Source organism: Camelus ferus, chromosome 16, assembly GCF_009834535.1.
Source record: "Camelus ferus isolate YT-003-E chromosome 16, BCGSAC_Cfer_1.0, whole genome shotgun sequence".
Lineage (NCBI taxonomy): Eukaryota > Metazoa > Chordata > Mammalia > Artiodactyla > Camelidae > Camelus > Camelus ferus.
Genome location: NC_045711.1, coordinates 41,576,709 through 41,861,244, shown reverse-complemented (window position 1 = coordinate 41,861,244; position 284,536 = coordinate 41,576,709). Strand labels below are relative to the sequence as shown.

The following is a 284,536-nucleotide window of genomic DNA, read 5'->3' as shown; positions in this document are numbered from 1 at the left end:
ATTGTTCCTGGCTGGTCAGGACTTCCTCCTGTGGAGCAGGATAGCTCTGACCCAACTGCCATCCCACCCGATGGCCTGACTGCCCTCTGATGAGACAGTGAATTGTGGAGAAGGAGCCTCCAGGCTCAGGAGTCAACCAGGTCTGAGTTCAGATCCCACCTCCACCCCTTCCTCAGCACATCCGCTTATTCCTCTGAACCTCAACTTCTTCAGCTGTAAAGGGAGAATGAAAATATTTACTTTGCAGACTTCTTGCAAGATGATGTGTATACAATGCCTGGTGCATAGTAGGAGCTTAACATCCATTCTCCCTGACTTGCTTTAGTTCAGGGGCCAGGCTGTGCCCTCTTGGGGAGAGACAAGAACATTCCTGAAAAGAATGGTGAAACTTGAAAGGGTCTACAGATGCTTTTTATAAAAAGCCTTCCACTTTTTCCCTGCCCATCTGAAAACTCTTTTTTTTTTTTAGTACCTTTATTGTGATATGGTTCCTATACAGTGAACTACGCATATTTGAGATGTATAATTTGATGAATTTTGATAGATGTATTGAAAACTCTTTTTAATGGTGAACGTGGCTGGAACACAACTGTTCTTAGGTTACTCCCTGAACTTTTCCAGTTCATTCACTTTTAATGTGAAGAAAATGGGAAAGGGATTGTCAAACCCCTGCTAGCAAGTCCTGTAGACCTCTTTAGATGTGGAGGAACTTTGTAAACCATCTCAGCTTTAGTTCTCCAAACGAGGTGATTCTTCCCACCCTGGCAGCCTCCACCCTGCCTGGATTTCTAACATGCCAGCCTTAGTGGGAGGATGTGGGTTTTGGCATCTCACAAAACTCAGAACCCTAGCTTCCCCATTTGCTTGCTCTGTGACGTTGGGCAAGTCTCTGAGTCACAGTTTGCTAACCTCAGAATGAAGACAGTTACAGCTACTTTGCAGGGTTGCTGGGAGAGCTGAATGGGAACGCATATGCCAGGAGCTTGCATTTACATAGTAGGTTCTTCATAAATGGTAATTAATATTTGCATAAAGGGCTTGGAATGCTGCCTGGCACATAGTTAAGTGCCACATAAATGTTTACTAAGGAGCTAGAAATGTGGATAGATTAAAACAGACGCCTGTAGATAGGTGCATAAATATGTATAGAGAGAGCAGCTAGCCAGAGCTCTTCCCTTCTGCCCCTCCTGGTCTCTGAAAATTTTTCTGACAACCTCTTACCCTCCCAGGTTTGACCCCCAACTTCCTCTGGCCATGCCAATGAAATTCAAAGTCTGGAGACTATAAAAGTGAAGATACTGGAAGAGATGACCTCTAAGTCCCTTCTGGCACCATCTGACTGTCATCACTGGAGACCCCTCCTTTGTGATAGCATCTTTTAAGACATTTACTCACATAAACTCTGTTTTGTTTCTTTGTTTGTTTTTTTTTTTTTTAATTTTTTTTATTTGTCAGGGGAGGTAAGTAGGTTTATTTATTTAGTAAGGTACTCAGGATTGAACCCAGGACTTCATGCATGCTAAGCATGCACTCTACCACTGAGCTATACCCTCCCCCCTCACATAAACTCTTATTTGTTTTCCCAATAGCCTCAGGAGGGGTGGTAAGGATAAAGTTTAGTCACTTGATATCACCGAAAGGAACTGGAGGGACATGAAAAATGCTGGGGTTTCCCCGTCCAAGCTCCAACCAGCTGGCCTTGAGCCATGAGGACCAATCAGAATAATCACCACTATTTAATGGATGATCCACACAGCTTAGCTAGTGTCAGTGATCCCTTTAGGTCAGCATTAAACCCGTCTTTTACAGCTGGGGAAACTGAGGTTGATGGGTAGAGTGACTCAAAGTCATGTAGTCTGTAATTGTCAAGAGGGGATTCCAACCAGGTCTGAGAACTCCAAGGCCATTGCCGCTAGACCCTGGCGTCCTGACACTCCACTGGGGTAGTGAGGCCTGGTGCTTCTTCTGGGTGGGGCTCAGGCCAGATACCACAACGAGAAAGTGAGGAAGGCCCACATGGAGGCACCACACCTTTCCCAAAGTTAAATTCAGCCTGTGCTCTGCCTCTGAGCCTTCAGAGGCTCCAAGGGCCATGTCAGAGCAGCAGAACCACCTTCAGCTCTGTAAAGGGATTTGTTACCACCTTTGATGTAACATATTTAATCATGGAAACAGTCTCTGTGAAGCTGTTGTCTTCATGTCCGATGCTGGAACTCTGTGTCTGCAGGGCAGACATTCAAGAAGGGAAGGTGGTTGGAGAGTGGGGGAGGGCGAGGCAGGCTGGAACCTGAGAGCATGGACTGAGACCCCTGCTAGTTCTTCTTACCTCCGACCTGGAGAGGGGAGGTTGCCTGCAGGGGAATCTGACATTCTTTGCGGAGATGCTAAACCCACACCTGGTCCAGGAGTCTCTGAAACTGCAGGAGGATCCTAGGAAGGCTGGGCAGTGGTGGCAGTGCCCCTCTCATCAGAACCAGCCAGCAGATAAGTGATAATTTGTATGAGTTACAAAACTGCCTGCCCCGCCCTTCTGGGCATTAAAAAAAGAATTTTTTTTTTGGTATTACTTATCTCTTGCTGTGTAACAAATTACCCCAAAACCTAGCAGGTTAAAACAACCTAAGTGCATTATCTCATCATTTCTGTGGGTCAGGTATCTGGCAGTGTTTGATCTGGATGGTTCTGTCTCATGAGGTTACAGTCAAGCTGTCAGCCAGACCTGTTGTCAACTGAAGGCTTGACTAGGGCTGGAGGACCTACTTTTAACATGGGTTACTCTCATGGCTGTTGGCAGGAGGCCTCCGTTCCTTGCCTCATGGACCTCTCCATAGGGATGCTTGAGTGTCCTGACATGTCCGCTTACTTCCCCCAGAGCAAGTGACCCAAGAGAAAGCAAAGCAGAAGCCACAGGTTCTTTTATGATCTAGTCTTGGTTGTCACAAACCATCATTCCTGCCATCTATTATTTGTTACATAGTTCAACCCTATTCTTTATGGGAGAGGACTGTGTAAGGGCATGAATACCAGGAAGTGTAGATCACTAGGGCCACCTTGGAGGCTGGCTGCCATGAGGACATCAGGGTTTTGCTGGGATCAAGAGGCCCCAGGGAGGTTGCCCAGGGTGCCCTGCCTTCCTGACTGTCTGGAGAGCACTTGAAGTTCATGGACAGCCTCCCACATTCTGACTTCTCCCCACAACCCCCAGCACCACACTGCCTCAGAATCTCCACCTGGAAATCCAGGAGGTGTCTCAAACCAACATGCCCAACCCTGAGTCTCTGACTTTCCCTCTCAGTGTCTCCTCTCATACTTTTATCCATCTCATAAGGGATAATGCCATCCTTCCAATTTCTCAGCCCCAAACTTTGATTGGCCATGTCCAATCCATCAGCAAATCCTGTTAGCTCTACTTTCAGAATGTGTCTGGAATCCACCCACTTCTCAGCACCACTGCTGCTGCAGCCCGGACTGAGCCCCGTTTTCTTTTGCCTGGGTCCGGGTGATGGCCTCCTGACCCATCCCCCTGCTCTCACCCTGTAGAGTCTGGCTCTGCATGGCAGCCAGAGTGATCCCTTGAAAAGCAGGTGAAATCATGTCACTCCTGCTCAGACCCCTGCCATGGCTCCTGCCAACTCAGAGGAAAAGCCAGTCTTCACAGTGGCCTGCCAGGCCCCTGGCTCCCCCACCTCCATGCAGTTGCCCACCTCGTCTCTCCCTCTGCCCCTCACCCCCCTCCCCAGCCGCACTGGCCTCCTCCACCTTAGTGCCTCTGCCGTTCCCTCCTTCTGGAACACTTCCCTCAGAAACAGCCTTCCTCACATCCTCGGGTTTTATCTCAAAAGTCACCTTCTCAGGGGGGGCCTTCCCCACCCCCTGTTAAACCCAGCAACCCTCACACCTCCTACACACCCTGCCTGTTCTCCTTGAGTTCCTTTCTTCCTCTGTACTTTGCCTTCCCCATCTATAATCCCTAACTTACTCTTGATTTGTTCTCTGTTTCCCCCTCTGGAATTTAAGCTCAACCAGGGCTGGGATTATTGTCTGTTTTGTTCACTGTGGTGTCCCCAGAGCCTGGAGCAGTGGCTGGCAGGTACTCAGAAAGTACTTGTTAAATGAATAGCAAACCGTCAAGAACAATTCTGGGGGGAAGGGTATAGCTCAGTGGTAGAACGTGTGCTTAGCATGCATGAGGGCCTGGGTTCAATCCCCAGTACTACCATAAAAAAAATCAGTAAAAAAAAGAAAAAAGAAAGAAAAATTTTGGAAAGACTAAATGGAGGGTGATAATGGATATTGTACTAACTTGCCAGCTGTGTGGCGTTAGATGAATCATCTCCCCTCTCTGAGCCTCAGACCAGACACAGGCTCACGAGTACGGTTGTCTTAGAGCAGGCTCAGGGCTGTTTGAAGTCCTAGCTGCAGTCGCTCTGCTGCTTGCCTTGGTGAGACCTTGGGCAAGTCACTGAACCTCTCTGCCCCTCTGTTGGATGAGAATAATTTAAAAAACAGCCTAAGACATTGTGATAGAGATGCCATGAGCTTAGGGACTAGCCCCATACTTGGCACACAGTAGGTCTTCCCAGAGAGGAAGCTGCCTCTTCCCACAAATTCCAAAAGTCTTCCTGCCCTGGTCATGGGACAACAGTGCATCCAAGGTTCCTGGCCTCTGGGATTTTCCAGAACCTGGGTCAAGAACTATTATGATTGCTGGTATTTTTCCACAGTAAAAAAAAAAAAATCCCTCTGAGTTCTACCCCTGAGAATCAGGGCGAGCAGCAAAGAGGCTCGCAGGGTGGCGCTGTCCACTGAGAGACTCTGTCAGGAGACGCAGGAACTCAGAGGATGCTTTGCCCCATGTGACCACGTCACCTACACACTAGACTACTGAACCCACTCTTGATATCTGGAGACACCTTGGAGATAAGTTCATCCAGAGGCTGCAAACTGGCAGCCATGCTCTGGACGGGCCTCAGGGACCTGACTGTTCGGTTTGGTGCGCACAGCATTTTGGAAACAACAGAATCTGAATGCTTGTGGACAGTTCAGGAAAGTCAAGGTCTTCCTACTGCCTCACACCCAGCCAGGTGCACATATTTACTTTGTTGCCCTGGACCCCTGAGCAGGCCATCTGTGCACATCCCCGTTAAGACTTGGCAAGAAGCTGACTCCTTGGGAAGTCATCTCAGCCTCTTGCTACTGGGATCATTTTGGATTCCCATTCCAGCCAGCAGTTAAGAACACAGAAGCCTGGATCATCTAAAACCATGGACTCGTCCCTAGGTTCCTTCCCTTGGGTTCTTGACCTGCTCCCCTAATGTTTCATACTCACCTCTTACTCATGTCCACTTGGCTGTAGGAGGGGAGCCAGCCTGGCTCTTCTCTCTGCCGGGAGCATCCTTCCTCCGTAGTCTGCTGAAGACCCCCAGTCCTGTATCACCTCTTTTGAGAAGCCGTCCCTGCTGTTCCCCTGCCTGGCCCAGGACCCCCTCAGCCTGATCTGGCCGTGCTGTTGCCCAGACGGATGCCTATCAGGACCCCTTTCCCTCTAGATTGTACCAGTTTCCCTATGGATCTGCTCCCCTTGCTGGACCATGAACTCCTTGAGGGCAAGGGCTGTAAATTACTTGGCTTTGTGTACCGAGGGCTTGCCTGATGTGGTTACTCAACAAATGGACCCTGAAATTGTGATAAAAGAGTGAAGGAATAAACGAAGAAAGGCAGGATGGAGAGAAGGAAAAAAGGAAGAGCTCCATTAACTAATTTGCTCTTCACCTTCCACACATTTGCCTAGCAGGGTCCTGCCACTGTCTGCACCCAACCCTGTCTGCCAGGAGTGTGTCAGCCCTCTCATGAGAGGAACCCTGGCTGCCCTTGACCATCTCATCATACCCAGTTTCTGCTCATTCTAGTTTTTTGTTGTTTTTGTTGTAAATGTCATGATAATCCACCTGCCAAAAAAGGCAAATAATCATTATACAGTTGGGCGAATTTTCAAAGTGAACACACCCATGCCAGTAGCACCCAGATCAAGAAAGAGAATGTAAACAGCTGCCCTTGTGCCCTCTTCCAGTCACTACTGCCCCAAGGGTCACCATTATACTGGCTCTTATCACCTTTAATTTTCCTGCTTTGTATTTTATATAAATATAGCAATATAATATACATCCTTTTGAGTCTGGCTTCTTTTACTTAGTGCTGTTTATGAGATTTATTCATGTTGTGGTTGATTCATCCTCACTGCTATATACTATTTCATGGCACAGATATGCTGCAATTCATTTATTCATTCTGCCATTGATGGCCATTTGGATTGTTTCCAGCTTGGGGCTATTCAGACTAGTTCTTTTGTGAGCACTCTTGTACACATCTTGGGGAGCATGTGTGCATCCTCACGTTGGGTGTCTACCTGGGTGTTGAAGACCTGGGTTGCAGGCAAGGTGTATGCTCTGTTGTAGTAGAGAACTGCCGTTTTCCAAAGTGGTGGAGCCCATTTTCACTTCCTCCAGCAAGGCTGCAGAGTTTCAGTCACTCCACGTTGGCATTACCTGTCTTTCTTCGTCCAGATATTCTGGTGGATGGATTATTTTGTTTTGATCACCGGCTCCATCTCATTGGCAGTCTGCTCCAGCCTAGGATGGATTCTGGAGAGCCAACTTCTCTGGTCCTCCACTCTTGCCCTGAAGTTTTGATCTATGGCTCATGTTCACCCCGGCAGATCTCTAACAGACCTTCAGCTGTGTTCCAGGACCTTCTTCCATAAGAAACTCTTCACCCTTTGATGACATCACCTTGTGGAGTGTGGACCACCAGGGACGAGGATGGGAATGAGGAGGAAAGGCATATAGAAGCTTTTCTTGCAATCCTGCACAGGCCCTTCATACAACTATGGCTTACTTAGTCACTTGTGGACCCTTCTCAGATGTTAGCATACTCAAAACATTGAGTAGGCATACAAAATAATTAAATATGGGTGTTGGATATAGCTCAGAGGTTGAGTGCATGCTTAGCATGCACAAGGTCCTGGATTCAATCCCCAGTACCTCCACTTAAAAAAAAAGGAAAATTTTTAAAAAATTAAATATAAGAGCTTAGATGAAAACATGGGCTAAATCTTCATGCTCTTGGAATTGGCAATAGTTAGATATGACACCAAAAGTATAAGTGACCAAAAGAAAAAAAATAGATAAACTGCACTACATTAAGATATAAAACTTTTGTGCTTCAGTAGATACTATCAAGAGAGTGAAAGACAACACATAAAATGGGAGAAAAAATTTACCAGTCACGTATGTGATAAGGGGCTTGCGTCTAGAATATATAAAGAAATCTTAGAGTTCAGTAATAAAAGATAAAAAATGGGAAATGGATCTAAATAGACATTTCTCCAAGGAAACTATACAAATGGCCAAGAAGCACGTAAAAAGATACTCAACTTCATTAGTCAACAGGGAAATTCAAATCAAAACCACAATGAGATACCACTTCACACCCACTAGGGTGACTATAATGGAAAAGACAGTAACCAGCGTTGGTGAGGACTTAGCGAAATCGGAACCCTCATATACTTCTTATGGGAATGTAAGATGGTACGACCACTTTGGGAAACAGTGTGGCAGTTCATCAGTAATTTGAACAGAGAGTTACCATTTGATTCAACAATTCTACTCCTAAATATATGCCCAAGATAAATGTAAACATATGTCCATATGGAAACTTGGACATGACTGTTCACAGTGGCTTTATTCATAATAGCCAAAAAGTCAAAACAACTCAAATGTCCATCAACTCATGAATGGATAAGCAAAATGTGGTCTATCCATACAGTGGAATTTTATTTGTCTATATGAAATACTGACCGAAATACCGAAACATGCCGCAACATGGATGAACTTTGCAAACATTATGCTTACATGAAAGAAACCAGTCACAAAAGCACACATATGATTCCATTTATATGAAATGTCCAGAATAGGCAAATCTTAGAGACTGAACATAGAACAGTGATTACCTAGGGCTGTGGGAGATGGGGCAATTGAGGAGGACAGCTAAATGGTACCAAAATCCCTTTGCAGGATGAAAATGTTCTTAAATTGTGGTGACCATTGCCCAACTCTGTGAGTATACTAAAAACCATTGAATTGTACACTTTATGTGTTGAATTGTATGTTATGTAAATTATATCTTAATAAAACTGTTACCAAAAAATAATTTAAAGGTGATTTGAAATCTTCACTATTGTCCTTTGAGAAAATACTAAAAGGGAAAGCAGTGGGTTAAATGGTGGCCCTCCCACAAGAAATGTCCACATCCTAACCCCTGTGAATGTGACCTGATTTGGAAAAATGGTCTTTGCATATGTAATTAAGCATCTAAAGATGAAATCATTCTGGATTATCCAGGTGGGCTTTAAATCTGAGACTTATCCTTATAAGAGACACATAGATGAGAGATACAGGGAGAAGAGATGGCCATGAAGGTGGAGGCAGAGATTGGAAGGATGCAGCCATCAGCCACTCTTTTTTTTATTGAAGTATAGTCAATTATAATGTGTCAATTTCTGGTGTACAGCATAATGTTTCAGTATCTTTTTGAATTATATTTTTCTCTGGGTATATGCCAGGATTGGGATCACTGGGATCACATGGTAAGTCTATTTTTAGTTATTTTAAGGACCCTCTATACTGTTCTTTATAGTGGCTGCACCAATTTACATTCCCACCAACAGTGTAGGAAGGTTCCCTTTACTCCACACCCTCTCCAGCATTTATTATTTGTAAACTCCCAGCTGCCTTTTGACTTCTCCCTTTTCCTCTTCCTCAACATCCTCTCCATCACTGCCTTCCAAACAACCCTGGAATCTGCCTACTTCTCCCCACCCCTTTGCTTCTGCTTGGGTTCAGGCCACCAGCATTTCCCCCTTGACCACTGCCACATCTTGGGTGTATTACCCCCTCAACCCATCGGTCTCAGTCAATTTGGGTTGCTGTAACAAAATACCAGAGAGTGGGTGGCTTATAAACAACAGAATTTCATTTCTCACAGTTCTGAGGCTGGGAAGTCCAAGATCAAGGGTTTGGCAAATTCAGTGCCTGATAAGGGCCTGCTTCCTGGTTTGTGGACGACTGTATTCTGTGATCTCACGTGGTGGAGAGGGCAAGGGAGCTCTGGGGTCTCTAAGGGCACTAATTCCACCGATGAGGGCTCTGCCTCATGAGCTAATCACCTGCCAAAGACCCCCACCTCCTGAAACCATCACACTGGGGGTTAGGATTCAACCATGTGAATTGGGTGGGGGGGACACAAACATTCCATCTGTAGCACCATCCTTCACAAGAAGAAGTATTCCAAGGAGAAGTTGCAACACTACAAGCCTACACGTGCTACGCCCCACCTCACACCCGCTCAGTGCCTTCCCTGTACTGCTTCTAAGCCTGTACCCGAAGTCTTCAGTAGGGCTTGTGAGGGCCCCTCCTCCATCCTTCCAGCCTCATCAATGCCATACAGCCTAGGCTCGCCCCTCTCAAACCAGGCTGACCCGGGTTCCTTGAATACTTCTTTGCTCCTATGCTACCTGGCTCCTCTCCCCGGAGCACTCTCCTACCCCACCCCAGTTACCATAGTAACCCCTACTCAGCATTCAGCCCCTAGCAAGCACTTCCTCAGAGAAGCCTTGTCTAATCTTCTGTATCAGGGTTAGCTGCTTCTGCTCTGTCTCCCCACGGCAGTTTATTCATCTCTATAGTAACATTTACACTATTTAGAGTTGCTGGGACTTCACGAGACCAGTTTCTGTGTGTCATTTTTGTTCATCACTGGACTTTTACTGCCCAACCCTGGAACATACTAGGCCGTCAACAGATATTGCTAATTTAATTATTTAATTAATTGGGGAGGCCGATTGATTCTTGGGGGGGAGGTATTCCATATTGCCATAGGAGAAGGGCAAAAAGGAATAAGAAAAAATGGTGAGATTAACTTTGATGGGATAATAATATTCATTAACATTTATTAAGAATCTTACCAGGGGCGGAGGGTATGGCTCAAGTGGTAGAGTGCATGCTTAGCATGCACAAGGTCCTGGGTTCAAGCCCCAGTACCTCCTCTAAAAATAAATAAATAAATAAACCTAATTACCTCTTCCCCCCCAACATCCCCCCCCCAAAACAAAACAAAAATCTTATAAACTTTAGGGGCATTTAAACACATTTATTCATCCCACAAACATCTGAGAATCTGCTATGGGTCAGTTACTAAGGACACACATACAGATATGTCAGTGCTTGTCTTCAAAAAGCTAATAATCTAGAGATCTAATTTTGTTGAGTCCTACAGTAACCCACTGAAATGAATAGAATTAATCTAAGTCGATTAGGACATTTTTGTTCTGAGTGACACAGGACCCAACTCGAGGCTGGAGCCAAAAAGGGATCGTATTGGGTTATATGACTGAAAAGTCAAGGGGGGCAGATCTGGCTTCAGGCGTGGCTGGATCTAGATTCAACAGTGCCTCTTGGACCATGCTGACCTGGCTCTTGGTTCTTCCCGCCTTGAGTTTGGCACCATATTGTCATCCCAGCATCCTTGGGCTATCCTCTCGCAGTCTCCATATGACTGCAGGCTCACGCCCCTGGAGCTCTAAGGCCGATGGGAGAGCAAAGACCTCTTTTGGGAGCTCCTGCAAAAGCCCAGCCAGCCACCCCAACAACTAGCTCAGGTCACTGGTCTGTCCCTGGGCCTATCACTCTAACAGAGAGGTGTGACGTCCCAAAGGTTGAGGCTTCTACCAAAAGCTCCAAGCCCATCCAAATGCACTCCTAAAATAAGATGTGGGGCCCTACCAGACCTCGCGGATGAGAGCCAGGGAGGGGTGGACCTTCTAAGTGAAAATCAAGAGGTATTGCTATGAGAAGGGGAGTGGAGGCCAGAGAGGCAGACAAAAAATGTTTTCCAGGCTCTCTGTTTCAGAGGTAGGGACATAAGTTACATGGTGAGGTAAGTGACACCTGAGGTCACACAGCTGGCACCTGGCAGAGTTAAGACTTGAGCTCCGGTCTGCCTGGCTTCAAGTGGCTCTTTTCACAAAGCTACCCTGCCCCAGGGATAGCCTTACACACAGGACCTCCTTACTCAGAGGCCTTTCTTTTAAATCATAAGATATGTTTCTGTCCGCATAAACTGGAGTTTGGTGAGTGGCTGTGAAAAACAAAAAGCATGGCCTTCTTTGCCCTGGGAGTCTTCCTCTATCTCTTTTCTTTTAAGAAAAATTCCTCTACTTCCCAGTCCTTTCAGCCCTTGCCAAGGCTTCTTGGGCCCTAGACTGAATTGCTGCTTTAGCGATGAGATCAATTCAGTGGCAGCTGGGACCCAGAATGTCTTGCAGAGCAATGCCATGACCCGCCCAAGGTTCACTGCAAATGGTCAGGACAAGCCCGAGAGCTTCTGGCCTCCCCTCCTGGGCTTCCTCCTCTTCCTGCACTGCCATCCTGTCTGCCAGCTGGAGGACAGACAGACAGAGTAGCCAGGAAAAGCACAAGACAGTCTGGTGACCCAGCATAAACCAGGCTCCCGTCTGGGGTGCTGTCCCTGAGCTGGGGGCAGCTGGGCCTTCTCTACCGGGCCCTGCCTAGCCCATCACCCCTTGAGCATGGACAGCCTACTCTCCACGGATGACAATTTCTGTTCTGCTTCCTCTGCTGAATTCCTTTCTACCAAATTTGGCAGGAGGGATTTAATTATGTCCCCCAAAAGATAGTCCCCTGATACTTGTGAATGTGACTTTATTTGGAAGTAGGATCTTTGAGGATATAATCAAATTAAGATGAGGTGATATGGGACTAAGTTGGATCCAGTATCCTTACAAGAAGAAGGGATTTGAGAACAGAGACGTACACAAAGGAAAGACAATGTGAAGACACAGAAACATAGGGAGTAGCCATGTGAAGACTGAGGCAGGGATTGGGGTGATGCTTCTAAATGCCAAGGGGTGCTGACAGCTGCTGGAAGCTAGGAAGAGGCAAGGAAGGACCCTTCCCTAGGGCCTTCAGAGAGAGCAGGGCTCTGCCGACACCTTGATTTTAGACATCTAGCCTCTGGAACTATGAGATAATAAATTTTTGCGATTTTAAGCCAACCAGTTCGTGGTAATTTGTTACAGCAGCCACAGGAAACTAAGCCAGGGGTAGAGAGAGTGTTAACAAAGACGTGCTGGTAGCTTGGAACCATAGAGAGACCTAGACAATCATGAGTTCAGAGAAACGGTTGTTCACTTCTTAGCTGTGTGACCTTGGGCAGGTTACTTCACCTCTCTGAGCCTGGACTCTACATAGTGATTGTCAGTAAAACTTAGGAGCTGGCTAGAGTTCTTGGCCAGGAGAAGAAAAGTGGAAGGGGAAGGGCAGGATAAACATGGTCTTTAAACATTTGAAGGCTGTCATGAGGATAAGGCACTCAATCTCTTCTGTGTGATAGGAACCTCAGGGGAGAAGTGAAACTGAGGAAGAGCAGGCCTGAATCAGGGAAGAACTTTCTATCACGGAGATCTGCCCAGGAGTGGCAGGGTTTGCCGGGAGAGGTAATGAGCTCCCCATGACTAGAGGAGATGACAAACAGGCCAAACGACTGTCAGTGAGAAAGTTGCTCACCAGCCAGAGTGACCCTGATCTACAACAGAGCCAGGATTTCACCCTGAAAATGTGTGATTTCACACATTTTTCTTAACTATTAGCCTCAGCTTTCTTGCCTATTAAGTGATGGAGACATCATGAAAAGTTAACATTTGAGGTCCTTTCTAGCTCTGAAGTCTTTTTCTTGTAAAATTCTTCATGTTTTCTTTTTCTTTTTTTTTTTAACTTTACAGGGGAACTTTTTTTTTTTTTTTTGAAGTATAGTTGATTTACAATATGATCTTGATTTCAGGTGTATGGCATAGTAATTCAGTATTTTTATAGACTGCACTCCTTTTAAAGGCATTACAAAGTAATGGCTATATTTCCCTGTGCTGTACAATATATTCTTGTTGCTTATTTATTTTATATATATAGTGTAGCTTTGTAGTATAGTCTGAAGTCTGGAAGTGTGATACCTCCAGCTTTGTTCTTTTTTCTCAAGATTCCTTTGGCAATTCGGGGCCTTTTGTGATTCCATATAAATTTTAAGGTTATCTGTGAATTATCTAGTTCTATGAAAAATATAATCGGCATTTTGATAGGAATTGCATTAAATCTGTAGATTGCTTTTGATAGTAGGGACATTTTAACAAAATTAATTCTTCCAAATCAAGAATACAGCATACCTTTCTGTTTCTTTAAATCATTTTCAATTTCCTTCATTAATGTTTTATAGTTTTCAGAGTACAGGTCTTTCACCACCTTGCTTAAGTTTATTACTAGGTATTTTATTCTTTTTGATGCAGTTTTAAATAAGATTTTTTTTTTTTTTTTTTGCTTTAAACTCTTTGTGTTTTAGCATTTTCTAGTTTCTTCCACAGGTCATGGGGAGGTTTCTTAAGGTAGAAACTTACATTATTGATTTGAGATCTTTCTTTTTTGTAATATACAGATTTAATGCTATAAATTTCCCTCAAAGCACTGCTTTTGCTGCATCCAAAAAATTTTGATATTTTGCATTTTAGTTTTTACATAGTTCAAAATATTTAAACATTTCTCCTAAGGCTTCTTCTCTGACCTATGTGTTGTTTAGCAGTATGTTGTTTAATCTCCAAATACTTTGGAATTTTCCAGCTATCTTCCTGTTACTGATTTCTAGTTTAATTCCACTGTGGTCTGAGAATGTAACTACAAAGGAACGGAATTATATCTTGGACATTGTGCATGCTTTGTTGTAGGGGCTCTGGATTCTGTTACAGTCTCAAAATGTGTTGATATTTTGTTTTATTAGGCAATAAACTTCAAACTCTGCTCTTGGATGGCAGCCCAAATCTCAGTTCAATTTTTTTTTCACCCTCAGCTGAAGTCATTTCCATGCATATGTGGCTCAGGGATCAACCAGAGATTTGAACTGAGTTTCTACAGAGGATCTGAGGCTTTCTCTCTTTGGCTGAGGCTGCCCCCTTCACTTCCTAGTGCCTGTGGTTGATCTGAAATTTGCCCTCTGGCTCTTCAAGCCAAAAAGACTGCAGGTTTTCTATCTGTGCTGTTGTAACTATGGCTTGCTCTCACGGTCAAAGCCATAAAAGATGGTTAACTTCCCTCTTGTTCCCTTTTGCCAGAGCCTACTTACTTTTATTCACTGTCCAGTGCCTTGAGGGTGTGTGTGAGCACATCTGTTTTGTCAAGAGTTGTTATCTGTGGGAGGGTCAATTCAGTAAGATCTCACTGGTTCCACTGGAAAAGAAGTCCCCAAAACCAAATCACAGAGAGGTAATATTCCCCATTCATGACCACCCAACCAGCAAATTGAAGAATCAACATTCAAGCCCCACCTAACCCGCTCCAGTCCCTGTGCGTACTTTTTAATTACATGAATCTGTTTCCACCCCTTTTACACCAGCCCAGAGTCCTGGAACTTCTTAACGTTCAGGTGACAGTGGTGGGGCTTTCCAGAGTCTCTTGAGTTTTCCTTGAAATAAAATTGATCCAAGTTAAGAAGGAGAGTTTATCGATGTTGGGGTTTTTTTTGGGCGGTGGGGGGCTGTACATTTTCTGTCCAGAGAAACGATGGTGCTCAAAGTATGTCAACTTTGAAATTAGTGCTGTCTGTGTTCCAGTCCTGCCTCTGACTTGCCTGAGACCTTAGGAAGGTCACTTATCTGTGAAGTGGGGGGAAACAATAATATTAACCTCAAAAGCTTGTGGTGAAGAGTAAATGAGATACTTCACATAAAGGTCAAAGCTCAGTGCCTGAAAGACTGATAAGATCTGCTACGGTTTTTTCCTACCCTGAGGTCGAGGTGGCCACAGTGGGATGCTGCATGGGGTATTTTCCCTAGAGGGGGGCAACAGGGACCTGAGCCCAGGATACTGCTGAGAGGACACTGCTGACGTCCCTGGTCAGGCAGGGCTCTGTCACTCCAACCTGGGTGGCACAGGAGCCTAGATGGGGTGCCTGTGTCCAGGTTTGTGGGAAAAGATGCCCAATCCCAGAAAGATAGCCTCCACCTGGGACCCAGAGCAGAACTGGGAGGTCAGGCCAGCTCCCTGAGCTCTGCTCCCTCAATCAGGGGTGTTTTCACTCCAGTGAGATGCCCGGTCCCCTCACAGGCTGCGCCTGAGGTGGGCGCTGGGTGGGAGGCCTTCTCGGAGTACAGGGGTCCAGGAGGAGCGGGGTGAGCACTGCCACAGCAGAGGAGTCCAAGGAGGAGGAGTCCGTTTGATTCTCCTGTGGCTGGAAGGGTGTCTAGAAACACAAAGAGGGTGGGGGAGTCACAGGAGGAGAAGGAAAGGCCTGGATGAGGGCGTGGGTGCTAGTGAGAGGGATGGGAAGGTAAGGCAGGAAGAAAGTGAGGGTGGGGCCAGGGCGGTACCAGCACAGAGACAGCCAGCCCTTCTTGGAAAGCTGGCACCGCATTGTGACTGGAAGAGAAGCAGGGGAGGGTGTTGAGGGGCAGGTGAGGCTTTGCCCTCCCAGCCCTGCCTTGCCAGGGCAAAGCCCATGCACTGAGCACTGACCACCCTTTTATCCATCTAATTTATTTCATTAAAAAAAAAAAAACTGCCTAGATAGCTAGTTAGGGTCTTTTTTTGTAGATAGGGATCATGAGGCTCAGAGAGGTTAAATGTGGAGCCCGAGGCCACCCAGTGTGTCAGTACAGAGCCGGGATGCTCCTTGCCCTCAGCCAGCTGCCTCTACCATCCCAAGTGGCGGCTTGGCCAGGTGTGGGCCAGGAACAACAGACCAAAGCCTTCTTGGTCTCTTTCCTCTGCCCACACCTGACAGGCTTTCCCTGCAAACCAACCCCCTCATCATGTATTTGTCCATTCATCATTCCTGAGTTCTAGGCTGTGGGCCAGACCCTGGGGAGACCACACTGAGCGAGCTAGATGTGGTTCTTCCCTCCCAGAGCTGGCAGGCTCGTGGGGCCCCTAAGGAGACTGATTTGGAGTAAATTTTAAATCCAGTCCCCCCAGCCCCAACTTACACACATACACACACGAACACACACACACATACACGCGCGCGCGGAGTCCACCTGTTCAAGTATCATGAGACATTGACAGACTTTAGCCCTCAGCCTGGGCCAAGCATCTGTCCCAGGCCACTCGGCCACCAAGGGGTGCTGGAAAGGGCCGTGAGCAGGATGGAGCCCATTGGTAGTGACACGCCCTCCAGTACATGCACCGTCCCCTCAGGGATTTCTCCCACCTGCTCCAGCCCTGTGGGGAGGACCTGTCTGCATTCATGATGCCAGGTCTTGATGTCACTGCAAAGCCACTTGGAAGCCATGTCTCACCACGGCTGGCAGGAGGCCGTGGATCTGGCCTGGGTCCAACACTCAACAGAGGATGCATTTTCTCCGGGGAGCCTCCCCAGTTCCTCACACAGGTACCTTCTCCCTGTCCATCCCTCCTCCTCCCAGGCCCAGGTTTCTGCGGTCACTCAGTCTCAAGCTGGAGAGTCTGCTGCCCTGGATGAACAGGCCAGAGCCAGATCAGCAGTTTAGGTGGGGAGTCAGCTGAACCTGAGGCCAAGGCTCTCTCCCTCAAGCCAATGCCCTTTTCAGTGGCAAACCTTAGAAATCATGAGGGGGAATGAATTCAACAGTTCCTACCTGCGGTGGTGCAGGGACCAGGTGAGGGGAGGTAAAAGGAAGACAGACACAGCAGTTTCATGCCAGGTGCTGTGACTCTGTATCTTCATATTTTACAGGGTAAGAAACATAGACTCAGAGAGGTTAAGTAACTTGTCTAAGGGCACACAGATAGGCAGTAGCAGATCTGGGATTCCAGCACCTGTGATCCTGCCCCTTCATCACGCTGCAGTGGCTACTGGTCCCTCCACCGCGCTCCCTGGCACTGCAGACAGCACGATGTCCTCTTCCCTCACCCCATCCACTACCCAACCCTCTAAGCTATTAGACATTGCTTCTCATCTCCTCCACTTCCCGACAGGCAGTCAGGGCCGCCTTCCTCCTTGGTGCTAGGGAGGCTTTGAAAGAGAAACAGAACCTTGAGACCACAAATAGGCCAGGACCTCATGGTCCAGGTGGTTCCAAAACAGTTATAGAGATGAAATGACCTCTTATTGAACCATGCCACCCAAGCTACAGAGATGCTGGGCCAAAGCCAGGGAAGGAGAAAGAAAGCTAAAGAGATGGTTTGGAAAATGAAATGCTCTGATGGGTGCCAGGGACCTCTGGGGCTGCCCACATGGTGGGAGGCCAGATTTCTCACTGCTCATTCAGCCCCAGCCACAATTGCTCTAAGGCTGGGTTATAAATAGCTGGGAATATAAATGCTGGGCAAGGAGGGCAGAGTCCAGCTCCCTTCTGGGCTGAGAAACATAGAGTGGGGGTGGGGGCTAGTGGCTGGGCTGGAACCAGACTTGAGGTTTGCGGAAAGATCTGTCTCCTCAAGCAGCAGCTGTGAGAGATCGGGGTCCTCAGCGGCCCTGGGCCAGAGGCCTTCAGGGGACTCTGGGATTTACGTGTACCCTGCTCTGGACACCCCAAGGTGTGTAACTCCATCCTAGACAACCATGGACCTTTTGCCAGGGTGAGGATGCCCTGAGGTCTCTGCTGACGAGCGGGAAACTCACACACACTGAGCACCTACTGGGTATTGGGCACTGGGTGTATCATGATGCCATCACTGAAATGAATCCACTTTTGGAGTGGCTGCTACATTAGGAAGCACGTTAGGCATTGTAACTATAAGGACATTGTTGTATTGTGATTGTTAATGTCAACAGGAACACAGTAACAGTAACTGCGATTTCTTGAGCACCTTTTATGCTTCTGGCTTGGGCATTCCAGATCATTACCATCATCATCATCTTCTTCATCGTCATCATCACGAGACTGCCATTGTTGTCTACTTACAGCTGCTATGTTCAGCATTTATTAAAGACTCCTGTCTGTCTATTTTAATGGAATTCTTACATCTACATTGGGAAGTAGGTATTCTTACCCCTATTTTGCAAATAAGGAAACTGAGGCACACAGAGATTAAATGACTTGCCGAAAGTCACATGGCTAGTAAGCAGCAGGTGGAGATTTGAATTTGGGTCTCTGACTCCAAAGCCTTAGCTCTCCCCACGACACATCCCTTTCCATGGGAGCAGATGTAGAGAAATGCTTTTTGGATGAATGGATGAATGAATGAATGAGCAAAGAAACAGGTGTCTACCATGTGGACTTTCCAAGCCCTGCGAGGTTAAGCAGGCAGTTCAAGGTCACAGAGCGAGGCAGCAGCAGGGTGGGTAAGGGTGTCTGGCTCTGTCTCTAGATATGGGTTTCCTTTGTAAACCTTGTTGCTACTCAGAGCAGAAGCAGCCTCTTCTTGGCAACTGTTTAGCCCTTACTCATGCCTAGGATAACAGTGGATTCTGATTTCCAGACTCCATTCCCACCCTTCAGGGAGCCTGGCAGGAGGCCCAGGGCTGGGCCCGCCCCTCCCCACACAAGCAACTAAAGGCAACTTGCCTGCCAGTCACGGAAGAGTCATTTTATTGTCTTTTCTCTAGGTTCTTCCAGCTGGAGGGATCAGAGTTCCTGCTGAGTGGAGAGGTGACCTCTGAGGCCTTGAGACTGACTGGGTATGACCTCCCCACCCAAGCCTCCTGGGATGTCTGCCCCGAGTGTCTGTGCAGTGGTGTGGGGACAGCTTTGTGGCTTTAGGTAAACTAGAGACTCTTCTCCAGGTCTCAGTTTTGACTGGTCCCTCCAAATCAGGGGATTGGGTGAGCTGGCCTTCCACGTATCACTGTGCTTCCTGGGCTCTTCTGTGCTGAACCATCTGTAGCTCCCCCAGCCTCACTCTTGCTTGGAAGCGGGGCTCAGGGCAGGGGCTGGGGGGCAGGGAAGGAGTCGGGGCCTCCTGCCAGGATCCCTGCAGAGTGGGAAATGAGTCGTCAAGGAAATTAGAATTTGCTGTTAATCTAAGCATGAGTAAGGACAAAACAGTTGCCAAAAAGAGGCTATTTCTGCTCCAAGTAGCAAGAAGATTTGTGAGGGGAGCCTGCGCTGAGATGCAGGAGCCAGGCCTCCTTTTCCGCTTTGCTGCCCAGCTCTGCTCCTGTCTCCTCAAAGAACAGACCGCCCCCCCTTCTCCTCTCTTTCAGTCATACTTTCACAGGGTGCCTATGAACCCCACCTTCACTTCCTCATCGTTTGCCCTTTCAAACTCTTGCCATAGGATTCCTGCCCCTGCTGCCTGTCCCCTGTTTCAGGTTCCAGGTTGACCTTTCTGACCACACCATCACTGTGGTAATGCTCCACCCTCCTGTCTTCCTCGGATCTCACTGGCTGCATCCTCTCCATCCCTTCCCAAGAACTCAGGCTTAAGTATTCGCATTCTCCAAGACTGGGAGCTCTCAGCTCTTTCCCAGCACTTCCCACCCTGCCCAAGTCTCTCATTCCCTCCCAAGTCTTAACATGACCTCCAAGACTCTGCATTCAGCCCACGTCTCTCTTCTGAGCCCTGGACCAAAGAAAACTCCAATCTCCCAACATTTTCTTAGGATGGTCCATGGCCCCTCAGATTCAGGAAGTCACAGCTTGAACTCATCCTCTTCCTCCCCAAACCTGATTGCCCTCTGAAGGCTCTGTCATCTACCTAGCTGCACGGGCAGAAACAAGAGATGCTCTGGGTCCTTTCTGTGCCCCCTACTGCATCCCAGCCCCCTCGCCCATAGTCAGGAACATTTGAATGCCTCTGCTCCAGCCCCATAGGTGCTCAAACTGTGTATGTTTAATGACCAAAGAAGAAGCAAATGCATGGACTGGCTGTGGCCTGGCAAGGTCTCCCAAATTGCTGGATTTCTCAGGATTCATGGCATTTCAGCTCATAGAACAGTCCCTCCAGTGGCAGTAGCAGGAGGAGCTGGAACTCTCTCTGACCCACTTCCTTTCAGTTGAGATTCAGGGTTGGCAGCTTCTTTTCAGTCAGTTCACTTTTTTCCCAAGTGTACACCTCAACACACAAATCCCTGGGGTTTCTCTGTGTGATGGACTGTGAGGGAAGTCTGGGAAGCTCTAGGTCAAGTAAAGATGAATGGTTGCCTTTACTGCAGGACTTCTCAGAGCCTTTAATAGGCTAAGGGACATTGTGAATCTCAAAGAGGAACATAGATCTGGCATCACTCTCTAAATTTATTTGAACACAAAACCTTTCCTCAATCATAATGGCCAAAAGGTGAAAATAACTCAAATGTCCTTCAACCAATGAATACGCAATCAAAATGTGGGATACTCATACAATGGAATATTATTTGGCCATAAAAAGGAATGAAGGATGACACAGGCTACAGCGTGGCTGAACTTCACAAACATTATGCCCAGGGAAAGAAGCCAGACCCCAAATACTACATACTATATAATTCTATTTATATAAAATGCCCAGAATAGGCAAACCTATAGGGACAGAAAGTAGAATAGTGGTTGCCTAGGGCTTGGGAAGATGGGGATTTACAGGGAGATAGCTGAAGGGCAGAATTTCTTTTAGAAATGATGGATATGTTCCAAAACTGATTGTGGTGATGGTTGCACAACTTTGGCTATACTAAAAACCATTGAATTCTACACTTTAAATGTGTGAATTGTGTGGTCTGTGAATTATATCCTAATAAAGCTGTTACAAAACACAAAAAAGCAAAAGCCTTTTCTTAAGGGGCTTTTTGAAGGACTGATGTTCCAAGGAACTTACTTGGGCAACAGAGATCTAAGTCAGGCCAGGTGGGTCCCCCTGGTGGCCTGGAGGACAAGGTTGCAGATCTCGAACTTCCTAAAAGGAAGTTAACATGGCTTTCTTGGTGACTCTTAGCCAGAGTCAGAGAATGTGCCCTGCTTCTTATTCCCTCCAGAGGGTGCAGGGACAGAGCCAGGGCTCAGTGTCCCCCTTTAGGGACCTGGGCAGAGAGGACTGACCCATCAATGTTTGTTTACCAGCCTCACCTGGGAGATCACGGGCACTGCCAGGTTGTCCCATAGGCGCCCTCCATTCCCAGTGGGGAAGCCAGCCCAGAATAGCACAGGCTGGGACACCAGTTGGGAAACCAGATGGGAAAGTCTGGGGCTTGGGAAGGAGCAGATGTGGATTTTGTTCCCAGTTCTGCTGCCTTTCTGTGTGACCTTGGGTGCAGTGTTCAGTCTGGGTCTGAGCTTTCCTAGTTTGGAAAAGAAGTGAATTTCTGCTCTTCCCCCTCAACGAATCTTCTGGAGGAGTCCAAGCTGAAGACTGTTAAGGTTGGAAGGGACTCTGATCCTTCAATCTGCTCTCTACTTTTCCCACCAGGCAGACCTGCTTGAAGCCTTCCAGTGCCAGGGAGCTCACTACCTCCCATTTCATTGCTCAGTAGATGTGGCCAGGGCTGCCTTATATTGGCTTGATGTCTTATGCCTCTGCTATGCTACCCAGCAGCTGCCACCTCACTGGGCCCTCTTACCTCCCTAGGTGCCAGGAGGCCACTCCCCACTCAGAGAAAGCTTACACATTCCTGCCTTGTTCAAGGCCAATGTCCTGCACCATTCCAGCCCCTGGCCTGTCCCTTACGTCCTGGCCTGGGCCACCTGTCCCAGCTTCCCATCACCTCTTAAACCTGCTGTATGATGCCCTGGCTGCTCCCCTTCCCTGCTGCACCTTCTCCCGACCTCTGCAAGGAACCCTGAGTGCCCACCTGGCCCCAGGAGGCCCCTCCCCACCCCACTGAGCCTGCAGTGGGCATTCTAATGGGGTGTCCCAGCCTCTGCAGACAGAGTCTGACACCCGGACAGCCCACTGACTCTTGGGAGATAGTGACCATGCCCATTTGTCTCTGTTCTCCCTGACAGTGGTGAACCCCAAGTCCATCCACTCCCTCCAAGCTGTCCACCCTCTCCAGGAGTGACCGCAGACCTCTCCCACAGCTTGGCCACAGCAGGGTTAAGTCGGGGAGAGGAGCATTACCTGTCTACCTTCTAGAACTTACTTTCTTTTATTTATTTTTATTGAAGTATAATCGATTTACAATGTTGTGTGAATTCCTGGTATATAGCATAGTGATTCAGTTATATATATGTGTGTGTGTATATTTCTTTTCATATTCTTTTTCATTATAGGCCATTACAAGGTACTGAATATAGTTCCCTGTGCTGTACAGTAGCACCTTGCTGTTTATCTATTTTATATATAGTAGTGTGTGTCTGCCTTCTACTAATGCCTAGATGTGTGAGATCACAGGGAGGAAAACACCCTTGGCATCTAGAAATGCCACTTCCCTTAGACGTACCCATGTGGCACCACTGTCTCCCTTGATCCAGGCCCTGATGGGTATGAGGTCCTATCCAATGACATCCCCAGGATGGCTCCCTCCCTCGCTATGTGACCTCACCAGGTCTTCCCCTCACTCCTCAGCACCTCCAGGCCTTTGCGTCCTTCTCTGTGTCATGAGAAGTTGGGTTCTGTAGCCAACAAGCCTCCCTGGCTCTTCAGGGCAGCCCGGTGCCCCAGCCGTCCTCACCCCTGTGTTGCGGGTCTCAGCCCACCATGGTCGGTCTCGCATCTGGCTTGTGAGAAGCAGCCACATCCCGCACACGGCTGCCGTCTCTGTGAGTCACTGCACCACGGCGTGTTTATTAGGACGGTGGGAGCTCATTTTGCCAACTTTGGAACCGCAGGAGCTGGCTAAGTTTAGAACAAGCCTCGAGCGTGAGGACGCCGTGTTCCTTCTCCTTCTGGCAAAACACGAGACTTGAGCTATTCTTTTCATCTTCATCCTCCCAGACAAGTCCTAAGCTTCATTTACCACTAGATCTGCCTTCTCCTGACACAAAGTCCTCTGTAATTAAGAGGGGAGGACACCCCCACTCATCCTAAGGTTGAAAAACTTCGGCTTGTTGGAATGTTTCAAGGCATACAGCAAAGGCTCTTAAAAATAGGATGCTCTTATACTTAAAGCAGATGTGCTTTGTCCAGTTCCTGTGGATGGGCTTCATGGGCCACAGGATCCCCCTAAATTCTTGAATGAACACGCTTTTTTTACCCTGGAGAGATGGTCCACAGCTTTTTTCAGATTCCCAAAGGAGTTCGTGACTCCTGCTAAAAATGACAAATCTCAGGTTTGGAAAAAGATGACCATCTTGTGCTGATGTTGCAGAGTCCTCCCCAGCTTTGGGGTTTCCCAAATAATATTAGATACTAGATGCCCTATCAGGAACTGGTCTGGGAGTGAAACCCCCAGAACCTGGGCCAGGCTGGGCTTGCTGAAACAACACTGCTGGGAGGAGAATCCCAGGTCCGGTGGAGGTGGTGAGAGGTCCAGGGAATTCGATCTGGAGGGTGGTGAAGTCACCAGTGGAACTTGGGGAGTAGGTCAGATGGGCCAGGGCAAGTGATTCAGAATTAAGAGGGTCATAAGAGGAAGTGAGATGCTAGCTGGGCTGTGCCACCAGCTAAACCAGACACAGAGATGGCTCCAAATTAGCACTTAAAGGGCCAAACAGTGTTGGTCTGTTCACTTTCATTTATTCCGCTCACAGTGATTTGCTGTTTTCCATCCTGGAGAACTTGTGCTTTGGACTTGATGGAACATGCTTATTCTCCTGTTGGCTGCCTTAAATCAACTGGGTTCCTTCCTGTCCCCTAAACCCACTACACACATGAAGTACATGGCCTGGACATGAAAATTCATGTGAATGTAACTGAGGTCCTAGATGATTGGGAAGGCAAGTCTGCTGTCAAAAGAAAAGTGATTAAGTGATATATTTAGGCATCAAATGCCTGTGACCCTTAGCTTATCTACACCACCACCACGCCTCTGTCCTCTCCTACAAAATTAATAGTCGTATGTATCCTTCCATTAGTCTTCAGGGTGTGAAATTGGAGGAGAGGGAGAGTCTACCTGGCTAGTATCCATTAGTGGTCAGCAAATTTGTCCCTGTGTTAACACCTCTGCCTTCCTTTGCATAGTCTGGCCATTTAACTGATGGTTGCTGTCTGCATTAAGGGCTAGACTCAGAATTGAGAGCTGCCATTTGTAGGGTGACCACTAAACCATTCAGAACTTTATTTTCTTAACTTAAAAAATGGGGACGATGATGAATCCATGCCTAGTTACCCTAGAAAAGAATTTGGGAGATACAAGAACTAACATGTATTGACTACCTACTGTGTGTCAAACATTCTGTTTAAAATTATTCTTTTTAAACTTTACGATCTCTAAAAAAATCTCCCTGGCTTACTGTAAGTGCTTGCTAAGAACAAATACTCAATGAATGTGTAGCGAGTGCTTTATTCCAGGTACTGGGGATACAATGGTGAACAAAACAAAGTGCCAGCCTTGTGAGGCTGATGTGCTAGCAGAGGAGACAGACAAAAAGCAAATAAGTGTGTACAACGTCAGGGGTTAGTAAGAGTAATAACAAAAAATGAAGCAGAGGGGAAAGAGAGAAGGAAGGATATGTGTGTGGTTCCCTGAGAGGGGGCAATTTGAGCAGAGAACTGAGGAAGTGAAGACTCTGGGAGGAGAGACACAGAGAAGAGCAAGTGCAAAGGCCCTGAGATGGGGACATGTCTGGCTTCTTTGAGGAACAATTGGTTGGTGGGGCTGGAGCAGAGGGACCTAGGGGCAGGGGAATTATTGGGGGAAAATGGGTGAGGAAGCACAGACCCCAGTTAAGATTTCGAATACGAGGACCGTGGATACAAAAATGTACAGTCAACCCTTGAACCACACTTGGGTTGGGGCGCCCAACCCCCACCTCCTTCCAGGGCAGTTGAAAATCCTTGTACTGCTATCTCTGCCTCAGAAACAAAGGAACTGATAAATGACTCACCCAAAGGCCAGAAGCTGGAACAGTCTGGATAGAGTCAGACTCAAACCCTAGTTCTTTTGATTCCATATATTGTGATCTCTAACCAAACAAATTGAACACAAACTTTTCCCTACACCTAGTTAATTTAAAGATTAGTAAAGCTGGGGGGAGGGTATAGTTCAGTGGTAAAGCACATGCTTAGCATGCACAAGGTCCTGGGTGCAACCCCCAGTATCTCCATTAAAAAGATAAAATACATAAATAAACCTAACTACCTCCTCCCTCCAGCCAAAAAATCTGTAAAGTGAAAATACGGGTAGTGTTTTTGTTGAACAAAATCCGAGTATAAGTGGACCCATGTTGTTCAAGGGTCAACTGAACTGCAAATAGTTGGACACTGCATAACTGAGACATCGCTCCATTTATGTGTCTTGGGGGGGTCTTTAAAACTTTTTAAACTTTTCTATATTTTTATAGAGGTTTATTTTTCATACAGTAAAACACTACAGATTTTTTAAAGCACCATCCAATGCAACCATCCTGCAAATCAAGGTATAGAACATTTCTATCACCCCAGAAAGTTCCCAGGTGCCCTTTTTCAGTCAGTATCCTACTCCCCAGAGGCAGTCATTGCTCTGATTTCTATCATGAAGAGATTCATTTTCCCTGTTCTGGAACTTCATGTAAATGGAGTGGATTTATACAGAGTGTACTCTTGCGTAAGACTTCTTTTACTTACCACAAAATGCTTGGGAGATTCACCCATGTAATCACATCTGTCTGTGATTCATTCCTTTTATTTATTTATTTTTTATTGAGGTATAAACAGTTTACAATGTGGTGTCAATTTCTGGTGTATAGCATAATGTTTCAGTCATATATACACATACATATATTCCTTTTCATGTTCTTTTTCATTATAGGTGACTATAAGATATTGAATATAGTTTCCTGTGCTGTACGGAAGAAACTTGTTGTTTACCTATTTTACACATAGTGGTGTGCATCTGCAAATCTCAAGCTCCTAATTTATCCCTTCCCACCCTGTAATTCATTCCTTTGTATTGCTGAGTAGTATTCCATCTACCCCAAACCTGGAATTGTTAGTCTTTTTCCTTTGAGTCATTCTCAAGGATATGAAGTGGCAACTCATCATGGTTTTAATTTGCATTTCCCTGATGACTAAAGACGCCAGCACCCTTTTCATTTGCTTACTGGCCATTCATGTATCCTCTTTTGAGAAATATCTGTTTAACTCTTCTGTTTATCTTTAAAAAAAAAATTGATTTGTAGGAGTTCTTTATGTGTTCTGGATACGAGCCCTTTGTCAGATTTATCTGTTGTGACTGTTTTCCCCTAGTCTGTGATGTGTCTTTTTACTTTCCTAAGTGTGTCTTTTGATGTTTTAAATTTTAACCATGACAAATTTTTCAATTTTAAAAATGGTTAATGCTTCATTGTCCTGCCTAAAAAAAAACTTTGCCTATCCCAAGATCAAGAAGATATTCTCCTACTTTTTCTTCTATAAACATTATAGTTTTAGCTTTTACAGGTAGATCTGTGATCCATCTTGAATTCATTTTTGTGTGTGATGCGAGGTGGGGGAAGGTTCACTTTTCCCCTATGGATATTAATCTTTTTGACTGAGTCTCACACATAAATCGTCCTCAGTGAGTTATGCCTGGCATACTCTCTGCCTCCCCAAATTGGTCATCCAGTTTCCTGGAAAGCCCTGCAATAGGCTTAGAGGATAAAATGATGGTGGTGAAAGAAACAAATCCCATGACAGAGAACAGAAACATCAGAAAAAATACCAGTTGCCCATCTGTAATTGGGTCCAGCCTTTAGCCTTCCTCATTGTCCAAGCTGTGGCCAGAGCCAAAAAGGGCAGAGGTGAAGGGGAAGCAAAGCTTGGAGCAGGAAGAGAGGAAACGCAGGAGCAGTGGTTGAGAAAGTCCCACAGAGCTGAGCCAAGCTGGATTGGAAGCCAGCTGGTTCTCTGGGGCCCTGAGCAGGAATGCTAACTGCCCAGTCTCTCTAAGTCTTTCTCCTGTGATTTGGGAATGCTGGGGATCTTAAATCTTAGAAGTGCAGGGCAGATGAGTGGGCTTGTGGGCCAACCCCTCCTCCTACAAGGCTAGACTAGTCCCTGCAGCATGCACCTTGTGGTCTGGAAGCAGGGCGGCTGGGAGGACCCGATGCTTGCAGAGCGTTGACTGTGCAGCAGTTATCTTCGTACTGGGGGCTTGTGTCTGTTCTCTCACTTGTCCATTCATTCATTCAATTTGCCCCACCACCTTACTAGAAAGATACTTATCCCAATTTTACAGATGAGGGAGCTGAGGATGCAAGACTTTGAGTATGGCCCCCAGGATTTCTCAGCTCCTAAGTGAGGATCTTAGGATTCTCTTTTCCACTGTCCTCTCCACTGCAGCCTATCTCCACTGTGATCCAGCCCTTCCCAACTACCTACTGCACAAGAAATCAGATTGCTGCACAGTCACCGTCTCTCCTCCTGTGGAACCTGTGAGCAAACAAAAAAGAATTGCATGTGGGGCATTCTCTACAGACGTTTTCCTCCAAATCACCCCAATTTCTTATGGCACAAAAGAGCCTTTCAGGCCCAAGGTGAGGATTTTTTTGTATCAAATAAAATCCAGTATAAACTACTTTGGACATTCCTTTGGACTTCGTTGACTCAACCAACCCTCTCGAGATGGTACTAAAGAATCAGCAAGCTTTCGGCACAGTGCCATATGCCATTTGGGCTACTGTAACAAAAAGACCATGGATTAGGTGGCTTAAACAGCAAACTCACTCTTTCTTTCTTTCTTTCTTTCTTTCTTTCTTTCTTTCTTTCTTTCTTTCTTTCTTTCTTTCTTTCTTTCTTTCTTTCTTTCTTTCTTTCTTTCTTTCTTTCTTTCTTTCTTTTCTCTCCTTCCTTCCTTCCTTCCTTCCTTCCTTCCTTCCTTCCTTCCTTTCCTTTCTTTCCTTTCTTTCCTTTCTTTCCTTTCTTTCTTCTTTCTTTCTGTATTGGGTGGTAATTAAGTTTATTTATTTTTTTCTTTAGTTATTTTAATGGAGGTACTGGAGATTGAACCCAGGACCTTGTGCATGCTAAGTATGTGCTCTACCACAAACATTTATTTCTCATAATTCTGAAGGCTGAGAAATCCAAGATTAAGCTGTTGGCAGACTTAGTGTCTGGAAGGACCTATTTCCTGTTTCCAGGGGACCGTCATCCTGTTGTATCCTCACCTGTGTAGAACAGAGGCACTGATCCTATTTGTGAGGACTCTGCCCTCATGGCCTCTTCTAATCCTGGTTACCTTCCGACTGTCCTACCTCCTAACACCAGCACATGAGGAGGTAGGGTTTTAACATACAAATTTTCTTGGTTGTGGGGGTGGACACAGACATTCACTCCATAACACCATAACCCACGTGGTGCCTCTTCTAGCAAAGTCCTTCTCTTCTCAGTACCCGGCAAAGTCAGGTCCTCCTTGTTTATGCCTTTCCAGGTTCTAAGGCAGGCTGAGTGTCCTTCCACAGCCCTTTGTCCAAATCCCAAGTTCCAGCAGCTCCTGGACTGTATTATTGTCTTCATGTCCATTTCCCCTGTTAGACTATGAGCCCTTAAAGCCAGAATCTGTTATGTTTCACTTCTGTATCCAAGCAGCTATGACAGTGCCTGGTCAACTTGCCCTCAATAAATGTTTGGTATTGAAAAGATGGGTCAAAAAGGTGTCAGAAGATTAGAGAGAAGAGTTGAGTCAGTCTGGGAGAACTTTCTAGAGGAGGAGCTCATGTAGTGGTCTATATGCGTCTGCAAAAAGCTAGGCTTCTTTCCAGTGATGTGGTGCCTTGGTTTCGTCATCTGAAAATAGGGGAAAATAACAGTACCTACTTTGTAGAGACAGCGTGAGGGTTGAACACATGAGCACATCAAAAGCCCTTAGAGCAGTGTTTGGTATGTTTTACACTCATCATAATCATTATCATTATCATGATTATAATGATAATATCTTATTTTCATGTCATGGTCACAGACACCAGGCTCTAGCCTGAGAGGCTGACCACAGAGGGCCCACATCCCTGGCACCCTGCCCTCTATCTAACCTAGACAGGCCCTGGACCTGGGCAAGGCAGTGGGGGAGGTGAGAGGAGTAAGAGGGGACAGCAGCTCATGCTGGGAGGTGCTGAGTGATGCTCAGACAAGTTGGGTAGACTGAGATGGTCTCACCTGAAGGGGGAAATGTGGAGACCTATGGTTAGGACAGCCAGAGTCCCACTGATTGTGTGCCAGTGGCTCAGAGCTGGTCAGCTGTCCAGTTATGCCCCAACATTCCTTAGCCTTTTTCCCACACTGGGACCATAGGTGGCTTGTAGTTTTCTACTATCCTAAGTAACACTGGACCCAGCACCTTTGAATATATAAAGCTTCCACTCCATATTACATTCTTAAAATAGATTACTTTCTTAAAATAGATTACTAAGAAGTGGAGTTACTGAGTCAAAGTTTATGCACTCTTAAATGACTAAATTATTTTCCAAAAGTTAATAATAGTGTAACCTGAATAGTGTAACCAGCTGTAGACAGCTGTTACTTTTTTTGTCTGTCCTGAATCCCCTCCTTGAGGAATCTAGTGTTTTTCTGTCCATCTGATCCTGGTGGGCTGTCACTCCAACTGCCCACCAAGTTCCCTGTCTCAGGAGTGGACACATCACTCACACTGGCCAATCAGAGAATCTCAAGTGTTTGGACACAGCCATTGGTCTAGAGTAGATATGTGACCCACACAGGGCCAGTCACAATCCTTTTGGGGATATATAAAATAAAATTTTAAAAAATTTGTAGATTTATAGAAATGTAAGTTCAGAACAAAGAATTTTTTTTTGGTTCCTGAACCATTTGAGAGTAAGTTGATGACATGGTGCCCTATCACTTCCATCTGTACTTCAGTGTGTATTTCTTAATGATTAAGGACATTCTCACTACATCAGCTCTCAAAATCAGGAAATGAATACTGACACATTACTACCATTGAATGCTCAGATCCTGTTCAAGTTTCACCAGCTGTCCCAATAATATCCTTCATAACGAGAGGATTGGTTCAGAATCACACTTTGCATTTACTTGTGACTCTTTCGTCTCCTTCAGTTTGGAACAGTTCCTTGATCTTTCCTTGACTATCACGACTGTGACCCCCATGAAGATTACCAGCCAGTTGTTCAGCCAGTTGTTTTGTAGAATGTTCCTCAGTTTAGGTTTCTCTGATGTTTCCTTATGATTAGATTCAGATTAAGCATCTTTGGCAGGAATATTACAGAAATGCAGTTGTGTCCTTTTCATGGCATCCTATTAGGAGGTGCAATTTTGGCTTGTCTCATTGCTGGTGATGTTCATTTTTCACTTGATTAGGGTGACGTCAGCCAGGCTTCTCCACTGTGAAGGTACTCCTTTCCACTTTGTAATTAATAAGTATTTTGTGGGGATTTACTTTGAGGCAATATAAGTACCTACTTCTCATTAAGCATTCAATTTATTTGTTTACTTACTTATTTATATCAGTATGGACTCAGTTGCTTCCCGTTTAATCCAATGGGTTATAATCTCTTTCCCTCATGATTTATTTTGATGCCCAAATTGTTCCAGATGTGGCTCCTGAGAGCTCCTTCTGGCTAGCTTCTGTGTCCTTTTGACATGTCCCCTTCATTCTTTAAGTGCCTCCTTGCTTTCTGGTTTAATAAGGTGTTTTAGGTTCATTTGTACTTTCCCATCTTGTACTTTTGGCCTTGAAGGAGCCATTTTCTCTATGGATTTCTAATTACATTTAGTGTAGAGTTGCATTTAGAAGCCAGGATCTCTGCCCTTGGTGTGCTCAGTGTGGTCGGGGGACACACTCTCTCTATCTCTCTATATTAAGCACCACGAGTTTACATCTTTTTGGAATTTTTTTCATGGACTCTGAAATGGAGGGTCTTTCTCTCTGGAATGAAAACTTCTAAGAACATGTAAGCCCAGAGCTGCTGAGAGACATCTTACCACTGCTGAGTAAGAGCCTGTCAGGGAATGAAATCAAGCAGGGGCAAGTGGATCTGAGAGGCAGAGAGACATAGGGTCCCCTTACACTGTTAGATCCAGCCATGCCTAAATCCCTTGAATTTCTTGTTACATGAGCCACTATGTTTCTTTTTCGTCTAAAGCTAATACGAATCAGGTCCCTTGCAACTAAAGGAGTCCTGATCGATAAACTGAACAGCTTAGAAAACACCCCCCCCCGTACACACACACACTCACGTGCTTGCACGTACACACATACTCTTCTCCGAAGAGCAAACAATTGTCAAAGCAGGGCAGTCCGTACCTATATACCAAGTGAGGTGTTTGTAGAGGTCTTGCTCCCAAAGATAACCATTTAGGAAAAGTTCTCATCTGCACACATTCAAGGCAGCCCTTTGTGGCAGTCCTGGTCCACTTCAGAGTAAGATCTGGTCTAACCCTAGGTCAGCCAAGGCCCACAGAAGTGTTTCTTCCAAAACAAGAGTGGCCTGTGCTCCAAAGGCTAATTTAAGATGTTTCCTTCCCCAACACAGGGAACGGGGAAGCTTTGAAGTTTGTATTTCTTTTCACTTAAGAAAAAGTTTCAAAAGTCTCAGATAAGTGTTTGAGACAAGGCTCAAGGGTAAAGCACAGGGCTTTGGACCCCCTTCCCCTACTTTCCCCTCTAGGGATCTCTGCAGAGGGAAAGGTGTCCCCAAGCCCAGCCCCCCTGAGGGGAAGGCAAAGGAATAGGAGAGACTACTCCCCTTCCCTGGGCAAACCCCAGGACTTAAGGTTTCTGTTCTTCTATTTGTTGTTCTCCTGTTATACCCACTTCTATGCCAGGCTTGATAAAGGATTGTTCTGATTCCAGGTGCCAACAGAAGCTCAGAAGGAGGTACCGCAGGGTCACACAGTTAGTGACAGGACAGGCTGAGCTGGGATTCCAACCCAAGCTGGCTGACCCCAGAGCCTCGATCTCTTATGTTGAACCAGCTGTCTTTCCCATCTGTAACTCTTCTCATCCACCCAGCCCACTGCTCCCTCTCTCTTGCCCTGAAGGAAGCTTCCCCTAGTCTACCCTAAGTCTCTCCTGCTGTCCCTCTTGCATTGTTTCCTCTGCCCCAGGCGGAGACACTCACTCCTCTGGCACTCTCAGGCCCTCCAGACCACAACCATCTCTTGGCTTCTTTCTCCATCCTCAAGGCCGGCACTTTGAGATAAACCCTTCATGCTGAGCCTTTCCCTGCGATTACTCTGTGTTTCAACACTGGCTTCTCTCCACCTCCTCCCAGTAGCCTCCTTGGTCCTGACTGGTTGCTGGTGTGCCCCCCACCCATGGTGTGACTTTCTCCTCCAGCTTAGCAGTTACACAGCCTTCATGGTCTGATGTTCTCAATCTGATTTATGTAAGTCATAGAATTCAACCTGTTCTTTCCAACTGCTCTGTTTCAGGTTCCTGGAGGCCCCTTTGCGGGCCCATCCTAGAGGTGATCTTTCCTGTCAGTGTAGGGTGATGGTAAATGCAAGTTCTCAGGCCTGAAAGATGTACACTGACTTCTGCCTCACCACTTACCAAGTCTGTGGCTTTGAGGGAGTTTCTGACTCTCTTGGAGAGAGAGAGTTTCCTTGTCTCTAATGCTCCTCTCCTTGGACTCTTGTGTGGATTAATTGGGATAAGTGTTTAGTTCATTCCAAAAATACTTCCCTTTTGACTGAATGACCTACATTGAATTTCGAGCACTGTGTGCTTACCTTCAGTTTAGTAGCTTACAATTAAGCAGATAAGGCCCCAAGTGGTTGTGCCTGACACACACTAGGTCCTCAGAGAATGTGTGGTCCCTCCTCCCTCTCCAGCCTGGGAAAGATCTCTTTATATTTGTATTTCACTGGAATATTTCCCATTTCTCTGCAGTTTCCCAGGAACAAGAAGTCTCTGGTGTGGTTTTGCAAATGAGTACATCCCTCTGCAGATGGCAGGCCTGAGATCAGAGAAGTACACCGCGGGTACAAAGTCACATGGCAGGCTGCTGGGTAGGTGGGTGACAAGGATGGCACCAAATCAAGTGCGAAGGCTCTGTTTCCCTCCCCTCCCTGTCCCCTTCCATCCTGCTTGGTTGGTTCCAGGCTTCACTAAGCTCCTGGTCAACCCTCTCATCTCCATCTTGGTGGACCTACTTTGCTCCAGCTTAAGTGAAAAAGAGACTCGGTTAACTTGTGTGTCTGGGAAGCCCAAGGGCAGTTCAGGCAAGGCTCAAACAAGGTCTTAGGGCACACTATGTCTTTTCTGCTGCTCTTTTTTTGAGTCCCCAGCTGACCTTCATGTGGCAGAAAAGATGTTCCATGGCTGCCCCAGTTCTGTTTCCTACTCACTTAGCACCTCTGTGGGAAAGACCATCTTTCCCTGTAGAGCACAAAACTCCAGGGAAGGCCTCTGATTGGCCCTGCCTAATGATGTGCCTGGTTGGGACCCACTAGCCGTGCATGTGGGAATGGGTATTCTATTGGGTGTATGTCTACCTGTGGGAGCTGGGGTGAGAAAAGGGGAGGGTCAGCTCCCCAGAACCTCAGAGAATGAATTTCCTCCAGAAGAGGACATTGGCAGAAAGGAGGAGGGCTGTCAGACAGACAAAGCCAGCAGCTGTTGCCCATCAGTGCCCGGACTTCCAGAGCCTCAGTTCTGTACCCAAGCTGCTGTTGGTGCCTCTGCCTCTTGTTCAGAGAAGCTACAGGGAGAAAAGAGTGTGGTTGTTGGGGGCAGGTGGATCTGGGTAAAGATTGTAGTTGTATACCTAGAACTGTGGGTAGGGAACTGTGTGACATGAGTCACAGTCCTCAATTTCCTCATCTATAAAATGGGGATAACAGTTCCTACTTCACAGACTTACTGGGAGGATTAAACAAGCCAACTACCGAGTCCCGCACTTGGCATAGGTGAGATATCTCATCTCCATCTCATCTCCTTGCCTTTGGTTCTTGACCCCCAGCTTGTCTTCTGGGTCCCAACTCCTGGACCCAGACCAGGGCTGTGTGTACTGGGGGCCCACCTGCTCCTCCTGCCTGGACTGAATTCACAAAGAGGCTCACTCTGATGAAGTGGCAGAAGGTCTTACCAGGGGAGGATGCACATGGTTTTGTGTTTGTTTGTTGTTTCCATCTTGATGAAAAATGTGCCGGTTTTATGCTGTCACAGAACAAATAGAACCTTGACATATGGGCCTCTGTTTATGTGTCTGATTTTATTAACATGTTTCATGTTCTATCATCTTTTATTATTACTAAGAATGCTCTGTTTTTCAGGGATGGAACTTCTCCTTCCTTCTTTCCTTGCTTCCTTCCTTCCTTCCTTCCTTCCTTCCTTTCTCTTTCAATCAATATGCCCTTAGTGCATGCTCTGTGTCAGGCTCTGGGCTACATGCCGGGGATCTGCTGGTGAGCAAGATGGCTACAGCCCCACCTTCACAGAACTGACTGTCAAGCAGAGGATTCAGAGGTTAAATGACACAATCATTTAAGTACAACTGTAGTAGGTGCTATGAAGGACAAGCACTCTGGCCTATAAGAAAGGAGTTTGGTCTTGCCTGGGATATCCAGAAGGGCTTCCTGGAGGAGGTGACATCTGAGCTCAGCTCTTTAGAATAGGTGGGGTTATCCAGTGAAGGGCCTGGTTGTGGAGCTGAATGAGGTGGATGTTATCTCAGCAAAAACATCATAATGGAGAGGGAAGGGGCATCATGCCTTCTAGGGCTGGACAGACACAAGGGTATCTGAAGGAAACAGGGCATTCGAGAGAGTATCTCAAGACCAGGGAGTGGACAGGGGCCAGATCGCACAGGGCCTAAAGGCCACACAAAGGCTCTTGGTCTTCATTCTAGAACAACGGCACTTGGATAGTTCAAGGACTGTGTTCTGCTGTGGAGGTGGGAGGTGGAGGTGGCCTTAAGAGGTTTTGCGCGACATTTCCAACTTGGTAAAATCTTGTCGATTGCTTGCAGTCACAGAGCAGAGAGCGACATAACGTGGCAAGTTCATGGTATGGGGGCCAGTGGGCAACTGCTTTTGTCTAGTTTCCCAGGACTCCACCTCCGGGCAACTGACTGATAGTGCCTCTGGTCCCTCCTTCAACCCAGCTGAACCCTCCCTGGCCAACCCTGCCTGCCCAGCTCCAGCTGCCGGAGTCTGTGCTAACCCCACCAACGGCCCCAGATCCTTGGGCCTCACCCAGAGGGTCCCCTCTGCCCCAGCTCTGCACAGCTTTACTGGTGCGTGAGTCAGTCCCTCTTACACCTGCTCTGCGTCCCCTGCCTTCATCCCCTAGGACCTTATGGGCTTGGTGTTTCCTAAGCCTCCTTTTGTTCCAGACTCTTCTCCCACTGGAATCATCAGATCACTGAGTTAGGGGATGCACAAAGGCTATCTAATCCAGCACTTCCTGGGAAACTTGTTAAGGCATTCCTGATGAGGGGCCATCTAACTGCTGTTTGAATGCTCCCCATCTCAGGGAGCTCACCCTCTACTATACTTGTAGCTTGGGCTTGGGCAGCAAAACTTTTAACACGAAGACGGGGGATAGTGCCCCTTTGTCTGTCTGTCTGTCTGTCTGGAACTCATTTTGGCTAGCACACCTCACTGCCATCTAAACTCACTTTTCAGAGTCTTCCTAAGATACAACAGAGGGAGAGGCAGCCACTTAGCTTCCCAGAGTGAAATCTAAGTCTATCCGGATCAGTGATGCTTAAAGACTCATTCTTTAAAAAAAGCCAGCTCCGTATATGCAACAAAGAATATTGACGCTGACAACACTGGACCAAGCTGGGAAGGAGCTTGTTGGTGTTTTTAGTTTAAAAAAAATTGGTCTCTACTTTCTGAGTTCCGTGTAACTGGCAGGTACTGTTTCATGATTAGAAACAATAAAGCACAAGAAAAACTTTGTAGGAAAAAACAGAAAAGCAAATCACATCTATAGTAAAATCCTAGCTTTTTAATAAAATAATGAGAGAAGATGGAAGAGAAATACTTTAAAACATTAATGGTCGCTGTCTTGAGTCTCTGAGGGCTGGGGCTGTCAGGAGACTTGGCTTTTCTGTTTTCCTAATTTTTTATGTGTTCGGATCCAGAATTTAATGTATTATATGAAGCTGTTCATCTAATAGCCTCCTAACTGGTCTCCCTGCCTGCGTCATACAGTGGCTTACCCTGGCTCTTGTGCTAGAGAAAGCAGGTTGCCCCTAGAAAAAGGCCCCATTCTCTGTGCCTAGTTGTCACCCATCAGTACTTGAGGTCCACTGCGACTTCTTTAGAGAAGACTTGGGTAGTGGATACAGTGGTGTGTCACCCAAAAGTCCCTTTCAGGACTGGAGCCCTCATTCCCCAGCTACTGGGAGGGTTGGAGGCTGACACTCACAGAGGAGTCTCTCTCTGGAAATGCCTGGGCTGCAAAGAGCTGCATGGGGGGCAGCCTACATCCATTGCCTAGGGCACTGGAGGAGGGGGGATGGGTAATGAAGGCCAAAACCCCTTGCTTCCAATCAGAGCATTTCTGAGGGTCATTTCCACTCCCAAGCTCCCTGTGGGATTGGCTGAGACCTTTGCTGTTAACTACAATACAGTTTTCTCTCTCTGTCGATTTCTGTTACCTTCACTCTCCCACATGCTGATCCTGAAAGCATGTCCCAGGAAGCTTCCCTAACCAGTGGCATCTTCCTGGAAACCCCCAAGCTAGGACAGATTTCTTTATTCTATGCCCTCCCAGGGCACATGTCTCCTTTGCAAGTTTTCCATTCGTGTGTGGTATCTGGTTAACGTCTGTCTCCTCCCTTAGCTGTAACAGTCAGCATTCCACCACATCAGCAATCAGTGTTTGTTAAGTGAACAAACAACTTTATCAATCATCTCATCTAAACTCTTAGGAGGCCAACAACTTTACTTAGGACTGCAGAATATCTCACTTATTCCCTCAATAAATATTTACTAAGAGAAACTGGATCTTTATCTCTCAACATCAAAATAAGTCCAGATGGTTCCAAGATGTTTACATGTTAGAAAACAAAATCAATAAAATTCTAGAAAAAAGACGACAGTTTTAGAAAATAATTTTGGAAGAGTGAAGGCCTTTAGAAGCATGATGCACAAAATTTGAAAAAAATAAAAAAGGTTACTACCTATGATCACATAAAGTTCTAAACCTTTGTAAGACAAAAATGAAGATGAAATAAAGTGAAACAAGTCAATAAAGAATATTTGCAGCACCTGTATAACAAAGGCAGCTGATTTTTCTAATATACCAAGAATGCTTACAAATCAAAAGGGGAAAAACAGCCCACAGAAAAATGGGCAAAGAACATGAAAAACTAGGAGAAACCTTATTTCTAGCTTAAGAAATGCAAAGTAACACAATAATACAGTATAATCTTTCTATCAGAGTTGACTAAGTCAAAATGATTGAAATACTCAGTCTTGGCAAGAATGTAGGTAAACAAGGAATTTCACTCATGTTTGTTGGCAAATGTTGTCATGAGCCCTTTGGAGAGTAGTTTGGTAACATCTATTGAATGAAAAGTACTCACATCTTTTGACCTCACAATCCTATGTCTAGGAATTTGCTCATCCAAGGGCATGGGTTTGTACAGACTGTACAGTGTAGAGCACTGCAGCATTATAATTGCAAAAAAGAAAGTGCGGGGGTGGGTGGGTGGGAAAAGCTTCATTAATGGGGACTAGTTTAAAAAAACTGTCATCAATCCATACAATGAAGTTCTAAAATTCTGTTTTAAAGAATGAGGCATCTCTCTAGGTACTGACATGGGAAGAGTCTGTGATGTATTAAGATAAAAAAGCAAGTTTTAAAGTAGACATTTCCTATTTGAAGGGGGTAGGGGGATGACGTGTATGTGTGTGTTAGAGAGAGGGCACTAGTAGGTGCACAGAAAACACATCTGGTAGGATACAGCCCAAATGTTTATTGATGAGGGGTAACAGGCAGCTTTTACTTTCCATGTCACTCATTTCCATTGTGTTTGAATTATTGATAATGAGTTTCCATTACTTTGGAAACCCCAGAGAGGGAGCAGCCTGTGCAAAGATCTGAAACAACAGTCTGCATGTGGGGAAATACTGAAATTGGTCCAAAGAAGATGGCAGGATGAGATGAGATTGCCCAGGAGGGGGCTGCAGATGGCCCAGGGCAGCCCATACCCAGTGGAGGAGTGCGGGCTTCACTCTGGGGCAGCACGCTTCTGCATCTTCCCGGGCAGCTCCTCTTAGTCTCCGCTGATGACTCCCCATCCTGCACCCGCCTCCGACTGTGGGAGTTTCCAGGGCTCACTCCTGCTTCCTGGTCTCTTCTCTATTTACATGCTCTCCCACCATGATTTCATCCCTGCTCCTGGGCTGTAAAAACCATCTTTGTGGGGTCCACTCCCATATCTTCTCTCCCGCATGGTCCCCTCCGAGCACAGGCTCAGGTATAGAACTACCTCCATCTAGCAGGCATCTCTGTCTCAACCTGGCAAAAACTGAATTTCTGACTTTTTCCCACCCCCACCATCCTGCTCCTTGTCCAGCCCTCATCTCAGTACACAGTACCTTCATCCATCCAGTTGCCCAGGCTGGACACCTAGGCATCTCCTTGATTTCCTTCTTTCCTTCCCTGCAACCCTCTCTTCCAACCCATCAGCAAGGTCATCCTGTTCTATCTCCAGAATAGACCTCATATTGCCCGTTTGTCTCTGTCACTCTTGCCGCCCCTAGTCCAAAGTTGGGAAATAACTGAAGACCATCCAAATGAGAACAGGCAAGGGTGACTTATTTGGAGCTTTTCCCAGGAAGTCAGTCACTGTCACTTGCTTTTGGCAGAGCCTCAAAGGCAGGCAGGTGGGGATGCTTTAGAGTGCAAAGAGGGAAGGCTTCCTTCAGGTGTACCCCTACTGGAGACCGTTGGCAGGGGAAGCTCGAGGGGGGCGCGTGAGAAGTGGGGCGTGTGATTATTAGGGGAGCACATTTGGTTTTCACCGGGTGGTCCTACGTAGGAAGCAGGGACAAAACAAGGGAAGCTGGCAGTTACTGGTCAAGTCCTGGCTGCATGGGGCCAGATTGCTGCAGGGGCTGTGGTTTGGCTTCCTGGGCTGTTTGCTGCAGGTTGTGGGTCAGAGTTCTATTTTTATATGTGTCCTGGCCCCTGTCCGTTACTATATTCGGTCTCTCAAAGTGACCATCTCTTCTGGCACGGTCAACATCTTCAGCCTTCTGACTGCTCTCCTGTTCCTGTTCCTGTTCGGAGGGCTCTGATTTTCCTTCTAAACAACTCTGGCCTCTGGGGCAGCCAAGCTCTAGGACAGTGCCTTTTACCTGCTCTCAGCCCCTCTCCCATGGCTGCCCATGGCGCTCGGGTTAAATCCTACCATGTCCTGTCTTCTGGCCCCCTGAGAGGTCCCCACACACCCAGCCGGTTTCTGTCCTCGGGAACCGCATGTGTGCTGTTCCCTCTGCCCGCACACCCTTGGACCCCCTATCTCCACGTGGTGGTCCCTCACCATCCAAGGCTCAGATCAAACGCTACCTGCTTAGACAACCCTGTCTGAATTTACCTCCACATAAACCTACCAAACCATCATGTCCTGTTTTCTCCAAAACACTTCTCAGTATCTGAAGTTATCCTGGTGCCTTATTGTTTCCTTAGTTATGACCTATCTTCCCCCACTGGGATGTCACCTCCACGAGGGCAGGGACCATGCCTATCCCTACCAACACAGTGGCCCTAGTCCTTGTGCTGAACTTGAAACCTGCTAAATCCTTAGTATATACATCTGTGGAATGTATGATGAATGAATGAAGAGAAAAGGCAGACAGCCCTGGACTTGTAGCCAATGTTCTCTTGCCCTAATCCCAGGGACACATAGTGGCTTTGACCATCTCTCAGAACTCTTTGGAACTGAGAAATCTTGTTTAGAAAGTTAATGGCAGAGACAGAAAAGGTCCCTGTTTTGTAAGAGAAGGAGATTCAAAGCCATCTTTGGGGTGGGAGGGTAATAAATAGCTCATTGGTGGAGTGCATGCTTAGCATGCACAAGGTCCTGGGCTCAATCCCCAGTACCTCCATTCAAAAAAAAAAAAAAAAAAAAAGACAAAATTTCTTAAAAAGTGGATTTTAAAAAAACTCTCATCTTTGGGTGACTATTCTTGCGTTCTGAGCCAAACTCCTCCAAGACCCTTTAGCCATGAAAACCTGAAGGAGAGACACTTCTGATTTGCATCTTCAACAATGCGGCTCTCCCGCAGACGTGTTTTTAGAGGTTTTTTTTCCCTGAGGACCTTTAAAATGCAGATCTTTAGGCACTATCCTCAGAGGCTTCCAATTGGTGGGTCTGGGCAAGGTGCAAGAATCTGCCCAAGAATTTTTAATTGTAAAAAGCTGTGCTTGCTCCAAGTCAAGTGATTGAGAGTGGATATGAAAAACAGGTTCCCCAGCCACGGCCCATGCTCCCTTAGTGGATATTTTACCTCTTTTAACTGGATTTTTCTCTCGACAGATTGAACTGACAATCTTGTAGGACTACTGCATGATTTTTCAGTTTTGGAATTATTTACTGACTTTACACTGTGCAAAATAAGGATCGAATCTTCTAACCTTCCCCTGCCTCCCCGCCACCAACCACACAGCACCCTCTGCTCATCCTCTGAGGACCATTATATTCTCATTTTGCCTGGATCAGCATTCAGTATTTACATCTTATGACTGTGGACATGCTAATCACAGCTGAACTGAACAGTGGAAAACTATGATTACTTTTCCTTCCCTGTACCAGTTTGTTTTCTCTGGAGTGCATTATTGCCTCGTTTTTTGTTTGGTTGCTAGCATCTCAGCTTCCCAGGATCCTTCACTGCTGGTCCATAACCTGACTCGCCTCCAAGATTTTGTAGCTGTTGTCCCCTCTCCTGGAGAGAAAGAACATCCCTTTATAGTAGTTCTAGTAGATTTGGGGGAGGCTGTGAAATTAAATGCAAGAATTTTCTCCCAATCTGTGGCTTGTCTTTTCACACTTTCTTAATGGTGTCTTTGAAAGTGCCAAAGTTTTGAATTTTAAAGAAACCCAACTTATCAGATTTTTCTTTTATCATGTCATATTGGTGTGTATGAATATATATATTTTTTCATATATATAGTGTGTGTATATATATCTTTTAAGTGTAGCTGACAGGATTGCACTGGATGTGGGGGGGGTGAAGAAAGAAGAATTGAGAATGATGCCAATGTTTTTGGCTGAGCAAGTGGCAGAGGGATAGATGGGGGAGGCTGTGGGAGCAGCAAGTTGAGGGCAGAGTTTGTCTGTTAGAAATGCACATGGATATGCAGAGAGGCAGGTGGAAGCTGGAGGTCGGGGCAAGGTCAACTTCTGGATGGGATGTCTGGGTGAACCCAAAGTTGTGGACTGCCCCAGGCCTCTCGGCTTAGAGATGAAGGACACCAAGCAAGGAGACCCAGAAGGAGCAGCCGAAGAGGTGCAGTCATCTTCCTCAACTTCAGTTTCTTTGTAGAACTAGGCATTAATTGTTAATTGCCCTCCCCTCTTAGCCGGGGTGAGGATCCCGGGCAATGCAGTTAAAGTGCTCAAGACAGTGCGAGTATATGTTAGCTAAAAACAAGCACCTTTTCTCTGAGCCTTCTAAAGAATTGCTAAACCTGCCCTCTGATCTTAGCTGTGAGATGAGAGTGTCTAGGGGTGGATTGGAGCCCTATTCGACCAGGTGGTCCAGGCACCTGGCACCTAGGGCTGGCCAACGCACATCTCTGAGCCAGCAGGCTTATGCAACAGGCTTGGCTCCCAAAGAGAAGGCCTGGTCATCCTCGGGGACAGAGCCTGGCTGAAGACTGATTAAGGAGGGTGAGCATTTCAAGTCCCCATAACTGAGCTAGTAAACAGAAATGTGACCTCATTTTACGTTTCTGAGCCCTAAAGCCCTCTCAGATGCCCGGGGCACAGAGAAGAGAGGTATGTTCGCTACATTTCAGCCTCCATAAAAGGGGGCTGATGGTTGCAGGTCTGTAAATAATTGTAAGAACTAGTATCTTTCAGTAGCCCCCTCCCCTCCTAGGCACTCAGCCACCCACCTGCCTCACTCTAGTCCCATCTAGGGGCCTTAGAATGTCAGTAGAAAAAGACAATAACGCTTCTCAAATGGTGGCATTTGGGGGCCCACAGCTTCAGGGTGAGTGTTGTGTTTATGGGGTGGAGGTGGCACAAGGAAACCTTTTCAAGTACTTTGCCTTCTGCCTGGGACTAGGTTAGTGCTGACTCATTTCCAGTAAAATAAGTCCTCCCAGGATATTAAATCCAGCTTGAGGAGGATCTTTGTATTAATTAAATTAGCTCATTTTTTAAAAATTGGCTCATTTAATTCAACAACGAACCACCAACCTTTTGGAGCACTGGGCTATGAGTGAGGGCTGTGGCTGGTCCAGTGCCGGAGGCAGAGGAGGAAACAAAGTGTCTCAAGGCGGGGATGTCTCACGATGCTGGGGGCAAGGACTGAGGACTTTGGCAGCTTGGGAGAAGGGAGCTGGGCTGGTCAGGAGGTGAGGGAGGTCTTCCAGGATGGGCAGCACCCAAGTCCTGAGTGGTGAGTTGGATTGTGTGAATAAAAATAAGTGGCTGGTCTCTGGGCAAAGGATAATTTGGAGGTCGTTTAGTTTGTGAGATGATAGGTCCAGGGACTGAGGCTACATTTCTGGTTATTCTGTGAATGTGGGGGTGACCCCCGACAGTCACCTAATTTCCCTGGATTTAAACCCATGGAGCTACCCACCACATCCAGGAAATGTGGAATTCAAACAAGCTAATATAGGTCAGAGAACTCTGAAGAACTCAACAGTGATGGGACAAGAGAAATGAATGCATTAGCGTCATCATTAATTATATTACAGGCGTGGGAAGTATCTCTTGGGACTCAAATCCTAAGAATTCTGGAACCTGGGATCAGAGGTGTGCTGGATGACCTGCAGGCAGGCAACACAGGAGGGGAAGTGGGAAAACAAAGAGTTTGGCTTCAATGAATTTATCTAGAATTACGCAATCAGAAAATATAGAAAGAAGCTGTTTTCATTTTATCAGACATCTAGATTTTGTGTCTTATGATTTTGATTTTGATTTTGATTCATGTTTGTGGGAATGAGCACCATCATCTTTTCAATGCTTTGACCCTGGAAAGGATATTATAATATTTTAAATTTCTTGTCACTTCCCACCCCCTTCCTAACAGCCTTCCAGAAACAAACTGCCAGCCCTCAACTCAACTCCCTAACCATGTTCATCACTCTCTTTTGCAGGCTGTGTTCATTGGGAAGCTTCTGGAATCAGAAAATCATACTATAGCTGTGGAAATGATTGGTACTATTACAGAATCCTTAAAGCATGTGCCAGGCTCAGAGGCGGAGAGCTTTGTAAGCATTGTTCCCTTAATCTCTCTGACAGCCCTACCCGGGCAATTTACGCAGGAGAACCTTGAGGCTCAGAGAGATAAGTTGACTTGGTCGAGGTCACATTGTAAATGAGGGTTAGAAATGGAATTTAAACCAGGTTTGCCTCATTCCACAGCACTGGCCCTTGACCATTCCTCCTGCTTCTTCCTGGAGGCTAGAACTGGAGGGGGCAAAGAGGTGACCTCATTCTGAGTGTTCACTTTACAGAATTATATGACATTAACACAGGACTTTGCTTAGTTCCAAATCCATACAGCCAGATTCTCTGCTCAGGTTACTTTCACACCGATGTGTGATCTATGTGAGCATAAATTTAATACGGAAGGAGGTTTCTTTCAAAAGACCCAGTAGAACACTTAAGGGCCTGTCAAGAAATTCAGTCTTGCAACAGCAAAGCAGTGTTCTTAAATTATTGACTTCATCTTGTTAGGTGGCATTTGCAAAGTTCCCAACCATTAATTTGCCAACTATTTATTTAGCTCTTACTGTATAAATACGATGCACTAAGTCCTGGTGGTACAGGAATGGGCAAGGCTTCTGGGTAACAAGTGCCTGTATAAACAAGGAGACAAATCCCTAAACCAACCAGGTTGACAAATAGTGATAAGGTTGATGAGAGAAGCAAACAGGGCAGCCTGACATAGTGACAAGGGCAGGGAGTGGCTGCTCTGGAGAGTTCAGGTAGGGAAAGAGAGAGGTGGCACCCAAGCTGAGAACTGAAGGATGAGACAGCCCCAGGCATCTGGTCAACCGGAGAGCAGCACCAAGGCCACAGTCCACACAAAGAAGAGGGAGGGGCCCGAGACTGGGCTCTGGAGCGAGACAATGTAGAGGCTGAGGGGCCAGCAAGCAAGACTAAGAAAGAGCCACCCAAGGGGAAGAGGAAAAGCTTCCTTGGGCTAGGAAGCTGAGAGAATCTTTCAAGAAGGAGGGTGTGGCAACCGTGGTGACCTTGAGAAGAGGAATTTCATTGGGAAGGTTGTCACGCTGTATAATGGAGACAAAAGCTAGATGAGTTGGGTGGGAGAAGGCATGTGACGTGAAGGCAACTCTTCCAAGAAGTTTTGCTGTGAAGGTTAGCAGAGAAGCAGAGCAGAAGCTGGAAGGACATTTGAGGTCAAGGGAAGGTGTGCTGGTTGATCTCCCATCCAAGATCCCTTCTCTGCCCATGTTCCACCCTGGGCTCTGGGAGAGTGACTTTTTTGTACTGCATCACCTGGACTCTCCTGCTAGGATGCTTTAGGATGGGTTCAGCGCAGGGGAGGCAAAAGCAGGAGAGTTGAAGACAGGAAGAAAGGGAGGTCCGTGTTCTGCCCTCCCCCTCGCTGCCTCCACTGCTTCCGCACCTGGTCTCCAGGCAGCAACTGTGACCCCTGTGCCTGCTGGTCCTTGGGGCTGCCCCTCCCCCATGGCTCTCAGAATACTATTTCTTCCCCTGGCCCTTTCTGAACTAGGAGTTACCACTCCTGCCGAGCTTGGTCTGTCTCTGCGCGTTCCCTTAACTTTGTAAGTAGCCCTTTCTTTGAGGTCGGTTGAATCATCTGAGCAACTTCTGTTTCCTGCCAGGACCCCAACTGATGCAGAGATGCTCTTTCCCTTCTTTCCTTCTCTGTCTCTGTCTCTGTCTCTGTTACTCTCTCATGAAGGCAGTTGCTAGAACATGTTTGTGTGCAAATGAGAATAGTAGGGCAAAAGGGAGAGAACGCTGGTGCAGAGAAAAGCCGGTTACTGGCTGGAGTGGAGGCCTCAAGCCTGCTGGAGGGGATGAGTCCAGAGTCCAAAAGCAGAAGGTAGTTGGCCTCTGACTGGCCGCAGGGGCGGGGGCAGGGAGCGCAGGCACAGGGCAGGCAGGCCGGTAGATGTGGTGTGGTGGCTTCTAGTTTCTCAAGGAAGGATGAACCGAGAACATGAGCAGAGGAGTGCAGGGCAGTTTATTGAGACAGAAGAAAGTATGGAAAAGCTGTCTCTGAGAATAGGAAAATGAACTTTCTAGGAAAGGTTGGTAGGTTTGCCAAGCATGAAGAGTGCCAATTTGAGGTTTGTGGTCATGAATTTAAAGATCAGCCGTCAGCAGGACTGTGATTTTCCCCCGCACCCTTCAGCTGCCCTGGCACAGGCCTGGAGAAGGTGGAGGGGGTAGTTTTACGAGGGCTGGGACTTAGCCAGGTGCATAGGGTGGAAACAGAAGGGCAGTTTATGGAGAGGGTTAGCCGGGGAGCGATAGTCGTGGTGGAGCCTGGAATCTGCATGGGTAAGGAGGGAAGGAAGGCTGTGAGCAGGTGACAGTGGAAAAGGTGATAATGAAAAAGGATGGGGGTTTTGACGAAGCATAGGGTAGAAAGGAAGCTGAGGCCCACAACAGAAGACTTGAAGTGATGGGGAGGTTGGTATAAGAAACCACAAGGTGGGGGAGTACGTGGTGTACCCTGACGGCATCAGAAGGGCAAGGATTTGGAAGTGGAGGAGGATAAATGGTTTGGACAAGGTAACTGGGAGCAAGGAGGGTATCCACATCACCTCCTGGCCTTCCCTCAACCAGTTTCTCCCTGCATCTTCCAGAACAGTCCTCTCCTGCCAGGTGGCCTGAAAAGCCCATGACAACTTGGGTGTCTTCAGTTTCAGGGCTGAGAAGGCCATTTGTCAGCTTGGCTCCAGCTCTGACCCAGTGCTGGTTCTGAGTGGTGGTTTTGGTGGTGTCTCTTTGAATGAGCACCTAAGGCCACACAAGGGTCATTATCTCTGCAGAGAGGCCCTGGTTTCTTCACCTGTCAAATGCAATCCATCTTTTGTTGATTCAAACATGTATTAAGTACTGCTGTGTGCCAGGCCTGTCTCCTTTATTTCCTTAACATCTCTCAGCCCCCTGGAGGGAGAGATTATTGTACTCGTTTTTTTGCAGATGAGGAAATAAAAGCTCAGAGGTGTGAAAAACTTTCCTAACGTCATACAGAGTCTGTTTGAGTTCAAGAAGGCTCACTTTCCAGTCGGGGAAACAGGCTGGGAAAGAACCAAAGCTATGTGATGTTGCAAAATTCTGTGGGACTATGGAAATTAGAAAGATGGCTTCCATGGTGCGAGAGGGGGTTGGGGGCATGTGAGCTAGAGCTGCAGGGTGAATAGAAAAGCATGTGGGGAGACGGAGAGGAAGGACTGCAGGCAGAAGTGACAGCCTGGGCAAAGGCATGGTGACGTGGTACTCCACGCTGTGACCCAAGATTACTGGGTACAGGTAGTGCAGATCAACAGTTAAGCAGGGTGCCTAACCTTGTCTACAGCCCTGGGGTTCAGGGATGCACTTAAGGGGGCCCACAAACACCCTGAAGTTGTATCACAATTGTGGTTAGGGGTGTGTTATTCTTTTCTGGAGAGGCATTTTTTATTTTCATCAGATTCTTAAATTGGGACATTGACTCAAAAAAGCGTTGGGCAGCAGATGAGCTCCAAGAGGTCGGCAGAGCCTGGGAATGAAGGACCTCATGGGCCTTGTTTCAGGAATTCATACTTTGCTCTGAGGTCCACAGGGACCCATGGGGAGCAACATGGGATGGGCCTCTGGAAGACAACACCGGTTACTGTGAGCTCAAATCAAAAGGAAGTCTTTTTATGAACTCTAAAGGGATGTACTGTATATCACTCTATTCCCAGGGTCTAGCACAGTGCTGAACACATATTGAGGGCTCAGTGAATATTTGCTGAACAAATGAATGGATACACAGGTATACATAATAACAGAGTCTACCTCTCCAGGGCGACTCCACCAATATCCTGGGCAATTTAACTGAAGGTGAAATCCAGGAAACCAACATTCTCCCTGCACTGGCTTAGATTCTAAGACAAAACTGCCAGAGTACGGAAATGACGCTGGGGGTGGAGGTAGGGATGGAGGGAGAGATGGTGTGGCATGTGAGGGTGTGGCCTCACTGGACTGCAAGGTAGAGCTCCTCCCACAAGCCCTGCAGTATCTTTGGAAGAGTGGAGGATGGCCAGGATGGCCGAAATCATTTCTTCCCTCTTCTACAGTCAACCCTTCAGCTTGTTCTATCTACTCCATCTCCAAAATGTGTTCTCCGTCCCGTTTCCTCCACCTCTTCGCCTCCCTCTCTGCTCCTGCCCCTGCCCCTCGCCTGAGCCACGGCAGCAGTCTCAAATCCAGCATCTCTGCTTCTGCCCCTGCCTCTTTACCATCCACTCGCCACATGGTGGCCAGGGGAATCTTTTAAAACACCTCACAAGGAATGAGGTTTTCTTTCCATGTACTTAAAGAGCTATGCTTCCAAAACTAAAATATATTCAAGTCACAGGAGGATCTTGCTAAAATCCAGGTTGTGATTCAGTTGATCTAGGGTAGGGCTCGAGACTGCATTTCTAATAAGCTCCTGGGCGATGCAGTAATCTTGGACCACTTTAGGACTCACAAAGACTTAGAGAAAAATCCAAACTTCCTGCCCATGTCCTACTTTATCTGGCCTCTGCCCAGCAATCCCACGTCATCTCCAGCCCCTGTTTTTCTCTCGCATCATGCTGTAGCCACACTGGCCTTCATTCTGTTCCTGGAGTGTGCCAAGTTGTTCCTGCCTCAGGGCCTTTGCACGTGGTGTTCCCATTGCCTAGAATGCCCCTTTCTGAGAGCTCTAGATGGCTGGCTCCTTTTCTTTATTTAGATCTTAGTTCAATGATCAGTCAGAGAGTACTTCTCTGACCACTTCATCTAATGAAGCATCTCTTCCCCTGGGAGCTTGCTATCACTCTTTGCTTTTTCCCCTTTCAGAGCACTTATTCTCTGAATTTATTTGGGGAATATGTTTGTTGACTTGTTAATTATCTGTCTTCACTGTCACATTTGTTCCACGTGAAAAAAGACTTGGTTGTCTTCACTCTAGGCCTATCCCAGAGCCTGGCACGTGGTAGGTACCCTTTCCCTGTTTGCTGGATCTATACAGGAACGTGCTTCCATGGCTGCTGCCATGTTGAGATGCAGGTAGGGGAGTCCAAGCTGGAAAAACTTGGAGAGATGCTAACGGGGGTGCCTGGGGCCGGGGGGTGAGCAAACTTTCTGTACTGAGAGTGTCACAGAAGTCTCAAGAGCTGAGCTGAACCTAAAAATCAACATCTGACAGATGAACTCATCTGACTAGAGGAGATTCACTCTGGAAAGTGGGGAGGGAGTTTGTTCTGAATTTTTTTTTTATTTTTTTTTTTTACAGTTCATAGATATGAACAGAGAATTGGCAAGTGAGAATTGTAAAGGATTTGAATCATTTGGACCATTGGAATTTTCAATGATTCCAATTAAAGGCTTTGACATACACACACACACACACACACACACACACACACACACACACACACACACATGCACAAAGATAAAAGAAAAAGGGAAGGAGGGAAAGAAAGAACATTATTATGTTTGCATTTGAATTTAAATTTCATGGATTGTTCTGAATTTATTTACTCAAAAAATAAAAATAAATATGTTGCACCTTTACTTTGTGACCATCAACTCACACCACTATCTCTGTTCATCGTTACAACATATTATCTCCATCTTGTAAATGAGGCGCGGGTCTGTGAGTTAGGAGATGTCCAAGGTCACACAGTGATTCAGAGATGGAGCTAAGAACCTCACTCCCTAAGACAGCTCTGAAATGCCACACTCCCTGTCCCCGTCCCGGCTTTATGCTGTGCACAGCACCTGTTACCCCCTAACATACTGTGCATCCTACTTATTTATTTTCTTTTCTCACCAGAATATAAATTCTGGAGGGTAAGGATCTTTGATTTATTCACTACTGTCTCCAAGAGCCCCAAACAGGGCTTGCTGCATAAGCAGACACTTAATGAATACTTACTAAATGTTAAAAGGATGAATGAAGGGATTCTTTTAAAATCTTTGCTTTCTTGGTGTCTAAGAGGCAGTTCTGTGAATGAGTGGCCAACAGAATACCCAGACCCAGTTGAGAAGGATGGCGTGCATCTGAGATGAAGGAAAGGAAAGCCATGGCTTACTGAATGCTCTCCACAAACCAGAAGGACGACTGTGTCCACAGAAGAGGGACAGGCTGCATGGCCTGGTGGGAGAGCAGCCAGGAAGCTGGGGTTTGTCCAGTCTCCAGCCCTGACACCACGGCCAGAATGGCATGGGGGGAGTGTGGGTGCCATGGGCTGGCAGTGGCCCTTCTCTGGATACAGCTCCCCACATGAAGTGGCTCTTAGGGAAAATGTGTTGACCAGGCCTCGATTACAAGCTTGCTGTAAATGCATAAGCAGCATTTATCAGGAAATCTCATATGAATCAAGTTAGGGTGAGCCAGTCACTCATGCCTGGCAGCTCTGGCTGCTGAACAGAGGTTCTGAACCAGCCAGGCTGCACTATGGATGGTCCCTCGAGATAGTTCTCCTGGTCCATGACCTTCCTCTGCGCCAAGGCTTCTCAAAAAGTTCGGCAGTGTCAGCATCACCTGAGAACTTATTAGAAGGCAAATTCTACAACCTCGTCTTCATCCTACTGAATGGGAACCTCCGTGGTGGGGTTCATCATTCTGCAGCTATAAAACCCTCTAGGAGATTTTGATGCACTCTCAAGTTCGAGAACCACTGTTACCCAGTTTCTCTTTCAGGGCATGGGACCGGCCTGAAGAACTCATGAATTGGGTTGCACAACTTTACAGAGCCCCTGCTGTGTGCCATGTGCTGTATTTGGTTTTGTGAAGAAGATACAGGGATAAGTTAGCCAGCCGCTTCTGCAGCTACAATGCTCAGGAGAGAGATTTCTTTTGGTTGGCAGATGTTGGAAGTTTGGATGTGTGGAACCTTTGATCAGTCCTGTCTATTCAGTTTAGGCAGAGAGTAAAGTGGTAGGAGGTGGGAGGGGAGGGTGGGAGATGGGATGGGGGTTGAATGCTCAGTTAGAGGAGGCACAGAAAGGCACAGACAGACAACTACCAGCCCAGGAGCAGGATTTTGCCCTTGCCCACTGCGCACGTTGGGGGGCATGTTTAGATCTGAGGTTGAATAGTAACAATTGCTAACGTTTATCTAGTGATTACACGCGGTGGTAATCAGTCTAGGTGCTGTACATATACTAACTCATTCTTCAGATGAACCCTATCAGTTAGGTACTGTCATCACCCCATTTTTACTGATGGGGAAACTCAGACACTCAGAGGTGAGCTAACTTTGCCCAAAGTTACACAGCTAGATAGTGTGGAGACTTTCTGAACCCAGACTATCTGCTTGCTCTAGAGCACTCCCAAGCGCACAACAAATCAATGTGTCACCCCAAGCGTCTGGCCTGGCCTCCTGGGTTGGGGCGGTGGGGGCATGGGGCCCTTATTTTGGTGGGTAAATCGCATCCAGAAGAAAGCCCTTCGTCTTTCCAACCCTGAGCATTTCCTCTGGCGTAGACAATCGGGAGTCCAATGCTTTGCGAACCAGCTACAGGACAAGTACTTTAGGCCCCTTCCCACTAGATGGCGGCCCCTAAACCCACATAGAAATTCTGGAACTTCCACTGTCCCCGTTTTCCAGGGTTCGGCTGCGACCGAGGAACTGCAGGATGCACATCCTCCTCTTGTGCAAGGGGCCGACCGTCGGCCCCGACCTTGCCCCATCCTTGTGGTCGCCGGAAGCCCCGAGCCAGGAGGGGAATGGGGAGGAGGCGGGGGTGGGCGGGGAGACGAGGCTCCCCAGGCTCCAGGCGCCGAGGGAGGAGCCAGCTTGGAGCTGCCACTCTCGCGGCGCAGAGGCGTGGCGCTCCCGCACCGCCTGCGTCCGCGGCAGAGGGGAAGGCCCGGACCGTGGGGCACGGGCGCCCGCAGGGGTCCCGAGGGCTCGGGCGGTGGCAGGTGCCCGGCCGGACTACAAGTCCCAGCATGCCGAGCTGCTCTGACCCGGCCCCCGCTGCCACTTAAAGGCTCCGGGAGCCGCAGCCGTCGGGTCGCCGCGGCTTTCGCTTTGCAGCCGCGGCTGGGCGGGCGGGAACGGCCAGCTCCGTGGCCGGCTGTTCTCGCGTCCCGGCTCCGGCAGCGCCGAGGGGCGCTCCTTTTCCAGCCCTCCCGGCTCGGGGATTTCCTTCCGAGGCGTCCGCGTCCCCGGGCTCCCCGCCTCGGCCACCTCGCGGCCCCGATGCCGAGGCATGGATAGAGCGGTGCTGCGCGCGGTGGCGATGGGGGAGAAGAAGGACGGCGGCGGCGGGGGGGCCGCGGCGGCCGCGGATGGGGGCGCCGGGGCCGCAGCTAGCCGGGCGCTGCAGCAGTGCGGGCAGCTCCAGAAGCTCATCGACATCTCCATTGGCAGCCTGCGCGGGCTGCGCACCAAGTGCGCGGTGTCCAACGACCTCACCCAGCAGGAGATCCGGACTCTGGAGGTATGGGGCCCCGGCGCTGCAGAGTCGGGGGCCTGCGCTGGGTCCGAGGAGGGAGAGGTCGCCGGCCCGGGAAGCGCCCCAACACCGCCCTCGCTGCTGCGGTTCACTCCTTCCCCAGTTGCATCCTTGAGCCCGGTCACCTCCTTTGCGGCGTCCTCTCCCTCCTCCACTTGTTCGCGCGGCCCCTGGAAGACGGGGACCAGCCCCTCACCTTGGGCGGGATTTGGGGGGAGGGACATAGGGGGACCTGGGGTGGAGGCTCGAAGAGTCCGCGGGTGGGACGGGCTGAGCGCGGACATCCCCTGCCGCCCTTCCTCCGCCCCCACCCCATTTCCAGCTTGCCGGGCCACAGAACTCATTCTCCCACTGAGTCACATGTTGGACTTTTCCCCGGGTGACTGAGCCCAGCAGCTGTGGGCAGGGGTGTCTGGGCGGGGGACGGTCCCCCTGAAGTGTGAGCTCAGGCCTGTCGTTCGCTGCCTCTCCTCACGCCCCAGACTGTCTTGTTCCTTCCTTTCCTCTCCTCCAGGTTCTTGTCTGCCGCTTTTCAAAGTGTTTGCTGAAACTGCATTTCTGCCTTCCAGGCATTTGGTGCTTTTCCTTCGCACTGCACTGCCACAGCGTTTCACTGCTCAAAATGTGATTACCCACTGACTGCCCCCCCAACCCCCAACACTGGACTTTGGCTTAGGAACAATTATGCTGGGGACCAAAGGCTTTGGTGGGAAGATGACACTGTTCCAGGGGTTCTGGTGGAGACAGCCTCCAGTGTAAAGAAGCAATAAAATATGTGGGCTCTTCTCACTTAAATTTATAGTTAGGAAGTGCAATATTGAAAGGATTTGAAAGAATCAGCAGAAAGGGCTGTTGTGTTCTCAGAAGTGGGAATCTCCCCTTCCCCCACACACAATAGAGGGAAACTAGTGCATTCCCGACTTGCTTTTGTCCAGAGACTGGGAAGGCTGTGAAATTCCAGGCACCACTTAATAGCTACTCTGTTTTGAAAAAGGGGACTCTTTCCACCTGTCATTATCACATCTGGCCTTCTGCAGATCTGGAGATGTTTTGATTTATTAGAACCTTAACTTCTCATCCTAAACCCTCCATGCCCCCCCTATTGCTAACTGCCCATGTCAGCTGTCAAAGGACCAGTGGGTGATTTGTGGCAATTATTACGACACCCAATTCTCTGTGCACACCACAAGGCTGAATCCTCATTTGATCCAAAATGCTCCGGGTGACTTCTTTCCTGCAGTTTTACTTTCTTAAAAGCTACAAAACCAGAGACAGGGGAAGCATCTAATCAGTGTTGGCTATTATTATTTTTGTTACAGTTGCTATAGCAGTACTGACCAGGGCTTTGCTTAGAAAACCAACCAACCAACAAAACCCCGCACAACTGCATCCATGCTGCTGTTTTCTAAGTGCCGAGAGAAACTGGTTTCTTGAACACAGCTGAGTGTGTTTGCCCAGCAAAGTTCAGTTTTGAAACCGACACAATAGGGGGCCTGTGTGGCTTCGTTCCGGGAGGAGGGGGTCGTTGGCCGGCAGCTTGTGTCTGGTTGGACTGCTGTGTTGATGGGAGGGGAGAATGTACTCTGTGTTGACCTCTCTTGGATTGTCCCCATGTTGCTCCTGGTTCACAGAGTGGATCCAGGAGAATCGTTGGCTGCTCTCTGGAAACGGTGCCTTGACTTCTCAGTACCCTGACCTCCAAAGTCGCTCATTTTGACCAAGGTGTGACATCATGACACCCCAGAGCATCTAGCTGTTTAGGCCTCTAGGTTTATTCAGTGGCCTCCTCCTGAGTGTTTATTGGATGATCCAGAAACCCATCCGAGGGCCCAAAGGACATTTGCAGTGTGAATGGGAACCAACTCCCAGTCCCTGTCCTCACTATAACGTGGATTCGGGTCCACTCTACTCCCTGAAAAGGTGAGACCTGGGCTGTTTTGGGGGATGGGGCTTTAGACCCCAGGATCTAGTTCCCTAGGCCTCAGCCTCCTTACCTGAACAGGGAGATTGGAGGCTGCAGGCTCTTGCAGCTCTAAATTATATGGTTTACTGAAAGGACCTCAGTTAAGTTGAATAGATGTTTGTTATACATATCCCTGTGTAGGAATATCCCTGTTTTAAGAATGGTTCTAAAATCCAGATTTACCAAAAGATAAAATAGGGTGGAAGTTTATCACTGAGAGAATCCTGACAATAGATAGCTGCAGTGTGGTAGGTGGAAAGCCCCTGACTTTAAATTCGGGTCTGGATTCTGTCTATCTGACCTTGGGCATGTCCCAGGACTTCTGAATCTCAGGCTTCCCCATCTGTAAAATGGGCACTTGACTACTTAAACCTGCAACCTTGTCATGAGTCCGTAAGTCCACATTCTTTTTACCAGGAGATTTTGCCCATGAACTTTCCTGGTGAGGGTCCAGTGCATTCATGCCACAGACCACGTTTAGGGAAAGGTACAGCTGGCTTCTATTTCCTAGAGGTGGATGACAGGCCAGGAAATGATCCCAGCGGCCTGTGGTGGGGTCAGGCTGGGCAGTGGTGATGTCTACTCTGGCTTCCTTTCCTGTTCTGCAGGCTCCTCTCACATACCAGGCCAGGGCCCCCAGAGACAGGGCTTGCAACATTGGATTCCTGGCTTTTGAACAAGGGGCTGACCAGAGGGCTTGGCTTACGCAACTGCACCGGACTTCTCCCAGAATCTGAGGAACCCTAGCCCACTCTGGCCCTCATTAAATAAGCACTCAGTGAGATGTTCCGGGAAGTCCCTGACCCCGGGCCCACCTGCTGGTGCCTCAGATTGTAGGTTGGATGGTGGGTAGGGGTCAGTGTGTCTGGCTGCCGTGCCCTCCTCCACATGGTGGTCCACTTTGGATCCAAAAATGTGGAAGAAACCAAGGTTTAATGTCTGCCTCCTGCCTGCCAGTCAAGGTGCTGGACCCTTCTCTGTTTCCGCAGATTTCCTGGAAATCCACCAATCTTCATCACACACATGGTTTTTTTCTCTTGACACGAGAAGGGGAGGGAGATAAAATCTGAACCCAGAGTCTGAATCTGTAAACAGAAAAGTTGGGAGGCTACTTCATCTCAGCAGAACCTGGTACCCCATCTCCATCAGACCCTCCTTGGGGTCTGAGAATGCCACTGAAGCAAGATAGAATGTTCTCGTTCCCCAGGTGTGCTCACACAGGGACACCTGGCTGGCCTCGCAGCTGGGCCTGGAGCCCCATGCCAGTTCCTTCCCTCATACATGCATCCTCTTTGGGCTGAGTCTACGCTGAGCCATGGGGAGACAGTGGTGCTTCATGAAGATTCACGTCTTGTGGACATTGTAACTTTGCCCTTTCCTGCCAGCCTCCTAGCACTTTCCAGAGACAGGCCTTTGTTACACCGAGTCTCACCATCTGGTGCTTTAATGGAGAAAAGTCCTTCCTAAGCAAGCTGACCTAGAGAAAGGGGTCCCGAAAAGACCTTGACCCTCACTCTGCTTGGCTGTAGCAGAGGTCAGGACCCTGCGGTGTGGAGGACCTGAGCTCCCCGTGCCCTCTCCTGCCCCCGGGAGCATCTGGATGGTGGAGCTGCTGGGAGAGGAGAGGGCTGCTGCTGGAGGTCTTCATAGAGCAGGTCCTTGGGGCGTGCACCGACATGCATTCACTCAACAAACCTGCAGTTATTACTGATTTGCCTGCTGAGCTTCTTGCTGAAGCTACCCTGGCAAGGATTTTGAGGTAGTTAGGATGCTTTCCCAGACTTTCAGCCTAATGGAGGATCCAGGCAGGCAAACAGTGGAGACCCCAGTACCGTGGCTTGCTGAGAGCACCTGGGAATTGGGAATATGACCAGACAGTTGGTCAGTCCAACTCCTTCTTTTATGGGAAATATTCCTAGAGTCTTGATGGTGTCTTGTCCCGAGTCACACGCTCTTTGGCAGAACTGAGAGAGAAGCCTGATTTCTCTCTCCCCACCCTGCCCTCCTGGCAGTGTGACATTTCTCTGCTTCTGCTCTACCCCATCTTTTTAACTTCCTGCTGGAGGCTTTAACTCCAGCCGGCCCCTGAGGGAGGCAGATCCAGGGCTCTGTCTGTCCCCTTTGGTATCTGCTTTCGCCTTGGCAGATTTATTCCCTGGTGAAACTTGCCACCAGCATTCCTCTGAGGTGGTCTGGAGAAGGACCTGCAGTTCCCAAGGCTGGGGATGCCTGTGGGATGCTGGAGGGAGGCCTTATCAGATCTGCAGCCCAGGTGTGCGTGAGTGCCAGGAGGCCTTGGGTTTCCTGCCTGGGGACAGCGAGGGGAATGCCTCCCTTCCCGCTGGGTTGGCTCAAAATCCGGGAAAGCTGCATTCCCCACTGCAAATGTCCTGGACCTGCCTAGCGGCTGAGGTCTGGAGAGGGCCGGCAAACGCCCTGGTCCTTGGGGACGGTATCCATAGTGGTGGGGCAAGGAACCAAGCCTGTGGCCAAGTCTCTCTCAGCTGTGCTTTTTAAAAAAGGACATCCTTTCAGAAGAGGCTGATGGGAATCTTTTTCTACATTCAGTTCAAAGGGAAAGCTGCGAAGAGGTGCCTTCAGGGTTATGGTAAGGACCTAGGAACATCGTGAGGGCAGATGTGGAAACCTTCCTATTCGCCTGTTCTTTCTAGGCTCTTGGCATATGTTGCCCCATTTAATGGTCACAAGGACCCTGAGTTAGTAGGTAGTGGAAGCTGGGTTGGCTGGTCTTCAGAACTCATGTACTGAACTTCACAATTGCCTCTTGAAACTTCTAGTTGGTGGGGATTCTGGTCAGAGTCATGACTGCTGAGCCCAAGAAAGTGGCCAGTAACAAAAAGGGCTGGCCTAGGGACCCTTGGCTCAATTCCAGGCCTTCTGGTGGCCACCCCAGGCTGCACAGCCTCTGAGCTCGGACTGGGGGCTGCTTCCCTAAAGTGCGGCCCAGCACATCCTCAAAGACACGTCCCTGTTGGCGAACTGTGAAGTAATCTCTCTGTGTTGGTCTCGTTCTGAGAAATGAGAAGCTGCCTAGTGATCAACTTACTCATAATTGTTTTAATGGATACCTGCCTTATTCTCTCTGCATCATTCATCTAGTGAGCACTGCATCCTTTAGCTTTCCAGTTTCATTAAAATACTTTAAAACACACATGATACATGCTTACTGTTAAAAAGAAAGCACAGATGAATCAGAGAATAAAAATGACTCTCAGAGTCAATGCTTATTGATATTTGGCTGTACATTCTTCCTGTGTTTTTTATCCTCTGCATTTGCCTACAAATGTGCACGGGTGTATTTGTGGAGCTCCCCATGTACATTGCCTTGTACATGTCTTCTGTCTGCAGTGCATCATCACTGTTGGTGGCTGCATCGCGTGGTCATATCGTAAATTCAGTCCCTGCTTGTCGGCCTTTCAGGCTGTTTCCACGTCTTGTTATAAGTCTTGCTGCAATGAGGGCATGAGTGCATTCTTAGAAGTGGAATTTGCTGGGTCAAAGTGTATGAACACATTTAACATCAGCACTATTCTTTGAAATCGTTAGGACCTGATAAAGTGCCCCCTAACTCCTGCACTCCCCTGCAGGTGTGCCGGGAACGTTTATGCGTTTACTTCTTTGCCATTGGATCTGTGTCCACCCTGAAGTCGAGAAGGGTGAACAGGAGACAGGACGTGGCCCCCATGGCTGAGTTTCTGGGTTATGCGTTCAAGATTGGGTTCTAGTTTTGCGGTTACCAGTAGTAAAGGGGGGCCCCCAGGGCTGACTGTTTAAAAGTGGGACTTTTCCTTGCTCCCAGACTGTAGAGTGGGGGCTGGATGTCTGTCTGTGCCCAGGGGCTGGTCACCTCTGGGCAGTGCACAGCCATGTGGTGAGGTTTTCCTCACTTGAGGCTCATGAAAGATGGCTCATGAAAGATACCTCATTGAACTGTAACCTCAGTTTCATCACCAGCCACAAATAATGATCAGAGCATGGCTTGAGGTACCTTGGCTATAGGGTCGATTTATCAGAGTCCTGGATTCCTAAAGCAAGAAGGTGACAAAGGATCTTGGCATTTCCATCTGATCCAGCCCTCTTGTCTGCAGATGGGGACACTGAGGGCCTGAAGGGGATGTGACTTGCCAGGGATACATAATAATATGCATACTGTTTATGTATGTTGTTTATTAACCTGAACAAAGAGTGGAGGAGAGATGGGTGGTTATAAAGGAGCACTGAGCTGAGAGTCAGACCTGAGCTCACGCCCTGGAGTGAGACATTATACCACCTTGAGTGAAGGCAAACAGCAGCCTGTCATCCCATCCTCCTGGGTGGGTAAGGAGGCGTCCTCAGCCTCAAGGGGTTTCCTGCAAGAGGAAGCAAATGGGTTTGGTTTCCCAGCTCCATCTCAGTGTCTGAGGGACCCTGGGGACTGAAGAGATTCTTGGGGAGCAGTCCAGGGTGTCCAGTGGGTGGGGCCTTTTTTGAAGCCAGTCTGCCCAGTGGGCTGGCTCAGCCTGTCTGGATTATCTGAGTCTTTGAACCTGACCTGACTGTACTTTCAAGGATTTCTCATCTTTCCCCTGAAAGATCCCCTGAGACTTGGTGGGTGAACCTTTACTCCTGTAGGGCCTGATGTTTGTTTTTAATTTGTGCTGATTTTGCATTCTGTACCCTGATACATTGTACAGTGTTTACCATTTTGCTTCCAGATGATATAGCCTTTTAATCCAGTGTCTCTGTGTCCATGTTGGCTTCTCCCCTTGTTCCAGACCCCAGGTGGAGATACAGAGGCGTACCTAGGGGAATGGGTCAAAAATGCTTTGTCACTTATTCCCAGGCATGTTTGTTTCCCACCTGCATTGAAAAAGTCTTAATTCAAACTGCCACCACATATGAAACCTATATATTTGTATACATCTGTATTTCTCTGTAGTCCTGGCCTTGGTGGGTGAGTGTGTTTTCAACTGGGCAGATTGCCTTTGATAATGGAGCTGAAGTCATCCTGTTTGCTTGCTGTTTTTCTCTCCCCTCCCCCTTTCAATTTTCCATTTTCAGAATAATTGCAAGAACAAATTAAGGGTTGTGTTTAAAATTTTTTAAAGGGCCAGGGGAGAAAGCATAATGTATTCTGTGGAATAGACCAGCCATGGTTAGGAAAAATGACTTTTCATACAGCATAAACTGTAGACTTGAATCTGCACTGTGTTGATCATGAGGGTTTTGCTTTCTGCAAAGCTGATGAGATACGCTGCTTGTAGAGTGGTAGGGCTCTTCTTTGACAAGGCACCTGGAGGTACTGAGTACCAATTTAGCCTATGGGTTGGGTTTTGATATGTAGTAGCAGGACTGTCTTCACTCATGGTGCACAGAGAGTTTTGCTGGCCAGAAAAAGAAAAGTTACTGGTCATATTTAAAGTGACCTGAGTGTCCTCACGCATGGGGCACGATCTTGAGGATCCCCTCCTCCCAGTCTGGGACCCTCAAAAGGGCTTAATGCAGCCTTTTCTATGCCTAATCTGTATTCCGCAAGATGCTCTTGGGAAAGAGGGCTTCAAGTAGATGAGAACGTGCTACATCAGTCATGACTTGCTCAAGATGAAGATTAGTGGGTTGTTTTTTTTTTTAATCACATTAAAACAATTAAAAACATTTTTTTTAAATGGAGGTACTATGGATTGAACCCAGGACCCCATGCACGCTCAGTACAGGCTCTACCACTGAGCTATACCCCTACCTCTGAAGATTAGTGTTTTAAAGGCTCTGAGAAGTCCTGCAGCAAAGGTTCCCAAACATATTTGTCCAGAGGATCTTTTTTCCATTGAACTTAGGCGGGGGGAAAATTGCCTTAAGCTATGAATAGGGGAAGAGACAAGAAATGGTAGGCTTAGTTTCAGTTGCTGTTGTTTTTATGATACTGAGGTCCTCTTTGAGGTTCCAGTTAAAATTGGTTGGGTTGAGGAGAGGCTGGTGACCTCATACACTTACCTAACTGTCCAAGATTGCCTCTTACTGTGGGAGATACTCTCCAAAAGGAGACAGATTGTGCTCTTATGCCACACTAGCACTTAGAGACATATTTCACTTAATCCTCCCAATAAGAGGAGGAAGACATGCCTGGAGAGGTCTGGATGTCTGGAGTCCTCACATTCTGCCTTCTCCTGGCCCTGCGCGGGCCAGTTAGCCTGACGCCAGGGGCATACTCACCCCGGGTCTGCCAGAAACCTCCTGACCCTGATGGTGGGCAGAAAACAATCCAGGAGAAATGCAGATGTTTGTGGGTGTGTTTTGAGCCTGGGGCTGCTGAGGGCAGGGGAAGGGCTGGGCTGCAGACGAGGAATGCTTTTTAAAACAAAAAAGGAAATGCTGGCTCAGAATGGAAAGGAAAGGAAGCAGCTTCCTGTTTCTGGTGTGGCTTTTTGAAAGGAGGAGCTCTCTCTAGCCTCATGACCAGCGGAGGCCTGGGCCGGCCAGGGCCACTCAGGGTGCATTAGGCAGACGTGCGGCTCCCACACCACTGCCAGAGGGCTCAGAAATAGAGGGCCTGGCCCACCCCTTTTCTTTCTCCCCAGGTACCTGATCAAATGGATGTGTGGTTTTCAAAATGAATATCTATGCATGTTACAAAATGGATGTATTGCAATAGCTGACTTTTACTGAGGGCTTACTCCACACCTGGCCCCCTTTTTAGGAGTTTTATAGAGCGTTTACTTCTCACAACGATCTTGAGGAAGGTTCTATTGTTATTCCCTTTTTCAAGATGAAGAAACTGAGGTACAGAGCACAGTTAAGTGACTTGCCCAGAATCATACAGCCAAGGAGAGACTTAATTACCTACCAGCACTGCCTGACTTGTATTTGCAAACTCCTGGAAAATCTGTTAGCACAGAATACTTTTTTTTAAGGACTGGTGGCCTTAGTCTGGCTCCAGAGGGCAGCCCCAAAGCCTGGATCAGGCTCTTGGTGATTCTTAGGTGAAATGCCTACATCTGAGTTTAGATTGTTTTTTTAGAGTTTATTATGGAAATAATCAAACATGCACAAAAGCTGAGAGAGTGCTACGACAAACCCCTATGCAGGGATCCTCCAGCTTCAGCGATAACCAGCTCTGGCCAGTCTTGGGTCATCTTGGCAGTTTACACTCGAGGAAGACTGGTTTTGAGAAGGTGGTGGCGATGGGCAGTGGGGGTCAGGGAAGCAGAGTGACGGGGGAGACCTTCCAGCCCCGCCCTGTGCCTTCAGTCAGAGCTGCTGGGACCCTAGCCAGCTGGGAGTCATCTCTCTACCTTTTCCCATGAAGTGACCATTTAAAATTTCCCCTGAAGCTGACTCTGGCTTCTGGGAGGAGAGTTGGCAAATACCAGCAGACCATGTTCTCCAAGAAGCTCCTGGTAAACCCTGATCTCAGTGGCTCCCGCCTTGAAACAGGGTCCAGGACCCACTAAGGGGCTTCCTTGCCTTTCGTGGTTCTTCTCATGGTTCTGCTCAGTCCTCCTGAAGCCCGGTCCTGCTGACCACGGTCTCATTTTTTTCCACTGTGGTCTCGTGTCCCCAGCAGAGGTGGTTTTCTGGGTCGCTTTCTGTTTGTTTCATTTTATCTTGTTGACTATCTTCTCACCAGAGTTTCTCGGCACCGTGTTGCTTTTGGCTAGCTGCTTCAGATCTCTGGGTTTGGCCTCCCAAACAGTCATGATGTCATTATGGGACAGGATGGTCTTGAGCACTTAGTAGGATGTTGAGGGCCGCAGTGAGGACTTAAGGGTGCGCCTTGGCTCTGGGGGAGTCACCATCCCCTCCTGACTCTGTTTCTTGCCAGCTCTGTGACCTGGGGCAAGATCCTTAGCTCTCTGAACCGCAGTTTTCTTGGTAGTTAAAAAGGGATAAGAATAAGTTTATTTTAGACTCTTGTGAGGAGTTGCTGAGTATGGAAAGTATGCTGGACAGTGCCTGGTGCTTAGAAGGAATTCGGTATTTCTTTTAACGCCCTCTCACTTAGCATTATTCTAAAATTCTTGTCCACGTTTCTCTATTATCTTCCTTTTGGCCATTTTAATTGCTGCATGCTATTTCATCCAGCAGGTCTGCTGTAATTTGCCAAAACATTTCCCCTGTTATTGGACATTTCGGTTGTTTCCAAATTTCTGCCATTATAAACAACGTGACTGGAATCATCTTTGTACAGGCACCTCTTTATTTTTGTTCCTATTCTGAATTCATTTCCTGGGGATAATTCCCAGGAATGGAATTACTGGGTCAAAGAGCATGGAGATTTTTGGTGACAGGAGTTGCAAAACTGTCCTTCATTTTATGCTTTTTGAATGATAGCTATATTAAAATTTGTACTCCTGGTTGAATAGATTATTTTTTTCTTTGCAGTCCTTTTTGGTCTCTTGTGTCTTTCTTCTCTCACCTGATTTTTTTTTTTTTTTTTTGGCCTTGTTCAATCATTTCCTATCTTCCTTCCTTTTTTAAAACAATTTTTATTATAATAAAATAAATAAAATATTGTAAGACATTTAAAGCCTGCAAATCATCCCCTGTCTCGAATTTGCTGTTTATTTCTATCTTCTATCCATTCACTCATCGACTGTTTTTTGAGCATCTACTGTGTTACCTGTTTTAAGTACTAGGAAAAGAGCAGTGAAGAAGACAGAGCAGTTCCTTTAATGGAAAGAGAAAGATAAAAAAAAAAAAAAAAAAAAAAAAAAAAAAGAAGCCAGCAGGCAGAGAAAAGTGGCTGAGTTAAAGCACACTGGAAGTGGGTTAGAGTGATGATGAGGTGGGGAGAAGACTACTGGCTTTAAATCGGGTGGTCAAGAAAGCTTCCTTCTCAGAGAAGGTTTGAGCTGAGTCTTAAAACGTGAGAAGGCAGCAGCTTGTGAAAATCCAGGTGAAGAGTATTCCAGGCAGCGGGACCAGCATGTGCAAGAGTCCTGGGGTAGAAATGAACTTGTTGGATTCAAGGACCAGAAAGGAGGCTCGTGTGGCTGAGACACAGTGAGAAGTAGTGGTCCATGAGGACTGTGGTCCATCCTGAGCTCCTGCTGGTAGCCTGGGGCTGTTTCCCTCTAGCTGGGCCATGGTCAAGACTTGATGCACCGATTCAACAAATATTTGTTGCGCCTTCCAGTTAGGTGCCAGGCACCGCTGTGGGATGTAAGAGAGAAGGAGAAAGTCACCTCAGCGGGGGAGTTTATAGATGAGTAAACCCACAGAAGGTGCTGGTGAGGTGTGAGTGGAGGCCCTTTGTGCCGCACGGCTGACTCATCTCTGCAACCTGAGGTGTGCAGGGACTCGGGAAATGTTTCTTGATTTGAACCAAGCTGTACTCTGTGCTGCCAGCCTTCACCGTGGTAACTGAAACTCAGTTGTCTGCTATAAGGCCTGGAGGTCTCAGCCTGCCAGGGAAGGGGCCCTGAGAACTGAGGTTGCCAGCTCAGAAGTGGGGCTGCCAATACCAGATATCAGGCATCACTTATGGGAAACGAGCCTGAGAGGTAGACCTGGGAAAGCCCCCGTTTACTAAGCTGCCCTGCCCTGCCCTAGTCTTCTCTGAATGGGGACTCTGATTTGTGAGTCTTGTTGGAAATATAGACCTGAGGACTTTGTGCTTGTCATCATTTTTTTCTCTTAGGGTGTTGCAAAGAGAAGGGGTGTGAGGTCTGGGCAGTGAGTGCTTCAGGGTGCTCAACTGTGGGACAGCCTAGGTGTATACACCTAGTGAGCTGTGACCCTATGGCAGTTCTGGGAAATGGACCTAGTGGAAGACGCTGGCTGCCATTTTGTTTGGAGGCAACTGGATGACTCATGAGCTATGGGGTGCTCTGATGCCATTGAGTTGGGGCCAGCTTTGACCAGACTTAACCTGCCCCTTTGGTTCCTTGCATAAACCTTGTGACCAAGTGGGAAGAGAAGGCCGGATCCTGATCCTAGGAATATAATAACTTGGACTACCCATGCCCTCCTCCCTCAGTCATGGCCAACCTGAGATAGATGCTCCCAATTTTAACATATCAAGAGTTTTACGGGAGATTTCTCAGCTGGCTTCTCGGTAATGACAACCTTATTAGCCCATTTTGTAGATGAGGAAATAGGGCTCAAGATTACAAGTACTCTGTGGAGCTGGGGTTCAAGTCTAGAACTGTCTGATTTTATATCTGTGTTCATTTCATTGCACCTGTCAGAAACACACTTGACTTCGAGGTCAGAAATCTTCGGTAATGCTCAGCATTTTGGAAGAAATAATGCTGCATAGAAGATGGTCTGAAAATCTCCCTTTTCCCACACTGTTTGAAAGGGATTACCTCCGAGTTATAAACAGGACGAGATGGCCAGAGCATTGGAGTCCAGATTGCACGGACCATGTGCAGAAGGAAGGAGGCGGGTGCTCTGGTCGAGAAGGAGGATGGGAGAAAAGCGTGGGGGTGGGGGCCCAGGGGAGGTGGGCTCAGAGCAAAGGCTCTTCTCCTATTCTGTCTCAGAGAACTCGGCTTGGGGTTTGAAGTGCTCTAGTTAGGCGATGCCATTGTTAGCACTGGGCAGCACTGGGGCCTGATGGGGACGACTTGTGGGCGCGGTTGTATTTTAAATGTTGGTGGCGGTCTTAGGAGAGAGAAGGTGACAAGTCTCTGGGGAGAGTCCCCTTGGTGGCCCTGACTCATCCCGGCTGAGGGGACTGCACAGAGCAAGGAAGAATCCATCAGTAAATGGAAACTTGTCTTTTTAGGGGACAGGAAACTTCTTCTGTTGTGGTTGGCCTGATGGTTTATGAGGAGAGGTGAGCATTTGAGACAAAGTGCTGGGCCAGGCTCACAGCTGCATCTTTGACAATTTTGAGACTTTTAGGAAGTAGTTCTAAAAAAATTAAAAAAAAAAAAAAGATGAAAAGAAACCAAAAGCCAAAGACGTCGTTACTTGTAATACCTGTGTGCAGACAACCACGTAGGCTCTTATTTGCCATGTGACTGACAAATGGAAACTGGCTCACTGGCACCAGTTCATTTTGCACCCCTTCCCCTACTTTGAGCCCCTAAGCCAGAGGGGGCTTCTGACTATTCTCAGAAAAAGACTCAGCTGGCCTCAGATGACTAGACCTTGTCTCGGGCATCTAACAGCTTAAACTAAACTTCCTCTCTGGCCCTGTTTGGTTTAAGCAGTTTCCTGGTCCGGCAGGATTTGATTTCTTAGCACCCATCTTGTCAAAGCCCCAATCCCACTTGTCACAGCAAACTGGCCCCAGTCACCCCGTGGCTGCCAATCTAGGCTGTGCTAGTGTTCTGAAAGTCAGACTTGCTGTGCTCCTGGGGAAGTGGGGCTGAGGTGGCCTCCTGGGGTCCACTGTCTGGGTTCACCGCTCCTACCTCCTCTTCCCCATTTCAATTGCAGGGTGGGTGCTTGGCCTTATTCTGGAAGACTCTGTGGGTTCATGGGCTGCTTCTTTATTTGGATAAAAGACCAGGTGGGTGAGCAGAGCCTTGTAGCAGGTGAGAGCACAGGTTCTGGTGCTTGACCGCCTGGATTCAGACTCCACTCCCTTCCTGGCTAAGCTGTGTGTCATTGGGCAAATTGCTTAACCTGTCTGAGCAACAGTTTCCTCATCTATAAAATGGAGATCATGATAGAATTGTTGTTCATAATGAGATGAGCCGTGTAAAGCATGGCTGGCACAGAGTAAGACTCTTTTTATGTATGACATTTACTATTTGATTTTTCAATGAGTATTTAATTAGCACCTACTATGGGTTAGGCACCCACTGTTGGCTGGGCAGTGTTCTAAATGGGGAAGGAACTGAACAGAATGCACAAAAATGTCAGTCCCTTGGAACTTAGGTTTGAGTGTTAGGAGGAGACGTTCAGATAATAAGTGAATAATAAAATATGTTGTTTGTTAAATGGTGACTGTACTATGGAAAAAAATGCAAGCAAGAAGAAGGCTGGGCTAAGGAGGGGTATACTTTTAAGTGAGGGGTCAGGATGGCCTTGCAGAAAAGGTAGTATTTGAGGAAAGATCTCAGAAGGGTAAGATGGACTCTGGGGAAGAGCTTTGGAAGCTGAGGACCAGCACGTTCAGAGGCTAAGAGAGTGAGCCTGGGTTGTTGGAAACCTCGGAGGCTGGAGTGCTGGGGCCAGGGGAGGCCGCCACTGGGTGCCCCGGGCCAAACACATAAGGGGCGCAGCTCTCAGGTGCCACCTGCACTCAGATGACCTGGAACCTGCCTCGTATCTAGGAGCACGGGGGAGAGAGTGATGAGAACAGCAGGTTGTGAGAGGTACCAGGGCTATGTGCAGGCTCTTCAGTGGATCCAGTAAAATCCAAACTCAACCCTCATTTCTTATTGAGAAATGGAGTTTGGGGATTGGTACTCACTCACCTGCTATCAGAATGCCTTTCGCTGACTTACTGACGGTGCACTTTCTGACAACATGGACGGGTGGCGAGGCCCTGGCTGAGGAACCCCGTGGCCCTGTCATCCATGAAGGATGCTGATGCTGTTGCACAGGTAAGCTGCTTTCCTTCGTTCCACAGCATGGACTGAGCACCGAGGGGACTGGATCTGCCTGCACCTGTTGGTACCGTCTCCTCCTCTGTAACCCCAGGACAGTAGCTACTCTTGAAATTGGAGTAGCTTTTCCTAAGGCAATCATTCAGTGGAAGAGAAAAGCAAAATTTAGGGTTTTTTTTGCATTATCTGTAATACAGAAAAAAGATGAAAACAAGGTAGATGTCTGGTGGCAAGGGGATGGTTGAACCCAACTGTGTTATATAGCACGGGACGAGTTATTTTACACACAGCCATCCATTATGAAGACTTGGTAGAAACGTGACCATATTGACGACCTTACATTAAGTGAGAACATACAGACAGCAAAATTGCATGTATGCAGCCTTTGTAGTTATGTACATACATAAAACTATGCCTGCAGGTGGAAAAAACTAGAAATGAGTTGTGTGTCGGGGGAACCGTTTTTGGAAAAATTCCATTATTGTTGTTATTATTGTCATTCATTCATTTATTAAAGCAAGGATTATTTGAGTGCTTGTCACACTTGAGGCACTGAGCTGGTGCTCAGATACTGGTGGACTTGACCAGAGACCCCTGCCCCCCAGGCTGCACTTTGATGGCTCGGCCCGCCTCCCTTCTCAGGATCAAAAGCTAGCCGTGTGCTATGATACAAAACTCACACCTTCTGGAGTAAAAATGAGACCTGCAGCCTCTCCCCCAGGGCCTTTACTGAGCCAGTGCTGGAGTCAGCTGAGAAGTAGAGACGTTTCCGGAGCTACCATTCCTCCTGAGGGAAGTGCTCTCTCTAGCAGACAGGCCTTGTGGGAGCAGAGCCCACCTGGGCTCCCCACGTCTTGGCTGCCTGACTTGAGCAACGCTGGGGCACCCAAGTCGAGATGCAGCCTTCGAGGGAGCACCCTGTCCTTTTGGCCGCAAAACTGCCTGGGTTGGGGGGGCTGTCCCAGAAAGGAGGACCGCTGCGGTGGGCTCTCTCTCCTGGGTCAGATACTCAGCGGGAACACTGCCCCTGCTGCTGCCCGGGAAGCTGGGGCTTGGCTCAGAGACCTGAGTGGAGATGCTGGATGACCACCTACGGTCTTGCTGCCCACACCCTGGGAAGAGTCCTCTGGGCATCTGGACGATGGTGGTGGTGGTGGTGGTGGTGAGGAGGACATTTATGACTGGAGCGAACACTGAGTGCTCTCTGTTCTGGGCTCTCGGACGGCCCTGAGGTTGCTGTGCTCACCCATCCTTCCAGAGCATAGGCCAGAACTGAGGCCCAGAGAGGTGGGTTAGCCTCCTGAGGTCACACCGCGGGGACAGAGGTGACATTCAAATTGGGGTCTGGCTGGTTACAGAGCCCACGCCTTAGCGTTTTCCATGTCACCAGCTGCTCCACTGCGGAGAGGAGCCAAATCTGGCTGCACAGTGAACAGTGCAACCAGCAGCTGCACCTCTGCCCCCTACTCCCACTCCCCGGCCATCCCACCCCCCAGAATGCCATAGCCTCTCCCGTGGCAGCCCCTCCGCCTGCCACCCGAATGTTCTGGGGCAGCGTTCTATTCTCCAAGAAGGGTGACTAGTGCCCTTCTGCTTTAAAGGAAGGATTTCGTGTCTCTCTGAGGACAAAGACTGTGCATGACCTCTTTATCCAGAAGCTCCAGGGTCTCGTCCAGTGCTTGGCACAAAGTAAGTGCTCAGGAATTAATGAGGGTTTGTTGTGATCAGTGCTGAATGAACCTCAAGACATTCCTGGAGAAATACGTGAAGCAGTGGAAAAGGCCATCTAGTTGGGAATATGGCCTCTGGGGTCAGACAGCCTGGGTTTGACTTGTTCCTGTGCCCTTGACTGTTTCTAACCTTGGGCAAGTTATTGTACTTTTCTGGTTTCAGTCTCCCCATCTGTACAATGGGGACAATAGTAGGAACCACCATTGAGGGCTGCTGTGCGGATTGAACGAGTAAGCGTGTAGGGCGCAGGGGACAGAGCATGACCCTCAGTAAGCACTTGATAAATGCGACTTGTCTTTTTTGCTGTCACTGTTATTGTCACGCATCAGGGTAAGTAGAGCTGGACTTCTTGGGAGACCCCCCAGCTGGGGGTTTGGGTTCTTTCGCTCCCTGTGGCTTCAGAGTCCGGACTGAAGGCCACCAAACTCCCTGCCCTTCCTCCACCTGGCCTGGGGCTCCATTGATAGTGCGGGTGGGGGCTTAGCTCCCCAGGAAGGTTACATGCATGTGGGGAGGGAGAGTCTTGGGAGAGCCAGGCCTGAGTACCAGCTGTCTTGTCACTCTGTGACCCTGGATGTGTCCCCTCACCTTTGGGGAGCCATTTCCTAATGTAGGAGGTGAGGGAGTTACAGGAACATTCCTGGGAGGACGGGACTGGGGCTGATGCCATAAGACGCGGGGCACTGCGGGCTCTCAGCGGAGTCACTCCCTCATCCTGGAGGGTAGGGCCCCTCTCACACGTGTGAGCTCCCCAGAGCCTGTGCCAGTGAGGAGAGGATGGGGACGGCCAGTTTCTCTTCCAGCTGCAGCACCCAAAGCTGAGCCAGCCCTTCCTCCCCTACCTCTATCTGCTGGTCCTGACGCAGGGTTGGGAGGTCAGAAGGTGTCTCTCCAAGTGCAGGTGACAAGAGATGGCCATTCACCCAGCTTCCTGCTCAGATCTCCTCCCCCTCACAGACCATCACACTGGCATTCAGGCTTCCCTTCAAAGGAGGTCACCCCAGGCCTCTGCTGGGGGTTCTCCTGCTGGGTTCCTGGGAGGTGGGTTCTGTTCAGTGGGATGTGAACTGCGAGCACAGGTGCGGTGAGGCCCCTACTCAGTCAGGGTGTGGGACTGGGGCTGATGGACGGGCAGCCGCACCACACTCCCGCTGGCCTGATGTGTAGGGGTAACTGCTGGAGTCAGAGATGGGCTGTGCTGCTGGGGACATCAGGGTCTCTGCAGGCCATGCAGGCAGAGGATGGTGGGTGTCGTGGAGAGGAACCCAGAGACTAGGAGCCTCTTCGCCTTCCTTGGTGTCCGTGTCCGTGTCCGTGTGTGTGTGTGTGTGTGTGTGTGTGTGTGTGTGTGTGTGCACGTGCGCGCAGGCCTTTGTGTGGGTAGGTCTCAATGTAAATAGCATCTCGGTGTGAAATTCAGGGGAAGATTTAATTATAAAAGTTTCCTTTAAAAATGTAAGTCAACTCCTGTCAGCCCTTTGCTGAGAACCCTCCAGTGACTCTCTCATTCCACTTGGTGTGAAAACCAAAGTCAAGGCCGTGGTTTCTGTCCTCCGCTTCACACACTCTGACCCAGCCCTACCAGCCTCCTTCCTGTTCCTTCAACACACCAGGCACGTCAGATGTTGCCTTGGAGCCGTGTCCCTCTCAGAAGGCTTTTCCTCCAGGTGCCCACAGCCACCTCCCACCCCCTGAGTGAGTGAGGTCTTCCCTGACCTCTGTCCCCGCTGTTTGTCCCACTGTCTGTCCTCTGCCGAGCTTCATTTTCCCCATTGACACACGCTGTGTGGTTTACCTGTTGATTGCCATCTACCCTCTCTAGAATGAAAGTTCCAGAAGGGTAGGGATTTTTATCTGTTTTATTCACTGATGTATCCTCAATACCTAAATAGAATCATATTATTCAAATGAATGAAAAATAGAACAAAGTAAGTTATAAAGAAAACTGCCAATGCCTAGTGCAGTTTGGCTGTCAGAGCCCAGTGGAATCCGCTGAGTAATTTTCCAATTTTGGAAAATTGGAGTCATTGTAACACTACCAGTCAAGGACGAGAACAGTCTCGTGTGTATGTGTGTGTGTTCTTTGTGTCTACCAGCAAATGCTGGGTGTGTCCCAGGATTCTGCGATTCTGAAGTTGGAATAATCCTCTGATGTCAGTTTACAAAACAAAACAAACTTTGACCAGGACAGTTTTCATCCTGTCTTTAGCTGTAGTTGTTGTTGTAGACATTATATCTCTAGGCTTTTTTGTTTTGTTTTGTTTTGGTCAAATATTCCAGAGATATTGGACTAAATCCTTGATCAAAGTCCTGTAGACTAGACATTCAGTTTTGTTGGAAATCCAAGTAGGTTTGTTTTTTTTTTTCTTAAACCAGATATTTTCTTTCAGGGTCTTTAATGGAATTCTCACGCGTTTTGTGTTAAACGTGCTGCTGTGAGTTATCTCTTGGACCACTGAGCTGAGAGGCCAGAGACCTGAGTCTGCCATGACTGGCTTTGGGCTCTAGCGTCCTGAGCCCAGTTTCCATATCTGTGTGGTTGAGGGATGTGGCCTGGCTGATTTCCTCTAAGATCCTTTCCACTCTTTCTCATGGGCCAAACTAACAGATCATAATTTAAGTTCATAGCATATATGTACCTTATTTTTGCCAAGGAAAGCATGCTGCACTTGGTATATATGGTACTACTTTTGTCTGGGGCGCCTCCATCTTAGATCAGCCTCGTGCTTTCCTGTTGGTGGAGTTGGGGCCTGTGGAGCCGTGGTCCTCCTGCCTGGCTCCCTGGTACCCGGCAGCGTGATGTACCCAGGTCACCGCATTTGCACAGCTAGCGAACAGCATCCCGTTCTCACTCATCCATGTGGGGGTCTACCGTCAGCTTCCTTCTTCATTGAAAGTGTAGATTTTTATTGCTCAAGCTTGCATCTAATGACATGGGACTCTGGAGTTGATTTGGTTTGGATCCTGAGTGCTGCTAGCCGTGTGTATTGATTGAATTCCTTATGTTGAACTTCAGTTTTCTCATCTGTCAAATGGGGTCAGTAGTTTCTCTCAGAATGGTTTTGAGGGGTCAGTGTGACGAATGCATGGAACTGGTTAGTTAAAAGTGTAAATATTACTGATGGGGATGATAATAAAGAACTACTCTGATGTGGGGGTAAAAACTGTCTCCAAAAGCTGAAAAGAGATAACGGAAGCTTGGGAAATCTGTCATCTACAAAACTAATTTTTGAATCTGGGAGTCTACTTGGTTATAAAGCAGGTCAAAAGTCAGATGGGATTCCAAAGGAACCTGGGGAAAGCAGTGTTCCTTTGCGTAGGCAGGTGCCTCAGGGCACACGCAGGTAATTGGCGAGAAGACACTGGCCTGAGCTGGTTTGGCCCCTCGGCCTGTCCTGGTTTGCAGGAGCAGGTCCTACTGTGGAACATCAGCAAAGAGAAGGCACGTCTCTCCGGGTTGCTGAGGCCAAGAGCGGGCCGGGCACTTCCTTCTGGGCTGGTCATTCTCAGCTCTTACTTGGGTTCCTCAGATGCAAGTTCAGTAAAGTTTTGTGAGTGTAGGCACTGGGAATTGGGGTTAAGGACCAATTAGGATTTAAAGGGTTTGGCCCCAAGGATGTGGATTGCAGCCTTATTTATACTGATGAAGAATTGCAAATAACTTAATTATCCACCATCCTAAACATACAACCTTGGGATATTGTGTAAGTAAAACCAGAACACATTTAGAGCTGTTAGCCTTTAAAAACAAAAAAGTTGCTGTGAAGAATTAACACTTGAAAAAGCATTCACAATATACCATTAACAGGAAAAAAAAACTATATAATACTAAACAATATGACTCCAATTAATTATTAAGAATGAAATACGTGGAGGAAAGAGAAGGCTGTGCATTTGTTAGTGGTGGGTGACCTCCCCTGAATAGTGGGATAATCATTAACCTAATTTCTTCTTGGTGCTTTGCTTTTCCTTCCCAATTAAAAAAGTTATTTTTTATTTAAAGTGTAGTTGATTTACAATGTTGTGTTAGCTTCTGGTGTACAGCATAGTGATTCAATCATACCTATATATACATCTTTTTTGTTATAGGCTGTTACAAGATATTGAATACAGTTCCCTGTGCTGCACAGTAGGATTTTGTTGTCTGTCTGGTTTCTATATAGTAGTATGTATCTGCTAATCCTGAACTCCCAATTAATCTCTCCTCCCCCTTTCCCCTTTGGTAACCATAAGTTTGTTTTCTATGTCTGTGAGTCTGTTTCTGTTTTGCAATTAAGTTCATTTGTCTCTCTTTTTTTTTAGATTCCACATATAAGTGATATCATGTGATATTTGTCTTTCTCCCCATTTTTTTTCAGTGGACATGCATTTCTCATGTATCTGGGGGAAAATCACATTATAAATATGAAAATATTTTGGATGGATTTTCATGTTCTTTAAAACTGACAAGCATTTCTCATGCTTTATTTTTAACACTCTCTGTAAAGTCTTAACCATTTGATGACCCAGACCTTGTCGCCAACTGAATGCAAATATCTGTTCAGATGATGTGACTTGAGCCTCCAGATCAAAAAAATAGACTTTTTTCCCCCTAAATGTATGAACTAGTTGCTTGAGAATGATGAGGGATAAATGGAAAATTCACAGAGCGGCTTGTTGACAGGTTCTTTGAAGTGAAATTATGTGTTCTTAAAAATAATCTAAAACCAGGAAAGAGAATGTTAGATCCTATCGCTCAGTTATGAGTGACATAAAAATAATAGACAAGTGCTTTTCCTCTGTGACTTTCTTTGAGTGTCATTTCATGCTGAAGTCAGTGGAATGATCTGTTTGAGGCGAAATTCTTCCTGAGGGAGCCGTTTGAGAAGGTGGAGTGCATCAGAAAGGCTGTGCTGTCTTGTCCAAACCAACCCCCACCCCCTGCAGAGTTCACACCCACCTCCGAGGGGTCAGGAGTGATGGCTGCTGACAGCCGAGTCCCTCCCCAGGAATTGTCTTCAGCCACCGAAGGGTAGTTTCTCTCTCAAAGTAACAACCCTCCATCCAAAGATGGATGGAGTACAAAGACTAACTCCCTCGCCACATCTGGGACACCTCAGAGGTTCAGCTCCAGAGTTCCCCAGGGGCCTGGCTGATGCCTCTGTGGCAGCCAAGTCGTGCACAGCCCAGGCGTGCAGCCCCGCCTGCAGCCCTCCACTCCAGAGTCTGCTTCTTGAAGCCCCGACGGGACAGTGAGTCGGTTGCGGAGAAGGAAGAGTGGTGCTACTCCAAGCTCCAGCATTCCTGGTCGAACTTGGCTCTCAGGATTGTAGGCTGGTGTCTCCTTGCTCTCTTGCCCTGTTCGGAGCAAGTGGCTTCAATTCTTGGGGGTCCTCAGTGAAAATTAAGGCCGTAGACTTTGGTGGGGGCTGGTGAATCTGCTTACCTCTCCCCTTGTGCCTCCCCACCATCTACCTCCCGCGCCTGCTGACAGTGGCCGCTCCCAGAGGCCAGCCCTGCCCGCTGGGGACAGGCTGCCTGGCCCCGGTCCGCTTCCAAGGGCTTGTCGGTCTGGACCGGAAGGGTGTCCGCCTGTGCCCAGAACAGACCTGTGCTTCTGCCGAGGCCAGAATCTTGGGCACCCCTTTGCCTGGGGCCGTCCAAGCGCTGGGCTTTACTGCTACACGGCTCTTTAAACCAAATCAAGTGGCACCTCTGTTGATAAGCAGACGGGCAAATGGAGGACGGTTGCTTTCTTAGCGTTTGGTTGGGGGCCACTCCTCATGCCTGCGGGACAGAGTTCCATCTCTTCAGCTTGACACTGCCTGCCTCTTGAGCCTCCGATCTACTCCCTGTCCCCACGCCTTGAATCTGAGTGCACAGCCACGTTGGGCTGGGATCTCCCCGGATGCCTTGCTGGTTCGTGGCTTCCAGCATCCTCTCCCTGGAATGCCCGGAATCCCCCCTTGTCGCATGGGTGGCCCCTCATCTGTTTCCTCTTTCCTGGCCTTTCTTTCCCCAACAGGGAACGTGCTGGGCCTTGAGCATCTCTTTTTTGAGACTTCCCCTGTCGTTGTTCCTTTGTGGCCTCCTGCCCTTTCCTCACTGTAGTGGCGCAGCCCGTTTCCTGGCTGGACTTCTGGTCTCCAGACTTGCTCCTGCATGCCTAGCAGGAAAGAAATATTGATCATGTGTTTCCAGCATTGGTATTTTCACATACAAATTATATGCATGTGCTCTGTGCTAATATAGCACATCTACTACAATAATACATCTACAAACATAGACACTTGAAAGGATGAGATAAGGGAAGTTCTGTTTTCTTCACACAGCCCCCTCTGAGGGCCTCTGGACTAGAATTCCTAGATTGAGAACTCCTTGGCTGGGGGAGGTCAGGGATCGTGTCTCCCCTGCGTCCTCAGTGCCTGGTACTGATGAGGCAGACTTGACTTTGTGGAGGAAGTTAGTCTTTGGGTGTGAGAAGCACTTGCTGGAAAACAGACAATGCAGGGAGATCTGGGCCTTCTGATGGTCTTGGTCCATCCCAGTGTTGGAGCTTTTGTGGGGTGCCACCGCCCCTGCCCCGAGGATTCTATCCTGTTCACAGAATTCCAGAAGGTGATAGTAACAACACTGATACTTTTCATTTACTTTGTAAACATTTATTGAGCACCTAGTGCACGCCAGGCGCTGTTGCACAGATTGTACACAAGGACATCGCCTCAAGGAGCCCTGCCCCCCGGGAGAAATTGACCAATAGATGCGCAGTTCCTGTCCGTGGTGACGAGGAGGCACCTGAACAGTGTGGGGTAGCTGTGAGTCAGGGACTGCTTCTCAGAGGGGTTGGTGCTTGATTTGACCCTTGAGACTTCCCACTTGGAAGACAGGCAGAGGGCGGGCATCCCTGGAGCTGCGTGTTGTTTATCCCGGTGTGCCGGCAGTGGCATTTGGCATGTGTAAACCCTCCCTGTGGGATTTAGGGATTTACCCCACTTTTTACAGATGTGGAGACATCCCAGAGAGGACAGCGAAAGAGGGCTGGTGGCCTAGGATAGAACCCGCTTTCCTTGGCCAGCCCACTTCCCTAGCCCTGCAGCCCCGCCCCTGCCTGCTAGAAGGGCTGGCGTGGCCTCCATAGTGGGGTGTGTGGGGAGAGGGTCTGCGGCTCCCTTGGGCCCTTGCAGAGCTGACAGTGGGGGTGAGTATGCCAAGACCTCCTCGCATGAATCCTTCTGGCCCAGGCTGTCACCCTGGCTTGTGTCAACATGTAGGTCACCAAGGCCCTTGGCCTGGACCTGAAGCAAAGAGGGCAGCATCATGGATGGATCCTGGACTCTTGATTTATTTGGAACTCCTAGGGAAATTCTCCCCCTGGGGAGTTGGAGAGGGAGAGGGAAGTAACAGATCTGATCAGCCCCTTACTGGCAGAGTAGATTTAGTAGAAGCCTAGACCCACCCCTCTTTCCTCGCACACACCTGCTTGAGAGAGAGCTCCTGCGGACGGGACTGTGTCTGAATCAATGGGTGGGGAATGGGCTTTGGAGCCTGATAGGCCTCAGTTTGCCATTTGCTAGCTCTGTGACCTTGGACAAGTTACTTACTCCCAAAGCCTTGACTTCCTTCTCTGTAAAATGGGATAACAACAGATTCTCCCACAGAACTGCCATGAGGACTAAATGCAGTTCTGCATAGAGCTTAGCAGCATGCCTGGTAGGTATTAAATTATAGAGTAAACGTCTCCACATGTTAGCTGTTCTAATCACCTTCCGTGCTCCCAGTGTGCCTGGCTCGCAGTGGGGTACTGTTTGTTGAAAAGAATATATGAACTCAGGTTTGTTAGCATTTGTTAAATAAGGAAGTAGTAACATTTGAATGGAGTTGTTTCTGGCCTTCAATAAATGAAGCTGGCCTGGTAGATTTTTACTGCAGGGAAAAGCATCCAGTTTTCCTAACTCCCCTGGCTCTGAGGTTTTATGATTCTTCTGTACCGCCCTTAAGATTTTCTTCAATGTAAACACACGGAGGAGGGTGGTATTTTACAACCGGAGTCTGGTTTGGCCCCTGGTGTCCACTGCTGGCTTCCATCTGAGAGTCTAAGGCTGTTGATTGAACTGGTCGGTCTGGTGCCTGGTTACTGGCATGAGGACAACAGGGTAAGTGCTTTTTCCCCCCAGATGTGGTTCTGACGGTCAAGTGGCCAGAATGTGGAGCTCCCCCAGCAGGTTTGCTAGGGAGTGGTTTTCCAAGAGGCTGCCTGCTGAGGACACAGGAGTGGCCATGCAGCTGACAGTGCCTGGAGTGTCAGGAAGGGAGTTGGGAGCCCTGCAGCCTGCCTGTGCCCACAGGCTGGAGGCAGCAGCCCAGAGGATGTGGGGTCGGGAGGCTCTAGATCTCAGGGCTCCAACCTCTACTGTGCCCCTCCCATCCCAGGCCCCTCCCCTAATTCTCCCTGTCCCATCTGTGACTGAGGGAGGGGAAGGGGCTGCAGAGGGGTGTGACCAGTTCAGGCAGGTGATCCTTGGGTTGGAGCAGCTGAGAGCCCCCAGTTGAGAGAGCAGGGAGTGGGGAACCCAGGCCTGCACCTGGAGAGTTGGCTTGGCTACATGAGTCTGCTGCTCATGCACTGTGTGACCATGAACAGGAGCTCTGAGCTGCAGTTTCTTTGGCCATAAAATGGGGAAACTGGCCCCTTGGGTACTTTCCCGATTTGTGATGCTGAAACACCCTGGAGAATTGCCAGTGACTGTTGTGGGGTTTTTTTTTTTTTTTTTTTAAAGATAGGCAATTCATGCATGTGGTGAAAGATATTGAAAAGTTATAAAAGGGTATAGTCAAAATAAACCTCCCTTGTGCCCTACCCCATTGCATACCACCCAGTTTCCTTTCTCAGAGGTATTCACTTGAAGTTTTTAGAGATTTTCTATGCACGTGCACCCAGAAGTGTGCACATTTGTTCCTGCCTTTAAAAATGTTTAATTGTGAAATAGTATATATCCAAAAGCATGTATAAAATATGTATGTACAGTCTAAAGAAGGATAAACTGAACACCTGTGTTCCCACCACTCAGGTTGAGAAATAGAAAATTCCCAGTGCCTTGGGTAGGAATCCTTCCATTTACTGTGTTCCTTACTGTTTGTGTCATTCTGTACTTTTTTTTTTTAACTTATGATATCTGGGACTTTGGCTTACATCAGGACATATAAAGTTATCTTGTTCTTTGGAATAGCTGTATAGTATTTCCTCTTTGTGGACATGCCATTATTTTGCTTTATTTTTTTAAACAATCCCCTCTTGATGGGTATTCAGGGTGTTTCCAATCTTTGGCCATTACCAACAAGGCTGCAGTCATTCTTCCGGCTTCCAGGAACTGACATTATTCAAAACATGCTGTGAGAGGTTCAGTTGCATCAGCCTCCCTGACCTGTCATTCGTCTCCAGAACAACCTGGAAACACTCAAAGCAGGGAAGCCCTGTGTAGCTCTGGCTTCCTCACACCTGGACATCCTGGGCCCCTCTCCCTGCGCCTCCCCGGAGCCGGCGTGGCCCGTCTGATGCCTGATGCCATGTTTTCCCTCGGAAGCCCCTCGGCCGAGTCCCCTGCTGGGCGTCCCCGGGTGCTGGAGATCCTCTGCTGATGGGAACTCAGTTGCAGGCTTCTCTCCAAGCTGAAAAGTTCCTTCTTCTGATTATGCAACATCCCTGCGAGGGGCCAGAGTCTGTGCTTCTGCTTTTCTTCATCTTTCCAACGATGGGAATGAGGCCAAGGAGCTGGTTTGGGGATTCAAGCCCAGGCCACTTGTGTTTTTGAGACAGTCCTCCTCACTTTCCCTTTCCTGCTTCATCTGCCTCTGCCTCATTTCTTCTTGCCCTTTTCTCTCTCCCTTTGCGTTCTTTTTCCTTTTTCCACATCCCCACACCTACCCCCTTGGACTGGAACTGCTGGTGAGCGGGCTTGTTCTGCCATCCACACGTGCGAACACGGTCTGACCCTCCTTGCCTTGCTCTCCCGGACCGGCCCCTGCTTAGAAGTTGAGGGGTGGTGGATGCTAAGGTCAGAGGTCAGTGAACTGGGGGCCCTGAGGCCTTGGCTCCTTTCTGCTCCTTCTTTCTCCTGTTGAACGGGTCTTCTGCCCCTGGTCTCTTGACTTCTACCTTCTTCAGGGTGTGCAGTTGGGAAATGGGGAGGGCAGACCTGCCCTGGAGGAGACCCTGAAGCGTCAGCAGGATGGATGGGGATGGCCTTTGGGTTTGTGGGGCGAGGGGCTGGGAGGTGGAAGGGTCCTCAGGGAGAAGAGGAGGTGCAGGCACCTTGTCACAGTGACAGTGTTCCCTGGGTTTGCCAGTCCAGGCGGAAAGGCGATGAGCCAGAAGCTTGTCAAATAAAGTTGGTTCAGAGAGGCCAATTGGCCAACCTCTGGAAGGACATTTGTATTTGTGGACCTGTGTGTGTCTGCGTGTTCCCCTCTCTGGAAGGTAGTCCAAGAGCTGAGCAAGTGTGTGGACTCCAGAATCAGGTCACCTATGTGTGTCCAGGCTCCACCTCTCATCAGCACACTGGAGAGACCTTATAAAAGTCACTTTTCTACCAGGAGGGTAATAGCTCAGTGGTAGAGTGCATGCTTAGCACGCATGAGATCCCAGTACCTCCATTAAAAACAAACAAAACCTAATTACCTCCCCCCCAAAATTTTTTAAAATCACTTTTCTAAGCCTCAGTTTTCTCATCTGTACAATGGGCTGTTGAAGCATTAAATGAGATTATCCTTGTTGAGCATTAAGCACCTAGTACATGCTGCATCAGTGTTAGCAATTATTAATGTCTTTTAGGTGTTTATCAAACAGCTCTGGTAGAGCAGCCCTTTCTTTCCCTAGTGAAATCATCCATGGAAAGCCAATATATAAAGAATATGACAGGGGTTTGGGGGCTATAGCACAGTGGTAGAGCACATGCTTAGCATGCAGGAGGGCCCGGGTTCAATCCCCAGTACTGCCATTTAAAAGGGGGGGGGGGGGATGAAATGGAGCAGCCCTGGTTGAAAGGGTGGTGGAATGTGGGCCACAGAAGCCCAGGGGTCTTTCTGCTGGGTTCCTGAGCCTCTCTCCTGTGGTCCAGGGAGCAGCTTGCAGCTTTTAGACATAATCGAGTTGTGCACATTGGTATGACCTTTTTGGATGGTCCTTTGACAGTACTTAGTAAAACTGAAAATTCCTCACTGTTCAGCAGTCCAGCTCGTGGGAATCTGACACCTATAGAAACCATGGCCTGTACACTTACAGGTGCACGCTCAAGGCTGTGCAGCGTAGCACTGGGAGTAGAAGTTTAGAGACACCTAAGTCTAGCGGTAAGGGAGAAAGTGAATCAATTATGAAATCCTGTATAACTGTAAAACAGGCTGTCTCCGAAGGAGTTTCACGATAAATTATGTGTAAAAAAGTGTCAGATGCAGAACAATATATATGGTGTATTCCTATTTTTTAAAAGTAGATGTGTCTGTATTTATACCTCTAGGTGTAGATATAGATGCACAGACAACCCCATCATTTTACTAGTGCAGGAACCAGCTGGGCAGGGTACCCACCAAACTGCTAACGTGACTTTCAGGGGGTGAAGGGGAAGCTGGTGTTTCTTAATTTATAGAGATTTTCAAGTCCCCCAGAAGACTAGTATTTTGAGTAAGTTTGCTTTCTAGTTGTTGTTTTTCTCCAAATGAAGAAGAGGTCATCCTGGAGGTAAGAAAACAACTCCACACTGGGCAGTGGATTTGCCCGGCGTCACGGAGGTCTTTGTAGGGGGAGCTGGGCTGCGGGGGTGGGCTCTGATGTTAGGAAAGCTGGCCTGCGGAACCAGGGCCGCTGGCTCCTGCCTTGTTTTTCCCCTGGGCAGGCTGGCTCTGTGGGCTGCGTTCCTGATACGCTCTGCTTGCCATCTGTTGAGGAAGCAGTTGTGAGGCTGTTGGCGGTGCCTACCCCTCATGTCTAATTTAACAAGCCACCCTTCTCTCCACGAGCCTCACCGAGGTGAGGGGATCACCCTTTAATTATTCACAGGGCTCAGCCCCCTGATGAAACGCCTTAACTGGAGACAGATGCTGCAGACCAGCGGATTCCTCAAAGGTGGGGAGGAGAGAAGAGACTCCCAGCCAGCAGTAGCAAGGAGAGGGTGGCCTCCCAATCGAAATGCACAGAGCATCTAGGAAGGTCATTTTAAACACTGATCATCTCGAGGCGGTGATTCAGGGGTGACCTGAGCTGCAGACAGCCTGCCTGGCACATGTCAGGCGAGCTTTGCTTTCCTGTTAGTCTGGGGAGGGAGGGGTCTGCTTAGCTTACCTCTGCGTTGCCCTGAGATCTGTTTGGAGCTCCGCCTGCTTGTTTGTGGTGCCGGCATGGTCCCTTGGGAACCGTCTGGCATCCATTGGCAAGATCTTCTCCAGAGTCAGTGCACCTGGAGCCGAATAGCAGCCCTGCCTCTGGCCCATCACGTGACCTTGGACAAGCCACTTCCCCTCCCTTGGGCTGAGTTTCTAGCACTCCTAGGCTCTCTCACAGCTCTAGAACGTTCTGTGAGTAATATGCTGCATGTGCTGTTTGCAGGGACAGAGTCATGAGCTGGACAGGAGGCCCCAGAAGTTGGGGAACCGTGCTTTAGTGCCTGCTGCTGGGAGGACCTGGGTGTGGGTCCTGAGCTGTCCCATCTGCAGAGACCAGCCTGGTGTCGGGAGGAGGTGGGACACATTTCAAGCCTGAGTTCCCCACCTGAAAACGGGCTAACAGGCCTTGCAGGATGATGAGGCTTTGTGAAAATATGGTTAAATTCCTGGCACTTGGTAGGTGGTTATTAAATTGTATTATATACTTAGTACTTGGCATCCCCAACCCTGCTTTTGTCTTAGCTGGAAAATATATTCCATGTAGGGAGGGGCGGAATACGGATTGTCCTGCTTTATAGATGCCACTTCATAGAACGCACTGGCCCTGGGCCGTGCTAACCTCTCCCAAAGCGGTGCTGTTCCTCCATCGTTGATTATGGAGCGTTACTGAGTGTGATGCACGTGACGCCTCTAATCTCCTTTCGCCCTCGTGAAGCCCTGTGAAGTAATAGGGACATTTATCCTCATTGTATAAGGGAACAAATTGCCACTCTGGGAAGTTAAGTGACGTGCCCAAGGTCACACAGTCAGTAAATGGTGAAGTGGGCACTGGAGCCAAATCTTTCAGATCTTGGAGTCCTCGTCCTTAACCATCATGTGTGCTTTTCAGAACAGGGGGATGCATTAGGGGATCAAGAAGAGCTCTTGGACAGTCGGACAGGACGCCATGCACTTGAATTCCTCATGGTGGGAGATTTTCTAAGTCACAGCCATTAACGATCAGCTCCATCAGCTTCTGGCTTCTCAGACCCTGAGGTGGTGGAGCCCGTGATCCACATGGGCCAGATGATTCAGTTTTCTGTCTTGTTTATTTGCAAATGACCTTGAATTACCTAAATCCCAGAGAAATGTGTTCTTAAGTTGCCCTGTTAACAACACTGATTTTTCCCCCTCGAACTCAGATTTAAATAACCCTTTTGTGTTGTCACACACTTAAAAATCAGCATTGTAAAAAAAATCCCCACCCTACACTCTCTGTAATTATGGGGTACAGAGGAGAGGGACGGTCCCTGGAGAGGAAATAATGGGGTCGTCAGAGCATTCCAAGTTGCTCTTGTTATGTTCAGGAGCAGGGTTGAGGACTTCTGCCTGCTGCCGGGACAGTTAAAAAGCAAAACAGCCCTTGCTTCAGCCAAGATATTTGCCTGTTGAGGTCACTCCCTTTAATTTGGGGCACCTGAGGGTCCCAATTCTGTGGTGCCATTGCCTGGGTTCTCACTGCCTCTTCTTCTGTCTGGCCGGAGAGAAACCTGGGGCTCTTGAAGAGGTTTGGTTTTGTCCCCACCAGTCTGGGCAGCTGCCATTAGTGTTGGCCTTTGATGTCTGCCAGGGTTTGGAACGGAGGCCTGGAAATGCTCGCGGGTCTCTGGACTGGAAACAGGGCTTCTCCCCCTCCTCTGTCTGACAGCGGTGGCTGTGGGTGGGGACAGAGAGCTACCAGGTACAAGTAGGGTTTTTTTTTTTTTTTTTTTTTTTTTGAGGTTTAAACCTCAAAGATTTGAACTCTGAGAGTGAAATTGCCATGGGGTTGTGTGGGGAGTATAGAGGATTATTCCTGGGGAGGGGGGCTGTTGCCGGGATGAGAGATGTAGGAAGCGCTTTTACCTGGAGGTCTAAGCAGGTGAGCATCGTGCGCCTGGGGGAAGGGAGGGAAGAAAACAGCAGGTGGCAGTAATTTGGATGCTCGCCTCTGAGCGAGGTTAACAGGCTGCATCCATCCCAGGAGTTAAAAAAGCAAGTGAAAGGGATGGATTTCACCTGCGTGGGGTCACGTGCCTCGTCAGTGCCTTAACTAGATCCGGTATGCAGGGCCTCCAACCTGCCACTCAGCCAGCTTGCCTCGACTCTGCAGGGTTAATGTTTTCTTAGAGACCTGTTCAGGGACCAATAGATTGGATTCCAGAGACATGAATGGACAGGTCTCTTCATTTACATCTGAAAGCAATCAAGAGCAGGAAGATGTACGGCATTTGCACTGTTTAAAAACCGACTGGATACAAAATCCTCACAGAGCTCTTCCCTCTCGGACTTGTTATCCTCATGATGGAGACGCCTTCTCTGAGGGCACCAGTGGGCGGCGTCCCTCCCAAGTCATCCAGGAAGCCGATTTTGTACCCTGGCCGCTGACTCAGTGTGGCCTGCTGGGTGGCTCCCTGCTCCCGGGAGGCGGCCCTGCAGTGGCCCTGGGCCCAGCCCACAAGCAAGTGCCCCAGGTGATCCTGCCCAGGCTCCGCAACAGGAGAGACAGGGAAGGAGCGTCCGAGGTGGGCGCCACAGGTAAGCGGGTGGCCGATGGGGAGCAAGGGCTTCCTCTGGGCGGAGGCTCAGGTGTGCAGAGCAGATGCGAGTTTTCTCCAAGTTGAGGAGGTCTGGGGTTGTTTTCTGGCTGTTTCCTTTGTTGGGCAGGGAAAGGAGTTGGAAAAGCTGAGCTGGGTTTTGGAGAGGGTGTCTGCTGGAAACTTGGTGTTAACAGGGCAGAAGCTTCTAGGCTTTTGAAAAGTAAGGCAAAGGGTCTCGGGATGTAATTAGGAGGCACTCCTCTTCCCACCCCTTTCCCTGGCCTGTCCAGTGTCTGGGTTGGCAGAAAAGCAGTCTATATGTGTTTGTGTGACTGTATGTGCCTGAGTATGTTTCTCTAACTTGGGAGACCAGGGAATCCCTCACACAGAGAGGCTGAGGTGCAGCGGTCAGCCTGGACCAGGAGTTCAAGGACGTGGGGCCTGTTGTCTGCCCTGATGATGGCTTAGGTCTGGTTCCTTGGTCTCCCTGGGTCACAGCCCCCTCCTCTGCCCCCAAGGGTAGAGATGGACAACGAGAGGGAGGCTTGGCTATAATTTCTAATGCCTTTTCCAGCTCTGAAATCGTGTGTTGTTGTTTGTTTTCGGGGGGGGGGGTAATTAGGTTTATGTATTATGTGTTTAGTGGTGGTATTGGGGATTGAATCCAGGACCTCGTGCATGCTAAGCATGCACTTTCCCACTCAAGCTATACCCTCCCCCCTTAATCCTATGAACGATGTTGTCCGGTAAGACTGTCTCCACCAGGTAACACATGACTGCCGAGTGGGTATTTTAATCACTGTGACTTCAGAATAACAGGGCTAGTTCTCACGGAGGGTTCATTGCTTCGTCGATCATGCAGTACCCGTGGAACCCGAGTTGGTGGCAGGGCTCTAGTTGGTTCGGTTTTCTTGGAGCTGCCTGAAACTGATCAGGCACATTCTCTTCAAAGCCTAGAATTATTTTATTTTTTAAGGTGGGCTCATACTTGCCCATTATGGTTGGTAAAATTCTGTTTCCTCGTGTTGCCTCTCAGAGCCCAGAGGGAAGAGTTTGGAAAATGTGTCCTTTTGGAGATGAGATGTCATTTATGGCTGCGTTTTATGTGGGCAGAGAGATGCGTTTGGAACCTTCCAGGCTCGGCCCACTGCCCTGTGAGGAGCCCCAGGCTCTGGCTTGTTGGGACCTCATGGACCAGTGGTCAGACTTGGCATCTTGCTCCCAGGAGGGGCCTGACTCTCCTTCAGGAACTGCATCGTTCAGAAGGCTTATTTTGGGCAAGAGACTGAGGCCTAAGGATGGTGTTTTATGTTTGCCTGAGAGGATGCCCCATATCTGACTACCCAGATATGACTGAAAAGAGACAGCCATGATGCTTTTTTCTCCAGTTCTGTTTAATAAGATAGGGGGGTGGGTGGAGAAGGATGCATATAAGAGATACTTCTAGTTAGTGAAACCCCACTTTCTCCTAAAATTAGAAACCCTGACATCCATGAGTTGAATAGAAAAACCCAGATAACTTACTGCCTTCTTTCTGCTTTGTTGAGCCTTGTGGCTGATTCTGCCTGATGGAAGTCTTTTTAATCTGTCACAGCCAGATTTCCTGGTCCTCCTTCCTTGTGCCCCTGGACAGAGGGGGAGGGACTTATGTGGTACGGGTGCTGCCCAGCCCGGGCTCTGGCTGACGGGGCCCCAACAGCAGGAATCCAGGTTGGGACCTCATGGGCACCATTGTAACCAGCAAGCAAGGCCCTAGGGACCTCAGATTAATGATTAAGCCCTCTGTGCCATTTCAGATGAGTCAGTGACCCTCCACATTCCCAACCCTGAACAAATTTGGGTGCTTTTTACTTTTGGTAGCCTTTGCCACTGAGTGAAGATGAAAAATATCTTGGAGGGATACTTGGAGGTCGGGAACGTGGCTGTCAGTGGGGCCAGTGTGAGTGCTGGTAGCTGCAGCCATGCTGGGTCATCTTCTAAAGGTGAGAACGCTGGACGCAGCCACCCTGAAGTTCAGCTTCTGTTCAGAGAGTTTTAAAAGCCCATATGTATTTTCATTTTTCTGTCAACAGGAAGCGTCAGATGTCGACTGATCTGGTATTTTCAGGGGTGGGGGCAGCAGTAAGTGGTCCTTTCCTCCCTTCTTTGGGAGAAGGAGATGTGGAACTGCTCACAAGGTCAGCAGATGAGCAGGTATTTGGTCTTCATTTTTATTTGGGGACAGTAGACATTCATCCAGGACTTATGTGTGATTCCACCTGTGCTATTCCACCCATCAGCATCTCCATGGAGGTGAAGGACTGGCAGCCTCCGCAGAATCCTGGAGCTGGGGGAGGTCAAGTACCTGGCAGAGGGTTGGGCGGTGGGCCACTCTGGCCTGTGGAGGGTATTTGTCCTTTGTCATTATGGGGCCAGCAATCCCAGTGTCTTTCACTTCTCAGCAGGGCTGTCCTGTCTAGAAATCTTCGGCCGAGGACAAAGTGCAGGGTGGGCACCCCAGATGATTTTAGGGGATGCCCAGTTATGCCATTAATCACCTTAAATCCCATGACAATGAAACTGTTTCCTTGGAGCCCCCTTCCAGCTCTTTGGTGGCATCCAGAAGGTCTGAACACCATAGGATTCCAGGCAACAGGCTCTGCTAGATTTAGTAACATTGTTTTGCTTTAAGTAGATTTCTTCCTTTCTTCCTTTCTTCCTTCCTTCCTTCCTTCCTTCCTTCCTTCCTTTCTTCCTTTCTTTCTTCTTTTCTTCCTTTCTTTCTTCTTTTCTTCCTTTCTTCCTTTCTTTTCAGAATAGGAACATTTTATTTCAGCTTGACTTTTTTGATGAAAATCTGCCTGGCACAGATAAATGAGCCTTTACGGCAATGATGTTGAGTTAATTTTTTTTTAAGTGAACAGATTTAAGAAAAAAACAGACTAGCATGGGTGGTACGTGGCAGAAGTGAACAACATTTGAGCGACTGCTCTTGGCTATGACAGCACGGGTGCCAGGAGGAAACTCAGCAGGTGACTGGGAGGGAAATGCGTCTCTCTGGAAAGTTGGGTAGAGTCGTCGCACGCACACACACAAAGCTGTCAGGGTGGCAGTGTCTTTCCGGGTTGAGCAGACAGGTCTATGCAGGTTTTGCTGCAAAAAACAGGGTGTGTGTGTGTGTGTGTGTGCGCGTGCTGTTTTTTTCCTTCAGCCGGTCAGTATTTGCCCTCCTGACCGGCTGCCTCTACTTACACCCAGCTTGGTGTGATGATTCTATTTGGGTGATTTTAACCACAGGGAAGCAGCCTGGGAATTTCCAAGGAAAAAGCCCAGTTGGCCAAGTCCCATTTTTAAACTGTCTGATGTCCTGTTTTCCAGACAGTCTGGTGGTTCTTAAGCTTTAGTCGTTCCCAGTGTCACCTGGGGACCTTGGTGGGAACGAAGGCTCCAGACTTAGCCTACCTGATCCACCAGGACCTCTGTGTGCCCCAGGTGACCCTGATCGCAGTGTCAGAAACCAGCGTCTGAGCTTGTGGTCTGGTCACAGGCTTCAGGTCCCAGGGCCCAGCTCTGGCTGCTTGTCAGGGTCACCTGGAGAGCTATTGAGGCTTTTAAAGCCTGGACCCCACTCCAGAGAAGCCCAGCCAGAATCTGGGGGTCTAGGGCCTGGCATAGGGTTTTTTAAAAGTGCTCCCCAGTTGCCTCTGTTGTGTGGGCAGGGGAGAGACCCACGGGCCTTAGTAGAGACTTTGGGGGGAACTTTAACCACACCTGGGAATGCTCACGGCGAGGGAGCAAAGGGATGCATGAGGCCTTTATAGGAATTAACGTGTCTGCAGAGGAAACCTGCACATCTGAGGTCAGGTTTTGGAGGACTTTGGCCAAAGAATGGAGATAAAAGGCAAGCAAACCAGGGTGAGTGAGAGAGCGGCATCCTCTTGCTAGAACTGGGCCAGGGGGTTTAACAGCCTCCAAAAAAGGAAAAGGCATCTAGGGGCTCCTGAAGCTTTGTTCAGAGCAAGAAGGGCAATGGCACGGTGAGTGGCAGCTCTCCAAGGCAGTCATCGGGGAGCCCTGGGAGGTAGCGGGAGCCGGGTGGCCGCTCCTGGGCCTCTCTGTTCTGTTCGGTCCCTGGGCAGCAAGGGTAACCCAGCCCAGAGCAAGAGCACTGGGTGGAGACAGGAGTGGAGACAGCCAGGAGCATCAGTGACTGTAAGTGAGGCTACCCCGTCTTATCCTCAGGACTGACCTCCCTGGGACCTAGTCATTCAAAATTGTTGGTCAGTTTAAGGAGCTTAAAGGGAAGAGCCAGACTCCTGAAGACTAGAGGAGGGCAAAAGTTGTCCTGGCTTTTAAGAATTTAGGAAAAAGTGTGATGTGAGCATCCGTGGACTTCGGTATCTGCTGGTCCTGTAATCAGTCCCCTGTGGATACTGAGGGATGACTGTATGGGGCCGGTAGGCTGATCTGCCTAAGGGAGATTTCCTGTGGTGCCATGGGTGTGAAGCTTGGCACCTGGTCAGAAGGCTCCTGAGAATGGCACCCTTGAAACGTGCCCTTTAGCATTAGTCAGAAGTGGCCCTGGTGATCTTGGAGATGATGAAAGTTGAGGCTGGAGAGGTGAAGTGACATTCTCAAGGCCACCCAGCCAGTAAGTGACAGCTGTGCAAGGGCACAGGGAGCTGTCTGTTTGACAGTGTGAAAAAGACTGATTCGGTTGTCGCTATGTTCCGGAGGCAAGGTGTGTGTGCTGGCCAGCAAAGCAGGGGTGGGGCTTGGGCCCTGCCAATCAAGGTTTGGAATTCAGACATCAGAGCTCCATTGACCTGGACTGGCCAGGCCTCATCTGACATTCATGTTCTGTTTTGGGAACCATGCTTGGTCTTTAACTTATTTGGTTAAATTAGAAATTGGTTTTTTTTTTTAATATTTTTAAAGTCTTAGAAGTAACATTGTAAGAACTGAAAATTTAGGAAAGATTGGGGGCTACATTTAGAAAGATATTGACAGACTGTGAGGTGATGAGGGTATGGAGGTAAGAGAAACAGGAAGAGAAGGCATGGCCTGTCCTTCTGCACAGAGAAGGGGAAAGGGGGTTGCTGGGTCCTGGCTCTGACCCTTCACGTGAGTTTACTCTGAATCCTTGGTAAGGCGCAACCTTACCAAGAGGAGATGACACTTACGTGAACCTCCAGGATGCAGAATTCCGATCACAGGGTATGCAAGTTATGTAATGATAGTGGCTAACATTTTTTGAGCCCTTTCTATGTGCCAGACATTGTGCTAAGATGACACTTGTATGAGCTTCGGTATACAGAAGTCAGACCAAAGGCTGTGCGAGTCTGTAATAATCATTGCTGGGGTTTGCTGAGCCCCTCCTAGGATGCTAAGCGTCTCTTGTGCATTATCCTTTCATTAACATTTTGTCCTCACTGCAGCCCCACATGGCAGTATTTAGGTTTGTTCTGGTTACTTTGGAGGCAGGGCGTTGACCAAGGCTATAAAGTAATTATCATCATCGTTGTCAGGAGTTATTGCAACTTTCATGACAGTGATCACTGAGGACTTTCTGTGCACCAGGCACTGGGAAACGCTTGGCTTCATTGTCATTAATCCTCGTAGTAACTCTGGAGATTTGGGGATTATTATCCCCACCTCCAAGTGGAGGAACTGGGTATCAGGCTGGCCACGGTGGCCTATGCGTGTAAGTTTCATGCAGATTACTTACAGGTGTCCTTCAGTTGGGCCAGGCCTGGTGTTTGGTGAGGTTTTGTAGGCTGGATTCCTGCCATTGGCCTGCCTCCTGGTCTGGCGCCTTTAGTGCAAGGCTCAGACTGCACAGTGTTGGCCATGGCCCTGAAGACAAACAAGGCTTTGGAGCTAGTTAAAGCCACACAGGAGGAAATGGCAAAGCTGGAATCCCAAAACTGGGCTGCTGATTCTGTAGCTCCTGCTTCTAGCCGGCACCAAGGAGAGAGAACCTTGGGCCCATCAGAGTCTTCCAGTATGGATGGGACCATCCTCGGGCTGGTCTTTGGACATGGTCCCTAGAGACAAGGTGGCCATCCGTCAGGGTGGAGGAGGGTGGCCTTAGTGGCTGTGAAGGGCCCCTCTGCCGATTCTGAGGGCCTGTGATGCAAGTAAGGCATTCATATAAACTCAATGTCTTAAAAATCTGACACTTCTCGTTCTCTTCCTTTCCTTTTGCTTAAAATCAACTCTATCCTCTCCTCCTCTCCCCAGCTCCTATGCTGCAGCCTTGGGTGAAACAGCTACTTGACCCTGTGGGGCTGGGTTGTGGATGCTGGGAGGGGCGGGGCTGGCCCTGAGCTGTGCACAGCCTCACAGATGGTCATTGTAGCTGGCGGGTGACCGTGTTGCTGGTCAGGAGCCCTTCTCTGGGCAGACCCAAGTTTATCATCTCTCTGCGCGTTCCCCACACCTGAGCATCCACACATCCCACCTTCACCATCTGGCGTAGTCACTTCACAGGTGTGGTTTGACTTAGGCGTCAGGGGCTGGGATGCAAATGGCAGGAATCCTGCAGCAGCCTTTCAGCTTTGGACTCTGGCCGGGAGGCAGGGATGACCTTGGGCCAAGCGAGTAAGTGGCTTTGCTGCTTTCTTGGGCAGAAATCTGTGCCTGTCCGTTTCCCTGTCTTCTCGTGACAGCAATGCCTGCAGCAGCACTGCTGGTGATAGTAACACAGCGAGTCCCTATTACTTGCTGCAGGCAGGACCCCCTGGTCCAGGTGACTCCAGAACAGGAGTTGTGCCAGGCCCCGTGCTGAGTGCTTTACGAGCATTTGCTGGTTTAATCCTCACAACACCTTTGAGGTGGGTGTGGGAACTATTCCTAGCAAATGAGAAACCTGTCTTTTAAGCTAGTTCTGAGTAGGTGTCTTACCAGAAGAGGCTATTATTTTCTCTTTCAAAAAGAGAGTTTGCTTCTTGTAAGTCTAAAGCAGAGGCTCTACCTGGGGACCATTTGCCTTTCAGGGTATATTTGGCAATGTCTGGAGACATTTTGGGTTGTCACAGTTTAGGAAAGGGTTTGGTACTGTCATCTTACGGGTAGGGACCAGGGATGCTACCAAACATCCTACAGTGTGCAGGACAGCACCCCCCCAACCTCACCCCCAGCAAAGAATCATTCATCTCCAATGTCAATGGTAGGAGGTTGAGAAACTCTGATCTAAAGAGAAAAAAAAAAACAGTATTCATCCTCCTACCCAGTTGGCGATATTAACTTCTGCTCAAACCCAGCTTGTGGTCATTGGTACAGTTCACCACCTCTTTCTGGTTCTCCCCTTGAGCACGTGGTAGGGTTGCACTTTCCTGGCTTCCCTTAGGTGGAGACGTGACTTGCATTGACCAGTGAACGGTGCGCAGGAAGTAACATGGCACTTTTGAGGTGGAAACCTTCAAGAGCTCGGGTGCGATTTGCCACACTCTTTCCCCACTATGATGGGAACCATCAGTGCTCCTGTCACTGGTAGAGGCTCCATCAGCCAGTGTCCTGGAGTCAAGGGGCCCGGGGTCAACTCACATGGATGTGCTGTGTGAATGAGAAATGACCTTTGTTATTTCAGCCACTGAGATTTGGGGCTTGTTTTATTAACCATGGCATAGCCTGTCCGATCCTGACCGATAGATTCTGAATAAAACAAAAATAAGGGGAAGATAGGAGTTGCATGAGGCAGGTAGTGTGCGCGTTTGTTTCTCTCTGGATACTGATGGCAGATACTCAAGCATCAAGTACTTATGGATTGCTTACGCTAGTGAAGATACCGTGCTCGGCCCTGTGGGAGGCTTAGAGATGCTGGCAGATTGCTTCACAGAAGGAATAGAAGGCAATTTAGAAGATCTGGCAGTCCCATCTGTACCTCTTTGGGTTCTAAAGAGGTGAAGTGACCTACGTAAACACCTGAGCTTCCTACTGGGCTCGAGGAACCCTGCTCAGACTCCGGCTCTTTGAGGCTGTGCTTACCCAACTCCACAAATGGTTTTCAATCAGTTACTGGTGTGTAGATGCTTTGGACAGCAAAGTCCATCTTTACCTGCCTCGTGAAGCATCTGGCCCAGTGATGTTTGTGGAGTGAGTTGGGTGGGGGGGCGGGGGGGGAACAGGGTAGACAGTGAGCCATGCTGTGATGCTTGGAGGGCTCTGGGGAAAGCGATGGTGTGAAGCGGCCGGCGGGGAAACAGAGCTTGCCTTCAGGGGCTGGTACTGAGTAGGATGGGGCCTCAACAGAGAGGAGGGAGGCGCTGTGTGTTTCTCACTTTCTCAGGGTTTCAGATGTGCAGGAAGCACCCGATTCTGGGGTCTCTGTGAAGAAGGAGTACTCCAGGGCAGGTGTTCTTGTTGAGCTGGTCCCGTGAGGGCCTCTGGTCTCCCCAGCTTTGCCTGAGCAGCTACTGCCTTACCTGTGCAGCATGAGTCCTGGGAGGGGGTGTCACCTCCAGGAATTGCTCTGAAGGCTCATTAACTGTGCTCGTCTCCTTCAGAGGCTTGGAGAATGATCGTTTAGTACCAGGAACCAGCTTCTTCTGGCACAGAGCCAGAGCCCTTCCCAGCAGCGGAGAACAAAGTCAGCTTGACTCATGCTCCCAGGCACCTCAGTGTTCCTGTCAACCAAAGGGGCAGCATCAGGAGAGCTCGCCCTGTCTGCCCATGTTGGAGGGTTCTGCCCTGTAATGCTGGGGACAAATGCCTTCATGGGTCAGAAGGGGAGGAACGACAGATCAGTCTCTTGCCACTCAGTTCAGCTCTTCAAGGAACTAACTTGTGCCTGGAGGGGGATGGGACAGGAGCCTTGGGTCAGCTCTGACAGCACCTGCTGGCTGTGCTGACACTCGTCAGTGGGACTGTCCATGTGGTAGCTCTGGGTGCTGGCCAGAGGGGTCTGTCCTTCTGCCTCCTGCCCCCTTCTGCCTCCTGCCCCCGTAGCCTCTCCACTCTAGGTGCCCCTAGCCCCAGCAGTCGATCCTAACTCATGTGAGTTCCACAGTGCAGCCCACTTGCCCAGCGAGAATGACTTTCACAGCGCCTGCAGGTGCACGGGTGTGGCCACTGGCCTCATGAATCCGGGAGGGACTGGCTCTTAATCCGAGAAGGTGCCAGCCGTCTCCACCTCAGCTGAGTGATTCACACAGCTGCAGGCAGCCAGCGGGTCATTCCTATTGTTATAAGAGAGTCACTCCAGCATGGAGGCCAAGAGCCCTGCTTGGAGCCAGGCTGCCTGGGTTTGAATCCCCTGGTTTGAATGCCACTCCCGAGCCATGTGGTCTTGAGAAAGTTATTAATCTCTCCACGACTTAGTCACCATTATCAGCAAAATTGGGTACTAGCTCAGCTGGCCTGTTGCAGGGTTCAGGTGAGTGAGTATATTTAGTATGTGCAAAATGCTTACAAGAGGGCTAGGACACTGAAGGCACGTTAGCTGTTAATATTTTTGTTGCTGTTTCTCTTATTTGGGGACAGGTATTGGTGTCACCAAGGGGTTCCCATCAACAATGCCTCGGCCCAGTTCTTTGTTGTAAACAATTGTGTTATCAGTCTTCGTGGAAGCACCATGCAACGTAGTTCAAGCTTCACCCTCACCTGCGCTGGGACTGCAGACTTTGAGGGTGACCGGGACAGCCACCTGCATGGTTTTTTTGGTACTTCCCTTATTTTTTTCCATCTTCCCAAAAGGTAGCTGCCTTAAAAAAAAAAAAAAAGATGCATTGCATAAACAGCATAATAATGATAAAAGAAATATTGGCTTACTTCCCCCTATCTAATTCAGACTGTTTTCAAATCTCCATGCTCCCTCCCTGTCCTTGTCTGTAGGCAGATGCGCCTCTAATGGTTAATGGAGTTAAAGAACAAAGACACTTTTTGATGCTGTTTCACCCCTCCTCCTCCCCCCACCCAAAGAAAACACACTGGGAGGCAGTGGAATAGTAATACATTTGCGGTCTGGGGTCTGGTGGGCCTTGGCTGAGTATGGCCATGGCTGGGCCATCTCAGGCAAGTCAATTTGACTTGGGGAGCCGTGCTTTCTCCCTCTCATAGCATGAGAGTAACGCTAATCCGGCTCATGACTTTGCTGCAATAATGGAAAGAAGTAGTGTAGGTAAAAATTCTAGCCTTGTGTGTGGTTTAACAGAGCGTTCTTTTGATAGGAAAGCTGTGCATGTTTAGAGTTTTAATGGCTGCCTGATACTTGGTTGTGTAGATAGAACCAGGTTTATCCCCTCAGCAGGCAGTCTTGGGGGCTGACATCTGGGAGCCCCCGGGGTCAGACCTCCGCCTTTGCCGTCGTTGGAAACTTGGGCTTTGTCTGGCTAAGACGCTACCCAGAACCATGCTGGGCTTTTGTTTTCTGTCCCCCACCACAGAACCCCCAGGCTGGATTTTTCCCTTCTGTGGTCCGGGTGTTGGCTCAGCTCCCTGGGGGGACGGGGCTTTGGGTTCTGCAGGTGTCATGGAAACCCCCCAGCCCTGCCCAAGTCTGAGGAAGAAGGAGGGGAAAACTTTTTCTTAGGCAGACAAACAGGTATTTCCTGTCAGCCCCCAGCTGTCAGAGAAATCAGCCCCCTTGATAATTCAGAGAAGAGCCCCACCCAGGCCACTCCCCAGCCCCAAGGGCTGGAAACTCCCTGGATTTAATGAAGGAGGACAGCTGCACTGTCCAGTAGAGCTTTCTGCCATCATGGAAACGCTCTTTCCTATAGGGTATCCACACGTAAACCACATGTGGCTGTTGGGCCTTAAAAATGTGGCCAGTCCGAATTGGGATGTGTTCTAACTAAAAATACATGGCAGACTTAGGAGACAGCACGAACAAAAGAATGGAAAATATCTCATTAATTTTTAATATTGTGTACGTTTTGTATTTTATGTGTTGAAGTAATATGTTGGATACGTTTGGTTAAATAAAATACTAGATCGTTAAAATTGATAGCCACTTTCTTGTTATTAATGTGGCTACTTGAAAATATAAAATTCCACAGGGGACGAGCATTGTGCTTTTGTTGGACAGTACTGTTCTGGAGCGTAGACTGGCAGCTGCCATCCTGCCCCACGAAGGGCTGACTTGGCTTAGAAAGGGCTGAGGGCAGAAGTGAAACCCACCTGGGCATCACCCACGGCCCCAGTCCCCCACGTGCCCAGTGCCTCCTGCTCCCAGATGGGCTGCCTGGGCAAAGAAGGAGCAAGTGTCCTGGGGCAGAGTCCACCACGGCAGCCACCCTGGTAATTCCTCTGGGGTCTTGCTCTCGGGAAATCAGGTCACTGAGGGAACTTCTCGGTAGGGCTGAATGGCTGGCTGAGGGTGGGCTTTGAGAGGTGTGGACATGGGCTCAAGGAGGTCATATTGGACATGATGTGAGCCCTGACTCTGGGCAGTTAGAATAATGGCTCCCATTGACTGAGTGCCTGTGAGGTGCCAAGCCCTGTGCTGGGTGTTTTACCATCTCACCGAATCCTCTCACCTGGCTGGGAGATGCCATGGTGCCCATTTTGCAGATGGGGATCACTGAGGGCCTGAGTAGTAACAATGGCTCGGGGTCCTGCTGTTTGATAAGTGCCAGAACTTACAGTGAACCCCGATCTGACTCAGTGTCTTATTCTTTACCCCACACCACTCCTCTCTGAGCTCAGTCCTTCTGGTTCCTCTGACCCTCAGTTTCTTGATGAAAACAAAGAGGTAACCTGCTCATCAGAGGTGGAGGCAGGGCAGGGCAGGGGTAGGACGTGGGCTTTCAGTTATAATTCAGGGTGCGTGTGTGCTTCTGTCCACTGGGCCCTCTTTCCTGTGTTAACTGAGTTTTGGCCTGAATTTTGAACAGACCCATGAGAGAACACAGGTGCCCAGAGGCGGGGCAGCCTGTCCTGACGCCTCAACACATCTTCTGCAGAGCGAGGCGGTGAAGCCTAGGTTTCTGTGTCCCAGGCACTTAGGGATAATCCTGCTTCCTAGTCATGTGCCTTTTAAACACTGAATAAATATTAGTTAAGGAGGCCAGAGCCCACTGTTAGGTGTGTGTTGGGGAGGAGGGGCAGACCCATCCTTGGCCTCCATCCCCTAGTCCAGGGGCCAGAGATGGGGTGGATTTGGCTCGCAGATAGGGGGTTGTCACCTCATCTGAGCTTAGGAGCCTGAGGAGGTCAGCAGCTCCCCGTATTCCTCTTAGCGCCCAGGGAATTGGGTAGTCTGTTTCCCCATAAATCCACCTGGGCCACTTCCTCACTGCCTGTTCCACCCTGACCGGAGATAACCTTTGTGGTTTTTCCTCTTTCCACGGATTTACAGTCCTTCCTTCTGAGAGCTGTGAGCCGTGGCAGAACCGACAGTTCACAGTGGGGCAGACTGTCCCTGATTAGACTGAAGGTGGCAGGGATTGCTCTCCTTGATCTCAGTGACCTTGTGCGAATCACTTCACCTCCCTGAACCTCAGTTTCCTCATCTGTAAAATGGGAGCTTTGGTGGTGATGAAACACCCCCTGGAGAGTTGCAAAGATTAAGTGAGAATGTGTGAAAGGCCTTGGTGAAGTGTTTTATAGCCGTGTGAGTGGTCGGTTTGAGTAGTTTCATGGGCGTTTTTCAGGCAGGATGGAATTGGAAAGAACATGGGAGCCTAGATAAATCTGAGCCCTAACACTGACTAGCTGAGTGGCCTTAGCTTAATGTAACCTCCCAAGCCTCAGTGTCCTGGTCTGTGCAATGGGGCTGTTGAAGAGGATTTGAATGTGCCCCTGTGTGCTTGGCGTGTGCACAGTGGATGCTCCGTCTCCTCTCCATTTTCCTGAATGCTTGGGTGGTGCTGTGACCTTCTGAGCCAAACAAGAGAGTGCTTGTTTAGTTTCTTTTTAAAGTGCACAAATGCCATTTCCTGGCTCATGTCTTCGCAGGGGATGAGCTTTCATCCTTTGAGCATCCTGCAGTGCTTCCCAAGTGCACTTCTGGGCCATTGTTACCTCTGTATTGACAGCTGCTCTATCCTGGTGACAACACGGCATCTTAAAAATTATAGAGCACCTCTGTGTCCCTGATCTGCACAGCGGTCAGGACAGTGAGCACTACCACCACTGTCTTGTCTTAGAAGACGGCGTCTCTAGAAGGTGGGGGTGATCATACCTGTGCACACACAGCTCTGGGAAGAACAAACTAGAAACTCAAAAAAAAAATCTTGCCATTAGCTTTTTTGTTGTTCGTTTCTTTCTTAGAAAAAGTGAGAATAGGTGGGATAGAGGTTTTAGTACATTTTGTGCTTGCAGAATGGTTGGCTGTGAAGAGGTGAGCAAAAGCATGGTGTGGGGACACTTGCTGGGGCTGGAGATTCGTCATTAACGGAGCACCTTTAGGGCGCTGACTGCTGGGTATCGACATCATTATGATAGCTCAGAGCCAGGAAGGATCTCTGCTTTAATTTCCCTCCCAGTCTGAGTGCTTTGAAGATTCTGGAGCGCTGGCAGTGAACACCTGGCAGTAACTCTGCTGCAGGGGGTAGCGGAGGGTGTGCCCAGGACTGCCTGTACTCTGCGGGGAAGATGCTTAACACCCATCAGTGGGTGAGGGCATCAGGATGCACTTGGGGACTAGAATTCTGGAAGGAAGGTCAACAGCCTGCCCCCTGGAGCTCTGAGATTACACTCGTGAGGGGCCTGTGGGGGGTTGGGCAAAGTTTTCTGCAGGACCTTTGCAGCGTGAGGGTGGTCCCTGGGCCAGCAGGGCTTGGCTATGGCTAAATTGAGGTTGAATGTAGGATTTAAAGTTGGCTTGGTCATCCGTGGAAGCTTAGGAAAGGGGAGGGGTCCTGAGTCAACTTGGCAATGCCCAGCAAGGTTGCCCAGGGGAGGGGGCGCCCCAGGCATTAGACTTCTGTCCTTTCCATCACTGTGCCTAGCTGCAGGCATCCTCTTTTTTACCCCTGGACACCACCAAGTATGGCAGTTCTCAGCCTAGATGCTAGGCAAGGACAAGCTCATCTAGTAGATGTCTGCTTAAGTGTATGTAATAAGCCTGTCCCCCGGGGGAGGATGCACTGGTTTATGTGGACGTCCCAGGATAGCAGAACCTGAGGTGGCAGTTTCTCACCATAAAGCGGTAAAGCGGCTTTATGCAGGCTTTAGCAGTCTTGTGTGTGGTCAGTTAGCCGGGGCCCGCTCTCAAGGTGGGGGTCAGGCCAGACCTTGGACCCCTGTCTCCTCATTGAGTCCTAAGCACGAACTGGGCTCTAGCCTTTGCTCTGATGACCCAGCACAGTGTCTACCTCCTTTTCCCATAGTGATTTCTCTAGGGCTTTCTGTTTTAGACAGCCATCACTAATGCGGGAGGTCAATGTGTATGTCCCAAACTGTTGCCTTCCTCCAAGGAGCTTCCAGTTCTGGTTTGGGGAGATAGAGATGAGAATACTGGAGGCATCTGGGGAAGGATGAAAGGCTGTGCCTTTGCCAGTGTCTGAACCAGACATGAGCACCCCGCCCTCCCTGGCGAGAAGGCTGGGCTTGTCAGCTAGACATCATTCCTTTGCACTTGTAACTGTTTATGTTGCACAACATCAGATTTGGAAAGGCACACAGAATGTAAATGTGCAGCTCGATGAATTATCATGAAGAGAGCGCCCTTCTAACCACTGTCCAAATCAAGAAATGGAACCCTGCCAGCACCCTAGACGTCTCCTGATCATAACCCCTTCCCTTACCACCAAATGGGACACTAGCCTGACTTTTTTCCTCCCAACTTTTTATTGAAGTGTAGTTAATTTACGTGTTGTGTTATTTCAGGTGTACAGCAAAGTGATTCAGTTATACATATATATATTCTTTTCTAGATTCTTATCCATTATAGATTATTACAAGATACTGAATATAGTTCCCTGTGCTATGCAGTAGATTCTTGTTGTTTATCTATTTTGTATATAGTAGTATATATCTGTTAATCCCAAACTCCTAACTTATCCCTCCCCGCCTTACCCCTTTGGTAACCATACTTTGTTTTCTATGTCTATGAGTCTGCTTCTATTTTGCAAATAAGTTCATTTGTCTTTTTTTTTTTTTTTTTTTGATTTCACAAGTAAGTGATATCACATGATAATTTGTCTTTCTCTGTCTGACTCACTTCACTTAGTATGATAATCTCTAGGTCAACCTATGTTGCTGCAAATGCAAACATACATATATATATATATATATATATATATATATATATATATAAATCTACACATACCACATCTTTATCCATTCACCTGTTGATGGACATTTAGGTTGCTTCCTAAATGTCTTGACTGTTGTAAATTGTGCTGCTGTGAACACTGAGATGCATGTATCTTTTCGAATTAGAGGTTTTGTCTTCTGCGGATATATGTCTGGGAGTGGGATTGCTGGATCATATGGTAACTTTATTTTCAGTTTTTTAAGGAACCTCCATACTGTTCTCCAGAGTGACTACACCAATTTACATTCCCACCAACAGTGTATGACCATTCTCCTTTCTCCACACCCTCTCCAGCATTTGTCATTTGTAGACTTTTTGATGATGGCCATTCTGACAGGTGTGTAGGTGATACCTTGTTGTAGTCGTGATTTGCATTTCTCCAGTAACTAGCAATGTTGAGCATCTTTTCATTTGGCTTGACTTTTATAGCAGTGACTTCCTTGCTTTTGAAAACAAATATCTTACCACTAATATGCACCCCTAAGCACTATAATTTAGTTTTGCCTGTTTTTTAAACTTTCTAGGAGAATCATTATGTATTCTTTGGTATCTGGCTTCTTTTGCTCAACATTTTGTTTGTGAAATTCATGCATTTCTATTGCATGTAGCTGTCATATGTTCATTTCCATTGCTGTGTGTCACTCCATTGAATGGTTAGCACAATTTTTGTGTACATTTTGTTGATGGACATTTGATTTGTTTACTGTTTGGGGATGTTACCCCCAAACGCTGCTGTGGTCATTGTTGGATGTGTCTATTGGTATGCCTGTGTGTGTATGTGCACATGTGTGTGGGCACATGTGTGTGCATGTCCACATACTTTCTGTTGGGTGTACATGGCGGTGGAATCCCAGCATCTCATTCGGTCTCCACATTGGCCTTGGGAAGGGCCCCAGGCATATGAGGAGGGTGGGCTTAGCTCAACAAGTATGGGGAGCTTTGCTCACTGTCCTGCCTCGTGCCCCTTGGCTTGTCTCTGAGCTCCGGCTGGGCTCCATCACCTTTCCAGGTATTGTGGAATTAGAGCACTAAAGCTTGGGTGTGCGGTACATGGGTGACCCCAGAGGCAGGAGTGAGTGGCTTGTAGAAGGCTGATCAGGAGGCCGAGTGGGAGCCTGTTCATCCCGGTCCTCCGGGTGGGCCCCAGTGCCCGGCCCTGTAAGTGGTGGTGTCCGCCTGCCGTGTTTCCTCCCGAGTAGCTCTGGCACCCTTCCAGCTCACCGGGTGGGGACTGGTCAGGGAGGCCGAGGCCTCAGTCGAGCCTCTTGGCCACTGCTTGTGGTGCAGCTAAGCTCTTGATGTGTTTTCATAATCAAAGCAGAAAGGTCCCATTGTGGCACTAACGCCTTTGCCATAAAGCGCTTTTTGTTTTCTAACAAAATTCCAAGTTGCAAAAGCAAGTCAGCTTTAGCAAAGACACAATACCAATTAATGGCCATTTGCCACTTGCAGAAGCTCGGCAAACTCCGAGTAAGTAACGGTTGGCCAGCCTGTGTTTTCTTGGGGTACCCAAGAAACCAAAATGCTCTGTGGGCTTCTTGCGGGAGCATAAGATACTAGGAATCATTTTTATCAATGTGGAATTACAATCTGATATTAATGTGTCACTTAGGATTCTCTTGGCTCTATGTTTAGAAAATCCAAATAACACTGAGTTGAACAAGGGAGGGAATTTCTTCTCATGACAAAAGGAGTCCAGAGGCAGGCAGTCCTAGGCTCCACGTTGATGCCTATCTTTTTGCTCTGTCATCCTCAGCACATGCCCTTTTCCCTCATGCTTTCAAAATGGCTGCTGTATCTGTAGGCTTCCCATCTGCATTCCAGGCAGAAAGAGAGGGAGAGGGAAGCTGGCCTTTGCCAACTGACTCTTACCCATTTTTATGAGGGAAACTAACTTCTTGGAAGAACCAGGCAATAGGCTTCCCCTTACATTTCATTGGCTGGAACTGGATCACTGGGTGCAAGGGAGTCTGGGAGCTGAGCACAGTGGTACTCTGAACAAAATCAGGAATCCCCTCAGTTTAGGAAGAAAGGAAGAATGGACACGGGAAGGCAGCTGAGAGCAGGTGCCATGGTTTAGTAGACAGCATAGGGAGCAAGACATTTCACAAAGTTAGACTTTCCTTTGTAACAAACTGATTCGAGAATACATTTTCATAATTTTCTTCAAAACAATCTAATGGCGTCTTCTCCACTGTGACTGAGAGTCTCAGCACTTCTATTGAAGTGTGGTTTGAAGGGCTGCTTTGACCCTCATAGAACGGTCCCAGAAAATTATGCTTTTTGACTCTTGGTTCTGCTTTATCATTTTTTTTCCATTTAAAATTTTTATTTATTTATTTTTCTTTTCTTTTTTTTTTTTTTTTTTATTGCTATCATGTTCTGTGGTCTCTTTGTGCTTACCTCTGAATACTGTGGTTCTCACCTTCACATTTTCTGCTTTCTGTATTCTGTGAATGGAGGGTACTAGGTAACCGGACTGATGGACGGGCACATGGCGGAGAGGTGTGGCTCTGGGTGAGAACAAGGAGGACTCTAGGTTAGGTAGGCTGTTGTATTTAGTAGTATATTTTATTTAGGCTCAGGCATTTGATCTCTTCCAGCCTACCAGAGAAGAGAATTAATTATTATGCTTAAAAAAAAAAACGCAAAGGATTTTTCCAATCATACCCTCCAGTCGAGGTGATATTGGATAATTCTACATGGCTGACTCAATGCTAATTTTCCCATCACCACTCAAAGTAACTCCCTCCTTGCCTTACCTGACCCTGGGAATATAAAGCCCCATTTTATAAGCAAAACATCTATAAGACCTGGTTTTATCTGATTAAGAGACCTCTCACAGCCAGGCAGAAACCAAAGCAGAAAATCAAGGAAAGGTGCCTGTGTGACTTTGGGTAAGTTACCTAACCTCTCTGTGTCCTCATCTGTAAAAGGAGGATAACTGCCTTGGAATCAACTGCCTAAGTAAGAGTCCATTAGAATGGGTTTAAAAATGGGCTAGTGCCTAACACAAAGTAAATGCTCAATAAAAACTAGCATTATTAATACTGTCATCATTATCATAAGTGGATTGTGTTTATGGTGGGGTTGGGCCACCTGGGAAAGTGTTTAGAAAGACACCAGCCTGAGCCATATTTACCTGATGACAGAGATAAATTTATTGTTGGGACAACATGGGGAAACCAGGAGCAGATGTCTTAGTGTGTCTGTCCCTTGTTCCCTTCCCATAACAGGGCAGAGTGGAGCTTCTTTCTTTTCCTTTCTTCCAATAATTATTTTTTTATATCTGATTATAAAACTACTGTGTTCACTGTGGAAAATTTGAGGAACGTAAGAATGTAAAAGAGAAGATTTAAATCACTTTAAACAGTTACGTGTGTGTATGTGTGTGTAGAGGGTGGGGGGAGGATTTAAAAAGGTGAGGCCACCCTGGGCTCTCTGTTCTATAACTCGCTGCTTCAGTTTTCCTAGTGCAGTAAATCATGAGTTAAGTGAGGCTGTGTAGCTCCCATTGGGTGGATTTTTTTACCCAGAATTGGAAGAGACCATTGAGAATTGAAGACCTGGCCCTCCTGGGTGATCTCAGGGAAAACCCCCTTGGCTCACTTCCATGTTGTAAAACATGGCTAAGGGGCTGAGTGAATTTTGGTTGGGTCCCCGTGTTCTGTCATGGTGGGTGTTGAGCTCGGATGGTGAGTGGAAGATGTGGGGGCCTGGAATGATTTCAGATGTAGGCAGGGGCATAATTAAGGACGCTAAAGCAGTCCTACAATTCAAGCTCTTTATGCATTTAGTCATTATTGAGGACTTGCTACGTGCTCGCACACCGGGCTAGATGCTCTTGATAAGGAAATAAACAAGGCAGGGCCTGGGGCCCTCAAGGAGTTTCCAGACTTAGGCAGAGTCACAGTCTCTGGTGAGGACTTAGAAAATCAGTTGGTAAATAAGTTGTTGGGGATGCCCTCTGCAAAGGGAGCCCCAGGGATGGGGAGGTCAGTCTTGGCTAGGGGGTGGGGTGGTGGTGGGGGGATTTGGAGGCACAGAGGCTTGGTACGGAGAGGGGCGTTCCAGGTGAGGGAGCCTTGTGAGCCAGGCCCTGGAGGTGTGAGACTGCTTGGATGGATGAAGTTCGCCGCACGATGAAGCAATAGCTACACCTTTTCATTTCTCAAACCATTTAATGCTGGGCGGGGAAGTTGCACTTGTGAAATTTGGCATGAACTTTAAAATTCTTAAAGTGAAAAGAAGAGACTGGAGGTGCTTGTTTTGAAGGCCCCTGAAGGTTTTCTTTCTGTACTTTCTCTGGGGGAGTGACGAGGTTCCCCAAGAACATCAGAGAAGCCGTTCCTAGTAATTCTGGTGTTTGCAGTCCGCCCTCCCACCCGTCACTCGAGTGCCTCCTCTCTACCTGGCACTGTGCTGGGCGCCCAGAGCCCTCACAGTGTGTGGAGGAGGGTGGACGTCTGCGTGAATAATGGACATTCTGAGCTAAGTTCTGTGGGAGAGTGGAGAAGGGGGCACGAATTCTGTTGTCTGGAGTGGGACAAGTTTAAGGTTGTGATGCTCAAAGTGGGGAAAAATTGTGTCAGAGCCCCCCTCCCAAGAAAAGACATAGTCTTAGCAGTGCTGGTGAGTTTCCACATCTCATTGCCTTTTGTGGAGACCCGCCTTGTTGGGGGACTGTGGCTGGACACATGCAGCGTTTTAGAGTTAAGGACATTGTGTCTCAGGTGTTGGGTGATTTGTCCAGGGTCACCTTGCCTGGAAGGGGCAGGACTGGCATTTCCCCCAGGCTTACTTGACCCTGAAGCCTTGGGGGCAGATCTCACTTCTGGGCCCTGCGAGTGGCTGCAGGGAGTTGGGGTGGGGAGGAGGGAGTAAGGCCCAACCAGGGGCCTCCCCCAGATAATGGCTTGTGGCTGTCAGTAAGTGGAAACCTGGGATTCTGATGCAGAGGAGGTGGTCCTGATGATCAGGACATGAACTTTGTATAGTTGTAAATTACCTGAATGTACCCACCCCACCCCCCACCCCCCCGCCGCCGCCTTTAACAATCCCCAGTAGCTCCCTACCCTCCAGACATGGGACTCAGGGAGCCGCTGGCCTCCTCTGCTCCTGGGTTTCCTGCTCTCCACATGCAGGTCCAGGCCTGCCCTGTGGCTCAAGTGTGGGGCAACATGGGGGTTGAATCAGCCACTCCCTGAGGGCTCCAGAAGCAGGAAGACAGGAAGTCCCTTCAAGGTTGTTCAGTTTAGCCACAGGTCTCCCCACGCCCATGTGACAGCTGAAGAAACTGAGGCTCTTTTAGCCTCAAGCATTCTGAGCAGCGGCCTCTCTGCCTTCCTGGCCCAGGCGAGTTTGACGCTAAGAACAAGTAACTGGGATGGTGAAAGTTAGTCTGTGCCACATTGAAAGTCACAGGAGTCCAGCTGTTTCTGGAGTGAGACCCTCCTCTGCACAGCCTTACCTTGGATCCCTGACCCAGGCGAGGACTGAGGTTCCTGCTCTTCAGGGCCTGCAGTGTGAGCGTCTGGAGCTACCAGATTGTTGGGGGGATTAAAACTAAACTGGACCAGCCAGAAAGAGAAAGAAAAATACCATATATCATCACTTATGTGGAATCTTAAAAAAAAAAAAAAGACAAATGAACTTATTTGCAAAACAGAAACAGACTCTCAGACATAGAGAACAAACTTGTAGTTACCAGGCAGGGAGGGGGGTGGGAGGGGATAAACTGGGGAGTTAGACATTTGCAGATACTAACTGATTTATATAGAATAGATAAACAACAAGTTCATGCTGTATAGTGCAGGGATCTATATTCGATATCTTGTAGTAACTTAATGGTGGAAAAAGAATACGAAAACGAATATACGTATGTTCGTGTACGGCTGTAGCATTGTGCTGTACACCAGAAAGTGACACACTGTAAACTGACTGGACTTCAATAACAATATACATATACAAAAAACAAAAACAAAAAAACTGAACCAGACCAAGTGAGAAAGCAGGGGTGCTACTGAGCTTTATGGTTGTTTAACTCCTGGACTTGGGTCGGGGTTGGGGACTGTGGGGAGGGACCCAGCGCAAGAGCCAAGTGGGAAATTCGGTGGTACAGGCTTTGCATCTGGGCTCCACTGCCTCGGGAGAAGTTCTTCCTTCAAGGGCAGCCTCAGTTTCCCCATCTGGAAGTGGGGATAGTAAGTCAGCTTTGCAGGGCTGCTGGGAGATGAAGAGTGCAAGGCCGAGTGAGGTCTGGTGGTGACCGGGATGGTGCTTTGTTGATGGGGGAAGGGGAGAACCACAGCTGACGGGAGGCCCTTTGCCAAGCGTTTCATACTCAGTTAATCCATTTCACCCTGAAGCCTCCTGTGAGGTAGGCGGCACTGTTCCCATCATACAGACATGGAGACGAGGTTCTGAGAAGTTATGACACTTGCCCAAGTTCATGTGGCAAGAGGAGTTCGTTAAACTTCCCAGTCCTTTCCACCTCATGACAGTTTCCGTTCCTATGGAAAGACGGCCCTGCATTACTGCGGCAAAGGAATTTAGGTCACACCCCGGGATGCAGTGCTAGACCCAAGTGCTGTCGGTGTCTTGTCGCAGGCTGGGCAGTAGCAGAGTGCAGTTGGTAAATCTCATCTTTAGATGGTTCCTGTACCTGTCGAGGAGGGAGAATTAAATTTTTCTCCTCCGGGGACATGGATTTTGGAAAGCTTAAACCTCTGAACTTGTGGCCAACAGTGTGATCAGAAACTGTAATAGGTTAATATTCGGAAGGGCTCTGGACTGCGCCGGGCACCTACTAGGTGCTGTGCCCACTGAGTGTTCGTTGGACAAAATGAAGGTAAATAAATAAATAAGTAAAATGCTAATGCACCCCCGCTGGCCCTACCGTCTCCCTGTCTCGGCTGGCTTTTCCATCGGACGTGCACAGTGGAGCTTTGTTCTTCTGCCCCTTTGTCTGAAAGCAGCCTCTCTGTGGCTGACTCACAGGCAGGAGGCTGGGCTGTCCCTGCCTAAGTCTCCCAGGCTCTGGGCTGCCTCCAACCCCTGCTCTTTTCCTCCAGGGGCTCCCCGAGGGGGAGGTGACCCCCTGTTCAGTGGACAGGAGGGGATGCCACCCGCACCCTGTGAAGGCAACCTGTTTCTTCTCCTAACCCGCCCCCAGGAGGGGGCACCACCAGCGGGCTGAGAGCAGGTGGAGAGAAGGAGAGCTTTGGAGACGGTGTGATTCCCTGTCTTCCTACCCGGACTCTTAGAGAATCCTGCCTTAAATCCTTACATCCCTGGGAGAAGAGAATAGGCACTTGCGGGCTGTGTAGCCACTGTCTGCTTCCCGACTTGGGCAAGTTCTGGGTCAGTCTGTGAAATGGGACCCCCAACCCTCAAGCACCACCACCAGAACATTGTTGACCACAGTGGTTCTTAACCCTGTCTGCACATTTGAATCACCTGGGATGCTTTTAAAACATACTGAGGTTGGGGGTGCAGCCCCAGACTGGTTGACTTAATATCTCTGGGGCAGGTCCTGGGCATCTATTCCTATACTTTCTCCCAGTGAGTCTGACACACAGTAAGGGGTGGGAACTTAGGGTTAGAGGGCTAAAGCTGAGAGGACTGCCCCACCCTTCGGTTTACCCACAAGAAGGATGATGAGTTGGCGAAGGTGACTCTGGTGTAGGCAGATTGGGTTAGAACCAGGTCTTCCGTTGTGGACCTCAGGGCTTTCCCCAGATGCTGACTGCTGTGTGGTTACTCCTCGTGTTCATGGTTACGGGAAAGGAAGGCAGTGGTTGAGATCATGATGCTGATAATAAAATATCTGCTCAACACTCGTGCCAGTAGGGAGACCAAGCTTAGCATCACCTCGTCTAGGCAAGCTTGCCAGAATTTCCCAGGTCGAGTTTAATCTTTCCATTCTCAATGCCTCCTTTATCTCTCTCACTACGGTTAGCCCTCCATGTCTGAGGGTTCAGCATCTGACTACTACACCGTTTTATATAAGGGACTTGAGCATCCTCGGATTTTGGCATCTGGGAGTGGGGATGTCCTGGAACCAGTCTCCCACAGGTCCTGAGGAACAAATGTATTTACCATTTCATCTTTTCGCATAGCATCACAATTATTTTATCGGTTCTGAGCTTCCGGGGATAGTTTCTGGGTGATAGCCTGGACAGAACAGACGTTCATTAAGTGTTTGTGGAATGTGAGATGGATACCTATCCAGGAGCATTCTGTTACTCTGGGTTAAGTGGGTTGAGGCAACTACCTTCTACATTTGAGGCAAATCCAGACAAAAAATGCATGGCCAGGTTGAGTCAGGAAAAACAAGACTGGGAGGGGGCTGTGTTGTGTCCTTCACCCCAGGTGACTGGCTTACCTGAAAACAAACAATTGTAGCTCTTCCTGTGCAGCCCCAGCCCTCCCTTCCCTGGCCCTCCCGCCCAGCTCCCTTTCCCAGTGAGCAGATGAAGTGTACATGTCACAGCTGGAATCTGGCTGGTGTTTGGAAATAAACAAGTTGGCCCCTCTCTTTGCCTGGAACTTTCCTTTATCAGGAGATACTCACAAGCCACCACCTGAGAGATGAGATGTTTCCTTCCAGCAGCTGGAGAACTCGGAAAGAGAGGGAGGTCTTTGAGTGGCAGACACCTATAAAATGTCTTCTGTCTTCACATTGGTACTTGGGGTGGGCTTGATACGAAATTATTTTTGTGGGGAGGTGGATGCAGAGGGCATCCCCCCTTCCCCACATATGCTACAGGAGGGAAAAGAGTCCGATTGCATCTTGCAGGGAGATGTGATCCATGTGATCCAGGGAGAGTAATATGTGTACCTACTCTGAATGTTGGCTTTCCAGCTAGATTGCTTTTTTTTTTTTTTTTTTTTTTTGAGATCAAGTGGAGGGTCTTCCTGTGTAAAGTTACGAAATATGTATGGTCATATAACCATTTCTGTAAGTTAATCAAAACAGTGTAGCAAAAGTATCAAATCCTGGACGAGAATACCCACCAGCTTCACCACCGTGGCAGCCTGTAGGGCAGGAGAGGAAGTTAAAAGGCTCTGGGAGGAGTATAAAGGGAATTTTAACCTCATTTATAATGTCTGATTTCTTACTAAAAATGTCTGTTGCAAATGTGATAAAATGTTAACATTTATTAAATCTGGTGGTGAATGCCTATTATATTACACTTTTTTTTTTGATGTTTGAAATATTTAAGAAGTGAGAGACATGTTCTTGTCATTTAGTTGCTTATAATCTAACAGGGAAAATTGACAAATAAGTCGCCAGGGCCCCCCAGATATGAATGTTGATATTATTGACCAAGACCACTTTGGATGGAATATAAGTTAAAATTCAGTCCTGCCTGATTCATGACATCAGCAAAGTAAAATAACTGTGTCTCAAACAAGTAAATTTTTCTTACATATTAAAGAAATCTGGAGGTAGGTAGCCCACAGGTGATGTAGTGGATCCACAGTCATAAGCAAGTCAGATTCCTTCCACCCCACCCGTCTGCCATGCCTTGTCCTCATGTTCTAAGATAGCTGCTAAAACTCCAGCAATTACATCAACTTTCCAGGTAGTTGGTTGAATTGAAGGACTAGAGCAAGGATGTGCTCTTTAAATATTCTTTTTGAAATGATCACATGACACTTACATTGACATGTCATTAGCTAGACATTAGTCATATAGCTACACTTAGCTGTGAGGCAGGCTGGAAATGGGCCCACTAAACCTCAGCATTCTGTTGGGAAGAATGGAGAGTGGGAAGTGGGGGGCAACTAGATGATGAAAAGCAAGAGGGCATTCCCAGCCAATGAGATTGGCTCAGATGGTTGAGTTTGGGGTGCCTCTGGGCCATGCAGGTGGGCCATCCATTTGGGAGTTAGATAGAGGGGCCTGGAGCTTGTGAGAGGGGCAGGGTTCAGCGTCTCTGGTTTAGGAGGCATGGGTGTGTAGATGGCCGTAGAAGTCCTCAGAAGGAGGCTGCTGAGCCATCAGAGAGGTAGAAGGACACCTGGGGAGCCAAAGGCAGGTGTTTAGGAGATGGGAGGACCTCCCTGTGCCTGAGGCCCTGGTGAGGTTGAGCAGGGTGTGTGTGGATGTCATAAGGCTAAGTCTGGGGGCTTCTGCAAGAGCAGGTTCAGTGCAGCGGGGAGACCGAGCCGGATGGAAGGATAAGTAAGGAGGTGGAAGGCTGGGAGAATGTTTCCAGGCCTTTGGGCCTGAAGGGGAGGAGAGAGAGGGTGGAAACTGGGGGAGATGGTGTTTTTTTAAGGCCGGAAAGACTTGAATGAGGGTTTGGAGGCTGAAGAACAGCTAGACCCCACCCCCAACCCCCGACTGCCTTCTTCAAACGGAAGGAAGTGACCATGGGAGGTGATACGTCCCAACAGGGAGGAGAGGCAAGATGAGGGTGTTCAGGCTGGTGACCCCCACTGCCTCTGCATCGAGGCTGGAAGCACATGAAACCAGTGAGCCCCCCTGGGCAAGAGCAGGCAGTTAGACGGGAGCAAGTACAGGAACCGCTAAGCCATAGGAAGGGGGTTAAAGCCCCAGACTTTAAGTGGCCTCAGCTCACCTGCACATTCCTTTTTCTCCAGCAGCCGTTACAGAAGCAGAGGAAAATCAGTTACCAGGGATCAGGAGGCAAAGTCTGGGGGTCCCTGGACAGGGAGTGGTGGCAATGGTGTGCCGTTTAGACCAGGTTAAATTATATTTGGTGCACTCTGTTCTGAACATTAGAAAAGAATGGGACACGTCTTAAGAATATTCCCATTAACAATGATGAAAAAGCTAAAAAGCCTTGGCCTGTGTGCTTGTAAGTGTCAGAGCATTTTCCCACTGTTGCTGATGATCTGATCATACTAGACACACAGGGTTGGGTGCTCTCAGTCACCCAAATCAGTGCTTCTGTATGTCTTGGCTTACATTAATTTGCAGGCCCCTTATTTAATATTACACTATACCTACTTGTTACTTGGGAGCCAGGTGGGCTGGGTTCAGATCTCAGCTCTCCCTCTTATTAGCTGCATGACTTTGGATGGCAGCGTACAGTTAAGCAAGTTGTGTACTGTACACGGAGGTGAGAGGATGCTGAAATGCAGACTGCTGCCAGTTTCCAGGCATGTGCCCTATGCGGGGCTGTGCTGTGTGTCTCCCCAGAGGAAGGGGCACACTCTTCCAACTTGCACAAAGGCCCTGTATGGGCTAGTTCTGGCCCTGACCTTAGACAAGTTACTTAACCTCTGTATGCCTGTCTCTTCTTCTGTTGGGAGAATAAGTGAGTTACTGCGTGTAAGTGCTCAGAACTGTACCTGGCACCTGGTAACCACCAGGTAAGGATTAGCTGCTGTGAGTATACGTAATTGGGGAGTGAGCTCACCTCCTGGGTCTCCTCTTCTGAAGGCTTATCTTGTTGGGTTTGCCAAAGCCTGGCTGGCATTTGGGAGGGAGGCGTTGGGGCTCTGGATTGTTTAGAGTTTGGTCACCGAGCTTGTGTTTCTTTGCAAAGGATTCTTTCCAAACCTTAAGCTTTTCCAAGGAGCAGCTGCTTACCCTTAAGACAGCTGATCTTGGCATTTCTGGTGCCTTCATCTGAAAGATGAGGGTGGTTGGGGTTGGAGACATCCCAAGAAGGCTGGCAAGAGAATTTTGCCTAAATTCTCTCCTTCAGTATCAGACTGGAGAAACCTAGGCAGGTTCCAGAGAGAATGAAAGCAGCGCTGTCCAATCCAGAACTGTTTCCATGGAAGGCAGGGTCTTACTCCTGCGGCGTGCAGGTCTGCTTAGGAACCATAACTTGACTTTCTTGTCTGTTTCCTCCTTTTGGATACAAATCAGACGGTATAAGCAGCATGGGAACAACATTAATGGTGGAGCCGTAACCAAAGGCTTCATCCTGGTCATCACCATCTTTAGATGTTTTTAGTTTCTTGGGTTTTAGGGCAGATATCTTTTCTTAGTTTACTGTTTCTGAAATTGGGATGCGTTACGCACTGGCTTTAATATAACATTTCATAATATAACATGTAATGTCCCTATTACATGGATGGAGTATTCCTACCTCACCTGTGTGCACCCAGAATGGATTTTGTTTCTGGTCAGTAGAAAGGGCTCTAAGTTGATTAACTTCTGAGAGATAGTTGATGGAGGCCCCTGGCCAGCGTATTAAGTAGGTGCTTTTTGTAAGTTAACACAGGTTGTCTTTGAAGGAGACTGAAACTCAAGAGGGGTTCAGTAATTTGTCAAAGGTCACACAGCTGGAAAATAATGGTTCTAGGATTTGAACCTACCTCTAACCCTTAAGTTCAGCTGTTTTTCCTCCACAGACAGACCTGTATTTCTTTATTCCCTGACTTCTATTATTTTCTAAGTCTGTAATGCCCTCCTCCCCCCCACTGAAATCCCACCTAACATATAATGTTATTCTTTCATTCGGAATAACATTATAAAAATGGTTTTGGAGCAAATACACAAAAAGTAAAAACATCAAAGTAAGATCTTATATTTCTAGTGTTTAAGCTTTGATATGCTTATTTTGCTACAGAATGGAAATTGATCTCAATAATGCTGAAAAAAGAAAAATAGTGCTTTAAAATTAAAAGAAACAAATTGGGGGATTATACTGTAAATTGGTTTTCTTGTCGTGAGTCGTTGACTTGTGATATCACACTGTCTGTGTCATTAAATATCCTTTGAAAATGGGATTTTTTTTTTTTAGTTGCTGCATAGTTTTTTTGCTATATAAACATACCAGAATTTAGTTACTTGCTTCCTTATGGTTGGCTATTTTAAGTTACACTTCCGTGAATAGCCTTCTGCTCACACTTAACTGTTTCTTTAGGATAAAGTTCCTAGAGGTGGACTCGCCGGCTCAAAGCATGTGTGCCCGTTTGCAGAGCTGCTGCCGCGATGTCCCGGTTCTCAGCTGCCCCCCAGGAAGGCTGTGCTGCGCCCACCGCAGCCCAGCAAGGGACCCTCTGGGGTCGCTCTGCCAGCATCGCCAAAACCCCATTTGTTTTCATTTTGCATTTCCCCGATTATTATTAAGGTGGAGAGGTTTGTTCTGATTGCTCACGTCTGTGACATAAGCGTGTATATCTCCTTGACTTCTCTTCCTGACCCCGTTACGGACTCCCACTCATTCTCCAAAACCCACTAAAAGCCCACTTTGGCTACGAACCCTTGCCTGCTTTCTCTGAGGTTAGAAGTCGTTTTTATTTTCTCACCTCCGAATTCCCACAGCAGCTTATATCTTAGAACGATTTGTCAGATACCCTTTTGCGTCCTTGTACTTTGGCATCTTTGGCCCCTATTAGAGTCTAGTCTTTAGGGTGAGAAAAGGGTCTTAGCTCATTTCTGTAACATCTATAGAGCTTGGCACAGTGCTGAGTAGTCAGTGGGTACTCAATATTGATGGATGGACACACACGGTTCTTAACAATGAAATAGAAAAATTTGGCAAAATGAATTTAATGCCATCTTACCAAATTATTTTCTTCCTTCCTCTCTCCCTTCTGAATCAGTGAGGTTTTGAACCACCTGAGACCCAGCAGGGAAGGTGGAGTAACCAGTAGTGCCAGCCTTTGTGGGAAGCAGGGCTTCACGTCAAATAGGGCATCAAAGTCAGCGACCTACCCAGACTTCTCCCCTTGCTGGAAGAGAAACACCACCTCCCTCCATCTTCCTCTTTTGACAATTTAAAATGTATTATTATTATTATCAATCGCCTCATAAAATCAGTACCTGGTTATTATAGAACATTTGGAAAACAGAAAAGTAGAGGGAAGAAAATGATTCCTTATGCAGCCTTCCCACTCCCACGACTCGCTTGCGGCCCACGTCTCTGCCGTTCTCTTTCAGGTACATTTTCTAGGCAAAAATGTTTTGTGTGTGATTTTTTTTCACCTCTGCATCTGTCGTGCAGTTCTTTTCTCCTGCCTTTGTCACTCAATAGAATAACACTAGAAACTTCCCATGTTTTTTGTAAACTTGTTCAATGGTTTTGTAATGTTTTAAGTGGTTTTACCATAACCTACACAGCCCTGCTTCTGTTGTTGCTTCTGTTGTTGGGACTTTGGATTGTTGACACCCTGTCACTGTTGTGAACAGGGGTGGACAAGATCGGGCACGTGTTTCCTCGTGTTTCTTCAGCTGCACCCCCAGGCACGCAGATCTACGCCAGCCCCTCCCCCTCAGGCTCCTCCCTTTGGGGCTGGTGCCCCGTGTGCCTCTTGGTTTGTGTTTCTCAGTATCTGTGTGTAGCAACATAATTGAGAAATGGCTTCCTTTTTCAGGAAGAAAACTCAAGTGCTTGAGCCTTGGGGAGGCCGCACAAGAGTGCAGAATCATGCCCTGCAGGGGCCAGGGCCTTGGTGCTGCCAGGGGCCCCTCCTCCCCTCTTCGGCCCAAGGTGGCTGAGGGTGCAGGGGAGGGAAGGCTGACCCTTCGGAGGGACCGCAGACCTCAGACCTGGCAAAGCAGCTCTCCCTGACTGTAAGCTCTGGTCACGCTCTCAGGGGCCCCTAGAGTTGATAGTGAGCACCTGGGTCCATTCTCTGTTCTCTGGCTGGTCCCAGACTTGCAACCTGCACAGCAGGTCTGCTCCCTGCGTTCTCCGGGTGACTCCTAGGGGGGCTGCCAGGATGGACTTGTCTTCGGCCCTACTCCTGTAAACAGCAGCTGTCCTAAAGCCTGCTGTCCCCCACTCACAAAGGCAGTGTGGGCCAACGGTCCAGGGCCTGGATGTGGAGTAACACTGTCTGGGTCCATATCCTGCCCCTGACAGTCACTTTATCTCTGTGTCTTACTTTCATCCCCACAGAGGGTTGGTAATCACATCTGCCTCCTCCGATGAAATGAGTTAGCATTTATAAACTTCTTTAAGTAGTCCCTGATTTGCCAAATAAATATAGGGACCTGGAGGCCCAGCTGAGCTGCTTGCTCACACAGCAGGCCTTCTGTCGTCCAGTAAGGGGGCAAGTGCACTGGACGGGGGCCCGGGACCTGGGTTCTGTCCTGGAACTGCCTTCTCACTCTCTATGTGACTTTGACCAAGTCACTGTGCCTCCCTGGACCTGAGTTTCTTTGTCGGGTATCATCTATATGTGTGACACGATCTTGAAGGCCCTTCTCAGCGTAGAGCATTCTTGAATTTTGTGGTTTAGAAGGATTTCAGACATCGCAAGAAGGGTCTGGTCCTGCTGATAGCCCACTCCCGCTTGGCATGGTCCTCAGTCGGGGACCAGACTCAGCAGGCTATCCAGACCCCTGTAGGGTTTTCCCAGACTTTTCTCTGTGCAAGTGAGCTCTCCTCAGCCTGGGCGGTGGAGTAGAATATCTGGGTCACTTGGAAACAGGCCATGGGAGAACCGGCCTCCTGGGGAACGTGAGACAGGTGCTTTCCTGCCCGGCAGTGTGGGCTGCTGGTATCTCTGCTCTGCCAGGCCCCAGTGCACCCCGGCCCTCAGAGCTCACCACTGGCCCTCGACGTCTGTGTGTGAACAAAATCGGGCCTTAGGCAAGAGCCTGTGTGTGCCTCTCTGCCTTGAGCTGTTGCATCAGAAGGCTAGATACATGGAGCTCCTGTGATCGGGGACCCAGCAGTAGGCCCTTGTTCTGGTTCTTTCTGTGGAGAGGTAGGAAGGAGCAGGATGCAGCTGACTGGGCCCTTAGGAGGAGGGTGGGCTGAGGAAGTGGGTTGCGGCTGGTGGATTCTCTCCTGGGTTCCGCTGGTCCCCCAGGCCTTCTGGCCTGGCAGCAGAATCTCGCCTGGATTTGTATCTGCACAGTGGGAAGGGTCCTTGTCTGAACTGTGGGTTTGGAGTAGGGTGGCCTACTCCAAGGTCAAACCCAGCACGGTGCATCCTGCCCTCCTGGGTTTCAGTTGGCTCTGGTGTGACCAGTGCAGTGACCTCGCGCTGGCTCCCTGAGCCTCCGGGTCCTCGTATAAACGAGGGTCCTCATATTGAGGTGGCCAGCACTGGCCTGGCTCACAGTAAGAGCTCCAAACACTTCAGTCACTCACGGAGGTAACATAGCCTTAGGGTAGAGTGTGTCCTTAGCTGTTAAACTGCCTGGCTTCAAATCCTTGCGCGGCCACTTCCTAGCTGTGTGACTTAGGACTGCTCCTTGTCCTCAGGCTACCCCTCTGGAAGATGGGGATAGTGTTAGGGCCTCTCTCACAGGTTTTTATGAGGATAAAGTGACTTAATACATATAAAGCCCCTAAAGCAATGCCTGGCACATGGTAAACACCTCATTAGTGTTAGCTATTGTTACCTAATTACTTCGTTAAGTTGTGGTTAGTTATTTTTCTTGGAAGGCTGGCAGCCCACTGGCTTTGTTTATTTGGAAATGGGGCCCCTCTTTGTGCATCCAGAGCTTGTCCAGCGTGGCGAGTGTGTGTGGGTGTGTGTGTCTTTGAGCCATGCCACCCCTGCCCCGGGCCTGGAGAACAGCTCCCATTACAGCCCTTGTGCCAGGCCCAGTGGCTGCTGTGGCCTCGCCTCCCGGGCTCTCCTGGGCTGGCTTCCTCGAGCTGCGTGCATCTTCGTAGCTGCCCCAGTTTGTCTTACTCTGCTGCTTGGTCCACTCACTGGGGCTCGTGTGTTTACCTGCTTTTGACCTCCCAGGAATAGATCTAGAAGGCCCTCCCGTGAGGCCCTCCAGCCTCGCCGAGCCTTGTCTGCATTTGAGGAACACGTGACCGTAGCTTGGGGTTTGCCATGTAAATGGATTCACTCAGGAACATGCTCAGGAACCTTAAAGGAATAAACAATGCAGAGATAACAAGATACTGGAATTCTCATGAGAAAGGTGGCTGACAGTGAGTATCAACAATCTACCAGGCCTAGTGCTAAGCATTTTACATCTCCCACCTGTGAAGTTAGAACTATTATTCTCCCATTTTATAGATGAGGAAACTGAGACCAGAGGCCCACCCTCTACAGCACATGAAGGTCCAAAGGTACAGGATCTCTCCCCGAGCCCTGTGCAGGCACCTCAGTTGACACAGCTATACCTGGGCTGACGTCACCAACACTGTCATTGGTGGGGAGTGAGAAAGATAACAGAAGTCCCTGTCCTAGGAGCTATCCTAGGAAGGCCAGGTTCAAATCCCAGCTTTACTGCTGTCCAGTTGCCTTAACTTGGGTTAAGTAACAGCAGTAGAGCTTTCCGTGTCTCTCCCTGAGCTGACGTCACCTCATCCCCACTGCAGTTCTGTTTCTGGGTTCTAGGTCTGATCTCTTTCCTCGCAGATCCTTTGTGTAAAGATGCGTGGGTGCCTTTGTCAAGTGTCCCCCAGCCCCCTTCCCAAGAGGCGTCTGATGGTCCCAGCTGGGAGTGGCCCCAGGGGCACACAGTATTTCAAGAGTGCTCGGTTTTCACCTATTAAAACCGTTTTGTCCCGCTGGGGGCTTGCTAGAGGGTGAAGAGCACTGACAACTGGACTCAGAAAGCCTGGGTGCGGAGCTGGTGCCGCAACACAATAAGTGTGTGGCCTGAGGCACACCGCTTCCCCTCTGAGCCTTGGTTCCTTGTCTCTGTAAAAGAGGGATGGATGAGATGGTGTCCGTCAACTGTGAAATGCAGTTACCAGGTGTGAGGCATCTCACAAGTACCCATAAGCTCCACGGTCATCTCACTGGCACGCTTCAAGCTAGAATGGACAGTCGTGTCTCCGTGAGGGTGTTCCAGTCTCACCGGGAACTCAGCTTGGAGGCTCAGGGTCAGAGGTGTTGCTTAGACCTTGATGGGACAGATGGGCTATACGGGGCGGGGTTAGTGCTGGGCTGCCCTCGTGCTCAGAGCTGTTTCTACAGCCGCTTCTTCGCCTTATTCCAGGGGGAGCCTGCAGACACGGCAGCAGATCCGTCAGCTGCCCCTGCATTTGGACACTCGCCTTTCGAGGTCTCCCCTGTCCCCGTCCCGGGCTCCCTGTCAGCCGTCAAATCCACGGCCCTAGCCACGACCAGCGCCCCAGAGAAGGGAGATGGGAGCAGATACTTGCAGTGCACCAGCAGCACGCCAGATGCTGAGCATGGATTACCATTTTGTCCTCACCAGGATGAAGGCTCAGAGACATTCGTCAGGGGCTCACAGCCCCTTAGCTGGGAGGAGGTGGCAGAGGGTCTTTGAACTCGAGTCTGACTCTGGTCCCCATGACCTTCCAGTGAAGATGGGGAGAGCGCTCGCTCTCTCTTGCCAGGAAACTGAGGGCCCCTCTCCTATGAGGGGAGGCATGCTCCCCGCTCTGTGTGTGGGTGGGAGGGGGCTAGCGGAAGGAGCCCCTCCTGGGCTCTGCCCAGTGCTGGCTCCCTCCAGCGTCTTCTTATCTGACCTACCTCGGGGGCTTCGGGGAGAGTTGAGGGGGGAATGTTGGAGTGACTTTTGCTCTTGGCGGGTATAGGGAGCCCCTCTGCCTGGGAGATGGGGAAGGGGCAGAGCTCACTGGGGCTGAGGTGCCTTTGCCAAATTGGACCCGAAGGCTTCTGACAGGTAGCCAGCCCCCTCCGCCACAAAGTTCCAAGTTCTAGTAAGTCAAACAAATGTTGGCTCATTTCCTGGAGAGACTCAGCTCTCAGGCTGCCTGCATTCCAGTGTGCTGGTATGCCAGAAATTCCCTGGACAAGCAAGCAGGGAAGTCTTGCCTTTATAGTAAGAGTGCTAATAAAACATCTCTAGAATCTGCCCCTTCCTTTCTGCCCACACTTGCCACTGACTAAATTACCTTTTGTTCTCATTCGCTGAATTGCACTGGCTCCTTAATTGATTTTCCTGTGTCTGGTTTCTTCACACCCACTTCAATCTGTCTTCCACATGGTTTCTAGAATGGTGATCATCCAAAAATGCAAATCGGATCACGTTTCTTCCTTTGCGTGCCTCCCCACGCCTGCCAGATGGAGTGCAGATGCCTTGACGTGGCCTTCTGGGGCCTTCCAGAACCTTCTGAGACCGGCATGAGCTGGCCCTGCCCCCTGGTTGGCTTTACTGTCCCACCCTTCCCAATCCCCTCTGTCTCTAGCTACGTACTATATGTACCTTTTTAAAAAAAAAAAAAAAAGGATCTTTTCCACTCTGGTCTTGGCTCACACTATGCCCCCAACCTGGGTGCTTCCCTGCCCCTTCCCCTCTCTTTTGCCATCCCCCCTGCCCCTCTACAACCTGTTGAACTCATCTTGGGGGTTCCCTCCTCTGTGCTGCCTTCCTAGGATCCTCAACCATGTCACCCCACAGCCCCAGTCCCCTTGGGATCCTGCTGCGAGTACACAAACCTCTGTGGCAGCACCAGGATAGCGTGCTCCAGGTGGCACCAGCTGTCCTGGTCCCGAGGCCCGAGGAGGCCCCACTCACATGCCTGGACCCTGGCGGGAACCTCCCTCTCCCTGCGGACTCGGGACCTCTCCACACGGTCTCTCCATCAGAGGAGTCGGGGCTCCGGGAGACCCTTCGGCAGTTCTGTTGGTCAAAGCAGCCACAGTCCTGCCCAGATTCAAGGTGAGAGGAAAGTAGACCCTAGATGGGAGGAGGCTGAAATTCTTGGTGGCGGTCTTAACCCACTGTGGTAGTCTGCACTTGTATCCTGGCCTCAGTGGACCTGAGACTGTCGAATGAGGAGGAACAGCTCTCACCACCCGCTGCCAGGAACAGGGGCTCCTCTGCCCATTCATCTTCTCTACAAATGCTAGACACCGCCCATCCTGCCTCACCCTTACCTTCTTTGCTGTGTGCACGCCTGGGAATCAGGGCACCTTGTGTTTTCTAGGAGTGGGGCTGCCACTAGGGGTTGTATTCCCAAGCACTCTGCATCCACTGCGTCAGGCAGATTATTAGAACAATTTCATCTCTCTACCTCTCCAGTTATGTTGAAGTGTTCGGTGTTAGTTCAGGTTCTGTGTGATGGATGTGAAGGTGCTATACGGTGTTACATGTGGGTCAGAGTACACTCGGTTCCTTTTTCAAGTACATGTAAATCCCTAAGCCTCAGTTTCCTCATTTGTAAGATGAGATTAATAATAGTCCTTGAGGATTAATGTGGCTATTAGATGATCCAGTGCACATGAAATGCAGTTCCCAGCACATAGGAATTTCCCATTAAAAAACATCAGTGGACAGTCGTGGGAGAAACAGTCCTGGAATACAGAAATTACTTCAGGGTGGTTCATAGATCTAAACAAATGAACAAAACTATAAAACTTCTAGAACATCTTTGTGAATGTAGGCTTGGCAAGGATGTTTTAGCTAGGAAATAAAATTATGAATCAGAAAAGAAAAAAATGGATAAATTGGACTTCATCAATGGAGCTGCTTTGTGAAATTTGGAAAGACTTTGGGAGGAATGCTTCTGGATGGCACATGGTCCCAAGAAGAATGGAGAGATTTCCTTTTTCCTTTTGTAGGTATTCTGGAAGCCAACTGAAAGCCTTAGGAGGTTTAGAAGGAGGTTTGAGACAGTGCAGGCTTAAGGAATGTTAGCAGAAAGGACTGCTTTTGGTTGTGAGTAACAGAAGACGTGACTTTGACAAACAGGCCTTTATGTTTCTTCTACCGTGAGAAGTTTGGAGTTGGGTGGCTCACGTGTTGGCTCAGCAGCTGAACAGTGGTGTGTCTGCGGTTCTCTGGACAACTCTTGGCAATTGTAATCTTCGAAGCGTGAAGAGGGGCTGTGGGAAGCCCCAGAGACTGTGAGGAAAGCAAACATTTCCCCATCATTTCCAGCTGGGACATGTCCTCATGTCTCATTGACCAGAACTATCACACGTAGTTCATCTCAAGGGAAGCTGGAAGTGGGGCCCGGATCATCACAAGAGTCAGGCTGGGACCCCATCCCAGGTCGATTATGTGGATGTAGTACAGTCAGGGCTGAGAGCTGCTGACTGAGACTGGTTCATCACCGAACACAGTGCTGCCCCGAACAAAATCGGCCTGTGAGTAAGATGAGGTCAGGGATGGATATCAGGTAGGTAATGAGCAGTGCTTAACACAGCACCATCATGCCAGGGGAGTTCACCATCACATGAGTTGACCCCTGATATCTGAGGTCTTTGGCCCCTGAACAGCCCTTTATCCTTTTCTGTGATGGTCTCAGTTGCTAGGCAACAGCCATGTTCCTAGAAAGGAAGACCTTGTATCTTCCGAGCATGTGGCACAACCTTCTACTCACAGCAGGTGCTTTCACTTCAGAATGTGAAGCAGCATGCTTTCCCCCATCCCTCCCTTCTAGTGGCTTCCAGGGGACTAGGTCTTCAGGGCAGGGAAGGGGGTGGGCCTGTTGGCAGAAATTCACCTTTGCCATTAGATGCAGCCTCTGCCTTTTTTCAAGGCCTCTGCTTGATAAATCACACCCTTCCGGTGTGCAGTGTCAGGAATTCTCTGGGATCACCTCTGGTAATCGAGGGGTTGAGAGCTAAGCTGTGCTCCCTGGGCTGGGGAACTTCAGACAGGCACATGGAGTAAGTGTTTGAACTGGGACAAAGGTTGTGTCGATTAAGGATCTGATGTGTGGGTGACACCACCCCTGTGGTCCTGACACCTGCTCTTCCCCCAGTTTCCCAGCAGCCGCACCAAGCATTGGGGCTATCAGGGATGCTCAGAGGATGGGCATACCTGCTCCCTGTATTTGCCTCCCTTGGTTCTCCAGTCAGAATTGTCTGTGGACACATCTGTCACCCCCACTTGTGTGAGTCCCTCAAGCTTACACACTGGGTTGCTTATGGCCATGTTGCAGTGCCTCTTGGTGCCTGGCAACAGCAACAGCTTTGCCGACGACTTGAATAGATAGACAGTGCACAGAGGCGTTCTCCTTCCGCCCCTCGGGCCATCACTTTGGGCCCAGGACAGTTCGGGGATAACGTGGGTGTCTTGTTTTCTCATGATTTAGTCCAGTTTGTCCTCACAGCCACTAAGGACTGCTGGTTTTAAAAAACACATGGGGGTGTTGGGAGCTCATAGTGTTGAATTGAGGCAGGAAGTAAACCTGGAAAGACAGACCTGAGCCAGTTCATTCACTGACTTTCCAAGGCCAAGATCGCTTTCGGAAGAGCACATTCATGTGGCCCACCCTTGGCTTCTCAGATGGGAGCTGTCTTAGGCTATTTAGGTCAGAGGAATGCCTTCCTCTTGAACACCTTTCTTGCTGAGTCTCAAGACTTAGGTGGAGCTTGAGTCAGGATAGTAGGTGCTGCTAAGAAAACTTGGGTCCTTGGCCGTCCACCGTGGCCTGGCTCAAGCTCCATCTTTCCCTGGAAGCCTTGTAAGTCTAAGCCACTTCAGTTCCTCCTTTTCTGCCTTCTCAGACTCAGCACCGGGGCTATTAGAACAGGAGGTATTATCTAATCAGGGTGCTACTTGCACAGAGGAAATTAACAAACTTGTTGGTGCTTCTGGGCAGGGTCTCCCGCACCCACTGCCGTGCTGGCCCCAGGCACTCACAGCTATCAGTGAGGCCAAAGACTGATCCTGTTTTCTCTCAGCCTGGGTTTGAAGCTCCCATCTGCAGCCAGTTGTCAGGCCCCGGAGTCTGCAGCCCCTGTGGAACCAAGGAAGGAGGGAGGGAGGCCTTGAGTTCCCAGCTGTGGTCCTCTCACCCGCCGGCCTCCTTGGGAACGGCTCCACTTGTGGTCTGGGGCAGACTTGTTTGTTTGTGTTTGAAGCTCCCCGACTCTGAGTTTGACGTCAGGGCAGGGCTGCTGGTGGGAGGCTTGGCGGGGAGATCGGGGAGATCGTCTCTGCACAGATGCACACGTCTGGCGGCTTCCCTGGGCAAGAGCGCGCGGGTTGGAATGGGCAAGGAATGGGTGGTTGTGAAATGCCCGGTTGGGAATTGAGGTCACTTTCTCCTCTGCTCGCCCCACTTTCCCTGGCGTGCTTGCTCCCTCTGCCCCTTGCCCGCTGGTGGCAGCCCTACTGGGTGCCCTTGAGAGCTCCGCAAGGCTCGGCAGTGCCAGGGCCTGGGGCTGCCACCGGCCCTCTGGGAGCTGAGTGCCGTGGTCGGCTGCCCCCGGGTGGGGAGCCTCATGACCTCCAGAGGCCTTCTTACGATCTCAGAAATCATTGTGCAACACGTTGGCCGTGGCAGCCGGATCAGACTTCTTCACTGGCTGGGTTGGCAGGAAGCCCCCAGAAGCGCACTCCAGCTTTAGGGAGGAGGTGGGAGAAGTCACGGGAGCAGCCCGGTGTCTGGGCCAAGCTTGATGCCGGGGAAGGAGCCACAGCTTCAGGAGCCATCGGGGGAAGTTTGGAGTAAGTCCCTAGAGCTTTGGCGCCTTCCTGATATTTGGGATGAGGTAGGCAGGGACCTGGCACTAGCAAGGACGGCTGTGGATGTCCTCTTACGAATGCAGTGTGGCCCACCTGGGACTAGGGAGTCAGGGTACCATAGACGTGGGTGAGCTGAAGCCTGGTCCAAAAGCTGTGCCTGCCGGCGGAGGCCTAACTGAGTCAAGGAGATGTGGGTGGACATGTGGAGGGGCCATCCGGGTGCCTCACCTCATTCTCCAAAGCATGCTGCGGTCTCCTGGAAAGGGGCGGCCCCAGGTACCAGGTAGGGGGTGGCTAGTTTTAATGAATTCAGAGCTGATTTGGAGACAGGGGGTGGGTGTGGCCCAGAGGGTAGGTTCTCGTACATCAGGAACAGAGGCAGTGGCCCACTGTGTGACTGTACACATTTGGAGAGTATAGGGCAGTCTGTGACTTGTATTCAGAGGATTCACTGCTGGAACCATCTGGACATGGCTAGGTTCAGGGCTTTGGGCCACAAAAGAGGTGGACACTGCCCACTGCCATGCTGCTCATGCCAGTCAGGATGAGCTTAGATGAGCAGAGGTGGACAGGGGTTGTTATTTGGGGAGACAGTGTGAAACATAGAAACAGGTCTGAGGTCTGAGAAAGTTACAAAGCTCTCGGTGCCTTGGTTTCCTTACCTGTAAGGTTGGAAGAATAAAATACACCTTGACTATTTGTGAGTGACCCTGAGTGACAAGCTCCACTTGTCATCGTGCTGAGGCTGGACTCAAAATCGTGTGTTGCTGTTTGCAGGCTGGGGGCAGTGGGGGACGGGTGTCCCTCAGCCACTTAGTAAGCCAAGCAGGATGCCCGGCACCCACATCTTGGCACAGCTCTCCTTTCCTCCCATCAAGAGTGTGGAAGGATCTGTGACTTTTTTGGTTATATAGAACTGTTCTGTGGGAAAAATGAGATTCTTAGGGCCATTGCCAGCTTTGGGGTTGTCTGAAGTTTGGGACAGCACTCGTGTTGTCAGGAATCTGCTGCAATTCCTACCTCCTGGAATTTTCATTAAGAATCCAGAGACAGAAGGGGAAAAGGTTCTGCATTAATAGAAGAAACTGTTATTATTATAGGGATGGTAATTGAGTATTGACGTGATTTCCATAATTGAGAAAGCCCGCTGCTGGACGTGGGAATCTGGTGTCCATCTCTGCCTGTGCCTGGGATTCTTCGCCCATTTGTATTCCACCATCTGTCACTTCTGTCCCCATAGACAGACCTGCCTGCCCTACTTAAGATGCAAAAACCTGGGACTCTGAGAGGGCAGTGATCTGCTCAGGGTCCTGCAGCAGCTGATGGGGTTAAGGTGACAGACGTCTTGGCACCTGGTCACTTTTGTAGCCCAAATCATAGACTTGGGGTCACCTGTAGAAGGGACCTCCCCATCCGAGGCCCTGCGTTTTAGGGTGTGGCTGACTTTGTTTGCAAAACCAGTAGTCTGGAAAGACTTGTTTTTTTCTGCAAAGATGCAAAAGCCTGGGTGAGAAGTCATGCATGTGGCACCGGCTTTTCTTCGTCAGGGCCTTGCTTGCGGGCGGAATGTGATGGATACTAATAGCATCCTTTTTGGTGAGCGCTTCGTATGCTCTGGACGTGCGTACAGGAGCCCTGCAGGGAATTCTCAGCAGTGCTCTGGAGCCTGTATGATTTTCTCCACTCTACAGGTGAAGAAACTAAGATGATGTAAACTAGTCACTGTCACACAGCTGGTAAGTGATAGCACCAGCGGTGGCATTTAGGTCTGTCTGGCCGCCAAGCCTGGCTTCCCACGGCAGGTGACAGCAGGGTTGATGGTAGGCATGGCCCCTCAGCAACCAGAACAGGTGCTGGTGGCAAACAGGGGTGTGGGCACGCCCATCCTCCAGACGGAATGTGTACCCCCTCGTTACCACTGCACCTCCCGGCCAGGCCAGCACGACGGCTGGCCCCCGTTCAGCCACCCTGTGGAAGCCTGCCAGAGGTTTCTGCTTAGACGATCATTTCAGCCGGCGTTGCCCTCTCTGGTTTGGAGGCAGCCACCACTCCAGCCTCACTGTGGCTGCCTGCAAAGGGTGTCGGTTCCATGGCTGCAGAGGAGGCTCGTGTCTCCAATCAGCCTGGCCCTGGGCCTGTGACAGCCATGATGCACTCTGAAGGGTGAACCTGGGGTCTGGGGGTGCTGTCTCCAGGGAGGCAGGTTTGGATCCAATGTGAAGGAAGAGTGATGAGGAAAGAGCCTTCCCCAGGAGATACCGTGGTCCCTGCACTGGGAAGCTGTGAGCAGAGCTGTCATGTAAGTCCTCTCATGTTCTGCACCCCTTGTAGTTCTGGGAGCTGCTTCCTTTTCCTGTGAAGTCTCTCTCTTTCGGTGGCATGTTTTTGGGGAGATCTGACTGGTGTCTGCCTCTCAGGGATGTCTGACTGGCCTGATCTCAACAGAAGCAATGCTCTTGGCAGCCTTCGTTTGGGAGACCTGTGTTGGAGTCATGCCAGAGCCACTAGGGGTAGCCGATTGATTACACCTGAGGCTGATCAGGTTAGGGGTGTAGGTGCTCATCCAGGCAAGCAACACTCCCAGAGGGATGCAGCTCCACTCCAGACACATCCTCTGGTGCTGGTGATGGAGGTATGAGTGCTCCAAGGAGAAGGAGGGCTCAGGATCCCTGGAGTCAACCTGTGAGCCAGGTGTTGGCCCTCAAACCTTTAAAGTAAACATACCTGATCTGTGAGTATCACCAGCATCATCCTGAGGGCTGGCACCAGCGTTTGGGTTTTCTTTTGTGCCATCTCTGAAATGGGCATGACCCCTGTAAGAGGACCTGCGACTTAGCTGGATACAGACACCACCCCCTGCAGCTACCACAGAGCATCCATGTCCTTGTTCCAGGCATTTTGCTGAACATTTTACATCCATATTTTCTCATGTAAATCTTTACAACAGCACTTTGAGGCAGATTAGCCCTATTTGGCAGGTGGGGAATCTGAGGCTGACAGGTTAAATCTGCTTAGCCGCTGAGGGAGTGTGTTGGAGAGGGGCTTTGAGGCTGCATCTGTCTGTCTCGAGAGTTCTTCCTCAGAGCTCTGCTGTGTCTTGGATGTGGTTGGAGTAACCAAAGTAATGTACTGGAGCCTGTTTTTTGTTGTTGTTCCAAGCATTTTCATATGTAGTTACTTGGGCCCCAACTTCCCCCCTAACTAATACCCTTTTCATGGTGAGATTGAAGCTGAACTGAGGGAGGTGTCCCCAGGATCCTTGATCTTAAACATCAGAGCTGGGACCAGAGTGAGATCTTTCAGCCCAGGACACTTAGTGAGTGCCTACTGTATGCCATGTCTCAGTGATACCCACCAGTTGTTTGTGGGCTGACATGATGCTTTTCCTGTAAATCAGGCTGAGTGTCAGGGCAGGATGGGGCCCACATTTGTGAAGCAAAAGCATATGTGGGATGGAGGAAGACTTTAAATCCAGCCCAGGGACCTCCCCTGCAGCCAGAGTGCTAATTGACTCTTTCCCTCTCGCTGCTGGTCCCATCACTGAAACCCCAGGTGCTCTTCTGTTCTGGAGAATTTATATCTTGCGGTTTTGTGGTTGAGAGAAAATGACACTCCTGGTGAAAGGCCCCCTTGTAGGCCCCCGGGGCTGGGCTGGCAGGGCCTACTGTGGTTTGTCTGGGAAAGTAGCCCCTGGGTGCTTCTGCGACTGCACCAGCTTTCTGAAAAGTGAGAGCAGCCTTACTTCACTTGAGCTGCTGCCCGCTGCGCACCTCCTTCAGCAGGCCCCAAATGAGCAGGTGTCTTTCCTTCTGTATGCACTCCAGGAGATGGCAGTGCCAGGACACTGGACTAGCTGGGGGTTGGGTCACAATCATCGCGACACGTCCCCTTCCCCTGCCCCAGCTCAGCTGGCCAGGCTTATTCTGGGTTGTTAATGGGGCGCAGTGAGGAACCACGTCATGTCTGCACAGTCCTACCCACCAGCCTGCTTTGGACTGTCTAGTGGGGATCTCGAACAGCCTTTTAAAAAAGAAACCGCTCTCTCCTCTTTGGGGGAACTTGCCCTGGTTTTTGAGACTCTCTGGCTCCTGACTCATCACTTGCCTAATTGGCATTTGTTTTACAATGTCGTTTTAATATACATGTGTGCCTGTCAGGGCTACAAAAGGTATTATGCGTTCCTTTGCCCATTCATTCAACAAAGGTTTTACAGTAGCAAACCATGTGCCAAGCGCTGGGCTGGTTCCTGGGGCTCTCATGGTGATCAGGTGATGAAGAGCATAGGCCAGGCCCCTGGCCTCAGAGTTTCCCGCCTAAGGAAGGAAGCAGACAAGTAACATATTAGAACTGTGACCTGTGATCTGACGGAGGAGCAGGGCTGCAGGGCTTGCGGATGTCTTCCTGGGGGATGAATATCTCAGCTGGGTTGTGGAAGCTGAGGGGTCACTGGGCAGAGCCTTCCTGGTGGGGAGCCAAGGGCCTCAGACTTTGAGGCTGGAAAGAGCTGGACACATGGGAGGGGCTAAACTAGAGAAAACCCCCGAATACAGGCTCATTGTCAACGCCAGGTTGACCAATCTTGATGTTGACCTGTGATGGCCCAAGTCTTACAGAGTGGACGTGTGATTAATCAGCTCCCAGAGGTATGGCCCTCAGAACAGTGAGGCCAGTGACGGGAGACCCCCTTTGCTACTGATGTCGGTGCCAGCAGCCTGACCTCTTTGGTTAATGTAGCAAAGAATGGTTTTGACTTTGCACAGTTAATTGATTTATTGCCCTGTCTTCAGTCAGCAGTTTGGCACTGTGGTTTGAGAGCGGTTTGGAGAGAGAAGGTCTGGCTGTGAGAAACTTTTTAATGTAAGGATAAGGCCCTTGTGTTTCCTTCCCTCCTTCCTTCCTCAGGCATCATTGAGCACATGTTACAGGCCAGGGGCAGTAATAGGAGTGTGAGGACAGTCCAGTGAGGTGGACACAGTCCCTGCCCTGATGGATCATAATGGGGGCTAATCTAATCTTGGGGGGGGGGGTGAGGGTTCCATACTATAGTTCATCCTCCCAACGGACTGTGAGCTAGTATCATCATTGCTGTTGTACAGATGAGAGAACCAAGACTCAGAAAAATTAACCAGCCTCTCTGAGCTCACACAGCTGGGAAATGGCAGAACCTAGATTTGAACCCAGATTCTGTTCAACTCCGAAGCCCATGCTCTCTGTCTGCTGCCCTGGGAGTGTGCATCTGTCAGGGGAGACCCGGGCAGAGGATTGAACCTAAGGCCCTCTGTGATAGGGGCTACCAGAGAGGGGGAGACAGGATATTCTACTTAGCCGGGGAAGCCAAGGACACTGGCGGGTGGAGGGAAGGACTTCCAGCCAAAACTGACAGTTTGAGCAGAGGCCCAGGGGATGGAACGTACAGAAAGTATTTGAGGAATAGCTCCGAGGTGACTGTACACCTAGAGGACTGGGTGGGCCGGGGTGGAGTGAAGTGGAGATAGGCCTGGAAAAGAAAGTTGAGGCCCTGAATTTGGAACTGGCCTCTGGTCACACTGGGAAGGCTGGAGCAGAGCCGGGTGAGCCCAGATGAGGGACGTGAGTGCCTCTACTTAGCCCTGGAGGATAAAAGCAGCACATCTGTCTCCACATTTGTTAGCTTCATGCTCTGAAGATACTCCCACCAGGGACTTAGGTTCCATGATAGGACAGGAAATAGTACACATCTTGTGTGGCAACCTAGAGTTGCCAGCCTCAGCAGCCTGTTTTCCATTAGCAATGCCTGCCCCCAGTTGGAAAGCCTCAGCAGACAATGTTTGATTAGCAATGTCTGCTGTGGGTACCAGAGGGGCATGTGGTGCAGGAACGCCATCGGCTTGGCCTTTGTCTAGTTTCTGCTAAACATCCAGACTGTACAATGAGGGGAATTATTTTTGCTCTGACTCAGTGTTTCCTCTCCAGCAATTTGTCCTCACTTGCTGCTGAGCCCTCTGAGCATCACAGGACTGGACAGAGGTCAGGCCACATGAGGAAGGCTCCTGTCCCTGAGTCTGGCAAATTGTGAGCTGCGAGCCCTGTAGCCATAAGGGGTCTTTACCTGGGGTCTGCAGATATAATTCAGGGGGGCTATGAATTTGGAAAGGAAAAAATTGTACTTATTTTTTTTCATTAACTTTAACTGAAATTTTAGTGTATTGTTCAATTTGAATGGAGGCAACCAGGCACAGTCATCTTAGCGAATATCAGAGTTAGTCACCAGTGGAAATCACAGCTGTTTTCATATCATGTGGCAGTTGTGGGGATAGCTAAAAAAGCAGGTGACACTTGTCACAACTTCAAAGTCATGAGACCCACTGCTAGATATTGCTTAATGCTTTAATAAAGAGGCTTTTGATACTCCTATCACAATTTTAAGTAATATTTTGATAAATGTATTTAAATATAACTGATTTTTTTTGTAATCCTAAGTGTTCTATTTTATGCATTTAAAAGCATTATTCTTTTTTTAGTTAAAGTATAGTCAATTTACAATGTGTTAGTTTCTGGTGTACAGCATAGTAATTAAGATATATATATATATGTGTGTGTGTATATATATATATATATATATATATATATATATATATATATATATATATATTCCTTTTCATATTCTTTTTCATTATAGGCTATTACAAGGTATTGAATATAGTTCCCTGTGCTATACAGTAGGACCTTGTTGTTATCTATTTTATATGTAGTATCTGCAAATCTCAAACTCCCAATTTAACCCTCCACCTCGCCCACCTGTTTCCCTGCTGGTAACCATAAGTTTGTTTTCTATGTCTGTGAGTCTATTTCTGTTTTGTAAATAAGTTCATTTGTATCATTTTTTTAGATTGCACATATAAGTGATATCATATGGTATTTTTCTTTCTCTTTCTGACTTACTTCACTTAGTATGACAATCTCCAGGCCCATCCATGTTGCTGCTGCACATGGCATTATTTTATTCTTTTTTATGACTGAGTAGTATTCCATTGTGTATATATACTACAACTTTTTTATCCAGGTATCTGTTGAGGGACATTTAGGTTGCTCCTATGTCTTGGCTCCTGTAAATAGTTAAAAGCATTATTCTTAGAAAGGGATCAGGAACCTCCCCAGACTGTCAGAGGGGCCCATGGTTCAAAAATGGTCAAGAGCTCCTGTTTGGAATTTGGAAGCCTTTCTAGATACTTGAGATTTTAAATTATAAATATTATTTTTTAGGATTGTGACTTCTAACAAAAAGAATCCTTACCCTTTAGAGAAATATGCTGAGATATTTATAAATTAAAGGGGAAAAAAAGGATTGAATTAATGATTGAATTAACAACAACAAAAACCCTTGAGGGGTAGCAGGACCTGGGAAGTGGCTCCAAATGCAGGGGGCCTTTGTACAAGACTTTGAAGGTGGTGCTTGAATTTGGGGGAAGCTTCAAAGTCACCATCTTGGCAGCTCTCACAGGGGTCCTGGGTCACTGGGTCGCAGCCAAGGATCCTGGTCCTCTTTGGGTTGTGTGCTCATCTCCGTGTGTTCCAGTCCACTCCCCCTTCTTAATCAGTCCCGGCTGTGCCCTCCCAGCAGGTCTTGCCCCTCCACGTTCCTCAGCGCAGTGTGGGCACCCAGGTGGCTGGGGTCCAGCCTTTGTCAAAGAGAATACTAGTCTGACTTTATTTAGACTTATTTTCTTTGAAGTTTTAGCCTCTTGAGAGTCTTTTGAAAGCTGTGGACAGGCTTCCTCTGCAAAATGCACAGACTCAGATATTTACTTACATTTCAGGGAGTGGGTCTTGGAAGCCTCTGGGTGGACCCAAGTCAGGAACCTCTGGCAGTCGTGCCACAGCCCACAGGCATGGCCAGCATGCTGTGTGCCGGGCACCCACTGAGTGCTTACTCCTTCTTAGCCTTCCTGAGAGGGAGGTTCTCTTATTACCCCATTTTCTAGAGGAGGAAACGGAGACTTTTCTAGGGGCAGAGCGTTAAATAACTTTTTCTAGGTCACAGGGCCAGGATGTGCCTGAGCCCCTGGATCCCAGCCCAGGCGATCTGATTTGGGGCTGGAAGTATCCTATGTGGGAGGCTACTCATCCTCCCTAGACCCCCATGTCTTCCGTATCATCAGTGACAGACTCCCCCGACTCCACTCCCCCCGACCCACGTCCAAGCAGGAAGCCCTTCTGTTTAACCTTGTTCCCCGTTTTGACCAGTCTTGCCTATTACTCTCTGAAGATCATGGTCCCGAGGCAGTGTCAGCCAGCCTTGAGGGCTAGGGGGTGAGGGTGGTTCTCTAGGTTTCTGTGCTGCTCTCCCAGACCCTCCTGTTTCCTGCTTCACTCTGAATGGCAGCACAGGGGAACCCGGCAGGGCTCTACCCTTATCACATGGCTCGTGTTTACCGGAGCTCCCCATGTCATGCTCGGGGCTGCCACGTGCACAGGCCCCCCGTGAACCTGCTTTTCTCTCCTGGACCCCCTGCAGGCAAAGCTGGTCCGGTACATTTGCAAGCAGCTGCAGTGCAAGCTGAGTGTGGCTCCGGGCGAGAGGACAGCGGAGCTCAACAGCTACCCTCGGTTCAGCGACTGGCTGTACACCTTCAACGTGAGCACAGCGGTGGTGCAGGTACGTGGACCGGGGCACTGGGGGCGGGGGGCAGGAGGGACCCAGGGTCAACGTGGCTCTCGAGTGTGTCCTCGGTGCCATCACTTGATGAACCAGGCAGTCTGACCACACCACTCAGTGGTTCACCATGAGGACAACAGCCAACATTTCTGAAAACCTTGGCTGTGCAACAGGCACTGTGTTAAACACTTTGTACAGGTAATCTCACTTAATTCTCACAAAACCCAGTGAAGGAGTTACTGTTATTATTGCTGTTTTATACTTGAGAAAATTAAAGCACAGGATGGTCAGATAACTTGTTTCAAATCAGACAGCTGGTAAATGATTGCTTTGGAATTTGGAAGCAAAGGTCTGAGTTTAGTTTTCTCTTATAACTGCTGTGCTATACAGTTTCCCTTCCTTTGTTCCCTCATCCCACCCTTCCAACTCACCCACCTACCCGCTAACCAACTAGTCAACCAACATGCATGGAGAGTGTCAGGGGTCATGTGTCAGGGGTCCAGGACAAGTCTCGTGGCCATAAATAAATCAGTGCTTCACAGGTGTGGTTCACCCAGTCAGGTCTTTTAAATCCCTTATTTCTGTTCTAAAATTAAAAGGATGGACTCTTGATATTGTTTTCAAAGGAATATGAATTTATTTTAAATAGATACTTTGGAAAACAGAAAAAAGAGGGAAAAAATCACATATTCCCACCACTCAGAGAAAATATGTGATCATTAAGATCCTGATATTTCCTTCTAGTCTTTTTTTCCCTAGTACTTAAGTCTTTTAAAAAATCTCTAATGAGTTAGACCTGAGCTGTCTAGTAAGGTAGTTACTAACTGATGTGGCTATTATGATTTCAAAGATGTGCTGAATTCTGAAGACTTGACACAGAACAAAGAAAATAAAATATTAATAATGTTTAATATTTAATCTGTTGAAATGATACTATTTTGGTTATATTAAGCTACGTAAAATGTGATGGAAATTAATTTTATGTGTGCTTTTTAAAAAATGGCTGCTCAAAAATTTAAGTATGTGCTTTGCACTATATTTCTATCAGGCAACCCTCATTTAAGCCATCCTGACTAAGCAATTTTATATTTTGCTCTTATCATTTGCCATGCTAACCAGCATGTTTTTCCTGTATTTCCACACTGAGTAACCCCCACCCCTTTTTTAACGTGGCTGCATAATATTTGCGTGTATGTGACGTAGTTTACCAGGCAGAGGTTAATTCCAGTTGTTGACTGTTATAAATAACATAGTAGTTAATATTATTTATGGAGCTATTGTGTATTTAAGAATTTTCCCTAGGAGAGATTCCTGGACAGGAGATGACATGAATATAAAAGTTTCATGGGAGAGACTGTAAGAGAAGATGGGTGTGAATGGAGCTGGGGCCTTTTGGACTCTGGGGAGCCCTCTGGTGGTAGCTGGGATAGGGGTCTTCCAGCCCCAAAGCCAGATGTGTTTGGGAGCTAGGATGCTCCCTGGCGTGGAGCCCTGGGGCAGAGTCTGAGCAGAGAGCTCTGCAGGAATGGTGGGGTCAGGGTGACACGGCAGGAACGTCCCCCACTGCCCAGTGACTTGGAGGTCGTGGGGCGGCTCAGAAGTGAACTTGTTTAAAGTGGAGCTTTTGTTCTTCCCCCTCTACACGTTTTCTTACCCTCCCTGCCATCTTCCCCTCTCAGTAAATGGTAGCTTTATCTACTCAGTTGCTGAAGCCACAAAGCCCAGAGGCCATCCCCATTTCCTCCCCTGCCTTTACTCACACATGCGGTCCCCTAATGAGCCCTGTGGGCTCTGCCCCAAGACAGACTGCAGATGCTCACCTCTCTCCACGTCCCCTCCCCCAGCATCGTGGGCCGGGCCTCCATCCTCTCGTGCCCCAACTCCTGCAGCAGCCCCCAAACCGTCCCCCTTCATTCCACTTTCCACACAGCAGCCAGACTCCCCACGAAGAAACAGAAGTTGGATCACGTCATTTTCCAGTGCTTCCTGGTTCCTTCCGAATCAACACCAGGTGCCTCACGCACTTTGACCTCTGCCCGCCTGTTTCTGATCTCATCTTGCTCACCCTCCCATTCACTCCTTCTGGTCTGACCTTTGCACCTGCCCTTCTGCTCTCTGGAGTGCTCTTTCCTGGGCTCATCCCGTGGATGTCATTCCAGTGTCACCTCCTCTGAGCATTCTTCCCTGATGATATGATCAAAAGATCGGTCCAATTTTCTACCAGCACCCCTTGGCTGATTTTCTCAAGCGTGCTGACCACTTTCTGGAGTTGGTGTAACTGACTTGCTGCGCATGGTCTGTCCCCTCCCTCCCACTGGAGTACAAGCTCTACGAGACGGGGACCTGCCTGCTCTGTGGCTGTGGCTCCGTGGGCCGCAGACGCCCACTGAGTGGGGCCTGATGTGACCACTGCTTGTTTGAGAGGAAAGAAGGAAGGGAGAATCTCACCATGACATGGTGGATGTCCCCAGGAGTCACGGGTTTGGTCCTGAGAAGGTGATGACACAGTTTACTCCAAGGTCTGGTTTTTCAAGTCCTGTAAGAGAGGCCACTCTTGGGACCAAAGACTCACCCCAGCTCTGCCCAGCTGCCCAGGAGTCAGCCTCTGGAGAGAGCCCTCGGGGCATTGGTGCTCCCGGCGGAGAGGGCCTCCTCCGGGAAGGCTGGGACAGACCAGTGCCCCAGGGCGTCCTTCTAACATGCTGACACCCCTTCCTTCATTAAGGGGTTGTACTTCCAGGTGCCCGACCAGCATCTTGCTGGGAGGCCTCTGTGGTCTGATTATTGGCCTGTATTATCACTGCGGGGGGCTCCCGGGGCCCCTCAGAGTCTCCTGCTCACTTCACCTCAAAGCTGACACATGGAGAGCACATCTGGTGTGTAGTACTAAGTGCTCTGCGTGCCTTGAGTTCTCGCTCTCAGCGGCGTCTCTCTCCTGCCTCTCAGAAATGCCTGGGTTCTTGCCTGGCAGTGGGAACCTGGCCAAACCCTTTCACCTCCCTGAGCCTCGGTTCTCTTCTCTGTAAAATGAGGGAGTAACTCACGTGCCGCAAGGTTGCTGAGGTAGTTGTGAGGGTCAAGCACTTAGAGGCACGGCGGCACTTGCTGGGGTGGAGGAGAGAAAATTCAGATAATTTCCTCACCCCTCATCCTCAGCTGCTGCTATTCCTGAGTGAGAGTCGGACCCAACAGAGGCTGTTGGAGGCTTGCATGTGGGGCAGCTCTCAGTAGCCATCGGGGAGTGAATGGAAGGCTAGGAACCAGGGCCAGCCAGGGGCAATTTTCTGAATCAAGAGGCAGTGGGAGTCGGCCAAGGGCTTAAGACAGAGGGTAGCATACACCACCAACTGGAGCTGGGCCCAGTCTCCACCTCCCACCCCCTGCTGGTCCTGGGGGCCACACACTGGCCTTGTCACCACCACCATCACCTGCTGGCTGGAGGAAATGGGGGAGGGCATGTGGCACTTCCAGTCTCTGGTGTAGACCGAGGGACTCTGCGCTCTTCCTCCTCTTCACGCTAGGGTCACATCTCAGCTTCCTGCAGCTTCAGAGCCTGACCTATGTGACCTCTGATTCCTTCTCTTCTTCCTTCTCCATGGATGGTGAAGACAGACAGCTCAGGAGACACCTTCATCTGTTTACCCAATCCTGACCTTTGTCTGGAATGACACTGTCCAATAGAACTTTCTGTGATGCTAGAAACATTCCATACTGTCCTAGGCACCATGAGAGCCACCAGCCACATGTGGCCGTGGGGCACTTGAAATATGTGTAGTGCGACTGAGAAACTGGCAGTTAAATGTTACTCTGCTGTATCAAATTTTTATTTAAATAGACGTTTGGCTGTTGCTGGAATTGGGCAGTGCCGGTCTGGAGCCCGGGCTGGCGGCGCCCTGTGCTGAGAGCCCAGGTGCTGAAGACACTCTCCCAGGGCCAGGACCTCACAGGCTGCAGGCAGATGTATGGCCAAGAGCTGGCACCGAGTGCCCGGACGGAAGCCAGCCTGGGATCAGTGCGAGTGAGCGCGCAAGCTCACTGTGGGAGGTCAGGGAAGGACCAGCACTGGAAGGGCTTCCCTGAGAGCCTGGAGCTAGCCCGGCTGGAAGGGGAAGGGCACACCAGGCAGAGGGAACAGTAATTGCAAAGACCCCAAGGTCTGGGAGGAGACTGGTGAGGAAACAGGGTCAGTTCATGGCAATCTCCATGAGGGGAGTGTAGGGATTGTGGTTTTATCTGGGAGATCATGGAAATGTGAGTGCATGAGAGAGGAGAGAGAATAGTAGGATTGTTTGAGGGAAAATAAAACTCCTGCTAGTGAGAAGGCTGGTTCGTGGGGTGGGGCGGGTAGAGGATGAGGCAGAGCTCCTGGCTGGTGGGGGCAGGGGGCATCTGCATGAGCAGGGCTGGAGGGGGAGCCTTGGGGACCAGGGATCGAGCAGGAGAGAGAGTTTAGATGCAGGGCCCCTCCCCAGCTAACCCCCGCTCCTTCCCGTCTGCAGGTTAAACACTAAAGTCGCAGCTTCACATTCTGGCTGCAGCTGGGGAAATGATTTCAGAGCCCGCTGGCATGGAGCCGTTTTTTTTTTCCTTCAGCAATTTCCCTATTGGAAATTGTTAAAGGAAGTGGCGAGCGCCGGCTGGAATCAGTGCTGGTGGGGAGAGCGGGTGCTGCAGGCTGGAATCCAAGGCTTCTCCCCCGAAGAAGCTCTCACCTGTGCCGTGTTTTGAACCGAAGATGCAGGCGGGTCCGGTAAGGGGTTGGTGTTGTGGCTCCCGCCGGGCAAATTTCTCTTTCCTCTTTACTCTGTCCATGCCTTCCTATGTTTAAGTCAGGCCTTCCCTTGGGGATGGGGAAGAAGGCTGCCTGGCCATGGCTACCAAATTGGTTTCCCGTTGGCCAGGAGTGGCTGTGGCTCTGCGGGCCCCAGAACGTAGGCTGTATGAAGCGGGAGGCTGTGTAAGATTAAACCAGTAAAGCGAACTGGTTTGTGGCTCCTGGGTTCAGCTCCAGTTGAATCCTGCCGCCATGCCTCCTCGCCTCTCTTTCCCGTCCCTCTTCCCGTCGTCCCCACCCTCTCCCTTTGGGAGCCAGAGGCCCCGCCATCCGCCAGCGTTGCTCTCTGGCAGCCAGGAGCCTCAGAAAGCAGTGCACACCCGACCCGGCTGTGCTGAGGGGCCTCAGCCGACTGTCAGCCCAGCAGCCCGGGGCTGCCTTGGTTCTGAGAAATTCAGATCTCGGCCATTGATCACAGCACCAGCCCAGGGCGGCTGGACACAGAGCACTCCCCATTTAGGATGGAGAGATGGAGGCTCGGGTGGTGGGCTGGCAAGCCGGTGTCACCCAGCAGGTCAGGAGAGGACCTCAAGTTGGGATGTGGAAGGAAGAGGGCAAACTACAAGGCAGAATTTTATGTATATCATCTCCTTAATCCTTATCCCTGGGGTCAGGGGAGGGGGAGACACTGATCCTCACTTTATAGCTGAGCAAACTGAGGTTCAGAGATGTTGAGTGACATGTTAATGTCATACAGTGAGCTGATAGCCGGGTCGAGATTCATACTCACATCCTTATGACTCCAAAGCCAGGCTTCCTTCCCCTGACAGATTTTATCATCTGACATCCGGGCCTGGGGCTACTGTATGTAGTTGTATAATTGAATTAATCTTTATTTCTTCCAGTCATCCTCCCTCTCCTGCTCTCCCACCCTCTCCCTCTCTCTCATCTCTTTCTTTTCTTTCTTCCATCCTCTCCACCCCCCGCCAATATTTTCCTTTTTCTTCCTCCCTCCCTCCCTCTGTCCTTCCTCCTTTCCTCAATCCCCTCCTTCCTTCTTTCCTTTACGTCCATTGGTCACCTACCTTGTGCCAGGCCCCCAGATTAATTACCACAGGGGATTCACTGATGAACAAAATGCAGTCCGTCCTGGGGAGCTTACAGGGTGTTGGGCTGTACATGTCTCCAGATAACCACAGTGCAGAGCAGGCTGTTGGATCCTGAGGGAGGGAAGTGTGAGATGTGGCAGGATGCAGAGCAGGAGCCTGCTCACGGTTTCTCCTGTTTGTCCACTTGTGCCTTTTTAAGCTTTGAGCGAGGAGGTGCATCTGGTTCCTAGAGATCTGAAATCATGAGGTGACTGTTCTGTTTCGCTCGTGCTGGTTGGCATTTTTGAACAGTGAGCCCATCTCCTCCATCCTTTAGATTTCTGGGCTGCCAAGTCCAGCAAAAACTGACTAGACCGGAAGTACCAAGTGAGCAGGGACCCAGACGTCTGTCTTGTTCACTGCTCTGTCACCAGTGCCTGGCGTGTAATGGGTGTTCTTGTTGAATGACTGAGTCTAAATAAGATTATCCAAAGAGTTCGGGTCTTTTAGTTCTCAGGAACTCTCTTATCTGGGCTCGCGAAGGTTGAATTGCAAAGGTCCCTGGGGAGGTCCCTGGGGGCTGCTGATGGCCTGCTGAGGCCTGGGGTTCTTGAGCTGCCTCTGGTTTCCGTTGGCAATGGGCTGGACTTGAGCAAGACTGTGTGTGCCTGTAGCCTCCTCTGGGACCACCTGGCTTCTGGGCTGTCAGCTTGGGTTTAGTGCTCCCACCCCTGAGAACTGCCTCAAAGGCAAGATTGCTCTAGAACAGATCTGCCCAGCTAGATGTCAGGAAATTCCTGTGTCAACCACCACACTGTTTTAATTACCGTAAAGCAAAAAGTCTCTTCTCATTACCCTTAAAAAAAAAAAAAAAAACCAGCATATAAATTTCAGTGGCCCCTTCTTCCAGCTGTGTGCCTTTGGGCAGGCAGCAAGATTCGAAAGCAAGATTGCTTAAGAGCATGACCTCTGGAATTAGACAGCCCAGACCCTGGTCCTGGGGGGCAGACATAATCTTCACTTTGCCACCTGCCAGTGGTATGACCTTGGAAAAGTCCCTTACCTCTCTGAGCCTGTTAACTCATCTGTCTGCTGCTCTGGCTAGAAACTGCAGGGTCATTTCTGATTCCTTCTGCTTCCTTAGCCTTTACACTTGGTTGACTAGCAAATCCCACTAGCTCTCCTTCCAGATTTCTGTCCCCTGTCCACCTATGTGTCTTTTTGACCACTGCCACCTCCCTCGCCTTAGCTACTGCATGGACTCTTGCAGTAGCACCTACATTGCTCTTTGTATCACTCTTGCCCTCCCCTCCATGGTTCATGGGCCAAGAGGAATTCTTATTAAAACCCAAATCTGACCACCTCACTCTTCCAAGTATGGACCTTCCTTGGTGTCTCGTTTGCACTCAGCATAAAATCCAGACCCCTCCTCATTGTACCTTCAAGGCCCTGACATAGTTGGCATCTGCCTCCCTCTGCGTCACCTCCCACCCCTCCTCACTCCTCCCCTCATGTTAGAACACGTCAGATTGTTTCCTGTCATAGCCCAGGGCCTTTGTATGTTCTGTTTCCTCTGCCTGGAAACTTTTGTATTCTCATAGCTAGCACCTTCTCATCCTCCGACAGGAGCTTAGAAGTCAGCTCTTCAGAGAAGCCACTCTGTCTAAAATTAGATGCCCCCATACCCACCGCTTTATCTCAGCATGCTGTTTCCTTTTAGCACTTATTCAGAATCTCAGTTACGTGTCTTAGTTATTTTTGAGTCTGTTTTTATTGTGTTTCCTAATAGAATGTAAGCTCCCCAAGGAAAGAGACTGTATATTTTGTTGGTTGTTGTATCCCCTGTGCTGAGTAAGGTGCCTGGCCCACCCTTGGTATTCAGTAGCTGTCTGTTGATTGGATGGATGGATGGATAAATAGGTGGAGGATGACATGGTATCAGGGTGCATAGTAACACTTACTAAGTAAAAGCTATTGCATTTTCCTACTACCAGTTCAACTCTTCTATAGCAGGTACCAATACAGACCGGCTTAAACAAAACAGAGACTTTTACCAGCTTAGGTAATGAAAGTCCAGGGAAGTCTGGATTCAGGGGCTCAGATGATGCTGTTAGGGCACAATTCTCAGATGGACCCACTCCATAGCAGCTCAGCCTCACTATCTTTCAGCACAGAAGTGGTACTTCCTACTGGGAGCTTCCTACCCTAGAACTGTAGCTGAAAAATCCCAGGGAAGGCTCTGATTGGATTGGCTTTGGTCTTGTGCTCATACCACAACCAATCACAGAGAAAGAGAAAAAAAATACCCCCAAAAGCCCAAAAGCAATCATTAATTCTGTGTAAGAATATAGGTGATATATTTTCTTTGCCTTTCTATACTTTCTTAAATAAATATTTATTACTTTCATAGTGGAAAAAATGAGAAACATTATTAAAAACAAAAACTGAGGAATAGGCTCACCTATTACATTTTAGAAACATGATCTCTGCAGGCCCTTCACCTCCTACACAGATACAGGAGTTCTGCTCACTGTTGGGAAATGCAGGCATGATGGTCCTTCCGAGACACCTCCCCGACAGGGGAAAGCCAGGTGACCCGCCCCCATCCCCATGGAGAGCCCCTGGTGCGGGTTGGGGGTGGGGATCTGCAGTCCCATCTCATTCAGTCCTCCCAGTAACTTCTGAGACATCTTCCTCCCTTTCATCCAGGCTGCTAGGACTACCATAGAGTGGACTGAGTGGCTTATAAACAAGAGAAATTTATTTCTTATGGTTCTGGCACCTGAGATGTCCATGATCAGGATGCCATGCCAGCAGATTCAATGACTGGTGAGGACACACTTCCCAGTCCACAGACAACCATCTTTGTGCTGTGTCTTCACATGGTGGGAGGGGCCAGGCAGCTCTCTGGTGTCTCTTTTATAAGGCATTCATCTCATCTGGAAAAGTCCATCCTCATGACGCCCCCAAGGCCCCACCCCCTAATACCATGACCTTGGAGTTAGGTTTCAACATGTGAATTTGGAGTGGGGCGGTCACAAATGTTTAGTCTGTAGCAGGAGGCAGTGCTTTTATCTTCAGTATAGGATAGAGATAGAGAAACTGACAGGGTCACTGACCTGAGGTCACCTAGATGGTAAGTGGTGGAGCCAGGATTTATATCCAGGAAGCCTGGCCCCAAAGCTGGGGTCACGACACACACACTCTTTAAATTCTCATGGACAGGTTCATGTTGTATATTCCTTCTGTGATGCCTGAGCATCTTTCCTTTTTTAACATTTCATTTTACTTTTTGGTGGAGGGGGAGATAACTAGGTGTTTTTATTTATTTAATAGAAGTACTGGGGATTGAACTTTATGCGTGCTAGGCATGCACTCTACCACTGAGCTATACCCTCACCCCTTAAAGTTTCATTTTGAAGTAACATTTTCTAAATCTAGTTACAACTGTTCATTGTAGGAAAAATTTTAAATGTAGAAAAGCTCAAAAAAAGAAAATAAAACCCCCTACAGCCATGTGACTTTTTACATTCTTTTGTTTTAATCTGTATATATTCAAGTTCACTGTTTTGGGTGTACAGTTCTGTGAGTTTTGATTGGTGGTAGTTCGCATGGCTCTCCCTGTAGGTGTCTAAACCACCCAGCCCCAAATCTGAGAGAGCTGCAGGGGGACTGGGAGTGGCTGGAGTTCAGTGTGGGTGGGGGGTTCCCCAGACGATTCACTGGGAAGAGGGCGATGATCGTGCTCCTCGTTGACTCAGGTCAGACTCTTTGGAGGGGGGCCGTGAGGCAGGGGAAGGCTCTCTGTCTGTGGCCTGGGAGCCCAGGTATCCTGGGCGCCTCCCCCCCCGGCCCCCTGCTGCATGTCCCGCTGGCGCCTGCGTGTCTTACATGCAGCACCTGCTGCGGGAGGTATGTGCTGACTCCCCAGCTCCCAGGCACAGACTATTTTTGGCCGCAGTGACTGTTCACTACAGTCATGAAAACAAACTCCTCTCCCTACCTCATCCTTCCCTGGGACACCACACCAGGGGCCAGGGCTGCCGGGGACCCTGGGCGCCGGCCCTCATCATGCATTGCCTGTGGAGCTGGGTGACGGCCAAGGCTGCGAGAGGCACAGGGACCCCACCGCCTGTGGTGCTGCGAGAAGCCCGAAGCCTGAACCAGCCTGGGCTGGAGGGTCGCGAGGTAGGCACTGGGGTCTGGGATCCGGTGGCCTTTCCATGGGTGCCTGGAATGAGTACGTTTGGCTGGGCTCCGGGTCTTTGCTTTGCTAACCGTCTGTAGAACACGTCTGGAGAAATCTACATTGTTGGGGTAGAACATAATTCCAGTTCATTATTTCATTCCCTGTCTTTCTTGCGGTAAAGTGGCGGGGGGTGGGGGGTGTCCCGTCAGAATCTGACTCAAGTAGATCCTCCCCATCCTTCTAGTGAATGGTTTTTGGTCCATTCGTGCTTTTGGTTTGAACAGAGCACACACTTGTTTTGAGCCTGCTCCTTCTGCTAGGAGCTTAAGAAACCAGAATTGTGTGGGCAGGCCCAGTGCTGCCTCTCAGTGCTTCTGGTCAACCAGATAAGAGGAGCCAGGCTGTGTAGAGGCCATAAGTGCTAGCTTTTGAGTTCCGTGGACCAGGGGCCAGCCCAGGCTCCATTGCTCACTTACAGTGTCTTACGTGAGTAACCTCATCTCTCTGAACCTCACTTTCCTTAGCAGCTAGGCAGTTGTGTCCAGGTCACTTCACAAGTGACCATAGTACAAGGAGTTACTTTTATGATGACATTGGGTGTGAAAAGAGGAAGCATGCGGGGAGAAACTGAGTAAGAATCAATGTGCCCCAGCCCTGGGTGGGTCATAGGACTCAGCTCAGAACCTGGGTATTTGGGTGTAGCCAGTGCTGTGGGATTTGCTGCTGCTTCACAAACAGTAGAAAAGTGTGTCACCAGAGTGAGTGTGGTTTGAGGTGGGTAAGAACATGGGGCTGAGGATTTCTGCCCATTCACCATCTTTTGAGCCACCAAGACATTAGGGACTTGCCAGGCTCCGGGTAAGGCCAGCAGCCCAGAACCCCACTGCTTCCGGATTCCACAGGGCTCTGGGCCCACGAGGTGAGCATGTGGCGTGGTATCCCTTAGGCCAGCACCTTTGGAGAAGAATCTCAGGGCAGACCTCAGGGAAGTCTCCCCCTTGGCTCACCAATTAGAGCAGCTCAGAAACCTGGCAGGAATGAAATCTTTATATCTGGGTAAGGAATGCCCACCATGGAAAACAGTGAACTCTCCCAGGGGTGGGTACATCCTGGTGTTGGTCACTGGCAGGGCCCTGGTCCTAATGCTGATGTTCTGGTAATCCAGGCAGGTCTCCTCCCCTCTCTGAGCCTCGGTTTCCTCCTCCGTAAAATGAATGGTGGCCTTGGTTGTCTCTAAGGGTCCTTTGAACTCTGCCTTTGACCTTGGCAGAGGAAGGGTTTCTCTCTTTCTTCCCGGCCTCAAGAACACCCATCGGCCCCTTTATGCCCTCGGCCCCTGGTGGCTCTGGCGATGGCCTCCTTGGCTTGAGTCCTGGCTCCGGGGCAGCTGTGGGGTAGGAGTTGTTTACAGGGTTTCTGGAAAACTACAGAGAGGGGCTGCCTCCCTCCAAGTTCTCCCGAGAGGTCTCAGTCTCCTGCTTGGACATCATGGGGCAGCTCTGAAACAATGGGCCCCTGTCCTCAGCCGAGCAGCCTGGTTCTCAGGTCTCCAGCTCTGGGCTCACTTCCTGCAGCCCATGTCACCACCCCACCCCCCCCACACACACCAGACAGACTGACAGACAGCCCCAAAGACAGACCGCATGCTTAACACTGGGAGGTGCCCCTCTGGTGGAGGGGTCTCTGATTTGTCTCCTGGCCCCACTGGGGGCCCCACCAGACTCTGCTTCTGGGGCCAGGCATGTGCCAGGGCCCTGAGTCAGGTCGCTGTGCCCTGAGGCCTGTTTGCCAGTCTGCGTGCTCTGCCAGGGGTGGGGGCCTCACTGGCTGCACTCAGAGTTCCCATCCATCAGAGCAGATGCAAAAAATACAGAGGAGACTTGCCTGGGAATCCTCTCTTGAATGGTATGTTTGCACAGGGGAGAATTGGAAGGGGGAGAGGTTGGGGGCCAGCAGGCAACAAAGCCCACTGCAGACATGGCCACTCCTCAGAGCCCCTGTTTATGTCTGTCGGGACCTTTACCCCCAGGAGAGCTAGGGTCCCCCATGGGGAGATGCATTTCAAACCAGATCCTGCTCCCTGCACCCTCTGCATTGGATTCCCGGGCATCCCAGCTTGCCAGGACTGTCGTCCTGGGCAGTTACTCACCACCACCCCCTACCCCAAAGTGTCCCTGTTGGGGGCCCTCCTCTCCCCCAGCTGCTTGTCTTCCTCTCACCTGCTATGTGAACAAGGGTCGTCAGTGAGGGCCTCCGAATCTGGGGAAACTGCTGCCCAGGACAGGGCCAGGGTGGGGACAGGCTTCTGACCCCCAGCTTCCTCAGCTCTGGTCCCTCCTCATACAGGATGGGACTCCCCACCTGCCAGATCCCCAGAAGCCAGGCATCACCCCAGGGCTAGGGGAGCTCTTTGACTGCAGTCAAAGCCTCCCCCTGTCCCACCCTGACCCCCGTCTTACTTCTGAATGTTCTCTTTCTTGTTTGTTTGTTTTAGAGTGTTTTGTTTTTGACTTGAGTTTTACTGTGGAGTCTACTGGACAATAGTGGGGTTCTTTCCCTCAGTGAACCAGCATTTTGGGGGTAGAGAGCCACCACTGTAGAAGCCCACCCATCTCCTCTCTCCATGTTGGGAGTAGCATGTATTGGGGAAGCACACAGCCCCGAACCTGTGTGTATGTGTGTGTTTCTCTAACACTGGACATATCTGGCTATTTTCAAACAGCATCTAGGAGTGGTTTTGGAAATGTGTGTTGGTGACGCAGAGAAAGGTGACAGAATGTAGGCTGCCTAAGTGGCAGATGTGGGCCTGCCTCGTCTCTCCTCTGTGTCCCCTTCTGCTGGTTCTGTGCTGGGGTTGGAAGACACATCAGCACAGAGGGAGGCTGGAAGGAAAGAGCAGTGAGACCCAGGGCCACCAGGGGATGGAGCCCAACACTGTTGATGTGTGTTTGTTGAGTGGCTGAATGACCTATGAGATGAGGGGTTTCCAAACAACAGCCTGATCCAGCCCACTGCTGGTTTTTGTACAGCCTTTCAAACTAAGAATGGTTTTTAACTGGTAGGAAAAACAAAACAAAGCAAAACAAGACTATTTTGTGACATGTGAAAATTACATGAAATTCAAGTTGCAGCGTGCATACTTAAAGTTTTATTGGCATACAGCCACACCCGTTTGTTTCCATATTGTGTCTGGCTGTTTTGGTGCTCTGATGGAAGAAATGAGTAGTTGTGACAGACCATATGGCCTACAAAGCTGAAAATATTCCCTCTCTGGTCTGTCCCGAAAAAGTGTGTCAGTTCTTGCACGAGGTACCTTGGGGTTTGTAGGAGGAATAATGGGGCCTGGGAAGCAGCCACAGACAGGCCTTCCCAGAGTATGGGGCCAGCCCTTGTGTGATGGTGGTGGCTGTGGTGAGAGTGGATGTTGTCAGAAGTGGAAATCTGGTCTCAGGCAGAGTTGGAGAGCACCCGTCTCCTCCAGAGGGCAGAAGAGGGACTGAGGGGGCCTGGAAGGCAGGCTGAAGGGATTGAAAAGGTGTGTGGAGAGAAGACCCTCCCCACCCCCACCCTGGGGTACACCCTCCTACAGTTGCTTTTGCCCCCAGAGCCAGAGCTCACCCCAGCTGGGCATGGGAGTAGAGTATGGAGCCTGGAAAGCCAAATGTGACATGTGATGCCAGGTAGACTGCCCCGGGAGAAAAGAGGTTGCTTTATAGAACAAAGAAGTGGGCACCAGCACAGGCAGAGCCTGCTGGCTGTGGAGAGGTAGAGATGGCCATGCCTCAGCCTCACTGATCAAGCTGTGTGGCCTTGAGCAAGTTACCTACCCTCTCTGAGCCTTATCACCCATCTCAGGCTGTTATATGGATTGTATGTGCTGACCTCTAGTTCATCTAGCAGAGTGCCTGGCATTCAGGAGATGAGTAATAAATGCTCACCACTCACCCTTTCTTGACCCCCTCCTCATTTGACCTGCGTCCCCTACACCCCACCCCACCCCATCTTTCTGAGGCTTTCAAGCCCAAACATACTAATGCGTAGGCCAGAGATAGCCACTCCCTGAAGAGTCTGCCTGGCTCCCTGGCTCTGCCTTGTGGGAGGGAGAGATGCTCCAGTGTATGGGAGAGCATGTCTCCTGGGACGTCTGTGAGCTTGGGCCTCATGAGAGGACAGGCAGGAAGGAGATCAAGCCCCAGGGCAGCGGGGTCCCTGGCCAGACCCACCCTCTCAGACCCTTTCTGCCCTGGGCTACTTTGGCCAGACTCAGGCCCCCCACAGCCTTTCTGCCCTCATGGTCCCCCAGAAATTCTGATTCCATTGGTCTGAGGTGGGACCCAGTCATCAGGATCCTTTTTTAAAAGCCATCAGGGTCGAGAGCCACTGATCTGATCTAGCCAAACTCACTCATTTTATAAATGATGAAACAAGTCCAGAGAGGGGCAGGAACTGGCCCGAGGTCGAGAGGGTTCCAAGGACCAAATCTGACTCTTCTTGCGCTATGCTGGCCAGCTGGCTGGGAGGAGCTAGAGAGAAGCCCTTCAGGAAAGGGGCTGACTTCTTTCAGTAGGAACTTTTCATTTCCCAGAGTTGGGATAGTGACTAGACCCAGAACTGGACCACCGACAAAGCCAGTATCCCCCAGCTGTCTGCTGATCTCCATGGAAACCCCAAGAGGCTGCCAGGCCCAGACCCCTCACTGCCTTAGCCCCTCCGGTGCCTCCCAGAATATCCGACTATTATCCAAGTCTCACCCCTCCCTCTCCCTCAGCTCCAGCAGTGGTGAGAAGGCAGGAAGGAACATCTGTCAGGTGCTCCCTTACCAACTGGAGGCTCCCAGCCTGGGCTGCCATGGAAACCTTTGCCCTGCCCCTCTGCTGCCCTGTCCCTACTGAGCCCTGGCCTCAGAGTGTACTGGGTCCTACATCTCCATCCACAGGGTTCTGGGAGTCTACCTCTGGCCTCTCTGGTGTGAAAGCATCTGTTTGAAGGATCCTGGCCCTTGAATTAAGCCCCAACCAGAGATGCCCCTCTGCCCACATACACCGGAAATCCAGGTTCGGCCAGTGGGCCTTGAGTGCTGGCTGTGCTGATTGAGGCAGTTAGGTTACTGACCTCTGCTGTGCTCTAGGACCAGATAGAATGCTAAACACACCAAGTATGGGTTTGCTTCCTGGTTCTTCTGCTCAGGACTTCACCTGAATCCTGTCCTGAGCTGCCACGGGTTCTTGTATGTGGTCTACACACAGGTTGTGAAGCCACCTGACTGGTCATGGCAAAAGGGACAGCTCTCTGTTTCTAAGTATAGCTCCCAGGCAGCCCCGTGGCTGCTGGTAAGCCCCGGGATACCATCTGATACCCAGCCTGGCCTGTGACACCAGTGGCTGTCAGCTGCTGGGGGGGAGGGACAGCCGTGCTGGCCCAGCCCCGCCTTCTGCTACAGAGAACAGAACCAGCAGTTTAATGATCACACACTGGGAGTTACCTGTGCTCAACCGGCCCTGCCCTCTAATTATTATCAGAAAGAATAACTTAATGTCACTGGAGAACATTTAAGTTGTGGCTCGCAGGAACAGGCAGAGGCAGGGAGCCAGTGTGTCTTGTCTCGAGTCCTCGCCGCTCCACTTCTGAGCTCACGTGCTAACCTGGGGCTTGTTGGAGGTGGGGCATCTCCTACAATGGGCTCCCACAAAGGGCCATGTCTCCCCTTCTTGGTTTCTTCTTTAGACAGAAGCTGGGGTGGGGTGGACTCTCAGCTCTCATCCCTTCTCCAGAGCTCTAGAGTATGGGCCCCCGGCTTTGAGGTACAACTTGGCATCTTCGTGTGCCTCCAGGCAGGTAAGGAGGTCCTCCTGTGGCCTTGGGGCCTCTCAGAACTGAGAGCATTTCAGAGCAGCTTTACCTGCCAGGTTATCGGCAGCCCTGTGAGTTCACCTTCAGCGGGTGGTGAGACTGGCTCCCTAATTTGCCTTTGGTTTAGAGACTATCTGGAGAAGTTGTATGCAAATTGCTCTGGTCCAAAATAACTTCCTAACTCAGACTTGGCTGTGCCTGTGACTGAGGGCAGGAGAATCACATCCACGTGTGAGGTTCGGTGGTGTCGAGCTGCACGGAGGCATTGCTTGAGTTGTGACAGGAGGAGATGTCAGGGCCGCTCCCGGAGACTGGCCTGGCCTGACTGTTGTGTAGGCAGAGGTGCAGCTGAGGCTGGGGACGGGGGCGGTGGATGCTTTTTCTTCGTATCATGGTTCCCACAGGCCTACCTCATGCATTTTCCTCTCTTGATTGAATTAACTATTGGTCTGAAGTCGCTCATAGGAGTTGGAAGGCTAGGGCTCTTTGCTTCCATGGTGATGGTGGGGTCCCGGTGCTTCGAAGGCCTGGCCACCGGTGCTGTGTTGCCTGCGGCACTTGCTGCTGGGCCATCTTCACTCCCCATTTGCCTACAGAAGTGAAGCTTCAGAACTCACTCATCAGACAGACCTTCCAGTGGCATCGGATTCTTCACATGGGGTCTCCATGCTGTGATCTGGGGGTTCCGTGTAACCCACAGATGGAATTGTTTGGTCTGCACAGATTTGCATTAGTTACCACCATGTAAGAAGCAGCCAATTTAAAGTAAAAATTCAGATTTCTTTATAAGAAGATCCGGCACCCTCCAGTAGCCTCCACTCATCCCCCAACACTGAGCGAGGGCAGAGGGTGGGTTTCTGATAAGCATCGCCCCTGCTGCTGTCAGATTTCTGTTGTTCAATAAAGAGGCGAGAGAAGTGTTTCTAGGACATGTATCTCCATGAAAAAGATCAAGGGGCCACATCCCCACTCATTTCTTCCCAAGGCTTGGCCCTGAGGCTTGTGTGTTTGAGACCCTTCCTCTACCAGATAACCTGCTGAGTGGTGGACAGCATCACTGACTGCAGCTTTTAGGCAGAAGGGGTAGGTTGGTCCTTCTCTGCAGTTCACTGATCCAGCCCCACAGGGAGGAGGGATTAGAGAACAGAAGAAACAGTGAGAAGTAATGGTGATGATGATGATGTGCTAAGCGCTTGCATTTGAGTGAGGATGTGTGTGGTTCCCACCCTAGGAAGTGATGCTTGGCCTGGGAGAGGCTGGGACAGCTCCTATGTGAGTGGGACCCTGGATTGGCTCTTTTATCCCAGGTTTGCTACCCCACCCCTATTTTGTCTAGCTCACCCATGGTTTGAATTGGAGCATGAAAAGAGGGCCCAGGAGGGACAGGAGAGCAGCCCCCACTGCTGTATTCCCATGAGGTGGACAGAGATCCCTGAAGCCTCAGGGGAGCAAGAGAAACTTTCCAGCTCATTCAAAGCTATAAGAGGATACCTTTTTTTCATTCTTTTTTTTTTTTTTTTAAGGGAAATGGATTTGAACATACTGTGTCTTTCTCTTTTTTTTTTAGGGGTTTACTTGCTAAAGAATAAAGAATTTCCATTTTACAGTATAGTATATGTTTTTTTCAGAAGTGTAGTAGAAATTAACTTCTTTAATTTACTTTGAAAAAAATCATTTTCCCCAGGCGAGCTGCTGCATCCCAAGGCTTTGCCAGGTTTGCGAGTGACAGTGGGGGATAAATGAGGGCGCTTCAGGACCCGGCACACCTGGGTTTCATGTAGCCCCACCGTTTATTAAGAATTGTTGTGTAAAGTCACTGAGCCTCAATAGAATAGGCTTAAGAGCATCTCCTTGCTGAATTGTCTTGATTGGTGATAGTGTACAAAGCCCTGGACATGCTGTAAAGCACTACCAAGTAGTATATAATAATAAATGTGGTTCTTATGCCTGAGAAACAAACTTGGTGTGAGTGGGGAGAAAAGGAACACAAAGAAAGAAAAATCCCTGTTTGCATTATGGTTAGAGTGAATATCTGGTTTCTAGGCTTGTCATTGTCGTCATGGACCCCTCCCTCACCCAACCCCCAAAGCAAGCAGATACAGGAATCTCCACTTTCGGGAGATCCACTGAGTCATCACAGCCTTGGGAAAATGTGCCTCTGGGGGTGCGAACTGAAGGCACCCCAGGGAAACTTGAAGGGTTGTTAGGTTGTGTGAAGGTCAGTGTTCCTTCCATTTGGTCTCTTCCAAATGGCTCTCCATAGTGAAATGAGGGGAAAAGATGTCAAAATTGTATTTCATTGAAGTATTACTGGGGACGGTAGAGGAAGACACACTGATTGAACACAAGCTTCTTGCCCTGGGACCATTATCTAATCAGCCTTCTCTCTCGGAGCTGTTCTTATCAGCGGCTTCCTGTGACGTTCTCATTTCATCATCTGGAAGGATTTCTGACTACCAAGGGTTTGTCCAAACCAATAATGAGCTTCTTGGTGTTTCTACGTATCTTTATTTCTAACTTTTGGTGTGAATCATTCTAGACAGCTATGAGATTCTTGTCCGCAACCCTGGAGATTGAAGAATATGCATACAGGACGCAAAGGTGAGGAGAGGGGGACCTGCCAGACACAGGGGGCCACATGCCAGGTCTTAGCTGTGGCCCCACCCCCCAGGAAGCCCCCACACCATTGCCCTGATGACTCACAGCTGGTATCTTCATCAGGTTCAGTTCTGACACTTAGATTTACAGCACCGTGATTGACTGACCATAAACATTGCTCTCTTGAAATAACATTAGGCAGAGCTGGCTAATAAACATCAATGAAAATCAGCTTCGATTCTCAAGAACTGCAAGCTTTATATGAATCATTTGATGTCAGGTGACGGGCCTTCCCTGTTATAGAGCATCTGGAAACTAGAGACGGGCCAGAGAAAAAGGGACCTCACTGCTGGTCCCGTAGCTCTTTGAGTTTTCTCTGTGCTAGACCATATCTTACTGCATTGCAATAAGTTATTTTCATGTCAGTCACTCCACAAGCCTCTTGAGGCCAGGGACGTGCCCCATTGTGCTGTGTGTCTGCTCGTGGCGTGGTGTCACATACGGCTCATAGTAATCAGAGCTGGAAGGGTTTTCCTCTCTCCTTGATGAGGGGAACGAGCACAAGCTTTGAAGTCAGTTGGGCCTTGATACAAATATTCGCTCTTTGTATTAGTTTTCCTTGTTGTGTAACAAGTTACCCTGAATTTAGTGGCTTAAACCATCCTGAACGTATTAGCTCACAGTTCTGTAGGAGGTAGACCAAAGGGAGGGGTCCCGCTGGCTCAGCCAGCTTCCCTGCTTAGCATCTCACCCGGCTGAGGCCACGGTGTCAGCCAGGCGGGCCTCTTACCTGGAAGTTTTGGGGAGACAGCATATTCAAGTGCGTTTGGGTTGTTGGCAGAATCCACTTTCTGGTGGCCTCAGGCCTGTGGTTGCCTTCTCCTTGCTGGTCAGCCAGGGGCCACCCTGTCCCCTGGAGGGTGACACATTCCTCCCACATGGCCACCTCCTTCCTCAAAGTCTGCACAGGGTCCCTTTCCTACTCCAGGTATCTCACGTCCTATCCTCTCTGCTACCTGGAAAACTTGCAAGAGTTTGAGAATTAAATAAGGCCAGGCAGCGAGGACCTCCTTGGCGAGGGTTAACTCTTTCTAATCCTTCTCTCATTAAGCCAATTTTATTTTGCTTATTCAGATACAGCAAACTTGTAAAGGGCCGTCTCTATCTGAAATACTGGTCATTCTAAAAAGATGTCGTGTGTGATTCATCGTTTTCCCATGTGGAGGAATAAATAAGAGACCAGAGGGGCGGCATGCCCTCATCAAAACTTTCCTGATTTTTTCTTCCTCCCCCTGCCCCCTACGCAAAGTGTTGGCATCTCTGCCTCAGCTGCTGTCTCCGGGAGCGCTGGGGGTGGGGGCTGGCTGCTAGTGTCCTCGGACAAGTGGTGGCCCCTGCTCGGAGGCCGGCCCGCCAGCAGCTGGCCCCTGCCACTCAGCGGAGGCCGAGGCTGGGCGGAGGATGCCTGCTCAACCCGCTCCCCGCCTGCCCTGTGCTTCCTCAGGAGATCCTTCGTGAGCTCACACTGGATGCCCTGCTGGACATGAACGAGGCCAAGGTGAAGGAGACGCTGCGGCGCTGCGGGGCCAACGCCGAGGAGTGCGGCCGCCTGCAGTACGCCCTGACCTGCCTGCGGAAGGTGACCGGCCTGGGTAGGTAGGGCCAGCCCTGTTGGCTCCCTCTCCCCCAACCTCTGCCTGGACACCGGCCTCCTCTCCCAGAGGGAGAGGCACCAGGGCTCTTGTTGGGAAAGCTGATAGGCTTTGCAGTTGTGACCCAGGCTTTCTGGGCCAGCTTGGAATGACCAGGATTGATGCTCAGAATGGGTGTGATGGGCCGAGGACCTCCCTGAAATGGGGGGCTCCCAGATCTCAGCTGGCCTGGCCAGTGCGAAGCTTTAGCCTTTGTTAGAGACCCCAGGCCGATCTGCTGGGCATGGCCTGCGTGATTCCCTCTCTGCAGAGCAGTCTGTCGGGCTCTATGACCCTTCTGCAGCTTCCTGAGTCCCAGCCCCCTCCCCACCCAGCTCACCTCCAGCCCTCTCCCAACCTTCTCTGTCCGCATCGGCCAGCCGGGCTGTGGGTTCAGAAGGCACACACCAGCGCGGGCTTAGCCTGAGCCAAGCACGATGAGAGGAACTGTACATGTTTCAGCTGTGAGTGTAGAAGTGGCTGCCCCAGGCAAAGCGGGTAACCCTGGCACTATGAATCATGTTCCTCGGGGGTCATTTCCAGGCTTTGTAAATCTTGCCTTGAAAATAGTTTCAAATGCCCTGACTTAACACTCCCGCTGCCACACAGATAAGGCTTTAAAATGAGCCTTAATGAATGGAATTAGCTCCATTTTTTAATTATCCGAGCCACTTGTCTTAGCTCTGGCTTCCTGAAACTTAACCAAGGTGCTGAGGTTTAGATTCCACTTGATTTTTTTTTTCTCCCAGAGAGGATTGGGCTTAATTTATTTCCTGGCCTTGTATTAAACCTTCCTCTGATCACAGAGCCCAGAGCTTCACTCAGTTTGGAAAACCTCAGCACGTGAGGCCCCTGGCAGGTGCCAGGGAGTAAACAGGACAGAGACATGGTTAGCATTCTTGTCCCCACATTTTGCAGAGGAGGAGACAGAGCCCAAAGAGGAGAAGGGGAAGGGGAAGGAGCTTAGCCAAGGACACACAGCTTTCGGTGGCAGAGCCGGGATTCAAGCCTCAGTCTCTGACTGTGTTTGAGTTGTTTCCACTTTGTGAATGGGTTTAAAAGTATTTGCCTGTGTTGTGAAGAGTTGTGGAGGAGCCAGATGTTGGGTGGTGATGACCCGTGTGTACTAGGAAGGCTGCTGTTTGCCCATCTTTGATGCCAACATAGGGAGATCACTAATTTACGAAGCACCTGTCTTGTGCCTGGCACCCGACATATACCATAACATCCTTTGGGAGGTGGTGGTGAGCTCCTTTTGTGGCTAAAGCATCCAAGCGTTGGAGGCCCTGGGGTAGTTATCTGAGGGTCCAGCACCTGACACTTGGCAGAGCTGGGCTCGGCACTCAGGTGTCTTCCTCAGAGGATGCTTTTTCCATTATGCCCCAGAGGAGACCCTGGGCAGAAGGCCCATTCCAGGTGCTTTCTCTCTCATTCGATCTTAGCTTGTATCCATACATCCCCAAGAGGGACCTGCCACCCCCCAGTCCAGGACGCAGGCAGGTGGGTGGGCCTGCCCAGTGGTGGCTGCCCTTCAGGGGCATCTGCTGGGGTCTGAGTGGTACCAGTGATCACCCTGTCCCTCAAGTCATGCAGTCAGAGTCTTCAAGGCACCTAGCAGGACCAGGTGAGAGCAATGTATTTGCAGTAAAGGTAGACTGTGGAATTAGACTGCCTGGACCCAGCACTCTGCTCAGCCACTTGAAAACCATGGGACCTTGACCAGTTACTTCACCTCACTGTGCCTCAGTTTCCTTATTGTAAAATGGACATGCTAGCAACATTTCTCTCGTAAAATTGTTGTGAGGATTAAATGAGTTAAGATCAAGTACTAAGTCTGGAGCCTGGCACCTATTAGATGCCCATTTCAGTGTCAGGCCTGTGGGGTGATGGAAAACGCTGACATCTCTGGTTTTAAGAAAGGTGATGAAGGAAGTTTAAGCCAGTGGCTGGTGAACAGGGGAAGGTCACACTTGCTGATACTTCCTATCCTTCATCTGTAGCAGGCATCACTTATCAGTCCCTGAGCTCTTCCTACTGAATGACTCAAGTCATTCTCAAACAGCCACTGCCAATTGACTGGTGTTGGCATGCACGGCGAGACCCATCAGCCTTCCCTGAGCTGACGCAGAGCAGTGGTGATTAAGTAGGCAATTTGAAGAACTTGGGCCTTTCTCCCTGCCCTCACACCTTCAGTATCTCCCCATCTCCTGTAAGGTCAAACCTCAAGCTCTTGGCAAGACACCCAAGGCCCCTCTGGAGCTGGCCCCGGGTGGGCTGACCCTTCAACTTCCTCTCTCGTCGCTCTCTGGCTTGTCCTGACCTCTCAAGGCACCCGGAACTGTGTAGTTGCCAGAAGGTGCCGTGTGCTCCCTGCCTTTGCACGTGCCGCTCCCTCCCCCCTACCCCCGCGCCCCGTGCACCTTCTCCACTTCTTCCTTAGCTGGCTTAGCCCAGATGCCACCTCCTCCAGGAAGCCCCTGACCCCCAGGCTATTTAGGACAGACCCTCCTCTGTCCCCACTCTGTTGCCATGCTTCTCTTCAGGTACCAAGGATATGTCTTTTTTTATGCCTTGACACCCAGCATTCAGCACATGCTTGAATGAATGGACAGACTGTGTCATTGAGTGGTAGCCCCCAGAGTCTCAAGGACCCAGGGGCCTCCAGCAGAGGGTCACCGTGGGGACAGCTGAAAGTCACTGATAGGCTTCTCTCAAAAGGAAGTAGCTGTTGATCCCTTTCTAGCTGGATCTGTTTTCTAGCAAACTCCCAGGGCAGTTGGCTCTTGGAAGGTCGGTGTAGCGCCCTTTCCTGATGTTTGGGTTTTCTTGGAGTGCAGTTATCCCTTCATGCAGCCCAGCTTCCCTTTCCGGACTCTAAAGCTCAGTCAGCACTTCCCTCTCTGAGGTCACCCCCTTTGGGGGTGGGTTTCCTGGCTGGCTCATCACAGACCTGCCAGCAAGAGCCCTGCACAAGCCTTTCCTTCTCTGGGCCTTGTTTCCCCTCCAAGAAATGGGGACAGTGATATCTACACTGGTGCCCCCATAGTCAGCCGGGTAATGCGGGAGGCGGTGTATGTGACCTTTGTAACATGGGTGAAGGCAGCAGTTGGAGCCTTCCACTGAGGACCCATGCTGCCAGACTCTGGCTGCCTTGCCTGTGAATCCCTCTAGCCCCAACCACCTGTGACTCGACTCCTTGGCCTGCAGGAGGGGAGCACAAAGAGGATTCAGGCTGGAGTTCGTTGGATGCCCGGCGGGAAAGCAGCTCCGGGACTTCAGCGGACACCCTCTCTCCAGCCAGCCCCTGGCCCCTGGGGAGCTCCCAGCTGGGCAGAATGGGCAGTGTTGCCCAGGGCCCACGTTCCGTCTCCGTGTCAGCTCTGCCGGTCTCGGACTCCCCAACCCCCGGCCCCGGTGAGGGCCTCTCGGACCCCTGTATCCCCCTGCACTCCGGTGGCCGGCTGACCCCCCGTGCCCTGCACAGCTTCATCACCCCGCCGACCACGCCCCAGCTCCGACGGCACGCCAAGCTGAAGCCGCCGCGGACGCCACCCCCGCCCAGCCGCAAGGTCTTCCAGTTGCTGCCCAGCTTCCCCACACTCACCCGGAGCAAGTCCCACGAGTCTCAGCTGGGGAACCGCATTGATGAGGTCTCCCCAATGAGGTATGTGCTCCTGCCGGGCTGGTGCTGAATGTGCTGCCTGCTGAACGTTCCGACTACATACAGTTTTCTCACTGTAAAGGTGATACAGGCTCGATTTAGGAAGGACGTGTAAAACCAGCCAAAGTAGGAGTGTGAAAAGTAAAAACTGAAAGATGCCCTTATCTCTCAGTCCACTCTCAGGCTACCTTATCAGTTTGGGCAGAATCCTACTAGATTTCTTTCTTTTGTTTTTTTTTTAAATTCAAGTACAGTCAGTTACAATGTGTCAGTTTCTGGTGTACAGCACAATGCCCCAGTCATGCATATACATACATGTATTCCTAGATTTCTATTTGTAAACACACATACACACAATAGGAAATGATACTATGTGTTCGCCAGGGATAGACCGGGTTATGCTGCACTAACAAATACCCCCAGATCTCTGGGTCATAAAATAACAAAGAAAGATCCCACTGCTGGTGACTGGGCTTTGGGCCCTGGGATTCTGAGTCGGGGCCCCACAGAGCCACTGAAACTGGCACTGACCTGGGTGCTCAGGCCACCCTGCTGCCCTTGGTGAGCCCTGAGGACAGGCTGAATGGCCTGGGCTCCCAGCTGTTTTTGTCCCTGGGTCAGCGGCACCCCCCGGAGGCATTGCTCAGGGCCCGTCCCTGCCTCGCCCTGCTTGGGGGCCACCTCTCTGCTCTCACAACTGTCCTTCTCGCCTCCTGCCCCAGCCACTTGCTCTCAGGCTGACTGAGCCCTCCTCCTGCCTGGACCGAGCACCCCTCCTCCCAGGGTTCTGGGCAGGGCTCCCCCACCTACGGGCACATGACCTTGGGAAACCGTGAGCCTTTCCTCAGCCATAAAGTGGAGTGAACTCTGATCACCATGCAGGTGGCTGGTGGGGCTTAGAAAAGCGAATGCATTTAAAGTACGCGGCGCAGGGTGTAGCTGCACCGTGGTGACGTAAATCCTGCCTTCTCTCTCTTTTGTCTCCTCCAGGTTTGGTAAGAGTGATTCATTTTCATCCCCTCTGCTACCTGGGAGTCCTGTTGGTGTCGCTGTCCCCATCGGGGGTGGATTTCTTCACCCCTTGCATAGTCCTCTGGCCTTTCCATGGTCCAGAGGCAGAGGTGCTGGGAGCCACCTCAGGAAATAGCTCTAGGACAGGCAGCCCCAAGTGACAGGGTGGCCTCAATCCAGCCAGCAGCTGCTCTGCGAAGCGGCGACCTTGGGAGCTCCACAGTCCGTGGGTGGCCCTGTGATGGGCCCCACCTGCCCCTTGCCATCCCCACAGGTGACCTCTGGCAGGGAGAATTTACCTGTTAGGTGCCCCGGTGATGCACCCCTCTAGCCTATGATCTCTGAAACAGCAGGTCGTAGGCACACGCTGTCCCTGGTGGGGTTCCCTCAGCCTGTCTGATCTGGCCTCTTTCCCTGCAGATCTCCCGCACGGATCCCCACAGACGGTACGAAGGGACATCGGGCTCTCGGTGACACACAGGTAGGCCCAGCCAGGCCAGGGTAGGGAGGAGGCACAGAGCTGGGCTGGGAACCACACATGCCAAGGCCCCACTGAGGGGTCTCTCTTCATTGAAGGTGGCAGCTGTCTGTCCAGGCCTCTGTGGACACAGCCCTGCACCCACCCAGAGCTGTTTGGACTTGCTGGGTGCCCCCTGCCCCTCCTTATGTCTCTTCTCAGTCTGCTGAGGGAAAACGCAGGTCCTAGGAGAAACAGGGACACAGGCCCAGGGAGAAGGATCTGAGAGTGTCTTCTGAGGCCAGTGTGACATCAGGCATGGGGACGTCACTGACCACACATCAGAGCCCCGTGGAGCTTGTTGAGACTCCGGGCCTTGCCAGGCTGGAGTCCAGCAACTTCTAGTGACTCTGGCGCTCAGGCAGCTGGTGGGCTGATGTGGGCCCATAACATGGACCATCCAGAGACCTTGGCCTCAACACTCAGGGAGCTGGTGTGTGCTGCAAACAGCAGATCTGGGCGGCGTCTCCTCCCCTCAGACGACCAGCAGGATGGTGCCTTGGATGCCTGTGCTCTGGCCACCCCTTTAAAGGCTGTTGTGAATACAACAAGGCCCCTTGTCGAGAGCTTTGCGATCTGCCAGGGCCTTTCATTTCACCCCCCAAGTGTGAGCTGCTCTCCCGCCGATGTGGGAGGCCAGCCTGGTGTCCTCACCCAGGGGGCAGACCCGGCTTAGAGGAGTTGAGTAATTGCCTGAGGTCACGCCGCCACTGAGACACTGCTCGAGTCTGCTGGCTGGTGCCCGGGCACCTCTGGTCGGAGCCTTGGTGGGGCCCGGAAGCTTGCACCCCGGAGCCCTGGGGAGCAGAGTCCCTGGCACTGGGAGAAGCCGTTTGAGTGAGGGTCTGAGTGCCTCCCTCGGCCTCACCCAGTGCCAGCAGGTCCTCTCCAGTCAGGAACCCCACCCATGCCTGTTGGCAGTAAGCCTCCTAGCCTCAGTTCCCCCTCTGCAGCTGGGACTTGCTCCCAGCCCCGTCGTGAGGGTAAAATGCGGTGATGTGCATGTGAGCCTCACACATCCAGCACTAGGGAGCCTCTGGCTCTAGCCCGAGAGAGGCCGACGTATCCCAGACACCAGGATGAGCAGGTCGCTCTGCTTCATCTTTGTCTTGGCTGCACCTGGTTTCACAGGATTTCAGGCTGTGCCAGCTTGGCCCCCAGTGTCTCTCAGACTGCCCCTCCTCCCAGCTGGGGCAGCTGGCTCCGGAGGCTGCCTTCCAAGCCAGGCAGCAGCCCCCCCACCCTTGTCTGGCGTTGCCAGCCTGCCCTGCCCAGGTTCTAGGCTTACATTGGGGGACATCACCGTCACACTTTCTTGGTTTTTTAAATTCATGATCCAGGCGTCTCTCAACAAGAAAGTCGAAAGGTTTTTGGTCCAATCGTAGGGGAAAAGTCTGTTCCGTGACCCTTACCCCACGGCCCACCCATCTCTCTAGCACCTGCACCTTCTCGGGCCCTGCCCAACTGTCATTTCAACCTGTTTTCAGGATTGCCTATCGGAGATCATCAGGTATCCCTTCCCCCTGTGTTGACATGAGAGGAGATTAAAGGCCAGAGAGAAAGGGAGTGTGGATCCCAGGGAGGCCAGACCGAGGCTCCTTAAAAGGCTTTCCACCTTTGTCCTTTCCCCCGGCAGCTCCTTTCTCGTCTGGGTACTCTGCTCCAGTGGGCCCTCTTACAGAGCCATGCTCTGAGTTCAGAGACCTGGGGTTTGGCCTCCGCTGCACAGCATTCCAATTGTGTGACCTCAGGAAAGTCACCTAACCTCTCTGAGCTCATTTCCTTGCCTATATACTAAGAATTCTGGACCTGCCTAACTCCTAGGGACGGTCACTCCTAAGAGTGAGCTAATGTTTATGGATGCATTGCAAACTGCTCTCCAAATACTCTTGTTTTGGTGTTACTATGATATACTATGCTTTAAAAAATCTTCTCCTCCAAAAATGTGAGTTCTTTCTGCCCTTAGGCCTCCCCACCCTATGGACAGGCCTTGGGCTTTTTCTCTGGAGGACACCACCCACTCAACCCCCATCAGTATATCTTTTGTGGGTTTTTTTAAAATTTAGTTTGCATTGAAATACATTCATAATTCAAACCTCAAGAGCTCTAAAAAGGTATATATATAGAAAAGTCCCCTCCCGCTGCTGTCCCCAGCCCCCCAGTTCCCTCTGTAGGCAGATCTCGGCAGTTTGTCGTGTATCCTTCTAGAGATGTTTTTATACAAGCAAATACTTGTGTATATCCTTTTACTTCCTTTTTTTATTTTCACACAAATACTGCATATATGACACACCCTGTTCTATACTTTGCTTTTTTTTCTCTTTTTAAAATCGAGGCATAATTTATATAGCGCTAAGTACAAAAATAAATTCTTAAGGATGTGTCTACACCCCTGTACACCACCCAGAGGGAGATTCAGGCATCCACACCCCAGGAAGTTAGCTCTGGCCCTTCCCGGTCCACAGTGCTGCCACCTGGAGGTACTCTCCACTCCCGTCACCATGGGTTAGCTTTTCCTGTACTTGAACCTTATACAAATGGAATCACACAGCGTCGTACCTTATACTTTTTTCCCTGACAACGTAGTTTAGAGATCATTCCCTATTTGCACAAAAAGAGCTCTCTCATTTTATTTTCTGGCTGCATGGTGTTCAGTTGTGTGGATGGACCACACTCTATGCAGTCAGTCACTTGTACGCCCAAACAAGGTAGCTTGTTGCCAGTCTTTTACCATCACAAGCATGCTGCGGTGAGTAGCCTTGTCTACATCATTTGACACCCGTGGGAGCATCTGTTGGATGAACTCCTGAGTCTGGCATTGCTCGGTGTGCGCACTTATAATTTTGATTGCTTTTGCCAAATCGCCTGCCAGAGCGATCATCATCAGTGACCACACCAGCTTTGGGATTTTGGCCATGGTGACTTTGTGGCTGAGAAACCTCAATGCCCGGGGGAAGCAGTGGCCCCTGGGTGTCCTTGCCTTCCACTTGAGAGGGTGCCTGGGGCTCTAGGATGGAACTGAGTCCCCTGGTTTCTCTGGGGCTTTGTGGGGACCCTTCTCCATCCCAGTCCCTCTGAGACTTTTCGTGTGTCCACCCCCTGCAGGTTCTCCACCAAGTCCTGGCTGTCGCAGGTCTGCCACGTGTGCCAGAAGAGCATGATGTTTGGAGTGAAGTGCAAGCACTGCAGGTGACGGGTGGGGGGTGACGGGGTGGGTGAGGGCAGCAAACCCTGTGCTTGTAGTTCAGTAGCAGTCTCGCGACTTGACTCTTGGCCTTAGGTCAAGTCAGATTTCAGAGGAACTCTTTGGATAGTTCCTCAACCTACCATTCATAATCTCATTTAGTAACCAGGGAATGATCAGCCCTCTCTCAGGGAATTAAGGAAGCATCAGGCAAGGCACTCTCAGAAGAAGGGAACATTTGAGGTGGGCTTTGAAGGATGAGTAGTTTACCAGGTGGACCAAGGAGGAAAGAGAATTCCAGGCCAAGGGAGCATCTTGTACAAAGACCAAGGGGAATGGCAGGACTGTTCTGAAAACTGTAAGGAGTTTTGAAGTTTAGCCATACATGTTTGCACACGAGGAATGGGAACAGACAGTGGTAAAAATAGAGAAGTGGCTCAAGGTACTTAACGGAGGTGAGTGAGGGGAATATGTAGATTCTATACAAATTGAATCTTTCCTACTGTTGTGGTTCCTGGTCGGAGAAGAGGGCAAGGGCAGTGAGCAATGTGGGCTGAGTCTGTCCTCTGCTGTCTGGCTGCCCTCGCCTTACAGAGGATGGACCTGGAGTCTCTCATCTCAGTTCACTTAACCCCTGCATTGCTGTGCGGCCTCGGGCAGGGTGCTTGCCCTTTCTGGGCATCATTTTTGTCATTTATACATCTGGAAAGATGATTCCAGGTTGCTTTGGCCACCAGGATTGCCCCAAGAATCTGAGCTAGTGTGTGTAGTAAAAACATCTGGGCTCCTACCGGAATGTAGGTGATGGGTCTCATGTGTCGGTTGGATAAGTTGTGTTTTTCTGATGAGACTCCTGACCATCAAAGAGACGCCGGAGCTTTCGCACTCGTGGAGGTCTGTGTCTCCTGGCCATTTGGCATTAAATCGGAGAGCTCCGGCTCCCTTCCAAGTAATGCCTTTCCTGTGGAGAGCCCTCCTGCAGTTGCATTGTGAGGTTGTCAGCCCATTTGATCACTGAGAACCCCAAGACATGCTTCAGCAGGCAGAACTAAACCAAGAACCAAGCTCTTTCCAGGCCCGGCTACTCCGGTCCTCAGACCATGTGACCTGTGCTGGAAGGTAGTGTGAGGGGCTACCCCTTGCTTCCCTGGGATCCTTTGGTAATGCAAACGTTTGCCTTCTAATTCATCTCTTTTAACTTCAGGCTTGTCTCAAGCTTTCTGAATGTGGGTGGAGGGTCTCCTTTTCTTTAGAAAACAGACATAGATGTGTGGCCCACAGCAGGTTAAAACGGGTAGCGTCACACCTGCTTTGCGGTGAAGATGGGGCCAGTGGCGGTGGGAGCATAGTCACGCTCAGCAGACAGCAGCTGCTGCTAGCACTGTTGACATAAGATGTTCACTCTTTTTTTTCATTTTTTTTTCATTTTTGATGGGGGAGGTAATTAAGTTTATTCATTTATTTATTTTAATGAAGGTACTGGGGATCAAACCCGGGACCTCATGCATGCTAAGCACGTGCTCTACCACTGAGCTCCACCCTATCCTGTTCTGCGCTCTTAAGCTAATGTTTGTTGAGACGTTCCTGGACATTGAGGCTGTCACAGTCAAGTGTTGCACAGAGTTGCCAGGCAGTGCTTCTGAGCCGCTGTGTGTGCCCCGGGCTCCCGCCTGGCCCTCCGTGCACTGACCCTGACTTCTTTACCAGGTTGAAGTGTCATAACAAGTGTACAAAAGAAGCCCCCGCCTGTAGAATATCCTTCCTTCCACGTGAGTGTTCTGCCCTTCTCTCCTCTGCCTTCTGGATTTGGGGTGGATCTTTTTTGATCTGTTCCCTGCTGATGGTTCCCCCTCTCTTCTTGAACAGTACCCAGGCTTCGGAGGACAGAATCTGTCCCCTCGGACATCAACAATCCTGTGGACAGAGCAGCTGAGCCTCATTTCGGAACCCTCCCCAAAGCACTGACAAAAAAGGTACACTGTCAGGAGAACCGTCCCCGAGATTCCTTTCTGTGCAGCTCCCCCAGTGTGGAGGTCCAGCAGGGAAGCAGACACTGCCATCCAGGATCTGTGGCCAGATGATGGCCTTCAGGGATCCTGTCTTTAGCCATTTTGTAGACTTTGCATTTATGACACACCAAAGGCGGTGAGGAGATGTTTGTATTGAACGTTGAACAAATGAACAACCCCATGAGGCAGCAGCTGATGCCCCTGTTGTACAGATGACACACTGTGGCTCAGAAGGGTGGCGTGAACCGTCCAAGATCACGCAGGTACTGGGATTCAGCCTTGAGCCACTCCCCTGCCCTGGCTGGCCCAGCCCAGCTGGGGTGGAGGGTCTGGGCCTGGGCGTGTGAGCCGGGAGAGTGAGGGCTCCGTGGATGCAGCCCTCTCCCCTGTTTAGCTTGGAACCAAGCGGTGTCGGCCATCGCTGGACGATGAGGCCCACAGCATAGCTTAGGTGGGTTCCACAGTCCACCCAGAGCCTTTAGGCCTGCAGAGGAGAAACCTGCTAAGCCTGGCATTTAACCCAATGTGGCCCCAACTTTTCTGACCAGGGATCCCTCCCCTACCCTCTGAGAAATTGGCATTCTGTCTGGGAAACACTGCTCAGGTCCAGGGTCCCCCCCAACGGAGAGCCAGGCGCTCTGTAGCCCTCTCTCCGATCGCCTTTTCACCTTGTTAGGGCCCACACCACCGAGTGGTCCTACCCAGTAGGTCCACCTGCTGACTGGAGGGAGCACTTACTAGGCACCTGCTGTGTACCACACACTTGTCGGAGACTAAAGTTAATTCATTAAAAGACCCTACTCTGTGGCTGGCCCAGATCCAGGCCCTGGCTGTGTGACGAGCAGGTGTTGTCCTTGCTCTCACGGGACATACAATGTGGTGGAGGGACATTCTTCACAAAACCACCCAAGGCGCCTGCCATTGACAAACTGCAGTTCAAGTGCCCTGACGAAAAGTGCTGGGAGCTACCGGAGGATAAGCGGGAGGAGCATGGTCCCAGCCAGGGCTTGGGAAAGACTCCCAGGAGGAGGGGGTGTTGGAGCTGAAATCAGAAAGGTGAGAGGAGCCCTCTAGGGGGTGGGTGTTGAGATGTGGGTCTCCCTGTGCCATCTTTCCCTCAAATTTTAGACCAGTGAGGATGCCCTGGGCTGATGCCTTCATTTTTAGGTGGGAAGGGAGGGTGTCGGCGGGGAGGCCGGTTGGGCTGTGCAGTGGCAGCCCCTGCCCACTCCCCGTGTCTCTGGTCCCGCAGGAGCACCCTCCGGCCATGAACCACCTGGACTCCAGCAGCAACCCGTCCTCCACCACGTCTTCCACGCCCTCCTCGCCGGCACCCTGCCCAGCGTCATCCAACCCATCCAGTGCCACCACGCCCCCCAACCCCTCGCCCGGCCAGCGGGACGGCAGGTTCAACTTCCCAGGTACCACACCTCAGGGCTTTCTCAGCCCCTCAGGGATGGGGTTGCGTGTCCCTTCTCTGCAAACCCCTGCAGGCTCCAGGTCAAATCCTGCCACCACCAAGAGCACTTGCTGGGATGCTGTGCTGAGCTTAAGTACATCACCGTAGTTAAACTTGCTGTGATTGTACCCATTTTACAGGTGAGGATAGTGAGGTTCAAAGAGAGGAAATGGCTTGTCCCAAGCTACACAGCTTGTTAGTGGCAGAGCGAGGACCAAAATCAAGGCTGTCTGATGTAAAGCCTGGGTTATTGACTTAATCCCACACTGCCTTCCCACACAGGGGGTAGCTTCTCCTGGCATTGTTCAGTTCTCGGGGCATCTGAGCTCCCAGGAAGCAGGGCAGGCAGTACAGGGTGCTGCGGCAGGCCCAGAGGGCTGCGGAGAGGGAATCCGGGGCTATGCGGCCCACCTGCTCTGTGATCCGGACAAGCTACTTAAAGGGGAAATTTTATTCCCTTTTACGTAAAACGAGACCACGTGAGGCTGGAGTTAGGTTATCCCAGTTGTATGGATGAATTCCCCCGGGCGCATGTGCTGAAGCTGAGCTGACTTCTGACTCCACCATGGTCATGGCTGCCCCAAGTCTGTAGGGCCAGGGTTCCTGCTGCTCAGCCAGGCCTGGGGTGTCCCACCTCCCTACAGAGCAGAACAAAGCCCACTGGCTCATTTCAGGACTGAACCTCTGCCTTGGCCTCCCTGGTGGCTCCTTGCAGTCCCTCTCAGCTCTCGGTGTGTCCCAGTCGGCAGCCTGGGGACGGAGGGCAGCTGGGATGCACCAGCTTCATCCTGGGGAGTCTAGGCCCGGCCTCACCTGCCATGGCCCCTGGGGCTCCAGGCCCAGGAGGACAGAGCCACAGTTCTTCCTGTGCCAGGGGACCCCCGGCTGGGGCTGCAGGAGGCCGGGCAGCCTCTCCGGGCCCATCTCATCAGGGTTCCGGGGACTCCTGGGGATGGTGAGAGATGAGATGTTTAGGATTCTTTTTTCTCTTTTGCCTGCCCCTTCACCTTAACACGCACGTGGCTGGACATCTCCCGACATTAAAGCATCGTCCTGAGCACACCCCTCCCTCCTTGCGGCTGAGCGATGGCCCATTTGATTAACCTCCCCTCCCATTCTGCTCTGTCATTATTGTGCTCTGAAACCGGGCCTTTTGCTGAACCTTCTAGTTTGGGCTTTTCTGAAAGGAAGGGCCTGTTTGAAAAATAACAGCCACAGAAAAAGTCCTTTGTGTGACGTCAGCCAGAGCTTCTCAGCTTTCCCTGATATCCCTGGGCTGGGCCCTCACTCTCCCCTGCACAGAGCCCTCACCCTGCAGGGTCTGCTGTCTCGGGGCTGGGCTGGGCTGGCAATTGACATGGGGTGGGAATCCCTCCTTCTGTTCCCCCCCCCCCCCCCCCCCGCTCTGTAACGTGCTGGAGCATTTCAGTGCAGCTCCGAGGCTACACCTGAGGAAAGGTGATTTTTTTGGATGGTGACATCAAGTGGCGGAAGCCTCAGCCCCTCCCGGGTGTGAACGTGGGTGGGGTCGCGGAGGGGGTTTACTTGACTTCTGCACACAGCACTGGTAAATGTTTTCAAAATCTTGGTTTTTTGCCCCATTGTATTTTGCCCTCCTGGGCCCATGTGCGTTTCACAGAGGAGAAGGGGGCCTGGGAGGTGAACAGAAGAATTAGCCTGGGCTCTGCAACAAGGTGCCCCTGCGACTGGGTTTCCGAACGCCAGTCCTTAGTGCAAGTCCCTTTACTCCTGGGGGCTCCTGCCGGCACCCACTTTCTCCCAGCTTTTTTCTCCCTCCTGCATGAATCACCCTGTCCTGGCCAGGCCCACCTGGGGCAGGGCAGGTAGGGCAGGACTGCCCGAGCCCGATAACCAGCCCCTCTCCCCCATGCCCATGCCTGTGTCCCCCTCTCCCCCTGCTGCATTTGCTGTTCTGTGTGTGACTTACCTCCTCTTCTGTTTAAAGCTGCCTACTTCATTCATCATAGACAGCAGTTTATCTTTCCAGGTGAGTCCTTTGCATGGTTCCACTAACTGCCCCTTGCTGTGATCCCCTCTCAGTCCAGCCCACATGGCACCCGCCTCTCCCTGGGTGCCTCAGAGGTACCTGAGTCTCACACCCAACTATTTTGAGGATCTACTGTTGAGGCTGGGCAGCGGGGCAGAGTGAGCAAACTTGAGGCTGGCCCTTCATGGGGGCAGTGCCTTATCAGGAGGGTCCTTGGCATCCACCCTCTCCTGCCTCTTGTGCAGAGACTGTAGGCAACTTACCCGGAGTCACACAGCCAGGAAGTGGTAGAAACTGTTTGCAGAATGAGAGGAGAGGACCTTCTGCTGACGCCTTACTACCATCAGTCAAGATATCTTCCCCTACATAAAGACAAGGAAACGACCACGCTATCTTAAAGAAGGGGACGGGACGCCAGTTTGGGAAGGACAGACAGCCTTCGCTTCCTCAAATGGGCCTCACCTTCCAGAGCCTTGCCGTACAGCGCCACCTGCTGGCCATTATTGAAATTGCCTCCTTAGTGCAGAAAGTTGAAAGGAGAAAACAACATTCTCGTTGATTCCCTTCCACAAAAATTGTTTCTTACACCTGCTATGGGCCAGCCTTTTCATTTGACTATATTCCCGTCCCTAGGGTCTATGTACAATGAGTACTTACTTCTGTAGCTGATGATAACAAGCATTTGTATAAGTAATCTGCCACTTTAATTTAGCCATATGAAGGTTCTGTTTTAGACAGAGATTGTAGTTAGTTGTGTTTTTTTTCTGGGTTAAACAGGCCTGTCTTGAATGGTATTTTGGTTATTCCAGGCTTTTCTATTCTCCAAACCAGCTCCGTTAGGGGAGTGACTGCGAGTTAGTTCTTAAGATCATCCGGCAGTTTTGCAGGCTGTGCAGGCTGGCTGGGGTCAGGGCCAGGCTCCCTGAGCTGCCTCTGGTTTCACATCCATTTTTGCTGTGGTTCCCTCCAGGAGCCCCCCTGGATACTACCCTGGGACGACATACAGGGGAGTACCCTTGAAAGCATTGGGAAAACGTAACTCTTCTTCCAGAAAGGTCCATCTTGCTCTGAAGATATGTCATGGGGAAGGGGGTTGAAATACAATTTTATTAGAACAAACATGGACACATTTGGACCAGAATGCAGAATACACTCTTTATGTTTAAGGGGAAGTAAGCTTCGGAGACATTTTGCCTCCGCACCAACTTGGGGTGCTGTTTCTCCCTAGAACCCCACCTCCCCATGTACCCCATCCTCCACACATGTGTTATCCTTCCCTGGAAACATTTGAGCACCGTCAGATGGGTGGAAACATCAGGCTTCCCTTGGCAGTCTGTAGACTCAGTGTGGTGATGCCTAGAGGAGGCCTTAGCAGAGGCTTCCGGGGTCTAGGATTCCCCAGAAATTGTGCACAGGATGTTGGGTGCATGTGTGCATTTCCCTGATAAGAAGGCCCAGGGCCTCTATCAGGTTCTCAGTCTGTGAGTTCCCAGAGATGTTGAGAAGCCTCAGGAGTAGCCCTGGAGAAAGCCCTAGAGGGAGCTTTGGCCAGTGGGGAGACTGTCTGTCCTGGAAGACAGGGAGAGGTGCTGATTAGCTTGAGCCACTGCCACCTCCAGGCTCCCTCCTCTGGCTGAAAAGAGAGGAGTGAGTGAGGGGCCCACCCAGTCCTGGGGCTGCCAGCCTCCCCGAGTGCGATTAGAAGGAACTAGAGAGAACAGAAAGAAGCAGGTGGCAGAAGCAGCTGCTGTGAGGCGGGGGGTGGCCTGCAACATGTTGGCTCCACGCTGAGGTGACCATCTGTCTGGTGTCCCTGAATTGTGGGACTTCCAATGCTAAAACTGGGAAAGCCTCAGGTTCAGGGATCGGTGCTAGCTGCTTAATTTCAGGGTCCCTGATGAGTGGACTGTGCATTTCTTCTGTCTCCCTAAGAGCTGTTCACCAGCCACCCAAACCCGGAAGCCCAGGGGTGGGGCCTCTAGCTGCCACGAGAAGTTCCCTGCAGCTGTGCCAGGCGCCAGGTGTCACTAACGAGCCACATGCGCATCTGGCCTTTGGCCTCTGCTGGCCTGAGAGTCTCCCTTTCAAGGGTTGTTGCCACCAGTGCCCCCTGCTCCCAGAGAAGGAGGGTCTGGCCCACAGGTCCAGGAAATAGTAGCCCCATTTGCTTTGACCACTCACTTGTATCGGGCAGTTTGGCTGCAGGGCAATGGTGTTAACATGTGGATTGCCATGTCACCCAAAGCTGGGTGACAGTTGTTTCCTCAGGCACTGGATCCCCAGAGGGCGATCAACATGTTAACTGAGAAATCTCCTCGCCTACCTGTAGTCCCTTCCCAGGACAGAGCTGTGTGGGTAAAACCAAGTGCTGTAGAGGCTGCTTCTGTGTTTTAGGAAGAGCACAAAAGGAGTGACCTGGAGAGCCCAGGTGCAGCCCTGGGAGAGACTGCTGGGAGCCCCCATGTCCTGTGTATGCTGGGTTTGCAAGCACTGTGTCTTTGGCTGGGAGCAGGAAGGCTGATCTCATGCCTCCTATGTTTTTTTGTTTCCTGCAGACATTTCAGCATTTCCCCCGGCAGCCCCGTTCCCTGACACAGCAGACAGTGCCCGGTAGGTGTCCCCGTGCTTTCCCCTGGAGGACTGGTTGAAGCTGGACCCACATCCCTGACCACCTCCCACCCTCACCTTTAAATCTCTGACCCTCCCATTCCAGACCTTGCCGTGTGCCTGGGCGGCCAGGCGGGACACTCCTTGGGCTGATTCGTTCAGTGGTCCAGTTTACTCAGCCAGAGGTTTTTCTTTGCCTCCTTTGGGTGCAGTCAGCATTGGGTGAGGCAGCCTTATGACCCAGGAGGGCCGGGCAGAGGGCAGCATTAGCGAGATCTGATAAAAGTAGCTCCTGTTTAGAAAGCCCTTTCCCCGTGTCAGGCTGCGCTCACACTTTCGTGTGTGGTTCTCAGCCAGGTGTAGAGTAAGCGTCACCTTACAAGGAAACCAGCCCGGAGACTTTAAGAAATTGCATCAAGTCACCCAGCTAGGGAGCAACGGAACCAGTTCTCAAGTAGAACGTACTCGGAACCCTATACTGGTAGTCAGATTTGAAAGCGCCTTGGTGGTCCCTGCCCACCCTGCAGCCCCCGGCACCCCCGGGTTAGTCTGGAGAAGGCCGAGACTGGAGGAGGGGAATGGGGTCCGGTCCTCGGCCTCCTGTCTGTTTCCACAGCATCTGGACTGCCTTTCCCATGGCCGTGCAGGTCAAAGCAAGCATCCCGGCCTGGTGGCCCTCTCTCAGACCTCACACAGGGAGGCCCCTGTCCAGCTGGGAGCAGAGTGGCCTGGTCTCAGGGGCTCCTCCACAAACCCTGTTCTACCCTTAGGCTTGATGACCCACCAAAAGCAGACGTGTTGGAGGATCACGAAGTGGAGGTGAGTGACAGCCACATGCGAGCTGTAGGCAGTGCGTCTCCTCTTTCCCCGTCTCAGCCCACAGAGGGGCCTGGGGAAGCGTGCGGGCCCCGGGCCCAGGCACGGGCCGACTCGGGCTCACCCGCTGCCGCAGATGCGGGCAGCCTGCATGGCAGGGATGCCACGAAGCATGTGTTTTCCTGCTTCTCTGGTTTTTGAGGCTAAAGGAAACTCTTAATTCCTGGGGTTCCCACCCCCAGCCTGGGAGACTGGACTGCAGTCAGCCTGGGGTGGGACCAGCTGTGGATGTTATCTGAGTTCCCAGGTGATTGTGATTGTAGCCTTGACCCTTGAACCAGCGTCAGCCGAGCCTGGCCCCGTGCCATGCAGTAGCTTAAAGAATGCTGGCAGACTGATTTACTCCTGCCCAGAGGAGAGTCAGGCTGTATGACTCACTGACATAGAAAACAAACTTACAGTTACCAAAGGGGAAGGCGGGGAGGGATAGATTAGGAGTATGGAGTTAATAGATACACCCTACTGCATATGAAATAGATAAACAACAGGGCTTTACTGTACAGCACAGGGAACTATATTCAGTATCTTGTAATAACCTATAATGGAAAATAATCTGAAGAAGTATATATATAAAACTAAGTGACTTTGCTGTACACCTGAAAAACTAACACAATATTGTACATCAACTATACTTCAATTAAAAAAAAAAGAAGAAGAAACTCTGTGTTTAAACGAAAGCATCCCCAGAAGGGTGAATGCGGTCAGTTCTTCATGCCAGAGGACGTTCATGCTCTCCCCCAGTGGTTACCTGTTGCTCACAGGCAGGTCTTGGAGGGGCAGGGCCGGGCCCCACGCTGTGTGGATTAGGACGCTGAGGCCCTGTGGGCTGAGAGACCGGCCCACTGTCCACAGCAGGTCAGCGACTAGAGCCCAGGCGTCCTGACCCCCGGGTCTCTGCTCCCTGACCCGGTGGGGCCCTGGGGAGGGGAGGTCGGGCGCCGGCCCACAACTGCCACCTTCTTCATTCCCTCCTCTCCTTCCAGGCCGAGGAGCCGGAGACCGGCAAGTCCGAGGCGGAAGACGACGAGGATGAGGTGGACGACTTGCCGAGCTCCTGCCGGCCCTGGCGGGGCCCCATCTCTCGCAAGGCCAGCCAGACCAGCGTGTATCTGCAGGAGTGGGACATCCCCTTCGAGCAGGTGGAGCTGGGTGAGCCCATCGGGCAGGGCCGCTGGGGCCGGGTGCACCGGGGCCGCTGGCACGGCGAGGTGGCCATCCGCCTGCTGGAGATGGATGGCCACAACCAGGACCACCTGAAGCTGTTCAAGAAGGAGGTGATGAACTACCGGCAGACGCGGCACGAGAACGTGGTGCTCTTCATGGGGGCCTGCATGAACCCGCCGCACCTGGCCATCATCACCAGGTAACCGGGGGCCCTGGGATTTGTGTGGACACCCTGGAAGGCGTGGACATCTTAATGTAGAGAGGGACAAAGAAGAAAGCCAAAATGGAGTGTAAGTTTCCCGTCATAGAAGCCCAATGACATTAAAAAGAAAAGAAAAAGAAAAAAACCTAAGGATTGAGAAAATTCAAATGTTCTGGAAAAGTACAAAGAGAAAACCAGTCTCCACCCACCCTAACTGGGTGCTTCTCCCCAGAGGTGGATACTGTAAACAGTTCCTTATGTCTTCCATTAAAGTAAAGAACTATATGTATACTCAGGTTTTTAAAATATTCATCTATTTGTAACTATGTATTTGTAAAAATACACACCAAAGAGCACGCTGATTACCTTGCTTTCTTCATTTGAGTGTACGTCTGAGGTCTAGTGCGATCTTTTTAATACCCGCATAGTATTCCCATCAGCGATGTGCTGGTAAATGTTTAACAACCGGCTCTTGGGTGGAAAGTCCTGGTTTGCAGCATCTGTTAACTCCTGTGGTGACAAACACTCTCACCGAGGTTGATTTCAAGTTAGCAACATGGTGTCATTGAAAGTGGAGTGGCGTTGGGCTGAGTCGCACAGCTGGGCTCTGGGTTCTCTCTTGAATCTGATCACCGTTCCTCCTCTAATCTATTTAACCAGTCTTCTTTTGCTGGACACGTCATCGTGAATATCTCTGTTTCCAGATCTTGGTGAATTTCTGAGACTGTGTGTGCGGGGCTGGGTCAGAGTGCACACATGTGACATCTGATGCACCTTGTCCATTTCTACTCCAGAAAGTGTTCACCAGTTTCCTCTCCTGCCATCAGTGCATGGTACCAGAGGGGTGTGAAACTGAAACCTTTTTTGCCCGTGGCATTGAGAAAGTTGTTGTTGGGTGCTTCCTTCTAAATCAGGAAAAGCAATATGAGGTTAGTGAAGAATCTGTGGAACATACATGGAAGTTTCAAGAAAAAAACTAAAAATCACTTTAACCCCATCAGCCAAGAGACTCCTCATTAATATTCAGATGGCATTCTCTATAATTGGACCCTATGGCTTTGAAAAAAAATTTTCTCCTCAAACAGACTGTATTTATTTACTAAGTAAAAAATAATTTCCATCTAAGTAACCCACCAGAACTCCCAAGCAGTGTGAGATCACCAGGTCACCATACGAAGGGGACAAAATGCCAGTGATGCTTCGGGGAACGTGGCTGTGGTTACGCCAGCTCACCATCCCGGGACCCCAGCTGCAGCGCTGCCTGTCCATTCATCCTTCCATCTCTCTCATCCACCCCGTCCCATGAGAGATCAGAGTCTACCTGAAGGGAACACATAAAGTAAAAGAATAAAAGAACATTAACAAAAAAATTTAACATGTTTTAGAACATGCTGAGGGGCCTGGAATACAGATAAGCAACCAGCAGCCACTATTCCAGACTCTCAGGGTCCCAAAGTCTTATCTCCTTGGAGACAGATCCTAAAAACTAGCCTCTTCCTCAGACGGCTGAAGCCACCTCCCTGGAACAGGGGATGAAGCTCCACATTCTCTCCGGGTCCTTCCTGACCCTGGGTTTTAGGTGTCAGTGCAGGTGGAGGCGCCATCACATGAGCCCCTCATCTAATACTCACTCAGATGCCCCAGACAGCCCCGCCCCAGCCCCCTCCTGCATTCTCTGTTGTAATAAAATCCCTGTGATCAGAAAACAACACGATCATGAGAAGCATCACGGTGAACCCCGGCGCCCCTGATGTTGCCCAGATGTAGCCTGAAAAGGCCAGATTCCTCCTTGGCTGAGATGGAGTGGGCTCTTCCTGCGATGAACCCTCCAAGGGTGGGCTGCTCTGAGTTGCCAGGAGCCTTGGTGAGCTGAGTTTCCTGTTCTGGGTGGACAGGCCCTGCACCTCAGAGAACGTGTGTTCGTCCCATTCAGGCCAGGTCCTGGCAGGAGTGGGCATCAGGCTGGTGAAGAACGAGGATTCTGGTGCCCACGGTTGGAGGGGACAGAGAGAGCCCTCCCAAGGGCTGGTGGGCACAGCTCCCTGCCCCCGCTCCTCCCAGGATCCACAAAGGCTGGGGTCGGGCTGCAGTGGCCCAGCCCTCTGCCTGACCCATCTGTCTCCACAGCTTCTGCAAGGGACGGACGTTGCACTCGTTTGTGAGGGACCCCAAGACATCTCTGGACATCAACAAGACCAGGCAGATCGCCCAGGAGATCATCAAGGTAAGAGGATGCCTGGCTGGTGCCAGAGCTCCTGGCCAGCCCATGCAGTCTGCTGTATCAGTGTGCTGGTGGCTGCTCTGCCTCTCCCTTTAGCAGGGGCACCTCAAAGGTGGGACCCCATCTCCTTCCCTCTGTCTGTGTCTCCTCTGCTGGGAGCTGGACACCTGGGAGAAACACGGCAGGCTTTAAAGACAGATGCCCTGAGTTTGAATCCTGGTCACGCCAGCTGTGTGACTTTGGGCAGGTCGATTAGCCTCTCTGAGCCTTGGCTGCCTCCCCTATGAAATGGGGGATACCAGCATCACCTCCCTCATTGGACTGGTGCAAAGGTAAAGGGGGACAGTCCACAGAGAGAGCAGGGGGCCTCAGGCCAGCTCTTGGGGAGAGTGTGTTAGAACTCATGAAGGTTTGGGGTTCAGTCTTAAAGTTTCCAGATCTGTTTCATGAGCACAGGTCCTCAGGCTCAACTCAGGCGGCCTTTTTTTTTTTTTTTTTTTTTTTTGTGGTGGTGGTGGGAAGTTCATCTTTTTAAAGGAATTAAACTGAAATGAAAGAGAAGCTTGTTTATTGCTTTATTTAGCAACAGACAGGCCCAGAGAAACACTAGATCACTGCTGGATAGGGCTTCCTCTTTCCTCATTCTTGTTTTGGCAGAAAAGTTTTTCCCTGACCAAGATTTTGTCCCTTTCCTGTCTTCAGTCTTGCCTTCTTTTCTCGTTTCTCCCTCCTTCCGTCCATTTTGTGTGTGTGTTGTTAGAAAAGAAAAGATAAAAATCTCAGTGACTTTGACAAACACCAAGGTTTCCACGTGATGTTGTCATGTGGCTAAACTAACGCATTGAATATTTGCAGCCCCCAAAGCCAGAGTGCCCCACGTAGGCCTTCACTTACAGTCTGTCTCATCGCAGAGGTCGGAGGGAGCTGCAGGGTCATACCTGCTGCGTGATGTCCCCAAACCTCCCAGGCCCTGCTCCCCACTCTCCCCGACTCCCCTTCCTCTCCCGCATTATTCTCCCTCCTTATCATCAGGACACTGGGGGGTCCTGTCTGGTTGCTGAGTTAAGAGGAGTCAGGCTGAGAGTCAGGATAAAGGAGCCATCTGGAAGATTCCAGGGCAGAAGAGAAAAGTTACCCAAAGGTTTTGGAGCGCCGGAGCCGGAAGCTGCCTCTCTGCTGGCTTATTTGGTTTTCACCATCCCCCTTCTTCTGGAAACTTCTAAGCCACTTCCTTTTGTGCTTATCTCTGATGTTTTGAGGCTCAAAATACACTAACAAGGGCCTGACCATTGGTTAGAGGGTTTGCAGGGGGCCACTCTGGAAACATGAAATTATGGGAAGAGAGGAGAGTTTGTGTTCCAGACCCGACACTTCCTGTCTTGTCTCTTTAAGCTAGCCGTTTGAGGCTGTGGCATCTATTTAAATACACATGGCTCAGAGAGGTACAGTGACTTGTCCTTGGTCACACAGCTGGTGCCTATTCAACACAATGTGGAGTCTTTGGTTCTCTTTGGTCACCGGGGAAGGCTTGTGCCTTGGTTTGGTTTGCGAAATGGGCAGATATTTTAAGAAGGATTGTCTTACATTTGGGATGGAATTTGGGGAAGGAGCAAGTCACTCTTCCCTGCTTCTGTGGGGGGATGACAGTTCTCAGCAGGCCTGAGGGAAGTGGCCACAGTGGACCCCGCACCCTCCCGTCTTGCAGGAGAGCATCTGCCTTTTTGTAAATTCTTCTCTTGGGCTGAGCTCTGACCTCAGCTGTGTTCACTCTGCTTCTGCCTCACAGCTTCCTAATGTGGCTTCTTGTGTACCTCCCTCCCCTTCACCCCAAGACCGCTTTAAAGGCTGGGAGATCTCTCATGTATGAAGCACCCTTAATGTGGGAGATGGGGAGGTGGATTTACATGTGCCTCATCCCGAGCTGGCAGGGACAGCCATTTCAGTCGTGGCATCTTCTGTAGTGCCCCCCTCCCCATTCTCAGGAGCATCAGGGTACACGGGAGTCCAGGGGTTGGCATTAGGAGGCAGCTTTGACCTCAGATGAGATGGTGCCTGCATCGGTCACCCACGTCCCCTGCAGTGTTCAGTCCAGTAGAGGGTTGGTTAGAATCACCCACCTCCGCCCTTCCACTTGATGGATAAGGAAACTGAGTCCCAAAAGTCATGTCCAAGGCCACACAATGAAGAGTCTGGGCTGGATTTCAGTCTTAGCCCTGGACAACTTCTACCACAGCACAGACAGTGGGACCACCTGAACTCGGGGCCTCCCTCTGTGGGAACTCCTCACCGTCCCCCTACCTCACCCCCCAAGCCCTTGCCCAGCCTGAGGTAGAGGCCAGCTGTGCAGAGCCTGATAGAGACCCCGACCACTCGAGTCTCCCCAGACTTAACCCGGAGGGTACCATCCCAGTGTGCCTTTATACACTCCCAGACCCCAGCTCCCTACCTGTCACCCTTTCCACACCTCATCCAAGTATGAGGTGGATGCTGGGCAGCACGGTGACAGGGCAGGAGCACAGACCGGCCTGGTCCAGATCTCAGCAGTGCTGCTTAACTGCTGTGTGGCCTGGGGCAAGTGACCTCCCCTCTCTGAGGCTTGGTTTCCTCCTCTGAAATGGAGACAGTCACACCCCCTAGGGTTGTGACTATTAAATGAAGGCCTTGGGTGAGGGTAGAAGCCTGGACCAGGGTGGAAGCCAAGTCATCGCCACTCACCCACCCCCCCCGCCCCTGATGTGAGGCTCACTGTCTTCCAGGGAATGGGCTACCTACACGCCAAGGGCATCGTGCACAAAGATCTCAAATCCAAGAACGTCTTCTACGACAACGGCAAAGTGGTCATCACGGACTTCGGGCTGTTCGGGATCTCGGGCGTGGTCCGAGAGGGACGGTCAGTTGGCCTTGGGAATCTGGGCAGGCTCGGGAGGCACTGGGCGGTGCCGGTGGGCGGAGGTCCAGCTGAGGTCCGGGCGCACTGGCCACCTGCTGCTGGAGAGCAGCCTCCCCGTAGCAGAGGCCAGGCTGCCTCAGTCCTGCTTCTGTGGTTCTGGTCCAGGATCAGGTTTGGGTGACAGGTGCCTCGTAGCCCTTGATTCTCAGGCTGACCCCCTTGGAGGCTGGATCCCCTCACCCCCATCTTCCCGGTATGCTCACTGACTTGGGCAGGGGACCAGGGTTCACGGCCACATTTTGAGGAAGAGTGTCAGGTTCTACTTCCACAAATCTTGAAGGGGTAGGGGCAGGGAGAAAGGCTTCTCCCCGCGCATCTGGCCCCTGGGAGAGAGTGCACAGCCAGGCTGGAGCGCCAGCCCCAGACCAGGTTGTGAGACCCACAGGCAGATCTGATTTCAGGCACCTTCAAGTGCAGCTCCCTGTTCTTGGCCTGCTTTCCTGGAACAACATGGTTGTCACTGCACCGTAACATTCCCCTTGGCAGGTGCAGGCCCAGCATGCTGGGTGGTGGGCCAGCCCCAGGGCAGGGATGTGTCAGGCTGACTGAAAGTCCTTGCCCTTCTTGGCTTCTTGGCCTCCAGGCGGGAGAACCAGCTGAAGCTGTCACATGACTGGCTGTGCTACCTGGCCCCCGAGATCGTGCGGGAGATGACCCCCGGGAAGGACGAGGACCAGCTCCCGTTCTCCAAAGCTGCTGACGTCTATGCGTTTGGGTGAGGAGGCCCCTGGCGTCCCTCCTCCTGGGGCTCTGAGGCTGAGAGTGGCCGAAAGAGAGGGTCCCGCTGGCCATCGGGGGCAAGGGGAGGGGTGCTTCTAGTCTGGCTCACCCGCTTCTCTGGGTGAGTGACCACATCCTTGCCCTTCTGTCTCCCCTCCTGTACAGTGAAGAGGACAATGGTGCCTCCCTGGTAGGGGTGTTTCATGAGGACTAAATTAGGTCATCGTTATAAAATGCTTAATTCTGGGTGTCATTCTCCCCTGTTGCCCTGTGAGGACGCTCACCAGAGCCACCCAAGAACTGTTCCTCCGGGAGACCGGGGAGTCCCGCCAGCCCGCCTCTAGTGCCCCTCAAAGAGCTGGGGTGCTGACCGATAGAAAAACAGGAATGTCAAAATGTAATGGGAGCTGGATATATAAAGCTTTCTCTTAGCCGTGTTAAAAAAGAAAAGGAAACAAGTGAACTGAATTTCAATAATATATTTAACTCAGTATAGCCAAAGTATTATCATTTCAACATGTAATCAAAATAAAAAACTAAGGTGATGGGGAAGGGTAATGGCTCAGTCATAGCGTGTGTGCATGAGGTCCTGGGTTCAATCCCTGGTACCTCTATTAAAAATGTAAAAATAAAAGAATTTTTTTTAATTTTTAAAAAAAGAAATTAAGGAGATATTTTATCCCGCAAAACTTTCAAAATCTGGTGTGTGTTTTACCCCTCCAGCACACCTCAGTTCCCCTCTCCACATTCAGTTACTTGTAGCCCCACGTGGTGGGGTCTAACGGAGAAGGTTCTGTCCAGGTAAGTCGAGAATGGCAAGGAGACAGAGGGTCTGAGTGAGGGCCTCACCCCATAATCTCTCAGGGTATCCTCCCCTCGGTCTTTTCCTGCCCTGCCCTTTAACTGTCACTTCCTGAGCACTTGTGTGTGCCAGACCCAGGACTGGGCATTTGTGTCCCTCCTCAGACAACCGTGGACATGGGCGTCAGCCCCACTGAGGTTAGACGGTTGTACCAGGATCTCTGTTCAGAACCCAGGTTGCCTCCGACCTCCCACCACAACAGGAGCGCAGGGCCTTGGGTCCTCGAGCCCTGGGAGGGGTCACGGCATTCCCAGAAGCCTGGCAGGGGAGGAAGGCTGGAGGAGGATCCTGGGTCCCCAGGCGGGGCTCCTGGCACCACGGAAGCCCAAGTCCCCATGTGTGCTCACGCCGCGTGGATGGTCTCCACAGAACTGTTTGGTATGAGCTGCAAGCAAGAGACTGGCCCTTGAAGAACCAAGCTGCAGAGGCCCTGATCTGGCAGATTGGAAGTGGAGAGGGCATGAGGCGAGTCCTGGCCTCCGTCAGCCTGGGGAAGGAAGTCACGGTGAGCAGCCACCTGCTCCGGGAGAGGGAAGCAGGGCTGGAGGCAGGGGCCGGCACAGCACCTGGCTACCTTTCAAAGGGTGTCCTCTACCACCTCACTGTTAACCTTAAAAAAAAAAAAAGACAGACAGAAAGGAAATAAAGGTTTGATTGGATTATGAGATGAGAAGATAATAAACCTGTACCTTACTTACAAGAAAGAAATAATCACTGCACAAAGCACAAACACTGGGGTCACTGTAGTATCAGATCTGTCTCCTTAATGTGTTTTTTGACCATATGAGAACAAATCAGTTTTCCAAGGCAAATTGTTTTCAGAATGCCAGATCATGATACAGTTGCTGGCCTCATGTGACTGAATACTGTTAATGGTTTCTCTGCAGTGCAGTTTGTCACTTCCCTTCCTTGGCACAGTGACATATAAAGGCACCCAGAGGTCAGGGTTTTCCGTGTGGTCGGTGACAGCCATGTGTTCTGAATCAGAAAGGCCTGGAGTGGATGTGTGCCCGTCGGGGGTTTGCTAAGCAGCTCCAGTAAGTGTCTGGGCAGCATAATCACAGAAGCATCTGGAGGCACCACCTGGCACTTGTCCAGCTGAGGAGCTAACTAGGCTGTGAGCTTCCTGTTGAAGTCCTGAGCGGTGCTGGCAGGGTCGCCCTCTGCCCAGTCGTGTGAGCATCTTCTGCCTGGTCGTGTGTGCAGGCCTGTCAGGCAGTTCTCCCGAATCGCGAGGCTGAGGGATGTGCTGTGTGCTTGCGGACACTGGAGAGGAGGCAGCAGGATGCCAGAGTGAGAAGGGCTCTGCCCCGACTCAGAGCAGTCGGGAGAGCTCGTCCTCCTTGTCGCTCTCAGCCTCCGTTCTTATAAGGCCAAGCCTCCAGCCTCCGTTGCAGCCCCGCCCTGCACGTGTTCCGAGCATCTTGCGTTTCACCTGTCAATATGCTGTTTTTTACTTTCCACTCTGAACACCCATTTCTGATCTCTTTCCTGTGATCTGTTTCCTATTTAGCTTTATGAGTGTTAATCCAGGGAGGTTGGAGAAGGAAAGAGGGGAGACAGGCCCATACACTTCATTTTAACTAGGAGTATGAGCGCACTTCTGAAATTCAGTTATTTCTCAGCCCTCCTCCAGCCATGGCCAGTCACCTCAATGTCGGCCGGAGGGTCGGGACCACAGCTGGGGGTTCTGGGCGGGGGGCCCCAGCTGTGCTCCCCTCGCTCCCCGCCAGGGCTCACAGCTTCCCCCACTGGCTCACTTTGCAGGAGATCCTGTCCGCCTGCTGGGCCTTCGACCTGCAGGAGAGGCCCAGCTTCCCCCTGCTGATGGACATGCTGGAGAAACTGCCCAAGCTGAACCGGCGGCTCTCCCATCCGGGGCACTTCTGGAAGTCTGCTGAGTGAGTACCCCTCTGAGCCGAGCTCACAGCCAGGTGTCTTGGAGGGCACTGTCTGCTCTGTCTGCCTGAGACTTTAACCTGGGAGCCCCCAGAGCAGGTTAGCCAGACTAGTCCCCTCGCCCAAGGGATACTGGGATTCTGTTTACCACATTAATTTTAGGGACTCTTTTATAGGCTAGTGTCTCTACTTTTCCTTTGTGAAAACCTCCACATCACTGTTATCAGCCCAGTGCTGGTGCTGGGCCCAGGCTAGGCCCCAGCAGGAAAGTTCTGCCTAGGAAGGGACCAGGGCCAGGGCAGGGCCAGGTGGAAGTACCAAAACCATCAGAGCAGCTGTTGCTTAAAATGGCGCAGAATCAAGACAGAGCTTTCTAGCCCCAGATCAGCCTCCTGTTACAAGGCCACATCGCCTGCCCTACAAGCCCATCCCCCTTCTGTTTAATCACATAACCCTGTGCACCCCTCGGTGCGGGGTGGCGCCTGCTCATCTCTCCTAAGCTGGCTCATTCCCTTTTCCTTTTGTCCCCTGGCACTCTTGCCAGAACACTCAATAGCAGACCTCAGCCCTGCCTCTGTGAGCATCTGGACAAGTCCTTCCTTGTTCCCGACCTCAGATTCCACAGCTTTACAAAGTAGATGGTGGGCAAACTTGCCAAGGGTCATGTGGGAAGTATTTTAGCTTTGCAGACCAAGGGGGGAACACGGGTGACGGTTTCTGTCACCGGGATTTGCGGTGCACCCAGCAGCGTGCAGCGCGATGATACCACCACTTACAGTCCCTGTCACGATGGCCCAGCTCTGCTCTTTGGTGCAGGGACAGCCGCAGATCCACTCACTCACAAGCTGGCTGGCTCTAGTAAGAGGTTACTTATGGGTGCCGAAACTGGTATCTCATGTAATTTTCACAGGTCATGAAATAGTCTTCTTTTGGTTTTTTTTTCACCCCCAACCATTTAGAAAGATTAAAAAAAAAATTCTTAGTTTGTTGATTGTCTAGAAACAAGACGCAGGTCACACCTGGCTGGACTCTTGGACAAGATGAATGGCTTTAAACGTTCTTCTAAGGTGAAAGGCACTTTCTAAAAGTGAAATCTTACACGGACCTCCAGCACATAGAACAGATAATGTCGAGCTGCTCCCAGGAGAAGTGGGGCCGAGGGCCTGTCCACCCCCGATGCCCAGGGTGGCCCCTGGAGTAGCACCTGGATCTCACACTCGCCCAGGAGTGTGGTGGTGGCAGCCTCCCTTGTTAGAAAGGGCCAGACAGTCAATATTTTAGGCTTGTGGGTCATGTGGTCTCTGCCACATGTCCTTCGTTTTGTTTTTTTACGTTTATTTTTTTTACAACTCTAAAACGGTCCAAATTTCTTTGTGGCCAGATGTGATTTACACCTAGTTTGCCAGCTCATTTTGAAAACAAACCAAACCAGGCGTCAAGCTGCAGGTGAGGAGAGGCCCAGCCTGGGCCAACCCAGCAGAGGATGCACACAGGAGAGCTTGTTGAAGAAATGTGACAAATGTGGCAGTTTAGGCCAGTCGCAGGGACAATCTGGAGGAACGGCATTTTGGGGGGAGGGGGTGCTGAACCTTATCATGTAACATTAGATTCAATATTTTGCACTTAAGATGGGTCAGAGTCCAAGACAGATTGTGGGTAATAGGATGTTGCCATGAGAGGCATGGGTTTTACCCAGCCGTTGCTGACTGCTGCACCACACATGAGGAGACAGGCCAAGTCACTGTAAGTCCACGCAGCAGGACGCTGTCTTGTCACCTCTGATTCTCAGTGCCTAGCGCCGTCCCAGGGATGTAGTAATTGCTCAGGAAATATTGGATGGGTGAGGGGATGAAGGAGGGAGTGACTACGGCATGCTGAGAGCCAGGAAAACACACCTCTTTGGGTGCCCAGATGGGGCTCTCTGTCCACTCGGGAGCTTGAGGAAGGGTCTCCAAAGAGAGGGTCATGGGAGCTGGATGTTGAGAGGAGCTGTTCTGGCCGAGACTGGAGCGGAGGTTCTCCTGGACTCGCAAGAAATTCAAGGATCTGCTTTGTCAGACCTTGGGCAACTTGTTTAGCAGACCAGGCCCTGGTTTCCTCGTCCACAAAAGAGAGGGGGGTGCTTGGGGAGGGGTGCTGGCCTTCAGGAGGTGACTCCAGATCTCCCGAAGACCGCAGAGTCCCACTTCATCTCACAGGAGGGAAACTGAGTCCCAAATGAAGGCTGTTTCTTGCCCACAGTGTTCAGTTTTAGTCCCTTCAAGGAAGGGATGCCAGCCCACCTGAGTCTGTGTAAAGCTACTGTTCATAATTTTTATTCCACACATTCAAGTCTCTAATTCTCATTTTCTCTTCTCTGTTCCATCGGTCTTGTTGCCTTTCTTTTTTTTTTTTTTAATTTTCGGGGGGGTGGCGGATGCGCTGGCCTGTCCTGTCATCTCCTCCTGTCCCTTCCATCCTGATTCCTGCGGCCCCTTCCCCCCCCCCCGTCCACCCTGGTGCCCACCGCCATCACCTGCTGGACTGCGCTCCTCCCACACCCGGTGAAATGGCTGCGGGGCACTCCCAGTCGCTGGCGGAGCCGCTACTATGGGAAAGGACGTTATGGTCACCTCGACTTTAAGAACAGCTGCCCAGTTCTGGAGGAATAGTGTGTCTTCTGCTGTTTCCCTGATTCTCTGCCTGTTTGTGGTGAACCCTTTGCCCATCCTGCTTCCTGTCCTGTCTCTGCACCCAGCTTCCCCATCTTGGCGTGTTGTATTCCCGGAAACCAAAGTGACATTCTGGCAGCTCACAGGGCCACCAGCCAGGGCCCTGCAGGCTCACGTTTCTCTCACTGGGCTGAGAGCAGACCCACGGCTTGTGGCAGGCCTCCAACCACACACAATGGCTTGTCCGTGGGTGGGAAGGAACTCACATCACTGGTTCGAGTCCCCAGGGTCCCCTCTGGCCAGAGCTTAAAGAAGAGAATGCAGGGAGCAGAAATAGCTCTGAGATGATGGTCAGGGGCTGAGGGGCAGTGGACCTGCTGGTCAGCCTTGATACAGAAGTCTGTGACTGTGTCCTGGGGGGGTCTGGGGGAGGTTCTTTGTGCCAGGCTCCCTTCCAAGTTGGTTCTGCTGCCAAAGCCTGGAATGGAGCGGGGATGGCCTTTTCTCTGTCTGCAGGAAAAGAGGGTCCCCTGCCGTCTGCCCTGGCCGGGCCTCTGCCACACCCCCCCTGCCCCCTTCCCAGGGGATCAGGTTCTGACGCTGCTCTCCCCCCTTCTCTTTCCTTCTGTAGGTTGTAGGCCTGGCTGCCTTGCATGTACCAGGGCTTTCTTCCTCCTAATCCACCCTCGGCACCGCGACTTCTACTCCAGCTCAAACAGCGATGCGGGCACTAACCCGGGGGACGCGATCGCTGCTGCTCCAGTCTTCTCTCCTGAGACTTCTTTTGCTTTGTTTGTTAAAACTGGCCCTCTCCCCGCTCCGCGGCCCGCGTGTGCCTGAGTAACTGCTCTCCGTGGAGGGTCCCCCTAACAGTCCCCCCAGAACCACCTCCCAGGATGTGACTTCATCTCTAGTGCTTCTTCTGGGGGGTGGTCCTGTCCCCTACTAACAGCTCAGTGAGAGAGATCCCCCCACTCCCAGCACACTGGCTCCTTGTGGGGTGTGTCCCCCGGACAGGGGGTGGGGTTTTGCTTGGCTGTTAACCCACGGGGATCTTGTCCAACAAGGAGTGTGGAATGATTTCAGAGCCGCCCGAGCCAGTTGCCTCTGGAGGGCTGGGTTGCAGTGAAAGACATCAGCTTGGAAGGGCTGTGTCCTCAGCCACATGCTCGGAAAAGTCCCTAAGCAGGGAGGTGGCCTGTCTCAACAGTTTCACTATTGAAAACAAAGCTCTGTCCTCTCTCCCTGCCGTGTTGCTCCCCTTCCACCTGCCCAGTGTAGGCAGGAAGTACCAGACCCAAGTAAGCGTTCAGCAGGAGGGTGTCTGGCAGGTCGTTCAGTGCTTACCAAATGCAGATTCCCGGGTTCCCAGCCCTGAATCCGGGTCTCTGGAGGCAGACACTGAGACCCTGCATTTCAACCTGCTTCTCAGATGGCCCCGAGACACCCCAGCGTTTGAGGACTATTTCTAGGAGCACGCGATGCTGCTCTCAGTGTTGGGGACTGGGCTTCTCTTTCCTCCCAGTTCCACTCAGAGCAAGGCCTTTCCTGGGCTATAAATGAGAAAGCAGTTCTGATGAGCCCCCTGCAGTTACGGGGTGTGCAGGGCACTGGTGGTTCCAAGAGGAACAGCGCTACACAGGAGAGAGCATAGCCGAGACTCAGCCCCCGCGGCCAGGGGTGACCAGCAACCGTTCTGCCGAGGCCTTTGGCCGGGTCATCATTCCCACTTCTTGGTGGGGCTGGCTCCTCTGCTGAGCTTGTGGAACTGGCCTGCTTGGTAGCTAATGTTGCCCTAACTCTGATCGAGACCAGCGGGGCTCTAACCCTTGTTTTTGTTCCTCTTTGCAGCATTAACAGCAGCAAAGTTGTACCCCGGTTTGAAAGGTTTGGCTTGGGCGTCCTGGAGTCCAGTAATCCAAAGATGTAGCCAGCTGTGCAGTTTCTCTGCTGACATATTTCTTCCTTAAATGTTTCTAAAACATCCAAACCACCACCACGACAAATAAAACAACACTCTTTGAAATGCCAGCCACCCTCCTGAGTGCTGCAAACCAGGAGCACAAGTCCTCGATGTAGACTGTTCGTCCACTGAAGCACTTGGGTCCCCAAGATGGAGCCGCACCTGCTGTTTCTTAAAATGACGTCACCAACAACCCAACCTGTCCTGATGGACAGCAAATGTTTACACGTATGTTTCTGCGGAGTTGGACTTAATGTACAATAGGTAATAATAAAAACGGTCCGTGCCGAGGTCGCTGGCACTGTCGGCCAGGATGGCAGAACTGGCCGTCCCCTCTGGAGGACCCTATAGGCAGTGGGGAGCCCACGCTGGGCCAGAGGAGGAAAAGCATTGTGATTGTGGCTGTTTTCCAGGTAGGACGGGGGACCACAAGGTGTGACCCGGCCGCCTCGTTGGCCCTAAACCCCGTTCATGGGGGATCTCCGTCTGCAGGGTTCTCCCTGTCCAATCGGAGGGATGCTGTCCCTTCCTCCTCTTGCAGAGGAAGCCCTGACCAGTAGCTTAGCTGGCTTACGAGGGTCAGGAGTTTGCAGAGAGCTTGGGTTCACTTCTGACCCCTGTAATCCAGTCTGTCCCTGCTGGGGAAGCCGAGACAGATAAAACCCAAATAACATCTGGACTGATCCAGTAGTTAGTTCCTAGTCAGGGTTCCCACTGCCTGTGGAGATGTTCCTTTCACGAAGCCCCCAGAGAGGCACCCAGGAGATGGGACTGAAGGACCTTGGCTCTTTAGAGACGTCCCAATTCCTTCCTTGGACCCCAGAGCTAAGGCCCCGCCGGGCAGCTACATAGTCCATGATGGCTGGAGGCACAAGGACAGGGAAGGTAATGAGGGAGAAGCAGCAGGCAGCAGGTCCCTGAGCCCACCCTCCCAGCCACAGGGTGCCCTGGCCCTTTGGAAACCCATCATCAGTCATGCCAGGGTTTGGGAGCTGCCCGCCTCTTCTGCCCCACCTTTTCTGTCCCCCAACCCCTGCCCTGTTGAAACCCCTTAGCCCGCTCCTGACGCCTCCACTGCCCACTTTTGGATCTCTTGGCAAGGGTGGGAGGCATGACCCCCCACTTTATTTAGACCCACTAGCAAGCCCGCAGCCTTCAGAGCCTTCTCGGGCCGAGTCAGGCCGTCTGCTTGTGTCCATCTGAGCCGGGGTGGGGCTGGGTTTGGGAAAGTCCGGGATATGGAAGTGTCCTGTCTGTCCTCAATAGAAGCTGGCACCTGAACAGGAAAGTTCCAAATGGCAGAGGAGCCCTCCCTTCAGTGGACATTTTGTTGTATCAGGCTCCAAAGCCAGAAATGACCAAGGGAGGTGAAGGTGCAGAGGAGGTCAGCTTCAGATCTCACATCCATGCTGAGCCGAGACAGGAGGCATGTGGCCCTCCCACGCCCTTCATCTGACCCAGCTAGCCAGGTTCCCCATCTCCCAAGCCTTCCCTGGATTCCATCCAAATCGTCACATGGGATGGGCCACTCTGCCAGGAAGCTTTGGGGCCACCTTCCCAGCTCCAGGCCAGGCACCCCTCGGCCGGGCCCCACTGGGTGGGAGGGCACAGCCGGGCAGCAGCGCAGGGTCCCTGGGCCTCCTGGTCAGGGTGCAGGGAGGAGGACAGAGGAGCTGTAAGCCAGCTGGACTTTGCTGAGGGGCTTTTCTCCTCTGTGGGATGTTTCTCCCCATCAGCCTCTCTGGTGATCTTCCCCCAAAAGCCACATGGTGTGCGACCCTGCCTCTGGCTGTCAGCTCCTCCCCCACGCGGTGATGCCTTCCCAGAGGTCTGTTTGTGCCTCTCACCTGTCCCTTGTGAACCCCAGCACATGCAGGTGGGCCCAGCAGTGGGACGGCAGCCAAGCAAGTCGAGTTGGGCTCAGCTCTCAGAAAGTCAGTCTGGGTTTTGTTGTTTCTTGTGCACGTCACACTGTTGGGTCAGTTCGGGAAGCTTTCACTGTGTCTTGTGCAAGTGCTGGGGGCCGGTGGGGGGGGGGTCACAGTGCCCGCTCTGAGGGAACCCTGAGGGTGGAGCTGAGGGACTGGGGGACACCCCCGCCCTCGCCAGGGCACTGGGATGCCTTCTGCTCTCAGCCTGAGCCTCTGCACTGCCTGTCATGTAAGAGAAACGCTTGAGGAACGCTCCCCCAGGTGGTCCCCCTCGCCCTGTCTGTTTAAGTGACTGTGAATTGAGACATGCTCGCCCTTCCATGTGCTCTCCGCGTCTGCCTTGGAAACACAGGAAGGAGGGCAGATACTGTGAATTCAGCCCTCACAGCCAGCTGTGAAAGGGATGGAGAAGCTGGGAGGCCTCCCAGGTGGGAGCCTGGGGGCTGCGGAAGTCCTCGTGGGGTCTGAGAATGGAGCCCAGGCTTCAGCCCATCAGCACCCCCTCTGACTCTCCAGCTTCACCTCTAAAGCCCTCGGGTCTGTCCCCATTGTTTTTAGCCACCAGAGCCGCAACCCGTGTGTCTCCATCCTACTCGAGGTATTGAATCCTAGTGACTTCCCGGTCAGTCATGAGCGCATGGAGCTACGTTGACCCCTCCCTGTCACCAAATCAGCGACGTGTGCAGAGCCTGGAATCCCTCTGCCCTCTTGTGGCATTTCTTTATGTGATCCCCAAGGGAAATGGTGTGCCTTGTCAGCCTAAGGCGGTGGCATTCTCTGTGGATTTGGGGGCCAGGTGGAGATGTAAATGTGAAACCAGTTAGAGAGCTCATGCGATGCTCCTGCATCAGCCAGGATTTCCTCTGTGTGTGCAAACCCAGCGTCTTCTGTGGCCATGAGGCACACACTTGCTTTTTTGAATGTGATGTAAAATTTGTACAGTAGAAGTTTTTATATTTTCTATCAACTGCATTTGTCTTCCAGAAATGCTATTAATTTAAATTAAAATGGTTAGTATTAACAGACGTGCGCTATCAGTTTTTTTTTTTTTCTGCCACTGGCAAGAACATATCCTCTGTGCCTAGCCCAGCCTGGGTGTCTGGAACCTGTGAATAAAATTGTACCATGGTGTCTGGGGCTTGTGTCTGCTTGGGTCAGCTCCAGATGAGTCTGGGGGACCACTCAGATGGATGGCGTGGGAGACTAGGAGGGGAGGGGGCAGGGTGTTTGGACATCTTCTGGGAGCTCCTTCCAAAGACAGAAGTTTTACCTGGACTTCGAAGGCATTTCTAAGCAGATGGATGACTGGAGACAGAAGAGCATCAAAGCCCATGACGCATGGAGGGAGGCCTTCGAGCCTTCAACAGTGACGGCCCGTGAGCAGACCCAGAAGTGGTCAGTATCTCTGCTGCCTCATGGAAACCTTGGGGGATTGGGGAGGGGTCATGTATCTAAATCTTATTTCTAGGAGCCTTTCCCTGCTGGGTATAGAGAGAAAGGTACTTGGGCAATTGGGGTGAGCAGAACACATGGAGGCAAAGGGAAACCAGCATTCTCTGAGCCAGGGAGGTGCTACAATCTACACACCATCTCACCTTAATCAGGCCCTCACAGCAGCACCACAAGGTAGGAGCTTTTCTGATCTTTCAGCTGAGGAAAATGAGGCACGGAGAAGTTAAGGTGTTCGCCCAAGCTGACAGCTGGTGAGTGGCTAGCCCAGGACTTGGACTACAGCTTGACTCCAGAACGTCCCTCTCATCAGAAGCCAGGGAACTTACCAGCCAGACATTTATTGAGCACGTACTGTGTTCAGAAGATGGTGCTAAGTGCTGGAACAGATTAACAAGGTGGAGCCCTTACCTTTAGCTGTGAGCCAGTGAGTGGCCCAAGGAAGGGGTCCAACAGTCTGCCTGGCAGGCTTCATGGAGGAGGTGAGCTTGGAGCTGACTTGAAGGTGAGCAACATGCCTGGTGCATATAAGCAAGAGATCATTTTGCTTTGAGGGAAGGCTATGAGGTCTGGGAATAAGGGTGTGCCTGGAATCATGAGCATTTCACCTGTTTGTTGTAAAATGGGACTTGGGGAGTGGATCGAATTTGGAGAGGACCCTGTAGGTACCAAGCCAAGGAGTTTAGGCTTTAACATGGCAGCCCTGGGGAGCCATCAAAAGTCCCTGAGCCGGGGAAGGCCATAATTAGATTTATGTTTTAGGTATGCAGGATGGATAGAGGCAGGAGGGAAAAGGAACAGAGCTTTGATCAGATGTTCAGGAGAGGTGAGCGTCTGGGATAATTCCCCAGTCACTGAGTGCCTGGCGCATAAAAACCTCCACAAGCACATCTCATCCTCTCTCCCTCTTGGCTGGCAGGACGGAGAACCCCGAGGCAACTTGGGAAGCCGCGTGTTGAGGACGGCAGCGTCCCATCAGCCTGGGTGTTTAAATGACTGTGGAAGAGGCCGCCCTGCCACCTGCCATACCTGCCTGGGACCGGTATGTGAACAAGAGGAGAATGCCTGGGCCTGAGCCATTTTGGGGTCCATTGTTGTTGGCCTACACTGAAATTATATTCGGTAAAAGTAAAAGTACGTCAATGTTGAGACATTTCTGGACGTTGTGCTGATCTTAAGACAGATTTTTTTTTCTTGTTTTTTTTTAAACTTTTTATTGAGTTATAATCATTTTACAATGTTGTGTCAAACTGCAGTGTAGAGCACAATTTTTCAGTTATACATGAACATACATACATTCATTGTCACATTCTCTTCTGCTGTGAGCCACAAAATCCTGTACTTATTTCCCTGTGCTACACAGTGCAATCTTGTTTATCTATTCTACATTTTGAAATCCCAGTCTGTCCCTTCCCACCCTCCATCCTCCTGGCAACCAAGACAGATATTTAATCCTCATAATAACTCTAGGAAGTAGGTGCTCTTATTAACCCATTTTATAGTGGGACAAGCCCAGAGAAGTTGTATCACTTGGCCAAGGTCACACAGGTAGTAAGTGGGAGAGCACAAACAGGGGAGGGGGAGGTAATCCAGTGATTAGCATGGTTCCCATGATAACCAAGAGCACAAGGGGGTGGGAGACGGGAGACACACTGGCGATCCAGGAAGTAATGGAGGTCTGTGTTGGGGGAGTGGAGAGACTTGTGAGAGGCAGACGGGGCAGGAGAAGGGCCAGAGAAGAGGTGAGAATGGGTGGGGCCAGGGTGGTCAGGGAGATGCTACAGATAAAGGGCAAAGGGCAAGGGTGAAGTGAAGCCAGCCCAGAGGTCCTGGGCCCCAACTCACCTGCCCCCACAACCCTGGCCCAATGAAGACTATCCACCTTAAGCAGAAAGAGGATACTAGTGTGGCTGGACTTCATGTGCCTAATGGCGCAATGTGAGGCCAAACAGAAACACTGGAGTTTAGAGCATAGGAAGGTTTACTGCAGGGCCAAGCAAGGAGGATGGGTGCCTTGTGCTCAGGAGCTCTGACCTCACTGATGGCTTTCAAGGAAGAGTTTTGAAAGGCAACATTTGGGGGTGAGAGCTGAGGGTGCATGACTCTCCTGATTGCTTGGTGGGGAGGTAACAGGGTGGTGTTTCAGGAATCTCAGTTATCAACCTTCTGGTTCCAACCAGTCTAGGTGTCTCTGCATGCAGTTACCACCCCCGACTTGGGGCGGGGGGGCTCAGTTCCTGCAGAACAACTCAAAGATAGTATCAGACACTTATGTCTATCCCTTGATGCGGAGCCAGGACTCCGTTTTATATTGTTTTATCACTGAACTATTATTTCTTGACTGCTTTATTTTCATTTCTGCATTCCCTCATTTCCCTAGTTAGTTATCTGCTCTTTGGAACCAAGAGGTGTAGTAGGATTTAAAAAAAAAAAAAAAAAAAGCCTTTTTCTACAAACAAGAAACGGGGGACACAGGGGCTTCTGTACCTGGGAGGGCCCCACAGGGTCCTGCTCAGTTTCACCTTGATAAAAAGGTGAAAAAGACTTCAATCATCAATTTACCTTTCGAATTTGTTAGAGGTTTCCACCTGCAAGATTTAGAATATCTCACGGGGAAGGAGTGGCTTATATGGGTGTGTCTGCTAAGTAGGAGGTAAAACTGAGGCCCAGGCAGGCAGAGGCGAAACTGACCATGAGACGCAAACACACGGAAGAGGGCGCAACCCGTCCCCAAGCAGAGCTGGACTGTGCAGCTGTGAAGGTCACTGGGCACATGGCACAATTACCTGTGTGGCAGAGGCTAGTGAGTAAGCATCCCCTGGCAGCATGCCTGCAAGATTAGTTTGCTGTAGAAATGAGTGAGCCAGGGTGGGAACCAGGAAATCTTTGATTCCACTTTCACTGGACACATTTCTCCACCTGGATGAAGGATTGATTTGGCAGGCTTAACTTGGATGAGAAGAAAATGTCTTGCCAAATCTAATTGTTCTGTGGGACTTACAATGTTCAGGGGTTCCTGTGGGCAGATGTAGCATTTGCAAAGGTTTGTACATTTTCTCTTAAACCGCAGTGGGATGTACTAAAGCAAGTCCATTACCTTTTCATTGTGGTCTGTGTTTTCTGCTTCTGTGTCTGTGGGTTTTGTGGCCTCAAGGGTCCCCAGTTTTGGAGACTTGGAGGGGACCTTGTTTCTAACTGTGACCTTCGGGATATTTTCCCCAGTGATTTTTGATATGACATCTGGTAGCAGGATTTTTTTCTTCCTGGATAGGCCATTTTTATCTTTTGAGGAAGTGCTCAACAGAAGCAATGGAAATCTGTTTACCCAGGGCCTGAGTGAAGGTGGGTGAGCCTGAAGATTAACCAGGGCAATGTGAGGTCCTGGTGGGAGTCCCTCTGTCCCCTCTCTCATCTAAGCTTCCAGAGTGTCTCCGAAAGCAGCAGGGAGAGGGAGCATTTGGCAGACAGGGGCTCTGTCTTCAGCCCACTGTTTCACATCTGAAACCCCCTCATTACCTCCACACGCTGAAATCACATCGCTATATGCTATTCCATTCCAGCGGGTCCGGGGCCTCTGCAGGAGTAGATGGTTTGGCACAGGAGAGAGGACCTTCCTGGGATATGCTGGTGAGTGGGGGCGGTGCTGGCAAGTGCTGTGGGCTGGTCTGTGGAGAAGGGAGAAAGGGAAATACCAGCTGCTAAGATGAAAAGGACAGCTGTTAAAAACCAAAATTCCACCAAGCAAATTAAAGATCTAATTGGCTTTATTCAGTGATTCATGAGTCAGGGACATCCCAGGGTATAAACAGAAAGAAACCAATGGGTTGTTAATATATATATATATATAGGTGGAAGGAGGGTGGGACAAGGGAGCTATTAGCAAAAGAAAAGGATTGTTTCAGGCCCAGTCACCTTCCAGGAGGAAGGGCAGGGGTCTCCCGTGCAGAATACTCCTTCCTCCCCAAGGATGGAAAGGACCTAGGAGACAGAGTACCTTGTGGGTGTTGCCCAGAAAATTCCAGACTGTCTGATTAAGACTGCATTTCTGGGGAAGGTCAAAACCACACCTAGGCCAGGTCAGGTATGAAGTCCAGGTGCAGTATCCTGGGCTTCAGGGCAAGTGACAGCATTTGGAGCCCGTGGGTTTCTCCTTAACTAGTCCCCACTTTTGATCAAACTCTCAGCCAGGCTAACCAAGAGATGCAATCAGAATTTAAGGCGTTAGTGTCACTCTCAGCTGCCACTCAGCAGTCCTCACAGCTTTGCTGAACCTTGATGTGGTACCCAGACGTCATGGCGTTTTTGCTTCATCCTCATGACATTTTTAACTTAGCAGGACCCTACGGGGCCTTCTCAGGACAGTTACCTTCCCCCCACCATGTCCTCCGTCTGCCTCTTGTTTATAGAAAAACTTGAGCCTCCTAGGCCTTCCCTGAGTTCCAAAGAGCACATTTAATCAGAGAAGTGAGGAAATGCAGAAACAAAGGAAAACAGTCAAGCAAGACAAAATAATAGTAGTTTCACCATTAAACAAAATAATAGTAGTTTAGCCATTACACAAAGCCAAGGGCCTTTAGTTCCTCAAGGGCTAGAGATGGTATTAAGCCAAATCCTTTAAGCTGTTTATTTTGCAGATACTGAAACCCCCACCAGGTAGAAAGAGGTTAACTGTATGCTCCCCACAGCACGTAGATCCCAGACTGATTCTACCAAGTAGGTCGATGATGTTGACGCCTGATTACCTCACCACCCATGAATCACAAGCTGGCCACACACCCCTATGACCCTGTCCTTCACCCTGCCTTTAAAAAACCTTTTCCTGAAAGCCATCTGGGAGTTTTTAAGCACTAGCTGACTGGACTCCTCGCTTGGTGCCCTACAATAAACACCGCACTGTCCTTCACCACAACCCGGTGTCAGCAGACTGGCTTTACTGTGTGCAGACAAGCTCTCGGTGGAGGCAAACCTGATCGAAATAGTTATGAACAGACTGGAGTCTCTGGTGACAAAATCAATTTGACAAAGACAATTGGGAGGAACAGGTGAAGTTTGAGGGATTGGCAATAAAAAAGACATGAACTTTTGAACTTCTAGAGCCACACCTTTGGCCCTTTAAAAGGTTTGATTTGTGAAACAAAGACAGCTGGGCTTGTTTGGTTTTCTTTTAATGTTTCTCTTTGTCTCTGGTTACATTTAGCTTGGGGAGAAGACCTAAAAAAATTCCTACCAGACTGAATAATTTCAGTTTCCCCTGCCTGTTTAAGGGAGTAACAGCAGTTTTACAAAATGTTTTATCAACTCTGGGAGGGGCCTGTACAGGGACATTCAGTTGATACTGAAAAACCTGTTTAGGACCTTTGAAGACTCTCTTTTCCAGGTGATTACAGCTGAGACACTGATCTTTGGACCCACGTGTTTCAAAGTAGGCGTTGTTTTAGATGCTTTTTGTGTCTCTGACTGTTCATTAGCCTTTTGCAATGAATCTTTCAAACTATTCTGGAATTTTGAAAACTTTTGGAAGTTTATACATACCCATTAAAATACATGTCCTCTTCTGTTCACTTGTTTCAGGAACTTTACTCTCAAGTCCACATCTTAAACGAATGATCCTGTCTAACATCTCTTATAATGGCTGTTGTATTTCTAGGTTGTTTTTTAGTAAAACTTAGCCATTTTGCTAAATGTCGGCAGCTTCAGGGACTAAAGTTCTTAAACAGAAAATAAGCAGGTGTGCCAGAAGGGGGGCACTTTCCACTCTTTGGATGTAAAAGAAAGATCCTGTTCTTTTAGCTAGGCCTTGGTTCCCTCGGAAGCCAAACTAAATACCTAAGAGGGATGGGCCGTGAGGTTGGAAATCATACGGTGCCTTAACAGCATACTTCACAGCGTGGAAATTTCCTTTACCTAGTGTCAACCTAACCTAATCCGTGACCAACTTATTCTGACGTGAGAGTCTGTGGGCTAGGTGGTGAGTGCTCTAACAACTTTTAAATGCCCAACTCGTGCCCAACAATTTTTGCTGATTTTTGGCTTCTAAGAGTCCCACTAGCAATGGCCTTGACCTCACGTGCCCATTAACATACGAGTAGTAACCCATGAACTAGAGACTAGGGAAAGGATTGAACCAGCAAACCCCAAGAATGCGGGCTGCGGACTTATCTCCCAAACAAATGGAGAACTGCAGCGGCCACCAGCACTTTGTGTGACAACACAGTCTTGAGGTTGCTTTCCTGCCTCTAGCCTGGAAGTCTGCAGCACCAGTGAACAGCTGTTTCTGTTCAGTCCAGTAGCTCAAAGTAGATGTGACTGAGCGTATGCTACGTGCCAGGCAAATAAAGGGATGTTTATTATTCAAAAGAACATCAGGGGACACTGAGCAGGATTCACATCGCAGCCCTTTCCCTTCTGGGCTGTGTGACCCAGTGCAAGTTCCTGCACCTCCTGAAACCTCTGTCTCATCGATTAAAAAAAAAAGTGGGCACTTGCTCCCTGGCACAGCTGTTGTGAAGACGAGATAAACGATGCGTGAAGCACTCGGCACAGGGTGAATGCTCGAAGCCCAGGGGCTGTCATCCAGCCAGAATATGCACCCCTTACTTTCCAGAACCCCAAGCCTGTTCCCTAGAAGGGGGCTTTGCATTGATTTCGCCAGTGACTTCCCTCTCTCCAGCCAAGGATCATCTCCAATGTTTGGATCATGTGGGTGACACGCTCTAGCCTCCAATGCAGGTTTCTACCTCCCACCCCCATCCCACCTTTAAATTTAAAAAATGTCGGTCATTCCAGTAAGTTTCTAGGCTGGGAGGCGGAGCAGCATTGGAGAAGTTATCACATGTGGGTTTAGGAAGTGAAGGGTTCACTGCAAAGCTTGTGCATGTTATCTTTTTTTCAGTTGAAGTATACAGTCAGTTTACAATGTTGTGTCAATTTCTGGTGTACAGCACAATGCTTCAGTCATATAGAAACATATTCGTTTTCATATTGTTTTTCACCATGAGTTACAAGATACTGAATATAGCTCCTTATGCTATACAGTATAAATTTGTTCTATTTTATATATATTAGTTAATATTTGCAAATCTCGAACTCCCAGTTTATCCCTTCCCACCTCCTTCACCCCCTGGGAACCATTAGTTTGTTTTCTATGTCTGTTGAGTCTGTTTTTGTTTCGTAAATAAGTTCGTTTGTCCTTTTTTAGACTTCACATGTAAGTGATGTCATATGGTATTTGTCTTTCTCTTTCTTGCTTACTTAGAATGCCGATCTCCAGGTCCATCAATGTTGCTGTTATTTTATGACATGTAACTTTTCGAATTAAGAGTTCCCTCTGGATATATGCCCAGGAGTGGGATTACTGGATCATATGGTAAGTCTATTTTTAGTTTTTTGAGGAATCTCCATACCTTTCTATAATGGCTGCCCCAGACTACATCCCCACCAGCAGTGTAGGAGGGTTCCCTTTTCTCCACATCCTCTCCCACATTTATCGTGGACTTTTTAATGGCCATTCTGACTGGTGTGAGGTGATACCTCATTGTAGTTTTGATTTGCATTTCTCTGATAATTGGTGATAGTGAGCATTTTTTCTGTTGAATTTTATTCTTTAACAACATCTGTGATCCAATTCTAGTTTATTTTTTATGTGGTATGAGATATGGATCAAGGCTCATTTTTTCCCCATATACATAGCTAGTTTGTCTAGCACCCTTTGTTAAAAAGAATTTCCTTTCCATATTTAATTGCTGTGGTGCTTTCTTGAAAATCAACTGACAAGGTAAGTGTGGGTCAATTTTGAGACTTTCTATTCTGTCTGATCTACTTGTCTATCTTTACAACGGGACCTTACTGTCCTGATTATGCTAGCGTTATAGTAAGTCATGAAATCAAGATAGTGTAAATCATGTTTTTCCTTTGCAAGATTGTTCTGACTTATATGGATTATCGGCCTTTTCATATAAATTTTAGAATCAGCTTGTTAATTACCTCCACGCCCCAAAAAGTCCACTGGGATTCTGATTTGGTTTTGATGTGTACTTGAGAAATAAAATATCCCGCTATTGTTGAGAGTACTGTTCCATAAGTGACAGGTTGCACTGACATCATTTAAATCTTCTCTCTCTTTAGTGGTTCGCTGCCTTTGTTCCATAAAATAATAAGTGAGCAAGGAAATTTCCAACTGTGATTGTAGGTTTATCTACTCCTACTTTCAGTTCTTTCAAGTTTTGCTTCATGTATATTGAAGCTTCATTATTAGATACATAAGAACCTAGGATTATTAGATCTTGTTGATTTGACCCCTTTATCACTAGGAAATATTCCTCTATCTCTGTAGTGTTTTTTACCCTTAAGTCTATTTTATCTGATGTAATATAACTATTCTGGCTTTCTTTCTTATGCTTAGAATTTATGTGGGATCTCTTTTCCATCTTTTTGCTTTTAATATACATGTCCTTTACATTTAAAGTGTTTCTTGTGAACAGCATATAGCTGGGAGTAGAAGTCAGAGTTTAGACAGAGAAGCAGAACCATTTTAAAAAAATTATGTAATATTTATATATACCATATAAATATATTACATTGTTATATTATATATATATATATTTTTTTTTCTAAGAATTTGACTATGTGCAGTTGTGGAAGCTTGTTAAGTTCTGCGTCTGGTGTCAGTCTGAAGTCAGCAGGGCAGGCAGGAAGGGGAGAGGGATGTGAAGGGGGCTATGCATGGAGCAAGATCAATCTGGAACCCATGAGAGTGGAGCCCCCAAGGAAACAGCACACGTGGCTCTCACTGCCCCCAGGCCTCTATCTGATGTTAAGCGTGTTCTGCAACGGAAGCAGGTGCCCTTGGACACAGCTAAACATGCACCTGGGACAGAATTAGAAGTTAAAGGAGGAGATTCAGCAGTAAGAGGAGTTGCCGTGGGCCCAGCTGCTACCCCTCCCCAACAAGACAGCGATAAGGAACAACAGAGAAGCTCCAACCTCCCCAGAGAGAAAACAATAGGGATGCAACTTCAGTTTCTCCTTCCAAATTGCATACAAAAGATCTGTTTGGGGAGGGAGAAATTTTCCTCTACTCTTCTAGGTTCTTTTGGCTGGTTTAGGAATTAAATTGACATGAAACAGATTAACAGGAGAAAATCAAGCAAAACTTTAAGAACACATATACATGGGAGAGACCCAGGAAAACTAACTTGCCAAAATGGTCGAAGCTCTCACCTTAATACTATCATCTCCAACTAAAAATTAAAGAGAATGTTGAGGGTGGAGAGAGTCAGTTATCAGAAGTTACCAGGATAAGCTCAGCAAACAAAGGTAAGGTGGTTAGGCGGGTCTGTCATTGCTTTCATACATAAGACTTTCTAGAGATTTAGTCCTCCTCCTTCTGGTACAGAAGAGGGAGACATCCTTAACAAACGGGAGATTTCCTTTATAGATGTAAAATGTTTCTTCCCAGAGGGTAACTCCTGCTTGGTTTTCAGAGTTTTTCCCACATCTGCTGTTTCTTAGAAAATGACCAGCTTAAAATAATATGCCAAAGAGACATATTTTGGGGTGGCAAATTCTGCTCCCCTACAACTATCTTACCCATTTAGAAGTGTACAGTTCAATGGCATTAAGTGCATCCACACTGTTGTGCTACCAGCACCACTATCCACAGAACTTTTTTCATCTTGTAAAACAAACTCTATACCTGTTAAACATTAACTCTTCTCCTTCCCCTAACCCCTGGCAACTATCATTCTACTTTCTGTCCCCATGAATTTAACTATTCCAAGGACCTCATACAAGCAGAATTATACAGTATTTCGCCTTATTTCACTTAGCATTGTGTCCTTGCAGGGGAGCAAAATTTGCCACCCCAAAATGTGTCTCTTAGGCATGAGGATTTTTTTAAGCTGGTTGTTTTTAAGAAACATACAAAGCAGAATGATGTTGCCAGGGGTTAGGGGAAGTGAGTCTCTTGTAGGCAGCAAACAGTTCAATACTGTTTTTTTAATTCATTCAGCCAATCTTATGTCTTTTGATTGGGGAGTTTAATTTATTTACATTTAGAGCAATTACTAACAGGGAATGATTGTTGCCCTTTTTTACCTGTGCTCTGTGTACCTTAGAGCTTTTGGTCCCTTCTTTTTTCTTGTACTGCCTTCTTTCTTTCATGTTTCACTGATTTTTTTTTTTTTGTAGTGATATACTTTCATCTACTTCTCATTTCCTTTTGCGTATACTCCAGATATTTTCTTTGCAGTTACCACTGCAATTATGCAAAACACGTTAAAGTCAAAAGTCTTTTAAAGTATAAACTTCAGTTACACATCAAAATACTACGTTACAGCTCCACCACCCTACCTGTATTATCGATGTCACAAATTACATCTTTATACTTTGTACAACTCATTAGCACAGATTTACAATTATTTTTTATACTTTTGTCTTTTAAATTCTATGCAAGAATTAAAAGTGGACTTATGCACCAAAATTACAATACAGGTTACTGTATTTGCCCATGTATTTCCCTTTACTGAAGAACTCTATAATACAGCTTCATGTAGCTGTTTGGTGTGCTTTCATTTCAAACTGCAGGACTCTATTAACATTTCTCACAGGGCCGGTCTATTAGTCATGAACTCACTGAACATTTGTTTATATGGCAAAGTCTTAATCTCACCTTCATTTCTGAAGGACAATTCTGCAGATACTGTATCATGATTGGTACATCATCCCACTGCCTCCAGGCCTGCAAAGTTTCCGCTAAGAAACCCACCGATACAGGTAGACCTCGTTTTATCGTGTTTTGCTTTACTGTACGTGGCAGACACGGCAGTTTTTACAAACTGAAGGTTTGTGACAATCCTGCACTGAGCAAGTCTACTGGCACCATTTTTCCAACAGCATTTCAAATCCTCCACCAGCAAAAAGATTACAACTCACTGAAGGCTCAGGTACAGCATTTCTTAAGGTATTTACGTTGTTTTTTGACACAATGCTATTGCACACTTAACAGACTACAGTACAATGTAAATGTCACTTTTATATGAACTGGGAAACCAAACCATTAATCTGACTCATTTTACTGCAGTGGTTTGGAACCAAACCCGCAAAATCTCCAAGGTTTTTTTAGAAAAGCTCACTTGTATGTGAAAAATCACTTTTCTCCTGATGATTACCAGTCTGTCTTTGACTTTCAGCAGTTTAATTACAATGTGTCCCAGAATGAGTTTTTGGGTGGGGGTATCCTAGTTGGAGTTTGTTGAGCTTCTTGAATTGTATGTCCATTTATTTCCTCAGTCTTGGGAAGTTTTCGGCCATCATTTATTCAAATAATCTCTGCCCCTTTCTCTTCTGTTTCTGGTCTCCCATAATGCATACGTTAGTCCACTCAGTCCACCTGATGATGTTCTGTAAGTCCCTCAGGCTCTCTTCAGTTTCCCCCACTTTTTGCTCCTGACTGAATGACTTCTATAACCTATCTTCATCTTTGCTGAGTCTTTCCTCTGCCTGATGAAGTCTGCTGTTGAGCCTCTGTAATGAAGTTTTTCAGTTAAAATTATTGTATTCTTTAGCTCCCAGAGTCATTTGGTTCTTTCTTAGAACTTCTGTCTTTTCGTGATATTTTCAATTTGCTCACACACTGTTTTCCTGATTTTGCTTAGTTGTCTATCTGTGTTCTCTTTTATTTAGCTCACTGAACATCTTAAAGAGAGTTTTAAAATTCTCTGCCTGGAAGTTTGGAGATATGCATTTCTTTATAGTCAGTTCTGGAGTTTGTTTTGTTCCTTTGACTGAGCCATATGTCTTTCTTTCCTTTATTTTTACTTTGGCATGTGGTAAAAACCACTGCCTCTCCCAGTCCTTATGAGTGGCTTTGTGGAGGGGAAGACCTTCATCACCGGTCCAGCTTGTGGTTCAGGGGCCTCTCAAAACTTTTCTAGGGAGGTGTCTTCTCTGGCCTTATGTGTGTGTGCTTTAACTGTCTCAATTTCCAACGTGGCTTACCTGTTTTCTTCTTGGGAGCCTGTACTCCTTCTCCCCTGGCATCTGCCTGGAGAAGTGTAGATCTGTGCAGCTCTAATGCACTGCAGCATTCACGACTATTTTCTGAAGCTTCCAAATAATGTCACCATTCTCGTCAGTACCTAGTCAAGTAAAACAGAAACCAGTCCTGCAGCCAGTACCCGACAAGGTAAAATGTTGGACACACAGTCCTCGCCTGTTTCTGTCCCCAGGGAGGAGCCATGGTTACAGGAGTGTGTCCTCCTGACTGCACTGGGCTACAATGAAACGGACACAGGCACCCCAAATGTCACAAACTTTCCTTCCCTTCGATGGAGCCTCTTCCTGGTTACATGTTGGCTTGGGTGCTGCAGTTTCTCAACTGGTCTCTAGAATTCTCACAAACATATGTCCGGTCAGTACCCTGTTGTTACCTCAGCATCTCCACTAGGGAACAAGGGCCTGGAGCTCCCCAATCTGCCATATTGGTGATGTCAATCTTCTTTCTACAGGTACTTTTCCAATCATCAGTGTAACTTCAGGTTGCAACTTCAAGCAGCCGATTCCACTTTAAGTTATACTGAATTACTTATTTTGCAGTTTCTTTGAAAATATTCCACCGATCTGTTTTTGAGCCACACAAGGAAAACTGATCTTATTAAGGCGGTTTCTTATGCGGTTTGATCTTCTACTTAAAATATACCATATTTAGTCCCCAATAGCTGTTTGTGTTTTAAAATATTAAATCACTCTTCAAATGATAATGGATCATGGCTGTGATAAAATATACAACAAAACGTGTCAGAAGTCCCCAAAAGTAATTTGTGGAGCCATGATTCTGAGATATTTTCCGTTACACTAGTATTCTTAAACATAGGGGCCATCAAAGTGATTCATACAATAATGTCACAAAAAAAGACTGCCTTATTTTAAATCAGAATTGTACATACACCTAAAAATATCTGAATACTCGCTGCTTTTGGCCACAAGTATATTCAATTAAGAAATTAAGAAATTTGGTTCTATTTATCCTTCTCTTTTTCTATGAAGAAGACTATTAATAAGCTTTAACATTATTCTACCTTTACTAATATACTAGGAACCATAAATGGAAAATATTTTAAAGATCAAGGCTCACCAAAAACTAAATCTAGAATAAGTCAATAAGTAATGATCCTTATTTAAGGATGATAAAAAGAACCCTGTTCCAAACACATGCTAAATATTCCCTTATGCCAGTAATCTGATGTAAAAACAAATTGTGACCCATACACTATCTGCTAAAATTATCAACTGTTAGCCTTAATATCCTAGGACTGCCCTATTGCATCCAGTTCTAACAAACAGTATTTCTCTACAGAACTTTAATACTGGAGGCCCTCCTAGTCAGCAGCTACTTCTAAAGTGAGGCTAGATATAGACAGAATAGTTGATGGAGGTGCTAAAAGAGAAATTCTAAACAAAGGTGCATTTGTTTCCCATTCCTGCCATAACAAATTATGGATTCTCACCGGCTAAAATCCAGGTGTGAGCAGAGCTGGGCTCCTTTCTGGAGACTAGGGGGCCACATGCTGCTCCTCCAGCTGCTGACTACACTCACTGTCTTGTGCTTGTAGGACTGAGATCCTTGCTGGCTGTCAGCGGAGGGTAACTCCTGGCTTCCAGGAGCAACTCCCACTCCTTGGGTGTGACCCTCTTCCTCCACCTTCAAAACCAGCAAGGATAAGCCGAGTCTCTGACCTCCTCTTCTGTCCCTTCTGTCTGGTTTGAAGCAGTCCTGTGATTAATGGACCCACCCAGATAATCCTGACTGGTTTGAAGGGTCAGCTGATCAACAACCTTAATTTACTTGTAACCACTGACAGGTTCCAGGGATTAGGTTATGAACATCTGGGGCATTATCCTATCTAGCACAAAAGGCATTCAGAAGAAACTTTTTAGGCCAGGATGAAACTGGAAATGATATCCTAAAATGAAACCCTGGCCTGTTTAATAATTATGAAACTGTTTCTGAAAATGTTAAACCAAACAAACAACTTTAGATATCCACCCTTCAGAGTTTTAATGTATTTCTCGTGGAATACAAATGAATCTCTAATGACAATTCATACTGACTGGAAACCGTGAGTATCAATATCCAAATTAACGTCTGTAATTTAAGAAAACAGTCATTTCTCTTTGTTAATGAGAAGCCCCTTGAAAATACTTTTTATCCCTTCATGACAAAAAGCGAAATAAAATTATTTTAGTGGGATCTGAATCCTAAAATGATACGTATCAGAAATTGTTTATATCACTGATTAACTGCCTAACTCTAATATACAATTACTTTGCAATTTTTGAAGTAGGTTTTCAATTTCTGGTCTGTTTTTAAAATGAAATTTCCATCATGTTAATAAAAATGTAAGTACGAGGGGAGGGTATAGCTCAGGGGTAGAGCGTCTGCTTAGCATGCACAAGGTCCTGTGTTGAATCCCCAGTACCTCCATTAATTATTCAAATTAACTCATTTTTCTTTTTTGGGGGGGGAGGTAATTAGGTTTAACTAAGTCTGAAATGAATCTTTTTAGAACTGACTATTGGAATGATTAATTTGCTATCAAAAATACTTACAATATTTTTTTTCTCATGTAAAATATACCACTAAATGCCTTTTTCACTGTTCATGTCCACTGAGTCATGCATTTCAAACTCAAAAGCAAACCTTCACACACTTCTCCTGAATGTCATCTCTCCAAGTGCTGGCTTCTCACTGTCCACCCCAGATTCTTCGTGTTTCAACTTGCTGAGGTGATGATATGAAATCCAGTCTATGAAGACAGTTAAGAGCTCATAAACCTTAGTCCATTAAGTGGTATCTATATGCAAAAAATTAAATCAAACTTTTACTTGAATTCACAGCCTCCTAAAACTTCAAAGGCAAGTTTTAAATTTGGCAAATGATTACAGCATAATTTACCTTAAAAAAACACTTCACTGAAATATGTACTGAATGATAAATCTCCATATGAAAGAAATTCCAAATCAAGTATCTCCAGTTAACATTAGAAACACATTAAAACACTGACTGACAGAAGGGGAGAAAACCCATCATAAGGTGCAGGTCTTTTAGTTCCTTTATTATTATCAAAACAGAATTCTCATCAAAATTCTCTACCCAAGTTTGGTAAAAGAAAAGTAAAACTGGCCTTAACTCAAGAGCATGAAACCACATAACTAACAAATTTTAATAAGTTTAAAGGTTTCAAAAGCTAAACCCTTTCTACCATGGAACTTCCTATCTTCTTCCCAAAAAAGTAGGTTTTCTTTACATTATAACACTATAAACAGAGTATGGAAAAATTTTCCTGGAAATCCTATTCTCTGGGAGTCTACAAAAATGGGAGGAAAATAAGGACAAAATGCCACAAAAAATTATAAATTCAACTAGACTGATTCAGTATTCCTTCACATCACTTTGTCAATTAAATTTAACATTTATCACCTTAAGCAGGGAACTATGCTAGATTTAATTTTGGACAGAAATATAAAAGCAAGTTAATAAAAAGGCAAAATTAAACAGATAGCTATCCACAAAAACAGAATCAGATGGATGAAAACAAAGTTACCACATTATTCAGAACAAGAGTAATTTTTAACCTCCATTTTCTTCAAATAGGAACTTTTGATGAAAACTGCCATCATCTTGAGTACCTGAGTATAAAATCTCCACTTTTTCCAATTTAATGTTTTTTTTAATTAAAAAATTATTTTTCACAAAAAGCATCCCCTCTAATAAAACATGGAGGGCTGTATGACAGGAAAAAGGGAAGGGGGAGTAAAATATGACCATTTGCAACCACAAAATCCTAAGTTTCTGGTGCCCCGCAGAGGGGAAAACAGGCAGGGCAGCCCCACCTGGAGCAGAGATCGTAGGGACCAGGCAGGTTAGAAGACAGACCCTGGCCTAGAGCCCTCAGGAAAGATGTACGGTTGGTGCTGCTGCCCTGGCTGTGGTCCCCATGCTCCTCCTGGATGCAACGCAGAGGCCTGGGCCCGCCTGACACTGTGGATGTTGCTGTTCTGGTCCCAGGCCTCCACCTCCTGCTAGCAGAACTCCCGGACAGCCTGCCCCGGGACAAGTCCAGGCCCAGGTCCTCTGGCTGTAGAAGGTCTGCTTCCCTGAGCTGCTCCAGCAGGTCCATGAAAGCTCAAGATGAGAAAGAACACCAAGTGACAGCAAAGCGGTGGAGCAACCAGAACACACATACACTGCTGGCAGGAATATAAATGGTACAAACACTGGAAAACTGGCAATTTCCCCAAAAGTTAAACACACATCTACCTCGTGACCCAGAAATTCCAGTCTCAGTTATATTTACAAGAGGAATGAAAACACATGTCCACAAAAAGCCTTTGTACGTAATAGCCTTAGCAGCTTTGTTCATGGAGAGGCAAAAACTAGAAACAGTCCAAGTGTCTATCAGCTGAAGGACGGATAAACAAACTGCAACAGTCACACAACAGAGTACGCACAATACAATGCCACTGACTCGAGTTTTACCTAAAATAGGTAAAATTAACTCATGGCGACAGAAGTCAGATCAACAACTACTTCTTGCAGGGAAGGAACACGAGGGAATTTTCCAGGTGTAGGTTACATAAGGGTAGGCATTTGTCAAAGCTGATCCAACTGTACACTTAAGGATCTGCACACAGAGTTACTGTAGGCTACTTATACCTCCAAGTAAAAAAAAGAAGAAAGAAATCTTAGCAAAAAGAAATCAGCGGAGCTCACTGTAGTCCTGAGAGAAAAGTAACACTGTAGTTTGTAGATTCCAAAACAGGACGAATAACAAAGCCATTATTAAGCTTAAGTTCCTGTGATTTGTCTGTGTTACTAGGCCTAAAACACTACTGAAATATTTTGTTTTTGCAAATGAAAGCATATTTGAAATAAAGAGATATTTCTCTATAAAGGACTTATTATGGTGAATCCTTCCATACCAATGTTTACTAAATGGGGAAAAAAAAAAAAAACCCAGAAAATTTCAATCATATCACACGTGACAAGGTTCTGAAACTGGTGCTTTTTCTTGTTTGAAACTTTTCACTTTTTGAGCAGCATGGGAATTTCCTTTCAATCTCTGTATTGTCATAAACTCATACTTCCTCTGCAACAGTACATACCCGTGAATTAAAGAAAAATTATATTACAAGTGAGAAACTCCAAAGGCCTTACTACTTCCTGAACTCCTATGTTAAACCTTCTATGTCCCACATGTCTCTCATGAATTTTCCATTCCTTCTCCACTCAGTGTTTTCACCTCGAGACTTTTTATGAAACTACCTTCCAGTTCACACGAATCCCATCTTCTGCTGTGCCTCGTCTGCTGTTACAACCAGTCACTGGAGTTGTGAAATACAATTAGTGTATTCTTCGGTTTTTGAATTTCACTTTCATTTCCTTTTATAGGCTCTAGTTCTCTAAGGAAGTTCTCAATCTTTTTTTCTACTTCCTTGAGCATATTAATCATTATTTTAAAGTTACTGCCTATATTAACTCCAATATCCAGATCATCTACATATTGTCTGGGTTTTTTTCTCTTCATATTTAGACACATCGTTCTGTCTTTAATGTGCTTATTAATTTTGTACAGATGACAGAAAAAAAACTTATAATTTCTTATACACACAATATCTTTCAGAAAGAGCTCATCCTTTTCTCTGCCAGGTATTTAAAACACAGACAGAGCACCTTAGCCTGATTAGGAACTGAAATCAATTAAAGCCAGGTTTCAGTTTGAGGAGGGTTCAATTTACCTCTAATTGGCCTCCCTCAGGGTGCAACCCTACTGCTCCCTACTGAGAGCCTAGGGTGCCCACTGGTCTCCCTCCCCCGATGAGTCTGGAACATTAACCCTTGTCTCCTCAGCTTGGTAAGACTTAATGGGAAATGTTTCATTAACATTAATAATAAATTATTATTAAAGCAAACTGACATATACCCAGTGCTATCACAAATTACTATGTAAGTTGGTCACAGAAATAATTTACCTTTTTATTTAACAATTTCAAAGTACATACATTCTTCATGCTAGAAGTTGGCAAACTATGGCCCACAGGCCATGTGATCACTGACTGTTTTAATAACTAAAGTCTTATTAAGAGCAAAGCACTGATCACTCCCTTGCTTGTTGCCTACAGCTGCTTTTACGCTACAATAGCAGAGTTAAGTGTGACGGAGATCATATGGTCCACAGCGCCCAAAATATTTACTATCTGGTCCTTAACAACAACAAAAATTTGCTAACCCCTGAGCTACACTAAACAGAGTAACCATAAAAAAGCATTCTTCCACTGGGCACCAAAGAGTTTCTCCCAAGTTCTTTCAGTTTGGACACACTGGGGAATACACCCAATTATCAACAGGTTCAATCACTTAATGATGCATAAATCCACTTCAGTCCCCACACATGCATGCAAACACAGGTTATATTAACCTAAGAGATAGGTACGGGCAACAACGTGCCTAAGCTAGCAGTTAAAGAAACCCTTGTCAAAAAAGAGTGCCAGACCGAGACTGTGATGGGAAAAAGCAGTCTCCTCCAGGGATAAAGCAGGTTTCCAGACAACAGTGAGTCAAGGTCATATTCTAACTGTGGGAGGCTAACACATGAATTCAGGGATGCCAAAGAACTAGATCAAGTGAGAAATGGCGTACTTAGTTATCACTGCCAAGGAGAAAGGTTGTAACAAGCAGTGACTACAGAAAACCAAAAACAGAAACAGAGAAGAACACACAGCTAAGGAATTCCAGGAAGAATTACCTCTGAGAGTCGAAGCTTAGCTACATTTTAGAATCCATGGAGTTTTCCAGCCCGATGCCTTCACTGCTAATGTGTCTAGGTTTACCCCAGTTTCTGCTCATCTACTCCTTCCTCCACACACATGATCATTCTCCTGTCCCTCTTCCACATATCCCTTCACTTTCATACCTTTCAGTCAAAAACTAGCAAAGGGAAGTAAAAATAAATTTAAAAAATATAACTCACAAAAATTTGGTGCACCTTTAGTACTAGTGAGGACTGACCTAAATAAACCACACCACTTACGTACATAATTACAGTTCCTGTGACCCCAGCCTGTACTCATGACAGAAGCTCATGCTCCTTCAAGCACAAGCTCTGCATACAACAGACACTCCAAAGTGTGATGTGTAACAGCAGTTACAAGGAGAAGCACTAAAGCTAGAAATCAGTGCCTAAACCTCCCCAGGTTAGCAGGTTTTCCTTTTCCTTGTTTTTATTCTAGTAATTGCTCTTATATTTAAAAAACTTTTTTAAGTTGCCAAACATCTCAGCTGGTGAAGAATACCTCATTTATATTTGGAAGTATTTTATAATAAAGCTAACAAATAAAGATAATCAAGATTTTCTCTAGCCAAAATATATTCTAAGATGTTCACTTATAATTTGTTACTCTATATAGTTCTAAGAATGTATTACAATCTAATACAGATAAAATAGGTCTTACCTGTTTTTTGAAGCTATCATTCAATTCTTTCAATGCATCAAAAGAGGACCTTAACCTCTTGCTTTTTTTCTTTCCTTCTTTAAGAACTTCAGTTAAGTGCTCAACTTCTGCATCATGTTGCTAGGAGAGAAGAAATCTGATCTAAAAATTAGGTACAGATTCCATGTCACTAATGCTACTGAACATAAATTATTTAAAAGTTAGAACTCCTTGAATCACAAAGACTTTAATCAGTGTATTTAAGCATAACGACTAATATTGCAAACAATTTATAAAACTGTATAATCAAACTAATAACAAAGCATGAAATGCTTTTCTAAAATACTGATTAAAACATATTATACAAATTAATTAGAAATAAGGCTATTTTCTGCTTCTGCTCAGAAAAATTCATCACAGAAACTCACTGAAATTTCTATTTGACATCACGGAATGATGAAACAATGAAGGATTTCTGAACCTTTTTAAGAGACTAGTTAGTTATTCATAGCTTGCAGATTAAAATTTAAGGTTTAAATTATCCCTGGAGTAGAAGTATTCCATAGGTATAACCGATTTCTTCTCATAAATCAGCTAAAATTGTTTTACAGCTCAAAAAACTTAAATATGTAAGAAAATTTTCTAAGCTCCAAACTCTCCTTGATCAGTTTTATAAATGGCTGAAATCAATTTCCCTTATTTAAATGACAGCACATTTTAGACTTAAAGTATGAATACTTATATAATTTATTTCACCTTTTACTTTCAGATTTATTCATAATGTATTAAAACAAGCAAGTTTCCATAAGAAATCAAGAAGCTGAATTAATTTCCTTCTTCCAAGTAATCATATAGGCACCATTTAAATAAAACAGTTAACTTTATACTTAATATAAATAGGAGACAGACAAACTCAAAGAGGAAAAAAATCAAGACTAAAACTAGGATGGAGTGCTGAGAATCCAAGCATTCATTCTTTTGTCCTGTTTAAAAATCCAATCATGTGGGGAAAAAATCAGCTTTATGCAACCTTATTATTACATTAAATGACTCCTTAAATAACTTAAGATATGGGTCCAAATATTATAGTTATTTTAAAAATTAGATTAATATTCTCACCATACAAATTTTTCCACATTGAGAAAACATTAAAAACATATGACATAGGAGGAGGGTATAGCTCAGTGGTAAATTTTGTGCTTGGCATGCATGAAGTTGTGGGTTCAATCCCCAATACTCCATTAAAAAAATTAAAATTAAAAAACAAAACAAACCACATACAACATGGGTTCCATTTCCAGGAGGGCAGGATAAGCCCATGCACTTTACTCTTACTGATTACAACTAAGAAATCATACACAAAACACAAAAAGCAACTACCTTAGGAATGTCAAAGGGAAACAAAAGCAGGGTTGGAGACACGAGGGAAAACTTAGAGAAGCAACCCTCATGGGGCTGAAGTTCCCTGGGTTTTGCTTTCTTTTCTCTAGCAGGCTTGCGCAGGCAGGCCCCAGACACTGCTAAATGGAGAGAAACTCTGATTTTCAGGGCTGGGAATCCAGGAAGAGGGGCCCCCATGAGCCAAAGAATGTGCTCAAATCCTACTCAGCCCTCAGCTGGCAAAAGGGGCAGAGACAAAGGGCAGAGGCAGGAGCGCAGTTTAAAAACAGGTTCCCCCAACCCCCACACCATGCAGGTGAGTTAGAGACCCAGAGCATCACAGCAAAGGCTGAGAACCCTGAGGCTCAGGCTTCCCCCCAGCAGTGCCTACAGCACACACTCCAGACCAACACTACAGGCTTTGGAAACCCATCGAGAGGCACACGGCCCACATGGTGAGAAATGACTCCGCCCAAACCCAACTGGGCTCACTGCTTAAGAAATCAATAAAGACAACCAGCATTCTCCAGGGGATTACAAAAGGGTCCAGAATCTACACAACATAATACCCAAAAGGTCCCGAAGATTACCCAGAAGTCATGGAACATACAAAAACCAGAAAAATGTGACCAGGTTTCAAGGAAAATGCCAATCCTTGGCTGATCTAGAGTGGGATTTTGAACTGAATTCCATGAGGTAAATGCAAATGAATGCACATGGAAAGATACAAATTCTCATTAGAAAAAATAAAAGTAATTTTGGAAGTTGCAGAACTTTAAAATAACAAACTGTAAAATTCTCTAAATGAGCTCAACAGCAACATGGAACTGAAAGGGGAAACTGTGATCACACTGTCGACTCTGAAGGACACACCAGAAATGGACAATGAGACCAACAGCAAAAGACCTAACACAAGACACCAGAGACCCAGAAGGGGAGGAGAAAGCAAGTGTCAGAGAAAAAGTATCTGACGGGGTATCAGTTGAACATGTCCCAGATTTGGTGAAAGACATAGTTTACTAGTTCAAGATTTTCAGTGAAGCCCAACAGGAGAAACTTAAAGAGCAGTATGCAGAGATATATCATGACTCCATCGCCACTGGAACCAGAGGTGAAATGGTTGTACTGATGTGACGGTCTTGGGGAGGCAGGACTACGGGCCAGGCCACAGGTGGGTGGTTGCTGGGAGCTGACAGTGGGAAAGGGATCACGACAAAGGGGTGCTGGAATTACTCTACTCTCTATCTTGACTATAGTGCTGATTACAAGACTGCATGCATTTTTCAAAACAAACAATGAATTCTACTCTATGTAAGTTATACACACAGTAACACATCACTTGATATGAAATAAAGAACGGTATCATACCACCCATGACATATTCTCCACAAAAATATTTAATCTGACTATAAACATTAAGAAACAATCAGGTAAATACAGAATACGACATAATCTACAAGACTGCTGGCCAAGAGTCTTCAAAGAAAAGCCTCACGAAAGGCAAAAATGGTAAAGCTGACTGCTCTAGATCCAAAGAAACCAAAGAGATTTGCATGAATTTTGCCTAGTTCCCTGATCAGAGAACAAAACAAAGCAGTAAAAGACAATTTGGAGACCAACTGGGAAAGTGAGTGTAGACTGTATATATTTATTAAGTTAAATTATTTAATTAGCACTCATTTCCTGTTTGGTAATGGTGTGGAGAACGTCCTCATTCCTAGGAGATGCACACTCCTAAGAGTAAGTATTCATGATAATGAGGAAAGACTTAGGGTGCCAGGTCTGGACTTTTGCAACTTACTTTCAAATGGTTCAGAAAAATGTATGCATGGGAGAGGGTAGGAGAGGGAAGGGGAAACAGCAGACGTGCGGGATACTAACAACTAGTGAGTCCAAACTGAGCAGAAAAGGGGAATCACTTAACTCTAAGGTCAAGACTATGTAGTTACCTCCTTTCTAATCTGCAATCTTGGAAGAACCTCTTCTCTGACACCTTTAATTTTACTCAAGACAGTTTCATCTCTGAAAAGCAGCTGTTCTCTTTCAACCAGAAGACATTCTTGCTTCTGAAGTTATTCAGCAAATTCCTGCTCTGCTGGGTCTTACACTGTATCATAAGGCCAGAGTTAAGTGTTAACACTCACAAAGTGCACACATCATCTTTTTACTTATCTTAATCAAGCAGTGTTCAGGACCACAAGAGTAATCGGTGAGACCAGGTTACAGTAACAGCTAGACTAATGCTGCAGGGAAACTCGCAAAGAAACTCTGTCCTACTGCAAAAAGACAGGATGCGACATGAGATCCACTAGTCTCTCCACACTTGCTTTGCTTGGTTCCGTCCACTCCAGAGATAAAACCACCAAGTCCATGCCCACTGCTTCCAGTGCTCAGCACTTTCTCCCAAGGTTCACACTCAAGTCCAAACTGCCTACTTACATCTCCAGCTGTGTGCTGTCCAGAAGCACAAAATAAACATGTCCAAAATTCAATTCAATTAGCCATCAGGGAATGCAAATCAAAACTATGAGACAGCACCCCATAACCACTAGGATGGCCAGAATAAAAAAGACAGACAGTAACAAATGTTGTTGAGGATGGGGAGAAACCAGAACCATCGTGTAGTGCTGGAGGGGATGTAAAATGGTGCAGTCATTTCAGAAAGCAGTCTGATAGCTCCTCAGAAAGTTAGACACACAGGGCTACCATATGACCCAGCAAATTCACTCCCACCAGTTTCATCCCAGGAAAGATGAAAGCATATGTCCACACAAAATTTATACACAAATGTTTACAGCAGCATTAGTCATAACAGCCAAAAAGTGGAAACAACCCAAATGGCCACCCACTGATGAATGGATAAAGTAAACGTGGTGTACCCTTATAATGGAACATTATTCAACAATAAAAAGAAAGTACGGATATATGCTGCAACATGGACGAACCTTGAAGACACCATGCTAAGTGACAGAAGCCGGTCACGTCACACTCATACGAAACATGCTTCATGTTTATACAAAAAGTCCAGACTAGGAAATCCACAGAGACAGAAAGTAGATCAGTGGTTGCCAGGGGCTGAGGCGAGTAAAGGGAGAAATGGGAGAGATACCTAACAGATAAGGGGGTTTCTTACTGGGATGATGAAAATATTCTAAATTGGCCATGGTGATGGCCAGCCTAACTCTTTAAATACACTAAAAATAGTTGAACTGCACACTTTAATAAAAATTAAAGAGGCCCTTCCAACATGTGATGACACAGCAAAAAGATGTCTGTCTATGAAGCAGGAAGTTGGCTCTCATCAGATACTGACTCCGCCGGAGCCCTAACCTTGGACATCCTAGCCCCAGAACTATGCGATGTGTGCACTGTCTCCTGCAGGGCCTGGCAGGCCACCGTGAAGGTACACTACCTCCTCTCTTTTCCTGAGATGGCTCAAGATTCAGTAGGCCCTTCTTCTGATTATCAGTTTTGGATGCAGAAGCTTTCTGTATAATAGGACCAGTCTCCACTTGAAAACCCAGCAAGACACCTGCCCTCACTCGCCTCATTTTCAACAGTTCCTAAGACAGATGTATGATGCCTTCTTGATGTATGAACTTGGTGGAATCTTTTTATCTTCGCATATGACGAAAGCCAAAGAATTCTAATACGGTGCTTATGTTGCTTGATTAACAAAGAACCACAGAATTCTGGAGAACTGACATTTAACTCCTGGACACGGGGTTGTTACCTCATATACTTTCAACATTCAGCTGGTCTTCTTACTCAAGGTCTTTGGGTATAAACCTTCAGATTACTATCCTGGTTTGTTTAAAAATATGGTTTTATCATTAGTGTCCGAACTGAGAGAGAATCACCTTTGTGGATTCAACATTCAAAAGCAGAAAATGCAAACTACAACCTCACTGAGACACCCATCAGATCATGGGGAAAAGAGAACTCCAGGATGCCACTGATGGGAACATCGGTAACAGGCACAACCTCTCTGGAGGACACTGTGGCGGCACGTGCTACTGCCCCTCCTTACAGGTTAGGGAGACTTACAAAGAGTGTCTGTAAAGGGTACACTCCATCTCACTGTATTTACCCAGAAATAAATAAAGCACTGATGGTTTATTTATAGGCTGGAATGCAATATGGCAATTAAAATTAACTAATCACTATGCTGTACACCAGAAACTAACACAACACTGTAAACCAACTATACTTCAAAAAAATAAAGAAAAACTAGATCTACATTTTCCATATACATAAATCTCAAAAACATAACACTGAAGCAAGGAAGTTGCAAAAAGATATTCACAATATGTCATTCATTATGAAAAATTTTAAAACACTCTCAACAATACATACATATGAAAACACAGAAGGGTTAAAACATGACAGAAAGGACCTACACCAACTTCAGGGGAGCCCTTAATCCTGAAAAGAGAGCAAACGGGATGGGAGAACGGTGCTTCAACTATAATTGAGAATTTTTATTTCTTTAAAAATATCAAAGAGAAATATTAATATTAGTATTGTAAAATATAGGCAATGAGCATACAGTTGATGTTGTAACTCTGTTTTTCTATGTCATAAGTATTTTATAAATTGAACTTTTAAAAACTAAAATAGTGTTACCTAGTAAAATAAATTAAAAGAAGACATTCATAACAAAGGCATTACTTTCTGCAAAAAAAAAAGTTAGCGTTGTGAATTTTTAAAAAAAAAACAGACTTGATTAATCCTCTCCTCTTCCAGTTTTGTCCCTACCTCAGCAAAAAACAGCCCATTCCCAACAGCCAAAAACTGGCCTGCATTTCCCCCTTAACTGAAACCCTACTGCACATCTCCCATGTTAAAACAACCTCCAAGACCTACTAATCCCATCTCTTAACTACCCACTTTCTCCCTCAGGGCACCATAAGACAACAGCTTCACTTCACACCCTAATTGCTCTCCAGACCTCAACTACTGCCCACGGCTTTAAATATCCACATATGAATGATGCCCAAACTTAGACACAGGATCTATTTTCTGATTGCCAGGCTGATACAACTACTTTCACTGTATCTCCATCTAACTCTCAAACCTAATACATTCCAGATGAAAATCTCCATCTTTCTCCCTAAATCCACTCTTTCTCCAAGTGGTACAAACTAGAAATGTGGGAAATCAGCCTAGACACCTTACTCTCTCTGTACCACACACAATACATTATGCCAAGTCCAAAGTAAATCTCCAGTCTACTCACTTCTATTTCTCTGCCACCACTCCAGTCCACGTGATCTCTCACCTGGACTCCTGCAGTAGACTATCCTGACTGGGCTACCAACTTCCACACCTGTCCCCTCCAATCCATTTATCTCAGCTCACATTTATTCAAGCAACTCCTCAGAGTTACCCACTATATTTCCCTTGAATGAGTATGTTACCAGGCCTCAGGGGCTTCCCATACTAGAATGTCTGTCTACAATGTACCCTTTTCACTGGGCAAACCCTACCCATCCTTCAGCGTTTGACTTTAATGTTATTTTCTTAGAAATACCTTGCCCAATCTCTCAATCCACTCCAATCAGTTGTTTACATTATAACTGTATTATACACTTAAATTTATAAAACTGTATATGGGTACTTACAATTCACTTCTAATAAACTATTCATGGCAAAGATCATATATAATCTATTTACTTCTATATACACAGCACTTAGCATGAAAAAGCATATTAACTGCTGTTCAAATATTTGTTGAATGAATGAAATCATACAGCATAACAAGAATACATATATTTAACGGCAACTAACGCAAAAGAAGACACAAAGTAATTTTCAAAGTCAGGGTAAACTACAGATTAAATCAGATTAATCCACTGTACTTCATTTTTTTAAATTAAATATTTACATTTTATTGTGTTTGCCGAAGATGACAGATAAGTCCTTAGGACCCTTAATTCTTTCTTATCCTATAAAGCATTATCAAAGACATCTCCCTACTGCACTATTTTTCACTCTGGCACTCCTTTGCCTGAATTTTCGGTATCTTCTTTCCCCAGACAGGCTGATAAATTCACAATCTGATAAATCACTCTCTTCCAAAAATTTCTCACCTCCAATTCCTTGTACCTAGAATGTCCTCTCCACTCCTCTCCTCTTTCAGTTTTACCTCTGGGTCAAGCTACCAAGCAAGGTCTCTCCTTGAACTTTTCTCCAGTTATTTTAGGCCAAAATAATCTTCCAAAATGCTATGGTAATTATAACTGAATTTTTTAGACAAAATGAGTTATTGATTTTTAAAAATTGTATTTCATGTGTATAAAAATTTACTTTCAACTAGAAGACTTTCCAACAAAAATTGTTATTACATACACTTTTGCTTCCCTTTGTACTCCCTGGACACTTGATAAATACATGAATTACATCCTTAGAAAGAAACAAACAAAAAATCCCAAAGAAGATGAAGTTAAGTGGATAAAAACAGATAAAGGCACTGCTCTGAAATGAATTTTGACTAGCTGACAAGAGACCTTCTTACATATAGGTATTTGTAACAATGAATCTAGAATACCTACTTCAAAAAGCACATTTTACCAGCAAATTTTATTTCTTGAGCAAGGATGGAATAGGATGGGATGAAAATAAACATAAAACGCAAGACAGTCCAAAATCTCAGAAACACATCAACACATAAAAAACACCGTTTACACTTTCCTCTCAGCCACACATTTCCCTACTCCACAGGGAGTTACGATGCACTGTGCTTGCTCCCTTCCCACCTTGTCTGGGCATACTGATCTAAAATAATTAAAATGAAACACCTCATTCATATTTTCTAAATGTTCACTGCTTATAACATAAATATTTCAGAATTCTCAATTCAGCACTGAGTGCCCACCTGCAGTTTCTGATGGATTTGAACAGTTCATCGTGTATTTGGTTGATCTGATATGGAAGCACTCTGCCTGTTTGATGCTTTGGACGCCGGGGAAGGGACCCATTTCGCAGGAGAGTCACTTGTATCCCTACAACAGTCAGTCCAATTTCTTGAATTTGACACCAAATTAGTTGGCCAGGAAAGTGCTAACAAAATAAAATTAAATTAACAACTCCCTTAATTTAGTTTAAAATGTCCTCAGATGGAGTAATCTTCAGGAAGAATTATTTTAAATATAAATTGCAGTACTGTTTAAAAGTTTCAAGTATTATACGCAGAAAGAAAATGATATAGCGAAACTTTGGGTGAAGGTTACAGGAATTCTTTGTGTCTTTTTGCAGTGTCTCTGTAAATGTGAAATTATTTAAAAAATGAGTACATGACAACACTCGTGGATTAACACTCGTGGCCTCGGCCAAGAACTGGAAAGTTACCTACAAACCCCTGACGACATTCCCTTCTATTCCTTAAGCCAAATTAACCACTAACTCAAATACAGTGTTTATCATTGTTTTACTTCTTTTTAATTTTTACTATTTATGTTAAAAAAAGTTACTTGCCTGTTTTTAAACTTTATATAACGTCTGTAATTAAATAATCATATAATTATGATACGCTATAACCTCCTCTGTTAAATAATACATTCCTAATGACAGAATCAGGGACACAAATCCTCCTGGCTTCACCCGCTTGTGGTTTACACGTCAGCACAGATGCAGACGGGTATCGCTGTCTGCACAGATGCCACGCGGACTTGCACCTGGCTCCTGGCCCCCACGGTCAAGGGTTCCTCTGGGCTATGTGACTGTAGCCACACTGCAGCACCACAGGGTACAGGCATAGGTTCAACCATATTAGTGATGCCAAACTGGTTCCCAAAGTGCAGTGGAGGAGCGAGCTCCCCCTGCTTCATTACTCCACCAACACTGTACTGTCAGAACTCACACTCTGCTAATACCAAGCCATGGTTTTAACTTGCATTAGCCTCCAGCTAAGGGGCCCCAGCTTCAAGGACGGAGGTCTCCGACCATGCTCCCCATCTTGGACAGACCGAAGGAGCCAAAATAAAAAATATGAATTTTTTAAAAAGAACAAAGTTTCCCTTCACTCAGTTCAGTCCTTAAAGAGAAAGACACTTTCAGTGCTCTGCCCACCTCTCTGGATTCCCATCCCACCAATCCCTGGCCTGAATATTCCCTAGTTTTGTCAATGTTTAAACACATCCAACACTTTCTGTCATAGGTTATCCTTTATTTTCAATTGCCTTCAGAAGGAAAATCTCCCATGTGGCAAGAAGCACAAGTCCAGCAGAACTGCTCATGTTCCACATGTGCTGAGATGAATGACAACAAGGTGGACAGCAGGACGGGAGAGGTGTGTTGTGTGCAGAAGAGATGCCCCGAGGCTCCTAACGGGACAACCGGGTCCTGCAGCCAAAGCAGGGAGGGCACCACCCCTGGTTACCTCTTTCCCTGAAATCCTGACAAAATTAGGACACGCAGCCAGCTACAGAGAGCAACTGCTTGTTCAGGGCAGAGGAAGCCAGACCTCAAGGGGTCTGGACTATCTTCCTACAGTGTTTAAGGATTAACCACATCCCGCCACAACCTTATCACTTCCTAACAAATACTGACATGAAAGAGAACTGAAGAAATTACAAAAATATTCGGTTGATTATTAACTTATTTTGATGAGCTTTGAGAGTGTAAAAATTCTAACTCAGTTTATTTTTCCCTTTTCCTTTGGCTTAATGACAAGCACACTAACCATCTCATGGCTTACAAAAATCTTGAACACAGAAATACACAGAACCCAGAAATTCCCTGAGAACCGCGCTATTACTACAAGGCAAGCTTTATGTGCTCTACTTGACAAAATTACTATTTGAATGATTGTGGGAAGTAAGCAGAGGCGGTACCTTTAACTCTATTCTGAAGGTTAGGAACCTAAGGGCCAGAGATGTTAGGTGAACTTTTCCAAGCAACACTGAAAGTAGAAAGACTAAAACTCAGAATCCAGCCTTCTTTCTACCTCATAGCAATTTCCCGCCACTCCTCAAACGTTCAACACTTTATTTTTTCCCTTTATGTGTTTCAAACATTAAACACATCTGGATAATCAATTAAACACATTGGATAATCAACCACATCCGATGCAATGAAAGAAAGAGCGAGCACCTCTCTGCTAAAACATTGAGATACTTTCTGAGATACTTTCTGAGCGCGCGCCCTTCCTAGCGGAGCGCGGACACCTGGGGCCCGTCGCTCTACCTGGGGTGCGGGGAGGCCGCTTCTGATGCTCCCTCCGCGCGGTCCGACCGCCAACGCCCCGGCTGAAAAGAGAGTGACACGCCCCGTGACCGTGTGCTTCCCGACCCCAGCCCAGCCCAGCACAGCAGACCCCCTTCCAGAACAGCCATCCTCGTCCCCGCCCCGGCTGCCCAGACACGCGCTCCCGGTCCGCGGACCGAGGCGGACACCGAGAATCCACCGGGCTGCGCGCCCGCACCTTCAGGCATGACACCGACTCGGACTACCCGTTTTGGACGGAGACCAAGGCAGTTCTGTCCCGTACGTAAGTCTCCGCAGGGAACCCACTCACCGCACGCGCACCCACTCCCCGCAGGCGCATGCGCACGCGGCCGCCGCCCCCAGAGAGTCCGCCTCGCTCCCCCTCACTCTCACGCCCCGACTCGGCGACCCGCGAACCTGGCGTGGACCGACAGGCAAGGCAGGGCCTCACCTCGACGGGGCAGTCGCTCCCCAGTTCGTAGCGGCTTTTGAGGCGCTCCACCACCAAGTCCTGCCCAAGCAGCTTCACGACGCTGGGCTTCATAGCCGCGGCCGCCGTCTTCTCCCTGGCAACAGCGCTTTGACTCGCGGCGGGACGGGCGCAGCGGATCGCGTCACGACGCACACACGCCACGCTCCGCCCCGCCTCCGGTGCCGTCGTCTTGTTTGTGCTCTTGGGCTCTGGCTGCGTGAGGCGGACAGTCGCGCGGTGCTTCGTTTTCCTTTCCTTTTCCTTCCCGGGACCGCGTGCTTGACGCTCTTCAGCTGCTCCGCGTCCCTCCGGAATCAGGCCGGGGCGCCGTCCTTGGAAGCCCCTGTGAAACACTAGCACTGGGGAGTCTTTCACATTTACCTCTAGTAGTGACACTGTTCAGAGTGGACGTCTTCATTATGAACCACCTGTTCATCATTGCCATCCTCATCTTCACCGACCTTACACTGGCTGCCTTTGCTCCCAACATGAACGCTCTAGTATTTGCCCACTGGAAGTTTTTTTGTGTGTGTGGTTGTTGTTGAAGTATAGTCAGTTACAGTGTGTTAATTTCTGGTGTACAGCATAATGTTTCAGTCATACATACACATAAGTTTGTTTTCCTATTCTTTTTCATTATATATTACTACAAGATATTGAATATAGTTCCCTGTGCTATACAGAAGAAATTTGTTTTTTTTAATCTACTTTATATATAGTAGTTACTATGTGCACATCTCAAATTATCAATTTTCCACTCCCCCAACCATAAGTTTATCTACTAAATCTGTGAGTGTTTCTGGAAGTTTTTATCTGACAAATGAATTCGGATATTTCAACAGTAGTAGGTACTTTCTTAAGCTTTTAATCCCTGTTACATTAGTTTATCAACGAATCCAATTTCCAATGATGTGACATACTTCTAGTAAAAATGTTCAAAATTGTATTCTTCCGCAAGTCAGTTAAACTCGTGTGAGCACACAGGACACGTGGTAATGTTTAAGCTTGGATATACCCAGATAGGCTTCCTGATATTAATAAACTATACAAGAACAGTAATGAAGCAGGTTCTTCATTAGAATTTGAAAACCCAGCTCAGCTCCAAAGGTAGTTCATGTCAAAACATTCTATCACATGAAAAAAAAAAAAACTTTGAGGTTGGGGGAAGGGTATAGCTCAGTGGTAGAGTGTGCTTAGCATGCACAAGGTCCTATGTTCAATCCCCAGTACCTCCATTAAGAAAGAAAGAAATAAACCAACCCCCTCCCCAACCTCCCAGAATAAAAAATTTAAAAAGAATTTTTAAGGAAAAAAAACTTGTGAACCTAAAAATGTCCTCAAAGAGGCCAAATTAGCTACTTCCAAATTAGCCAAAGCAGACTAAGCACCTGTTTTGACTTCTCTCCCTCACCTTCCTCCTCAGGGAAATAGTATGCTCAGACTTCTTGGCCAGGTGGTACTGACAGGCTTGGGAGAATCACACTGACCCGACTGTCCTCAAGCGATATTAGGCTGTTAGGAGTGAAAGGACTCCCCATTCCCATTCTCCCTCACCCCTCAGAGGAAGTGAAGACTAAAAGCTGCTTCATCCTCATCTCAACTGAGATGAGTCAACCTGCTAACACATTCCCCACTATTTTACAGGACAGAAAGCTCTCAAATCTTCATCACTTGCTGAGGAATCCCTTCCATAGAGAACCGTACACCTGATGCTAAAAACTTGGGAGAAGGCAAAAATGTCACGAATCAGTTCAAAAGTAACTCATCACCTTGGAGTAAGAACAAAATGAGTGACTAAAACAGTTAACTCCTTCTAAGCCAGGTTTAATGGGGAGGGGAAAAAAACAGGGAAAAAAAAAGACAAAAATTCTTAAGAAGATACTGCAAAAGAATGCTCTGGAACAAGTAAAGCACAATCTCTGGTTGTTTGGGGGCTTCCTGAGAATAGTAATCACAGATCTATATGACCCACAGGTGCCAGGGCTCAAAAATAACTGGTTTGGGAACTCCCAAGCAGGAAAAAATTTTAATTAACTCAAATATCCTGGGAGGTATGGCAGAAAATCTCAAAATTCCTCTAAAGCAATGGTTCTTAACACCGGATACATATTAGAATCACACCAAAAGCTTCTGTAAAATACAAATGCCTGGGTACCATACCCAAAGAGCACAATACAACTGTCAGGTGTTTTTTTCTTTAAAAAGCTCCCCGGGGGGGGGGGGGGGGGAAGAGCTCCCAGGAAATTCTAATATGAAGCCAAGAGCTGAAAACCACTGCTCTACGTGGAACAGGAGGATGAATTTATACAGTAGAAGTATAAAGATATGCATGTCAGTAATATCAATTTCACAATAACAGTTCTAGGTAACAGAACCTAGGAAGCTTCCACTCTGTCTGAGTTTAATGAAAGCACTACAAACTAGGAAGGAAATACAATAAAATGCAAATCACCGACAATGGCGGGCAGCAGATAACAGGTGTTCCTTATTTTCCCTTAGTTTCCGTATGAAATATTACATAACAGACAAGGAATGACTGATAGACCTATGTGTGAACAGGACTTTAAGGAGAAAATAGGAAAAAAAAAAAAAAGAACAAAAGAAAACAAAGTAAAACAAAAATAAAATTAAGGAAATGAACAACAAAAATGAACAGATGAAAAAGTCATCACTACAGAAATCAATCCGTAATAGAAAGGGGGGCCTCCTCTGAGCTTAAAACCAATCAAAATAAAAAGTTTAAGATCGAAAAGGTCCACAAGATGCCAGAAATAAGTTAAAAAAAAAAATCCTGGTGGAACTGATGACCTGAAAAAAAATTAAATCCTACAAGCTCTTATCAAAGAAGACAAGATTGAAATTCTAAATTATTTTTTAAAAATTTACAAAAGTGTGAAAATTCCCCATGAAAACCTATGAAATTGATTCTGGGGGATTTACAGTTTCAAAAAGCTACTTCGTACTTGTTAGAACAAACTAAATTTACTTAAATAAAGCAAGCAGTCAACACACAAGAAAACAAATAATTTAAAGGAAAGTAATGACAACATCTGAAGGTAAATAAAAAACACAGACAAAAAGAGAATCGATAAAACCAAAAACTGCTTCTTTGAAAAGACAAAGCACAAATTCCTGCCAGATCTAAGAATAAAGCAATGTAAGAGATGCAGTTTAAAAATGAGTTTTTTGTCACTGAAAAATGATAAATGGCAGCAAGGAGTGAATGTCAGAGGGCAAATAAGTCTCAGGGCAAGCCTCCCACATGGGATTTGAGTCGTGCCTACTTGACACTTTACTGTACAGCACTGATGGAATACTCTGAAAAAGTTACACCGAGTATTTAAGCAACCTAACATCAGTTTTTATTTGGCTTTCTTTTTGTGGATAATTCTATCCACTGTACTGCTATATTTGCTGACATGATCCTGTGACTTGTGGCTACTTTAATAAATTAAAAATAAAGCAACTTGACATCAGTGAAGCTATGAGTGTCAACATAATGTAATATCTGAAGGTAATTTTTTAAATTTTTACATGTGCTTCAGTAAGTGGCAGGAACTGTGAAACAAGTAAAAATATGTAAGAGGGAAGAACACTATTCTGAATTAGATTAATCATGTAGGTATATATCTTCAGTAAAATGTATTCCACAAATTAAGCATCTTGTCCAATTTAGGTGATGCTATAATCAGATATATGAAAGACATTATGAGAATGAGAAAACATAATATGCCAATACACTTGAAACAATCAAGGAAAAGGATTCTTTCCTACAAATAATAACAAAATAGACCAAAACCAGAAAAATCACTGGAAAAGATGGGAAAGCTTGCCAGTTATAAATTGGCTCAATGCTTATATTAAAAGATACAATCAAGGATATTGCAAAAATAGAAAACTGCAAAATTATCTCCTTAAAAATTATAGGTGCACAAGTCTTGAAATATTACTAAATCAAAGTATAATTAAAAGAACAACGTGAGAGGAGGGTATAGCTCAGTGGTAGAGCACATGCTTAGCATGCACAAGGTCCTGGATTCAATCCCCAATACCTCCTCTAAAAAGATAAATAAATAAATAAACTGAATTACTCCCCCTCCCATAAATAAGTAAACACATACATATTTAAATAAAAAAAAAAGAAGAGAGAACTATAAAAAAAAGTTTTAAAAATTTTATCAGAAACGTATGGGGGGAAGGTCTTATTAAAAACAATATACACTTAAAATTATGTTTACCTAGCACATTTGGAAATTCGTTCTCCAAAAGAATCACTAAGTAAACTATATTTCACTCAGTAAAGAATAACCATCAGAATCAGTTAATACATTAGCAACAACTTTCTATCCTGTTTAGTAATTGCCTATAACCTACTAGAGAAACTGTCTTTAAAGTTTCGCTTGGGGTGGGAAGGGACAGACTGGGATTTCAAAATGTAGAATAGATAAACAAGATTATACTGTATAGCACAGGGAAATATATACAAGAGCTTATGGTAGCTCACAGCAAAAAAAATGTGACAATGAATATATATATGTTCATGTATAGCTGAAAAATTGTGCTCTACACTGGAATTTGACACAACATTGTAAAATGACTATAACTCAATAAAAAAAATGTTAAAAAAAAAAACAAAATAAAGTTTCACCTGAAAACCTCACTCTCCCATAAACAGTGTTTTCCATTTTCAGATAATAATCCTTTAAAAACTTTATAATAACTCTAAACTGTCATCCTATGGGTAATTTTCACCCCATGAAGCAAAAATTTTATCGGATACAGCTCATTTTAAATCTTATCTCCGCCATCTAGCTACGAAACAGTAAAATCCCTAAAATAGTCATCATTCCGTAAGGGTAAAGGAGATGCTATTTGTAAAGCAAATTAGTGCCTAACAAAACAGTATATTGTGACCTGTGTGTATATTGTGAAATGACTTCCATGGTACTTTAACATCCATCACCTCACACAGTTAACAAATTATTTTTCTTGTGATGAAAGCTTTTTAAGATCTACTCCTTAGCAACATTCAGACGTACAGTCTGGTATTTTTAACTATAGTACCATGCTATACATTACCTCCCAAGAACTTATTTATCTATAACTAAAAGTTTGTACTCTCCTGTTCCCCTTCACCCATTTCCCACCAACTCCCTATCGCCCATTTAAGATTTGCTACTGAAAAGTCATTTAAACTCCCAAATATTAGAAATAGTTGTGTAGGGTGGGGCAAAAAAAAAAAAAAAAAAAGAAAGAAAGAAAAAAGAAATACTTGTGTCTTAAATTTTCCCCAACTGCTTTTATTGTATGTTTGGTTTTGCTCAGCTTTTTTATCTTCAGTTTATAAATTGCGGGACTTTCCGGAAAAAGTTTAGCTGCTCTTTCAACCCAGTATTTTGCTCTTCTATCACTAGCACCGTTTTTTACAGAGCAATTCTGCAATCTTCAACACAAGATCTTTTTGTGGTGGGCTTAATTCCACTGAACGCTGACATCAGAAAAGAAAGAATGAATTAGTAGGATTCCTAAAGTCCATACATTCACACATGAAAGTTAAAATGTTTATTGAATGACCCCATTAAAAACTCCATTTCTAAATGACAGCATGTTATTTCAAAGTTGTTAAAATTAACATATCTGGAAGCTTTTTGAAGATGAATTAAATAAAAATTAAGTTTTTACTAGGTAAATGCAAAAAACAAGAAAAGAAAGGAAGGAAAGATAGAAGGAGGGAGGGAGGGAGGAAGGAAACCACACATTAAGGGACGGCCTTTCTGACCATGGTAGACTTAAAATTCATAGGTGTTAATCTTCTTTTACAAATGCTAAGCTCTTAATGATAAAATACTGCATACTTTGGGCCAAAACATTAAAAACTGAGGGGAGTGGGTATATCTCAGTAGTAGAGCGCATGCTTAGCATGCATGAGGTCCCAGGTTCAATCCCAAGTACCTCCATTAAATAAATGAATAAGATAAATTACCTCCCCCTGCCAAAACAAACAAACAAAAATTAAAAAGACATCCAAATCAATAAAATCTGTCCCAAGCTATATCACTTCAGAGTACTATGATACCAGTGCTTGTTTTCAAGACAGCCATAAAACATATTTGAATTATTTATCATATAAATTAATCTGGGCATTATGCATGTTCAGCTGTGCAAAGGCTAAGTTAAAATCTTAAAAAATTTACCTTGTAACATTCAACAGCTTTGTCTGTTTTCCTCTGCTTCCTAAAGACTGAGAAATCTGTGAGCTTTGGGATTGCTTTCTTGCACATTAATATATGTAGATAGTCATCTGTTTTAAAATAATAATATAAAAACAAGTCAAAGACCTAGAATTGCCAAAGTATTACTGAAGAGAAAGAGCGAGCCTGGAGGAATAACTCTCCCAGACTTCAGGCAATACTATAGAGCTACAGTCATCAAGACAGCATGGTATTGGTACAAAAACAGATATATAGACCAATGGAACAGAATAGAGAGCCCAGAAATGAACCCACAAACTTTTGGTCAACTAATCTTCGACAAAGGAGGCAAGAATATACAATGGAATAAAGACAGTCTCTTCAGCAAATGGTGTTGGGAAAACTGGACAGCAGCATGTAAAACAATGAAGCTAGAACACTCCCTTACACCATACACAAAAATCAACTCAAGATGGATCAAAGACTTAAACATAAGACAAGATAAAATAAACCTTCTAGAGGAAAATATAGACAAAACATTATCTGACATACATCTCAAAAAATTTTTCCTAGAAGAAATAAAAGCAAGAATAAACAAATGGGACTTAATGAAACTTACAAGCTTCTGCACGGCAAAGGAAACCATAATTAAAACAAAAAGACAACATACAGAATGGGAAAAAATGTTTGCAAATGAAACTGACAAAGGCTTGATCTCCAGAATATATAAGTAGCTCATACGACTCAATAAGAAAAAAATAAACAACCCAATCCAAAAATGGGCAGAAGACCTAAACAAGCAATTCTCCAAGGAAGACATACAAATGATCAATGGGCACATGAAAAAATGCTCAATATCACTAATTATCAGAGAAATGCAAATCAAAACTACAGTGAGGTATCACCTCACACCAGTCAGAATGGCCATCATTCAAAAATCCACAAATGACAAATGCTGGAGAGGCTGTGGAGAAAGGGGAACCCTCCTACACTGCTGGTGGGAATGCAGTTTGGTGCAGCCACTGTGGAAAACAGTATGGAGATTCCTCAAAAGACTAGGAATAGACTTACTGTATGACCCAGGAATCCTGCTCCTGGGCATATATCCAGAAGGAACCCTACTTTAAAATGACACCTGCACCCCAATGTTCATAGCAGCATTATTTACAATAGCCAAGACATGGAAATAGCCTAAATGTCCATCAACAGATGACTGGATAAAGAAGAGGTGGTATATTTATACAATGGAATACTACTCAGCCATAAAAACTGACAACATAACACCATTTGCAGCAACATGGATGCTCCTGGAGAATGTCATTCTAAGTGAAGTAAGCAGAAAGAGAAAGAAAAATACTACATGAGATCGCTCATATGTGGAATCTAAAAAAAAACACCAAAAAAACCCAAAGCATAAATATAAAACAGAAATAGACTCACAGACATACTATATAAACTTGTGGTTGCCAAGGGGGCGGGGGGTGGGAAAAGATAGACTGGGATTTCAAAATTGTAGAATAGATAAACAAGATTATACTGTATAGCACAGGGAAATATATACAAGATCTTCTGGTAGCTCACAGAGAAAAAATGTGACAATGAATATATGTATGTTCATGTATAACTGAAAAATTGTGCTCTTCACTGGAATTTGACACAACATTGTAAAATGATTATAAATCAATAAAAAAAAGTTAAAAAAAAGTCATCTTTAAATTACCACATTTAGAACTGTATTTAAATGCTAACTAATATTATATCTTAAGCAAAAGCGACCACCAAACTAACTTATATTGTTATTCTAATTGTTGACTACCTTGATTCTAATAAAAGTAGAATATGCTGATAACTCAAGGGTGAGGCTGTGATGAGAAAAGCCATTAGGAAATGCATGTTTTCATCGGAGAGGTAGATATTTGACTTTATTTCAATCCACCAAGCAGTTTCCAATGCTGTATTATTTTACACTCCAAGCTGCCATGAATGAGGGTCCCAATTGTTCCCTATCCCAATCAAGGAGGAAAATATCCCTACGTCCCTGGTGTCAAAGAGGATTGCAAAAAATTTTCCTTTCTTTCTCTCCTTTCTTCTCCAGCTGTGCCATCTGCCCCTTAAATCTAGTCAAATTCTGGTTGATCCAGGAATAAATTGGGAGTGAAGGGTGGACAGAGGAGGCCTAGGGCCTCCATCTATGGGAACATCTCTACAAAGTCAGTCTTTGCAAATTCTGGTGCAGCAAGGCAGGAAGGAACAAAGGTGCAGACCTCTGCATGGCCCCAGGACCCCTGCTGCCCAAGTGGTGCCTGTACGACCCTCAACTGCTCACCTGGGCTTGACCGCAAGAGCACATGGCAGGGACTTCCTTGACCTCAGGTGGGTCTGTTGTCACCACATCTCTCCTCCCTGCCGCCCTCCCCAACCCAGCCTATCCTGAGTCCCTGTTTCAATCATTTCTCTTAACAAGGTGCTGAAGCTAGCTAAAGACATTTTATTTAACATGTTCCCGCCATGGCCACGACACTTGGAATGTTCCATCATGTCCAAGACTTCTCCGCTCCCTATTCTGAAGCCTAGAATCAAGGAAGAGATGAGAAGAGAGGGAGAAAAGAAGAGAAGGTCACAGAGAAGAGGGATCAGAAGCTCTGGGGCACTGCTAAACTCAAGGATAACATAGCCTCCATTATGAGGTTTTCTATTTGCAAAACATTTCTTTCTACATGATGATGGTTTTAGGTGAGGAATAGAATTGTAAAGGGGAGGAATGCTTTTTTGAGAACCTAAGAAGCCTCATAGGGCTCAGACTGCCACTAGTTAGCTGTGTGACCTTGGATACAACCCTTCGATTCTATGAGCCTCAGTTTCTTAGTGTGGAAAATGGGTATAACCAGGCCTTCCCACCACCACCACTGCCACCCTGTGGACAGGCAGCGCCCAACCACACGGGCCCTGCTAAGCAGCCCCATTGTTTTCTGGACACTGTGATCAAGTTCAGGAGACGCACCCACAGAGTCATGGGCAGTGTCGTCTAGAAGCTCGCTGTGGTGTCAGTGTGGTCAGGATCTCTGAATCCACATGAATTATATTAACTGCTAGGTCTCAGGGGCAGAGCACAGGAAGAGCGAGGAGGGAAAGGTCACTGGGTGAGAGACACTCACTTCCCTCTCCCTGAGTCCTATCCTCCGCCCTCCTCCCTCAGCACCCTACATTTCTCCCTTTCTCGAAACCTACTTCCTTCTGCTCCTGGCTCCTCCCCACTGAATAACTGCCAAGTTGCTTTAGTTTCTATTCCTCTGTTAGGTCCTCCCCAGTGCAGAGGACGGTCTGGCCAGTGTTCAAAGCAGTGGTGACCACAGAGGCAGTGAAGAGATGGCCTTCAGCGGTGCCCAGCCTCCTTACCTGAACCCAGTGAGTTCCGGGGCTGCGGGAGGCCTCAGCCTGGGGGAGGCAGCCCTTGCAGGTGGCTGGGGGTGGAGGGGAGGTGGCGTCCCAAAGAGAACACAATAAAGGCAGCAACACCAGCTGGGGCAGTCCTGACACAGCTTCTGCTCCATGGCTGCCTCCCTTTGCCTCTCAGGCCTGGAGGGGGTGAACATCACTGGGATTCATGCATCCCACAAACGTTTCCTGAGCTCTCTCCGGGTGCCTGTCCTATTCTAGGTGCTCAGTGGGGGAAGATGGGCAGAAGTAGAAACTAGAAGAAGGATGGTTTCTTTGTGTGAAAGGAGAGGTAACCACGGCTTCTGGGGAGGATAACAACCCAGCACGACAGTTAAAGGCACTCACTCACTTTGGAGACGGCCTCCCTGGGCTCAGCCATCTACTAGCCGCTTGACCCGAAGCAAATTACCTTTACCTCTCTCAGCCTCAGTTTCTGCATCTGTAGCACAGGGGTAATCCTTGAGTCACCGCCCAGGGTTGGGGTGAGGATTAAGCGAGGGAGCACATCGAGAGGGTTTGAACAGTGTCTGGCCCACCGTGGATGCTTCAAAAGTGTTTAGTATTGCTAAGAGTCCAGGGGCAGCAGGGAAGGCCTCCTGAGGCGGTGTCTGCTCCCTGAGGGCCGAGTGAACAAGGCAGGGCAGGTCAGGGTGTCTGCAGAGGGCCTGTATTGGGAGTAAGAGAAAAACCGGGCTGCCCCTGCAGTGTGGAGAAGGGAGGTGCCTTGATTTCCCCCTGGAAGAGGGAGGTACCCACAGAGAGAGTGCTGTGAGGCGAGCCAGGCAGGCGGCAGCCCCGGGCCAGGGGCTTTCTGTGGTCACTGTGTTCTGAGCCCGGCCCTGCAGGAGGACTCTCTCTCGGCATCAGCGAAGGGCTTCTCAAGGGGCCAGCCTGGGGGGCTGATGGAGCCTGTCCTGCGGGTCAGCAGGTGCTGGGGGAGTGCTGCGGGGGCTCCACACTCAAGCCCACCTCAGCAGGGGCCTGGCTTGGCCTGTTTCCTCCGGGCAGTCACAGGTGGCCCTCAGCCCACCTTGTGGGGGTTCCCAGGGTGGAGCTGGAGGAAACTAGACTACCCAGTGGGTCCCTTGGTGGTGGCCTCAAGATCAGTGTCACGTGGGGCTCATTCTCCATCAGATGGGGGACCCAGAGTCTCTCCCAAGCCCTGACATTTTATTATTCTGGTGATGCATTTTTATTTTCCAATCCTTGGATTCAAAAGCCAAAGATTTCAAATCAGAAGGGAACTCCTCCCATGGGCAGGAGAGACTCAAAACAGGGCCATGGAGTCCAGATGAGAAAGAGGCTGGGGGCAGGCAGCCCCCACAGGTGTTCAGAGCATCGTCCACCCGACATGGCTGCCCTCTCCCGGGTCACTGACCCCAGGCACCCAGGATCTCACTTCCTCCTAAGTGCAGCAGGAAAGTCACAGGTCGGCCGTTCCGCTGAGGAGCTGACACCACAAGAACCTGCCCCGGGAGCCTTGCCTGTTTCTCACTCACACCGCGCCGGCCTCATCTGCCTCGGAGGGCCAGGAGGGCAGCTGGCACCACAAGCAGGGCAGGACTTGCTGGTCGGTCTGGGGAGCCCTCAGTGAGCCAGGAGTGAGGATGTTCTGGGCTTCATCAAGAGAAGCAGCTTGTGCGGCGGTTATAAGCATGAGTGCCAGGGTTCAAACCCGGCTCTGTCCCTTCCCAGCTGTGTGGCTTTGGGCAAGTTACCCAACCTTTCTGTGCCTGTTTACACATTCACATTCTGTAAAAGTGGCACTAATAATGGCCAGGGTTGTTGTGAGGATAACACAGATGGGAAAGGTTGGCCCCCAGAGGGCAGCAGTGCCCTTTGGCTACAAGCTGCCTCCTGTGGGTGAGCCCCTCTGCCAGCTGCAGCTGGGTGGCCTCTGTGACACTGGGCCACCAGAAGGGGCTCCTCACCCTCTGGCCTGGAGGGCCTGGCTCTGCTTTCCAGGCTGGAGAGGAAGAAGAGGGAAAATTCCTCAGCCTGCAGGCACGACCAGGAGTTGAGAGCAAGTTCTGACCCAGCAGAGGGATTAATGCTTCCTGATGTCAAGGCTTTGCTGCCAAGTACTTTCCACATGGCCTCTCACCTATTCCTGTCAAGAACAATGCTATGCTGGCAGCGCCCTTGTCTCACTGTTTGGAGGAAGGAACTAGGGTGCAGAAAGTTCAGGTGACTTGTTCAACATCACAGCTACCAGCACAGAGAGCCGGGAGGCGAGCCCAAGCTGTGGGACCATAAATTGAGCATAAAAATCCATCCTCCTGAGCAAAAGCGGGTGCTGCTGTTTTCTGCTAAGACCACACACACGTACACAGAGGGGTCCTTGGCTGGCCAGCCTTAAAACAAGACAAATTTATTCTCTTACACTTCTGGAGGTCAGAAATCTAAAATCAAAGCAGTGGCAAGGCTGTTTCCTTCCAGAGGCTTCAAGGGAGAATGGGTTCCTTTGCCTTTTCCGGCTCCCATAGTGGCCTGCATGCCTTGGCTCATGGTCACTTCCTCCTTCTTTAAAGCCAGCAGCTTCTTGCTTCTGTTGTTACATCTCCTACTGACTCTGCTCTCCTGCCTCCCTCCTTGAGGACCCCGTGATGACACCGGGCCCACCTGGATCATCCTGGATAACCTCCCCATCTCAGGATCCTTAATTTAATCACACCTGCAAAGTCCCTTTTGCCTCGTACAGTAACATATTCACAAATTCCAGGGATTAGAATGTGGACGTTTTTGGTGGGGTGGATAAGATGTGGTAATTCTTCAGTCCACCATGCCCTCCTTGGAGTCAGCCAACATCAGCAGTTTCTTTGAATCCTGCCGGAAAGATTTTATCCATAATAAGTAAATACATACACTTAGCCTCCTCCACCCATTTTTAAAATACATATGGCATCATTCCATATCAGTTTCTCAGACAGTTCCCTTCCTCCTCTTCCTTTCTAGTTAAGGGTACATAGAATCCATTGTTATGGAAACACCATAATTTATTTCACCATTTTCTTCAGGGTGGACTTTTAGACTCTTTCTGATTCTTTGCTATTATAATGCTGCAAAGAGTATCCTTGTCTGTAGGGGTATAGTCAATTGAAATTATTTTGTTTGCCAGAATTTGATGGTTCAAGATACTGAAATCTCACAAAACTTTTTCTAGTGGGAATCATTTTTTAAGACTGACCTGTACTGCCCACCCCGATGGTCCTTGCACGTCTGCTTCCATCCTGCCTTCCTCCTGTGCATATATGACCCCGTCCATCACACTCTGCCTTCAGCTCCTTATACCTTAGTGTGCTGAAGGGAAGGTCCGGTGCTCACTGAGGATGTGCATTTTAAGCCTTGTCTCTCATGATGGTATGGGAGGTTCTTAAGAGAATTGCAGGTTTCAACCAACAAAGTAGGGGAGGACTTTTCAGGGAAGTCTGCCATGCTGGTCTGTGACTGTGTCAGGTTGCCGCTGCTTCTCCAAAATCACTGGCATGGACAGAAATGACAGAGAGAACTCGTGATGCAGAGAAGCTGTGATCTGCTTAAGGTCATCAAAGTATTTAATGGCGGAGTTCAGATGCCACAAAAGATCCCTCTCCCAAAGGACCATGGAGAGCAGAGTCTGTCCAAATGGGATCCTGGCATTGCTTATTCTCTCACTGGGCCAGCTGTGCACCCTGAGCTAGGAGGGGTTTCCCTAGATTCTGAGTGGTTTGCAACTCAAGGACGCAAGCTAGGACTGAATTGGGCTACTGGGTGTTTGTTGTTTGGCCTGTATGATGTTTGTTTTAACTTATTGCTAAAGAAAAATTTTTAATGCAGAGAGAATAGTATCATAAACCACACATACCCTTCACCCAGTTTCAACAATTCTCAGCTTATGACCTATCTTGCTTCATCTCTACCCAACCCTACTTCCCTTTCTACCCCTGGATTATTTTGAAGCAAATCCAGGCATATCTTATGGTTCAACTATTTCATTATGTAGCTGAATAATAAAGGAAGTCTTCTACAATCCTTTTTAAAGGATTTTTTCCCCCTAGGAATTATAAAGTTTTCAAAAAAAAAAAAATCATGATTTCTGTCTTCTCCTAAAAATTTGGAAGCTCTGCCAACACTGGGCCTGGATGGTAACCACTAGTTACAGCTGAGTGGACACTGCCCCTTTAGAGATGGAAGATGGTGTCCACTTTGCTGCAATCCCCACCACTCCCTACTGTACCCTACCTGGCCATCTCACTCAGACACATCACCTGCTTGGTTCCTGTAAGCACTTAATTTTTGTAGGGAAGTGACTTAAAGGAGAAGGTAGAAAAGACTTCAGCAACTTGAAAAACGCAAAAATTGACTAGGAGATTGAACTATGTTCAGTGCAGGCTGCAGAACCACGTTAGATAAAAGGCATTCTGGAAGTAAGTTTTGAAATTTGACAAGTAAGCAATTTGGGAATTTTGCTCAGAGAGAGACCAGGGTGGAAGCAGGGGGGTGGTCGAAAGACACCTACTATGCGCCAGCCTCTTCCACAGACTTTTTCTCACCTAATCATCAATTGTACCCAGAAGGTGGGATTTATCCCTATTTTACAAATGAGGAAACAGACAAAGAGCAGTCAAATAAGCTTCCAAAGGCCAATCAGGTAACGAGTGGCAGAATTAGGATCCAAATCTGGAATATGCGTGGCTCAAAAGTGAAGCATCCCTCACCATAACTGTGGGGCCTTTCAGGAGGCCCGGGAAAGAGAACATGACAAAGTGATGGAGCCTAGGGGGGCGGAGATGCTGCATTAGGACTCTGGAGGCAGCCGAGGGCCTGGGGGAAGCAATGGGAGCCCAGGGGCAGGAGTAGAAGAGGGGCAGCCCTGTGGCTGCAGAGACCACCCAGGAAGAGGCACTACCTGAGGCAGTGGGAGGGCAAAGGTCATTGGTCACCATTGTCACCAGGCGGGGTGGACAGGAGGGTGGAGGAGGCCTTCTTGGCTCGCTCAGGTGAGCAGAAGGCTTATCCTCTAGTATAGGTTGGTGTCTCTTTGGTTCCTCCAGCCTCCTAAGTCCCCACCCAGGGCCCTGGGGGCCTTTGCTAGGAGCGTGGCCCAGGGCCCAGCTGCCCCATCGCTCCCCTGGTTCCTTCCCAGCTCAGGGCTGAGCTGCTTCTTCCTCTTGGAAGCTGTCACTTTGTCCCTGTCACATTCTCTCAGAGCCCAGAGGTCTCCTTCTCACAACCTCAGGATGTCTGTGTAACTTCCTTGCTTCCAGTCGGCTTCCTCACGGGCCTGGAAGGTGCGTGGGGCTGAGCGTCCACCTGTCCTGTTCACTGCCGCCCCGGCCCAAGTGCTGGGCCCAACACCCAAGCCGGCCACCACATGGAAGGCACGGAAGGAGGCAGGTTCCCTAACTGACCACCATCTCCTCCCCGCAGATCGTCCCCTTCACCGGGACAATCCAAGGGGGTCTTCAGGATGGACTTCAGATTACTGTCAGTGGGACTGCTTTTTACTCCGGTGGAACCAGGTACCTGGCATTTTTGTTTCTCTCCAGCCTTGCCCCTGGGCGAACCATGATGCCTGTCAGCTCAGGGTGGTCCACCCAGCATCTTCTGAGCTGCCCGCACCTGGCTCAGGGGATGAGAAGGACCCACCTCTGCCAACCTACCAGGAGCATCCAGGGCATCGTTAACACAGATTCTCCAAAGACCTGGGGATGATGGGGGCTCACAGACTAAGGAGAGAAGCAGGCCAGCCTAGAGGTAAAAGTTCTAGGACTGAACTTCGTAAATGAAGACTCAGATTTGCAAAAATATCAACTTCCTTTGTTTCCAAGGGAGGAACTCACACGTATCCTCAGGTCAGGTGGACACACGCCAACCTCTACTGAGGAACAGGTGCAGGCACTGAGGTCCACAGGCCTGGGCAGCTAGCTGTGCCTCCGCATTAGACAGTACCTCTCTAGGTGTGGCTCATCCAATGTCACGTAATCTTTCCATCTGTCCTCCTTCTCAACTGAGCAGACATGGGCTGGCTTCCTAGAAGCATCCACTCGGCGTGAACACCTCCCGCTTCTAGTTATGTTTCTCAACTTGCATCTTGAATACAAATTTCTCTACCCATTTTCTACTTAGTTTTAGAAAAGCACACTGGACGGGCAAAATGCAGTAACTGCACAAAAACCCACTAAATGCAAATTAGGTGAACAAAAAGAGGACAACAAACTAAGGATGGATACGAGCCAGCCCCGCAGGTGGTGGGCAGGTTCCCCAGGCAGATGTCGGTCAAAGGTGCTAGGCCCTTGCGTTCCTGCCGTTGGCAGCAAACCAGGTCTCCCAGCACGATCTGATTTCCCTCGCCCAGGTTTGCTGTGAACTTTCAGACTGGCCGCAGTGACAATGACATCGCCTTCCACTTCAACCCACGGTTTGAAGAGGGCGGGTATGTGGTCTGCAACACCAAGCAGAAGGGAAGCTGGGGGCCTGAGGAGAGGAAGATGCAAATGCCCTTCCAGAGGGGGAGCCCGTTTGAGCTCCGCTTCCTGGTGCAGAGCTCGGAGTTCAAGGTGAGCAGGGACTCTCCTCCCTTTCCTTCCACTGCCCTAGTCTTATCAGACTCGGTGAAGAACCTTTAAATAGTCACGTATACAACACGTTTGTACGGATAAGACGACCATTTCCTTTTAAGGGCATTATGGTGGCTGCAGTCTCCTTATACACTTTCATCTGCATCTCCAGGTGCACCTGCTGCATCTTTTACTTCAGAAATCAGAACTAGATAAGTAGCCACTTGACCTCCTGGGTCTTTAAAGTCCAAGTTATTTCCACTCCTCTGTTGTAGCCCTTCTTCTACTCCAGGTCTCTGATCACAGATGTTTTTCTGTTGCGTTGTTGTAGCCTTTATCCTCCAGGTTTTATTAACGGCTTCGTTTTGCATGGCACTGCAGATTGCTTTTGCAAGCAGAGCAGTGTCTCTGGACTTGGGGAGAGGGTGGGGATGAGGACACCGGTATCTGTGCTTCTCTGTGTGAACAAGGATGTGCCCACTCCCTCAATATGCAACCTGTGGTCACCGCTCCTCTAACCCCGGGATCATTTTATGCATATTTAAATAACACCCCAGGTGAGCTAGGATTAGAAAGACAAACCTAGTGCAAAAAACAAACAACCACAAGAACTAAAAAAAAAAAAGTTGAGCCACGTAGGAATTACTTTTGGATGCATTTTGGATCCCACGCATGTTCCTGAAATTGGGGCAGCTCTGAAGGCTGATGCCTTCCAACTTCAGAGGGTGGATGTGAAAACTAGACGCAGGTCTAAATTTCTAGACGCAGGGGTCCCAGCGGCTCAGGTGTGCTCCCCCCACCGGCTGGGCTCCCCTCCTGAAAGCTGCACTCATCCTGGCAGGTGACGGTGAACGGGAACCTCTTTGTGCAGTATGAACACCGCGTGCCCTTCCACCACGTCAACACCATCTCCGTCACGGGAGCCGTGCAGCTGTCCTATGTCAGCTTCCAGGTCAGACTGTCCACTTGGCCCCTGTCCCGGGCTGGGTGTGAGGCCCAGCCTGCTGTGCCCAGGCCCTGCTGGGTGGGGCCAGAGGTGCCAGTCAGTCTCCTTTCCAGGTGACTCTGGGGACACACCTCTGGCTCTCCTGTCTCGTCCTTCTCGTGTTGCTGTCTCTGTCTGAAACCCCTGTCTCAGTGTCCAGGACCCCTAGGCCATTTGTCTTTGTCACTCTCTATTTCCATCCTGGTTAGGAGGCCTTGTAGTTCTAGAAAGAACCCAGGCTTGGGAACCAAACTGAATCCAGGTCAAATCTCCAGCTCTGCCATTCACATCGGCTGGGGGACCTTAGACAAATGACTTAGCCTCTCCCAGCCTCAGTTTCCTCACCTGGGCAGGAACACGGTCATGGCCTCCCCATGGGTCGTTAATGTGCATTCAGTGAGGCAATCCATGTCAGAGGGCACCGAACAGCCTGCATGGGCCACACCGGGGTCTATGTGACCCTCTCTATGTTTTAAATTTTTTCAATGTGTTACCACCATCCAAAAGGTCAGGAGAAGTTTCACAAGATGAAAAAGTGCTGGAGCTGGATGGTGGTGAATGGACTTAATGTCACTGAATTGCACACGTAAAAATAGTGAAGGGGCCAATTTTATGTTGTATCTATTTACAATTTGGAAAAAAAAAACGATCAGGAGATAACACATAGGAATCTGGATTTCTGGCTTTTTGTGAAAACTGGGAAGATTAGGGTGTGCTGGGCGCACAGTCTGCAGGGCCCCAGGTGGAGCTACTGTCACCACTGGGTACCTGAGTGTGTGCCCACCTCAGATGGGAAAGGCCCACTGCAGGCCCTCAGCAAATAGCTCCTTTCTCTTTGGCCCTCACATCGGATAGTCCCTCCATTAACTCTCCCCTGCGGGAGAGGGAGCTGCCAGCCCGCTGTCACTCACTGGGGCCTGACCTCCCTCTTCCCCTCCTGGACACCCCGCTGCCCCGCTGCCTGGCTGTCTCCCTCCGGCCTGGCGCCTGCTTTCCCGCTCTTCCTCGGCTCCATTCATGCTTCTCCTCACCCTGTGGCTCCCTTTCTTTTAACAGAACACCCACGTGACTCCCATGCAGCCCGCCCACTCCAGGGTGCAGTTCTCCCAGCCTGCCTGTTTCCCACCCAAGCACAAGGGGCGCAAACCGAAAGTGAGTCGGATGGAGGCCTGGGGAGGCTGAGCCGTCAGCAGGAAAGACAGAGGGTCTGAGAGGCTGGTCCAGCTCCAGACCCCGTCATGCCCACCCAGAGGTTCCCTGTCTCCATTCACACTCCCCAGCCCAGGACCTGACAGTTATCCTTGGTTCTTTCTTCCCCTCATTATCTCTCCAGGGCACCAACACCTCTCCTCCCAAAGCCACTACCCTGGTCCAGGCGTCTGCCCCTTCACCACTCAGACCATGGTCTAGTCCCCTCACCCCACCACACACCTACCTCCACAGTGACCTTCCTGTACCCACATCTGATCACATCCTCCCCCTGCTTTAAAGACCTAAAGGCCCGACGCCCTTTTAGATGAAGCCCAGATTCCCCAGCCGGGCCTGCAGAGGATGCACAATCCTCCCCAGTCTTGCCCCAGCCTCCCTCCCGGCCTCACCCCTCACCCAGGAAGCTCATGCAGCTCCTACTGTTCACTGGGGGCTCTCTCGGGCTCCCCGTGCCTTCTGCACATGCTGTCCCTGTCTGAAAGCACCCTTTGCCACTCACCCCCAGCCAACCCCTAACAGCCTTTCAATGCTCTGCTTAAATGTCCCTCCTCCAGGCATTGTCGCTGACTGGCAGATCCCTGGATGCTCCCCCTGTGTCCCATAGACTTTGCACACCTCTGTGCTATGCCAGTCACCATGTCCCGCTGTAAATGTGCTTCTGTGTGTCTCCTCGTCACTCCCCTCACTCCTCCCCAACCCCACTCCGCAGGCCCCTTGTGGGCTGGGATTTGTGACTGGTTTATTCAAGTACCTCCTGCGTTTTACACAGTACCTGGCACACAGGAGACTCAGTTAACGAATGTGGAATGTGGTTTGCCAAAGGAACAGTTGGCTGGGTGAAGACAGGGTCCAGGACAGGAAGGGGAGCAGGGCCTGGCCCTTTCTTTGGCCACGGAAGCAGTGGGGACTCTGAGGGGAGGAGTGTCTCTCTACCCAGTTCTCCTGTGCCCGGCACAGTGCAGCTAGGGCACTGGCCTCCTGCCATGCTGCCTCAGGACTGGTAGAGCTCCAGGGAGTCTTTGTAGGGCAGCCCAACTCTGGCCGTGGCCTGGAGAGGATGGGATGTGGTGGACACTATCAGCCGGAACTGGGTACCATTTTGGATTTCATCACTTGCTACCTGAGTAAGCTTGGGCAAGTTGCCTAATCTTTCTGAGTCTGGTTGCCTCACCAGAGAAACAGGAGGACAGGATGCCTCCCTCACCGTCAAGCGCTGAAGCCAGAGCCTGGCACACAATAGGCCTTCAGCAAATATTATCTTTCACCTTATGGGTGAGATATGGCACTGGGAGTAATGGTTTTGCCCCTGGGAGCTGAGGGAAGCTAAATGGTCTCCATCCCCTGCAGGAGCCAGTGGGGATGATCCCCCTCCTCCAATCCCGACCCTCACCCCCAACCCTGTTGCATAACCACAGTGTACCTGGGATGGTGGGTGAGAAGCTGGGTGCCACAGGCTCAGGGAGGCTTGCTTGGCAGCAGGAAGGAGGCAACATGAGTGTGAGGGGAACTTTCTTACCGCAGTTTCTGCTGTCATCTCTCCCCTGGCTCCAGTGTTAACCACCATTTTGATTTCTCATCCCCTTCAGTCTCCAGGGATCTGGCCAGCCACTGCGGCTCCCATGGTAAGTATCCTGCGCCCTCTTCGGAATCTCTTCACTTTGGTTCTTCATGTGGGTTAAAAGGAAGAGGCAGGGCCTCTCCCACTGGAGCGTGGGGCAGCCGAGGCCATCCCCCGCAACCTTCCCCCTGGCTATGGTGGTGATGGCAGGAAGGAGTTCCGGGGTGGGGGATGTGTTGAGTGGTGCCCTCTGGTGGCGGGTGGTGGTCTTCAGGCTGGTCAAAACGCGGTTAAAACGCGGTTTCTTTCCTCCAGACTCAAAGGTTCGTCCACACTGTGCAGAGCACCCCTGGACAGATGTTCCCTGTAAGTCTGAACACTCTGGTCAGCTCACGACCCCACCACATCCCCCCCTTAACCAAGGGCTGAATTTTCTAGGCCCAGAGGCGGGAAGAAAGTAGTTCAGCAAGAAGGATGGGGATGTCTGGGGCTAGGCCCTCTGCTCAGGAGACACGCACATAAAACTCTCCTAGGACAGGGGAGATTCTGGATTAGGCTGGATTTACCCAGCGGCCCAAGGCGCAGGTCCCCTAGGAACCAGCAGGAAAATTGGTCTGTCCCTGGTGGGGTGTGCTGTGGTCCCAGCATCTGGATATGAGACCCTGCATCCTGAGGATGAGCCCCCAGGATGTCACTGCTGACCACAGGCTTAGGCTGTTCTCCTCCTGTGGGTGCAAATCATGTGGGAGGCATGGAGTCAGTGGGGCTGCCCTCGGAGGGGTTGAGGGGCAGGTGGCTGTGTTGGGATCCAGGAACACGGCAGGAAGTCCCACCAAGGCTGACAGGAGAAGGAAAGTGAATGGGAGAATCAGGGCTGAGGCCTCACGACCTCAGTCTCCCATTGGAGCATCCCCTCTAGGACGTGTTGGGGTCCGAGTGTGTGTGTGTGTGTGTGCGCGCGCACGTGTGTATGGATATGTGTGCATGTCTATGTGTGTATGTCTGTATATGTGTGTGTGTGTCTGTACGTGTGTGTGTGTGCACACTCCCACACTGAACTTCCTGATCTCTTTCCAGCAGAATCCCATGATCCCACCTATGGCGTATCCCAACCCAGCATATGTAAGTGGTTTCTTAGGGAGAGGCAGAAGTCTGGTTTGTGTTGTGCAGGGTGGGGGGGTGAAGGGCAGCTTACAAAATTAAAAGCAGTCCCTTAGTAAACCATAGTTCTGAAAACTTCCAAGTAACTTAGAAGACTTTCGAAAGGAGCTTTCACCTTTAAAACCTTCCTGTCACCGTGGATATATTGTAAGACTTCCCTTCTCAGCACAAGCATCCTTTGTGTCCAGCCCAGGCTGTTTTCATGACAGTTTAAGCCATTAATTTGAGGAACTCTGTGAAGTCTCCCTTTGCCATTTACTGAACCAAGTAAAGTTATTATGGAGTTCTTTCTTGAAAATATATTAGGCACAGTTAACAAACCCAGGCGACAATCCAAATTCACAGAAATTGGCACAAAGCTCCCCCTGCTGCCCTTCTCCTCCCCACAGCCGATGCCGTTCTTCACCTCCATCCCAGGGGGGCTGTACCCCTCCAAGAGCATCATCGTGTCGGGTACCATCCTGCCCTGCGCTCAGAGGTGAGCAGGGCTCCGGGGGAGGAGAGGTCATTCTGGCCATCCCCCTGGCTCCAGGCAGAGAGCCCATGGGAGTGGCCTGCCCCCAGGTTCTATATCAACCTGCGCTCTGGGAGCAACATCGCTTTCCACCTGAACCCCCGCTTTGACGAGAACGCCGTGGTCCGCAACACGCAGATCAACAGCTCTTGGGGGTCTGAGGAGCGAAGCCTGCTCCGACAGATGCCCTTCTTCCGGGGCCAGAACTTCTCGGTGAGATGCCACAGCCCAGTGCTCAGAGGGACTCTCAAGGGGCAAGTGGGGCAGCAGGTGGAGGGCATTGGGGGTACCTTGATCGAGATGGGAGCAGATGCCTCTGGGGTGAGGGCTGGGCCCAGAAGAAGAGACAAGTGTTCACCAAGTGACTGTCATTATCATTTTACTACTACTGTCCCACACAAGGTAGGTGGCAGGTACTATCGGCTGTTTACAGATTGGGAAACAGACTCACAAGTGCAGGTTACTCACTGAGGTCACACAGCCAATCAGTGCCAGATCGAACCCAAGAATGAAGTGTCATTTATTCATTCACTTGCTCACTCATTTATTCAACAAACATTTTTCAGCTATTGTGTCCAGGCCTACTCTGAGCAGAAGGTAGCCCCGGGTGCTGGAGTGACAGCCATGACGCAGACAGTCCTGGTCCTGCCCCCATGGTGTTTACAATCGAGGTGGGGGAGGAACAAGGAAATGAATGCATGGACAGATCACTGCGGAATAACAAGCAGTACTACGCAGACAGCAAAACAGAATAAGGGATGAGTGAGACCCAGGCTGGCGTGGGTCTCAGAGGAGGCCACAGAGCAGTTGGGACCTCAGTTGTAGGAGCCCGCCTTGCACAGATCTTGCAGGCAGCAGAGGGTGTAGCTATTCTCACAAATGAGGGGGGTTGTGGGCGTGGCCTGTCTAGGAAGCAGGGGGCCAGGGGCTTCCAGGAGAGTGGAAAGGGGGGCGCTGCTGGAGGCCCCGGGTTGCACAGAGCAGGGTTCTTAACCCTGACTACACATTCAAATCACCCGAGAGCTAGAAAAGAAAAATCAATGACTGGCCCCACCTCACGCTGATGAGGGGGTGAGGCTGTACACCCATATTTTAAAATATGCCCTAATACTCCTCACCCAAGTGTTGAAAATGACTGATGTAGGGTCTTGTGGGCCATTAAAAGGAGTTTGGATTTTAATACAAAGTGTTGGAACTAGCTGTGTGACCCCGAGCAAGTGACTTAGCTGCTCTGTGCCTCAATTTTCTTATCTTAAAAATGGGACAAATAATAATATTGATCTCACAGAGATGGAAGAAGGAAATGAAATTGTGTTTGTGACATGCTTAGGACAGTGCCCAGTGGGTGTGCTGTTAGGGTTAGCCATGTGATGGGGATGATGATAGTTTAACAGAACTGCCTCCTGGAAAATGTTGGGGTGGGAAGGACTAGTTAGGAGGCTGCCGCTGCCGGAGTGCAGGCACTGAGCACTCCTATCAGCTGGATCGTAGGGACACGGATGACACAAGCCAGTCTTTCTGCCCCTAGAGGCTCAGGGTCCAGTTGGAGAGTGAAGATGGGGGTGGGGGACACGGCCTGAGGGGGTCAGGAGGTGGGGAAAAGCAGGGAAGGCTGCCTGGAGGAGGGTGAATCTGGAAGGGGGATGAGCAGTGATACACATGGACAAGATGGGCAGAGCAGGGAGCACAGGGGGAAGGGTGTTCTGGGCCGGGGAACAGAATCTGTAAAAGTACAGGGAGGGAAGGACACGCGGCATGTTCGGTGAAGAGTGAATCCGTTGGTGTGGCTCCAATAAGGTGTGGGTCTTGCTTAACTAACATTGGAGGAAGGCGGGAAGGAGGGAGGGAGGTGCAAGCCTGCGTTCAGTTCTAAGGACAGTCCAGGTAGGGTGTAAATGTGGGGCCTCTCTGTCTAGGTGTGGATCATGTGTGAAAGCCATGGCCTCAGGGTGGCCGTGGATGGTCAGCACCTTTTTGAATACTACCACCGCCTGAAGAACCTGCCCGCAATCAACAGCCTGGAGGTGGGCGGGGACATCCAGCTGACCCACGTGCAGACATAAGTGATCTCTGGGCCTGGGGATGAGGGCTGGGCCCTGTTGCTGCCTGGACCTGCTCATCACCCCTAACCTGCCCAGCCCTGGCCCTGGCCCCTCCCAGCCTGCTGAGGATCTGGGGCTTTGCTGGTGAGACCACAGCCCCATCTGGCTCTGCTCTGGTGGCAGCCAGCCTGGAGCAGAGAGGGCAGCTGGCTAGGACTACCTTCCTCAGTGGGGCAGCACCCAGATCCTAAAGGGGAGGAGTGGTCCGTGCAGGTGGGCCCCAAGTTCAGTTCCCTCAGCAGAAAGGGAGGGGCCTGGCCTTCCCCAGCCCCCAGCCTAGGCCTGTGCCTCACCTGCCTCTCAACCACATCACCAACCCCCATTCAAGTCCACCCAGCTCCAAGTCACCAGCTGTCACTCCACGTGGCAGGGAGTACCCTTGGCCCCTCCCCTTTCTCCAACCTTTGACCTCTTCTTGTACCCTCTGGAAAAGCTACCCTGATGACACCCCACTGACAGGAATCTTCTCAGCAGAGGGTTCTCCCCTTTCCCCGTGTCCTTCAAATAAAGAAAAATGCTTGTCGGCACCTATGCAGGGGTGGTGGTTGTTTATTAAATGAGTTTGGAGACATTTTGGAGTCTCTGGAATTGGGGAGGTCCTGGCTGAGGGGAGTGTGAGGAGAGAGCGTGGGCTCACTTTTATCAGGGGGGATCCTGACATCCTGCTCCCAGTGGGTCCCCCACAAACCCCAGAAGGGTGTGAGACGCAGCCTCTTGAAAAGGAAGCTCTGATGCAGGAAGCTTGGTAACAGAGGAGAACCCAGGAAATGGTCCCTTGCTTCTGAGATGGGCTAAGGGCTCAACCAGAGCCCAAGAGGGGCGGCGCAGAGCCAGAGGCTGGATGGCAGGATGGCAGGGCGGGCTCATCAGAACCCGGCGTTCCAGCGGGAGGAGGAGGCAGGTGGGCTCCCGAGAAGCTGACTCGGAAGAGAGACCTGTTTGTGTGGTTCCACTACGGAGCCCCCGGTGTCAGGGGTTAAGATATGGTGGGAAAGGGGCTCAGTGTAGGGGGATACCAGCCACTTGGCCAGGGCAGGGGGGCCCAGCTCTGTGTCTCCAACACCAACCCATCCTGCTAACCCCAAGAATCCAGTACCTTGGCAACCGTTAGAGCAGGCAGATAGCTAGATATGAGCAGAGAAAGGGGGACACAGACCAAATGACAGGAATTGAGCAGAAAGGAGGGGCACAAGGCAAATGCAGGAAACATACATAAGCACCAGGGGTCCCTGGCAGAGAAAGAAAAGCAGGAATCTTCGGGTTGTTAAGGGGCCACACCTTTTGGCCTGGAGACCAACAAAGAAAGGTCAGAAAAGGCAGGAATTTCCAATGTCCGAATGTAAACTTTTGCTCATTATGCTCTCATTTCAATAAAATTAGCCTTGCAGATCAGAAGTACCTATCATGAAGTGACACCATGACACTTCTGATCTAGACTAAATAAGGACAAAAATCCCTCCTCCCTTTGGGAAGGTGGAGTTGGGATGATAATCAGGAAATATGACCCCAAGGCCTTTCCTCCTCAATGAATATTCCACCCAATTATTTTTACACCCTATATAACTAACTCGCCAAAGAAACTCAGGGCAGCTGCTCACCTGGGCCTGCCTGCTGTTCCCCTTGAGAGTGTACTATCCATCCTTTCATAAATCCTCACTTTACTTTTCTTAACACTACATCTTGTCTCCTAATTCTTTCTTGGACGGGACAGAACCTGGAACATTGGTTGCATCCACCAGCAACACCAGCAGCACCGGCAGCACCTGGGCGCCTGTTAGAAACGCAGAATCTCGGGCCCTGCTGCAGACCTCCTGAATCAGAGTCTGCACAGTAAACCCCAGGTGGTTTGTGGGAGAGGCCCTGGTCCAGGTGACCACGTTCTTGACCACATTGTATAGATGCATCGCTGGGACACTGGCGGTTGGCATGCTCCTTTCTCCCCGCAACCACCCAACCCGAGTAGGAGTGAGGGAGGGGAGAAGTGGGCCAGGGAGCCAACAAAACAGAGGCCAACGCCAAGCTGGGAGCCAGATTTTGCCAGACCTCCACTTAGCCCCTGACTGAGTTTCTTCCTCGTTCTCACTGGGAGAAGGAAACAGGGCTCAGTCCCTTAAAGGGCTCTTCTTCGGGAAGATGTGTGTTCTTCACTCACTGCCAAGTCCCTGACACGCAGCCCGAACCTCACCTGCTTTGTCCCCCAGGGCTAAATCATTATTGGCCAAACTCTCACAAAACAGGTGGCCCCAGGGCAAAAGGTGGTGACTTCCTAAGACAGCGCTGTCTTAGGTCTAAACCTTCGCTAAAGAACCACCATCATGTGCTGCACCGGCCCTCACCAACACGCCCCGCATCAGATGCTTCCTGTGTGAGGTACAGCTAGTGCCTGCAGGCCAGCCCACACTTCCTCACCCCCACCACAGGTTTTCAGATGTGCACAAAACTCTGTGTGCTGTTCCCATACCCAGTGGGCATTTCAGACGGTATGTCCCTTTGGGGGGGATTTTTGTCCAGGCGGTGGAACCCACCAGTCCCCAACTCTATATAGCTTCAGGCTGCTTTCCTTACAAAACACCCACACACACATACAATGTGGTTAAAATAAGATGCATTTCATATAAATATCTCCATCAAGGAATCATACAGGCAAGACCCAAGAGGCTGTCTGGGGTTTGTTTTTTTTTTTAAATACAGAGTCATAAATAACTGTACGCAGGCAGCTAAACACAGAATGGTGTATCAGCATCTCCTGTTGATCACTCCAAGTAGTGCAATCAAGGAAGCTCCATCCTTCTCACCCACTGGCCGGGCTTGGGATAGCAGACTTAGTCTCCAAGGGACCAGGCCCCCATCTTTCCACCACCCCGGGAAGGGTGGGCTCAAAGAAAACAAGAGGTTCCACTCTGTCCAGGCTGCTACTTGGTAGCAGGTCAAGTAAAGGGTTTGAGAGGGAAGGAGATGGAGAAACAAATGTGAAGCTTGGGGATATAATTTCCCTCCATCTCCCCAGCCCTGTGACCTCAGATAGTTGAGAGTTGGCGCCATCATTAAATTCAGTGGCAGCAGCTTTAACTTCTCCTCCAGGCTACGGGAGCTTGGGGATCACTGGGCGGCCCTGCTGACCCATCCTTTTTTAGCTCGTAGGGAAATACAGCACCAAAGATATCTTCATGGTAGCGCTTCTGGCTCTTTAAGGGAAAACAGAGACCAAGGTGTTAGCTCTGTTGGTGCAGCCGCCTCTCCCTCATCAGGTCCAGGCTGGGACAAGCCCCTGGGGTCCCTCCAGCTTCTTCATCACACGTACACTTATAAGCCATTTGCCTTCCCAACTGTCATGCTTAGGTTATACCTGAATCTCACTTCGAGTCTTTAACTCCCATCAGTACCCACTGTGGTGTGGACCACCAAAACATCTCCCCAGCCTTTGCGATGGATGCTGACGCCTGCCCAGTGCTTGTCCCATAGGGTGCTCCAGGAAATGTGGGCTCTGAGATAAATACGGTTGGGAAATGCTGTGTATTTTCTCCCAGTCTTGATGTGCCTCGATGCACAGTAGCATGTTAGGGGCCCTGAGAGTCTGTTAGTACATCAGCAAGTTTGCCTTTGTTTAATTGAGCAACCAGACCAGGATGTATAGTCAGGCCTTGTAACAGCCCAACCACCTATGACCTCGAGCCACCTCTAGGATTCCTTTGGGTCCAGGACTGTTCGGAGCCTGACTTCTCTAGTCCTGGCTCCGTGGTCTGTGCCCTTGACCTCCATCCTGAGCCCACACACCAGCGGCATACCTTAAGCTGAAAGAAATAGTCCTCCACTTGCTCCTCATTCAGGGTCAGCGCGGCAGCCACCAGCTGCTTCAGGGTGCAGGCCACATCACGGGCCATGCGCACATCCCCACAGACATAGAGGTGGCCTTGCTCCTCATGGAGCACACGGAGCACCTCACCGGCCAGCTGCTGCCGCAAGATGTCTTGAACGTAAACCTGAAACCAGAGGAGATGGTGGGTCCAAGCCTCTGCTTCTGGGGGCAAAGCCTTCAGTCAGGCCTGCTGGCCACAGGGAGGTGGTGAAGGGGCATGAGGGGCTGCGGGGTGAGCACCCTCCTGGCCAAGACCTTGCCCAGGGATCAGGCTCGGGAAGAGGAGGTGCACTGGTGCCCTGCCCAGCCCAGGTCTGGGCTGGGCTGGAGAGGTGAATGTTGGCCACAGCCACGTCCTCCGGTGGGGCTCCCAGATTCACTGAATCCATTATGCTTCAAAGAGGCATCATCAGGCCAATTTCCCCGCCCAGGGCTCTGGGGCCCACCTGCCTACACCCTAGAAAAGGGAACCTCTCAGCACAGACTGTCCATGGGATCCCCCTGAAATTTAGAGCAGGTTCCCCCAGTTACACGGAAGTCTTGCTCTCGTTTCACAGAAGATGCCCAGTGACCCTGGCACCGGGCGTGGAGTACTGGGTCTGAGACGCGCCCAGCGGGACATGCTCACAACTGCTGAGCCAAGAATCTGCTTGGACTCCCCAGGCTCAGGGGGCAAATGCCCCCTAGGGCAGATGAGCCGGTCAGCAGGCTATGCTGGGAGCAGCACCACCCTCCAGCCTCGCTGTGCTTCAGCGTAAAGCCGGCTGGACTGCCTCTCCCCAGGACGTTGCCCCAGGGGAGGACCTTCAGCAGGCTGGGCACCAGGGATTAACCCAGTGTGACCCTGACTTAGCCCTGAACGTCTTAGGGGCTGTCTCTTCTCCTGGAAGAGTGAACGTAATAGTTTCACAGCATCGCTCCACTTTAGAGTTGAGAAGACGAAAGCTCAGAGAAGTGAGGAGCTTGTGGAGAGCCAGACACCCACCACTGTCTGTGCTTTTCATGCTCCACCCACTGCACGGGCAGCTGCTGTATTTACCTTGGGCTGGCCAGGCAGGCGAGAATAGGCCGTGTGCACCTCATGCAGCACCCCCTTCCGGGCCAACTCCAACATCTCCTCCCTGTAGAGATGGTCCTCATCCGGGCGGCGGCACCCGAACACCAGGGTCATGTGGCCACCCTGGAGCCCTGCGAGACCCAGCAGGCTGCAGTTACCAGGATGGCCACCAGAGGGCGGGCGGGACATAGTGCAAGGCCTGACCAGCTGGGTACCCAGCTCAAATCCCCACTAGTATCTCATCTAGTATTGATGAGGAAACTGAGGCCCAAGGCGTTCAGATCACCTGTCCACATGGGCTGAGGCAAACTTGGAGAGGGACTAGGAAACATCTGTGGGGTGGCTGCAGCTTGCAGCTCCAGTTCTACTCCCAGGCAGGTGCTGGCCACCTGGCACTCCTCCCCCACCCCAAGGAGCCCTGCAGCTGTACCTTTGTGCTCAGCATCATGGAGCCGCTGCTGCCAGAAACTGCGGAAGGGGGCGATGCCCGTGCCAGGCCCGATGAGGATGCAAGGACGGGAGGGGTCCTCAGGCAGCTGGAAGCCACTGGCACTGAAGGGGAAAGAAGGAGAGAGGCCCCGTCCTCAGACCCCCTGGGCTGGATGCACATGCAGGACAGGGGCTGAAGAGCTGGGGGTGCGGTCGGGGTGGTGGTGTCGGGACTGGAGAAGACAATGAGCTCAAATTTGATTTCCCAAGTCCCCACAGGCTGTTTCATGTCCCCTGTCCAGGCACACCATCACCTTGCCCCACTGCACTCCGGACCCCACCACCACTGTCATCTCTGTCCCTGTTAGAGACTTGGCCACACCCTGTAGCTGGGGATTAGAAGAGAGAGGCCCAGTGTGACCCCACTGTCTTCTTTATGGATCAAGGGGCCCAGGGTGGCATTTAAACCTCAGATCCCTCCCTTTCAACCCAGTACTCCCCGGGGCCAGTGGTCCCATAATGGCCACAGTGGAGGGGGTGCTTACCTTCGCACAAAGCAGGGCACCAGGTCTTGGGGCTTCAGGCTGCTAAGCCATGTGCTGCAGACACCATGGTGCAGGGGACCCTGGCCATCTGCAAAGACAGCACACACCTAATCGACATCATCCCCACCACCATGCACGAACCTTTCCAGAGGCTCCTCCCCACTGACACACCTGCGCCAGCTGCCCGCTCAGGCCCCCTGCAGGCTTTAATCACCAGGCTGTTTTTCTCCTGGTTCTGAGACCCACCCTCTATTCAACCAGAGCTGGCAGAAGCTGAAAGGGACTCAGAGAGCGTGCAAGCCTCCCCCTGTGCCACTGCAGAAGCCGAGTCTCAGAGAGGGAAGGTGGCTTCGAGAAGGTCACTCAGGTAGCAGCAGAATCAGGTCACAGCTCAGCTTCTCTGACCCCTGCTCCAATGTTCCTTCCAAGAATTTCTCCAGGGCTCCCTCCATTCAGCCCACTACTCAGCTCTGATGACAGTAGCACAAAGTGGCCCCTGAGGGTGGCCAGTCACTGCCCCACTGTGTCTTCATGAGTACAGTCCTTGCTGGTAGAAACCAGGGGTGACGGACAACCTGCTGAGCCTTCTGGTCTGCTCTGCATCTCTCTGTCTCCCCAGTGGCCCTCCAGGGCCTGTGGAAACTCCAAGTTTCTCTGGGTTATATTCCCTTCCCAATGGCCCAGTATTTAAGGGGACATCCAGCCAACTTGAGAAGTCCCTTTGGTTTTCCTCTGGATAGAATCGTGCTCTCACAGGATGTGTCTGCCCCTCCTCTCCTGGTCTGAGGACTGAGATTGGCCTCCGCAGATGTTCTCCAGGAGAGCCAACAGGTCTCTGCCCAGTTTTTAGAAACTGCGCAATTGTACTTCCCAGAGCACAGAGTAAAGTACACACAGCTCCCCAGCTTTGCCAACCCCGGCAATGCTCACTTACAGAGGGAGGGTGGGGGCACGGTTCATCCAGTGGAGGAGCCAAGCCCAGATGGACGAGGTTTTGGACCTGCCAGTCTATGTTAGCCCATCCCCCACCTGCTGCCGTCACAGTGCCCTTTGCTTTCCTTCTTCCTACATAACAACAGTCATCTATTTCTATGATTCTCTCTTCTTTGTTCCCTCTAGATGTGAGGCTCCAAGAGGGCAGGGGCTGCATGTGCTGTATTTCCACCCTCACCATGGTGCCAGGCATAGAGAGGTGTGAAATAAATCATCACTGAATGAGTGAGTGAATGAATGAACAATCAAGGCAGAATCATCCCTGCATTTAGGCTGGACTATCAGGAAGACTAAGAATCACTGGGCTCCCATTAAGCACTGGGTGCTTTCCACATTTGAGCTTATCAACTTGTCCTAACAGAAAAAAAAATTGTCCCAACAGGAGTTGGACAGTGGAAAGAAGGGTGGTTAAGAATTTGGACTCAGCAGTCAGACTACCTGGGTTGAATCTCTACTTGCTACCAGTGTGACTCTGACCCAGTGGCTTAACCTCACTGTGCCTCAGTTTCTGCACCTGTAAAATGCACACAGCAGCCATCTCTCATGGTTACCAATCACACATGTACAAAGACGTCAGCTCTGTGCCTGGTTCACAGTAATCTCTCCCACACACCTCCTACTTCTGTTAACACCTCCGGAAGGTGGGTGTTTAACTGAAGAGGAGACTGAAGCTCAGAGCTGAACAGCTGCCCCATAAGCAGCAGGAGCAGGCTGCTCCAGAGCCTCTGCCCCGGCCTTACCTCGGGTGCGGTATGTGAGCACAGCCACGGTGAGGTGGATCTCCGTGGGTGTGCAGTCCCTGGAGGAGCTGATGGAGTAGTACCGGGGCTTCAGAATAGGGAGCTGGGAGAGCAGGAAGCCAGCAGACACCCGCAGAGACGGGAACTCCTCCAGCACCTCCAGGAATGTGGGGCTATTGGTGAACTTCCACTTGTTGTACTCTGAGGGCTGAAAGCCAAGGGCAGTGTGAGTGACTCAGGGCACCTGCCTCTCACTGAGAGAAGAGCCTGTCACAGCCTGGTATTCATTCATTCACTCTCACAGCAAACACTTCGAAGAACCAGGCGCTGTCCAGGGTACTGAGACTACAAAACTGGAGAGGAAATAGTCCTCTCCTGAAGGAACTCAGGCCAGTGAGTAACACGTCTCTAACTTGTGTGCTTAGAACTTCAAGGTCAGCAACTTGTGGGCAAGAGTCAAATCTTTATTATAATCTAAGATGGAGAAGGGCTTTGGAATCATATAGACCTGGGTTCAAATTTTGACTTGATGCCTTTCCTGGCTGTGGGATCCTGTCTTAATTACTTAACCTTTGTGGTTGAGGTTGGCATCACCTGCCTCATGGGGATGTTGTGAGAATTAAGTGAGAAAATGTGTGTCAAGTTAGTGTAGTGCAGGATAAGGGCAGTGGAGGTGGCTGGAATCACAATAATTAGTGATAATGGTGACAGTAATAATGATATCCAGTGCCTTTTTCAAAAACTTGGGCCTAGAAAGTTGCAGGTGAGTTTATGCATTCTTTCATTCATTCATTTATTAATTCAACTACCCATCTGTTACTATGTCCATTTATCCATTCATCCACACCATCCATCCTCCAATATTTCCTAAGTTCCAGGCTTATTCTGGGTGTGGGGAATACAAGATAGAGTGACTGTCCTTTTCTAGCTAATTTCTGAGGAAGTGCACTTTGGTTGCATCCTGCAGACATTCAAAAAAATTCAGTTCATTCAACGCAATTATGTCCTGGAGATGGGACGGGACAGGATGCCTGACTTCCCACCAACTTTTGACAAACTGCACTTTGGGAAGCTGGGGTGGATCCCCCTTGAAGGTTAAAGACCAGCTCTAGGCTTGGGCTCCCCCGACTCTGGGACCCTTCCCCTGCCTCACCCACCAGCCCCATCCTTCACCTGGCACAGGGCCTCCAGTTTCTGCCTCTCTGCCTCTTCTGTAGCCAGCAGGGCCAACTTTCGGAGCAGCAGCTGGGTTGGGGGTGTGGTGATGTCCAGGAAGTAGGTGAGGGCCTGGCTGAGTGAGCAGGGGGGCAGCCGCTTGTCCTGGACCCAGTAGCTGCCTGGATAGGGAAGGAAGACATCAGGATGGAAAAAAGGCCCAAAGGGTGCTGAGGCTTTTGGGACAGACACTTTCCACCCTCCAGCTGCAGGGGAGGGAAGACACTGGAATTCTGGTGCTAGGAAAAGCAAAAGGATTCATGTGCTTAACTCAAGTGCAGGAAGGTGGTGCCCAGAGACAGAGCTGCCAAGGAGGGCTGATTAACAGACCTCCAAAGTTCACCCAAGTTGACACAATCCTGTAAAACTAACTGTACACCAGAGTCCAGTCCCTCTCTGGCCCAGACCTGATCTTTAGCAGGACACATGCACATGAACTACAGACTCACAGGAACTAAACCTACCAAAGACTGATGTACACACTAGACACCAGTTGCTCATTTAGAGAAAAGCCTGTGACTGCACTCTCCAGGGATGCTATACAACAGATGCTGGGTGAGTAGCAATCAGCCCAAATAGAGGAGGCAAGTCTCAAGGAGTGCCAAGAAGCAGTATGCAGGGTCGTCACAGTGTGGACCCTGGAGTCAACAGACACGGGTTCATACTCTACCTCCCCACTTACTAGCAGGATGACTGGACCCTCTGAAACTTGGATTCTCTCTCTGTGAAATGGATGTGGTAACAAAACCTGTCCCACTGGGTTTGTGTGAGGACTGAATGAAATAGTGCATGTATAATAGTTGGTACAGCATCTAGTACACAGATGCTCGGTAAATACCAGGTAAAAATATGAGTTTTACAGTATTTCATGTAGATCGAAGACCTGACAAACCATATCTGTCTCCCTTCAGTCATGAAAATGTTTACCTCTTTCCCTTGGACCCGAGTTTCAGGCTCTCCCACATTCTCCTGGACAGTGGGGGACGATGCCAGACTTGGCTTCTCTGACCCCCTCTTTCCTATTCTGGCGACTCTTTTTAGGAGGTATCTTTTTAGGAGACACATTCTTTGGAGATATCATGACCACTGAGGAAGCAAAGGCCAGGGAGCTAGCCCAATGGGCTGGGAGGCCCGAGACTGTTGATTTTATTAGTTTCCTCTCCTCATGCCTGTCACCCCCTTGCTATGCTCACCACATAGGCCAAAAGCCTCCCCTCAGACAGGAAGGGGTCCCCGACCCTTCCCACAGCAGCGTCTTCTCTCCAGTGAAGACAGTCAGGAGGAGCCACTCTCTCCTGGTCACCTATGGCCCTGTCTGTCGCCCACAGAAGGTGAGGATAAATGGGGCCATCAGTGGGGAAGCAGTGTGAAACTAGAATGACTTGAAAATGCAATATAAATCCCCACACCCGAGGAGACTCTCAGGGTGCACTAAACGCCATCTCTGACCTTCTGGACAAACGTCGACTAGCCCATGGGAAATGGACATTACTCTTACTCTGTTCCTGCATCTGTTTGGTGCCAGGAATGGAGGTGATGGCTGCACATGTACCTACTCATTTGCTCTCCACCTCAACCCTGTAAGGAAGGCTCTATTTTCTCTAATTTAGAGATAAAGGTGTAAAGCCTCGAGAGGTGAACTCACATCCCCAGGGTCACATAGCTAGTACGTCATGGATCAGGGACCCGAAACTTCAAAGCTCGCCATTTTCACCCTGTTTCCACATTTCTCTGTTATGTCACCAAGCAAGCTGTATACACGCATCTGCTGTGGGGACTAACGAGACGATGCATGTAAAACACTCGCATATAGTAATTCCCCCCAAAATGCTGGCTGCTACTGTTATTATTGTAATAATCATCTTGTGTATCTGCCTCCTGTACTAGATAGTGAGATTTCTGAGGGCAGACACAGAGTCTCGTTCATTTTTGTAGCCCAGGGCCCACCTGGTATACAGATATGACCAGTTAAAATTTTGACGGAAACAATGTATCAGTCAATCAACAAAAGTGGTGTGTAAGCAAAAGAATGAAGAACAGACAGCCCAGCCTCTGGTGCTGGGCAGATAGTCCCAAAGATGCACCCCTTCTCGCCGGCCTGCCAGTCGGTCGAGGACTATCTGCAAGGCTGCTTTGGCACGGGCTTTGGGGGCCCACCACTCAGGAAGGACAGGGTTAGCTGCCCACTGGCAGCACAGGCCCGGCCCAGCCTGTGGGAGGGGTTGGGGTTGGCGGGAGCATACTGAGGCCACCTCTCAATCAAGGCTCCCGTGCAGAGGGCTCACCGTTCTCGCTGAGGGTCTCCAGGCGCATGGGTTGGTGGGGTGCAGGGCCGTCCACCACTCGCTCCAAGATGCCTTGGACAAGGGCCGGCTGGTTGCCCGGGAAAACTCCGAGGTGCTCTCCTGGCAGGTAGCTCAGACCTTGGCTGCCCTCACAAGAGAGTTCCACCAGGAGGGTGGTGCGGCTGGAGAAGGGAATAGAAGCCTCTGGTGACGTCACCAGGATTTCCTCTAGCTTCCCTGATGGGTGGGCTGGTTTCCCCAGGAAATGTGCCCTTCTTTCATCTTCCTGCCTGGTTCCATGAGCACAGGTTGCTGGTGTCCCCTGAGGCTGGGGTGCTCAGAAGGGCCCGGGGCTGCCAGGACTGTGGCTTCTCCGTGGGGAGGAGGTGGGCAGCACCCCTCCCACGCAGCCCTCCCAAGCCCACGAGAGCTTGACCACAGACTGCCTAAATAAAGCATCCCACTGGGAGGTATGTGAGCCTTGGGACAAACCTCTCCTTGTCTCCAGCACAAATCTGGTTCTTATCAGAATACAGTCTAGTTTTTCTAATGAATGTGGGAGGATGGCACAGATAAACAAAATCTACAGAGAACCCATAACACTCTCTTACCCGGCGGGGAGAGGTCCTTCCCTGCCAAAACTTTTTCTCCAAGTGCTTAAGAAACAGCCAAATGGTTTGAGATTCTCTCTTGCCATCCTCCCCCCATTTTGGTGAAAGAATTAAGTCACAAAGGACCAGAAGTGAAGTAGGTGCCTAGTTCCCAAGCTGGAAACCTGGCCCGTGGTTAACGGAGGTGCTGGTGGACACAGGGGTTATGAGTCAAGCTGGTCCCACTGATGGCATCATAGCTAATGCCCGCGGACACTTCCCTTCTCTGCTTTCAAAGTCTGACTTGCTCTGGTCTTTCCTCAATTAAAACAAAATCTGCAGAACATTGTCCAACATCAGCCCTGTCCTTGGCCTTACCTGGATTTCGGACTCTGTAGATTCTGCCGTGATTTGAGCCTCATGGTGAACACATGCTTGGCGTGCATGCTGCTGAGGGCTGTGGGGACAGAGAGATCATGAAATGGCAATGTGGCTCTTAAGCGTTGGTGAGGCAGCCTCCATGTGCTGAGTTGGTTACACCCAGACGCTACCCTGGGGTGTCCCGCAGTGGGGCTTGGGGTTTTCCTTCCCTTCCCTTTTTCCTACTGTTTCTGAATCACAAAGGAAGACACTTAGTCCAACAGAGGGTGGTTGGGCTGCTGCTAGGTGTTGGTAAATGCAATTTAGATGCCCCAGTATGGTGATTTCTAGGTTTGGGATCCACAGGAGAGCAGAGCTGAAGTTGAGGATATCCTAAACATGCAGAAACCTACAGGACCACTGGACTTGTGGTACAAGAAGAGAGGAGCCATGGAGGCACAGCAGCCAGAGGGACCATCCAGAGTTCCCAGACTGCAGCCTGGAATCACCTTGCAAAATGCCTTTTATAATACGTGGCTGCCACTGGAGCTGCAAGGCTGGGGCTCGAATCCAACTTGCCATGTGTTAGTAACTTGCTTCACCTCCCTGAACTTCGGCTTCTCTGTCTGTGCCTTTCTCCTAGGATGAGTGTCAGGGATCACTTACAGCAGGTAGTCAAAGAGCCCAGCACAGAGCCCAGCACAGTGCCTGGTACACAGGAGTTCCCTTCTCTCCCCACTGCCCTCCCAGGGTATCCTCCTAAACACCTTCCTCAGAGACAAAGCAAGCCCTTGGTCTTGCATCCCAACAGGCTCTTGGATGCAACAAGAGAGAGACGCATTGGTAGCCCTACACTAGCTGCGTCTGGTCAGAGGGTCCTATTGGTCTCCCTGACCATGGCCCCGGGACTCAGAGACACCCATCCTGGCAGGAAGGGCAAACAAGCTCTGTGTGGTGCAAGGAAGCAGGTACCTTTGCTGAGGTCCAAAGGCTGTGAGTCCTGCACGAGCCTGTAGTGGTGTGGGTCCCAGGTCACACTGGACGTGTAGAGCTTGGGGATCTGAATGTGGTGTTTGCCTCGGACATCGAACGTCTCACAGGCCGCCTGGATGAAGATGGAGCAGACAGGTGTTAGTCACCACCCCGGCAGCAGCAGCAGCACCAACACCACCACTGGGGCTACCATTTTTTATGTCCTTCCAACTAAGCTAAGTGCTTAGTTAAAGCACTAAGCACACTTTGTAAGTACACTTATCTGATTGCACTGTTCTGAGGACTCAAAAAAGTGGCCAGGCTTGGCACATAGTAGCTATTGTGATTATTATGAATACTAATATTGACAGTATCTCATTTTATCCACGTGCCCACATCATGACGCAGGTTTGATTACTCCCATCTTCCTGATGTGGAATCGTGTGGAGGAGACCCGGGCTTGGGAACCATGTCTGCCCCGCTCAAGCTGGTGCTGGTAAGCACCACTGCTGGGTGGAACACTTTGCTTCAGTGAGTTCCCTCAATCAGTGGGGTCCAACCACAGGCAGTAAAGACCTATTGAGACACTGACACAGGCCCAAAGAAAGCAACTGCCTGGTCCCTGTCCCCAAGCTCACTGTGCCTGGGACACTGAAACAAGACAAGGTTGTCACAGGTGACCTGGATAATTAAGAAAGAGGTGACCTGGATAATTAAGAAAGATCTTAAACCAAAGCTCCCCAAAAGCAGGGAGGTGTCTTAGCCACCTTCTCCCACCCAGGGACACAGGCTTCAAACAGAGCTCTTCTGGGGGCTGTGGGCGGGCAGCCCGGCCCACACCTGGGACCATGGCTACTGGACCCGGCAGAGGTCATGCCTCCCGGGACGCCAAGCACAGGTGTCCTGGGCCTCTGCTGTGGGGCAGCTTCGGTGGTGAACTGACCTTGAAGGTTTGCATGGCCCAGCTGCGGAAGGCCTCCTCCTGCCCGCTGAGCTCGTCCCCTTCTCCTATTGGGGCTAGCTGAGAAGCCCCCAGGTGGGACAACTTCTGGTCGATGTCATGAGCAAAGGCACAGAACTGAGGGTACATGCTGGAGCCAAGGCCAAACACAGCATACCTGCCCAAGGAGGACACGCATGGGGACTGGATGAGCCAACTCCATACCACACCCAGCACCAACAACCTGTAAGGCCAGCCCTCCCACACTCCCATGCCAGATGGGCAAGGACCCACCAGTGCACACCCACTTCCTATCCTCCCTGGCTCCCAGGCCTTATCACCAGCTCCCAAGACCTATCCCACGCTTGGCCTGCAGACCTGCACAAGGGGCTCGGTTTTCCTGCCATGGCTCATGACACTCTGAAGACAGGCTCTCCTTGAGCCTGGACATCCCAGGGAAGTCTCCCTTCTACACACCCAGCTCCATCCCCGGAACCCAGACTCAGAGTGGGGAAGAGCTTTACCTGAACTTGTTGGTGAGTTCTTTCAGCATGAAGAGGGACTTCTTCAGTTTCTAGAAAAAGAGAGAACCACAGAGTACTCAGGACAGAATTAATAAAAGCACTGCTTACAAACAACTGTATAAAAAATAGATAAACAACAAGGTTCTACGGTATAGCACAGGGAACTATATTCAACACTTTGTAATAACCTATAATGAAAAAGAATATGACTTTTTCCCCTATGACTGAATCACTATGCTGTGCACCATAAACTAACACAACACTGTAAATCAACTCTACTTCAATAAAAAATAAAATAAAAGCTCTGCTCTTTCCCTTCTTCCAGCAGGAGAAGGCTCAAGATCCTCACCCGGAAGTTGGTTTAGGTGTGGGGCCACCTGGCTGGGGCTCAGGGACAAGTTCAGCCTCTGCAGCACATGTGGGCCTGACCCTCAGTGGGGGACCCGAGACAGCCCAGCCCCGGCAGAGAGGGGCCAGCCTTGTAGGGCATCTCCAGAGGGTCTTCTGATGGTGCGTGAGCCTCAGTTGTCTGAGCAGCAACTGGTCCTATGTTCTCTGAAGTAACCCCGATTTCCCAGGAACTCAAGGTCATTTTGGGTGGTACGTGACCCAGCAGAAATAGTGTCAAACCACATGTGAAGAAAGCATTCTTTTTTCTGTAATTTTTTTAGTTATTCCTGTTTCAGTTTTTTTTTGTCCTTCTGCACTCTAGGGAGAAAGTCTCAGATTGCTGCTAAATGAGCCTTAATATCTCTCTAATACTTGCTTCTCATTACTCTTAAAAAGAAAAAACAAAGCAAGCCATGGTTAGGTAACAGTATTGAGCTATAATTTAATAACTTTGGCTTCCATTGGATTTACCTGGGACCAATTTTTGCTGGCTTTCCATCTATGAGAGTGATATAAAGTTTCCTTTACACCTGAATTTTTTGAATTTTAAAAAGCAGCTTAGTATGTACTGACACATACTAAGCGTGTCATAGGCAAGGCGGCACACGCATCTAGGGGTGATTCTGAGGGAGGCAGGCCAACGGCTGAGGCTGGGGCAGCCCACTGTGATCTGAGCACTCACTCCCTGATGCCTCCTCAGGACATGCTGAGTCGCCAGCTCCCTCCCCTGGTCCTCGTGGCCCTGCCGCCCCCAGACCACTGGGCCCTGGGCCACCCACCTCTCCGTTGCCAGGGGAGTCTCCATTCCCAAACGTGCTGGTCACCACCAGCAGCAGCTGCTCCTCCTCCAGGTGGCTCAGGCTGTACTCGTCCATGCAGAGAACCTGCAGGGCACCCAGGGTGGGCATCAGCCCTTGGTTCCCCAGCTGGGACCCTCCAGTGCTTCCCTCCCCTGACCCAGGCCGGGAGTCCCCTTCATCATCTCTGTCCCCTGGGTGCCCAGCACAGGCGTCCTTGCTTCTCCTTGCCTTAAGCTCCACCGCTAACATGTAACACCTTTTGGCCCGCCTCCAAAACACTGCATGTCCCAAGTCAGAGCCCTTCTGGCCACCACTCCCACTGCAATTTTGACTTCTGAGTGTGTGGACACATTTTCCACAAACACAGGATGAGCAGGTTACAGAAATGACAACTCCTTTGGCGTCCCAGGAACCCAAATGCTTCGCCTGAAGCTAACCTCAGGGGAGATGGGTCCCGGTCTCTCTGTTCTACCCAGGCCTACCTGACCTGGGAGGCCTCTGGTGACGGAGGGCCAAATCCAACACTGATGGAATCAATTAGTCACCCTGGGGGTTTTGTTTTATTTCCCTGTATCTTATTCATCCTCTGCTCCCTTCACATTTAGCCCTGCACCCTGTCTAGGAGGTGTTCCGTAAATGTGAGCATAATGCACCTAGAATAGCTCATGGACATTGAGACTTGGAGTTATTAGGAAAGTGTTTCTCAAACTCTGTTCCCTGGAACACTATGAAAAACTGATTGATTGACTAAGTTTGGGAGTCCCTGGATACACATCACTCCTTCTACCACAGATTTACAATGCGCATTAGCATGTCCAAGGCTCAGGGACATCCCGAAGCAGAGCAACCCCTTTAACTTTTCCCAGACTTCTCTGCACACAGGCTGGGTTGGCTACCTTGGGGTTGAAGGCACAGCTGAACAAGGCCCCCAGGTCCCCGGCCAGCGTTTCCGATCTTCCCGTCTCCGTTGCAAAGAGGATTGTGGCTCTGACCCGGGACGCCATGGTCTTACACATCAGCACTGAGGTGAAGAGCACGGCTCTGTAGGGACAGACAGATGGACTCTGTGTGCCGAGTCAGCCTTCCAGGGGAAGCTGGGGGCCCAGGAAAATGGGTGGGTCAGTGGATAAAGTGGGGCAGGTTGTGGAAAAATCCAGGTTTCTCACCAGCTATCAACCCTGACTCACTGCCTTCTCCTCCCCTCCCTGGCTCAACCCACTACTCAGCTCCTTTGGGAAAATGGAGGACAGAAGGTTGGGGCAATGGCAGTGGGGGACCCTTGGGACTGGTGTCTAGACTTCCCAGAGCCAAACCCTTTCTCTTTGCTACCTGCCCTTCAAGACCTAGAAGGAAAGGCTGACTAGAAGGAAGGGCTGAGCTCGGACGCCAACACTGGCCGCTCCCACTTACTTAACCAAGACTTTGAATCGAATCTCTCTTCTCCGGGGTCTCCTCCTCTCATCTTGCCAGACGTGGGTTTTCCAGGCCTCCACCTTCAGAAAAGAGGGCAGATGTGAGGGCAAGGTGGGCCTGGGTTCAGCTCGGGCTTGGGGATGTGAAGAGATGGAGGACCCTTTGTGTCCTTTGTGCGCTGGGGGTGTGAACAGGCCCTGTCCCCACCCCCTCACTGAAAGCCTCCCAGGGAAGGGCTGTATCTGTCTGTCTCCCTCAGAGTTGCAGCTTCACTGTCCAGAGTGGAGCCTGCACGTGGTCAGCTGCTTTTGTTCTCATTCGTGTCCCCCTGGAGGGAAGAGGCCCTGCGTCTCTTTCCTTTTGGTGTCTTATCACTAGGAAAACTCCATACAGCGTGTATGATGTATACATATGCACCCCACATGGTGCACTGGGCTATGTCTGAGAGTAAATGGCGGTGCCATGACAACAGGCACAAACTGTCCCGGGCAATCAGTCACCCTACTTATCACATTTAGAGTAAGGAAGCTCTTCCCCAAATCTAACCAAAGTCCTTTTTGACAGAAAATGAACTCGTTTCAAGGGGGAACATTTACTGAGTGCATTCTAGGTTGGGCAGTGGGCTGAGCTGTTACACACACCAGCTCACATGAGCCAAACAACCTCCACTGTGGAGTTGATGCCCATCCCTGTTAGAGAAGGAAAATCAGGGCTTAGGTGGGTGAAATGACCCAGCCAAGATCACATAGCTAGGAATTGGTAGAATTACCCACAGATGTATCTGACCTGGGAGCCACACTCTTCCCCACTGTGCTACGTGACTGTAGTAGCCCTCCCATGCAGGCAGGCACCGTGGTGGTCACCCTCAGGAGCTGAAACCCCATCAGAGTGATGGGTTACTAGAGGTACAATAAAAGGTACTTCCTTCAGTCCTCAGCATCCTTGAAAAGCATTTGAAATATGCCTCTGTGTCCCTGATCCTCCCCTGTAAGTCCTGTGTTAGTGAGCACGTATGTGCACAGGCATGTACAAACACACACAAGCATCCATGTGTACACAAGTGCAGACACACACACTCTCCACTCCTGAGCTCTTGAGACAGAAAGGAAGGCCCTCCTCTTACCTGGTAGTAGTAGAAAGGGGACAGGACATAATTTAACATCTCCTGGTGGAATACGGGGGTGATGCTTCCAGAAATCGGGGGGACCAGCCAAACCCAGTCCGCCGGGCAGCCCCCTCGGGACCGGTACTCATTCTGCATGTACTTCATGAAGGATTCTGCAGCTGAGTGGTGGTCCATGATGGTCACATTCTGCTTCTAAATCAGAAGGGGAGTTGAGGCAAGGGGTGAGGAGAGTGGTCGGTTGGCTGCAGGGCTCCCAGATGGACTAGGGGAGGGGCTGGCAATCTGTAAAATGGGTGTGTAATCCCTCCTGGCCCCTCCTCGCTGCTGAACACAAACACCCAAATGCAAAACACTTTCAGAGCCTCTGACGAGCACAAGAAATCACCATAGCCATAGTCAGCCCACAGGTTACACGTTGGCCCCACCTCAGGGGCAGCGTCCTCCTTCTCAAGCCATGCCTGTAAGTCTCCCCGAACTCCCAACAAATGGCTTTCTCTGGATGCTGATGAGTCAAACCCCAGTGCCTTTTAGTCACTTGTTGGTAGAGAGTTCCAGGAGTCATCTCCCCAGGGATGTGGCTCTCTCAGCCAAGAAGGAACTAGACACCTCTGAAGAGGACAGAAGCACTGGGGGAACCACAGCGTATGGAAGACACACCACCACAAGGTCCCACATCCTAAAATTAGAAGCCAAGGGGGCTGAGCCTTCCTGGAATGACCCAACAAGGTCTGGGGCAACTCATTAAGTCAAGAGCCATTTGTTTCATGGAGTGGTGCAAACCTTGGCCTCTTATTAGCCATGTGACCTTGAGCTATTAGTTGCTTAACTCACTAAGCCTCAGTTTCCTCATCTGTAAAATGGGGATAATAACAGTTCCTACACTATGAGGTTGTTGAAAGGATGCAATAAATCAATACAAGTAAAGTATAGAACGTGCTCAGGAAACAGCTCTATTATTATTTCTATTTTCTAGGCATTGTGTAAGGCATGGGCTTAACAGCAATGGAAGACGGGGTTCCTTCACTACATTAGATCATATTCTAACCAGGGGAGGCAGAAGGACTTCAGCTGTTTCACAGGGCCTGATAGAAATGATGATGGAGGTGAGTGCAGGTGCTGACAGAGGGCAGAGGAGAGGGCTTAGCTCAGACAGGGGCCTGGGGGAGAGAAGGGGGATTTCAGAGACAGCTTCGAGGAGGAGGTGAGTTTTGAGAGATGGGTACAAGTTAGGCGGCAGACAGGCAATCCTGGAGGGGACACTGCATGAGTCAAGACAGGGAGGCAGGAACGAGCCTGCTGACGGAGGGCCCAGGAGGCCCAGCCATACCTTCCACAACGGTATACACACACAGGCCAGTTTTAGGCTCAGGAGCTGATGATGACAGCTGTGATAATGGTGGGACAGTAATAAACAATGTTAACAACAAAACTAATGCTTACTGAGTGTTCACTATGGGCCAGGCAGTGCAGCTAAACGTTTTGCATTCACATTCATTTAATTCTCACAGTAACCTAGTGAGGGAGGTACTAGTATCATCTCTGTTTTATAGATGAGGAAATGAGGCCAAGTCTTTTGAAGCTGATCCTGAAGGAGGGTCAGGAGGAAGTCCTGGAGACTCTCAAGCAGGGGAGGGATGTGGTCAGCAACGGTCAGGAGACGGCTGAGGATCAGCAGGTTTTCTGGGGCACATCCACATCCTGCCAATGTCAGGGTTGATGCTGGGAACCCCCATAAGTCAGGATGTGTGTCCATGGCTCCCCGAGCTGGGCCAGCCCTGGGGGCTTTTCCTGTCCTATCTCAGACCTGCCTCCCCTCTTTCAGCAGTCAGGCACAAGCTTGACCTGCCATAGGGCGACCAGCCCTGGGTAACAGTGTGTGAGCACATGCGTTTACTGGGTGTTTATTGTCAGCTCCCCACGACACCCCATAAGGCCAGGGCTTCTGTCTATTTTGTTTACCACTCATAACCTTGACCCAGCCTGATGCCTGAACCACAGAAAATGCTCTATAAAACTTTGCTGAATGAACGAATGATGCTCTGCCCAGTGGTCTGGCCTCCAGGGCACCTGCCAGCTTTGTGGAGAAGGTCCCAGATTCTAAAGTAGTATCTTCACACACCTCATGGCTCCTTCCCAGAAGGAAGGCGAGTGTTTATATGATGGGCCAGGGGGCCTTCATAGGAACCAACCTGCCGTGTGCGGTGGACGCTGTCTAAGGGGTGGACACTTTCACTCAGATGGGGAAGCAAGAACAACCATTGCTCATGTGGACGTGGGCTCTCGTTCATTCATACAACACACAGATTTGTTAGCACCTGCCATGTGCCAGACACTCTGCTAGACTCCAGGGGTAGAGCAGTGAACAAGAGAGACAAGGTCCCTGCCCCCGGGAGCTTACATTCTAATGGGGGAAAGAAAGAAAGAAGTAGATGGACGCGATAATGTCAGGAGCTAATAAGGATTATGAAAGAAAATAAAGACAGAGTTAAAGAAATGAGAGAGAGAGACGGGATGGAGGTGGGGTGAAGGTGAATTTCATATGGCATGGTCAGGAAGGGCTGCTCTGAGGAGGTGACCGTTGAGACCTGGATGAAGGGAAGGAACCGGGCATGGGACAATTTGTTGGAAGAGTGTTTCAGAGCATTCAAGTTTACCAGAAACATTCAGATTTTATGCTGGGAGACCTGAGAGGGCTCGTCTCTGTATTCCCAGCACCTGGCACGAATTGGGTGTTCAACATTGTCTGACGCATGAATAAATAAACAATGCCATAAGAGGAAAATCAAGCATGACATGAGCGGCTGGACCAGATGACCTTCCAACCAGAAAGTCTTCAGACCCACAAACACCTGACATGCCTGGAAACTGTGGAGCACAGCAACGTTGATCTCAACGACAGCCCGGTCCTTCCAGAGTGAGGCTACCTTGTGTGTTTCCAGGCCCATCCTTCTGCCCACTTCCTGCAGAGGTAGAGAAATGGGGGTGAGTTGGCCCCTGGGACCCCATCGGCCGGCCCACACCTCTAGCTGGCCCAGCTGGATGTTCCTTATTACCTCCAGGATGTTGTAGCGCTGGACGTCACAGAAGTCCCGGACCCCGATCTCCGTGCCCATGTACCAGCCGTTGAAGGGGCATCCTGGGAACTCAAGGCCACCCACCTCCAGCAGCATGTTGGCCACGGCCGGCAGGGCATACCACTTTAGCTCCAGCTCCCGGAACCACTCGTACCTGGCAGGGAGGCAGAGCCGATGGCAATGGGGCCTTCACTTTGGCCCACCTTCAAACCCCTCAAAAAAGCTTCATAAAAAGAGTCAACCAGGAAAACTCCTTTACAAGTGCTGATCTCTTAAGTTCATCCCAGTTGGAGAGGTGAATTGGCACACCACGTGTACATTTCGCTAATTATGCCTTCATTCAGGCGTTCATTCATGCAAACATACCAAGCATCAGTTACATGACAGACCCTGTGCTAAATGCTGAGAACCCAACAGAACATAGCAGTTAAGGATTCCAGCACCAGAAAGCTGAGGTTCAAGGTCTGCCTTACCACTTACCAACTCTGTGAACTTGGGGTGTTATTTAGCCTCTCTGAGCATCAGTTTCCCTACCAGAGATAATAGCACCAAATTTGTGGGATTGTTGTGAAGATAATAGTATTGTTCATTTGTATATTCAATTATTCCAGAAATATTTATAATTGAGTACCTCCTATGAGTCAGGCACCCTACTAGTTACTAGGGATATATTGCTGAACAAGAAAGGCAAGATTCCTAATTCTCAAGGACCTTACAGACTATAAATAGGTAAACAAACAAATAGAGGGGGGAAAAAAAGTGATGTATTAGATGGAGGGTGTGGGTACCTACTCTAGACTGGGTGTTCAGAAGAGGCTTCTCAGAGCAGGTAACAGTCAGGAAATACCTCACTGGCAAGAAGAAATGAACCCTACAAAATTCTGAGGAAAGAGCATGTCGGGCAGAGGGAACAGCAAGTGCAAAGGCCCTGAGGTAGGACTGAGTTCAGTATATTCAAGGGGCAAAAAGAAGTGCCCAGCCAAATGCCTGCTACATAGTGAGTCTCAATGTATGGAGGTATTTTTGTTATGAGAGCTGCCTGGAGCAAGGACTGAACCAGATGAGCTTTTGAAGTCACTGTAGGCCTATACTGTCACCACAGTCAGCAGAGGGACAGCTGAGAGAGTTGGCAGGAAGGACAAGGAGGCCTGGGCTGCTCATTGTGAGAATCTCAGAGCCTTCCAAGGGTTCCTCTCCTGAGATCACTGTCTTCCAAGCTCATAGAACCCCATCTGTCTAAACCTCTGCTTCCCTCTCACCGTCAGCATCTCTTTACAAGTCTGAGGCCCAAGATACAAGTACAGACTTGCTAGACAAGGGTGACAAGGTGGGCCTTGAACACCAGCTCTTCTGGGTCTCACCTGCTGCTGGCTGGCCTTCAGGGGAGGTGCAGGGAGGCGCCCGAAGGCTGAGGTCTTACTTAGGAAAGAAGGGAGCATGCACGTGAACTCACACCCCTAGCACCCTCAACCTGCTTACTTGGGATGTTCCATGGGCACCTCGAGCACAAGGTCAGGTGGGATTTCGAAGAGCTCAGGGTCGCGGCCATTAGCCTGCAGGACCAGAGGCACCACATCGAAGCGGCCGTACTTAGGCTTCCAGCCTAGGTTGATGCACAGCTGGAGGCAAGACAAGCCCTGTGAGTCTGCAGACCCAGGTTCTTTGACCCCTCTGGGCTCCACTCTCACCCACCAAGGCTGGATCTGGTACCTGGGTGAACTCCACGGAGGCAGGGTCCCCCCTGATGGTGCCATCAGGCATCTGGTAGCCGGCATACCGGATGAGCTGAGCATTCCAGACTCGGAAGTCGTGCTTCCCATCGCTCCGCTGGGGAAACACGGTGATGGCCGACCTTCCCCAAGACAAGGACAGTGCTGTTGACCACCTGGTTTTGGTGGGGGCTTCCAGCCATCCCACATGGGTCCCCCTCCCCCTCTTGTCTTCCCACTCCCCAGTCTGCTGCACCTGAGCTAACTGAACCAAACCCCTGCAGCTCCCCGACACACCAAGCGCTAGCCAGCCTCTGTGGAACCTGCCCACTTCCTGACATACCCTCTCCTTCCTTCTTCTCTCTGCACCTCCTTCCCCTCCTTCCAGACCAGCACAGGGACTGCCTCCTCCAGGGAGCCCTCCCTCAGGGGTTCACTGCCCCAGCCCTTTCTTTATCTGCACCATATTTCTCTTTAACATCAAGTTAATCTGTGCTTGTTGAGTGCAAGGCATAGGTTCATAGTTGGCGGAGCAGCGTCTTAGGGTCTTAGTCACTTCTGCACCCCCCATCCCACCCCCACACCTAGCCCTGTGCTGGGTCCCCATAGGGTAGGCGCTGGGTGTTTGCGGAGCAGAAAAATAAATGAATGATCAGACGAGCTGACCCTGACCTCCTTGGCTGGGGGAAGGGGAAGGAAAGGCGGGGGTGGGTACTGATGAGCAGGGACTCCCCCACCTCTAAGAAAACCACCACACTGGAGCCATCCACTGCAAAACCAACTTCTCATCCCCTCTACAAGGTGGGGAGCCCCAACCTTGAACAGTGTAGAAGTTGCTTCTTAAAGATCCCCCCACCGGCTCCAAATGGCCTCAAGTCAGAAGGAAACCAAGGAAATGGGCCACTGATGAGGCACTAAGCTCACTCATGGAGGCAAGGCTCACTGAGAGGGCCCCCTGAAGAAGCCTGAGTCTTTCTCCTTTCTTTCTCCCTGGTTTCTCCTGGAGCTGAGGCCCATCTGCATGCTTTGGCTCAGACTTGGGGGGCAGGACGGGCCCCAGCCACAGCCTGGGAAAAGGCACACCCACCTGATGTTGCCGTTGTTGGTGGAGTAACGCAGGTGTCTGCAGATGTGCTCGAACATTTCCTGGGCAGTGGAACAGCTCCGGGCGTCGAAGACCTGCACACAGCCCACCCAGACCGTGCCCGTCAGGACAGAGACCTCAGGGTTGCTCGGGAGCTAAGTCACGAGGAACTGAGGGAGTGGTCCAAACCCCCACCACCTGAACACCCTGCAGAGGAGTGCACCTCCTCTCTGCCCCTTCATCCTTTCTCCTGTTCTAGGGGAGTCCAGGCAACCCCACTTGGAAGACCCTATCAGAACCCAAACCCTAAGAAAACCTGATTTTCAATCACCATGTAACAGGATTCCCACAGTAGTTGCTTTACACCTTTTAAATATGGTCTCCAGCACATTTTATTTCAGCCAGAGCTGGTTTCATTGGCATTTCTCATTGATTTATCTGTGCAACTACTTTTAATATTATTTAGTAATAAATGTAAAGATGGCTTAGGAGACTAGGAGAAAGACAATGTTTTCCTAAAGTCAAGAATTCAGTCAAGGTAAACACCCAAGGCATGAGCAATAATCACAGCAAGGTCACTCGGTTTTACGTTGGCGTTTAGTCTCCCAAATTTAACACAAGAAAGAAAGATCAGCTAGAAACCCTGGCACGGAGATTGGATTCTAGACTCCAGTGGGGGCGGGGGAGACGATGGGGTTGGCACGGCTGTGAGCCCCCATCTCATGGTCAGGGAGAACCCAGGTAGCCCTGAGCTCAGCTCAGCTCGGCTGTTGGGAGCCACCTGCTCAGGGCCCGCCCGCTTCCCGGCTTCTGCTCCTGCTCAGTCTTAGGAAGCCCACCTGCAGGTTGGACCACTGGATCCTGCCGATGCAGCGGGGGGCGTTGCGCCAGGCCTGCTTGGTGGCAAAGATGAGCTCATCTCCTGTCAGCTGGTAGGTTCCTGTTGTTTCTATCTCCTTTGTTACCGCTTCCACCCTGGCCAGATGTTCATCTATTTTTGCCCTAGGGGACAGGAAGGCATCAGGAAGGTCAACAGTGAGATGGGCTTAAACGGAGACTGATTCAATCCACAGAAGCAGGAACTGAACGAGGACACCAGGAAGGCAAGAAGTCTTTCAGGGAGACTGTTCCCTCCAGGGCCATCTTCCTGGGGGTGTGACCAAGGCCCTGAGCTCAGAAGGGTCCCATGCTGGATTTAAGGCTTTGCTGTCACCGTCTCAAATTCTTAATCATTTTTGAACAGGAAGCCCATATGTTCGTTTTTACACTGCGCCCTGCAATGCTTCTCTGACACTTGCAAGACCCAGAGCAGCATCCACCAAGCCTCAGCCCTGTCCTGCCTCCCAGCCAGGGGAGGGCGTGCCCACCTTCTCTTGGTTAAGAGGAGTCAGTCTCCCCCGCGGCAGCTAGTACTCACTGTGAGCCAGGCACTGGGCAAAGCCACCCACAGTCAGGGTCCCACTGAGTTTATGAGGGAGGCACTTTCGTGTCCTGTTCTAGTCTGCTATACCCAAGAGGTTAAGTATCGGCCAGGGAACGTAAGTGTGATAAAGATCAAACTCAGGACTCAGACTCAGAGAGCCCTAATGCCAAGTCCAGGCTCTTAACCTTCTACCTTCCACCCTAGGGGGAAACTGCAAGCCCAGAGATGTCAAGGGCCAGCGCATGCTTCCCAGGTCAGGCTCAGATAGGGACTGGCTCTCAGGACTCAACCTGCAGGGCCCTGGGGCCTGCTCAGGGAGGAGCCCTCCACAGTGCGGTCTCACGTCACAGGTTTTTTTCCCATGAGCTGTTTCTCAACCTCCTCACGACTTGGCCAGCAATCCCACGTGAGATTTCTGAACTGGCTCTTGCCTTCCTCTCCCTGACACACACACACACACACACACACACACACACACACACACACACACAGCAACCTTGAGATTCCAATCAGCACCAAAGATGTTTGAAATAGCCACAAACAAAACTATTTAAGGAATGAACTCCTGATTAAGGAGAGTGGACAACTCACAACAAAATGGCCTTTCTGTGGATGAAGAGTGTCTCGACAACTCTTCTTTGATTAAAGAAAAAAGCTCAAAGACAAAACACTTGGCGCTATTTATCTTCAAGGACACTCCTGGCATAAGGACTTGCTGGGTGAGGTCGATGCTGCCCCGTATCCCGGAAGCCCTTCCTCCCCAAACAAAGCTTCCAGCAAGATTCCCTGCTCTGCATCAAAGCATGAAAACAAGAGTAATCACCAGAAAATTGATGCTTCAAACATACTTGGTACTGTTACCATGTGACTATGTACATTTTCACCCAATTCCTTTAGAGTTTCCTATTTTACCATTGTTTTTAAATAGTCACATTTCTGAGGCATTAAAAATGCTAAGATGCCTATTAGTTCTGAAAAAAAGGGAGTGGCCTTTGGCATCAGTGAACTGGCTTTGAAAAGACCATTCAGCAAGTTATAATTTCTAACTATACAATCCTTCACTCACGGAAGACTGAACTGGCCCAGCTGTCTGCATCTATGGCTGCTAGTGTAATTGTGGGGATGGGCTGTCATATGTCATTCACACATTCCCAGGATCTCTTGGGGTAGGGGGTGGTCCAAGGCACGGATTTGTGACTGTGAGAAATGGAGCTTCCCTCTGTGAGAGGCAAATGGGTTTGACTAGCCACCAAGAGCAGCCTGGTAGCTTCCCCAGGCTAACACCCACCCAACTGCTTTCCAAACACCAACAGGACCCCCAGGGAGTTGGAACCTTCAGGGTCAAAAAGCAGGATGTTAGAACACTGAGATTAAAAGCAAGGGCTCTGGCCCAAACTGCCTGGGTTCAAATTCCAGCTCTGGGACTTCACAATGTGCGACTTTGAGCAAGTTACATCTCCTCCATGGGCTTTGGTTTCCTTGTCTGTAAAGCGGGGAGGATGATAATGATACCAGTGTCATAGAGTTACATAAGAGGTAGGGCCCAGAACGTACTTAGTGCTCCGTAAGTGTTAGCATCAATATAGTGGCCCAGTGAAGCTGATCAAGAAAATTCCTGGACCCTGAAAGGCTCATTAGTCAACAACTGTACCGAAAGCCCAAGGATCTTGGGCCTCTCAGTGACAGAGCACTTCTGTAAAGGTTCTATTTACACAGCACACACAGCAGCAACCCCCTGATGGGTTCTCAGCCCATGTGCACATTAGACTGCCTGAGGAAAGAACATAGATGTCGCCCCCTTCCACTTCCCAAGATCCTGACACCCTTGGCCCAGGGACTCCGGCATCAGCATTTTGCAAGGTCCTAATGGAGGCTGCTGTGCAGCCACAGTTGAGGACTATTGGCCCCAGATGATAAGGCCTCTTTCATGGACTCAAGGTCAGACATTGCAGGTCAGAGCAGAGGGGACATGGCATCACCAGGAGCCCCTTTTCCGCTGTGGGGGAGTCCCACGTGTCCTTCATGCAGCGAAGTGCCGCGTGGGGCCGCACCATAAAAGCCACATGCTCCTCCCAGCCCCTAGAACAGCAAATCCATTCCCTTGGCCATTCTGTCTTACAATCCCTTTGTGCATTTTTATTTTAAAGATATAAAAGGGCTTAAATTAATAGTCATGTATTTCATGAAACTTGGGAACACAGAGTCCAGTGCAGAGAGCTCCCTCCAAGTCAAATGGCCTGAATTTTAGCTGGGATGAAACTCTAGCTGTCACTGGGCTTCCCTGCTCACACTCGGCAGTGGAGGGCTTGGCTCAGTGGTCTCAAAGGTCCTTTCTCAGACATTTCATAATAAGAGGTTTTGCACATCGATTCATAATCAAGGTGAGGTTGTGCCAAGACCCTCTTCCAAACATGCTTAATTCTCACAACAATCTTATGAACCATCATCACCCACCACCCCTAACCTTTACTGAAGAGGGCGCTGAAGCACAGAGAGGGTAAACAGATTTCCCAAAGATATAGGACTGGTTACAGGTGGAGCTAGGACTCAAACTCAAATGTTTATGCCCCCAACCTATGCTTTCAACCACTATTGCCATGCCTATTTGTCTTATGGTTTTGTGAACCTATCCAGGGTCTTTTCCCTGGAAAACTATGCTTTCACCCTGGGTCCACTGCATATTTGGGAAGGAAAGGAGTCTAAGGTCAGAGAGAAGTGGCAGGAGAAAGGAGAGCTCAGGGGAAGGGGAGGCAGCGATGCTGCAGGAATCGAGCCTTACTCTTTGAAGGAGCTGTAATACTGGTTGACAAATTCGATAGCTTGAGGTAGAAGTTCATCTGGGGAGGTAGGCTTGTCCCTGGGTCCTATGGTCAAACTTTTGGGGTTCATGACGGCTCCCAGGCAAGACTTGGACTTGCAAGCGAGATCCTGGAAAGAGAGGCAGTGGTGAGGCTGGCTGCGTGGTCCCTGGACCCAGGCGTTGATGGCCATCCTCCTCTAGGGTCAGCTCTCCTGGCCACTTCTGTCCACTCTGTCTGCTCCAGCTCCCTGCCCCTCTCCATCCCTGTGGCACCTCCTCCTTGGAGTCTACCAGGCTTTTCCCTGACCCATATCTCCTCTCCTCTCCTGGTTGAACTGCAGTGGATGTGAGCTGGGGTTGCTCCCACCAGCCTGGGTTCAGTCTCTGGCCCTGCTCCCCAGCCAGCCCCAGCCCCAGAGCAAAGGCAACAGCTGGATTCCTGGGAACATCTCAACTACCTTCTCATTTAAAGAGGCTGATATGACTCCTGGGAACACACTATTGTTGTTCAGTCAAAATGAATTGAGAAGGTGCAAATCCCCAATTCAGGGGATGGCACAGAAAAAATATTGGAAGTACACCCAAAGGTTAACAGTGATCATTTCTGGAAGGTATAGGAAATGATTATGCTTTCATGGGCTTGAAATTTTCCATTCTTTCCCACTTTACAAAGGCAGAATGCATTCTAATGTTAGAATAAGAAACTGGGAAGACAAGGAGACTTCAAAGTCACTTGGTCCAACTACTTACTGGATGTTTGAACCCCTCTTCAATCTCCCCCTATCAAATAGCACTTGAATCCTTCTAGTGACAGGGAGCTCACTACCTTACAATGTTGTTCAGTCCAGTTTTGGGCAGTTCTGTTAGAAAATTCTCCCTGATACAAGGCTGGAATCTGTTTCTCTAAGAAAGAATTTATTTGCTCCTATAATCGTTTATCTCTCCTCTGGGTTATCCATCATCCACGGGTGGGTTAACAGGGTGTTAGCATCATTTACTTCCTACTATAATTTGTGAGCAACAAGTCTGTTCCCACCACCCTTTGCCCAAGCAGATGACTGTCTGGTTTGCCCAGGGCAACATCTGTTTGATTCATTAAAGTCCCTGATGGCTTCACTGGCTTGGGACAAAAGTGGTTCTCCCAAGACCCACCCCAGCCTTCTCACCCGTTTGGCTTTTTGGTGAAGTGTGTCGTGGAAAGTCATCCCGCTGCCCCAGTTTTTGATCCTCACATGCTGTGGGCTGGCCCATAGGGATGCATCCAGCTTGACCAGGGATTCTGGAGATTTCTAAGAAGGAAGAAAGCCCAGGGATTTCCAATTGCCTCCAACCCCAGGACTCCACAGGTCTCTCCCAGGCCCTGCTTGGGCTCTGGATGGGTGGGGAGCTGTGGATAGGCACACAGGTCAGGGTGTCGGACCATGTTCCTCCTCCCTTCCCGGCAGCCTGGCCATCTGGGCCGGTCCCTGCTAAGAGCTCCAGGTGCCTGGGCCACTGGCCAGACTTCTCTCCTCATCCAAGACCCTGCCAAGTGCTCCCTCAGAGGAACTGCAACAGGAGGGACTAAGAGATGTGACAGAGATAACTGTCACAGCCACTACTGTTGAGAACAGAGATCAGAACAAGGAAGAATGTATCACTGCCTTCCACGAAGGCATTTAAGAATGTGAAAACAGTTCTCTGCCCACCTCTCTGGAAGGCTGAGGTCCAAAGCACTTAGGGAAGACAGAACCGGTGGGCTAGAGCCTGGGGGCTGCGGCCAGAAGCTCAGCTTGCTGAGTCTGGGATTATTTCCAAATGGCCTACTCCTGGCTTCCTGAGTGGTCTGCTCTCACCCAGGCCTGCCAGCCTACACAGGCAGGTCTCCCCGGTGCCAGTGCAGGGGGGTGACCACTCCTGATTACCAGGGATCATTCTGCTCTCTCAAAGCTCTTCCTCACCCCCACCGGTGTCCCCCCGGTCTCTACTCACTGCCCAGATCCCAGCTCCCACCAGGATGCTCAGCTGGCATCTGCCTGGGCAAGGGAGGAAGGGGCTTCCCACACTCGAGTGACTCACTGACCTTTACCGCCCCCGTGAGGGGCCAGGGGGACTCATCCCGGTGCTTGCTGAGGCTGTGACTTTTGGGGTCATCCTGTGTCACTGGACTGCAAAAGGAAATGGCTATCATGAGGTGGAGTATCAGGGCAGAGAGCAACCTCAGAGGCTCCTCTGCCAGCCCCTCATTTGATGGAGGGGGAAACTGAGGTCTGAGGGGTGGGAGTGAATATTATGGTTCCCAGTCTATGTGGTGGGGGAGGGAGTCAGCAGATCCACTATCAGTCTCCTCCCTCCTCCTCTTCTTCCCTTGCCTTCCCCCTACAAAGCCAAAAAGTCATGGGGGTAGCTGAGCCAAAGCTAACAGCCCAAAGGGTGACCCACAGAAGCTCTGTGAAGATGCCCCCCTCAAACACCAAGTATAAACACGGTGCGGGGCTGGGTTGGCAGAGAATAGCTCCTTCAACCCTGGCCTCCCAGGCCAACAGGACTGCCCACCACCCACTCCCTCTTTGGGACTTACGCTTTTTCATTTAAAACACTTGATCTATCTTGGTTTATTTACTTATTCTAAATTTTTACTATGGAACATGTCAAGCATACACAAGGAGCAAGAAGAGTGTAATAAACCCCCGTGGACACTTCAACCAGGTTCAACCCAATTAAACAGTTATCAACCCACAACCAATTTGTTTCAACATTACTCTCCCAGGACATATTATCATTTTAAAGCAGGTCTGAGATGTCATGTCATCCATAAATATCTCAGTATTTCTGGAAGATAAGGACACTTTAAAAAATATATTGGTTAGGGGGAGTGTATAGCTCAAGTGGTAGAGCACATGCTTAGCATGCACAAGGTCTTGGGTTCAATTCCCAGTACCTCCTCTAAAAATAAATAAATAAATAAACTTAATTAGCACACCCACCAAAAAAAAAAAAACTAAAAGGAAAAAATATATTGGTTATATTTGTTTGAAAACAACAGATTTAAAAGAATTTTGCCCGTCCTTTGATGAGGATAAAGCTGTAATAGTCTGAAGTAACACAGAAAACGTTGGTTCTGGTTTGGGATTTCAGGCTGGCTCTCCCGGCAAATGCTACAGAGAACAGGCTGTGTGAGCACCCCTCCAGTGGTCACTCCCCACGCACGCCTCCTCCTGGGGCAAATCACACTGTGGGGCACCTTAGTACAAAAGTTCCTTGTGTTCTGCATTCTTTGCAGTATTTTCTGAGGTGTGCACACATCCAAGGGGAAAGGTGGTTAGAAAGTACTACAAAGGTCCCTCATTTTTCACCTTATATATGTCTGTGATGTCAGAAAATGACAAATGAGCATGGGTTGCTTTTATTATTGGAAAACGTAATGACTATCTATATTAGCATTATGTAATTAATTATATATAGTATAGTCACATGATATGATTTATAACTATAAATAGGTAGTGTCCCTTTAAGAGAAATTATGTATCAGGAAGCAATTTCCAATGGAATATTATTCAGCCATAAAAAGAATGAAATAATGCCATTTGCAGCAACATGGATGGACCTAGAGATTATCATACTAAGTGAAGTAAGTCAGACAGAGAAAGATAAATAGCATATGATATCACTTATATGTGGAATCTAAAAAAATGATATAAATGAACTTATTTACAAAACAGAAACAGATTCATGGGCATAGAAAACAAACCTATGGTTACCAAAGGGGAAAGAGGGTAGGGATAAATTAGGAGCTTGGGATTAGCAGATACATACTACTATATATAAAATAGATAAACAACAAGGTCCTCCTGTACAGCACAGGGAAGTATATTCAATATCTTATATCTATAATGGAAAAGAATCTGAAAAAGAATATATATATACATATGTATATACATATATATACACACACATATGTATATATAGCTGAATCATTAGGCTGTACACCAGAAACTATCACATTGTACATCAACTATACTTCTATTTAAAAAAAGAAAAGAAAAGAAAAGAAAAAGGAGGCAGCTTCTATCTGAATCCATGATTCAGCAGCCCTTTAAAGCACCCTCCATGTGACAGGCTGTCATCACCCCACTGGTGTGGAGATGTGCCCCACCAGAAGCCAACCATAAGGTAATCTGGACATTTGGAACAGGGAAGCCATGGCTGAGTAGGCAGCATGGGGCTGCTTAAATGAGAAGATGCTTTGAGGCTGGGGTCCTCAGGGAGACAATGCCTTACTGCTCTTCTCAGCCTTTTACCAATACCCCTCACCCCCAAGCCCCACCTTGCTTATTATTTCCTCTCATTTACTTCTGGTCTAGAACTAGAGAATTTGAGAAGTTTATTGGTCCACAGTAACTTTTAGACTGAGAAACAGTATCTTTGTACATTTAACCTATTGTCCCCAGATATTAAAAAGCTACGTGAAAATCCACTATACAGATGGACCACAGTGAGCCTGACCCCACCACCTGTGGCTGATTATTTAGATTGTGTCCAGTTTCTCCACTATTACAAATAATGCCTGAAACTGCTGCTGGCTCTCTGTGTATGTGCATTTGTATGTGTGTGTATGTGCATTTGTGTGTGTGTGTTTATACACACAAGCACCGAAAAACACCTGGGGGAAATGCCAGTACATGTTAATAGTGACTAGTATTAAGTGATAAGATCATGAATAATTTGAATTTTTCTTTATACCTGTCTGCATTTTCCACCTTTTTACTGTGACCATAAATTCCTTTCATGATTGGAAATTTCTTTTAATTTGAAAAACGAATAAACAAAACCATGCACATTCACCTTTCTCTCTCCCAGTTAGTGGATTTCTTTGGGCTAGATGCCGGGAGATAGGGTCCCCAGAAACCGGTGAGTGTAAGGATCTGGATACTCATTGCCAAATTATTGCATTGTCCATTCAGATATGTGCAATTTGGCTAAACCCACAGCTGTGCTTGGTCCTGCTTGGCCCTTCCTGGCAACGGAGGACACTTAAGGACCTGCCGCCAAAATGAGAGCTGGGGTGTGGCCCTTGTTTAGACCCAGGACTATCCACAAGCGCTTGAGCCTGTGGCTTGCTTGGGGACTGACTCCCCTTTGGTTCCTACTCCTCCCCACCAGCCCACCTCTCCAAACACCAAAGGCAGGTGGTGAGGAGGCGCTCTGGGAAATGGATCTTATTTGTAAAACAACAACCTCTTTGCTCTCTTAACCATATCTGTCCTAAAGGGTGTTGTAGCCCCAGTGCTGAAAAATCTAGAAAGTTCCCAAGTGCTGAAACATCCACAGTTCCTACTCCAGCCGGCATAGACGCCTCTCGAGGGTGCATGTGGGGCTACTCTGGGTCTTTGTGGCTACTGAGTTGCAACCTCATATATGCACTAAAGAGGAAAACCCTTTTAGTAAGTCCTCATCGGACTCCTACAGAGCGAATATCCCAATCCTCATATTTTCCTGGAAAACTGAAGCTCACAGAGGGTCAATGCCCTGCCGCAGAGGTTTGAGCCGGGGCCGCGCGCGGCGCCACGCGCCTCCCTCCCAGAGCGACCCGGCCCGGCGGAGTACCTGGCTCGGCGGGGGCCGCAGGCGGGCTGCGGCCGGAGGATCCTGCGGAGGAGCCGGCAGAGCCGGGGCCGGGCGGCCTCGCACGCCGCGCCCAGCCCCTCGCGCATGGCCCCGGCGTGGGCGCAGCTCCAAGGGCGCCCCTCACCGCGCCGCGCCAGCACCTTTATCGTCGCCGGACCCCGCAAGCGCCCGCCCGTCCCGGGGCGGAGCGAGCCGGAGAAGCCGCCAACTCCGCGAAGCGCCCCGACTCGGCTTCACCCAGCGCCTGGCCCTGGGCCAGAGAGTCCGCTCCGCAGGCAGTCGCCTCGACCCCTCGCCCTGCGCCTCCGCTGCAGCGGGCTTCCGCAGGGAAGTCTGCCACTGGACTGTCTCTGGGCTGCCCCGGGGCAAGTCTGGCCAGGCTTGGTTTTGCTATTCCTCATGAAATAGTGATCGTAATAATAGCTCCCATTGTACAGTGCTTTCTAGTTTACAAAGCAAATTTTCCTCTCTGTAATTTCATCTACCTCTTACTGAATCCAGTGAGAAAAGGCAATTCTATATTGTCATCCTTACTTGACTGAGAAAGTAGACAGAGGCTCAGAGAAGTTAAGGATCTTACCCAAGGCCACACAGCCGCCCAGGGCCACTGCCCAAGTTCTCTTACCTTACAGGGCTGCCACAAGAAGTGCTTTCTTTCCTTCATGTTCAGTGTGATTCTAGGAAAGAAGCTTAAAAATCCCCATAGAGCTGGGGGGTGAATTTTAGTGGGAGACATAGGGAAGGAAGCAGCTGGACCAGGAGCCCCTTCAGGTCCCTTCCAGGCTCCTGGTCCTTACTACCTGGAAGGTACAGGGCCCCCGACCTTGCTCCATCTGTATGTTGCTTCTTACACTGGGAGCAGGGTAACTCTCAGGGTCCAGACAGGGACAGGGCAGCAGCTCTCAACCTCCAAGTACAGGAAGCCGTCCTGGACCTATTTCAGCGTATTTAATCCTAAACCCAAATTAAAGTGGAATGAAAGAGGGTACATATTTATTCTGAGTCAGTTGCAACCCAGCTTAACTTTGTCCTGGATTTCATTTATCTGCACCTAGATGTTTCCAACTTTTGCCTTTGTCTCAAAAACATACAAACACCCTATGTTCACTTCTTAATCATTTGTTTACATAACATATAGAACTATTACTCACATATAATATTCTTGGTCTTACTACACCTGATGGATTTTAAAATTACTTTTTCAAAATCAAAACATATTAATTGGCTTCTGCTGCTTTCAGGATAAAATCCCCTTTGTACTGTTGCTTCCTCTTCCAGTAGCATCCTCCCTGCCCACCCCCAACCCCTACTGTAGGTGCAGTCCAGCTGGACCTACCTCCTCCCTAAAGCCTTCTCCCACCCACTTATTCCCACTCTACAGCCAAGCCAGCCCCCCCACCACCGCAGTATCCTCAGAATAGATCCCAGTGACCCCTAATTCTCCTATAACTTCATGTCTACCTCTCTGTTCCACCCCACCCCACTCCAATTTATAAAGCTCTTTAACATCCCAATCTTTGTGTACTCCTCCCTAAACCAGTGAGGAAGACATCATTTTCCCCCATTCCCTCCCTGACAGCAGGAATTGTGTCTCTTTTCTCTGTCCCTTTCTCAGCCCACCACATAGCAGGCCTTCAGGGAGAGACCGTAGAATGTAGAGGTTATAAGTTTAGACTTGGTTCAAACCTCAGCTCTACCACTTTCCGGATGTTGATTTAGTTAAGTCACTCAACCTTGTAAAATAAGGCTAATCATAGTTCCTGCCTCATTACTGATACAGTAATAAGGACTTTATAAACAGTATCTGTTCTTTTTAGCTGCTGGGTTTTCAATTAATAAGCGGCTCAATTTATTATTTACTTAATTGGTAGACAGAAGGGCTTCACTGATATCTCCACGACCCCCCCACCCTCAGTGCCAGAGGGGTAGCCCTCAGCAAATCATTGTTAATGGACTGGAACATGCCCAGGACCAAAAGCAGGGCAGGCAGGGTAGTGGTCCTTAGCCAGACTGCTGGGGCTTGACTCCTAGCTCTGTCATTTGCAAACTGTGAGATCTTAAAAATTACTTTAACTTTGTAGCCTTCAGTGTCTTCATTGCTACAGCAGGAGGATAAACAAAGCTCCTTCCTCACTGATTGCTGGAAGGGTTAAATGAATTAATGTGTACTATTTTTCTCTCTATTATCTCTGATATCTGATTTGAAATTTCTACCAGCCTAGCTTAAAAAGATGGGGTAAGTCAGCTGGTTTGCCTCAGGTCAATCTACAACCCAGGTCTGAATGGCCCCAAATCACAAGTCAGTGCTATTAGAGGGTCTGGAATTCAGGGCTACAGGCTGTAGGCCACACTGTAAAGGCTAGAGGGGGAGAGGGGATTCAGGATGATCTCAAAAGATAGGGGATAGACTGGGTCTGGATGAATCAGGGGAGGAATGTGCTGTGTACAGACACTGGAAAATTGAGGAAGGCAGGCTGGTCAGGTGAGATAGACCCTCTGTCTGGGGAAGCTGATCCTACAGAACCCTGTAGTCAAGCCTCAGTGTGGTAACAGGCAATGGAGAGCCACTGCAGACTCTAGAGCAGACGCATGACTTGCTAGAAGTCAAGTTGGAGCGAAAGAGGTCAGAGCCAGTGTGAAGGCTGCAGTTGGGGGTGGCCAGCTGGCAGGGGCTGCAGCCATGAGGTGAAGAGAAGGAAAGTATGACCAAGAAGAGTCGAAGCAGAATCTCAGGGTTCAGGCCCTCTTGTGATCCTGGGAGAAGCGATGCAGCATTTGAGTCTGGGGTGCCAGGAGGACGTCTAGTGGTTATCCTACCCTGCATTTTCATCCTTTGATCTCTTGGCCACCTTGGCCATCACAGCCCAGACTGCCTGGTTTCCAGTGTTCTCTCCTCTGGTTCAGCCCACACACTCTACCTGGATGATCTTGCTCAACAATCTACTATGGCTCCCTGCTGCCAAACAGAGCAAGTCCAGATCTTCACCTCGGCTTTCAGGCCTCCATGATCCGGACTGGCATCTCCTATCCCAGCCCCTCACCCCTACCCAAGCACAGTCAGGCTGGCTTCTGTTTCTGAGTCTTTGCCCACTCTGCCCCCTTCCTGGAATGTCTCCACTTCTCTTCACCTCCTCAGATTCTACTCACTCTTCCAAGTCCACGCCGGGCTGTCTCCCCTCTGTGATGCTCTTAGAGGGGAGTCTGATGCTGCTCAACCTTGTCCTGCCACCAACAGCAGTAACAACGCTGACAGCGGCAACAGATGCCGTTTACTGAGCTCCGTCTCCCTGTCGGGCACATGGCACAGTTGTTCATGTGTGAAAACACATAATCTCCTACCACAACCCCAGAAAATAGGCCTTCCGACCCCCTTCTTATGGATGAGGAAGCTGCAGTTCTAGGCCAGGGTCACAGGGCTGTTAAGTGGTAAAGCCACCTGGGTCTCCCCAAGCCTTACTCTATTCACACTGCTTTTGTGGATTGCCATGCTGCCTGCCTGCAGGGGGCGCCCTGCCCACTGTCGTCAGTGGCAAGGGTTCCTCTGGGGCTGTGGCGCTGGGAGGCTGTGTGGCCACCCTGTGTGGCTTTGGTTTGATTCCAGCTTTCATGCTTTAGCACGTTGACTTGTCTTTCCACTTGAAGAAGCAAGCCTCAACCTCAAGTCAGAGGCCATCTCTGAGCAACAGAAGCCCATCCCCTCATTGATAGATTGGCCGACCAAGTCTCTCAGCTCTGCCTCAGGCTTTCTTCTCCTGTAGGGTTGGGGTGGGGGAAGGTGGTGGGTAATGGGCAGGGTTCAAAGTCCAACTCTAATCACCAGCTATGTGACGCTTAGAGTTTCTATTTCCTCATCTGTAAAATGAGACAATTGTTTGTACCTCACTGAGCCCCAGTAGAGGTCAGTTGAGTGGCAGTACCTGTGAAGTGCCCTGTATCCCCTGGCCCAGAGCCAGTGCTCAGTAAGTGATAATAAACCCTCCCTTTTATTGAGTGCCTGCTATCTATGGGCACGCTGCTAACTGTTCTGCATGCATACTCTCAAAACGCTCATCCTCAAAATGCTACAAGATGGGTCACCGTGGTGTCCCCATAGTGCAGGTGAGAGCATCTGAGGTTCAGAGAGGTTCTCTTGCCCTAGGTCACACAGATGATGAGAGACTGCACGGGGTCAGCCAGGACGGCCCAGCAAAGGGCTTGGGTACAGTTTGTCTAACATCCCGGTACTACTCCTCACCAGGTTGATATTCAAAATATCTAACTAGCAGGTAGGCATACACACTGGTAAATCAGAACAGACATCGGCCAGGATGCCACCCCAGTTCTAACCACTGGACTCCACTGCCTCCCATGCTCAAGTCAGGTCTTCTATATCCCCTTCCCGTATTCTCTTCCCAGGGCCTGCCTTCTTCACACATTCAGGTGCACTGAGGTGCGGATAAACAATGACTGCATCGAATTCCAACAGGGACATCCAAGGAGCACCTGGCAACTGCAGACCTCCGGTGAGAAGCCAGGAGCAGAGAAGAATTCTGAGTATGCAGGGCAGAGCCTAGAAGGGGAGCCGAGAGGAGAACAGTAGGAGGTGGCAGCAGGGAAAAGCTTACCTGGAGGGAACCTGGCAGGCTTTCTGCACGTTGTTGTTAATGTCCAATTCCTCAGTCAAATCAAATTGGTTGGATTTGGTCCTGAACAGAAACTTCCAGGGACAGGCCATCTCTGTGGTTTTGCAAAGCACGTCACTTCTCTGGGTTTAAACTCAGAAGTTCTTCTCTGTGGGCTGAGGAAGGAGAAGGAGGCTGTGATGGAAGGCTGAGGAAGAGTTTAAGAGCCGGGCCTTCTCAGTGTGGTTAGTTGACTGAAGAGTCAGTACAAAAGCTAACAGAAATCCTGAACAGCCACTTGGTCAATGCCTTGCAACCTCCGTTCCTATTTTAGGGTTGCATTTGGAGCTCCCATAGACATAGACTTTCAATCTACAAAGCCACACAACCACCTAAAGGAAAACCACTGGACTCGTGGCTCAACAAGGACCAAGCACATCCCCTGTGAGCCTCCTGAATGGGACCTGTTGGCCCACCTACCGGAAGATCTTCACTGATGGCCTGAGGCAAGGTGGGGAGGAGCCTGCCGGTCCCTGAAACAGGGGCGGCACCTCTGCCTGGCCCCACAGGACTGTTTCTAACAGCTCTGATTAGCAATCATTTTCCGCCTGTCACTGGGGAATGCAGGTACATTGTAGCTGTCTTTCTGTTAAGATTTTGCAATTGTTGTCAACGCTGCCACCTGTTCCTTTTTTCTTTTATTATGGGGGAGGGATAATTTTTTGTCAGAAAAATGCACTCAACTCTCAATATTTGGGGAACCTGCCTTTAAAAAAGACCAAAAAAGGAGATGAAAGTGGAGGCCCTGGTCTGATCCAGGCTTGCCCACAGTGTACCTCCCCAGCAGGAAAAGCCTTTGCATTGGGAGCCAGTGTGGTGATGTCGCCCATGTAAGAATCTTAGGGGCTCACCACACACCTGGCTTCAAATCTGGGCTCTCCTAGTTCCATGACCTGGGTCAAGTTATTTAAATGAGACTCATTTCTTCACCCATACAATGGGCTTAATAATATCCACCTTAACATAATTTATTTGGGAGGGGAAATGTATATGTTATAAGGACTGGAGATCATGGTCAATGTAAAAAAAAAAAAAAATTCTCGGCAGATTACTCTCCACTTTCCAAAAATTTTTCTTTGAAATGTAGCAACCACAGCAAATTTTGCAGGAAAAAAAAATCTGAACAAGATGCCCAGTTCAAATGACCAAATCTCATGTTGGCATTTCTTAGATTTTCCACCAGTTTATCTCTGTAGGCAGAAAAGTCCCACAGTTTTCTGAACGTCCCCAAACAGGAAGAAGCAAAGCCCTCTCAAAACAGCAGCTTCCCCAGAAATGAAGACAACTCACCTCACAGCTGGCCGTGCTGCCTCTGCAGGGTACAGACAAGCACACTTGTGGGGATCTGCACCTTGAGAACTTCAGAATCGCCAATAACTGCCCGGTCCCCTCACCAGGGGTGACTGAGAGGTTTCAAACCAGCGACACGGAGTTCCCTGGAGCCAGAGAGCCTCAGTCTTCAACTCGCTCTAAAGTTACATTACACCAGCAGCTAAATATTTATACCCACCCCTTGTCATCCAGGGAGCTGTTTTTGCATAAAAATCTCTCTCTCTCTCTCTCTTTTTTTTTTTTTGTTTCCAAAGGGAGTGTCCCCGGCTGGGTATACAGTTAGCTATTTTATGACTGGGTCTCCGGGCCTATGGGTGACTTAACCCTGCTGTTACATCACTCTGTGTGGTGCATCCTCAGTAAACTCACCTCTTCCTGGTCCAGGGTCCAAGATAGTGGCTCGTCAGCTGGGTGGTGGATCCAATAAAGGAGTCACCATGGAGCCAGGTTTTATGAGCTAAGCCACACTGCCTCAGCATCTCGGGGATTTTTTTTTCTCTCTGCAGGGAGCACTCCCGTTAATTCCTGTCCAGCCTCTCAGTTTTCCAGTTTGTGGCAGGAGTCCAGGAAGCTGAGGAATATTGACAATATGGAACACACTGGAAAGTGCCCAGGTTACAGAAGGTCAGTGATGCTGGGTGATGCCAGTGTTCCAAACAGATCCCTGAAACACTCAGCTTGAGGTTGCTGGAGAGGAAGAAAGTTGTTGGCACAGAGAGACCTCTCAGATGTTGGTGCCACTTACGTCTCACACTTCAGCTCTAAGTAAGCGATGGTAGAACGGGGCAGGTAGAACTATTTTCTATAGGGATAAAAATCCTTTCTTACAACAGAAATTACATTTTCATTTCTTTATACTTTATTATAATTCCATTTATTTTAGTGCCTCAAATACAGTGTTCCTATATGGTATGAACTGTTCCATTCTAAAAGTAAAATCACAAATGTGGCAGGGAAGAGTCGAAAATGGGGGGGACCACCCTTGATTTCATCATCCTAATACATCATCATTGTCACAGTCCATTCATTCCCTTCCTGTATTTCCCAAATTAAAGACAGAATTATAATCAATCAAATTTGTCTAAAAAAGACAAAAACTAAATAAAGACGTAAATTGGAGCTCGAAGACTTTTGAATGAATGAATGAGTGGAAAATAGGAGTAGATGGCAACAGTTTCAACATATCAAAGCCATTCTTCTTTCTAGCTTTAGCCAGTTCAGTTCAGGGAAACCAGTGCTGCTTGAGGGAAAAATCAGAGTCCCTGGGTTCAGGGAGTGGAAAGCTTAGAGAAAAGAAAGGACAATCAGAGTACGGAGTGAGACATGCAGTGAAGAAACTGAAACTGCATTGCTCAGGGAGGATTCACAGGGGAGAGGATGCCAGGGCAGGGTTTTAAGGGATGACTATGAGCTTGCCTTCCTCTAATCTCTATTTCCCGTAACCACTTCCACATCCTCTGGCTCTAGAGAATTCTGCAGCAAATACATATATTAACTCCTTTAACTCCTCCCAAAATCCTGTGAGATAGGTACTATTACTTGCCATTCATTGAATCCCTTAGAATCCTGTCTACTTGGCACCAGAACACCTGGTTGGTTTTGCTTCAGAAAATGCAGTTATGTAGTTATTTCATCAATCAAACATGTGACAGCTGGGCTCTGGCTGTGCGGGCAGTGAAACCCTAAGGCATGTGTATGTTGCGCTTCACTTGAGGCTGGCGCCCTGGCTTACTCTCTTAGATGCTCCCACCCTGATGAAGAGGACTTCTCCTAAATACAGTCCCTGGGGAGTGTCTCCATGTTCTTCTTATGTTGTGGTCAGCTTACCTCCACAAGGGGCCTCCCTTGACATGACACTTTGAAGTGAGTGGTGCTTATAACTGGCTAGCTGCCTGTGTGTCCACTGCCTTGTTTGATTCCTCACCCTCTAGACAAGTGTGGAAATGGAGATACTGGAAGTCTCAGGTGAATCTGTGGCAGAGCCAGGCAGGAACCCAGACCTCCTGTCTCCCCACTAAATCACGAGCCCTTGGAAATAATGGACTATGCTGTCCCCACCACCCATTATCCCCGACGCCTACTGACTGACACAGAGTGGGCACTGGGGGAGCATTAGCTGAATGAACAGTGAATGGATGAAGAATGGATGATGAGTTGTGCCAGTCAAGGGCCCCTGGGGTGCCTGGCACAGGGTAAGGGCTCCATAACCATTTGCTTCCCCTTCCTGTTCCTTTGCATCCTGCTCATGTTACCAGCCTGAGCTCCAAGGCTACCATCACCTCGGGTCCTGCTCTATCCCAGCATCTGCCAACTGTGATCTTCCTGGCCCATGGTAGGGCTTGGGTCTGCAGTGACTGTGTTCAACTGGAGCACCAGGCTTTGAGGACATGGCTGCAATTAGCTTGAGAGGTCCTGGGTTCTAGTGACTGCTCCACTACCAAGCTGCTTGGTGGCCTCAGAAAAGTCACCTCTTGTCTCTGGGCCTGATATTTCACACAACAAACAGTGGCCAAGATAAAGTTAAGTAAATGAGGTCCAAGAAAATGCTTTGAGTTCTGGAGCAGCCAGGCAAGAATTTTTGGTCCCTGCTGTGCGTCAGAGTAACAATTTAATTTTTGACAAAGAGCCAGCAGGAGACATGACCTGCCTTCAAGGCTCCCTTCCTCAGATGGGGCAATACTCCACCACAAACACTGGCTTCTAAATTCCCAAATTCCCTTTCTCTCTGTAATGCTACATTCATTTATTTATTTTCTTATTAGGATAAAACCACCCCCTTCCAATACTCTCTTAATTGGCGAATAGCAAAGTGGGGAGTGAGAACAACAGTAAAAATCTTGATGCACAGAGGGGTTAAGAGATTCCCTACCATCAACACAGCAGGCTGTCTCCGAGCTGAGACAAACAGCTGGGCCCTGATGCTGCCCCCAGAGCTCTAGTCTGCAGGGTCCAGGGCTGGCCCCCATCTTGGAGGTTGCTGTGGATTTCCCTCCCTGCATGTCCTGTGCTTTCTGGGCCTGCCTCGCCCTTGACCCTGCTACCCAACAGGCCATATTCTTGGCCCTCTTTTGATGATGGATGCAGCATGCGAATGCTGCCGAGGAGAAATAAAAGGGCATCTTGAAGGGCAGGCAAGGGACAGGTGGGCCACCAGGAGGGTGGGAATGGAGGTTCTGAGGCTGCCGTGGAGACACATCCTCCCTCATCCCCTACCAGCACATCTCGGCATCACACCAATAGCAATCAACGTTGGAATTTCTCAGCCTCATTGTCCAAGGAATGATTTTCCATCCATTAAAGCTGATCTGTCCGGAAGCTAGGTTGTCGAAATGGTTCAGTCCAGTTAGCCCTTGGGAGTCAGCAACTTTGAAGTTCTTTCTACAGAGGCAAGGATCAAAGAGAAAACTTACTGAGCAAGGCACTTCTAGGTATCAACCGTTTAATCTACACTCCAGCCTGTGAGGTTAATTATTATTAGTCCCATATTATAGGTGGGACATTGAGGCTCAATGAAGTTAAATGATTTGTCCAAGGTCACACAGATAGTGGGGCAGCTGAAACCCTGGAGTTCCAATTCACAGGCTGGAGTTCCCCTTTCTACCCCCTCCGACCTGCCACCCTCTGCAAGGGGCAGAACCAGGACTCGCTCCCCTGGATGGGAGGGCAGGGAGGGGAGCTCTTGCACCACATCCCATTGCCGTTCTTGGAGTCTTTTCTTCCCCACCCTCCTGTAATAATAATCCTCCATGATAAGAATAATTGCAGCCTCCGTGGATCGAGAACTTGCCCAGTAACTATAGCCAGGCCCTGAGATTCCTCATCTCAGCTCACCACCAGCAGCTCTCTGTAAGGGGACTATTATTAACACTGATTTCATGAATAAGGAGACAGAAAGGTTGAGCAACCAGCCCAGGTCACTCAGCTCATAAGGGGCAGAACTGAGGTTTGGCCCAGGTCTGAGACCAAGGTTAGCACTGGGTTCCAGATGACTCCCCACTGCATGTGCCCCTGTGTGCAGGCCCATTTTGCTGCAGGTGAGCGCACCCCGGGGGGCAAGGCAAAGAAGAAGCAAGGAAGGGGCGGGAAACAGGCCAAGGTAAGAGCTGAGGATTCTCTGGGGTTGAATGTACTCCCCCTACCCCCATATCAGCATCTCTGTTGCCAGCTCTGTGCAATACAAGGCAGGCACGGGGCCCCACAGACGAGAGGACCCTACCACGTGCCTCTACTTCACAGAAGCCCACATAGAATCCTCTCACCAGCTCTTTGAGGGAGCTTCTGTTATCTCTAACTTACAGAGGAGGAATCTGCAGTTCAGAGAGGGAAAATGACCCTTAGTCACCCAGGGAGCAAAGCCAGAATTTGAACCCAGAACTGGCAGACCCCAAAGGTAGGTTCTCACTAAGCCATGTGTTTGTGGGGTGCCTGTTAGGCAGGTCTCAGCACGCTGGTGGGCAAAAAGGAGATCCCCAAGACACAGCCCTTGTCCTCCCTACTCCCAGAATAAGGGAAGGAGGGCCGCCCTTCATTGTACCCTGCGTTCCATGAGGACAGGAGGGTTCTGCCACATTTATCACTATATTCCTTTGGTACACATCAGGGGCTCAAACATTGATTGCATGGAGGATGTGTGCACTTACTATGTGCATGGCACTTTACCCAACCTTGTGACAACCTGCAAGGAAAGTGTCATTGTTCCCGTTTTGCAGGTAGGGCACTGAGGCTCAGAGGGGTGACCCACTAGCTCAAGGCCGTATGGATCAAAACTGAACAGCCAGAAATGCACACCGGCATTCCACCCCTACCCCCCAGCCCCGGCTCTGAAACC

At 49.0% G+C, this 284,536-nt stretch overlaps 4 protein-coding genes across 16 annotated transcripts; 2 read left to right on the top strand and 2 right to left on the bottom strand.

The window, feature by feature from the left end:
* The first annotated feature begins 51,341 nt into the window (after positions 1-51,341).
* Positions 51,342-185,219, top strand: KSR1 (kinase suppressor of ras 1). Of its 8 annotated transcripts, none has more exons than XM_032457653.1 (21): positions 51,342-51,787; positions 129,865-130,005; positions 150,009-150,156; positions 153,403-153,859; positions 154,847-154,851; positions 155,288-155,348; positions 158,490-158,573; positions 160,276-160,337; positions 160,435-160,541; positions 161,830-161,998; positions 164,003-164,044; positions 166,600-166,654; positions 167,422-167,470; positions 168,511-168,890; positions 171,021-171,117; positions 173,871-174,004; positions 174,648-174,779; positions 176,016-176,151; positions 177,414-177,547; positions 180,115-180,195; positions 182,048-185,219. In XM_032457653.1, the coding sequence occupies exons 1-21, from the start codon at positions 51,557-51,559 to the stop codon at positions 182,124-182,126; spliced, it is 2,784 nt and encodes a 927-aa protein (XP_032313544.1). In that variant the 5' UTR covers positions 51,342-51,556; the 3' UTR covers positions 182,127-185,219. The 8 variants fall into 8 exon arrangements, with proteins under 8 accessions (XP_032313544.1, XP_032313545.1, XP_032313548.1 ...); XM_032457659.1 differs by lacking the exon at positions 51,342-51,787 and adding an exon at positions 82,766-82,909; XM_032457654.1 differs by lacking the exon at positions 164,003-164,044.
* Positions 185,220-186,755: 1,536 nt separating this feature from the next.
* LOC102506054 (coiled-coil domain-containing protein 138-like) lies at positions 186,756-216,287 on the bottom strand. Its single transcript, XM_014559498.2, has 3 exons — positions 216,066-216,287; positions 205,049-205,168; positions 186,756-189,204 (listed from the first exon to the last, which is right to left on the bottom strand). The coding sequence occupies exons 1-3, from the start codon at positions 216,156-216,158 to the stop codon at positions 189,079-189,081; spliced, it is 339 nt and encodes a 112-aa protein (XP_014414984.1). The 5' UTR covers positions 216,159-216,287; the 3' UTR covers positions 186,756-189,078.
* A 9,256-nt stretch (positions 216,288-225,543) lies between these two features.
* LGALS9 (galectin 9) lies at positions 225,544-240,314 on the top strand. 5 transcript variants are annotated; one of them, XM_006184910.3, is made up of 11 exons: positions 225,621-225,682; positions 231,125-231,216; positions 232,053-232,254; positions 233,096-233,206; positions 234,296-234,391; positions 236,035-236,070; positions 236,322-236,372; positions 237,087-237,128; positions 237,557-237,645; positions 237,732-237,894; positions 239,598-239,804. In XM_006184910.3, exons 1-11 carry the CDS (start codon positions 225,644-225,646, stop codon positions 239,742-239,744), a joined length of 1,068 nt encoding a protein of 355 aa, XP_006184972.1. In that variant the 5' UTR covers positions 225,621-225,643; the 3' UTR covers positions 239,745-239,804. The 5 variants fall into 5 exon arrangements, with proteins under 5 accessions (XP_032313552.1, XP_014414983.1, XP_006184972.1 ...); XM_006184912.3 differs by having other exon boundaries at positions 225,644-225,682; positions 237,084-237,128; positions 239,598-240,314; XM_014559497.2 differs by lacking the exon at positions 234,296-234,391 and having other exon boundaries at positions 225,556-225,682; positions 237,084-237,128; positions 239,598-240,314.
* A 2,137-nt stretch (positions 240,315-242,451) lies between these two features.
* NOS2 (nitric oxide synthase 2) lies at positions 242,452-279,904 on the bottom strand. Of its 2 annotated transcripts, XM_006184913.3 has the most exons (27): positions 279,667-279,904; positions 278,320-278,492; positions 270,171-270,255; positions 269,275-269,397; positions 268,088-268,236; positions 264,725-264,887; positions 263,889-263,980; positions 262,803-262,944; positions 262,572-262,711; positions 261,072-261,246; positions 260,877-260,978; positions 258,016-258,210; positions 256,890-256,972; positions 256,376-256,520; positions 255,459-255,563; positions 254,290-254,339; positions 253,769-253,943; positions 252,826-252,958; positions 251,872-251,950; positions 250,904-251,085; positions 248,577-248,740; positions 247,404-247,611; positions 245,671-245,758; positions 245,127-245,248; positions 244,679-244,827; positions 243,569-243,763; positions 242,452-242,968 (listed from the first exon to the last, which is right to left on the bottom strand). In XM_006184913.3, exons 2-27 carry the CDS (start codon positions 278,427-278,429, stop codon positions 242,849-242,851), a joined length of 3,474 nt encoding a protein of 1,157 aa, XP_006184975.1. In that variant the 5' UTR covers positions 278,430-278,492; positions 279,667-279,904; the 3' UTR covers positions 242,452-242,848. The 2 variants fall into 2 exon arrangements, with proteins under 2 accessions (XP_006184975.1, XP_032313540.1); XM_032457649.1 differs by lacking the exons at positions 278,320-278,492; positions 279,667-279,904 and adding an exon at positions 273,695-274,067.
* Between the last annotated feature and the right edge of the window lie 4,632 nt (positions 279,905-284,536).

Coding starts and splice junctions, on each gene's coding strand:
- KSR1 (XM_032457653.1), top strand. CDS start 51,557: ATGGATAGAGCGGTGCTGCGCGCGGTGGCGATGGGGGAGAAGAAGGAC. Junction 177,548..180,114: donor CACTTCTGGAAGTCTGCTGA/GTGAGTACCCCT, acceptor GGGCACTCCCAG/TCGCTGGCGGAGCCGCTACT. Junction 180,196..182,047: donor TGCCCAGTTCTGGAGGAATA/GTGTGTCTTCTG, acceptor TCCTCTTTGCAG/CATTAACAGCAGCAAAGTTG.
- LOC102506054 (XM_014559498.2), bottom strand. CDS start 216,158: ATGAAGCCCAGCGTCGTGAAGCTGCTTGGGCAGGACTTGGTGGTGGAG. Junction 205,169..216,065: donor GGAGCGACTGCCCCGTCGAG/GTGAGGCCCTGC, acceptor CTTCTCTCCTAG/CAACATGATGCAGAAGTTGA. Junction 189,205..205,048: donor ATGATAGCTTCAAAAAACAG/GTAAGACCTATT, acceptor CCTTCTCCACAG/ACCAGCCCACAGCACTTGCC.
- LGALS9 (XM_006184912.3), top strand. CDS start 225,644: ATGGCCTTCAGCGGTGCCCAGCCTCCTTACCTGAACCCA. Junction 233,207..234,295: donor TGTCCTATGTCAGCTTCCAG/GTCAGACTGTCC, acceptor TTCTTTTAACAG/AACACCCACGTGACTCCCAT. Junction 237,129..237,556: donor CGTATCCCAACCCAGCATAT/GTAAGTGGTTTC, acceptor TCCTCCCCACAG/CCGATGCCGTTCTTCACCTC.
- NOS2 (XM_006184913.3), bottom strand. CDS start 278,429: ATGGCCTGTCCCTGGAAGTTTCTGTTCAGGACCAAATCCAACCAATTT. Junction 258,211..260,876: donor CTGTGCTCCACAGTTTCCAG/GCATGTCAGGTG, acceptor CTTCTGATTTAG/AAGCAGAATGTGACCATCAT. Junction 245,249..245,670: donor GTGCCCTGCTTTGTGCGAAG/GTAAGCACCCCC, acceptor TTTCCCCTTCAG/TGCCAGTGGCTTCCAGCTGC.